The sequence below is a fragment of the Taudactylus pleione genome, unplaced genomic scaffold, assembly GCF_031769625.1.
Source record: "Taudactylus pleione unplaced genomic scaffold, aTauple2 ptg000258l, whole genome shotgun sequence".
NCBI lineage: Eukaryota > Metazoa > Chordata > Amphibia > Anura > Myobatrachidae > Taudactylus > Taudactylus pleione.
The window spans coordinates 1,802,010-2,051,594 of NW_028284660.1; the positions used below are offsets into that span (position 1 = coordinate 1,802,010).

General features: G+C 44.2%; 1 protein-coding gene across 1 annotated transcript; it reads left to right on the top strand.

The window, feature by feature from the left end:
* The first annotated feature begins 6,111 nt into the window (after positions 1–6,111).
* LOC148514806 (killer cell lectin-like receptor subfamily G member 1) lies at positions 6,112–228,790 on the top strand. The gene is made up of 7 exons (XM_088480949.1): positions 6,112–6,124; positions 6,302–6,352; positions 19,752–19,856; positions 36,783–36,863; positions 228,116–228,264; positions 228,381–228,493; positions 228,673–228,790. Exons 1-7 carry the CDS (start codon positions 6,112–6,114, stop codon positions 228,788–228,790), a joined length of 630 nt encoding a protein of 209 aa, XP_088337075.1.
* The last annotated feature ends 20,795 nt before the right edge of the window (positions 228,791–249,585 follow it).

The window sequence follows — 249,585 nt, forward strand, 5'->3', positions numbered from 1 at the left end:
CCTACTGCAGCTTAGCACACGCTGTGTGCTGGGCTGCTGTGAAGGAGGGGGGGGGATGGCGTGGGACCCGGGACCCTGCCGAGCCCCTCAGGAAGCCTGGGCTCGGGTAATCTGTACACGCTCCCCCCCTCTCGGCGCCCCTGGTCACACCCAGGACATTAGTGTAGAAGGGGTATTACTCAGAAGTTTGATGATCAACTGTTTTGCATCCAATGGTTGTCTTCATTCACAAGTGGCGGATCTGAGATGCTGACTGTGGGCTCTTCGGTACAAATCCCGGCGCCTGTTGACATTTCCACTACATACGGGATTACAGTAGCAATGTAATTTGCGTCCATCTCTGAATCAGACCCACATTATCAGAGATAGCTTCAGATGGCATTAGCCCACATTGCGCGTGGCAGCTGGAAAACCCTTGCATGCACAGACGCCGTGAGGGGGGCCGCAGATGTGTTCACTCTGCTTCTTCCTGATTGCCGGGACAGGCTCTTATCGGAACCCTTGTCCTGCTGGTTAAAATTGCAACATTTAAGGGAAAAAATAATCTTTATTGCTGCGATTTGCAGAGATAAGGACTCTAATATTCAGGGGGCAGACCACATATCTTAATAAATATTGTGCTGTTGTCTAAATTTGCAAAGTGAAGATGAAACTTTTCACTTGAATTTAACCGTCTCCTCTTTCCTTAGAGACGGCCTCCAATAAGCGATCACTCTGCTTCCGGGTGCGGCTGTTGCCCTGCACAGGTATCAGAGGGGACAGACGGCGCTGGATCCAGAGAATCCCTCACCAAAAAAAATAAATCAGCGCTAGACTATCCCTTAGGCTACTATGGGCTAATGCCCAAGCTCCAAGATGATTCACATAGAAACCGATGGGGCTGCTTTTGCAGTCAGACATGGAGGAACCATGGCACATATAGGATAGATCTGCGTCAGTCTCTCCTTGGTACATTCAGGGGATCCTTAATATTTATCTCTAACAATGGGTGTTACTCCAGTCAGGCAGATCTACACTTTCTCTACATCCAGTCAGGTTAAGAGATAATTTATACAAGTTAGATGTACAGTATTCATGTATTATGGGCTTCAACTTTTATAAGGTCCTATTCTTTTTTAAGCCCCAATGGCCCCCCTGTCACTGGCCATAAGTGACGGCGGTGGATATCAATTCAGTCTTGTGCCAGCTCCAGGATAGCTGCTCTGAAAAATAGTTGTACCATGAGTCCTAAAATACTCACTTTCATTGCTAATAAGGTGAGAAAGTTTATAGGGAAAGGCAGCACACAATGGGCGGGATGTACTAAGCATCGCTTTCCATGATGCTGTACATCCCGCCGCTCATCGGGTACATACCATGGAAGATTACTGTGATATGTACCTAGAAATGCAATTTACATCACAAAAGACAGCTCTCCTGATAAGACCCGTCCTTTGCGATGCCCCGGACAGAGGGGCTTCTGGGTGTAACATCCAGAAGTCCCTCTGGCGTCCTTCAGCGCATGCGCAGAAGGCCTCCGGCCATGGGGGGTGATGGGTGGGATCTGATTGGATCCCTCTCAGGGTAAGTGTCCCAGTAAGAAGCCCATAGGTTTCTATTGGGTAACGGCATCTGAGGGTGGCATTACACACCGGGACGAATCACCAGAATGCATCGCATTCCAGTGCTTAGTACATATGGAAAATGCGGTAAAACTCCTGTTTCTGGGGTTTTACCGCATTTTTAGCTTTAGTACATCCCAACCAATATCTGTACAAGAGTGAACTTAGGGCCTAATTCAGAGATGGACGGAATTGTAGAGCTGCACACAAGCGGCTGTGCAAATCCGTCCATCTAAAATGCTAATGCAGCAGGAGGCATCTGTAGAAAAAAGACATTTCCTCATTGCGATCCCAGCGCTATGACCAAGGTCACAGTCTGGGATCACAATGGCAACCATTGAGTACATCGGTCGCAATGGTCACCCCTTCGGGCAGGCTGCGGTATCTGTGAAAATGGGGGGGTAGAACTGCGCTCTTGTTGATCAGGGGTTGGTGTGTTGTGGTACGGAGTGCTGCACCTTTGTGCGGGAGTACCGTTCCTGCACTGAGTTAGAATGGGAATAAAGGGGGTAAGGTGCGCTCTAAAAACTGTTGTGTTAACGTGGGTGAGTGTGGTGTGGGGTGACTGGGTATGGTGCGAGTGCTGCACTGCTGAGCAGTGTGGATGGGAATGGTGTTGTGGTGATAATGGTGCGATGGGAATGAGGATGGAACCGATGGAAATGAAAATGAAACCAGCCAGACACAGATGTGGGGGCCAAATCTTTTATTGGAGTAGTCACAGTGCTGCTCCGATGAGGTCCCGGGCAGGTATGGGAGGTGTGGTGGTGAATGGAGATGAGACTGGGGAGGCAGCACTGTGACTACTCCAATAAAAGATTTGGCCCCCACATCTGTGTCTGGCTGGTTTCATTTTCATTCTCACTTTCATTTCACCCTCTTACCCTTATGTATGTCTTTTATGTCTGTATGTATGTCTTTTACAACCCAGTATAATGTTAATGTTGATTCAAATTGTAAAGCACAATGGAATTTGCTGCGCTATATAAGAAACTGTTAATAAATAAAATAATTTCCATCCTCATTCCCATTCCTATCGCACCATTATCACCACAGCACCATTCCCATCCACACTGCTCAGCAGTGCAACACTCGCACCATACCCAGTCACCCCACCCCACACTCGCCCACGTTAACACAACAGTTTTTACCACTACACCCAGGTAGAGCGCACCTTACCGCCTTTATTCCCAGGCTGCGGTATCTGAAGCTTACTGCAGTCTGACAGCGTCCTAGCAGCTTGTGAAGCCAGGAAATCTACATCTGCTGATGCAGACCCTGGCCTCATCCCTCCCCCAAAATGGGGGTGACACACCACTGTTTCCAAGAATGCTGCCTAGGAACGTCCCCGGTTTGCCTCCCAAACGCCCCAGCCTGTCAACTAGACTGCAGCTGGGAGGCACTGCGAGTGGACTCGCAGATGGAGGGCTGCACATTTGCAATACACATACTGCGCATGCGCAGTCCTCTAACAATCATCGGGTTAGCATACATCTCTGAATCAGGCCCTTAGTGCAGGCATGCACGCAGAGGGGGCAGGAGGAGACTTAGGTACCCCAAAGGTTTCCTCTTCCCACTCTGGTCCAAGGGGCTTCAGGAGCTATGGCCATCTAAAAGATTACATCAATTGCTGCAATCAAGCTCCAAAAACTGATGTATGTTTTTTCTCCTTTGCTGTGGCCATGTACCATAACTAGATGATCATTCTGCTGTGACAAGGGTCAGACAGGTCAAGGTGATTTAAAGGACCATTACAGGGAAGGGAAGCAAGTTTCTGACAGATCTCTTGCGCTCAGTATAGTGGTGGTGCACATGCAGATACTAAAGATGTGGTTGCAGCAGTGGACTGAAAAACAGTGAGCAGTGTGGTTTTAGTCTTGAAGCCATTAGTCGGGGTTCCCAACCACGGTCCTCAAGGCACACTAACATTCCAGGTTTTAAGGATAGCCATATTTGAGCACAGGTGACTTAATTAGTACCTCAGTTATTTTGATTTAACCATCTGTGCTCAACCATGGATAGCACTAAAACCAGGATTGTTAGTGTGCCTTGAGGACCGAGGTTCACTGCCGTAAGTAAACTTGCGTCAGAGGGAAGCCGTCCGGTGTATTGAAACAACTATTACAATGACAACAGGCACAGGCCAGGTTGAACTACTGCAGGTCTCTCCACACACAGGACAGGCACCTAACCTCCAGCGCAATACAACTGCTGTGCTAAACACGCCACCAGCTCTCCTGTTTGTCACAAATCGGGTGCAGCATACAATCTCAGCTGTGACAACCGACAGCTGATAATGGACTCCAGCATATACTGGTAAAATTTGCAATTTGCCTCAGACCACGCAAAGGAGGACACAGACACTTACCTCTATATTTCGGCGAACAATGTAGCAGCTATAATAATATACAGCTCTAATATAAACATTTAATTAACAGGAACTCTTTATTCCAGATTACAAGTGTATCGCTGGACTGAGTATTCAGCACATAATAAAAGCTCGCTTTTAGCAACCTAGTGGAAACATTTTATTGATACATACTCTATGTTTATAATTGTTTGATTAAGAATGTTATATTGTGTTTTTTGTTCAAATAAATGTTTTAAAACTATAGAGGAGCTTCTCAATAAAGCACATTATATATTTTTAATTATGAATTTTTCACCTAATGCACATTTTCCAATATGTATAAGGCAGGCCACTCTGTACCAAAGGAGTAACTGTGTTATAGGTTGAGAGTCTATTATAGGAAGGATTAATCATTTTAGTATATTAAATGCAGGTTTTCAATCCCAGAATTATTCCTTACTTTAGGTTGATATATTTAGAAATTTTTGTTTGATCTGTTACTATAGGGTGAGATGTATTTTTCAACGTATATAATGACTCAGCTTATCATCATTACTATATGGACAGGGAATACAGTTAATTTGCCGGCGGAAGGGATGCCGGTTGTTGAAATCCCGGCGACAAAATCCTGACCCGGGACTAAACATAGTTACAGCGGGGCGCCTTAGCTGTTAGCCGCCGGGGGAAGGGGGGTGGTTGGGTTTAGGCTTAGGCACCACGGGGAGGGGGCATTAGGGTTAGGCTTTGGGGGGAGTTTAGGGTTAGGCACCACTGGGGGGGTTAGGGTTAGGCACTAAGGGAGGACGGTTACATTTAGGCACCAAGGGGGGAGGGGTAGGCGGCTTGGGCACTAACTGGGAGGGTTAGGGTGCGGGGTGGAGAGGGTTAGAGTTAGGGTGCAAGAAGGGAGGGTTGGGGGAAGAAGGGGGGAGGGTTAATATACTTACCCGACCCCTGTCTGGATACCAAGCATCGGGATGCCGCTGTCTGCATTTTGACAGAGGGCATCCTGTCTGCCGGTATTTTATACCATTTTCATGGACAGTTTATGTTGCATATAGTGGTGGTGAGCACAATTACATATAGCCGAGAGGAAAAGTAATTTTTATTGTAATTATTAAAGATGTGTGCTGACCCCTGTGTTTTGGTTTTGGATCTGGATTAATTTTTGTGTTTTGGTTTTGGATCTGGGTTTTGTAAAAAAAAAAAAAAAAATCATAAAAAGTTTTCAAAAACAGCTAAAATCATGTAATTTTTACAATCCGAAATTCAGATTTAAAATTCCAAACTGCGTAAAGAGCAGAACCGCAACTCGGATCTGTCTTGATCTTCTCAGGAGATCTGTCCAGAATTCATGTGGATTCAAATTTGTGGAGAACCGAACCGCACATTTCTAGTAATGATCACTGCTGCACAGGCTCCAGAAACATTTATTGGGAAGCCTAAATACCGGCAGCCGGCTTCCCGACTGTCATATCCTGGCAAGGGTGAAATGCCGGGCGTCTAGATGTAGACGCCCGGCATTTCCCCGACGCCGGGAGACCGGCGCCCGGCATCCCGATCGTAGTGATGCCGGGCGCCGCGAGCGGACAGCCGCCGGGGGGGAAGGTTAGGTTTAGGGCTCCCGGGGGGGACATAGGGTTAGGCACCCCCCCGGGATGGTTAGGCTAGGGGGAGGGAGGGTTAGGCACCCCCGGGCGTGACTTAGGGTTAGGCACCCCCCTGGGGACTTAGGTTTAGGCAGCGGGGAAGGGGGTGGTTAGGGTTAGGCACTTAGAGGGGGGATTAGGGTTAGGCACTTGGGGGGGAGGTTAGGGTTAGGCACCCCTAAGAAGGGTTAGGGTTGTTAGGTTAGGTTAGTAGATACTCACATATCCACGATCAGGATTTCCAGCGCTGTCAGGCTTCCGCTGCCGGGATCTCTGCTGATGTCTTAAAGCACAAATATTCTGTAGGTCTCTGGATTTACCTTCACTGACCACTGTATTTGCTTCATGAGTGTTTGTGACCAAGTGGAATATTTGTTCGGTCTGGGTTTACCACACAGGAAGACAGAGCAGGCTGTGCCGTCATATGACCCTCATATACCGTATACTGTATGCTCTATATAGTTAGTTTCTGTACCACAGTATCTTGGACATTACCCTGCACAGTAAATACATGGAGATTCCAGGTAAGATGCTAATTTGTATTTTTACCCTAATGTATTAGTAATAATAATACAGAAGAATGTGATGTAGTTATCAGCTCAGGGAAGAGCTCAATGTAAATTGAAAAATTTAAAAATTCTGGTGTAAATTAGAGAAAGTGTAAAAGTGTTTGCAGTTTACATTTAATCTCTTGTCTGAAGATCACGTGACGTTACTGCTTTCTGAGCTGTGCAAGGTTTTATGTCTTCCTGGTATTTGTCTGAAACTGCATATCTGCTGCAGTCCCCTAATTTTCGACAGCAGCCACAACCCCATAGGCCTGTAGACCGCGCATGTTCTGGAGTATCGGCACAAGAGTGAAGACACCGCTGATGTGGTCACTTCACTCCAGGCACAATCAGTAGCAGGGACAGGCTCCTTTCAGAGCCCCTGTCCTTGCGGGTACTCTTAAATACATTTGGCCAGTGTTATTGCATACTGCAATGCGATCAAGGGCGCTAATATCGTTCCCTGATCGCATTAAGTATGTGATCATTGATAAATAAGTCCCTAAATGAGGGAAGTGATTACAATTGATGAATGGCATTATATAATCACTTTAATTTCCACGACTGTTGTTTGATGCTGCTGAGACTACAGGCAAGAGGTACTAAATGGCAGGTTTTCTGGGGTTTGGAAACTAATGGGACCCATGGATTGACAGTGGGTTCTAAGACCATAATACAGAATTGACTAAAGGTCGGTTTGGCTGGCTAAAAAGAATTTACCATCGAACCCCATTGGTTTCAAAATTTGTATTCCACAACAAAGCTGTTGGAAATCCACTGCAATCCCGCTGCCAATCCACCATGGCAAGAACGTAAGACAGTACGACTGTCCCTTGCTCTTCTCTCCATGTATTCTGTGCAAATCAGAGAAAGCACTGTTGACCATCTCAAATCAGGGACATGCAAGTATTCGACTTCAGGAGGATAATATTTTTACCTCCTGTTGCCAAACTGTTATGTTTGGCCGGATCCAACCGAACATGCATCACTTAGAAATGCAATACTGCAGTATATCCTCCTGCATGTAACATCGTGGGTCTTCTTGCGGAGGAGACGGTTGATGTGGAAATACACAGCACTGTTCCTGGGGTTTCAAGCTCCATCAAGTGATGATGATTGCAGGGGATTCTAAACAATTGCTTGCTGATTGGCTGAACAGCTTATAAATTACCATTTTGTCTGCACCTCTGTGCTGTTTATATTGCCTGTCTTGCTGATCATGCATAACCTACTGCTATCATTTGTATTCCTGTTGCTGACCCGGACTGTTTTTGGATACTCTTATTCTCTGTACTTCTGACCTTGCTAGTCTCTTAGGCTTGTTTTTTAAGATGCCCAACAGAGCAATTCAATTGTTGCTCTGTCAGGGCACAATAGGCGCCGGCGCTGGCATATCTGCACGCACTCAGGAGGGCGCGAGCAGAAATTTGTCTGAAACACCCTGGTTAGGGCGTGCTAACCGCAGATAGCGCACCCTAACCAGAAATTAAGACGGCTTTAGCCATTTTACACGGCTAGACCTCATCTCATAGTCGGCGAAGAGGGTGATAATTAATGAGCGCCCAGAACAATTTAATAGCAAACTGGGCAGTCATTACTTATCACGACCAAAAAAACATTTGAATCGCCCCCTAAGATTTCCTTTTGCTGCCTGCCCTTAACCTGGACCTTTCTGTTTGTTACTTGCCCTGACCTTGTGGCAGTGACCTGACCATTCTGTTTCTGCAAGAACTAAATATTACTATTCTACCGATCTTGTCATGTGACGCATCACCAGTCCTGATGCCTCCTGCTAATCCTATGTGGAAGTATATCTTCACATTAAAGTTGTGTAAGGAAAATGTGTCAACCCCTGTAAAGAAATAAAGTGGAGCAGTTGCAAAGTAGCCATTAAGCTTCTGTCATTTCAAAGACTGCGCTAGATAAATGGCAGTTAGAAGCTGATTTGTTGCGTTGAGCAACTTCTCCACTTTATCTCCTTCCAAGGCTTGATATAGTATACCTGACATCAGGTTATGCAGGGTAAACACAAAGGTAGAAACAATACAAACTGTAATAAACATTACAAACATGTAATATTGAATCAGATTCAGGAATACAGATACTGACAAAGATCCCAGGAATAATGAAGCTGCCACAGTTCTTACCAAGATGTACTGTACTATGTAAAGCAAGAGTTTTAATATACAGTAGATAATGGCACTGGATAAATGAACAGAGGCACGGTTTTGCAGAACAGGTGATGGCAATACAGGTAACTTGGCAAGTGGTACATAGATCTATGGGGCACATTTATCAAAGATCATTTGAGGTAAATTCCCCGAAAACACCTGTTTTCTGGGGTTTACCTCAAATACTTAGTATCCCCCGAATGTATGAAGGAGGGACCGCAGCAAGCATCTCCGATACCTGCTACGATCCCTCCACTGCCGCCGGCAGCCGCCTCCCCCATAGGTTTCTATGGGGGATGCGATGCTGCCAAATGTATCAATATCGGGAATGCTTCGCATTCCCGATATTGACCCCAGCAGCTAACGCCATCTACAGATAGCGTTAGCCGCTGTGTCCTATGGGCACTTACCGCATTTGAGCCGGCGGAGGGATCTTCCAGATCCCTCCGCCGGCAATGGGCGCTGCTCATGTGCTGTCCGCGGGACTGCGCATGCGCAGCAGCCCGGAATGCGCTCCGGCCACATCGCAGGGACGGGCTCTTTTCGGAGCCCGTCTCCGTGCATGTGCCGGGTGATACATTCGGCCGGTATGATCGCATTTTGCAATGCGATCATGGGCGATACTGCATGCCCTGATCGCATTGCAAAATGCGATCCTTAATAAATGGGCCCCTAAGTATCTGAGTATATCCAAGGGAATTCCAGACAGATGGTCAAGCAAGCTGGGTGAAACACCAGGAGAAATAGGCAATAAAATAGCAGGATCCATAGGGAAGTACAAACACACTGTAGCTCAGAAAGTAACACCACCAATGATCTGGTAAGAAATTGATGGGGAAACCAGCTACTATTATTCTATGGTATAAATGACAGGCCATCCCTAATGTGTGCCTGTGAGAGGGGGAGGAGGAGCAAGATTACTCTGCCCAACTAGTAGAAGACAGAAGTAGAAATTAACTGAGATCACTGCTTCTCACCAGCTCACAAGTGAATAGGAGTCAGAGCCCAAGGTGAATTTGGTGGTGGGTTTGAGTGGGTAAGAGTATTGTTGGGTCACTTGAATAGGGTGTTTTTAAATGATGATCTTTACCCTTCAAATTTTTTCTATTGGCCTCTACTGATAAGCAGGATGTCACTGATCAGACATAAGCCACTTGTTCTCTTGGTGGGAAGAGATTCCAGGAGAGCAAACTTTGGTTGGTGGCCTTGGTAGATTAAGTGGTTCCAAGGCAAAGTAGGTATTTCAGTTTTACTATATTTCTTAGATGAAATGGGTAATTTTGGTTAAGATTCTTTCCTACTTTCCATAACACATTTCAAGCATTGGAACAAATATGTTATAGTCTTAATCAGTGCTCGAAGTGGGAATTTTGAGGTGGAGGTATGGAGATTTGAATCCAGACCCCCCCAACCCTCACTCCACTGGCTGTCCTACACTGGATGACACCTGGTGCGGTCACCACAGAATAGTGAGCGCGGCTACCCTTTTAGCCCCTGCTTTTATCTTCTCAGCCACTGTACCTTTCACTTACTGCACTTCTCCCTGCCAGCTTCCCTCTCTCTCACCCCCTGTCCCTTTCTCTAACTGGTTCCCCCTCTCTAAACCCCTCTACACCACTAACTGCCTATTCATCTCTCTCATTAACATATTCCCTCCTACACCCTCCCCTCTTACCTCTAGCTACACTGCAGCTGGAACGGAGCCGGGGCCTGGAGCATTAGGTCCCTGCTGAAATGCAGTTTAACGTCCACACGAGCTGGCATCCAATCCCGGCTCGCGGACCAGCTCACCGGCCGGCCGGATCTGTGAGCCAATGAGAAGCTGCCACTTGGCAGCTTCTCATTGGATAGCCCTCTGTGAGCCGCGATTGGCTGGCTCTGGCTGTCAGTGCCGCTGCTACTGCAGCGCAGCCGCCCGTTACTCGAGGCTCCTGGTTCCATGCCAGCGCCGTCGCCGATAAAGAGATGTGTCCCCAGCGGGACACATCTCCACACTTTGCTGTTCCAGCGCTGGGATCCCATACTAGATCCTAGTGCTGGTACACTTTCTGCCGCAAAAACGAAGTGGTGGTGGGAAGTGGCGGTATATCATACCGCCGTATACCGCCCCACTTCGACCACTGGTCTTAATTGAAAAAGTGAATCCTAAATGTTAGAGACAAATGACTCCAGGAACAAAGCAGCTGCTACATTGCAGTTGGATGTTGCTCTATTTTAAAAATTATAGATTTACAAGTTTATCACTTATGGCATGATATATCATATACAGTGTGCCAATATTGAATATTTTTAGGACATGTTTTTAATTATGTGTTTTGGTCACACTGAGGATATGTTTAATTTTTTGGATGTTTCATTTGTTAATAAAAATTATTTTTTTTAAGATGACCAGGGATTGTTGTGGTTCATCTGTGCAACACATTAGTATTGTTACTTCTATCCTTTTCTTCTATGCAAATTAGAGAAGGTAATGTTGGCCCTCTCAGGGACATGGAAGTATTCAGCTCCAGGAGGATAATGTACTTTCCCCCATTTCCAATGTCACAAACTGCCAGACTATGGCACCAAATTACTGGTTCTGGTCACTGCTGCACTCTCTTCCTCTGACTGTGGTGTCCACATTGCTGCGGCTCTCTCCCTGGTTATTTGCCTGTGGCTGCTTCAACGTCTCACATTATGGTGCCGGTACATGGACAACGCCATCTTGGATATGCTCCATTTCCGCAAATGACCACTCCCATCCCTGAACCTATGGTCACCTGAGTGCTGTCAGTCAATCTGAGTTATATCTCTTGAGGTGGGCTACTTACACAGCTTCTGTGCACTTCTTCATTGCCAGTGTAAAGAGGCACCCTGAGTGGCAGTTGAGCATCTTTTTCCAGAGGTTACCTACAGAAGAGGGCTATGTCGGCGACGGTAACGTAAATCCCTGTTCAGGCAAAGGAGCGAGGGTAGGATTTGAGGTGGAGCCAGTGAGAGTGACAGGCTGTGGCCGTAGATATCTGGCTAGTATGATCCAACAAAGGAGGTGGTGCTGGAAGATACACTGGACCCTATTAAGCCTCTGTCTCTGAGACGCACCTCTGGTACAGTGCCCAGAATGAGTAACTTTGAAAGTAAATTGCAACTTCTCCTCCACGTATAAATCATTAGCTGCAGCAACAACTGTTTAACTAAGAAATTCCTTGGAAAAGCCTAACATTACACTGACGCGCCATAGCAGTGTCTTCTAACTAGGGATGTGCAGGCTCGGATTAGTTCGGATTTTCCCGCCAAATTTGGATTTTTCCTGCCAAAAATTGGGTCTCAAAGAGGCAAAATTTCATCTTTCATGGACAAACATCATCATTCCTCGACAAAAGTCCATGAAAGATGATGTTTTGTTTATTTCTGAGACCCGATTTTTGTCGGGAAAAATCAGAATTTGGTGGGAAAATCCAAACTAATCCGAGCCTGCACATCCCTACTTCTAACATGATTCAAGCTTACACCGGCTATTGTTACAATCGTCAATCAAACATTTCCTGTGTGTATTAGAAGAGGAAGCAAAGAAATACAAAGTGTACACCACTGAGCTCATTATCTAGGTCAAACTTAAAGACATTTTGGTTAAACTAAGGTTACTTTTACTGCAGTTTAACATTAATTTATTGGTAAAGGTAAATATTGTACCGTGCAAGTTATTTATTGTAAAGTGTTGTGAAGAGAACGCAACAGGTAATTTAGCGCTAAAGGTATTTTGTGACTTGAGAGTCATTTGTTGACATTGAATTTTATAATAGTATTGTTGTTTTCGGTTTGTTGAATGAACTTAGCTGTTTCTTTGCACAACAGTTGATAGCGGAGACTTGTGCTGATTAGTTCCTGGAAAATAAAACTGAAATCATTTTAAACAATTGTATTTATTACCTTTGATTAAACTATATTAAAGATACATCCCGTAGGGCAGTGGTGGCTAACCTTGACACTCCAGATGTTGTGGAACTACATATTCCAGCATGCCTTGCCACAGTTTTAGCATGCCCTAATAGCAAAATGGTAGCAGTGCATGCTGGGATATGTAGTTCCACAACATCTGGAGTGTCAAGGTTAGCCACCAAGGCCGTAGGGTAACTTGCCTTTCTGAAAAAATGGTGGTTAATTCAGAAAGTATTGGTAGGAAACCCTTTACTTATCCATGACGTATTTAGTTTATGAACCTGTAAAGTGGGCTTTTGGGTCACCATAATGCTTTAGCAATGAAAAGAACAGTAGGGAGCAGAATAAATCCCACAGTAGGGAGCAGAATAAATGCTCAGGATGGGGGATTGGGAACTTACCCAGGAAAGTTTTGCCATTAACAGACTTTGCTAAACAAGAGTAAACCAGAGAAAAGTCATACAAGCTACTGTCCAATCCGGCAGAGGTATTTCTGAGGATCATCTCCATAGGCAAACACAAGGGGGGGTTTCCGGTTGCCTGGAAACCCTCCCCAGCCCACACCATGATGACCACAATAGAAATAGCATATAATACTAAAGTTGCATGTTTTTAAGATCCCCCTCAGTGTCACAAATTAAATAATTAGCACCACCTTTTGATTTTTTTTAAATGTGTCAGCCAGTAATAAATATACTTGTGTACCAACTAGGAGATCTGGAAACCATGCACTGTTAGAGGTCCACTGATATAGACCATCTATAGGGTCAATTATTAATACTGTATAATAATACACTATCCAGTACATAAGGAGACCAATATGTACATACATGTCCAGGGCAGTGCTAGGTTCTTTTAATGCTCCCCCAGACTCCTGAACTTTCTCCAATGCTCTGGAATGGTGCCCACATCTCAAATAAAACCATTCAGCTCAGGCAGGATAGCCCTACTGCCGCATCTAATGGGTTACTGTGATCACTGGTCCTGTATATGCTGGAATTATTACACACAATACACTATGTATGACACATATAATGGGTTACTGTGATCACTGGTCCTGTACATGCTGGAATTATGACACACAGTACACTATGTATGACACATATAATGGGTTACTGTGATCACTGGTCCTGTACATGCTGGAATTATGACACACAATACACTATGTATGACACATATAATGGCTTACTGTGATCACTGGTCCTGTATATGCTGGAATTATGACACACAGTACACTATGTATGACACATATAATGGGTTACTGTGATCACTGGTGCTGTATATGCTGGAATTATGACACAGAATACACTATGTATGACACATATAACGGGTTACTGTGATCACTGGTCCTGTATATGGTGGAATTATGACACATAATACACTATGTATGACACATATAACGTGTTACTGTGATCACTGGTCCTGTATATGCTGGAATTATGACACACAATACACTATGCATGACACATATAATGGGTTACTGTGATCACTGGTCCTGTATATGCTGGAATTATGACACACAATACACTATGTATGACACATATAATGGGTTACTGTGATCACTGGTCCTGTATATGCTGGAATTATGACACACAATACAGTATGTATGACACATATAATGGGTTACTGTGATTGCTGGTCCTGTATATGCTGGAATTATTACTTACACTATACATCGTATGATGTATATTATGACTGGTTAAGTGCGGATTATGCCCTCATGGACTAACTACACTTGCTTTAAAATTGAGCACTTGGAAACCCCCCTCTAGAAATCCTGTGTTTGCAAGTGATCTCATTCAAGTAGTCAGACAGGTTTATGTCAATACCAGAGCTCAAAATAGAAATGTAAAAAGGGCATGATAGACAGAAGGTCCCAAATGCAGGGCCAGATTAACAATGGGGTGGATGGCACTAGAGCTCCAGGCCTCCACATAAAATTAGCCCCATCATCAGTGGTCGAAGTGGGAATTTTGAAGTAGGGGTATGGAAAATATAAGATTGTACCTATGCGCGCGTCTTCGGCGTGCGGCGGGGAAAGGGGGTGGCCATTTAAAAGGGTTGTGTCCTTAAGGTGTGCACCTTAATGTAGTGCACCACGCCATAGTACCCCTTATACACATTATGCCACACAGTAGTAGTGCCCCTTAAACAATGCCCACAGTAGTAGTGTCCTCTATACAATACCCACAGTAGCAGTACCCCTATGCAATGCCCACAGTAGTAGTGTCCTCTATACAATGCCCACAGCAGTAGTGCCCTCTATACATTTCCCATAGTAGTGTCCTCTATACATTGCCCAAAGTAGTTGTGCACCCTTTGCAATGCCCATAGTAGTGCCCTCTATACATTGCCCACAGTAGTAGTGCCCTCTATACATTTCCCACAATAGTAGTGCTCTCTATACATTGCCCATAGTAGTTGTGCCCACTATAGTAGTAGTGCTCCACATGAAGAATCAAGCACAGATTTGCCACCCTCCCACACACACTCCCCTTATTAAAAATAATGCAGTACACACACGTTACAAAATGAAAAATAATGCCACAAATATCCCCTCATTAAACATCTGCCTTCCCTTTTTCTTAAAATGTATGGTTCATATCTATTCTCCCTCTTTCCCTACTTGCAAATAGTGTAATAGACCTCAGAACTATGAGGCGACCCAACCATGGAACCTGCTGTACTTACTTACCCTGCCTGCAATCTCTTGGTTTCTAGTCCTGCAGCCTTCTGAATTCTGATTGGTGGATAGCTTCAGCCATCCACCAATCAGTGTGGGGAGACATCCCACCACTATGATTGGTGGATGGGACTAGAGCCATCCACCAATCAGCATTCTGTCAGACATCGTCGGACGCTGCGGCTGCAGGACAGTTATGTGACAGGCAGCAGGGAGATAGAGAGAAGAAGCTCCCCGGCCGCTCTGACTGAACGGAACGGTAGGGGAGCGTCTTCTCTCTTTCTTCCGGCTGCAGCCCGCAGGGTATGTAATGCACTGCAGCACGCGGCTACAGCGGCCCTTATTTTTAAAATGGGAGCGGCCAGGGGGAAGATGTCATACTGCCCCCCCTCCCAGCCCACTGCCCAGCCCGGTCTTAGCAGAGGGGGGATCTGCTCATGGGGGACGAGCACACTGGCGGGTGGGCGGCGTCAGCGGCACTAGGGGTTTGGGTGGTCCTAGGGGCTGTCCTCCACTGACACTGAGCGGTGTCATGCAGTGTAGTGGGCGGAGTCATGTACTGTAGCTTTCTCTCTCAGCGCTGCGGCTGTAGCCACGCCTCCACCCTTGATCTGTTCCTTCCAAGCTAGTTAAAAAAAAAGTAGTGCTTGCTTGAAGTGCTGGTATGCTATACCGTTGCATACCGGCACACTTCGAGCACTGCCCATCATCATAACAGTATGATGGCCACCAGCCGCCCAGCTTGCCACGCTGTCAGACAAAAGTCATAAGTATGAATAGTGTATTTCTACTTTGCTGACAAAACTATGCAACTTATGTGCTTTTCTGTATTTAGGGAGACAGTGGGGCTGACAGTGTAGTGGTGTGTAAGCCCACATGGCACTGGCCACCCCTGCACAGCACTGGTCACACCCACATGTGCTGGCCACACCCACATGGCACTGGCCACACCTGCACAGCACTGGTCACAGCCACATGGCACTGGCCACACCTCCTCTCTCACAACAGACCCTTGATCTGGGTCTGCCCATATATAACAGCCTGCGAGTTAAGGACAGCTGCAAGATTTCGTCAATTTTTTTTTAAGTCAAACACAGCCTGGTTTTGCAATAAAACAGATTGTCCCTTTTAAATCAGGCAGCTAGATTGATAAAATCTCACTGCTGCCCACAGCTCTCAGGCTATTAAATTTGGGCCCTGTAGGGGGAAGTGACTGTCACCCAAACTGCTACCAAAGAAACGGGAGAACTGGATCTTGTGGTCTGGAGGTCAAACACTAGCAAGTGGTTCAGGTTCTTCTACCAATGCTAAATTAGGAGCAAACTAAACCATGCAGACGTGGCTTATCTGATGTTGGCGTAGTTTTTTATAGCCAATAAACATGAACAATTGTTATGTCAAAGATCTGTAAGCACATACAATACAGTCCAATCTGACTAATGAACGTTCTAGTTGTTGCTATACATTACAAAGAGCAATATAGCTACAATTAAAGAGAGCAGTCTAATGATCTCTGGGCCTGATTCAGACCCGGTCGCAAGCGCTGAGCGCTCGCAACCAGGTCGATGGTGGCCCAGACCGCATGCGCACGACGGAGCCGGCTCCGTCGTGCGCATGCGCGAGACCCGGATAGCGACGGGCAAACTGTCGCTCCGGGTCTCGTACCAAAGGGGGCGTGCTGTCGATGTTGAGTGACAGCACGCCCCCTTTGGTGGGCGGGCCGAGGGGGTGGCTGCCCAAACGGAGGCGTTCCCATGTGAACGCCTACCGTCTGGGGCCGGCCCCACTGACATCACAAGTGATGTCAGTGGAGAGATTCAGGCTCTATTATAGTCGAAATCTCTCTGGGGCTTGCGGCCACGAGACCCTACCACAAGGGTCTCGTCGCAAGCCTGATGGTCGCGATGGTCTTGACCATCGCGACCATCTTCCTGGCCGCTTGCTATAGCTACCCACAGCTATGCAAGCGGCCAGGAGGCTGTTCTAAAAAAAGAAAAGGCTGGCCCTGATTCAGAGCGAGCGCTCTGTCAGAGCATCCGGCTCTGAATCAGGGCCTATGTATAATAGTAGGTACAATAAAGTGATCTCTGTGCAATTACAGAGCATTTTCTAGTGACCTCTATAGAATAGATTTGTAGTGTACAAGTTATCATACAGAGGGGGAGACTTATCAAAGCTTGGAGAGAGATAAAGTACCAACCAGTCAGCTCCTAACTGTCATGTTACAGGCTGTGTTTGAAAAATGACAGGAGATTATTGTTTGGTACTTAGGACCTCATTCAGAGTCGGTCGCGAGCACCAATGCGCTCATAACCGACTCAATGGTTTTGCCTGCGCACACGCAGCGGCCGCACTGCGCGTGCGCAAGCCCCAGAGCGACAGAGAAACTCTGTCGCTCCGGAGCTCGTTACCAAAGGGGCTGCTGTCGATGTTGATCGATGCTGATCGACAGCTGCCCCCGTTTGGTAGGCGGGCCGGGGGTGGTTTCCAAAATGGAGGCGTTCCTTTACGAACGCCTACCGTTTTGTGGGCGGCCACACTGACATCATCAGTGATGTCAGTGGGGAGCTTCCTGCTAGATCAGAGCAGAAAGCTCCCTGGGGCTTACGAGTGCCCAGACCCTACCCTAGGGTCTGGTCGTAAGTCCCGATGGTCTCGATGGTGATCACCGTCATGACCATCAACCTGGTCGGTCGTTAAGCCGTTGGTGGTAACCCACAGCTTAGCGATCGACAAGGAGGCGGCCGTTCAGGATGCAAGCGGCCTCCCTGATTCAGTGCGACCGCTTGCATCTAACGACCACCTCTGAATGAGGTCCTTAATCTCTCCACTTTATCTTTCTCCTTTGATAAATCTTCCCCAGAGAGCTTTTTAGAGCACTGAGAGATCACTTAGAAAACAGGTTACAATACTGCCCAGAATACAAGGGCATCCAACCCATCACCAAAATAATTAAGAGTTTTAACGACAAAAGATGTTCTTTATTTTATTGTTATTCAGAATGTCCACAGCAGAATATCTGCATTCACAACAATGTCATCACTGACATGTCAACATTGCAAGAATGCCAACATTGTGAATGTCGACAATTCGCATGCTGTATATAAGATTTAGCAGTAATTCTTAAGGCTCCCGCTGTCGTTGATCGTGGTCGCTGATCTCTTCAACATGCAGAAAGATCTCGACCTGTCTTTCATGATTTGGCACACATTGCTCCATGTGTACGCACAATGAACGATTTCATGGACGGCCATTGATTTGACGTCAGGTTTCCTGGACCTGCATTATGAGGTTGTCAAATGACATATCGTTAATGATTTGCAGTTGTTAACGACCCATCTATATAGTTTGATCGTTTGTACAAGCGTTCCATGTGTAGGCACAATATCATTTGTCCGGGAGTGTTCAGGAGTTCAAGGGAAATCGTTAATGAGATTGGATAATTACCTGCATCGTACCGTGTGTACCCAGCTTTAATATAACCCTAACCACAGCCTAACCCTTAAGGTGCATACACACGTAACGATTTTTTGAACGATTTTTCGTTCAGTTTCTGAGTTATGGTGCATACACATGGTCAGATTTTTCATCAGATTTGAATGATAACGATTTTAAAAATCGTTCAATCGTTCAAATCTGATGAAAAAAATCGTTCATGTGTACAAGCATGAACGATGGACGATGAACGATGCGCATTCACGTTTGTTAGAGAACGATATCTGACATCTGACATGTTTGCAGTCAGATTTGTCAGATATCGTTCTTTTTCTTCAGATATCGTTCAAATCGTTGAGTAAATCGTTAGCAAAATCGTTCAAATCGTTAAAAAAAAAAAATCGTTCAAACGATATCGTTCAAAAGAAAAATCTGACCGTGTGTATGCTCCATTATAAAGATGAATGTTAATCGTTCAAGCGCGCTCCCGTTTGCAGTTTGTAGTTCATCCTCCATTTCAGACTATCCAACATAACGATTTTCATTAAGAGAAGGAACATATTTCGTTCATTGTTGTAAAAATCGTTTATTACATTTCAAAAAATCGTTCATATTTTAAAGGGAAAATCTGACAGATGATCTGACAGAAAATCGTTGGTTACATAATCGTTACGTGTCTATGCACCTTAACTCTTAAATCCTCTGACTTGTTGTACATGTCAACATTATGGTGTTTGCATTCTGAATGACGCAATCCATAATGACGACGTTCTACAGTAGCTGCATACCCCCACAAGAGTCATGCAACAAGACTGACACAATGACAATCAGAAATAAATATATAGCACAAGTTGTCCTGTTAATTACTGTAGGCTTATAGTAGATGTGCCTTCTGTTTGGACTGGGGCCCTCATTCAGACCCGCTCGCAAGCGCTATGCGCTTGCAAGTGGGTCGATGGTGAGTGCCTGCGCACACGCGGCGCTCGCACTGCGCGTGTGCAAGTCTCGGAGCATGTGACAAATTCACTCGCTTCGGGGCTCGCTACAAACGGAGCGGCTGTCGATGTTGAACTTAGCGAGCGGCCAGGAGGCCGCCTTTCAAAGCAAAAGCGGCTGCCCTCATTCAGAGCGAGCGCTCGCTTTTTGCGAGTGGCTCTGAATGAGGGCCTGAGTGTCTGTGTGTGTCGGTGAGCAGGAACAAGCACAGGCTCATTCCAAATGCAGAGGTTATAGTAGAGTGGAAATTATCACTTGCATTCAGCTCTGGCATCACTACGACCAGTTGGAGAAGTGTAGGGCAGAATACTAGGAATGTATGCAGATCTGACATTTCACATTACCACAACTGCCCTGTCACTGTAATAGCACTAACAGTCCTTTTATTTATATCTTTCAGATAAAACTTTCCACAAAAGCCTCTGGGTCCCCACCTGGAAGGGCGTCATTATTACACTTCTACTTGGAGCTAATATCGTCTTCATTCGCATCATTGAAGTGCTCTGTAAGTGACATCACAGCTGTGACGTGCCAGTGTCTGGTCATCTTCCTTATTCTGTATTGTGCCCAGCTCTGCCGTCTGTCTGTCAGTTTCTGGAGTTCAGTCCTGAAATGCTGGATGGAGATGATGGAGGCAGCACAGCAGCTCTATGTACTGTCTCTCAACAACAAATCTATAAAAATGGATGAATAGGATCTCATCTCACATGATGTGCTGGGTACATGGGTATTTTATGAAATATTGTCATTTGGATTTTAATACCAATAGAGAATGCATGTTCTCGATTTCTGCAGTAAACTACATTACTCAACTAATCAGGTATAAACAAACAAAAATAAGACGCATTCATGGCCTAAGGTCAGGGTCACAAGCACAGGTTCAGGGTTGAGGTAATCATAGAGGTTAGTCAGGGCAGGCAACACCCAGGAAAGCACCTCACAGGAATTCCAATATACAGTAAGACTGGAGCATGAATCCAGCTATAGGAAACCCAGGCTGACTGATTGTTCTAGATTCTACGTGGAAAGAGTTATTTTCTGAATGTAGGACACCCACATGCTTAGTTCTGAACTGAATAGAACCATAGGCAGTTTTAGTTCCCTTTTTTCCTATAAGGGAAATGGCTGACGGAAGACATTTCACAGGCAAACTTTGCTTGGTTACCAATATGGAGATAATAAAGTTCTTTGTTTTCTTACTGTAATCAATAAAAGCTTCTAACTGCATGACACCAGCTGGGGTAGATAGAGACACCGTAATGGTGAATGGCTGTCTAGGTAACAAAAGAAGAAGAGCAAAGGGAACCTAGTATGAACTTTCCAATACCAACTAGGGGCTCTAGAGTTCCCAACTTAATAGAACAGATTGGATTTAGCAGAGTCTTTGTATGGGGAACGCAACTTATTAACTTAAGGCTGCTGGATGGTGATGCTGGTGGGTACTTTATCTCCGTCCACCATCCTTAAAGTCCTCTGTTCAGTTTATTTGTTTACTATTTTCTTGGGTGTTTAATCGATCTAGGGTTTGGCAAGGATGCTGTAATGGGCTGTAATGGGGCACACATTTTTGGTAATAATGGGCCATTCCCAAGAACACTGACACCTGCATTTGATTGATGAGTGGAAGTCATTGAATGATGGCTTCAATTTTAGCTGATTCCCACTGAATATTACCTCCACCAACATAATGCAACGGCTCTGCCATCCCCATCCAGCATTGGACCAGTCAAATGGTCAATCCAGCTTGAGCAAATCTGTATAATACCTTATTCAAGTGTGATACAGTAGGTGATCCTCCCTTGTCTCGCTGAGGATGTTGTTCAGATATTCATGGCAAACTCTTGGCATCCTTGTAGCAGATCATCAGCTCCATGCTGCAATGCGGATAGGGCATTTATTATCACAAAGGGCATGGCAGTGTACTCAAATAGCCCAAAGAGGGTGGGAATGTAGAGCAATCTTGTGTCTCTCTGATAAGGGTTATCTGTCAGGACCCCTTACCCAGCTCCAAGGTAGATACAAAGTGGGATTCCCCCAGCTGACCCAGGGGCTCATCTATGCAAGGCATGTGACAAGCATCTGTTATTGTGACCTCAAATTAATTCCTAATATCCACACAGAATCACATGGTACTATCCTCATTGGGTACTAACATAATCCTAGCTGCCCATGGGCTATTGTAGGGCACAATGACTCCTATATTCTGCATATCAATGTTTATATGGACATTATGTTGACATGCCAAATGTCAACATTTACAGCACTGATACAATGTTGACATTCTGAATGTAGACAGCATAGGTTTTTTTTTATGTAAATGGAACGTCTAAACCTAACCCTAACCGATTCCTAACTCTAACCGCAGACTAACCCTAACCCTAACCAAATCCTAACTCTAACTGCAGACTAACCCTAAGCAAATCCGAACTCTAACTACGGACTAACCCTAACCGAATCCTAACCCTAACCACAGACTAACCCTAACCGCAAAACTTACCCTAACTGCAGATTAACCGCAGCCTAACCCTAACCACAGACTAACCCTAACCTTAATCACAAAACTAAACCTAACCACAGCCTAACTCTATTGCAAGCTAACCTTAACCACAAAACTTGCCCTAGCTGCAGCCAAACCCTAACCACAGCCTAATCCTAACTGCAGACTAACCCTAACCTTAACCGCAGTCTAGCCCTAACTGCAGACTAACCCTAACCGCAGACTAACACTAGCCGCAGACTAACTCTAACCTTAACTGCAGACTAACTCTAACCGCAGATTAACCATAACAGCAGACTAACCATAACCACAGACTAACCCTAACTGCAGACTAACCCTAGCCAAAGACTAACCCTAACCGCAGACTAACTCTAACTGCAGACTAACCCTAACCGCAGACTAACCCCAGTATTCTCCCCAGGCTGTTTTTGGCGAGTGCACCAAGAAACAGCCTACCACCCGGCACTTTGGAAGCCTCCAAGTGGGCACAGTATCTGGGAGCTGTATAAAAAGGACCAGATCCTACAGACTTTGCAGCTTTTTCATAATCAGATGACTGGGCCTCTAATAAGAAGAGAAGAATTAATATATAAAATGTTATTTCAAATCATTATAAGGTCAAGGTTTAAAACATTTTATGAACACTGTAACCCTAACTGCAGGCTAACCCTAACCACAGACTAACTCTAACCGCAGACTAACCCTAACTGCAGACTAGCTCTAACCACAGACTAACTCTAACCGCAGACTAACCCTAACCACAGACTAACCCTAACCGCAGACTAACCCTAACCGCAGACTAACCCTAACTGCAGACTAACTCTAACCTTAACCGCAGTCTAGCCCTAACTGCAGACTAGCCCTAACCGCAGACTAACACTAGCCGCAGACTAACTCTAACCTTAACTGCAGACTAACTCTAACCGCAGATTAACCATAACAGCAGACTAACCATAACCACAGACTAACCCTAACTGCAGACTAACCCTAGCCAAAGACTAACCCTAACCGCAGACTAACTCTAACTGCAGACTAACCCTAACTGCAGACTAACCCCAGTATTCTCCCCAGGCTGTTTTTGGCGAGTGCACCAAGAAACAGCCTACCACCCGGCACTTTGGAAGCCTCCAAGTGGGCACAGTATCTGGGAGCTGTATAAAAAGGACCAGATCCTACAGACTTTGCAGCTTTTTCATAATCAGATGACTGGGCCTCTAATAAGAAGAGAAGAATTAATATATAAAATTTTTATAAGGTCAAGGTTTAAAACATTTTATGAACACTGTAACCCTAACTGCAGGCTAACCCTAACCACAGACTAACTCTAACCGCAGACTAACCCTAACTACAGACTAACTCTAACCACAGACTAACTCTAACCGCAGACTAACCCTAACTACAGACTAACCCTAACCGCAGACTAACCCTAACCGCAGACTAACCCTAACTGCAGACTAACTCTAACCGCAGACTAACTCTAACCGCAGACTAACCCTAACTGCAGACTAACTCTAACCGCAGACTAACCCTAACCGCAGACTAACTCTAACCGCAGACTAACCCTAACTGCAGACTAACTCTAACCGCAGACTAACTCTAACCGCAGACTAACCCTAACCACAGACTAACTCTAACCACAGACTAACCTTAACCACAGACTAACTCTAACCGCAGACTAACCCTAACTGCAGACTAACTCTAACCGCAGACTAACCCTAACCGCAGACTAACCCTAACCGCAGACTAACTCTAACCACAGACTAACCCTAACCGCAGACTAACCTTAACCGCAGACTAACCTTAACCGCAGACTAACCCTAACCGCAGACTAACCCTAACTGCAGACTAACTCTAACCGCAGACTAACTCTAACCGCAGACTAACCCTAACCACAGACTAACTCTAACCACAGACTAACCCTAACCGCAGACTAACCCTAACCGAAGACTAACCCGAACCGCAGGCTAACCCTAACCACAGTCTTACCCTAACCGTAGACTAACCCTAACTGCAGGCTAACCCTAACCACAGACTAGCCATAAAAATATCAATGTTGACATTCTATCTGTAGATATTCACAATGTCTAAATTATGTCAGTGACAACATATTGAATATCAGCATCCTGTCCATGTTCTTTCCCATGGCAACCTCTACCTCCATTTAGTGCACCACATCCTCCTCCCCCTCTGTCTCAGTGTGAAAGTATTTATCCTCCTTCCATAAGTCTGGCTCCATGTGACAAATGGTTACTCAGGGAACCAAAGTCCCAGTTTCCAGGAAGCATACTTTGGACAATATTGCTGCAGATGTCCCTAATGATGGCACTTGAAGCAGCGGCATGTCTCAGGGTTTGCAGACCTTCACTGTCATGGAAAGAGATTTGAGAAGCTGAGGTTGGCGCAATGTGATCCCTGGGGACACGTGACTTTGCTGAGAACTCCATATAATGCTGGATGTAGGTTGTGCAGCACTTCCCCACCCTGGGTGGCTTGTGAAGAACTCGTCAGCTAATTTGGGAGCTTGCTCAGTGGTTCTCAGACTGCTGCCACCTGTGCCTTCTTAGGTGGGAATCGGTGTCTTATACCGCCAGGCATATGTCATCTAAGCCTGGTGGTATAAGACACCGAAATATACCGACGCTGGAGGTCCGGCAGGTGGAGATCCAGACCTAGATAAGTATTAACCCTAACCCTCCCATCTAACCCCCCTAACCCTAACCCTCCTTTAGGGGTACCTAATCCTAACCTTCCCCCCCTAGTGTCTAACCCTAACCTCCTCCCAGGGGTGCCTAAACCTAACCCCCCCTCACCGCACCCTAAAGCTAACCCTCCCGGGAGGTGCCTAACCCTAACCTCCCCCTGGGGGTGCCTAACCCTAACCTCCCTTTCCCCTAGCCTAACCCTAACCCTCCCGGGGGGGGGGGGTGTGCCTAGCTCTAGGTCCCCCTGGGAGTCCCTAAACCTAACCTCCCCACAGCTAAAAGGTCCCGACGCCCGGCTTACCTTCGTTCGGTATGCCGGGCGTTGGGATTTTGGCGTGGGGATAATGATAGGCATCGGTATTTAGAAGCCTATAATTAGTCCCATGCTGGGATTTCACAGTCGGGACTGCATACCCTTAGGGGATGTCTTACACAGGACTAGTTTCATTTATCCTCTCAGATGTTTTTCCTAAGTAATGAGGTCTACAAGGACAGATTAATATAGAGATGACATACCTACTGACACAATTGAGTCTTTATCGGGTGTAATACACCTTGGCTGTTTATGATAGTGTGAAAGTGTTGGCGGGCATATACTTACTGTTGGTACAGTCTAAACAGCGAAAGAGCCCTGGCTTTAGCAATTGTTGAACTTTGAGTGTTAGATGCTCGGTGATTCATGCAGTCAGTTTCTGTAAAACAGATCTTCCTCTTAAGCTGTAACTAGGAAACGGGTCGAGCAGACCTGACCACCAAATACACAGGTGGTCAGCATAAATTATCTGCAGATGCACACGGATGTTATATGTGTTGCAGGGCAGATGTAATAAAATGCTGGGCACTAGACCATCTCTTGTGTAAAAGTTATTGCTGGCAGCTCATCACCGCTATTTCCTAGAATATATTATATGCCGTAAAACCAGTTAGAGCAGAAAATGCAGCAAATAACTTTGGTTAGAGGGCAGAGAGTGAGGCACATTATTTTGGTTAGCCTGATCCAATCCTCTCAGTCCATATAGTCAGGGGCACCGAGAGGGGGGAAGCGGGTAATATTTACCCGGCCTGGGTTTGCTAGAGGGGCCCGGTGCCGCTCCTCCCCTCCCTCCCTCCCTCCCTCCTCCCACCTACACAGCATCCCAGCACACAGCCTGTGGGGGAGCGCAATCACACTGATCACGCCCCCATCTGGCTCTGAGGAGCTCACAGCTACGTGGTGCTGCAAAAGTGTTTTTTTCTTTTTTAGTTCAAGAGGGTGTGGCCACGCCTCCTGTGATTAGGCCACGCCCCCTTCACCTAGGCCCGGCCGGTCTCTCTTTTCCCCTACATATAGTTGCACATAATTAGATATGTGTGGTTCGGTTTTCCTGAAAAACAAACACACCCGAACTAAGGGGTCCCGAGCAGTGGAGGCTCCAGAGGTGGGGCTGCAGCATAGTCCATGATTCAAATAGGGGAGCTAGACCAACTGCCAGTGAATCCCGGCCGGTGATGTTTGGCAGCGTGTGAAATGGCAGTTGGTGTTGCTCCCCTATTTGAATTTTGGACTGCGCTGCAGCCCCCACCACTGGAGCCGCCACTGGTCCCGAATAGAACAGTGTCCAGGCTCGACATTGCTATAGGTTTGGAGCACAGGCATAAAAACCAAATATAGGTTTTGGCTTGCATGTAAACTGGTCACAATGTACATGATTTTAGATGTTCTACTTTATATCAATTTTAAAGAAATCCAAAACCAAACCCAAACCAAAACACTTGAGGGTGGTTTTGCCAAAACCACAACATTTGAGGGTGGCTTTGCCAAAACTAAAACACGGGGGTCCGCACATGTTTCTAGTTGTAATGGCCAATGTAATGCAAGAAAATATGCTTAATGTAGCAAAAAATACTTTGTAGTTGCTTTGTGGTTTCAGCGTTTTCAACATTCAGAAGTATCTTTTTGTTTTTCAGCTTATCAAAATCAATCTTTGAAGAATGAGAAGCAGACCTGTGGTAAGTTCATTATTAAGAAACAGGTGAGGTGGCAGCAGTTAGAGTTGTGGGTCTGTACATCAGTCTATTTCTAGTAAGAGCTATGCAGAATACTGTATGGCTCTCTTTTTTGAAGAAGATAATATTGCAGGGGTTTGTAGTCACAGTAAAAATAATGTTTATGAATTATTGGGAGAAGACAAGAATGTGGAAAGTAGTAGAGATGAGCGGTTCGGTTTTAATGAAATACGAACACACCCAGACTCAAGGGTCCTGCATCGGATTGAGTCCTTGTTTAGCATTACTTTGGGGTTCTGAATAGTCCTGGCTCGGGTCTTCTCGTAATTCGGAACTTGGATTTAAAACATGTATCTCGCATGTTATAGATTGCATTTAGTTTCACCCTCATGATTTCGAGTACTGTGAGGTGGCCAAAATTGACTGACAATGAATGTTGTTATTGATGTTAATAATACTAAAGGAACAAATTAAATGATTTTAGCTGTCTTTATAATTTTTTAAAGAAATCCAAAACCAAAACCCGAACCTGAATCAAAACACTTTAGAGTGATTTTGCCAAAACCAAACACGATAATGATTTAGAACCAAAACCAAAACACGGGGTCTGCCCAAATCTTTAGTTAGTAGCACCATAAACTAGGAGTATTTTTTACTAGAGATGTGTGTGGAACCCCGTGTTTTGGTTTTGGTTCTAATTAGACAGTACCCCCCCCCTTTCAGGGTGGACTCCAGACACCAAGACGTGCACTAGAAAAACTTATAAAACCTTGTAACTTGAGACACCAGAAAAATTGCTTAAATCTTGATTGAGCCTGTCAGATATCCTCCCAACTTTCGTATCCAAACAAATTATTTTTGTCCTCAGAGCAAGTGGACCACTCACCCACACTGCAAATTGAACTTTCCTCACCTAGGAAATCCAATGTACAGTAACACCAGATACGAAGTACATAAAGACGTGGTACATGGAACTGTAGATTTACCAATCTTTAGTCGATATCTTGTATGACAAGATGGATTTTTCTTCTGGATACTCGTAACACATAACTTGGAAGAATAGGGTCAAATATCACATGGTCTTCAAGAAAAGGAGTATTGTCATGTACAGGATCGAATTCAGACTCAGAGTCCATATCCAAAAAAAGAATGGAAGAGTTAATATGACTTGAAAACTCAGAGGATTTTGGAGATGGACAGAGGGAAGCATAACCAATTCTGATGGTATCAGGTTGTTGGTCTCTAATAGTTCTTCGAGTCTTTTTCCCCATCTGGACAAATTGATCCTGCACGGTACAGTTATCAGAAGGAAGTAAAGAAACATATCTAAGTTTGTAGACTCAGAAGTACTGTTTATCTTGAGGTCTAGTAAGTTCATAGTATGCTGGTTCTTCAAAACTTAATTTTGCATTGATTGCGAAGAAATGGAAGACCTAGCATGAATACACTTTTTGGAGAAACCAATAGAGACTTATGCGAAAGCCGAGAGCAGGAAACATTACCGAAAGTGTTAGTAGGCAGACTTGTAGGAGCAAATCTTTCATATACAGCTGTATTGAAAGCATCCATATCTTGAAGGATTGGATCCTTGGACTCTATAAGTGCGTTAGCCCATTTCTAGGCCTCACCGCTGAAACTTGAAAGAATAAATTTAACGATGTTTGTAGAAGTGATACCACATGTTGGAACAGTTCTCATAAAGGCTACCACCTGTCCAAATAAAGTGACATACTGTGTCATCTCTCCATCAAATTTAATAAACATTGGAGAATCAGATGAGTTCCGAGTGGATGAATCACCATCAGGAGTAAAATTGGAACTACCTTGAGATTCCACAGACTGGTGAACATAAGACATAACTGAAACTAACATGTTTCTTTCTTGAATCAACAGATGGGACTGACGGAAAACCAGAGGAACTGGAATCAGATATACTCGAAAAGGCCCTCGATTGGCTAGGTAAAGTTGATTTAGTGTTATACAACCCGTCGTTCTCAAGGAAGATATGCTTGGAAAATGATTTATTTCTGGGTGAGGAGTACATTAATTCGAACAGACCTTCCACATTAAAAATCTTGATACCAAGACTCTCTGCCTTCTCCCGCATGGATTTATCACCGTCACCACTCATGATGAGAGAGTTGGTTTCCTTGCTAATATTTTCAGTAACTTTGCCCCCAATGCACTCTATTAATGACTTGAGTTATTTCTTTCCCAAGAGTCCCGAGACCCCAAAGATCACAAATGTCAGACCTTCAATGTAATTATCAACTCCTTGGGGAGTCTGCTTGACACCAAGAGCTTGTGAAGCACATTCAAGAGTAGAAAAGGAAGAGTTCCCAACTGGGATGGTCAGGTCACTAGAAGCTTCCTCCTGAAGTATAATACTTGGAGCCCCCTCTTGGGGCATGACATTTGAAATCCCCCTCAGGGTAAATACAACTGGAACTCCCTCCTGAGGTACAACACCAGAAAACCCCTCTTGGGATGAAAAACTTGAGAGCCCCTCCTGGGGTATAGAACTCGAAAGCCCCGTCTGGAGTGTGAGACTTGAAATTCCCTTTTGGGGTACAACACTTGGAACCCCCTCCTGGGGTACAACACATGAAGACTTCACCTGAAGTTTAACACTTGGAACCCCCTCCTGGGCAATGGCACTTGGAACCCCCTCCTGGGGTAAGACACGTGAAAACCTCTCCATATGAAACTTGAAACAGAAACCCCCTCTTGGGGTGTGAAACTCGAAACTAAGACCCCCTCCTGGGTCATGATTCTCAAAACACAGGCCCCCTACTGGGGCATGAAACTTGAAATGAAGACCCCCTCCTGGGTCATGAAATTCAAAAGGCCTACTCCTGGGACGTGAAACTCAAAATGAAAATCCCCTCCTGGGGTATGAAATTCAAAACTGAAACCCCTTCTTGGGGTGTGAAACTCAAAATGAAAACCCCCTCCTGGGGCGGGAAACTTGTAATCCCTCCTGGGGTATGAAACTTGAAACTCCCTCTTGGGGTACAGGACTTGAAACCCCCACTTGAGTTAGGTGACTTGAGACCCATTCCTGAGGTAAGGAACTTGATACCCTCTCTTGGAGTGTGAGATTGAACCCCCTATTGGGGAAGGAACTTGAAACCCCCACTTGGGATGTGAGACTTGAGACCCCCTCCTGAGGTGCAAAACTAGAAGAAACTTTATTCGGATTGCGACTGGTAGAGGCAATATCTGGGTTGTGACCATTATAAACGGATCCGGACTGTAACCAGTAGAAACGGAATCCGGGCTGTGACCGATAGAAATGGAATGAGAAGTGTCCCTGACTTTATGAGTTTGAAATATCCTCTCAAACTTTCCTAGACGAGGGAAGTAACATCTTGTAAAAGGGCCCCAATCGAAACCTTGTATTTTCTTTTGCTTAGTGGACATCACCTCCTTATCCATAACTGAAGAAATGGAAACCACTGATGGCTGATGAGAAGAATCAAAAGCGCAGATGATGGGAGTCACAAACTTTCCACCACTTTTCAGTGGGCACAGAGTACAGTCTTTAAGAAAGTGATTGTCATAACCACAATATAGACACAGATGTAGTTCCGGCGCCACTGACGTTCAACTTCAGTAAGTTTAGGGCGCAGAAAACTTTGATGCCTTACTTTAGTTTGCTTGGAAGAGATGTTAGTCAAGTCAAGAGGAGCACTAGAAAGCTTGGGAAAAACTTGAAAAAATGTTGGACGGAGACTATGGGCCTGATTCTGACCCACTTGCAAGCGCTATGCGCTCGCAAGCGGGTCGATGGTTCTGCATTGCGCATGCATCCATAGCAAGAGAGAAATTATCTCGCTCCGGGGCTTGCTACAAATCGACAGATCACCCCGTTTTGTAGGCGGAAAGGGGGGTGGCTGGCCAAATGGAGGCGTTCCTGAAGGAATGCCTGCCAGTTGGGGGCAGCCCTACTGACATCACCAGTGATGTCAGTAGTGAGCTTCTGACTCTATTAGAGCCGGAAGCTCACTGGGGCTTGCGATGGACGAGACCCTACCACAAGGGTCTTGTTGCAAGCCAGTTGGTTGCGATGGTCACAACCATCGCGACCATTACCTGGCTGCTCGCAAAAGCTGTGGGTGGTCACCCACAGCTTAGCGAGTGGACAGGAGGCTGGCTTTTTTTAAAAAAACGGCCGCCCTGATTCAGAGCGAGCGCTCGCTTTTTGCGAGCGGCTCTGAATTAGGCCCTATGTACGATAGCTGTTCAAGAAGCCAGTAGAAATTCTTGAAATTTTCAAGGTCACAAATATCAGATAATTTGGAGACCAGAGCACACTTGAGAGGTTCACTAGTATACAGAAAAAAATTCTTCTGTAGGAGTAGTTGGAGCTTGAGAACAAAACTCTGGAGAAGTGGACACAGGAGAATTCACTGGCGGAACTTGTGGTGTGTCTGGAGTCAAAGCAGCAAGAACTGAATGAATAACCTTCAATTGACTAGAAAGTGCTTGCAGCTGCTGCCTCATAAGTTGCTGAGTAGTTTCCTGAGTATTCATACGAAAAAGTAGGTTTTGAAAAACTGCTTTACCCTGGAACCCAGTGGCTTGCATGTTGTTGGCTGTTCAAACTGTCATGATCCATACGGGAAGATTCTCAGGTGAGGACAAGAGCCAGGGGATTAGGGTGGCTAGGGAACAGCTAGGTAAGTGACAGACTGGGTCTCCTTATTAAGGCCAAACCCAGGTTTGGCTAGACCTGCCCAGAGATGCAGAGTCTACCCCACTTGGTGGTCACCAATGACCCCTCCAATCGGGATTTGGGTTTTGCTGCACTAAGTGAGCAGGTCGCAGCCCTCTGGACAAGTACCTGGGAGTGGCAGGAAGACCAGAACTATATTAGAATGAATATTAGCGTATGAACTAATACGTGAACACAGGAGATCAGCAAATTAAATGAATATTTGAACACAGGAGACCAGCGTATGAACTGAATACTAGAACACAGGGGATGAACTGAACACTTGAACTAAATACTTGAACACAGGAGACAAACTGAATACTTGAACACAGGAGATGAACTGAATACTTGAACACAGGAGATGTACTGGAATTGCTAGAGGTCCAGCTGAGAGCTAGCTAGTAATTAGCATGAAAACTGACACCACATTAACAATTGGAAGCTGCACACAGCATACTAAAAGACAACACAAGAATATAAATATGAAGCACTGGAGTACTGAGAGAGAGCTAAAGTAACACACTAGAGAATTAGCATAGAAGCTAATACAAGTAACACTAAAGAACAGTGAGTAGGTTGTAGCAACACACTGAGGAAATAACACAGAGAAACACTGGTGAATAACACAGACACTGGAACAGTGAAGTTGAACAGCAGTTTTATGTTCCTGGAGTGAGACTTAAATACCCTTAGGTAGCTGGTCACTGGATCAGAGGATCAGGTGAGAGACCACAGGACTACCAATGGGAGAGACTAGTCAGGTGTTATGAACAAACATGGCTGCGCCCATGCCCGGCACCCCGGGAACCAAGACGCATGCACAGAAGCCCTAGCAGACTCCAGGGAGAATACTCAGTCACCTCTCGCCTCCACTCCCATTGACTGAACAACTAAGCCCAAGGAAGCTGGCATGGAGGGGAGTAGCGGCTGATCCTAGGCCGCATCCGGACAGGAACTGAAGAACTTGATCCTACATTGATCTTCCCTCATAAATTTTCTTAAGAATCAAAACATTAAAATAAAAAATAAATTAAAAACTAATCGATCCTTCCATCCTTCCCCTGTCTTCAGCTCATAAACGTATTCCAATTCCCTCAGGTCTCTGACCTAGTTTTTGATTAATGAAAACATTCTTGGTTTTTAAACTTCCTAGGGGTCATATAGTTTATTAAACTGCCATCCTGTCTATCATTGCAGTGCCACTCTGTGCCATGTTGGAAGCTGAACTGCCACATGTTAGTGCTGCCCACTGCTGTCTCTTAGCTTAGTCAGCCAGCTAGCTGGATGCAACCTTTTGGCTCTAAACTAGATGAAATCAATATTGTGAAGTGGTCAAAATTGACTGAAAAAAAAAATTGTTGAGGTTGATAATACTGTAGGAACAAAAACAGGCCCAAATTATGTGATTTTAGCTATTTTCATGTTTAAAAAAAAAAAAAAATACAGATTCAAAAACAAAACCAAAACTAAATCCAAATCAAGATTCAAAACATGAAGGAGATACAGATCCAAAACCAAAACACGGGGTGAGCGCACATCCCTAGTTCTAATTCATTATCTTGTTTTGGTTTTGGCCAAACAACACATTAGTGTTTTTGTTCGGATTCGGATTTGGTTTGTTGTGGATTCCTTTAAAATCTATAAAAATCCATTAAAAAAACAATAAACACAGCTAAAATAATGTAATTTGGACCTGTTTACATGCAATCCGAAACCCAAGTTTGGTTTTTAAATCCAAATTCCGAACTTACAGCAGACCCGAACTGGGACTTGGTTCCACTGGAACCCCCAAAGTGATTCCACAGTGGGACTCAATTCAACTCAGAAACCCTATGTTCGGATGTGTTCATGTTTCAGGAAAATTGAACCGCACGTTTCTAATTTTTATTGGGTGAAAACATTGGTATAATTAGTATCCCTTTGAATAAATAAGGCAGATACAGCATTAGCAAAATATGTGGAGAGGTGTAGTACCATCAGTGTCAGGCCAGACAACTTTGGGCCAGGATGTAGTCAGGAAGCCGGCAGTCGAAATGTCGACCGCCAAGTTCCCGACACTGAAAGCCTGGCATGGGACTAAAGACAGGCGTCTAAATACCGATGCCTATCACTAGTCCGATACCAAAATCCCAAAGCCCAGCATACCGAACGTAGGTAATCTGGGCGTCGGAAGCTCTTTGCCGCAGGGGGAGAGGGTTAGGTTTAGGGACTCCCAAGACACCGACGCCTGTCATAATCCCGACGCCGGAATGCAGAACAACACGGGCCTGAACAAGGTAAGTATGGGCGCCCGTCCTCCTAGCTGCGGGGAGGGGAGGGTTAGGTTTAGGGCACCCCAGGGTGACTCAAGGTTAGGCACCCTCGCCAGGAGGGTTAGGTTTAGGCTAGGGGAAGGGGGGTGAGGGTTAGGCACCACCGGGGGGAACTTAGGGTTAGGCACCCCCCCCCCCCCGAGAGGGTTAGGTTTAGGGTGAGGGTTAGGTTTAGGGGTAGGGGAGGTTAGGGTTAGGCACTAGGGGGAGGTTAGGGTTAGGCACCATTAAGGGAGGATAGGGTTAGGGGGGAGAGGGGTAGGGATTAGCCTACTTACCGGCCCTGCCGGCCTTCCGGCATTGGGATGTCAACCGCTGCGCTTCCGTCCGGCGGTATTACATACCCAACCCCTTTGGTCCAAGTGAGCAAAATGTCTTTTGATTAGCACCTTGTATGTGTTGTCCAGTATGTAGCAAATTGCTCACACTTGCTAAAGATGCTGACCAGTTCTAAAAACCTGGTTGCTATTGAAATACAGCTCAAAGACATCCACTCTGGACATAGGCTGTCTTCGGACTAGACTTGGACCACCTCTGGACTTCCAAATTGTAGACTCATAAAAATGGGTAAGGGGTAAGGGAAGGAGATGTATTCTCAAACAAGAACTAAAATTACTGTATGTAATAAACAACATGCAAATATATAAGTAATTTATATAGCGTCCATTTAAGGAGAGGTCAAGATCAGATGTGCACCCATAGTAATATGCAGTAATAACAGAAACCAACAAAAAAAGAACTCTAGTAGAGGTGCATACCACGATATGTAATGTAATTAAAATATACATTTTATTAAAATATCAGATAGAAAAATGGAGACTTTTTATCCTACACAAGCAAGCTAAACACTGCTGGATACATATACAAAAATTTGCAAAATGGGTGGTTGGATAATCACAACCAATAATAACAAAACAAAGAAAACACCAAAGCAAAAACAATATCTAAAAATGAGAATCAGCAAATTCAAGTGTGGATGCTAATAATGTGACTACTCTCACATAGGGGCATATTCAATTGGGTGCGAGAATAGCAAAAAGCCGCACCTGCGAGGTTTTTCCTGCAGGTGCGGGTTTTTTGCTATTCAATTAGGTGCGTGTTGTTTTTTTTTGTGCATGCCGGGGTTTTTTTTTTCAACCCAGGAGCCCCCGGGACTCTCAGCAGCCCCCTCTCCTGTAAGAAGATAGAGGGGGAGGCCACCGAGAGTCACAGAGACCACTGGAGACCCCCGGACAGGTAAGTGAAGAATTTTTTTTGTTTACGTGGTGCGGGGTTTTCTGAGCTGAAAACTCTGCGACCACAATTTTTTAAATTAAATACCGTGGGTATCGGGAGCGTGCACATACCCGTGGTATTCTTAAATTGTGCCCGAGGGGCGCAAGGTTTTTTCTTGCTAAACTTCACGCCCAATTGTATATGCCTTTTAGAGGTTTGAGAGAGAGACAAAATATAGAAGAATATCATAAATGAAGAAAACAAAATATAAAGATTAAAATTGCACCACGAACCAAAGTATAAATTGATAGCAGTAAATCTCACATTTGCTGAGACGACAAGAGGATAAGTGATGGTAAATAGAGGGCTAGATTCCAAGTGATGTATAGGCTGGTGTGTAAGGAGATCTGCTTTCCATCGTTGTGCCTAGGCAGTGAAGCAGGATGAGAGTCTAAAACACTGGCACAGTGAAAGGCAGATAAGAGAGGCATCTGGTGTCAGAAATTACACCTACATACTGTACTTGATGCGGAAGTGTGTGATTCCCAATGAGAGTGCCAGTGAAAATAAAAGAGTATACAATGGGTAGTGTAAATACCTGCAGATGTCGCAAGCAATCAGGCTTCGTGCTGCAGGGGATCCTTCGTGTACACAAAGGTTCATGAAAGCTTCTGTGACCAAGCCCCAGCGATTCTATTAGGAAGCACCAGGAGACTGTACTGATTCATTTGATATGCGGCACTTATATATCTGTGTGCAACTGAGTCTGTATACAAAGTATATTGGAAATTGGAGTGGAAAAAAGCTACGGCCGCTGCATCATAGTAATTCGTACTTTGTATACAGATTTAGAGACTCGGTTGCACACAGATATACAAGTGTCACATTTCAACTTAGTCAGTGCAGTCTCCTGGTGCTTCCCAGTGCCATCGCGACTAAGACGCATTTTAGTAAAAAATTAAAAAAGACGCCCGGTGCTGAGTTGTACAGGACCTGGCGCACCGAGAGGGGCTGTTTATTCAACTGCAACAATGATGGGTGAGAACACATCTATAAGTTAGTTAAGTTCTAATGATACTCTCTGCATGGGCTGGCACACTGCATTTGCAATCCCCCCTCTAGAAAGCCGGCAGGTTGCCCCTGAATCTGTATCGTAAACTGCAAGTATCTCCTAAAATGTGCATCCTCCTATCCTTAATATTCATTGCAATATCTCATCCCGTAACAATAAGGGGTCTATTTACTAAGCAGTGTTAGGAGACAGAGTGAAAAGTGATAAGAAAGTGAAAAGGTGCCAGCCAATCAGTTCCTGTCATCTCACAGGCTGTGTTTGAAAAATGACAGTTGGGAGCTGATTGGCTGGCACCTTATCACTTTCTTATCACTTTTCACTCTGTCTCCTAACACTGCTTAGTAAATAGACCCCTACATCTTGTTTTTCCCATTCATTAGAGTGAGGGACTGTGGTTACATTACTCCTGTCCTCTCAGCTCCTCCAGTAGTCACCTGGAGGAAAGTTTAGCATTTTATCGGGATCAGCGGCAGCTGCTGCTCTGGCTGGTTGGGTGGTCTGTAACTGTGCGCTTGCACATGACCGCGATCCCACACCATGTACACAAAGTAGCAAGCCGGCTGCAGCCACTAGAAACCAGCTAGGGCTGCTGTGATAGCAGGGGGTTGGCTTCTCATGGTTAGCGCTCTCTCTGCTATCACAGACCAGACTGGCAGTCCCAGGGGGAGAAAACACCTCCCCCATGGCCTGTCTATCATGTGATTAGCAGGGAGCACTTCCAATGGGGAGTCACTGTTACTGGGGTGGCAGATTTTACTGGGAGGTTACCTAAGTATAATCTGCCACTGATTGGGGCTATCCTATACACACAGCTGTCATAATGGCCACAATCACACAAGAGAATGTGATTAATGTAACAACAATACACAGCGGTTCCTTTGTGGGTTCACAGTATTTGACATTTACCAGTTGCTGTTTTTTTTCTTTCAGTTTATCAAAACCAGTCTTTGAAGTGTGACAGCCGGGAGATAAAGAAGGAGCTCTGTGTAACTGCCACCAATCCGCTATCTGGTAAGTTCATGATTATAAGAAATACTGGGCCTGATTCAGAGATGGATACAATGGACAATGATTACGCAGTTGACTGAATATCGGTAATCTGCGCCTGCGTCCAAGTCACACTGTGCATGCGTCAAGTTATTGATTGAAGTCAGGGACTGTTTGGTGGAGGTAATGAGAAAGTGGTGGCATGTTAGTTCCTACAGCCATTCTGAGGAACCACAGGGTTACTCGGGACTCCATTAATAACCTGATCTGCAACTGCTGCTGCATCTTTGTATTAGAGCTTGGCGGTTCGGTTTTCATGAAATACGAATACACCCGAACTTAGGGGTTCCAAGTTGAATCGAGTCCCAGTTCGGAATCACTTTCGGGTTCCGAGTAGAGCAGAGTTCCGGCTCAGGTCTGCTGTAAGGGGGCGATTCAGACCTAAATGCAACGCAGCGCATTTTTGCAGCCGTCAGGGGCCAGATATGCAAATTCCGCAACCGCACGGCCAGGCTTAAGGACGTCCTCTATGTCTTAGAGAGTCACAGCAGAGTGATTGCATGGGGTGTGGTATAAGACAGAGACAAAAATTAGTTAGAAAATGTCTAGATCTACCCCAGTTGTTAGACAGTCAATAGATCGACAGGTACAAAAGGTCGACAGGTACAAAAGGTCGACACACTAAAGGTCGACATGTAAGAAGGTCGACGGGTACAAATGGTCGACATGGTCAAAAGGTCGACATGGAAAAGGTCAACACGAAAATGGTCGACACATTTTTTTTAAATGTTTTTTTGTGTAAATACCATTCGGACCCTTGCGGGCTCGCTTCGCTCGCCGCACTGCGGGCTCTGTGGCTAGCTTCGCTCGCCACATGGATTTATTCCCCCTCCATGCCCACTTGGATGGTAGGGAATGACGTTGGATGGTAGGGAATGACGTTGGACACTGGCTCATCTTAAGTGCCTAACCCTAAACCTAAAAAAAAAAAAAAAAGTGTCGATAATTTTTGTGTCGACCTTTTGACCATGTCGACCATTTGCACCTGTCGACCTTCTTACATGTCGACCTTTACTGTGTCGACCTTTTGTACCTGTCGACCTTTTGTACCTGTCGATCTACTGACTGTCTAACAACTGGGGTCGATCTAGACATTGTCTAACTAATTACTGTCTATCTACAGTCCGGCACCCGATCGCACGCCGGTGTAAAAACGCCCACTTTTCTTTCTTAGTACATGTCATCTCCAGGAAGTGTATGATTATTCCGTAACATCGAGAGCCATCGGAGCTGCTTGCAGCGCTTGAGGTAGACCCTACCCCGCCGTAAGGACTGCGATCACTGCAGGCTGAAATTTAACCAGGTGACATGTACAATGACGCTTCCATGATAATTATGCATGCCCAAAGAACAGAGTTTTGACGCTCAGACACGCCTGCGTTTTCCAGGACCTCCCCTGTTACCACCCACAAATGGCACTATCACTCAAAGTAGCGCTCAGTCTGTGTCCTACGAGTGCACGATTCCCGATCGCAGTGACTGGCTCGCCCATGCACACTGTGACAGATACGCATGCGCAGACAGGCGACTATCGGCCATAACGTGCGATCGCAGTTTAGCCTCTGGGTCTGAATCGGGCCCTAAAAGTTCGGAACTCGGATTAAATAAAAATAATCTCGTTTTTCTAATTGCATGTAAACAGGTCCAAATTACATGGTTTTATGGGATTTTTTTTTTTTAGCGATTATTATCGAAATCCAAATCCCAACCAAATCCGAATCAAAAGACTTTTGAATGGTTTTGCTAACCAACCAAAACCAAAAAACGGGAGTCCGCGCACTTCTGTATTTTGCATGCAGTTGTTTGATTTGAGAAGCCGCCGGTGGGAGTCTCAAAACAAATCTAGGCGGCTGCAACATTGGCATAGTTTTGTGCCATCAATGCGCACACATTTGCAGCAGCAACAGCAATAGCGTTAGAGACGTGCGGTTCGGTTTTCCAGATATCTGCGTCCACCCGAATTTGTGAATCTGGAAAGATTCGAGTCACGGTTCTTATCTTCCCGTGGTTCAGAATCTGGATTTTAAATTTGAACTTTGGGTTTTGAATTGCAGAAGTTACATAATTTTAACTGTTTTTATCAATTTAAAAAAAAACAACCCAGATCCAAAACACGAAGATGAATCTAGATCCAAAATCAAAAACAAACCATGGGGGTCGGCGCACATATCTAATTAGCATACATTTCTGAATCAGGCCCACTGTGAGATGATTCACACCAGATGATCGATGCCACGGTACTTTGGACCTCATTCAGAGTCGGTCGTTGTGGCCGCTCGGTCATACGCAGCCGATGTTCGCTAAACTGCACATGCATAAAATTCGCAATGCGTGTGCGCATACTAGAAATTTCTCTCTCCTTGAACACAGCCAGGTCGTTAGTTTGAGTGACAGAATGAACCGTTTGTGGGTGGTAACAGTGGAAGGTGCTTGAAAACGGGGGAGTGGAGATCCGAACGCAGGCGTGCCTGACTATGCGAACGGCGTTTAATGGGAGTGCATAATTAACAAAGTAGTGTCATGGCACACGTGACATGGTGGCTATTGCACTGACTAGATCGTTGTGCTTAAGAGAGGGTATGGTCAGCCTTAAGCTCTGCGATCAGCTCCGATGGGTCCCGATGGTCGCGATATATCCCAGGAGATTACATGTGTTGTGATCGAGAAGGGGGCGTGATTTAGTCTTACGACCGCTTCTTACTCTCGGTCGTTCAGCTAACGATCTCATCTTAGCGATGCAACTTGCGATCGCTTCATTTGCAGATCCAGCCCCTTTCCCCTACGACCGTGCGGCCGCAACGACCGACTCTGAATGAGGTCCTTTGTGTAAATGGGGCAGGAAGTAGAGTGAACACAATAAGATGTCATTTTGGTAGTAAATAAAGAACAAGGGCCTTCTGGTGATCAGTGAATAAAATATTCCCAGTATGATTGGAAATAATATAATCCAGCATCACATCCAGTAGGATTATCTTTATAAAAAAAGTTCTGGCCTTAAGACAATAAATCTGTATAATAAGCAAGAAAGCGTGTCTGTCTGTCTGTATGTTCCTTATGCATGGCCAGAGTCCACCAAATTGGCATGGTAGTGTAGTTTGACCAGTATTAGGTTTTTGCCGAGATTTAAACTTCATCAGGGCCACATACTGTCACACAATCCCTAAAAATGTGGACACTCTTAAATTACACGGATGGCTCCAGTGGAAATTGGCAGCCTGACAAAAATCTGTGTGAAAGTTAAAAAAGTATCCTGTTACCCTCACAGTCTGAGCAAGCATCAAACTTTATGACTCATGTAAGTTCATATTAAATCCAGAGTTAGTCCTTTTTAAATTACCATATATATTAGTCAGCCCTCTGTGTTTGCATAACTAGAACTTTGTGGGTTACATAGCAAGATATTAAAAGGGCCCCCCCAGAGGTAAAAAAAACACATACATTTGCCCCCACACACAGCCCATTCATGTTATGGCATGCATAGCCCATTCAGGTTATGCCACACAGTAGTACCCCTTGTATAAACTATGCCACGCAGTAATAGTGCCCCTTATACATTATGCCACACAGTAGTACCCCATATACACATTATGCCCCCCCCAGCAACTTACCTTCCTGTGTCCCTCCACCAGCCTCTCGCCTCCCCTTGAGTGCCATCAGCCGCCAACAGATATTGATTTGGTGCCGGGCTTCCAGTTAATTACAGCTTGTGCACCGTCAGGCAGCGGCAGACATGGACAGACAGCACTGGAGCAATTTGAATCTGGCGCCGGTCGCGAGCTTATAGGAGCTCGCGGACCAACAGCCAATCAGGAGCTGCCACTGATGATTGACTGCCGGTCCGCAAGCGCTGATGGCCTCGCAACCAGCACCGTTGTCTCTCCATATCTGCCTGCTGGTGTGCCAGCTGTAATCAGCAGGTGGGCAGACACCAAAACAAATACATTGACACCCGGGCCCCCCTCAGCAGTTTTGGCTGGTCCGGTCCACCTTGTGTGCATGACTGGGTGCAGAGGGAGTGGCGGGCTATAGAGGCACCTCTTGCACCCAGGGTAGTTATGCCACTGATTACATGCATGTTAGCAAGCAGTGGGGTCCTTTTCAGGATCAATGGAATGGGGTTATAGGCGAGGACAATGTAAAAAAATAAAGGCTGCAGGTGTACTTCAGGGTCCAGTCTTCAGCCCGGGCAACACTGGGTATCCCAGCTAGTTGACTTTAACAAAATGCTCCCTACCTACTGATCCTTACCTTCTGTGTAAAATTAGTTTTATCTTCAGCAGCAGGACCAGCATTATATTTAATATGGCTGCCTAGAGCACCAACATGGTGGTGCTGAAAGCACTGAATAAGCAACATCATGACCCTGAGAATTTACAGGATATTGGATGAAGGAGGGATGAATGTATTACAGTGTGTGGGATGTGAAAGACTAAATGAATTACAGTTTGTGGGATGAGGGAGGAAGGAAGGAAGGAATTGCATGGTGGCTAATGAGCGAGGAAGGAATTAGAGTGTAGAGATTAAGGGAAGAAAGGTTGGATGTCAAGGTGGGGAATGTTCTTCTCAGAGACTTTGCTATTACCAATAAAGTTGTGTCTTAACGAAAATTTATTGCGATGTCTTGCAGACACACGGAACGATGTTGAACGATAACTATATAATTATCTTTCATATCGTTTACTTTATCGGCCCACAGTGGCATGAACATTTTTTTTGTCCCTTCCCGTTTTCATCTATTTTTGCATATTTGTCACAGTTACATGTGTCAGACCTTCAAATAAAACTGAATATAAGACAAAGACAACCTGAATAAACACAAAATACAGTTTTTAATTCTTTTTTTCATTTATTGAAGGAAAAAAGTTAGCCGACAACATGTGAAAAATGAATTGCCCCTAAACTTAATAACTGGTTGTACCACCTTTAGCAGATACAACTGCAACCAAACGCTTCTAATAACTAGAGATTAGTAGATGCAGATGGCAGTATTGATCTACACAATATCAAATATTTGCATCAAAGTACAACTACAGTATACTGATATTATAAGATGTTATGTCTGTCTGGTTGTTCCAAGTTTGTGCAAAAATTACTGTAGCAATTTTCATGAAAACTGCATCATTGTGTAGTGGAAACCCCTAGAAATAATCTGAACTTTGTTTCATCTTGATCCGCCATGTTAAAGCTGAGCAATAACAAAAACAAAATGTATAGACATCATCAATGAAAGAGATATGTGTAGAACCATGCCTGCGGCCGGTAAGGGGTGGGGGGAGAGGTGCTTTGGGCCCATGTTGACTTGAATAGGATAAGCTACAGGGCACACAGTGACATTGGTGTGAGTGGTGGGTGAATAGGAAAGGTTACATAGCAGTCTGTGCACAGGGCACACAGTGACATTGGTGTGAGTGGTGGGTGAATAGGAGAGGCTACATAGCAGTCTCTGCACAGGGCACACAGTGACATTGGTGTGAGTGGTGGGTGAATAGGATAGGTTACATAGCAGTCTGTGCACAGGGCACACAGTGACATAGGTGTGAGTGGTGGGTGAATAGGATAGGTTACATAGCAGTCTGTGCACAGGGCACACAGTGACATAGGTGTGAGTGGTGGGTGAATAGGATAGGTTACATAGCAGTCTGTGCACAGGGCACACAGTGACATTGGTGTGAGTGGTGGGTGAATAGGAGAGGCTAGATAGCAGTCTGTGCACAGGGCACACAGTGACATTGGTATAAGTGGTGGGGGAATAGGATAGGCTACATAGCAATCTGTGCACAGGGCACACAGTGACATTGGTGTGAGTGGTGGGTGAATAGGATAGGTTACATAGCAGTCTGTGCACAGGGCACACAGTGACATTGATGTGCGTGGTGGGTGAATAGGAGAGCCTACATAGCAGTCTGTGCACAGGGCACACAGTGACATTGGTGTGAGTGGTGGGTGAATAGGAGAGGCTACATAACAATCTGTGCACAGGGCACACAGTGACATTGGTGTGAGTGGTGGGTGAATAGGAGAGGCTACATAGCAGTCTGTGCACAGGGCACACAGTGACATTGGTGTAAGTGGTGGGGGAATAGGATAGGCTACATAGAAATCTGTGCACAGGGCACACAGTGACATTGGTGTGAGTGGTGGGTGAATAGGAGAGGCTACATAGCAGTCTGTGCACAAGGCACACAGTGACATTGGTGTGAGAGGTGGGTGAATAGGATAGGTTGCATAGCAGTCTGTGAACAGGGTACGCAGTGACATTGGTGTGAGTGGTGGGTGAATAGGAAAGGCTACATAGCAGTCTGTGCACAGGGCACGCAGTGACATTGGTGTGAGTGGTGGGTGAATAGAATAGGTTACATAGCAGTCTGTGCACAGGGCACACAGTGACATTGGTGTGAGTGGTGGGTGAATAGGAGAGGCTACATAGCAGTCTGTGCACAGGGCACACAGTGACATTGGTGTGAGTGGTGGGTGAATAGGATAAGTTACATAGCAGTTTGTGCACAGGGCACACAGTGACATTGGTGTGAGTGGTGGGTGAATAGGATAAGTTACATTGCAGTCTGTGCACAGGGCACACAGTGACATAGGTGTGAGTGGTGTGTGAATAGGATAGGTTACATAGCAGTCTGTGCGCAGGGCACACAGTGACATTGGTGTGAGTGGTGGGTGAATAGGAGAGGTTACATAGCAGTCTGTGCACAGGGCACACAGTGACATTGGTGGGAGTGATGTGTGAATAGGAGAGGTTACATAACAGTCTGTGCACAGAGCACACAGTGACATAGGTGTGAGTGGTGGGTGAATAGGATAGGTTACATAGCAGTCTGTGCACAGGACACACAGTGACATTGGTGTGAGTGGTGGGTGAATAGGAGAGGTTACATAGCAGTCTGTGCACAGGGCACACAGTGACATTGGTGGGAGTGATGTGTGAATAGGAGAGGTTACATAGCAGTCTGTGCACAGGGCACACAGTGACATAGGTGTGAGTGGTGGGTGATTAGGAGAGGTTACGTAGCAGTCTGTGCACAGGGCACACAGTGACATATGTGTGAGAGGTGGGTGAATAGGAGAGGCTAGATAGCAGTCTGTGCACAGGGCACACAGTGACATAGGTGTGAGAGGTGGGTGAATAGGAGAGGTTACATAGCAGCCTGTGCACAGGGCACACAGTGACATTGGTGTGAGTGGTGGGTGATTAGGATAGGCTACATAGCAGTCTGTGCACAGGGCACACAGTGACATAGGTGTGAGTGGTAGGTGAATAGGAGAGGTTACATAGCAGTCTGTGCACAGGGCACACAGTGACATATGTGTGAGAGGTGGGTGAATAGGAGAGGTTACATAGCAGTCTGTGCACAGGACACACAGTGACATGGTGTGAGTGTTGGGTGAATAGGAGAGGCTAGATAGCAGTCTGTGCACAGGGCACACAGTGACATAGGTGTGAGTGGTGGGTGAATAGGAGAGGTTACATAGCAGCCTGTGCACAGGGCACACAGTGACATTGGTGTGAGTGGTGGGTGATTAGGAGAGGTTACATAGCAGTCTGTGCACAGGGCACACAGTGACATATGTGTGAGAGGTGGGTGAATAGGAGAGGCTACATAGCAGTCTCTGCACAGGGCACACAGTGACATTGGTGTGAGTGGTGGGTGAATAGGATAGGTTACATAGCAGTCTGTGCACAGGGCACACAGTGACATAGGTGTGAGTGGTGGGTGAATAGGATAGGTTACATAGCAGTCTGTGCACAGGGCACACAGTGACATTGGTGTGAGTGGTGGGTGAATAGGAGAGGCTAGATAGCAGTCTGTGCACAGGGCACACAGTGACATTGGTGTAAATGGTGGGGGAATAGGATAGACTACATAGCAATCTGTGCACAGGGCACACAGTGACATTGGTGTGAGTGGTGGGTGAATAGGATAGGTTACATAGCAGTCTGTGCACAGGGCACACAGTGACATTGATGTGCGTGGTGGGTGAATAGGAGAGGCTACATAGCAGTCTGTGCACAGGGCACACAGTGACATTGGTGTGAGTGTTGGGTGAATAGGAGAGGCTACATAGCAATCTGTGCACAGGGCACACAGTGACATTGGTGTGAGTGGTGGGTGAATAGGAGAGGCTACATAGCAGTCTGTGCACAGGGCACACAGTGACATTGGTGTAAGTGGTGGGGGAATAGGATAGGCTACATAGCAATCTGTGCACAGGGCACACAGTGACATTGGTGTGAGTGGTGGGTGAATAGGAGAGGCTACATAGCAGTCTGTGCACAAGGCACACAGTGACATTGGTGTGAGAGGTGGGTGAATAGGATAGGTTACATAGCAGTCTGTGCACAGGGTACGCAGTGACATTGGTGTGAGTGGTGGGTGAATAGGAAAGGCTACATAGCAGTCTGTGCACAGGGCACGCAGTGACATTGGTGTGAGTGGTGGGTGAATAGAATAGGTTACATAGCAGTCTGTGCACAGGGCACACAGTGACATTGGTGTGAGTGGTGGGTGAATAGGAGAGGCTACATAGCAGTCTGTGCACAGGGCACACAGTGACATTGGTGTGAGTGGTGGGTGAATAGGATAAGTTACATAGCAGTTTGTGCACAGGGCACACAGTGACATTGGTGTGAGTGGTGGGTGAATAGGATAAGTTACATTGCAGTCTGTGCACAGGGCACACAGTGACATAGGTGTGAGTGGTGTGTGAATAGGATAGGTTACATAGCAGTCTGTGCGCAGGGCACACAGTGACATTGGTGTGAGTGGTGGGTGAATAGGAGAGGTTACATAGCAGTCTGTGCACAGGGCACACAGTGACATTGGTGGGAGTGATGTTTGAATAGGAGAGGTTACATAGCAGTCTGTGCACAGGGCACACAGTGACATAGGTGTGAGTGGTGGGTGATTAGGAGAGGTTACATAGCAGTCTGTGCACAGGGCACACAGTGACATATGTGTGAGAGGTGGGTGAATAGGAGAGGCTTGATAGCAGTCTGTGCACAGGGCACACAGTGACATAGGTGTGAGAGGTGGGTGAATAGGAGAGGTTACATAGCAGCCTGTGCACAGGGCACACAGTGACATTGGTGTGAGTGGTGGGTGATTAGGATAGGCTACATAGCAGTCTGTGCGCAGGGCACACAGTGACATAGGTGTGAGTGGTAGGTGAATAGGAGAGGTTACATAGCAGTCTGTGCACAGGGCACACAGTGACATATGTGTGAGAGGTGGTTGAATAGGAGAGGTTACATAGCAGTCTGTGCACAGGGCACACAGTGACATTGGTGTGAGTGGTGGGTGATTAGGATAGGCTACATAGCAGTCTGTGCGCAGGGCACACAGTGACATAGGTGTGAGTGGTAGGTGAATAGGAGAGGTTACATAGCAGTCTGTGCACAGGGCACACAGTGACATATGTGTGAGAGGTGGGTGAATAGGAGAGGTTACATAGCAGTCTGTGCACAGGACACACAGTGACATTGGTGTGAGTGGTGGGTGAATAGGAGAGGCTAGATAGCAGTCTGTGCACAGGGCACACAGTGACATAGGTGTGAGTGGTGGGTGAATAGGAGAGGTTACATAGCAGCCTGTGCACAGGGCACACAGTGACATTGGTGTGAGTGGTGGGTGATTTGGAGAGGTTACATAGCAGTCTGTGCACAGGGCACACAGTGACATATGTGTGAGAGGTGGGTGAATAGGAGAGGTTATATAGCAGCCTGTGCACAGGGCACACAGTGATATTGATGTAAGTGGTGGGTGAAGGCACCAGTCAGTATAGCACTGCTGGTCACGTGGGCCACTGCTACGACAGGGCCCCTATGCAAAGCAATGCAACTAGAACACCTCCAATAAAAATTTTTGGCAGAAACAATTTCATCGTGAGTGAAAACGCGGGCAACAGCTAGTTATAAATAATAATGTGCAAGTACTCACTTATATTATTTCTGGCTATTTTCTACACTATCTCGGATTGGCATACTTTTATTATTGTTTTTCTCTGTTTATATTAAATAGTACATTGAAATGGCAAATTTTCCTTCTTTAGGCTCCAAGATATAAATATTATCTATATATTTGATATAACTTTAATCATTTCTTTTGGCTAGATTCAGGGGCCTATTCATCAACACTAAAGTTTAATTTTTAAGGGCCATTTTCCTTAATTTTTCTATCTCTTGTATTCATTAACACACTTAGGACCTCATTCAGAGCCGCTCGCTAGGAGCGATTGTCGCCCGTCTGTGCATGCGTCTAAGTCGCAGTGCGCGTGGGCAAACTAGCGTCAGCAATGTACAATCGAGCGCTCATAGTACACAGATAGGATGCTACTTTGAGTGACAGATTGCGCCGTTTGTGGGTAGTAACAGGGGAGGTGCTTGTGAACGGGGGAGTGGTTGTGCAAACGCAGGCGTGTTTGACCGTCAGAACGGCGTTTAAAGGGTGTGCATAATTAGCAAAGTAGTGTCATTGCACACGTGACTTGGTTGTTTTTTAGCCAGTAGTGCTCGCAGTGCTTGGGGTAGCTTAGGTCAGCCGAGCCGGTCCCAGTTAGAGGTGCTCCATACACTTTAGCAAGATGTGAGGCCATTGGGAGGGACAGATCCTGGCCCACTGACTGCTGCTCACCCCTCTGCAAACTATGAGCAGAGCAGCCGGCATCAAAATAATTTCTTTATGCCTGGCAGAAGCACTGTTCAGGGAGCCCAGGTGGAAGGCAGTGTGTAGCTGGTGGGTGGGGAAGCATCATTCATCAGCCATCAACAGTGCAGGTAGTCGGGACGAGGCATCAGTCAGGCATGCAGGTAACAAGGGTGGGGGTGGGGGAGGCTGAAGTCAGGTGTGCGAATGGCCAAGGGGGGAGTCATGAGTCAGCCTCAGCTGTGTGGATAGCTGGGGGGGGGATCAGGGAGGCAGCAGCCAGCTGTGTGGTGAACGGGGGGGGGGACAAACAGCAGTCAGCTGTGCGGGGAGCCGGGGGGAGGCAGCAGTGAGCTGTGAAGGGAGCCCGGGGAATAGGCAGCAGTCAGCTGTACAGGGTGCCCGGGGAAGAGGAGGCCAGTGGTCAGCTGTGCAGGGAGCCCAGGGCTGCAGGAGGAAACTATCTCTTTTGCAGAAAAAGACAATTTTTCAGAAGAGATACAAAGTACAGGAACAATGATAAATTGCTCCGGTAATTAGGTAGAACTCAATGTGAGTTCTAAACCTAATTAACACTGCAGAATTTTTAGATTCAGTGTCTAATGTTTCCTTCTTTATAATGGTTAGTACTTACTAACTGTTCCTCGTATCCCTTTATTTGCTCACTGTTCCTCTTTATTACTCATCTTTTTTAATATATATTTGCTACATTTATCTTATCTCTACCTTGACCCTGTCTCCTTATTTCTTGTGTTATTCTTCCTTCAATCAAATACTGTGCACCCGCTCTTACTTCATGTGCTCCCTCTCTCACTGGTTTATGTTACTTCATGTGCTCCCTCTCTCACTGGTTTATGTTACTTCATATGCTCCCTCTCTCTCTCTGGTTTATGTTACTTCATGTTCTCCCTCTTTCTCGCTGGTTTATGTTACTTCATGTGCTCCCTCTCTCTCACTGGTTTATGTTACTTCATGTGCTCCCTCTCACTGGTTTGTTAATTCATGTGCTCCCTCTCTCTCACTGGTTTATGTTACTTCATGTGCTCCCTCTCTCTCACTGGTTTATGTTACTTCATGTGCTCCCTCTCTCTCTCTGGTTTATGTTACTTCATGTGCTCCCTCTCTCTCACTGGTTTATGTTACTTCATGTGCTCCCTCTCTCCCTGGTTTATGTTACTTCATGTGCTCCCTCTCTCTCACTGGTTTATGTTACTTCATGTGCTCCCTCTCTCTCACTGGTTTATGTTACTTCATGTGCTCCCTCTCTCTCTCTGGTTTATGTTACTTCATATGCTCCCTCTCTCTCTCTGGTTTATGTTACTTCATGTTCTCCCTCTCTCTCGCTGGTTTATGTTACTTCATGTGCTCCCTCTCTCTCACTGGTTTATGTTACTTCATGTGCTCCCTCTCTCTCACTGGTTTATGTTACTTCATGTGCTCCCTCTCTCTCGCTGGTTTATGTTACTTCATGTGCTCCCTCTCTCTCACTGGTTTATGTTACTTCATGTGCTCCCTCTCTCTCACTGGTTTATGTTACTTCATGTGCTCCCTCTCTCTCACTGGTTTATGTTACTTCATGTGCTCCCTCTCTCTCACTGGTTTATGTTACTTCATGTGCTCCCTCTCTCTCTCTGGTTTATGTTACTTCAAGTGCTCCCTCTCTCTCACTGGTTTATGTTACTTCATGTGCACCCTCTCACTCACTGGTTTATGTTACTTCATATGCTCCCTCTCTCACTGGTTTATGTTACTTCATGTGCTCCCTCTCTCTCTCTGGTTTATGTTACTTCATGTGCTCCCTCTCTCTCACTGGTTTATGTTACTTCATGTGCTCCCTCTCTCTCACTGGTTTATGTTACTTCATGTGGTCCCTCTCTCTCACTGGTTTATGTTACTTCATGTGCTCCCTCTCTCTCACTGGTTTATGTTACTTCATGTGCTCCCTCTCTCTCACTGGTTTATGTTACTTCATGTGCTCCCTCTCTCTCACTGGTTTATGTTACTTCATGTGCTCCCTCTCACTGGTTTGTTACTTCATGTGCTCCCTCTCTCTCACTGGTTTATGTTACTTCATGTGCTCCCTCTCTCTCTCTGGTTTATATTACTTCATGTGCTCCCTCTCTCTCACTGGTTTATGTTACTTCATGTGCTCCCTCTCTCTCACTGGTTATGTTACTTCATGTGCTCCCTCTCTCACTGGTTTATGTTACTTCATGTGCTCCCTCTCTCTCACTGGTTTATGTTACTTCATGTGCTCCCTCTCTCTCACTGGTTTATGTTACTTCATGTGCTCCCTCTCACTGGATTATGTTACTTCATGTGCTCCCTCTCACTGGTTTTTGTTACTTCATGTGCTCCCTCTCCCTCACTGGTTTATGTTACTTCATGTGCTCCCTCTCTCTCACTGGTTTATGTTACTTCATGTGCTCCCTCTCTCACTGGTTTATGTTACTTCATGTGCTCCCTCTCTCTCACTGGTTTATGTTACTTCATGTGCTCCCTCTCTCTCACTGGTTTATGTTACTTCATGTGCTCCCTCTCACTGGATTATGTTACTTTATGTGCTCCGTCTCACTGGTTTTTGTTACTTCATGTGCTCCCTCTCCCTCACTGGTTTATGTTACTTCATGTGCTCCCTCTCTCTCTCTGGTTTATGTTACTTCATGTGCTCCCTCTCTCTCACTGGTTTATGTTACTTCATGTGCTCCCTCTCACTGGTTTGTTACATCATGTGCTCCCTCTCTCTCACTGGTTTATGTTACTTCATGTGCTCCCTCTCTCTCACTGGTTTATGTTACTTCATGTGCTCCCTCTCTCTCTCTGGTTTATGTTACTTCATGTGCTCCCTCTCTGTCACTGGTTTATGTTATTTCATGTGCTCCCTCTCTCTCACTGGTTTATGTTACTTCATGTGCTCCCTCTCTCTCTCTGGTTTATGTTACTTCATGTTCTCCCTCTCGCTCTCTGGTTTATGTTACTTCATGTGCTCCCTCTCTCTCACTGGTTTATGTTACTTCATGTGCTCCCTCTCTCTCTCTGGTTTTTTACTTCATGTGCTCCCTCTCTCTCGCTGGTTTATGTTACTTCATGTGCTCCCTCTCTCTCACTGGTTTATGTTACTTCATGTGCTCCCTCTCTCTCTCTGGTTTATGTTACTTCATGTGCTCCCTCTCTCTCACTGGTTTATGTTACTTCATGTGTTCCCTCTCTCTCACTGGTTTATGTTACTTCATGTGCTCCCTCTCTCTCACTGGTTTATGTTACTTCATGTGCTCCCTCTCTCTCACTGGTTTATGTTACTTCATGTGCTCCCACTCACTGGTTTGTTAATTCATGTGCTCCCTCTCTCTCGCTGGTTTATGTTACTTCATGTGCTCCCTCTCTCTCACTGGTTTATGTTGCTTCATGTGCTCCCTCTCTCTCTCTGGTTTATGTTTCTTCATGTGCTCCCTCTCTCTCACTGGTTTATGTTACTTCATGTGCTCCCTCTCTCTCACTGGTTTATGTTACTTCATGTGCTCCCTCTCTCTCTCTGGTTTATGTTACTTCATGTGCTCCCTCTCTCTCTCTGGTTTATGTTACTTCATGTGCTCCCTCTCTCTCTCTGGTTTGTTACTTCATGTGCTCCCTCTCTCTCGCTGGTTTATGTTACTTCATGTGCTCCCTCTCTCTCACTGGTTTATGTTACTTCATGTGCTCCCTCTCTCTCTCTGATTTAAGTTACTTCATGTGCTCCCTCTCTCTCACTGGTTTATGTTACTTCATGTGCTCCCTCTCTCTCACTGGTTTATGTTACTTCATGTGCTCCCTCTCTCTCAATGCTTTATCTTACTTCATGTGCTCCCTCTCTCTCACTGGTTTATGTTACTTCATGTGCTCCCTCTCTCTCACTGCTTTATCTTACTTCATGTGCTCCCTCTCTCTCACTGCTTTATCTTACTTCATGTGCTCCCTCTCTCTCACTGGTTTATGTTACTTCATGTGCTCCCTCTCTCTCACTGGTTTATGTTACTTCATGTGCTCCCTCTGTCTCACTGGTTTATGTTACTTCATGTGCTCCCTCTCTCTCACTGGTTTATGTTACTTCATGTGCTCCCTCTCTCTCACTGGTTTATGTTACTTCATGTGCTCCCTCTCTCTCACTGGTTTATGTTACTTCATGTGCTCCCTCTCTCTCACTGGTTTATGTTGCTTCATGTGCTCCCTCTCTCTCTCTGGTTTATGTTGCTTCATGTGCTCCCTCTCTCTCACTGGTTTATGTTACTTCATGTGCTCCCTCTCTCTCTCTGATTTAAGTTACTTCATGTGCTCCCTCTCTCTCACTGGTTTATGTTACTTCATGTGCTCCCTCTCTCTCACTGGTTTATGTTACTTCATGTGCTCCCTCTCTCTCAATGCTTTATCTTACTTCATGTGCTCCCTCTCTCTCACTGGTTTATGTTACTTCATGTGCTCCCTCTCTCTCACTGCTTTATCTTACTTCATGTGCTCCCTCTCTCTCACTGCTTTATCTTACTTCATGTGCTCCCTCTCTCTCACTGGTTTATGTTTCTTCATGTGCTCCCTCTCTCTCACTGGTTTATGTTACTTCATGTGCTCCCTCTGTCTCACTGGTTTATGTTACTTCATTTGCTCCCTCTCTCTCACTGGTTTATGTTACTTCATGTGCTCCCTCTCTCTCACTGGTTTATGTTACTTCATGTGCTCCCTCTCTCTCACTGGTTTATGTTACTTCATGTGCTCCCTCTCTCTCACTGGTTTATGTTGCTTCATGTGCTCCCTCTCTCTCTCTGGTTTATGTTGCTTCATGTGCTCCCTCTCTCTCACAGGTTTATGTTACTTCATGTGCTCCCTCTCTCTCACTGGTTTATGTTACTTCATGTGCTCCCTCTCTCACTGGTTTATGTTACTTCATGTGCTCCCTGTCTCTCTCTGGTTTATGTTACTTCATGTGCTCCCTCTCTCTCACTGGTTTGTGTTACTTCATGTGCTCCCTCTCTCTCTCTGGTTTGTTACTTCATGTGCTCCCTCTCTCTCACTGGTTTATGTTACTTTATGTGCTCCCTCTCTCTCTCTGGTTTATGTTACTTCATATGCTCCCTCTCTCTCTCTGGTTTATGTTACTTCATGTTCTCCCTCTCTCTCGCTGGTTTATGTTACTTCATGTGCTCCCACTCACTGGTTTATGTTACTTCATGTGCTCCCTCTCTCTCACTGGTTTATGTTACTTCATGTGCTCCCTCTCTCTCACTGGTTTATGTTACTTCATGTGCTCCCTCTCTCTCACTGGTTTATGTTACTTCATGTGATCCCTCTCACTGGTTTGTTACTTCATGTGCTCCCTCTCTCTCACTGGTTTATGTTACTTCATGTGCTGCCTCTCTCTCACTGGTTTATGTTACTTCATGTGCTCCCTCTCTCTCTCTGGTTTATGTTACTTCATGTGCTCCCTCTCTCTCACTGGTTTATGTTACTTCATGTGCTCCCTCTCTCTCACTGGTTTATGTTACTTCATGTGCTCCCTCTCTCCCTGGTTTATGTCACTTCATGTGCTCCCTCTCTCTCACTGGTTTATGTTACTTCATGTGCTCCCTCCCTCTCACTGGTTTATGTTACTTCATGTGCTCCCTCTCACTGGTTTATGTTACTTCATGTGCTCCCTCTCACTGGTTTATGTTACTTAATGTGCTCCCTCTCTCTCACTGGTTTATGTTACTTCATGTGCTCCCTCTCTCTCTCTGGTTTATGTTACTTCATGTGCTCCCTCTCTCTCACTGGTTTATGTTATTTCATGTGCTCCCTCTCACTGGTTTGTTACTTCATGTGCTCCCTCTCTCTCACTGGTTTATGTTACTTCATGTGCTCCCTCTCTCTCACTGGTTTATGTTACTTCATGTGCTCCCTCTCTCTCTCTGGTTTATGTTACTTCATGTGCTCCCTCTCTCTCATTGGTTTATGTTACTTCTTGTGCTCCCTCTCTCTCACTGGTTTATGTTACTTCATGTGCTCCCTCTCTCTCTGTGGTTTATGTTACTTCAAGTTCTCCCTCTCTCTCGCTGGTTTATGTTACTTCATGTGCTCCCTCTCTCTCGCTGGTTTATGTTACTTCATGTGCTCCCTCTCTCTCTCTGGTTTTTTACTTCATGTGCTCCCTCTCTCTCGCTGGTTTATGTTACTTCATGTGCTCTCTCTCTCTCTGGTTTATGTTACTTCATGTGCTCCCTCTCTCTCATTGGTTTATGTTACTTCATGTGCTCCCTCTCTCTCACTGGTTTATGTTACTTCATGTGCTCCCTCTCTCTCTGTGGTTTATGTTACTTCAAGTTCTCCCTCTCTCTCGCTGGTTTATGTTACTTCATGTGCTCCCTCTCTCTCGCTGGTTTATGTTACTTCATGTGCTCCCTCTCTCTCTCTGGTTTATGTTACTTCATGTGCTCCCTCTCTCTCGCTGGTTTATGTTACTTCATGTGCTCCCTCTCTCTCTCTGGTTTATGTTACTTCATGTGCTCCCTCTCTCTCACTGGTTTATGTTACTTCATGTGCTCCCTCTCTCTCACTGGTTTATGTTACTTCATGTGCTCCCTCTCTCTCACTGGTTTATTTTACTTCATGTGCTCCCTCTCTCTCACTGGTTTATGTTACTTCATGTGCTCCCTCTCTCTCACTGGTTTATGTTACTTCATGTGCTCCCTCTCTCTCACTGGTTTATGTTACTTCATGTGCTCCCTCTCTCTCTCTGGTTTATGATACTTCATGTGCTCCCTCTCTCTCACTGGTTTATGTTACTTCATGTGCTCCCTCTCTCTCTGGTTTATTTTACTTCATGTGCTCCCTCTCTCTCACTGGTTTATGTTACTTCATGTGCTCCCTCTCTCTCACTGGTTTATGTTACTTCATGTGCTCCCTCTCTCTCACTGGTTTATGTTACTTCATGTGCTCCCTCTCTCTCAATGCTTTATCTTACTTCATGTGCTCCCTCTCTCTCACTGGTTTATGTTACTTCATGTGCTCCCTCTCTTTCACTGCTTTATCTTACTTCATGTGCTCCCTCTCTCTCACTGCTTTATCTTACTTCATGTGCACCCTCTCTCTCACTGGTTTATGTTACTTCATGTGCTCCCTCTCTCTCACTGGTTTATGTTACTTCATGTGCTCCCTCTCTCTCACTGGTTTATGTTACTTCATGTGCTCCCTCTCTCTCACTGGTTTATGTTACTTCATGTGCTCCCTCTCTCTCACTGGTTTATGTTACTTCATGTGATCCCTCTCACTGGTTTGTTACTTCATGTGCTCCCTCTCTCTCACTGGTTTATGTAACTTCATGTGCTCCCTCTCTCTCACTGGTTTATGTTACTTCATGTGCTCCGTCTCTCTCTCTGGTTTATGTTACTTCATGTGCTCCCTCTCTCTCACTGGTTTATGTTACTTAATGTGCTCCCTCTCTCTCACTGGTTTATATTACTTCATGTGCTCCCTCTCTCCCTGGTTTATGTCACTTCATGTGCTCCCTCTCTCTCACTGGTTTATGTTACTTCATGTGCTCCCTCTCTCTCACTGGTTTATGTTACTTCATGTGCTCCCTCTCTCTCTCTGGTTTATGTTACTTCATGTGCTCCCTCTCTCTCACTGGTTTATGTTACTTCATGTGCTCCCTCTCTCTCACTGGTTTATGTTACTTCATGTGGTCCCTCTCTCTCACTGGTTTATGTTACTTCATGTGCTCCCTCTCTCTCACTGGTTTATGTTACTTCATGTGCTCCCTCTCTCTCACTGGTTTATGTTACTTCATGTGCTCCCTCTCTCTCACTGGTTTATGTTACTTCATGTGCTCCCTCTCACTGGTTTGTTACTTCATGTGCTCCCTCTCTCTCACTGGTTTATGTTACTTCATGTGCTCCCTCTCTCTCTCTGGTTTATGTTACTTCATGTGCTCCCTCTCTCTCACTGGTTTATGTTACTTCATGTGCTCCCTCTCTCTCACTGGTTATGTTACTTCATGTGCTCCCTCTCTCACTGGTTTATGTTACTTCATGTGCTCCCTCTCTCTCACTGGTTTATGTTACTTCATGTGCTCCCTCTCTCTCACTGGTTTATGTTACTTCATGTGCTCCCTCTCACTGGATTATGTTACTTCATGTGCTCCCTCTCACTGGTTTTTGTTACTTCATGTGCTCCCTCTCCCTCACTGGTTTATGTTACTTCATGTGCTCCCTCTCTCTCACTGGTTTATGTTACTTCATGTGCTCCCTCTCTCACTGGTTTATGTTACTTCATGTGCTCCCTCTCTCTCACTGGTTTATGTTACTTCATGTGCTCCCTCTCTCTCACTGGTTTATGTTACTTCATGTGCTCCCTCTCACTGGATTATGTTACTTTATGTGCTCCGTCTCACTGGTTTTTGTTACTTCATGTGCTCCCTCTCCCTCACTGGTTTATGTTACTTCATGTGCTCCCTCTCTCTCTCTGGTTTATGTTACTTCATGTGCTCCCTCTCTCTCACTGGTTTATGTTACTTCATGTGCTCCCTCTCACTGGTTTGTTACATCATGTGCTCCCTCTCTCTCACTGGTTTATGTTACTTCATGTGCTCCCTCTCTCTCACTGGTTTATGTTACTTCATGTGCTCCCTCTCTCTCTCTGGTTTATGTTACTTCATGTGCTCCCTCTCTGTCACTGGTTTATGTTATTTCATGTGCTCCCTCTCTCTCACTGGTTTATGTTACTTCATGTGCTCCCTCTCTCTCTCTGGTTTATGTTACTTCATGTTCTCCCTCTCGCTCTCTGGTTTATGTTACTTCATGTGCTCCCTCTCTCTCACTGGTTTATGTTACTTCATGTGCTCCCTCTCTCTCTCTGGTTTTTTACTTCATGTGCTCCCTCTCTCTCGCTGGTTTATGTTACTTCATGTGCTCCCTCTCTCTCACTGGTTTATGTTACTTCATGTGCTCCCTCTCTCTCTCTGGTTTATGTTACTTCATGTGCTCCCTCTCTCTCACTGGTTTATGTTACTTCATGTGTTCCCTCTCTCTCACTGGTTTATGTTACTTCATGTGCTTCCTCTCTCTCACTGGTTTATGTTACTTCATGTGCTCCCTCTCTCTCACTGGTTTATGTTACTTCATGTGCTCCCACTCACTGGTTTGTTAATTCATGTGCTCCCTCTCTCTCGCTGGTTTATGTTACTTCATGTGCTCCCTCTCTCTCACTGGTTTATGTTGCTTCATGTGCTCCCTCTCTCTCTCTGGTTTATGTTTCTTCATGTGCTCCCTCTCTCTCACTGTTTTATGTTACTTCATGTGCTCCCTCTCTCTCACTGGTTTATGTTACTTCATGTGCTCCCTCTCTCTCTCTGGTTTATGTTACTTCATGTGCTCCCTCTCTCTCTCTGGTTTATGTTACTTCATGTGCTCCCTCTCTCTCTCTGGTTTGTTACTTCATGTGCTCCCTCTCTCTCGCTGGTTTATGTTACTTCATGTGCTCCCTCTCTCTCACTGGTTTATGTTACTTCATGTGCTCCCTCTCTCTCTCTGATTTAAGTTACTTCATGTGCTCCCTCTCTCTCACTGGTTTATGTTACTTCATGTGCTCCCTCTCTCTCACTGGTTTATGTTACTTCATGTGCTCCCTCTCTCTCAATGCTTTATCTTACTTCATGTGCTCCCTCTCTCTCACTGGTTTATGTTACTTCATGTGCTCCCTCTCTCTCACTGCTTTATCTTACTTCATGTGCTCCCTCTCTCTCACTGCTTTATCTTACTTCATGTGCTCCCTCTCTCTCACTGGTTTATGTTACTTCATGTGCTCCCTCTCTCTCACTGGTTTATGTTACTTCATGTGCTCCCTCTGTCTCACTGGTTTATGTTACTTCATGTGCTCCCTCTCTCTCACTGGTTTATGTTACTTCATGTGCTCCCTCTCTCTCACTGGTTTATGTTACTTCATGTGCTCCCTCTCTCTCACTGGTTTATGTTACTTCATGTGCTCCCTCTCTCTCACTGGTTTATGTTGCTTCATGTGCTCCCTCTCTCTCTCTGGTTTATGTTGCTTCATGTGCTCCCTCTCTCTCACTGGTTTATGTTACTTCATGTGCTCCCTCTCTCTCTCTGATTTAAGTTACTTCATGTGCTCCCTCTCTCTCACTGGTTTATGTTACTTCATGTGCTCCCTCTCTCTCACTGGTTTATGTTACTTCATGTGCTCCCTCTCTCTCAATGCTTTATCTTACTTCATGTGCTCCCTCTCTCTCACTGGTTTATGTTACTTCATGTGCTCCCTCTCTCTCACTGCTTTATCTTACTTCATGTGCTCCCTCTCTCTCACTGCTTTATCTTACTTCATGTGCTCCCTCTCTCTCACTGGTTTATGTTACTTCATGTGCTCCCTCTCTCTCACTGGTTTATGTTACTTCATGTGCTCCCTCTGTCTCACTGGTTTATGTTACTTCATTTGCTCCCTCTCTCTCACTGGTTTATGTTACTTCATGTGCTCCCTCTCTCTCACTGGTTTATGTTACTTCATGTGCTCCCTCTCTCTCACTGGTTTATGTTACTTCATGTGCTCCCTCTCTCTCACTGGTTTATGTTGCTTCATGTGCTCCCTCTCTCTCTCTGGTTTATGTTGCTTCATGTGCTCCCTCTCTCTCACAGGTTTATGTTACTTCATGTGCTCCCTCTCTCTCACTGGTTTATGTTACTTCATGTGCTCCCTCTCTCACTGGTTTATGTTACTTCATGTGCTCCCTGTCTCTCTCTGGTTTATGTTACTTCATGTGCTCCCTCTCTCTCACTGGTTTGTGTTACTTCATGTGCTCCCTCTCTCTCTCTGGTTTGTTACTTCATGTGCTCCCTCTCTCTCACTGGTTTATGTTACTTTATGTGCTCCCTCTCTCTCTCTGGTTTATGTTACTTCATATGCTCCCTCTCTCTCTCTGGTTTATGTTACTTCATGTTCTCCCTCTCTCTCGCTGGTTTATGTTACTTCATGTGCTCCCACTCACTGGTTTATGTTACTTCATGTGCTCCCTCTCTCTCACTGGTTTATGTTACTTCATGTGCTCCCTCTCTCTCACTGGTTTATGTTACTTCATGTGCTCCCTCTCTCTCACTGGTTTATGTTACTTCATGTGATCCCTCTCACTGGTTTGTTACTTCATGTGCTCCCTCTCTCTCACTGGTTTATGTTACTTCATGTGCTGCCTCTCTCTCACTGGTTTATGTTACTTCATGTGCTCCCTCTCTCTCTCTGGTTTATGTTACTTCATGTGCTCCCTCTCTCTCACTGGTTTATGTTACTTCATGTGCTCCCTCTCTCTCACTGGTTTATGTTACTTCATGTGCTCCCTCTCTCCCTGGTTTATGTCACTTCATGTGCTCCCTCTCTCTCACTGGTTTATGTTACTTCATGTGCTCCCTCCCTCTCACTGGTTTATGTTACTTCATGTGCTCCCTCTCACTGGTTTATGTTACTTCATGTGCTCCCTCTCACTGGTTTATGTTACTTAATGTGCTCCCTCTCTCTCACTGGTTTATGTTACTTCATGTGCTCCCTCTCTCTCTCTGGTTTATGTTACTTCATGTGCTCCCTCTCTCTCACTGGTTTATGTTATTTCATGTGCTCCCTCTCACTGGTTTGTTACTTCATGTGCTCCCTCTCTCTCACTGGTTTATGTTACTTCATGTGCTCCCTCTCTCTCACTGGTTTATGTTACTTCATGTGCTCCCTCTCTCTCTCTGGTTTATGTTACTTCATGTGCTCCCTCTCTCTCATTGGTTTATGTTACTTCTTGTGCTCCCTCTCTCTCACTGGTTTATGTTACTTCATGTGCTCCCTCTCTCTCTGTGGTTTATGTTACTTCAAGTTCTCCCTCTCTCTCGCTGGTTTATGTTACTTCATGTGCTCCCTCTCTCTCGCTGGTTTATGTTACTTCATGTGCTCCCTCTCTCTCTCTGGTTTTTTACTTCATGTGCTCCCTCTCTCTCGCTGGTTTATGTTACTTCATGTGCTCCCTCTCTCTCTCTGGTTTATGTTACTTCATGTGCTCCCTCTCTCTCATTGGTTTATGTTACTTCATGTGCTCCCTCTCTCTCACTGGTTTATGTTACTTCATGTGCTCCCTCTCTCTCTGTGGTTTATGTTACTTCAAGTTCTCCCTCTCTCTCGCTGGTTTATGTTACTTCATGTGCTCCCTCTCTCTCGCTGGTTTATGTTACTTCATGTGCTCCCTCTCTCTCTCTGGTTTATGTTACTTCATGTGCTCCCTCTCTCTCGCTGGTTTATGTTACTTCATGTGCTCCCTCTCTCTCTCTGGTTTATGTTACTTCATGTGCTCCCTCTCTCTCACTGGTTTATGTTACTTCATGTGCTCCCTCTCTCTCACTGGTTTATGTTACTTCATGTGCTCCCTCTCTCTCACTGGTTTATTTTACTTCATGTGCTCCCTCTCTCTCACTGGTTTATGTTACTTCATGTGCTCCCTCTCTCTCACTGGTTTATGTTACTTCATGTGCTCCCTCTCTCTCACTGGTTTATGTTACTTCATGTGCTCCCTCTCTCTCTCTGGTTTATGATACTTCATGTGCTCCCTCTCTCTCACTGGTTTATGTTACTTCATGTGCTCCCTCTCTCTCTGGTTTATTTTACTTCATGTGCTCCCTCTCTCTCACTGGTTTATGTTACTTCATGTGCTCCCTCTCTCTCACTGGTTTATGTTACTTCATGTGCTCCCTCTCTCTCACTGGTTTATGTTACTTCATGTGCTCCCTCTCTCTCAATGCTTTATCTTACTTCATGTGCTCCCTCTCTCTCACTGGTTTATGTTACTTCATGTGCTCCCTCTCTTTCACTGCTTTATCTTACTTCATGTGCTCCCTCTCTCTCACTGCTTTATCTTACTTCATGTGCACCCTCTCTCTCACTGGTTTATGTTACTTCATGTGCTCCCTCTCTCTCACTGGTTTATGTTACTTCATGTGCTCCCTCTCTCTCACTGGTTTATGTTACTTCATGTGCTCCCTCTCTCTCACTGGTTTATGTTACTTCATGTGCTCCCTCTCTCTCACTGGTTTATGTTACTTCATGTGATCCCTCTCACTGGTTTGTTACTTCATGTGCTCCCTCTCTCTCACTGGTTTATGTAACTTCATGTGCTCCCTCTCTCTCACTGGTTTATGTTACTTCATGTGCTCCGTCTCTCTCTCTGGTTTATGTTACTTCATGTGCTCCCTCTCTCTCACTGGTTTATGTTACTTAATGTGCTCCCTCTCTCTCACTGGTTTATATTACTTCATGTGCTCCCTCTCTCCCTGGTTTATGTCACTTCATGTGCTCCCTCTCTCTCACTGGTTTATGTTACTTCATGTGCTCCCTCTCTCTCACTGGTTTATGTTACTTCATGTGCTCCCTCTCTCTCTCTGGTTTATGTTACTTCATGTGCTCCCTCTCTCTCACTGGTTTATGTTACTTCATGTGCTCCCTCTCACTCACTGGTTTATGTTACTTCATGTGCTCCCTCTCTCTCACTGGTTTATGTTACTTCATGTGCTCCCTCTCTCTCTCTGGTTTATGTTACTTCATGTGCTCCCTCTCTCTCACTGGTTTATGTTACTTCATGTGCTCCCTCTCTCTCACTGGTTTATGTTACTTCATGTGCTCCCTCTCTCACTGGTTTATGTTACTTCATGTGCTCCCTCTCTCTCACTGGTTTATGTTACTTCATGTGCTCCCTCTCTCTCACTGGTTTATGTTACTTCATGTGCTCCCTCTCACTGGATTATGTTACTTCATGTGCTCCCTCTCACTGGTTTTTGTTACTTCATGTGCTCCCTCTCCCTCACTGGTTTATGTTACTTCATGTGCTCCCTCTCTCTCTCTGGTTTATGTTACTTCATGTGCTCCCTCTCTCTCACTGGTTTATGTTACTTCATGTGCTCCCTCTCACTGGTTTGTTACATCATGTGCTCCCTCTCTCTCACTGGTTTATGTTACTTCATGTGCTCCCTCTCTCTCACTGGTTTATGTTACTTCATGTGCTCCCTCTCTCTCTCTGGTTTATGTTACTTCATGTGCTCCCTCTCTGTCACTGGTTTATGTTATTTCATGTGCTCCCTCTCTCTCACTGGTTTATGTTACTTCATGTGCTCCCTCTCTCTCTCTGGTTTATGTTACTTCATGTTCTCCCTCTCGCTCTCTGGTTTATGTTACTTCATGTGCTCCCTCTCTCTCACTGGTTTATGTTACTTCATGTGCTCCCTCTCTCTCTCTGGTTTTTTACTTCATGTGCTCCCTCTCTCTCGCTGGTTTATGTTACTTCATGTGCTCCCTGTCTCTCACTGGTTTATGTTACTTCATGTGCTCCCTCTCTCTCTCTGGTTTATGTTACTTCATGTGCTCCCTCTCTCTCACTGGTTTATGTTACTTCATGTGCTCCCTCTCTCTCACTGGTTTTTTGTTACTTCATGTGCTCCCTCTCTCTCACTGGTTTATGTTACTTCATGTGCTCCCTCTCTCTCACTGGTTTATGTTACTTCATGTGCTCCCACTCACTGGTTTGTTAATTCATGTGCTCCCTCTCTCTCGCTGGTTTATGTTACTTCATGTGCTCCCTCTCTCTCACTGGTTTATGTTGCTTCATGTGCTCCCTCTCTCTCTCTGGTTTATGTTTCTTCATGTGCTCCCTCTCTCTCACTGGTTTATGTTACTTCATGTGCTCCCTCTCTCTCACTGGTTTATGTTACTTCATGTGCTCCCTCTCTCTCTCTGGTTTATGTTACTTCATGTGCTCCCTCTCTCTCTCTGGTTTATGTTACTTCATGTGCTCCCTCTCTCTCTCTGGTTTGTTACTTCATGTGCTCCCTCTCTCTCGCTGGTTTATGTTACTTCATGTGCTCCCTCTCTCTCACTGGTTTATGTTACTTCATGTGCTCCCTCTCTCTCTCTGATTTAAGTTACTTCATGTGCTCCCTCTCTCTCACTGGTTTATGTTACTTCATGTGCTCCCTCTCTCTCACTGGTTTATGTTACTTCATGTGCTCCCTCTCTCTCAATGCTTTATCTTACTTCATGTGCTCCCTCTCTCTCACTGGTTTATGTTACTTCTTGTGCTCCCTCTCTCTCACTGCTTTATCTTACTTCATGTGCTCCCTCTCTCTCACTGCTTTATCTTACTTCATGTGCTCCCTCTCTCTCACTGGTTTATGTTACTTCATGTGCTCCCTCTCTCTCACTGGTTTATGTTACTTCATGTGCTCCCTCTGTCTCACTGGTTTATGTTACTTCATTTGCTCCCTCTCTCTCACTGGTTTATGTTACTTCATGTGCTCCATCTCTCTCACTGGTTTATGTTACTTCATGTGCTCCCTCTCTCTCACTGGTTTATGTTACTTCATGTGCTCCCTCTCTCTCACTGGTTTATGTTGCTTCATGTGCTCCCTCTCTCTCTCTGGTTTATGTTGCTTCATGTGCTCCCTCTCTCTCACAGGTTTATGTTACTTCATGTGCTCCCTCTCTCTTACTGGTTTATGTTACTTCATGTGCTCCCTCTCTCATTGGTTTATGTTACTTCATGTGCTCCCTGTCTCTCTCTGGTTTATGTTACTTCATGTGCTCCCTCTCTCTCACTGGTTTGTGTTACTTCATGTGCTCCCTCTCTCTCTCTGGTTTGTTACTTCATGTGCTCCCTCTCTCTCACTGGTTTATGTTACTTTATGTGCTCCCTCTCTCTCTCTGGTTTATGTTACTTCATATGCTCCCTCTCTCTCTCTGGTTTATGTTACTTCATGTTCTCCCTCTCTCTCGCTGGTTTATGTTACTTCATGTGCTCCCACTCACTGGTTTATGTTACTTCATGTGCTCCCTCTCTCTCACTGGTTTATGTTACTTCATGTGCTCCCTCTCTCTCACTGGTTTATGTTACTTCATGTGCTCCCTCTCTCTCACTGGTTTATGTTACTTCATGTGATCCCTCTCACTGGTTTGTTACTTCATGTGCTCCCTCTCTCTCACTGGTTTATGTTACTTCATGTGCTCCCTCTCTCTCACTGGTTTATGTTACTTCATGTGCTCCCTCTCTCTCTCTGGTTTATGTTACTTCATGTGCTCCCTCTCTCTCACTGGTTTATGTTACTTCATGTGCTCCCTCTCTCTCACTGGTTTATGTTACTTCATGTGCTCCCTCTCTCCCTGGTTTATTTCACTTCATGTGCTCCCTCTCTCTCAATGGTTTATGTTACTTCATGTGCTCCCTCTCTCTCACTGGTTTATGTTACTTCATGTGCTCCCTCTCACTGGTTTATGTTACTTCATGTGCTCCCTCTCACTGGTTTATGTTACTTCATGTGCTCCCTCTCACTGGTTTATGTTACTTAATGTGCTCCCTCTCTCTCACTGGTTTATGTTACTTCATGTGCTCCCTCTCTCTCTCTGGTTTATGTTACTTCATGTGCTCCCTCTCTCTCACTGGTTTATGTTACTTCATGTGCTCCCTCTCTCTCACTGGTTTGTTACTTCATGTGCTCCCTCTCTCTCACTGGTTTATGTTACTTCATGTGCTCCCTCTCTCTCACTGGTTTATGTTACTTCATGTGCTCCCTCTCTCTCTCTGGTTTATGTTACTTCATGTGCTTCCTCTCTCTCATTGGTTTATGTTACTTCATGTGCTCCCTCTCTCTCACTGGTTTATGTTACTTCATGTGCTCCCTCTCTCTCTCTGGTTTATGTTACTTCAAGTTCTCCCTCTCTCTCGCTGGTTTATGTTACTTCATGTGCTCCCTCTCTCTCGCTGGTTTATGTTACTTCATGTGCTCCCTCTCTCTCTCTGGTTTTTTACTTCATGTGCTCCCTCTCTCTCGCTGGTTTATGTTACTTCATGTGCTCCCTCTCTCTCGCTGGTTTATGTTACTTCATGTGCTCCCTCTCTCTCTCTGGTTTATGTTACTTCATGTGCTCCCTCTCTCTCACTGGTTTATGTTACTTCATGTGCTCCCTCTCTCTCACTGGTTTATGTTACTTCATGTGCTCCCTCTCTCTCACTGGTTTATTTTACTTCATGTGCTCCCTCTCTCTCACTGGTTTATGTTACTTCATGTGCTCCCTCTCTCTCACTGGTTTATGTTACTTCATGTGCTCCCTCTCTCTCACTGGTTTATGTTACTTCATGTGCTCCCTCTCTCTCTCTGGTTTATGATACTTCATGTGCTCCCTCTCTCTCACTGGTTTATGTTACTTCATGTGCTCCCTCTCTCTCTGGTTTATGTTACTTCATGTGCTCCCTCTCTCTCACTGGTTTATGTTACTTCATGTGCTCCCTCTCTCTCACTGGTTTATGTTACTTCATGTGCTCCCTCTCTCTCACTGGTTTATGTTACTTCATGTGCTCCCTCTCTCACAATGCTTTATCTTACTTCATGTGCTCCCTCTCTCTCACTGGTTTATGTTACTTCATGTGCTCCCTCTCTCTCACTGCTTTATCTTACTTCATGTGCACCCTCTCTCTCACTGGTTTATGTTACTTCATGTGCTCCCTCTCTCTCACTGGTTTATGTTACTTCATGTGCTCCCTCTCTCTCACTGGTTTATGTTACTTCATGTGCTCCCTCTCTCTCACTGGTTTATGTTACTTCATGTGCTCCCTCTCTCACTGGTTTATGTTACTTCATGTGCTCCCTGTCTCTCTCTGGTTTATGTTACTTCATGTGCTCCCTCTCTCTCACTGGTTTGTGTTACTTCATGTGCTCCCTCTCTCTCTCTGCTTTGTTACTTCATGTGCTCCCTCTCTCTCACTGGTTTATGTTACTTTATGTGCTCCCTCTCTCTCTCCGGTTTATGTTACTTCATATGCTCCCTCTCTCTCTCTGGTTTATGTTACTTCATGTTCTCCCTCTCTCTCGCTGGTTTATGTTACTTCATGTGCTCCCACTCACTGGTTTATGTTACTTCATGTGCTCCCTCTCTCTCACTGGTTTATGTTACTTCATGTGCTCCCTCTCTCTCACTGGTTTATGTTACTTCATGTGCTCCCTCTCTCTCACTGGTTTATGTTACTTCATGTGATCCCTCTCACTGGTTTGTTACTTCATGTGCTCCCTCTCTCTCACTGGTTTATGTTACTTCATGTGCTCAATCTCTCTCACTGGTTTATGTTACTTCATGTGCTCCCTCTCTCTCTCTGGTTTATGTTACTTCATGTGCTCCCTCTCTCTCACTGGTTTATGTTACTTCATGTGCTCCCTCTCTCTCACTGGTTTATGTTACTTCATGTGCTCCCTCTCTCCCTGGTTTATGTCACTTCATGTGCTCCCTCTCTCTCACTGGTTTATGTTACTTCATGTGCTCCCTCTCTCTCACTGGTTTATGTTACTTCATGTGCTCCCTCTCACTGGTTTATGTTACTTCATGTGCTCCCTCTCACTGGTTTATGTTACTTCATGTGCTCCCTCTCACTGGTTTATGTTACTTAATGTGCTCCCTCTCTCTCACTGGTTTATGTTACTTCATGTGCTCCCTCTCTCTCTCTGGTTTATGTTACTTCATGTGCTCCCTCTCTCTCACTGGTTTATGTTACTTCATGTGCTCCCTCTCACTGGTTTGTTACTTCATGTGCTCCCTCTCTCTCACTGGTTTATGTTACTTCATGTGCTCCCTCTCTCTCACTGGTTTATGTTACTTCATGTGCTCCCTCTCTCTCTCTGGTTTATGTTACTTCATGTGCTCCCTCTCTCTCATTGATTTATGTTACTTCATGTGCTCCCTCTCTCTCACTGGTTTATGTTACTTCATGTACTCCCTCTCTCTCTCTGGTTTATGTTACTTCAAGTTCTCCCTCTCTCTCGCTGGTTTATGTTACTTCATGTGCTCCCTCTCTCTCGCTGGTTTATGTTACTTCATGTGCTCCCTCTCTCTCTCTGGTTTATTACTTCATGTGCTCCCTCTCTCTCGCTGGTTTATGTTACTTCATGTGCTCCCTCTCTCTCGCTGGTTTATGTTACTTCATGTGCTCCCTCTCTCTCTCTGGTTTATGTTACTTCATGTGCTCCCTCTCTCTCACTGGTTTATGTTACTTCATGTGCTCCCTCTCTCTCACTGGTTTATGTTACTTCATGTGCTCCCTCTCTCTCACTGGTTTATTTTACTTCATGTGCTCCCTCTCTCTCACTGGTTTATGTTACTTCATGTGCTCCCTCTCTCTCACTGGTTTATGTTACTTCATGTGCTCCCTCTCTCTCACTGGTTTATGTTACTTCATGTGCTCCCTCTCTCTCTCTGGTTTATGATACTTCATGTGCTCCCTCTCACTCACTGGTTTATGTTACTTCATGTGCTCCCTCTCTCTCTGGTTTATGTTACTTCATGTGCTCCCTCTCTCTCGCTGGTTTATGTTACTTCATGTGCTCCCTCTCTCTCTCTGGTTTATGTTACTTCATGTGCTCCCTCTCTCTCACTGGTTTATGTTACTTCATGTGCTCCCTCTCTCTCACTGGTTTATGTTACTTCATGTGCTCCCTCTCTCTCACTGGTTTATGTTACTTCATGTGCTCCCTCTCTCTCACTGGTTTATGTTACTTCATGTGCTCCCTCTCTCTCACTGGTTTATGTTGCTTCATGTGCTCCCTCTCTCTCTCTAGTATATGTTGCCTCATGTGCTCCTTCTCTCTCACTGGTTTATGTTACTTCATGTGCTCCCTCTCTCTCACTGGTTTATGTTACTTCATGTGCTCCCTCTCTCACTGGTTTATGTTACTTCATGTGCTCCCTGTCTCTCTCTGGTTTATGTTACTTCATGTGCTCCCTCTCTCTCACTGGTTTATGTTACTTCATGTGCTCCCTCTCTCTCTCTGGTTTGTTACTTCATGTGCTCCCTCTCTCTCACTGGTTTATGTTACTTCATGTGCTCCCTCTCTCTCTCTGGTTTATGTTACTTCATATGCTCCCTCTCTCTCTCTGATTTATGTTACTTCATGTTCTCCCTCTCTCTCGCTGGTTTATGTTACTTCATGTGCTCCCTCTCACTGGTTTATGTTACTTCATGTGCTCCCTCTCTCTCACTGGTTTATGTTACTTCATGTGCTCCCTCTCTCTCTCTGGTTTATGTTACTTCATGTGCTCCCTCTCTCTCACTGGTTTATGTTACTTCATGTGCTCCCTCTCTCTCTCTGGTTTATGTTACTTCATGTGCTCCCTCTCTCTCACTGGTTTATGTTACTTCATGTGCTCCCTCTCTCTCACTGGTTTATGTTACTTCATGTGCTCCCTCTCTCTCACTGGTTTATGTTACTTCATGTGCTCCCTCTCTCTCACTGGTTTATGTTACTTCATGTGCTCCCTCTCTCTCACTGGTTTATGTTACTTCATGTGCTCCCTCTCACTGGTTTGTTAATTCATGTGCTCCCTCTCTCTCTCGCTGGTTTATATTACTTCATATGCTCCCTCTCTCTCACTGGTTTATGTTGCTTCATGTGCTCCCTCTTTCTCTCTGGTTTATGTTTCTTCATGTGCTCCCTCTCTCTCACTGGTTTATGTTACTTCATGTGCTCCCTCTCTCTCTGGTTTATGTTACTTCATGTGCTCCCTCTCTCTCACTGGTTTATGTTACTTCATGTTCTCCCTCTCTCTCTCTGGTTTATGTTACTTCATGTGCTCCCTCTCTCTCACTGGTTTATGTTACTTCATGTGCTCCCTCTCTCTCACTGGTTTATGTTACTTCATGTGCTCCCTCTCACTGGTTTGTTACATCATGTGCTCCCTCTCTCTCACTGGTTTATGTTACTTCATGTGCTCCCTCTCTCTCACTGGTTTATGTTACTTCATGTGCTCCCTCTCTCTCTCTGGGTTATGTTACTTCATGTGCTCCCTCTCTCTCTCTGGTTTATGTTACTTCATGTGCTCCCTCTCTCTCACTGGTTTATGTTACTTCATGTGCTCCCTCTCTCTCTCTGGTTTATGTTACTTCATGTTCTCCCTCTCTCTATCTGGTTTATGTTACTTCATGTGCTCCCTCTCTCTCACTGGTTTATGTTACTTCATGTGCTCCCTCTCTCTCTCTGGTTTTTTACTTCATGTGCTCCCTCTCTCTCGCTGGTTTATGTTACTTCATGTGCTCCCTCTCTCTCACTGGTTTATGTTACTTCATGTGCTCCCTCTCTCTCTCTGGTTTATGTTACTTCATGTGCTCCCTCTCTCTCACTGGTTTATGTTACTTCATGTGCTCCCTCTCTCTCACTGGTTTATGTTACTTCATGTGCTCCCTCTCTCTCACTGGTTTATGTTACTTCATGTGCTCCCTCTCTCTCACTGGTTTATGTTACTTCATGTGCTCCCTCTCTCTCACTGGTTTATGTTACTTCATGTGCTCCCTCTCTCTCTCTGGTTTATGATACTTCATGTGCTCCCTCTCACTCACTGGTTTATGTTACTTCATGTGCTCCCTCTCTCTCTGGTTTATGTTACTTCATGTGCTCCCTCTCTCTCGCTGGTTTATGTTACTTCATGTGCTCCCTCTCTCTCTCTGGTTTATGTTACTTCATGTGCTCCCTCTCTCTCACTGGTTTATGTTACTTCATGTGCTCCCTCTCTCTCACTGGTTTATGTTACTTCATGTGCTCCCTCTCTCTCACTGGTTTATGTTACTTCATGTGCTCCCTCTCTCTCACTGGTTTATGTTACTTCATGTGCTCCCTCTCTCTCACTGGTTTATGTTGCTTCATGTGCTCCCTCTCTCTCTCTAGTATATGTTGCCTCATGTGCTCCTTCTCTCTCACTGGTTTATGTTACTTCATGTGCTCCCTCTCTCTCACTGGTTTATGTTACTTCATGTGCTCCCTCTCTCACTGGTTTATGTTACTTCATGTGCTCCCTGTCTCTCTCTGGTTTATGTTACTTCATGTGCTCCCTCTCTCTCACTGGTTTATGTTACTTCATGTGCTCCCTCTCTCTCTCTGGTTTGTTACTTCATGTGCTCCCTCTCTCTCACTGGTTTATGTTACTTCATGTGCTCCCTCTCTCTCTCTGGTTTATGTTACTTCATATGCTCCCTCTCTCTCTCTGATTTATGTTACTTCATGTTCTCCCTCTCTCTCGCTGGTTTATGTTACTTCATGTGCTCCCTCTCACTGGTTTATGTTACTTCATGTGCTCCCTCTCTCTCACTGGTTTATGTTACTTCATGTGCTCCCTCTCTCTCACTGGTTTATGTTACTTCATGTGCTCCCTCTCTCTCACTGGTTTATGTTACTTCATGTGCTCCCTCTCTCTCACTGGTTTATGTTACTTCATGTGATCCCTCTCACTGGTTTGTTACTTCATGTGCTCCCTCTCTCTCACTTGTTTATGTTACTTCATGTGCTCCCTCTCTCTCACTGGTTTATGTTACTTCATGTGCTCCCTCTCTCTCTCTGGTTTATGTTACTTCATGTGCTCCCTCTCTCTCACTGGTTTATGTTACTTAATGTGCTCCCTCTCTCTCTCACTGGTTTATGTTACTTCATGTGCTCCCTCTCTCCCTGGTTTATGTCACTTCATGTGCTCCCTCTCTCTCACTGGTTTATGTTACTTCATGTGCTCCCTCTCTCTCACTGGTTTATGTTACTTCATGTGCTCCCTCTCTCTCTCTGGTTTATGTTACTTCATGTGCTCCCTCTCTCTCACTGGTTTATGTTACTTCATGTGCTCCCTCTGTCTCACTGGTTTATGTTACTTCATTTGCTCCCTCTCTCTCACTGGTTTATGTTACTTCATGTACTCCCTCTCTCTCACTGGTTTATGTTACTTCATGTGCTCCCTCTCTCTCACTGGTTTATGTTACTTCATGTGCTCCCTCTCTCTCACTGGTTTATGTTACTTCATGTGCTCCCTCTCTCTCACTGGTTTATTTTACTTCATGTGCTCCCTCTCTCTCACTGGTTTATGTTACTTCATGTGCTCCCTCTCTCTCACTGGTTTATGTTACTTCATGTGCTCCCTCTCTCTCACTGGTTTATGTTACTTCATGTGCTCCCTCTCTCTCTCTGGTTTATGATACTTCATGTGCTCCCTCTCTCTCACTGGTTTATGTTACTTCATGTGCTCCCTCTCTCTCTGGTTTATGTTACTTCATGTGCTCCCTCTCTCTCACTGGTTTATGTTACTTCATGTGCTCCCTCTCTCTCACTGGATTATGTTACTTCATGTGCTCCCTCTCTCTCACTGGTTTATGTTACTTCATGTGCTCCCTCTCTCACAATGCTTTATCTTACTTCATGTGCTCCCTCTCTCTCACTGGTTTATGTTACTTCATGTGCTCCCTCTCTCTCTCTGGTTTATGTTACTTCATGTGCTCCCTCCCACTCACTGGTTTATGTTACTTCATGTGCTCCCTCTCTCTCACTGGTTTATGTTACTTCATGTGCTCCCTCTCTCTCACTGGTTTATGTTACTTCATGTGCTCCCTCTCTCTCACTGGTTTATGTTACTTCATGTGATCCCTCTCACTGGTTTGTTACTTCATGTGCTCCCTCTCTCTCACTGGTTTATGTTACTTCATGTGCTCCCTCTCTCTCACTGGTTTATGTTACTTCATGTGCTCCCTCTCTCTCTCTGGTTTATGTTACTTCATGTGCTCCCTCTCTCTCACTGGTTTATGTTACTTCATGTGCTCCCTCTCTCTCACTGGTTTATGTTACTTCATGTGCTCCCTCTCTCCCTGGTTTATGTTACTTCATGTGCTCCCTCTCTCTCACTGGTTTATGTTACTTCATGTGCTCCCTCTCTCTCACTGGTTTATGTTACTTCATGTGCTCCCTCTCACTGGTTTATGTTACTTCATGTGCTCCCTCTCACTGGTTTATGTTACTTCATGTGCTCCCTCTCACTGGTTTATGTTACTTAATGTGCTCCCTCTCTCTCACTGGTTTATGTTACTTCATGTGCTCCCTCTCTCTCTCTGGTTTATGTTACTTCATGTGCTCCCTCTCTCTCACTGGTTTATGTTACTTCATATGCTCCCTCTCACTGGTTTGTTACTTCATGTGCTCCCTCTCTGTCACTGGTTTATGTTACTTCATGTGCTCCCTCTCTCTCACTGGTTTATGTTACTTCATGTGCTCCCTCTCTCTCTCTGGTTTATGTTACTTCATGTGCTCCCTCTCTCTCATTGGTTTATGTTACTTCATGTGCTCCCTCTCTCTCACTGGTTTATGTTACTTCATGTGCTCCCTCTCTCTCTCTGGTTTATGTTACTTCAAGTTCTCCCTCTCTCTCGCTGGTTTATGTTACTTCATGTGCTCCCTCTCTCTCACTGGTTTATGTTACTTCATGTGCTCCCTCTCTCTCTCTGGTTTTTTACTTCATGTGCTCCCTCTCTCTCGCTGGTTTATGTTACTTCATGTGCTCCCTCTCTCTCGCTGGTTTATGTTACTTCATGTGCTCCCTCTCTCTCTCTGGTTTATGTTACTTCATGTGCTCCCTCTCTCTCACTGGTTTATGTTACTTCATGTGCTCCCTCTCTCTCACTGGTTTATGTTACTTCATGTGCTCCCTCTCTCTCACTGGTTTATTTAACTTCATGTGCTCCCTCTCTCTCACTGGTTTATGTTACTTCATGTGCTCCCTCTCTCTCACTGGTTTATGTTACTTCATGTGCTCCCTCTCTCTCACTGGTTTATGTTACTTCATGTGCTCCCTCTCTCTCTCTGGTTTATGATACTTCATGTGCTCCCTCTCTCTCTGGTTTATGTTACTTCATGTGCTCCCTCTCTCTCTGGTTTATGTTACTTCATGTGCTCCCTCTCTCTCACTGGTTTATGTTACTTCATGTGCTCCCTCTCTCTCACTGGTTTATGTTACTTCATGTGCTCCCTCTCTCTCACTGGTTTATGTTACTTCATGTGCTCCCTCTCTCACAATGCTTTATCTTACTTCATGTGCTCCCTCTCTCTCACTGGTTTATGTTACTTCATGTGCTCCCTCTCTCTCACTGCTTTATCTTACTTCATGTGCTCCCTCTCTCTCACTGCTTTATCTTACTTCATGTGCACCCTCTCTCTCACTGGTTTATGTTACTTCATGTGCTCCCTCTCTCTCACTGGTTTATGTTACTTCATGTGCTCCCTCTCTCTCACTGGTTTATGTTACTTCATGTGCTCCCTCTCTCTCACTGGTTTATGTTACTTCATGTGCTCCCTCTCTCTCACTGGTTTATGTTACTTCATGTGCTCCCTCTCTCTCACTGGTTTATGTTACTTCATGTGCTCCCTCTCTCTCTCTGGTTTATGTTACTTCATGTGCTCCCTCTCTCTCACTGGTTTATGTTACTTCATGTGCTCCCTCTCTCTCACTGGTTTATGTTACTTCATGTGCTCCCTCTCTCCCTGGTTTATTTCACTTCATGTGCTCCCTCTCTCTCACTGGTTTATGTTACTTCATGTGCTCCCTCTCTCTCACTGGTTTATGTTACTTCATGTGCTCCCTCTCACTGGTTTATGTTACTTCATGTGCTCCCTCTCACTGGTTTATGTTACTTCATGTGCTCCCTCTCACTGGTTTATGTTACTTAATGTGCTCCCTCTCTCTCACTGGTTTATGTTACTTCATGTGCTCCCTCTCTCTCTCTGGTTTATGTTACTTCATGTGCTCCCTCTCTCTCACTGGTTTATGTTACTTCATGTGCTCCCTCTCTCTCACTGGTTTGTTACTTCATGTGCTCCCTCTCTCTCACTGGTTTATGTTACTTCATGTGCTCCCTCTCTCTCACTGGTTTATGTTACTTCATGTGCTCCCTCTCTCTCTCTGGTTTATGTTACTTCATGTGCTCCCTCTCTCTCATTGGTTTATGTTACTTCATGTGCTCCCTCTCTCTCACTGGTTTATGTTACTTCATGTGCTCCCTCTCTCTCTCTGGTTTATGTTACTTCAAGTTCTCCCTCTCTCTCGCTGGTTTATGTTACTTCATGTGCTCCCTCTCTCTCGCTGGTTTATGTTACTTCATGTGCTCCCTCTCTCTCTCTGGTTTTTTACTTCATGTGCTCCCTCTCTCTCGCTGGTTTATGTTACTTCATGTGCTCCCTCTCTCTCGCTGGTTTATGTTACTTCATGTGCTCCCTCTCTCTCTCTGGTTTATGTTACTTCATGTGCTCCCTCTCTCTCACTGGTTTATGTTACTTCATGTGCTCCCTCTCTCTCACTGGTTTATGTTACTTCATGTGCTCCCTCTCTCTCACTGGTTTATTTTACTTCATGTGCTCCCTCTCTCTCACTGGTTTATGTTACTTCATGTGCTCCCTCTCTCTCACTGGTTTATGTTACTTCATGTGCTCCCTCTCTCTCACTGGTTTATGTTACTTCATGTGCTCCCTCTCTCTCTCTGGTTTATGATACTTCATGTGCTCCCTCTCTCTCACTGGTTTATGTTACTTCATGTGCTCCCTCTCTCTCTGGTTTATGTTACTTCATGTGCTCCCTCTCTCTCACTGGTTTATGTTACTTCATGTGCTCCCTCTCTCTCACTGGTTTATGTTACTTCATGTGCTCCCTCTCTCTCACTGGTTTATGTTACTTCATGTGCTCCCTCTCTCACAATGCTTTATCTTACTTCATGTGCTCCCTCTCTCTCACTGGTTTATGTTACTTCATGTGCTCCCTCTCTCTCACTGCTTTATCTTACTTCATGTGCTCCCTCTCTCTCACTGCTTTATCTTACTTCATGTGCACCCTCTCTCTCACTGGTTTATGTTACTTCATGTGCTCCCTCTCTCTCACTGGTTTTTTTACTTCATGTGCTCCCTCTCTCTCACTGGTTTATGTTACTTCATGTGCTCCCTCTCTCTCACTGGTTTATGTTACTTCATGTGCTCCCTCTCTCACTGGTTTATGTTACTTCATGTGCTCCCTGTCTCTCTCTGGTTTATGTTACTTCATGTGCTCCCTCTCTCTCACTGGTTTGTGTTACTTCATGTGCTCCCTCTCTCTCTCTGCTTTGTTACTTCATGTGCTCCCTCTCTCTCACTGGTTTATGTTACTTTATGTGCTCCCTCTCTCTCTCCGGTTTATGTTACTTCATATGCTCCCTCTCTCTCTCTGGTTTATGTTACTTCATGTTCTCCCTCTCTCTCGCTGGTTTATGTTACTTCATGTGCTCCCACTCACTGGTTTATGTTACTTCATGTGCTCCCTCTCTCTCACTGGTTTATGTTACTTCATGTGCTCCCTCTCTCTCACTGGTTTATGTTACTTCATGTGCTCCCTCTCTCTCACTGGTTTATGTTACTTCATGTGATCCCTCTCACTGGTTTGTTACTTCATGTGCTCCCTCTCTCTCACTGGTTTATGTTACTTCATGTGCTCCCTCTCTCTCACTGGTTTATGTTACTTCATGTGCTCCCTCTCTCTCTCTGGTTTATGTTACTTCATGTGCTCCCTCTCTCTCACTGGTTTATGTTACTTCATGTGCTCCCTCTCTCTCACTGGTTTATGTTACTTCATGTGCTCCCTCTCTCCCTGGTTTATGTCACTTCATGTGCTCCCTCTCTCTCACTGGTTTATGTTACTTCATGTGCTCCCTCTATCTCACTGGTTTATGTTACTTCATGTGCTCCCTCTCACTGGTTTATGTTACTTCATGTGCTCCCTCTCACTGGTTTATGTTACTTCATGTGCTCCCTCTCACTGGTTTATGTTACTTAATGTGCTCCCTCTCTCTCACTGGTTTATGTTACTTCATGTGCTCCCTCTCTCTCTCTGGTTTATGTTACTTCATGTGCTCCCTCTCTCTCACTGGTTTATGTTACTTCATGTGCTCCCTCTCACTGGTTTGTTACTTCATGTGCTCCCTCTCTCTCACTGGTTTATGTTACTTCATGTGCTCCCTCTCTCTCACTGGTTTATGTTACTTCATGTGCTCCCTCTCTCTCTCTGGTTTATGTTACTTCATGTGCTCCCTCTCTCTCATTGATTTATGTTACTTCATGTGCTCCCTCTCTCTCACTGGTTTATGTTACTTCATGTACTCCCTCTCTCTCTCTGGTTTATGTTACTTCAAGTTCTCCCTCTCTCTCGCTGGTTTATGTTACTTCATGTGCTCCCTCTCTCTCGCTGGTTTATGTTACTTCATGTGCTCCCTCTCTCTCTCTGGTTTATTACTTCATGTGCTCCCTCTCTCTCGCTGGTTTATGTTACTTCATGTGCTCCCTCTCTCTCGCTGGTTTATGTTACTTCATGTGCTCCCTCTCTCTCTCTGGTTTATGTTACTTCATGTGCTCCCTCTCTCTCACTGGTTTATGTTACTTCATGTGCTCCCTCTCTCTCACTGGTTTATGTTACTTCATGTGCTCCCTCTCTCTCACTGGTTTATTTTACTTCATGTGATCCCTCTCTCTCACTGGTTTATGTTACTTCATGTGCTCCCTCTCTCTCACTGGTTTATGTTACTTCATGTGCTCCCTCTCTCTCACTGGTTTATGTTACTTCATGTGCTCCCTCTCTCTCTCTGGTTTATGATACTTCATGTGCTCCCTCTCACTCACTGGTTTATGTTACTTCATGTGCTCCCTCTCTCTCTGGTTTATGTTACTTCATGTGCTCCCTCTCTCTCGCTGGTTTATGTTACTTCATGTGCTCCCTCTCTCTCTCTGGTTTATGTTACTTCATGTGCTCCCTCTCTCTCACTGGTTTATGTTACTTCATGTGCTCCCTCTCTCTCACTGGTTTATGTTACTTCATGTGCTCCCTCTCTCTCACTGGTTTATGTTACTTCATGTGCTCCCTCTCTCTCACTGGTTTATGTTACTTCATGTGCTCCCTCTCTCTCACTGGTTTATGTTGCTTCATGTGCTCCCTCTCTCTCTCTAGTATATGTTGCCTCATGTGCTCCTTCTCTCTCACTGGTTTATGTTACTTCATGTGCTCCCTCTCTCTCACTGGTTTATGTTACTTCATGTGCTCCCTCTCTCACTGGTTTATGTTACTTCATGTGCTCCCTGTCTCTCTCTGGTTTATGTTACTTCATGTGCTCCCTCTCTCTCACTGGTTTATGTTACTTCATGTGCTCCCTCTCTCTCTCTGGTTTGTTACTTCATGTGCTCCCTCTCTCTCACTGGTTTATGTTACTTCATGTGCTCCCTCTCTCTCTCTGGTTTATGTTACTTCATATGCTCCCTCTCTCTCTCTGATTTATGTTACTTCATGTTCTCCCTCTCTCTCGCTGGTTTATGTTACTTCATGTGCTCCCTCTCACTGGTTTATGTTACTTCATGTGCTCCCTCTCTCTCACTGGTTTATGTTACTTCATGTGCTCCCTCTCTCTCACTGGTTTATGTTACTTCATGTGCTCCCTCTCTCTCACTGGTTTATGTTACTTCATGTGCTCCCTCTCTCTCACTGGTTTATGTTACTTCATGTGATCCCTCTCACTGGTTTGTTACTTCATGTGCTCCCTCTCTCTCACTGGTTTATGTTACTTCATGTGCTCCCTCTCTCTCACTGGTTTATGTTACTTCATGTGCTCCCTCTCTCTCTCTGGTTTATGTTACTTCATGTGCTCCCTCTCTCTCACTGGTTTATGTTACTTAATGTGCTCCCTCTCTCTCTCACTGGTTTATGTTACTTCATGTGCTCCCTCTCTCCCTGGTTTATGTCACTTCATGTGCTCCCTCTCTCTCACTGGTTTATGTTACTTCATGTGCTCCCTCTCTCTCACTGGTTTATGTTACTTCATGTGCTCCCTCTCTCTCTCTGGTTTATGTTACTTCATGTGCTCCCTCTCTCTCACTGGTTTATGTTACTTCATGTGCTCCCTCTGTCTCACTGGTTTATGTTACTTCATTTGCTCCCTCTCTCTCACTGGTTTATGTTACTTCATGTACTCCCTCTCTCTCACTGGTTTATGTTACTTCATGTGCTCCCTCTCTCTCACTGGTTTATGTTACTTCATGTGCTCCCTCTCTCTCACTGGTTTATGTTACTTCATGTGCTCCCTCTCTCTCACTGGTTTATTTTACTTCATGTGCTCCCTCTCTCTCACTGGTTTATGTTACTTCATGTGCTCCCTCTCTCTCACTGGTTTATGTTACTTCATGTGCTCCCTCTCTCTCACTGGTTTATGTTACTTCATGTGCTCCCTCTCTCTCTCTGGTTTATGATACTTCATGTGCTCCCTCTCTCTCACTGGTTTATGTTACTTCATGTGCTCCCTCTCTCTCTGGTTTATGTTACTTCATGTGCTCCCTCTCTCTCACTGGTTTATGTTACTTCATGTGCTCCCTCTCTCTCACTGGATTATGTTACTTCATGTGCTCCCTCTCTCTCACTGGTTTATGTTACTTCATGTGCTCCCTCTCTCACAATGCTTTATCTTACTTCATGTGCTCCCTCTCTCTCACTGGTTTATGTTACTTCATGTGCTCCCTCTCTCTCTCTGGTTTATGTTACTTCATGTGCTCCCTCCCACTCACTGGTTTATGTTACTTCATGTGCTCCCTCTCTCTCACTGGTTTATGTTACTTCATGTGCTCCCTCTCTCTCACTGGTTTATGTTACTTCATGTGCTCCCTCTCTCTCACTGGTTTATGTTACTTCATGTGATCCCTCTCACTGGTTTGTTACTTCATGTGCTCCCTCTCTCTCACTGGTTTATGTTACTTCATGTGCTCCCTCTCTCTCACTGGTTTATGTTACTTCATGTGCTCCCTCTCTCTCTCTGGTTTATGTTACTTCATGTGCTCCCTCTCTCTCACTGGTTTATGTTACTTCATGTGCTCCCTCTCTCTCACTGGTTTATGTTACTTCATGTGCTCCCTCTCTCCCTGGTTTATGTTACTTCATGTGCTCCCTCTCTCTCACTGGTTTATGTTACTTCATGTGCTCCCTCTCTCTCACTGGTTTATGTTACTTCATGTGCTCCCTCTCACTGGTTTATGTTACTTCATGTGCTCCCTCTCACTGGTTTATGTTACTTCATGTGCTCCCTCTCACTGGTTTATGTTACTTAATGTGCTCCCTCTCTCTCACTGGTTTATGTTACTTCATGTGCTCCCTCTCTCTCTCTGGTTTATGTTACTTCATGTGCTCCCTCTCTCTCACTGGTTTATGTTACTTCATATGCTCCCTCTCACTGGTTTGTTACTTCATGTGCTCCCTCTCTGTCACTGGTTTATGTTACTTCATGTGCTCCCTCTCTCTCACTGGTTTATGTTACTTCATGTGCTCCCTCTCTCTCTCTGGTTTATGTTACTTCATGTGCTCCCTCTCTCTCATTGGTTTATGTTACTTCATGTGCTCCCTCTCTCTCACTGGTTTATGTTACTTCATGTGCTCCCTCTCTCTCTCTGGTTTATGTTACTTCAAGTTCTCCCTCTCTCTCGCTGGTTTATGTTACTTCATGTGCTCCCTCTCTCTCACTGGTTTATGTTACTTCATGTGCTCCCTCTCTCTCTCTGGTTTTTTACTTCATGTGCTCCCTCTCTCTCGCTGGTTTATGTTACTTCATGTGCTCCCTCTCTCTCGCTGGTTTATGTTACTTCATGTGCTCCCTCTCTCTCTCTGGTTTATGTTACTTCATGTGCTCCCTCTCTCTCACTGGTTTATGTTACTTCATGTGCTCCCTCTCTCTCACTGGTTTATGTTACTTCATGTGCTCCCTCTCTCTCACTGGTTTATGTTACTTCATGTGCTCCCTCTCTCTCACTGGTTTATGTTACTTCATGTGCTCCCTCTCTCTCTCTGGTTTATGATACTTCATGTGCTCCCTCTCTCTCTGGTTTATGTTACTTCATGTGCTCCCTCTCTCTCTGGTTTATGTTACTTCATGTGCTCCCTCTCTCTCACTAGTTTATGTTACTTCATGTGCTCCCTCTCTCTCACTGGTTTATGTTACTTCATGTGCTCCCTCTCTCTCACTGGTTTATGTTACTTCATGTGCTCCCTCTCTCACAATGCTTTATCTTACTTCATGTGCTCCCTCTCTCTCACTGGTTTATGTTACTTCATGTGCTCCCTTTCTCTCACTGCTTTATCTTACTTCATGTGCTCCCTCTCTCTCACTGCTTTATCTTACTTCATGTGCACCCTCTCTCTCACTGGTTTATGTTACTTCATGTGCTCCCTCTCTCTCACTGGTTTATGTTACTTCATGTGCTCCCTCTCTCTCACTGGTTTATGTTACTTCATGTGCTCCCTCTCTCTCACTGGTTTATGTTACTTCATGTGCTCCCTCTCTCTCACTGGTTTATGTTACTTCATGTGCTCCCTCTCTCTCACTGGTTTATGTTACTTCATGTGCTCTCTCTCTCACTGGTTTATGTTGCTTCATGTGCTCCCTCTCTCTCTCTAGTATATGTTGCTTCATGTGCTCCCTCTCTCTCACTGGTTTATGTTACTTCATGTGCTCCCTCTCTCTCACTGGTTTATGTTACTTCATGTGCTCCCTCTCTCACTGGTTTATGTTACTTCATGTGCTCCCTGTCTCTCTCTGGTTTATGTTACTTCATGTGCTCCCTCTCTCTCACTGGTTTATGTTACTTCATGTGCTCCCTCTCTCTCTCTGGTTTTTTACTTCATGTGCTCCCTCTCTCTCTCTGGTTTATGTTACTTCATGTGCTCCCTCTCTTTCACTGCTTTATCTTACTTCATGTGCTCCCTCTCTCTCACTGCTTTATCTTACTTCATGTGCACCCTCTCTCTCACTGGTTTATGTTACTTCATGTGCTCCCTCTCTCTCACTGGTTTATGTTACTTCATGTGCTCCCTCTCTCTCACTGGTTTATGTTACTTCATGTGCTCCCTCTCTCTCACTGGTTTATGTTACTTCATGTGCTCCCTCTCTCTCACTGGTTTATGTTACTTCATGTGATCCCTCTCACTGGTTTGTTACTTCATGTGCTCCCTCTCTCTCACTGGTTTATGTAACTTCATGTGCTCCCTCTCTCTCACTGGTTTATGTTACTTCATGTGCTCCGTCTCTCTCTCTGGTTTATGTTACTTCATGTGCTCCCTCTCTCTCACTGGTTTATGTTACTTAATGTGCTCCCTCTCTCTCACTGGTTTATGTTACTTCATGTGCTCCCTCTCTCCCTGGTTTATGTCACTTCATGTGCTCCCTCTCTCTCACTGGTTTATGTTACTTCATGTGCTCCCTCTCTCTCACTGGTTTATGTTACTTCATGTGCTCCCTCTCTCTCTCTGGTTTATGTTACTTCATGTGCTCCCTCTCTCTCACTGGTTTATGTTACTTCATGTGCTCCCTCTCACTCACTGGTTTATGTTACTTCATGTGCTCCCTCTCTCTCACTGGTTTATGTTACTTCATGTGCTCCCTCTCTCTCTCTGGTTTATGTTACTTCATGTGCTCCCTCTCTCTCACTGGTTTATGTTACTTCATGTGCTCCCTCTCTCTCACTGGTTTATGTTACTTCATGTGCTCCCTCTCTCACTGGTTTATGTTACTTCATGTGCTCCCTCTCTCTCACTGGTTTATGTTACTTCATGTGCTCCCTCTCTCTCACTGGTTTATGTTACTTCATGTGCTCCCTCTCACTGGATTATGTTACTTCATGTGCTCCCTCTCACTGGTTTTTGTTACTTCATGTGCTCCCTCTCCCTCACTGGTTTATGTTACTTCATGTGCTCCCTCTCTCTCTCTGGTTTATGTTACTTCATGTGCTCCCTCTCTCTCACTGGTTTATGTTACTTCATGTGCTCCCTCTCACTGGTTTGTTACATCATGTGCTCCCTCTCTCTCACTGGTTTATGTTACTTCATGTGCTCCCTCTCTCTCACTGGTTTATGTTACTTCATGTGCTCCCTCTCTCTCTCTGGTTTATGTTACTTCATGTGCTCCCTCTCTGTCACTGGTTTATGTTATTTCAAGTGCTCCCTCTCTCTCACTGGTTTATGTTACTTCATGTGCTCCCTCTCTCTCTCTGGTTTATGTTACTTCATGTTCTCCCTCTCGCTCTCTGGTTTATGTTACTTCATGTGCTCCCTCTCTCTCACTGGTTTATGTTACTTCATGTGCTCCCTCTCTCTCTCTGGTTTTTTACTTCATGTGCTCCCTCTCTCTCACTGGTTTATGTTACTTCATGTGCTCCCTCTCACTGGTTTGTTACATCATGTGCTCCCTCTCTCTCACTGGTTTATGTTACTTCATGTGCTCCCTCTCTCTCACTGGTTTATGTTACTTCATGTGCTCCCTCTCTCTCTCTGGTTTATGTTACTTCATGTGCTCCCTCTCTCTCACTGGTTTATGTTACTTCATGTGCTCCCTCTCTCTCACTGGTTTTTTGTTACTTCATGTGCTCCCTCTCTCTCACTGGTTTATGTTACTTCATGTGCTCCCTCTCTCTCACTGGTTTATGTTACTTCATGTGCTCCCACTCACTGGTTTGTTAATTAATGTGCTCCCTCTCTCTCGCTGGTTTATGTTACTTCATGTGCTCCCTCTCTCTCACTGGTTTATGTTGCTTCATGTGCTCCCTCTCTCTCTCTGGTTTATGTTTCTTCATGTGCTCCCTCTCTCTCACTGGTTTATGTTACTTCATGTGCTCCCTCTCTCTCACTGGTTTATGTTACTTCATGTGCTCCCTCTCTCTCTCTGGTTTATGTTACTTCATGTGCTCCCTCTCTCTCTCTGGTTTATGTTACTTCATGTGCTCCCTCTCTCTCTCTGGTTTGTTACTTCATGTGCTCCCTCTCTCTCGCTGGTTTATGTTACTTCATGTGCTCCCTCTCTCTCACTGGTTTATGTTACTTCATGTGCTCCCTCTCTCTCTCTGATTTAAGTTACTTCATGTGCTCCCTCTCTCTCACTGGTTTATGTTACTTCATGTGCTCCCTCTCTCTCACTGGTTTATGTTACTTCATGTGCTCCCTCTCTCTCAATGCTTTATCTTACTTCATGTGCTCCCTCTCTCTCACTGGTTTATGTTACTTCTTGTGCTCCCTCTCTCTCACTGCTTTATCTTACTTCATGTGCTCCCTCTCTCTCACTGCTTTATCTTACTTCATGTGCTCCCTCTCTCTCACTGGTTTATGTTACTTCATGTGCTCCCTCTCTCTCACTGGTTTATGTTACTTCATGTGCTCCCTCTGTCTCACTGGTTTATGTTACTTCATTTGCTCCCTCTCTCTCACTGGTTTATGTTACTTCATGTGCTCCCTCTCTCTCACTGGTTTATGTTACTTCATGTGCTCCCTCTCTCTCACTGGTTTATGTTACTTCATGTGCTCCCTCTCTCACTGGTTTATGTTGCTTCATGTGCTCCCTCTCTCTCTCTGGTTTATGTTGCTTCATGTGCTCCCTCTCTCTCACAGGTTTATGTTACTTCATGTGCTCCCTCTCTCTCACTGGTTTATGTTACTTCATGTGCTCCCTCTCTCACTGGTGTATGTTACTTCATGTGCTCCCTGTCTCTCTCTGGTTTATGTTACTTCATGTGCTCCCTCTCTCTCACTGGTTTGTGTTACTTCATGTGCTCCCTCTCTCTCTCTGGTTTGTTACTTCATGTGCTCCCTCTCTCTCACTGGTTTATGTTACTTTATGTGCTCCCTCTCTCTCTCTGGTTTATGTTACTTCATATGCTCCCTCTCTCTCTCTGGTTTATGTTACTTCATGTTCTCCCTCTCTCTCGCTGGTTTATGTTACTTCATGTGCTCCCACTCACTGGTTTATGTTACTTCATGTGCTCCCTCTCTCACACTGGTTTATGTTACTTCATGTGCTCCCTCTCTCTCACTGGTTTATGTTACTTCATGTGCTCCCTCTCTCTCACTGGTTTATGTTACTTCATGTGATCCCTCTCACTGGTTTGTTACTTCATGTGCTCCCTCTCTCTCACTGGTTTATGTTACTTCATGTGCTCCCTCTCTCTCACTGGTTTATGTTACTTCATGTGCTCCCTCTCTCTCTCTGGTTTATGTTACTTCATGTGCTCCCTCTCTCTCACTGGTTTATGTTACTTCATGTGCTCCCTCTCTCTCACTGGTTTATGTTACTTCATGTGCTCCCTCTCTCCCAGGTTTATTTCACTTCATGTGCTCCCTCTCTCTCACTGGTTTATGTTACTTCATGTGCTCCCTCTCTCTCACTGGTTTATGTTACTTCATGTGCTCCCTCTCACTGGTTTATGTTACTTCATGTGCTCCCTCTCACTGGTTTATGTTACTTAATGTGCTCCCTCTCTCTCACTGGTTTATGTTACTTCATGTGCTCCCTCTCTCTCTCTGTTTTATGTTACTTCATGTGCTCCCTCTCTCTCACTGGTTTATGTTACTTCATGTGCTCTCTCTCACTGGTTTGTTACTTCATGTGCTCCCTCTCTCTCACTGGTTTATGTTACTTCATGTGCTCCCTCTCTCTCACTGGTTTATGTTACTTCATGTGCTCCCTCTCTCTCTCTGGTTTATGTTACTTCATGTGCTCCCTCTCTCTCATTGGTTTATGTTACTTCATGTGCTCCCTCTCTCTCACTGGTTTATGTTACTTCATGTGCTCCCTCTCTCTCTCTGGTTTATGTTACTTCAAGTTCTCCCTCTCTCTCGCTGGTTTATGTTACTTCATGTGCTCCCTCTCTCTCGCTGGTTTATGTTACTTCATGTGCTCCCTCTCTCTCTCTGGTTTTTTACTTCATGTGCTCCCTCTCTCTCGCTGGTTTATGTTACTTCATGTGCTCCCTCTCTCTCGCTGGTTTATGTTACTTCATGTGCTCCCTCTCTCTCTCTGGTTTATGTTACTTCATGTGCTCCCTCTCTCTCACTGGTTTATGTTACTTCATGTGCTCCCTCTCTCTCACTGGTTTATGTTACTTCATGTGCTCCCTCTCTCTCACTGGTTTATTTTACTTCATGTGCTCCCTCTCTCTCACTGGTTTATGTTACTTCATGTGCTCCCTCTCTCTCACTGGTTTATGTTACTTCATGTGCTCCCTCTCTCTCACTGGTTTATGTTACTTCATGTGCTCCCTCTCTCTCTCTGGTTTATGATACTTCATGTGCTCCCTCTCTCTCACTGGTTTATGTTACTTCATGTGCTCCCTCTCTCTCTGGTTTATGTTACTTCATGTGCTCCCTCTCTCTCACTGGTTTATGTTACTTCATGTGCTCCCTCTCTCTCACTGGTTTATGTTACTTCATGTGCTCCCTCTCTCTCACTGGTTTATGTTACTTCATGTGCTCCCTCTCTCACAATGCTTTATCTTACTTCATGTGCTCCCTCTCTCTCACTGGTTTATGTTACTTCATGTGCTCCCTCTCTCTCACTGCTTTATCTTACTTCATGTGCTCCCTCTCTCTCACTGCTTTATCTTACTTCATGTGCACCCTCTCTCTCACTGGTTTATGTTACTTCATGTGCTCCCTCTCTCTCACTGGTTTATGTTACTTCATGTGCTCCCTCTCTCTCACTGGTTTATGTTACTTCATGTGCTCCCTCTCTCTCACTGGTTTATGTTTCTTCATGTGCTCCCTCTCTCACTGGTTTATGTTACTTCATGTGCTCCCTGTCTCTCTCTGGTTTATGTTACTTCATGTGCTCCCTCTCTCTCACTGGTTTGTGTTACTTCATGTGCTCCCTCTCTCTCTCTGCTTTGTTACTTCATGTGCTCCCTCTCTCTCACTGGTTTATGTTACTTTATGTGCTCCCTCTCTCTCACTTTTTTATGTTACTTCATATGCTCCCTCTCTCTCTCTGGTTTATGTTACTTCATGTTCTCCCTCTCTCGCTGGTTTATGTTACTTCATGTGCTCCCACTCACTGGTTTATGTTACTTCATGTGCTCCCTCTCTCTCACTGGTTTATGTTACTTCATGTGCTCCCTCTCTCTCACTGGTTTATGTTACTTCATGTGCTCCCTCTCTCTCACTGGTTTATGTTACTTCATGTGATCCCTCTCACTGGTTTGTTACTTCATGTGCTCCCTCTCTCTCACTGGTTTATGTTACTTCATGTGCTCCCTCTCTCTCACTGGTTTATGTTACTTCATGTGCTCCCTCTCTCTCTCTGGTTTATGTTACTTCATGTGCTCCCTCTCTCTCACTGGTTTATGTTACTTCATGTGCTCCCTCTCTCTCACTGGTTTATGTTACTTCATGTGCTCCCTCTCTCCCTGGTTTATGTCACTTCATGTGCTCCCTCTCTCTCACTGGTTTATGTTACTTCATGTGCTCCCTCTCTCTCACTGGTTTATGTTACTTCATGTGCTCCCTCTCACTGGTTTATGTTACTTCATGTGCTCCCTCTCACTGGTTTATGTTACTTCATGTGCTCCCTCTCACTGGTTTATGTTACTTAATGTGCTCCCTCTCTCTCACTGGTTTATGTTACTTCATGTGCTCCCTCTCTCTCTCTGGTTTATGTTACTTCATGTGCTCCCTCTCTCTCACTGGTTTATGTTACTTCATGTGCTCCCTCTCACTGGTTTGTTACTTCATGTGCTCCCTCTCTCTCACTGGTTTATGTTACTTCATGTGCTCCCTCTCTCTCACTGGTTTATGTTACTTCATGTGCTCCCTCTCTCTCTCTGGTTTATGTTACTTCATGTGCTCCCTCTCTCTCATTGGTTTATGTTACTTCATGTGCTCCCTCTCTCTCACTGGTTTATGTTACTTCATGTGCTCCCTCTCTCTCTCTGGTTTATGTTACTTCAAGTTCTCCCTCTCTCTCGCTGGTTTATGTTACTTCATGTGCTCCCTCTCTCTCGCTGGTTTATGTTACTTCATGTGCTCCCTCTCTCTCTCTGGTTTTTTACTTCATGTGCTCCCTCTCTCTCGCTGGTTTATGTTACTTCATGTGCTCCCTCTCTCTCGCTGGTTTATGTTACTTCATGTGCTCCCTCTCTCTCTCTGGTTTATGTTACTTCATGTGCTCCCTCTCTCTCACTGGTTTATGTTACTTCATGTGCTCCCTCTCTCTCACTGGTTTATGTTACTTCATGTGCTCCCTCTCTCTCACTGGTTTATTTTACTTCATGTGCTCCCTCTCTCTCACTGGTTTATGTTACTTCATGTGCTCCCTCTCTCTCACTGGTTTATGTTACTTCATGTGCTCCCTCTCTCTCACTGGTTTATGTTACTTCATGTGCTCCCTCTCTCTCTCTGGTTTATGATACTTCATGTGCTCCCTCTCTCTCACTGGTTTATGTTACTTCATGTGCTCCCTCTCTCTCTGGTTTATGTTACTTCATGTGCTCCCTCTCTCTCGCTGGTTTATGTTACTTCATGTGCTCCCTCTCTCTCTCTGGTTTATGTTACTTCATGTGCTCCCTCTCTCTCACTGGTTTATGTTACTTCATGTGCTCCCTCTCTCTCACTGGTTTATGTTACTTCATGTGCTCCCTCTCTCTCACTGGTTTATGTTACTTCATGTGCTCCCTCTCTCACAATGCTTTATCTTACTTCATGTGCTCCCTCTCTCTCACTGGTTTATGTTACTTCATGTGCTCCCTCTCTCTCTCTGGTTTATGTTACTTCATGTGCTCCCTCCCACTCACTGGTTTATGTTACTTCATGTGCTCCCTCTCTCTCACTGGTTTATGTTACTTCATGTGCTCCCTCTCTCTCACTGGTTTATGTTACTTCATGTGCTCCCTCTCTCTCACTGGTTTATGTTACTTCATGTGATCCCTCTCACTGGTTTGTTACTTCATGTGCTCCCTCTCTCTCACTGGTTTATGTTACTTCATGTGCTCCCTCTCTCTCACTGGTTTATGTTACTTCATGTGCTCCCTCTCTCTCTCTGGTTTATGTTACTTCATGTGCTCCCTCTCTCTCACTGGTTTATGTTACTTCATGTGCTCCCTCTCTCTCACTGGTTTATGTTACTTCATGTGCTCCCTCTCTCCCTGGTTTATGTTACTTCATGTGCTCCCTCTCTCTCACTGGTTTATGTTACTTCATGTGCTCCCTCTCTCTCACTGGTTTATGTTACTTCATGTGCTCCCTCTCACTGGTTTATGTTACTTCATGTGCTCCCTCTCACTGGTTTATGTTACTTCATGTGCTCCCTCTCTCTCACTGGTTTATGTTACTTCATGTGCTCCCTCTCTCTCTCTGGTTTATGTTACTTCATGTGCTCCCTCTCTCTCACTGGTTTATGTTACTTCATGTGCTCCCTCTCACTGGTTTGTTACTTCATGTGCTCTCTCTCTGTCACTGGTTTATGTTACTTCATGTGCTCCCTCTCTCTCACTGGTTTATGTTACTTCATGTGCTCCCTCTCTCTCTCTGGTTTATGTTACTTCATGTGCTCCCTCTCTCTCATTGGTTTATGTTACTTCATGTGCTCCCTCTCTCTCACTGGTTTATGTTACTTCATGTGCTCCCTCTCTCTCTCTGGTTTATGTTACTTCAAGTTCTCCCTCTCTCTCGCTGGTTTATGTTACTTCATGTGCTCCCTCTCTCTCACTGGTTTATGTTACTTCATGTGCTCCCTCTCTCTCTCTGGTTTTTTACTTCATGTGCTCCCTCTCTCTCGCTGGTTTATGTTACTTCATGTGCTCCCTCTCTCTCGCTGGTTTATGTTACTTCATGTGCTCCCTCTCTCTCTCTGGTTTATGTTACTTCATGTGCTCCCTCTCTCTCACTGGTTTATGTTACTTCATGTGCTCCCTCTCTCTCACTGGTTTATGTTACTTCATGTGCTCCCTCTCTCTCACTGGTTTATTTTACTTCATGTGCTCCCTCTCTCTCACTGGTTTATGTTACTTCATGTGCTCCCTCTCTCTCACTGGTTTATGTTACTTCATGTGCTCCCTCTCTCTCACTGGTTTATGTTACTTCATGTGCTCCCTCTCTCTCACTGGTTTATTTTACTTCATGTGCTCCCTCTCTCTCACTGGTTTATGTTACTTCATGTGCTCCCTCTCTCTCACTGGTTTATGTTACTTCATGTGCTCCCTCTCTCTCACTGGTTTATGTTACTTCATGTGCTCCCTCTCTCTCTCTGGTTTATGATACTTCATGTGCTCCCTCTCTCTCACTGGTTTATGTTACTTCATGGGCTTCCTCTCTCTCTGGTTTATGTTACTTCATGTGCTCCCTCTCTCTCACTGGTTTATGTTACTTCATGTGCTCCCTCTCTCTCACTGGTTTATGTTACTTCATGTGCTCCCTCTCTCACAATGCTTTATCTTACTTCATGTGCTCCCTCTCTCTCACTGGTTTATGTTACTTCATGTGCTCCCTCTCTCTCTCTGGTTTATGTTACTTCATGTGCTCCCTCCCACTCACTGGTTTATGTTACTTCATGTGCTCCCTCTCTCTCACTGGTTTATGTTACTTCATGTGCTCCCTCTCACTCACTGGTTTATGTTACTTCATGTGCTCCCTCTCTCTCACTGGTTTATGTTACTTCATGTGATCCCTCTCACTGGTTTGTTACTTCATGTGCTCCCTCTCTCTCACTGGTTTATGTTACTTCATGTGCTCCCTCTCTCTCACTGGTTTATGTTACTTCATGTGCTCCCTCTCTCTCTCTGGTTTATGTTACTTCATGTGCTCCCTCTCTCTCACTGGTTTATGTTACTTCATGTGCTCCCTCTCTCTCACTGGTTTATGTTACTTCATGTGCTCCCTCTCTCCCTGGTTTATGTCACTTCATGTGCTCCCTCTCTCTCACTGGTTTATGTTACTTCATGTGCTCCCTCTCTCTCACTGGTTTATGTTACTTCATGTGCTCCCTCTCACTGGTTTATGTTACTTCATGTGCTCCCTCTCACTGGTTTATGTTACTTCATGTGCTCCCTCTCACTGGTTTATGTTACTTAATGTGCTCCCTCTCTCTCACTGGTTTATGTTACTTCATGTGCTCCCTCTCTCTCTCTGGTTTATGTTACTTCATGTGCTCCCTCTCTCTCACTGGTTTATGTTACTTCATGTGCTCCCTCTCACTGGTTTGGTACTTCATGTGCTCCCTCTCTGTCACTGGTTTATGTTACTTCATGTGCTCCCTCTCTCTCACTGGTTTATGTTACTTCATGTGCTCCCTCTCTCTCTCTGGTTTATGTTACTTCATGTGCTCCCTCTCTCTCATTGGTTTATGTTACTTCATGTGCTCCCTCTCTCTCACTGGTTTATGTTACTTCATGTGCTCCCTCTCTCTCTCTGGTTTATGTTACTTCAAGTTCTCCCTCTCTCTCGCTGGTTTATGTTACTTCATGTGCTCCCTCTCTCTCACTGGTTTATGTTACTTCATGTGCTCCCTCTCTCTCTCTGGTTTTTTACTTCATGTGCTCCCTCTCTCTCGCTGGTTTATGTTACTTCATGTGCTCCCTCTCTCTCGCTGGTTTATGTTACTTCATGTGCTCCCTCTCTCTCTCTGGTTTATGTTACTTCATGTGCTCCCTCTCTCTCACTGGTTTATGTTACTTCATGTGCTCCCTCTCTCTCACTGGTTTATGTTACTTCATGTGCTCCCTCTCTCTCACTGGTTTATTTTACTTCATGTGCTCCCTCTCTCTCACTGGTTTATGTTACTTCATGTGCTCCCTCTCTCTCACTGGTTTATGTTACTTCATGTGCTCCCTCTCTCTCACTGGTTTATGTTACTTCATGTGCTCCCTCTCTCTCTCTGGTTTATGATACTTCATGTGCTCCCTCTCTCTCACTGGTTTATGTTACTTCATGTGCTCCCTCTCTCTCTGGTTTATGTTACTTCATGTGCTCCCTCTCTCTCACTGGTTTATGTTACTTCATGTGCTCCCTCTCTCTCTCTGGTTTATGTTACTTCATATGCTCCCTCTCTCTCTCTGATTTATGTTACTTCATGTTCTCCCTCTCTCTTGCTGGTTTATGTTACTTCATGTGCTCCCTCTCACTGGTTTATGTTACTTCATGTGCTCCCTCTCTCTCACTGGTTTATGTTACTTCATGTGCTCCCTCTCTCTCACTGGTTTATGTTACTTCATGTGCTCCCTCTCTCTCACTGGTTTATGTTACTTCATGTGATCCCTCTCACTGGTTTGTTACTTCATGTGCTCCCTCTCTCTCACTGGTTTATGTTACTTCATGTGCTCCCTCTCTCTCACTGGTTTATGTTACTTCATGTGCTCCCTCTCTCTCTCTGGTTTATGTTACTTCATGTGCTCCCTCTCTCTCACTGGTTTATGTTACTTAATGCGCTCCCTCTCTCTCTCACTGGTTTATGTTACTTCATGTGCTCCCTCTCTCCCTGGTTTATGTCACTTCATGTGCTCCCTCTCTCTCACTGGTTTATGTTACTTCATGTGCTCCCTCTCTCTCACTGGTTTATGTTACTTCATGTGCTCCCTCTCTCTCTCTGGTTTATGTTACTTCATGTGCTCCCTCTCTCTCACTGGTTTATGTTACTTCATGTGCTCCCTCTGTCTCACTGGTTTATGTTACTTCATTTGCTCCCTCTCTCTCACTGGTTTATGTTACTTCATGTGCTCCCTCTCTCTCACTGGTTTATGTTACTTCATGTGCTCCCTCTCTCTCACTGGTTTATGTTACTTCATGTGCTCCCTCTCTCTCACTGGTTTATGTTACTTCATGTGCTCCCTCTCTCTCACTGGTTTATTTTACTTCATGTGCTCCCTCTCTCTCACTGGTTTATGTTACTTCATGTGCTCCCTCTCTCTCACTGGTTTATGTTACTTCATGTGCTCCCTCTCTCTCACTGGTTTATGTTACTTCATGTGCTCCCTCTCTCTCTCTGGTTTATGATACTTCATGTGCTCCCTCTCTCTCACTGGTTTATGTTACTTCATGTGCTCCCTCTCTCTCTGGTTTATGTTACTTCATGTGCTCCCTCTCTCTCACTGGTTTATGTTACTTCATGTGCTCCCTCTCTCTCACTGGTTTATGTTACTTCATGTGCTCCCTCTCTCTCACTGGTTTATGTTACTTCATGTGCTCCCTCTCTCACAATGCTTTATCTTACTTCATGTGCTCCCTCTCTCTCACTGGTTTATGTTACTTCATGTGCTCCCTCTCTCTCTCTGGTTTATGTTACTTCATGTGCTCCCTCCCACTCACTGGTTTATGTTACTTCATGTGCTCCCTCTCTCTCACTGGTTTATGTTACTTCATGTGCTCCCTCTCTCTCACTGGTTTATGTTACTTCATGTGCTCCCTCTCTCTCACTGGTTTATGTTACTTCATGTGATCCCTCTCACTGGTTTGTTACTTCATGTGCTCCCTCTCTCTCACTGGTTTATGTTACTTCATGTGCTCCCTCTCTCTCACTGGTTTATGTTACTTCATGTGCTCCCTCTCTCTCTCTGGTTTATGTTACTTCATGTGCTCCCTCTCTCTCACTGGTTTATGTTACTTCATGTGCTCCCTCTCTCTCACTGGTTTATGTTACTTCATGTTCTCCCTCTCTCCCTGGTTTATGTTACTTCATGTGCTCCCTCTCTCTCACTGGTTTATGTTACTTCATGTGCTCCCTCTCTCTCACTGGTTTATGTTACTTCATGTGCTCCCTCTCACTGGTTTATGTTACTTCATGTGCTCCCTCTCACTGGTTTATGTTACTTCATGTGCTCCCTCTCTCTCACTGGTTTATGTTACTTCATGTGCTCCCTCTCTCTCTCTGGTTTATGTTACTTCATGTGCTCCCTCTCTCTCACTGGTTTATGTTACTTCATGTGCTCCCTCTCACTGGTTTGTTACTTCATGTGCTCTCTCTCTGTCACTGGTTTATGTTACTTCATGTGCTCCCTCTCTCTCACTGGTTTATGTTACTTCATGTGCTCCCTCTCTCTCTCTGGTTTATGTTACTTCATGTGCTCCCTCTCTCTCATTGGTTTATGTTACTTCATGTGCTCCCTCTCTCTCACTGGTTTATGTTACTTCATGTGCTCCCTCTCTCTCTCTGGTTTATGTTACTTCAAGTTCTCCCTCTCTCTCGCTGGTTTATGTTACTTCATGTGCTCCCTCTCTCTCACTGGTTTATGTTACTTCATGTGCTCCCTCTCTCTCTCTGGTTTTTTACTTCATTTGCTCCCTCTCTCTCGCTGGTTTATGTTACTTCATGTGCTCCCTCTCTCTCGCTGGTTTATGTTACTTCATGTGCTCCCTCTCTCTCTCTGGTTTATGTTACTTCATGTGCTCCCTCTCTCTCACTGGTTTATGTTACTTCATGTGCTCCCTCTCTCTCACTGGTTTATGTTACTTCATGTGCTCCCTCTCTCTCACTGGTTTATTTTACTTCATGTGCTCCCTCTCTCTCACTGGTTTATGTTACTTCATGTGCTCCCTCTCTCTCACTGGTTTATGTTACTTCATGTGCTCCCTCTCTCTCACTGGTTTATGTTACTTCATGTGCTCCCTCTCTCTCACTGGTTTATTTTACTTCATGTGCTCCCTCTCTCTCACTGGTTTATGTTACTTCATGTGCTCCCTCTCTCTCACTGGTTTATGTTACTTCATGTGCTCCCTCTCTCTCACTGGTTTATGTTACTTCATGTGCTCCCTCTCTCTCTCTGGTTTATGATACTTCATGTGCTCCCTCTCTCTCACTGGTTTATGTTACTTCATGGGCTTCCTCTCTCTCTGGTTTATGTTACTTCATGTGCTCCCTCTCTCTCACTGGTTTATGTTACTTCATGTGCTCCCTCTCTCTCACTGGTTTATGTTACTTCATGTGCTCCCTCTCTCACAATGCTTTATCTTACTTCATGTGCTCCCTCTCTCTCACTGGTTTATGTTACTTGATGTGCTCCCTCTCTCTCTCTGGTTTATGTTACTTCATGTGCTCCCTCCCACTCACTGGTTTATGTTACTTCATGTGCTCCCTCTCTCTCACTGGTTTATGTTACTTCATGTGCTCCCTCTCTCTCACTGGTTTATGTTACTTCATGTGCTCCCTCTCTCTCACTGGTTTATGTTACTTCATGTGATCCCTCTCACTGGTTTGTTACTTCATGTGCTCCCTCTCTCTCACTGGTTTATGTTACTTCATGTGCTCCCTCTCTCTCACTGGTTTATGTTACTTCATGTGCTCCCTCTCTCTCTCTGGTTTATGTTACTTCATGTGCTCCCTCTCTCTCACTGGTTTATGTTACTTCATGTGCTCCCTCTCTCTCACTGGTTTATGTTACTTCATGTGCTCCCTCTCTCCCTGGTTTATGTTACTTCATGTGCTCCCTCTCTCTCACTGGTTTATGTTACTTCATGTGCTCCCTCTCTCTCACTGGTTTATGTTACTTCATGTGCTCCCTCTCACTGGTTTATGTTACTTCATGTGCTCCCTCTCACTGGTTTATGTTACTTCATGTGCTCCCTCTCACTGGTTTATGTTACTTAATGTGCTCCCTCTCTCTCACTGGTTTATGTTACTTCATGTGCTCCCTCTCTCTCTCTGGTTTATGTTACTTCATGTGCTCCCTCTCTCTCACTGGTTTATGTTACTTCATGTGCTCCCTCTCACTGGTTTGTTACTTCATGTGCTCCCTCTCTGTCACTGGTTTATGTTACTTCATGTGCTCCCTCTCTCTCACTGGTTTATGTTACTTCATGTGCTCCCTCTCTCTCTCTGGTTTATGTTACTTCATGTGCTCCCTCTCTCTCATTGGTTTATGTTACTTCATGTGCTCCCTCTCTCTCACTGGTTTATGTTACTTCATGTGCTCCCTCTCTCTCTCTGGTTTATGTTACTTCAAGTTCTCCCTCTCTCTCGCTGGTTTATGTTACTTCATGTGCTCCCTCTCTCTCACTGGTTTATGTTACTTCATGTGCTCCCTCTCTCTCTCTGGTTTTTTACTTCATGTGCTCCCTCTCTCTCGCTGGTTTATGTTATTTCATGTGCTCCCTCTCTCTCGCTGGTTTATGTTACTTCATGTGCTCCCTCTCTCTCTCTGGTTTATGTTACTTCATGTGCTCCCTCTCTCTCACTGGTTTATGTTACTTCATGTGCTCCCTCTCTCTCACTGGTTTATGTTACTTCATGTGCTCCCTCTCTCTCACTGGTTTATTTTACTTCATGTGCTCCCTCTCTCTCACTGGTTTATGTTACTTCATGTGCTCCCTCTCTCTCACTGGTTTATGTTACTTCATGTGCTCCCTCTCTCTCACTGGTTTATGTTACTTCATGTGCTCCTTCTCTCTCTCTGGTTTATGATACTTCATGTGCTCCCTCTCTCTCACTGGTTTATGTTACTTCATGTGCTCCCTCTCTCTCTGGTTTATGTTACTTCATGTGCTCCCTCTCTCTCACTGGTTTATGTTACTTCATGTGCTCCCTCTCTCTCACTGGTTTATGTTACTTCATGTGCTCCCTCTCTCTCACTGGTTTATGTTACTTCATGTGCTCCCTCTCTCACAATGCTTTATCTTACTTCATGTGCTCCCTCTCTCTCACTGCTTTATGTTACTTCATGTGCTCCCTCTCTCTCACTGCTTTATCTTACTTCATGTGCTCCCTCTCTCTCACTGCTTTATCTTACTTCATGTGCACCCTCTCTCTCACTGGTTTATGTTACTTCATGTGCTCCCTCTCTCTCACTGGTTTATGTTACTTCATGTGCTCCCTCTCTCTCACTGGTTTATGTTACTTCATGTGCTCCCTCTCTCTCACTGGTTTATGTTACTTCATGTGCTCCCTCTCTCTCACTGGTTTATGTTACTTCATGTGCTCCCTCTCTCCCTGGTTTATGTTACTTCATGTGCTCCCTCTCTCTCACTGGTTTATGTTACTTCATGTGCTCCCTCTCTCTCACTGGTTTATGTTACTTCATGTGCTCCCTCTCACTGGTTTATGTTACTTCATGTGCTCCCTCTCACTGGTTTATGTTACTTCATGTGCTCCCTCTCTCTCACTGGTTTATGTTACTTCATGTGCTCCCTCTCTCTCTCTGGTTTATGTTACTTCATGTGCTCCCTCTCTCTCACTGGTTTATGTTACTTCATGTGCTCCCTCTCACTGGTTTGTTACTTCATGTGCTCTCTCTCTGTCACTGGTTTATGTTACTTCATGTGCTCCCTCCCTCTCACTGGTTTATGTTACTTCATGTGCTCCCTCTCTCTCTCTGGTTTATGTTACTTCATGTGCTCCCTCTCTCTCATTGGTTTATGTTACTTCATGTGCTCCCTCTCTCTCACTGGTTTATGTTACTTCATGTGCTCCCTCTCTCTCTCTGGTTTATGTTACTTCAAGTTCTCCCTCTCTCTCGCTGGTTTATGTTACTTCATGTGCTCCCTCTCTCTCACTGGTTTATGTTACTTCATGTGCTCCCTCTCTTTCTCTGGTTTTTTACTTCATGTGCTCCCTCTCTCTCGCTGGTTTATGTTACTTCATGTGCTCCCTCTCTCTCGCTGGTTTATGTTACTTCATGTGCTCCCTCTCTCTCTCTGGTTTATGTTACTTCATGTGCTCCCTCTCTCTCACTGGTTTATGTTACTTCATGTGCTCCCTCTCTCTCACTGGTTTATGTTACTTCATGTGCTCCCTCTCTCTCACTGGTTTATTTTACTTCATGTGCTCCCTCTCTCTCACTGGTTTATGTTACTTCATGTGCTCCCTCTCTCTCACTGGTTTATGTTACTTCATGTGCTCCCTCTCTCTCACTGGTTTATGTTACTTCATGTGCTCCCTCTCTCTCACTGGTTTATTTTACTTCATGTGCTCCCTCTCTCTCACTGGTTTATGTTACTTCATGTGCTCCCTCTCTCTCACTGGTTTATGTTACTTCATGTGCTCCCTCTCTCTCACTGGTTTATGTTACTTCATGTGCTCCCTCTCTCTCTCTGGTTTATGATACTTCATGTGCTCCCTCTCTCTCACTGGTTTATGTTACTTCATGGGCTTCCTCTCTCTCTGGTTTATGTTACTTCATGTGCTCCCTCTCTCTCACTGGTTTATGTTACTTCATGTGCTCCCTCTCTCTCACTGGTTTATGTTACTTCATGTGCTCCCTCTCTCACAATGCTTTATCTTACTTCATGTGCTCCCTCTCTCTCACTGGTTTATGTTACTTCATGTGCTCCCTCTCTCTCTCTGGTTTATGTTACTTCATGTGCTCCCTCCCACTCACTGGTTTATGTTACTTCATGTGCTCCCTCTCTCTCACTGGTTTATGTTACTTCATGTGCTCCCTCTCTCTCACTGGTTTATGTTACTTCATGTGCTCCCTCTCTCTCACTGGTTTATGTTACTTCATGTGATCCCTCTCACTGGTTTGTTACTTCATGTGCTCCCTCTCTCTCACTGGTTTATGTTACTTCATGTGCTCCCTCTCTCTCACTGGTTTATGTTACTTCATGTGCTCCCTCTCTCTCTCTGGTTTATGTTACTTCATGTGCTCCCTCTCTCTCACTGGTTTATGTTACTTCATGTGCTCCCTCTCTCTCACTGGTTTATGTTACTTCATGTGCTCCCTCTCTCCCTGGTTTATGTTACTTCATGTGCTCCCTCTCTCTCACTGGTTTATGTTACTTCATGTGCTCCCTCTCTCTCACTGGTTTATGTTACTTCATGTGCTCCCTCTCACTGGTTTATGTTACTTCATGTGCTCCCTCTCACTGGTTTATGTTACTTCATGTGCTCCCTCTCACTGGTTTATGTTACTTAATGTGCTCCCTCTCTCTCACTGGTTTATGTTACTTCATGTGCTCCCTCTCTCTCTCTGGTTTATGTTACTTCATGTGCTCCCTCTCTCTCACTGGTTTATGTTACTTCATGTGCTCCCTCTCACTGGTTTGTTACTTCATGTGCTCCCTCTCTGTCACTGGTTTATGTTACTTCATGTGCTCCCTCTCTCTCACTGGTTTATGTTACTTCATGTGCTCCCTCTCTCTCTCTGGTTTATGTTACTTCATGTGCTCCCTCTCTCTCATTGGTTTATGTTACTTCATGTGCTCCCTCTCTCTCACTGGTTTATGTTACTTCATGTGCTCCCTCTCTCTCTCTGGTTTATGTTACTTCAAGTTCTCCCTCTCTCTCGCTGGTTTATGTTACTTCATGTGCTCCCTCTCTCTCACTGGTTTATGTTACTTCATGTGCTCCCTCTCTCTCTCTGGTTTTTTACTTCATGTGCTCCCTCTCTCTCGCTGGTTTATGTTACTTCATGTGCTCCCTCTCTCTCGCTGGTTTATGTTACTTCATGTGCTCCCTCTCTCTCTCTGGTTTATGTTACTTCATGTGCTCCCTCTCTCTCACTGGTTTATGTTACTTCATGTGCTCCCTCTCTCTCACTGGTTTATGTTACTTCATGTGCTCCCTCTCTCTCACTGGTTTATTTTACTTCATGTGCTCCCTCTCTCTCACTGGTTTATGTTACTTCATGTGCTCCCTCTCTCTCACTGGTTTATGTTACTTCATGTGCTCCCTCTCTCTCACTGGTTTATGTTACTTCATGTGCTCCTTCTCTCTCTCTGGTTTATGATACTTCATGTGCTCCCTCTCTCTCACTGGTTTATGTTACTTCATGTGCTCCCTCTCTCTCTGGTTTATGTTACTTCATGTGCTCCCTCTCTCTCACTGGTTTATGTTACTTCATGTGCTCCCTCTCTCTCACTGGTTTATGTTACTTCATGTGCTCCCTCTCTCTCACTGGTTTATGTTACTTCATGTGCTCCCTCTCTCACAATGCTTTATCTTACTTCATGTGCTCCCTCTCTCTCACTGCTTTATGTTACTTCATGTGCTCCCTCTCTCTCACTGCTTTATCTTACTTCATGTGCTCCCTCTCTCTCACTGCTTTATCTTACTTCATGTGCACCCTCTCTCTCACTGGTTTATGTTACTTCATGTGCTCCCTCTCTCTCACTGGTTTATGTTACTTCATGTGCTCCCTCTCTCTCACTGGTTTATGTTACTTCATGTGCTCCCTCTCTCTCACTGGTTTATGTTACTTCATGTGCTCCCTCTCTCTCACTGGTTTATGTTACTTCATGTGCTCCCTCTCTCTCACTGGTTTATGTTACTTCATGTGCTCCCTCTCTCTCACTGGTTTATGTTGCTTCATGTGCTCCCTCTCTCTCTCTAGTATATGTTGCTTCATGTGCTCCCTCTCTCTCACTGGTTTATGTTACTTCATGTGCTCCCTCTCTCTCACTGGTTTATGTTACTTCATGTGCTCCCTCTCTCACTGGTTTATGTTACTTCATGTGCTCCCTGTCTCTCTCTGGTTTATGTTACTTCATGTGCTCCCTCTCTCTCACTGGTTTATGTTACTTCATGTGCTCCCTCTCTCTCTCTGGTTTGTTACTTCATGTGCTCCCTCTCTCTCACTGGTTTATGTTACTTCATGTGCTCCCTCTCTCTCACTGGTTTATTTTACTTCATGTGCTCCCTCTCTCTCACTGGTTTATGTTACTTCATGTGCTCCCTCTCTCTCACTGGTTTATGTTACTTCATGTGCTCCCTCTCTCTCTCTGGTTTATGTTACTTCATATGCTCCCTCTCTCTCTCTGATTTATGTTACTTCATGTTCTCCCTCTCTCTCGCTGGTTTATGTTACTTCATGTGCTCCCTCTCACTGGTTTATGTTACTTCATGTGCTCCCTCTCTCTCACTGGTTTATGTTACTTCATGTGCTCCCTCTCTCTCACTGGTTTATGTTACTTCATGTGCTCCCTCTCTCTCACTGGTTTATGTTACTTCATGTGATCCCTCTCACTGGTTTGTTACTTCATGTGCTCCCTCTCTCTCACTGGTTTATGTTACTTCATGTGCTCCCTCTCTCTCACTGGTTTATGTTACTTCATGTGCTCCCTCTCTCTCTCTGGTTTATGTTACTTCATGTGCTCCCTCTCTCTCACTGGTTTATGTTACTTAATGTGCTCCCTCTCTCTCACTGGTTTATGTTACTTCATGTGCTCCCTCTCTCCCTGGTTTATGTCACTTCATGTGCTCCCTCTCTCTCACTGGTTTATGTTACTTCATGTGCTCCCTCTCTCTCACTGGTTTATGTTACTTCATGTGCTCCCTCTCTCTCTCTGGTTTATGTTACTTCATGTGCTCCCTCTCTCTCACTGGTTTATGTTACTTCATGTGCTCCCTCTCACTCACTGGTTTATGTTACTTCATGTGCTCCCTCTCTCACTGGTTTATGTTACTTCATGTGCTCCCTCTCTCTCTCTGGTTTATGTTACTTCATGTGCTCCCTCTCTCTCTCTCTGGTTTATGTTACTTCATGTGCTCCCTCTCTCTCACTGGTTTATGTTACTTCATGTGGTCCCTCTCTCTCACTGGTTTATGTTACTTCATGTGCTCCCTCTCACTGGTTTATGTTACTTCATGTGCTCCCTCTCTCTCACTGGTTTATGTTACTTCATGTGCTCCCTCTCTCTCACTGGTTTATGTTACTTCATGTGCTCCCTCTCTCTCACTGGTTTATGTTACTTCATGTGCTCCCTCTCACTGGTTTGTTACTTCATGTGCTCCCTCTCTCTCACTGGTTTATGTTACTTCATGTGCTCCCTCTCTCTCACTGGTTTATGTTACTTCATGTGCTCCCTCTCTCTCTCTGGTTTATGTTACATCATGTGCTCCCTCTCTCTCACTGGTTTATGTTACTTCATGTGCTCCCTCTCTCTCACTGGTTTATGTTACTTCATGTGCTCCCTCTCTCACTGGTTTATGTTACTTCATGTGCTCCCTCTCTCTCACTGGTTTATGTTACTTCATGTGCTCCCTCTCTCTCACTGGATTATGTTACTTCATGTGCTCCCTCTCACTGGTTTTTGTTACTTCATGTGCTCCCTCTCTCTCTCTCTGGTTTATGTTACTTCATGTGCTCCCTCTCTCTCACTGGTTTATGTTACTTCATGTGCTCCCTCTCACTGGTTTGTTACATCATGTGCTCCCTCTCTCTCACTGGTTTATGTTACTTCATGTGCTCCCTCTCTCTCACAGGTTTATGTTACTTCATGTGCTCCCTCTCTCTCTCTGGTTTATGTTACTTCATGTGCTCCCTCTCTCTCACTGGTTTATGTTACTTCATGTGCTCCCTCTCTCTCACAGGTTTATGTTACTTCATGTGCTCCCTCTCTCTCTCTGGTTTATGTTACTTCATGTGCTCCCTCTCTGTCACTGGTTTATGTTATTTCATGTGCTCCCTCTCTCTCACTGGTTTATGTTACTTCATGTGCTCCCTCTCTCTCTCTGGTTTATGTTACTTCATGTTCTCCCTCTCTCTCTCTCTGGTTTATGTTACTTCATGTGCTCCCTCTCTCTCACTGGTTCATGTTACTTTATGTGCTCCCTCTCTCTCTCTGGTTTTTTACTTCATGTGCTCCCTCTCTCTCGCTGGTTTATGTTACTTCATGTGCTCCCTCTCTCTCTCTGGTTTATGTTACTTCATGTGCTCCCTCTCTCTCACTGGTTTATGTTACTTCATGTGCTCCCTCTCTCTCACAGGTTTATGTTGCTTCATGTGCTCCCTCTCTCTCACTGGTTTATGTTACTTCATGTGCTCCCTCTCTCTCGCTGGTTTATGTTACTTCATGTGCTCCCTCTCTCACTGGTTTATGTTACTTCATGTGCTCCCTGTCTCTCTCTGGTTTATGTTACTTCATGTGCTCCCTCTCTCTCACTGGTTTATGTTACTTCATGTGCTCCCTCTCTCTCTCTGGTTTGTTACTTCATGTGCTCCCTCTCTCTCACTGGTTTATGTTACTTCATGTGCTCCCACTCTCTCTCTGGTTTATGTTACTTCATATGCTCCCTCTCTCTCTCTGATTTATGTTACTTCATGTTCTCCCTCTCTCTCGCTGGTTTATGTTACTTCATGTGCTCCCTCTCACTGGTTTATGTTACTTCATGTGCTCCCTCTCTCTCACTGGTTTATGTTACTTCATGTGCTCCCTCTCTCTCACTGGTTTATGTTACTTCATGTGCTCCCTCTCTCTCACTGGTTTATGTTACTTCATGTGATCCCTCTCACTGGTTTGTTACTTCATGTGCTCCCTCTCTCTCACTGGTTTATGTTACTTCATGTGCTCCCTCTCTCTCACTGGTTTATGTTACTTCATGTGCTCCCTCTCTCTCTCTGGTTTATGTTACTTCATGTGCTCCCTCTCTCTCACTGGTTTATGTTACTTAATGTGCTCCCTCTCTCTCACTGGTTTATGTTACTTCATGTGCTCCCTCTCTCCCTGGTTTATGTCACTTCATGTGCTCCCTCTCTCTCACTGGTTTATGTTACTTCATGTGCTCCCTCTCTCTCACTGGTTTATGTTACTTCATGTGCTCCCTCTCTCTCTCTGGTTTATGTTACTTCATTTGCTCCCTCTCTCTCACTGGTTTATGTTACTTCATGTGCTCCCTCTCACTCACTGGTTTATGTTACTTCATGTGCTCCCTCTCTCACTGGTTTATGTTACTTCATGTGCTCCCTCTCTCTCTCTGGTTTATGTTACTTCATGTGCTCCCTCTCTCTCTCTCTGGTTTATGTTACTTCATGTGCTCCCTCTCTCTCACTGGTTTATGTTACTTCATGTGGTCCCTCTCTCTCACTGGTTTATGTTACTTCATGTGCTCCCTCTCACTGGTTTATGTTACTTCATGTGCTCCCTCTCTCTCACTGGTTTATGTTACTTCATGTGCTCCCTCTCTCTCACTGGTTTATGTTACTTCATGTGCTCCCTCTCTCTCACTGGATTATGTTACTTCATGTGCTCCCTCTCACTGGTTTTTGTTACTTCATGTGCTCCCTCTCTCTCACTGGTTTATGTTACTTCATGTGCTCCCTCTCTCTCTCTCTGGTTTATGTTACTTCATGTGCTCCCTCTCTCTCACTGGTTTATGTTACTTCATGTGCTCCCTCTCACTGGTTTGTTACATCATGTGCTCCCTCTCTCTCACTGGTTTATGTTACTTCATGTGCTCCCTCTCTCTCACTGGTTTATGTTACTTCATGTGCTCCCTCTCTCTCTCTGGTTTATGTTACTTCATGTGCTCCCTCTCTGTCACTGGTTTATGTTATTTCATGTGCTCCCTCTCTCTCACTGGTTTATGTTACTTCATGTGCTCCCTCTCTCTCTCTGGTTTATGTTACTTCATGTTCTCCCTCTCTCTCTCTCTGGTTTATGTTACTTCATGTGCTCCCTCTCTCTCACTGGTTTATGTTACTTTATGTGCTCCCTCTCTCTCTCTGGTTTTTTACTTCATGTGCTCCCTCTCTCTCGCTGGTTTATGTTACTTCATGTGCTCCCTCTCTCTCACTGGTTTATGTTACTTCATGTGCTCCCTCTCTCTCTCTGGTTTATGTTACTTCATGTGCTCTCTCTCTCTCACTGGTTTATGTTACTTCATGTGCTCCCTCTCTCTCACTGGTTTATGTTACTTCATGTCCTCCCTCTCTCTCACTGGTTTATGTTACTTCATGTGCTCCCTCTCTCTCACTGGTTTATGTTACTTCATGTGCTCCCTCTCTCTCAATGGTTTATGTTACTTCATGTGCTCCCTCTCACTGGTTTGTTAATTCATGTGCTCCCTCTCTCTCGCTGGTTTATGTTACTTCATGTGCTCCCTCTCTCTCACTGGTTTATGTTGCTTCATGTGCTCCCTCTCTCTCTCTGGTTTATGTTTCTTCATGTGCTCCCTCTCTCTCACTATTTTATGTTACTTCATGTGCTCCCTCTCTCTCTGGTTTATGTTACTTCATGTGCTCCCTCTCTCTCACTGGTTTATGTTACTTCATGTTCTCCCTCTCTCTCTCTGGTTTATGTTACTTCATGTGCTCCCTCTCTCTCACTGGTTTATGTTACTTCATGTGCTCCCTCTCTCTCACTGGTTTATGTTACTTCATGTGCTCCCTCTCACTGGATTATGTTACTTCATGTGCTCCCTCTCACTGGTTTTTGTTACTTCATGTGCTCCCTCTCTCTCACTGGTTTATGTTACTTCATGTGCTCCCTCTCTCTCTCTGGTTTATGTTACTTCATGTGCTCCCTCTCTCTCACTGGTTTATGTTACTTCATGTGCTCCCTCTCACTGGTTTGTTACATCATGTGCTCCCTCTCTCTCTCTGGTTTATGTTACTTCATGTGCTCCCTCTCTCTCTCTGGTTTATGTTACTTCATGTGCTCCTTCTCTCTCTCTGGTTTGTTACTTCATGTGCTCCCTCTCTCTCGCTGGTTTATGTTACTTCATGTGCTCCCTCTCTCTCGCTGGTTTATGTTACTTCATGTTCTCCCTCTCTCTCGCTGGTTTATGTTACTTCATGTGCTCCCTCTCACAGGTTTATGTTACTTCATGTGCTCCCTCTCTCTCAATGCTTTATCTTACTTCATGTGCTCCCTCTCTCTCACTGGTTTATGTTACTTCATGTGCTCCCTCTCTCTCACTGCTTTATCTTACTTCATGTGCTCCCTCTCTCTCACTGCTTTATCTTACTTCATGTGCACCCTCTCTCTCACTGGTTTATGTTACTTCATGTGCGCCCTCTTTCTCACTGGTTTATGTTACTTCATGTGCTCCCTCTCTCTCACTGGTTTATGTTACTTCATGTGCTCCCTCTCTCTCACTGGTTTATGTTACTTCATGTGCTCCCTCTCTCTCACTTGTTTATGTTACTTCATGTGCTCCCTCTCTCTCACTGGTTTATGTTACTTCATGTGCTCCCTCTCTCTCACTGGTTTATGTTGCTTCATGTGCTCCCTCTCTCTCTCTAGTTTATGTTGCTTCATGTGCTCCCTCTCTCTCACTGGTTTATGTTACTTCATGTGCTCCCTCTCTCTCACTGGTTTAGGTTACTTCATGTGCTCCCTCTCTCACTGGTTTATGTTACTTCATGTGCTCCCTGTCTCTCTCTGGTTTATGTTACTTCATGTGCTCCCTCTCTCTCACTGGTTTATGTTACTTCATGTGCTCCCTCTCTCTCTCTGGTTTGTTACTTCATGTGCTCCCTCTCTCTCACTGGTTTATGTTACTTCATGTGCTCCCTCTCTCTCTCTGGTTTATGTTACTTCATATGCTCCCTCTCTCTCTCTGATTTATGTTACTTCATGTTCTCCCTCTCTCTCGCTGGTTTATGTTACTTCATGTGCTCCCTCTCACTGGTTTATGTTACTTCATGTGCTCCCTCTCACTGGTTTATGTTACTTCATGTGCTCCCTCTCTCTCACTGGTTTATGTTACTTCATGTGCTCCCTCTCTCTCACTGGTTTATGTTACTTCATGTGATCCCTCTCACTGGTTTGTTACTTCATGTGCTCCCTCTCTCTCACTGGTTTATGTTACTTCATGTGCTCCCTCTCTCTCACTGGTTTATGTTACTTCATGTGCTCCCTCTCTCTCTCTGGTTTATGTTACTTCATGTGCTCCCTCTCTCTCACTGGTTTATGTTACTTCATGTGCTCCCTCTCTCTCACTGGTTTATGTTACTTCATGTGCTCCCTCTCTCCCTGGTTTATGTCACTTCATGTGCTCCCTCTCTCTCACTGGTTTATGTTACTTCATGTGCTCCCTCTCTCTCACTGGTTTATGTTACTTCATGTGCTCTCTCTCTCTCTCTGGTTTATGTTACTTCATGTGCTCCCTCTCTCTCACTGGTTTATGTTACTTCATGTGCTCCCTCTCACTCACTGGTTTATGTTACTTCATGTGCTCCCTCTCTCTCTCTGGTTTATGTTACTTCATGTGCTCCCTCTCTCTCACTGGATTATGTTACTTCATGTGCTCCCTCTCTCTCACTGGTTTATGTTACTTCATGTGGTCCCTCTCTCTCACTGGTTTATGTTACTTCATGTGCTCCCTCTCACTTGTTTATGTTACTTCATGTGCTCCCTCTCTCTAACTGGTTTATGTTACTTCATGTGCTCCCTCTCTCTCACTGGTTTATGTTACTTCATGTGCTCCCTCTCTCTCACTGGTTTATGTTACTTCATGTGCTCCCTCTCACTGGTTTGTTACTTCATGTGCTCCCTCTCTCTCACTGGTTTATGTTACTTCATGTGCCCCCTCTCTCTCACTGGTTTATGTTACTTCATGTGCTCCCTCTCTCTCTCTGGTTTATGTTACATCATGTGCTCCCTCTCTCTCACTGGTTTATGCTACTTCATGTGCTCCCTCTCTCTCACTGGTTTATGTTACTTCATGTGCTCCCTCTCTCTCTCTGGTTTATGTTACTTCATGTGCTCCCTCTCTCTCTCTCTGGTTTATGTTACTTCATGTGCTCCCTCTCTCTCACTGGTTTATGTTACTTCATGTGGTCCCTCTCTCTCACTGGTTTATGTTACTTCATGTGCTCCCTCTCACTGGTTTATGTTACTTCATGTGCTCCCTCTCTCTCACTGGTTTATGTTACTTCATGTGCTCCCTCTCTCTCACTGGTTTATGTTACTTCATGTGCTCCCTCTCTCTCACTGGATTATGTTACTTCATGTGCTCCCTCTCACTGGTTTTTGTTACTTCATGTGCTCCCTCTCTCTCACTGGTTTATGTTACTTCATGTGCTCCCTCTCTCTCTCTCTGGTTTATGTTACTTCATGTGCTCCCTCTCTCTCACTGGTTTATGTTACTTCATGTGCTCCCTCTCACTGGTTTGTTACATCATGTGCTCCCTCTCTCTCACTGGTTTATGTTACTTCATGTGCTCCCTCTCTCTCACTGGTTTATGTTACTTCATGTGCTCCCTCTCTCTCTCTGGTTTATGTTACTTCATGTGCTCCCTCTCTGTCACTGGTTTATGTTATTTCATGTGCTCCCTCTCTCTCACTGGTTTATGTTACTTCATGTGCTCCCTCTCTCTCTCTGGTTTATGTTACTTCATGTTCTCCCTCTCTCTCTCTCTGGTTTATGTTACTTCATGTGCTCCCTCTCTCTCACTGGTTTATGTTACTTTATGTGCTCCCTCTCTCTCTCTGGTTTTTTACTTCATGTGCTCCCTCTCTCTCGCTGGTTTATGTTACTTCATGTGCTCCCTCTCTCTCACTGGTTTATGTTACTTCATGTGCTCCCTCTCTCTCTCTGGTTTATGTTACTTCATGTGCTCTCTCTCTCTCACTGGTTTATGTTACTTCATGTGCTCCCTCTCTCTCACTGGTTTATGTTACTTCATGTCCTCCCTCTCTCTCACTGGTTTATGTTACTTCATGTGCTCCCTCTCTCTCACTGGTTTATGTTACTTCATGTGCTCCCTCTCTCTCAATGGTTTATGTTACTTCATGTGCTCCCTCTCACTGGTTTGTTAATTCATGTGCTCCCTCTCTCTCGCTGGTTTATGTTACTTCATGTGCTCCCTCTCTCTCACTGGTTTATGTTGCTTCATGTGCTCCCTCTCTCTCTCTGGTTTATGTTTCTTCATGTGCTCCCTCTCTCTCACTATTTTATGTTACTTCATGTGCTCCCTCTCTCTCTGGTTTATGTTACTTCATGTGCTCCCTCTCTCTCACTGGTTTATGTTACTTCATGTTCTCCCTCTCTCTCTCTGGTTTATGTTACTTCATGTGCTCCCTCTCTCTCACTGGTTTATGTTACTTCATGTGCTCCCTCTCTCTCACTGGTTTATGTTACTTCATGTGCTCCCTCTCACTGGATTATGTTACTTCATGTGCTCCCTCTCACTGGTTTTTGTTACTTCATGTGCTCCCTCTCTCTCACTGGTTTATGTTACTTCATGTGCTCCCTCTCTCTCTCTGGTTTATGTTACTTCATGTGCTCCCTCTCTCTCACTGGTTTATGTTACTTCATGTGCTCCCTCTCACTGGTTTGTTACATCATGTGCTCCCTCTCTCTCTCTGGTTTATGTTACTTCATGTGCTCCCTCTCTCTCTCTGGTTTATGTTACTTCATGTGCTCCTTCTCTCTCTCTGGTTTGTTACTTCATGTGCTCCCTCTCTCTCGCTGGTTTATGTTACTTCATGTGCTCCCTCTCTCTCGCTGGTTTATGTTACTTCATGTTCTCCCTCTCTCTCGCTGGTTTATGTTACTTCATGTGCTCCCTCTCACAGGTTTATGTTACTTCATGTGCTCCCTCTCTCTCAATGCTTTATCTTACTTCATGTGCTCCCTCTCTCTCACTGGTTTATGTTACTTCATGTGCTCCCTCTCTCTCACTGCTTTATCTTACTTCATGTGCTCCCTCTCTCTCACTGCTTTATCTTACTTCATGTGCACCCTCTCTCTCACTGGTTTATGTTACTTCATGTGCGCCCTCTTTCTCACTGGTTTATGTTACTTCATGTGCTCCCTCTCTCTCACTGGTTTATGTTACTTCATGTGCTCCCTCTCTCTCACTGGTTTATGTTACTTCATGTGCTCCCTCTCTCTCACTTGTTTATGTTACTTCATGTGCTCCCTCTCTCTCACTGGTTTATGTTACTTCATGTGCTCCCTCTCTCTCACTGGTTTATGTTGCTTCATGTGCTCCCTCTCTCTCTCTAGTTTATGTTGCTTCATGTGCTCCCTCTCTCTCACTGGTTTATGTTACTTCATGTGCTCCCTCTCTCTCACTGGTTTAGGTTACTTCATGTGCTCCCTCTCTCACTGGTTTATGTTACTTCATGTGCTCCCTGTCTCTCTCTGGTTTATGTTACTTCATGTGCTCCCTCTCTCTCACTGGTTTATGTTACTTCATGTGCTCCCTCTCTCTCTCTGGTTTGTTACTTCATGTGCTCCCTCTCTCTCACTGGTTTATGTTACTTCATGTGCTCCCTCTCTCTCTCTGGTTTATGTTACTTCATATGCTCCCTCTCTCTCTCTGATTTATGTTACTTCATGTTCTCCCTCTCTCTCGCTGGTTTATGTTACTTCATGTGCTCCCTCTCACTGGTTTATGTTACTTCATGTGCTCCCTCTCACTGGTTTATGTTACTTCATGTGCTCCCTCTCTCTCACTGGTTTATGTTACTTCATGTGCTCCCTCTCTCTCACTGGTTTATGTTACTTCATGTGATCCCTCTCACTGGTTTGTTACTTCATGTGCTCCCTCTCTCTCACTGGTTTATGTTACTTCATGTGCTCCCTCTCTCTCACTGGTTTATGTTACTTCATGTGCTCCCTCTCTCTCTCTGGTTTATGTTACTTCATGTGCTCCCTCTCTCTCACTGGTTTATGTTACTTCATGTGCTCCCTCTCTCTCACTGGTTTATGTTACTTCATGTGCTCCCTCTCTCCCTGGTTTATGTCACTTCATGTGCTCCCTCTCTCTCACTGGTTTATGTTACTTCATGTGCTCCCTCTCTCTCACTGGTTTATGTTACTTCATGTGCTCTCTCTCTCTCTCTGGTTTATGTTACTTCATGTGCTCCCTCTCTCTCACTGGTTTATGTTACTTCATGTGCTCCCTCTCACTCACTGGTTTATGTTACTTCATGTGCTCCCTCTCTCTCTCTGGTTTATGTTACTTCATGTGCTCCCTCTCTCTCACTGGATTATGTTACTTCATGTGCTCCCTCTCTCTCACTGGTTTATGTTACTTCATGTGGTCCCTCTCTCTCACTGGTTTATGTTACTTCATGTGCTCCCTCTCACTTGTTTATGTTACTTCATGTGCTCCCTCTCTCTAACTGGTTTATGTTACTTCATGTGCTCCCTCTCTCTCACTGGTTTATGTTACTTCATGTGCTCCCTCTCTCTCACTGGTTTATGTTACTTCATGTGCTCCCTCTCACTGGTTTGTTACTTCATGTGCTCCCTCTCTCTCACTGGTTTATGTTACTTCATGTGCCCCCTCTCTCTCACTGGTTTATGTTACTTCATGTGCTCCCTCTATCTCTCTGGTTTATGTTACATCATGTGCTCCCTCTCTCTCACTGGTTTATGCTACTTCATGTGCTCCCTCTCTCTCACTGGTTTATGTTACTTCATGTGCTCCCTCTCTCACTGGTTTATGTTACTTCATGTGTTCCCTCTCTCTCACTGGTTTATGTTACTTCATGTGCTCCCTCTCTCTCACTGGTTTATGTTACTTCATGTGCTCCCTCTCACTGGATTATGTTACTTCATGTGCTCCCTCTCACTGGTTTTTGTTACTTCATGTGCTCCCTCTCTCTCACTGGTTTATGTTACTTCATGTGCTCCCTCTCTCTCTCTGGTTTATGTTACTTCATGTGCTCCCTCTCTCTCACTGGTTTATGTTACTTCATGTGCGCCCTCTTTCTCACTGGTTTATGTTACTTCATGTGCTCCCTCTCTCTCACTGGTTTATGTTACTTCATGTGCTCCCTCTCTCTCACTGGTTTATGTAACTTCATGTGCTCCCTCTCTCTCACTGGTTTATGTTACTTCATGTGCTCCCTCTCTCTCACTGGTTTATGTTACTTCATGTGCTCCCTCTCTATCACTGGTTTATGTTGCTTCATGTGCTCCCTCTCTCTCTCTAGTTTATGTTGCTTCATGTGCTCCCTCTCTCTCACTGGTTTATGTTACTTCATGTGCTCCCTCTCTCTCACTGGTTTATGTTACTTCATGTGCTCCCTCTCTCACTGGTTTATGTTACTTCATGTGCTCCCTGTCTCTCTCTGGTTTATGTTACTTCATGTGCTCCCTCTCTCTCACTGGTTTATGTTACTTCATGTGCTCCCTCTCTCTCTCTGGTTTGTTACTTCATGTGCTCCCTCTCTCTCACTGGTTTATGTTACTTCATGTGCTCCCTCCCTCTCTCTGGTTTATGTTACTTCATATGCTCCCTCTCTCTCTCTGATTTATGTTACTTCATGTTCTCCCTCTCTCTCGCTGGTTTATGTTACTTCATGTGCTCCCTCTCACTGGTTTATGTTACTTCATGTGCTCCCTCTCTCTCACTGGTTTATGTTACTTCATGTGCTCCCTCTCTCTCACTGGTTTATGTTACTTCATGTGCTCCCTCTCTCTCACTGGTTTATGTCACTTCATGTGATCCCTCTCACTGGTTTGTTACTTCATGTGCTCCCTCTCTCTCACTGGTTTATGTTACTTCATGTGCTCCCTCTCTCTCACTGGTTTATGTTACTTCATGTGCTCCCTCTCTCTCTCTGGTTTATGTTACTTCATGTGCTCCCTCTCTCTCACTGGTTTATGTTACTTCATGTGCTCCCTCTCTCTCACTGGTTTATGTTACTTCATGTGCTCCCTCTCTCCCTGGTTTATGTCACTTCATGTGCTCCCTCTCTCTCACTGGTTTATGTTACTTCTGTGCTCCCTCTCTCTCACTGGTTTATGTTACTTCATGTGCTCTCTCTCTCTCTCTGGTTTATGTTACTTCATGTGCTCCCTCTCTCTCACTGGTTTATGTTACTTCATGTGCTCCCTCTCACTCACTGGTTTATGTTACTTCATGTGCTCCCTCTCTCTCTCTGTTTTATGTTACTTCATGTGCTCCCTCTCTCTCACTGGATTATGTTACTTCATGTGCTCCCTCTCTCTCACTGGTTTATGTTACTTCATGTGGTCCCTCTCTCTCACTGGTTTATGTTACTTCATGTGCTCCCTCTCACTTGTTTATGTTACTTCATGTGCTCCCTCTCTCTAACTGGTTTATGTTACTTCATGTGCTCCCTCTCTCTCACTGGTTTATGTTACTTCATGTGCTCCCTCTCTCTCACTGGTTTATGTTACTTCATGTGCTCCCTCTCACTGGTTTGTTACTTCATGTGCTCCCTCTCTCTCACTGCTTTATGTTACTTCATGTGCCCCCTCTCTCTCACTGGTTTATGTTACTTCATGTGCTCCCTCTCTCTCTCTGGTTTATGTTACATCATGTGCTCCCTCTCTCTCACTGGTTTATGCTACTTCATGTGCTCCCTCTCTCTCACTGGTTTATGTTACTTCATGTTCTCCCTCTCTCACTGGTTTATGTTACTTCATGTGCTCCCTCTCTCTCACTGGTTTATGTTACTTCATGTGCGCCCTTTCTCTCACTGGTTTATGTTACTTCATGTGCTCCCTCTCACTGGATTATGTTACTTCATGTGCTCCCTCTCACTGGTTTTTGTTACTTCATGTGCTCCCTCTCTCTCACTGGTTTATGTTACTTCATGTGCTCCCTCTCTCTCTCTGGTTTATGTTACTTCATGTGCTCCCTCTCTCTCACTGGTTTATGTTACTTCATGTGCTCCCTCTCTCTCACTGGTTTATGTTACTTCATGTGCTCCCTCTCACTGGATTATGTTACTTCATGTGCTCCCTCTCACTGGTTTTTGTTACTTCATGTGCTCCCTCTCTCTCACTGGTTTATGTTACTTCATGTGCTCCCTCTCTCTCTCTGGTTTATGTTACTTCATGTGCTCCCTCTCTCTCACTGGTTGATGATACTTCATGTGCTCCCTCTCACTGGTTTGTTACATCATGTGCTCCCTCTCTCTCACTGGTTTATGTTACTTCATGTGCTCCCTCTCTCTCACTGGTTTATGTTACTTCATGTGCTCCCTCTCTCTCTCTGGTTTATGTTACTTCATGTGCTCCCTCTCTGTCACTGGTTTATGTTATTTCATGTGCTCCCTCTCTCTCACTGGTTTATGTTACTTCATGTGCTCCATCTCTCTCTCTGGTTTATGTTACTTCATGTTCTCCCTCTCTCTGGTTTATGTTACTTCATGTGCTCCCTCTCTCTCACTGGTTTATGTTACTTCATGTGCTCCCTCTCTCTCTCTGGTTTTTTACTTCATGTGCTCCCTCTCTCTCGCTGGTTTATGTTACTTCATGTGCTCCCTCTCTCTCACTGGTTTATGTTACTTCATGTGCTCCCTCTCTCTCTCTGGTTTATGTTACTTCATGTGCTCCCTCTCTCTCACTGGTTTATGTTACTTCATGTGCTCCCTCTCTCTCACTGGTTTATGTTACTTCATGTGCTCCCTCTCTCTCACTGGTTTATGTCACTTCATGTGCTCCCTCTCTCCCTGGTTTATGTCACTTCATGTGCTCCCTCTCTCTCACTGGTTTATGTTACTTCATGTGCTCCCTCTCTCTCACTGGTTTATGTTACTTCATGTGCTCTCTCTCTCTCTCTGGTTTATGTTACTTCATGTGCTCCCTCTCTCTCACTGGTTTATGTTACTTCATGTGCTCCCTCTCACTCACTGGTTTATGTTACTTCATGTGCTCCCTCTCTCTCTCTGGTTTATGTTACTTCATGTGCTCCCTCTCTCTCACTGGATTATGTTACTTCATGTGCTCCCTCTCTCTCAGTGGTTTATGTTACTTCATGTGGTCCCTCTCTCTCACTGGTTTATGTTACTTCATGTGCTCCCTCTCACTTGTTTATGTTACTTCATGTGCTCCCTCTCTCTAACTGGTTTATGTTACTTCATGTGCTCCCTCTCTCTCACTGGTTTATGTTACTTCATGTGCTCCCTCTCTCTCACTGGTTTATGTTACTTCATGTGCTCTCTCTCACTGGTTTGTTACTTCATGTGCTCCCTCTCTCTCACTGGTTTATGTTACTTCATGTGCTCCCTCTCTCTCACTGGTTTATGTTACTTCATGTGCTCCCTCTCTCTCTCTGGTTTATGTTACATCATGTGCTCCCTCTCTCTCACTGGTTTATGCTACTTCATGTGCTCCCTCTCTCTCACTGGTTTATGTTACTTCATGTGCTCCCTCTCTCACTGGTTTATGTTACTTCATGTGCTCCCTCTCTCTCACTGGTTTATGTTACTTCATGGGCTCCCTCTCTCTCACTGGTTTATGTTACTTCATGTGCTCCCTCTCACTGGATTATGTTACTTCATGTGCTCCCTCTCACTGGTTTTTGTTACTTCATGTGCTCCCTCTCTCTCACTGGTTTATGTTACTTCATGTGCTCCCTCTCTCTCTCTGGTTTATGTTACTTCATGTGCTCCCTCTCTCTCACTGGTTTATGTTACTTCATGTGCTCCCTCTCACTGGTTTGTTACACCATGTGCTCCCTCTCTCTCACTGGTTTATGTTACTTCATGTGTTCCCTCTCTCTCACTGGTTTATGTTACTTCATGTGCTCCCTCTCTCACTGGTTTATGTTACTTCATGTGCTCCCTCTCTCACTGGTTTATGTTACTTCATGTGCTCCCTCTCTCTCACTGGTTTATGTTACTTCATGTGCTCCCTCTCTCTCACTGGTTTATGTTACTTCATGTGCTCCCTCTCACTGGATTATGTTACTTCATGTGCTCCCTCTCACTGGTTTTTGTTACTTCATGTGCTCCCTCTCTCTCACTGGTTTATGTTACTTCATGTGCTCCCTCTCTCTCTCTGGTTTATGTTACTTCATGTGCTCCCTCTCTCTCACTGGTTTATATTACTTCATGTGCTCCCTCTCACTGGTTTGTTACATCATGTGCTCCCTCTCTCTCACTGGTTTATGTTACTTCATGTGCTCCCTCTCTCTCACTGGTTTATGTTACTTCATGTGCTCCCTCTCTCTCTCTGGTTTATGTTACTTCATGTGCTCCCTCTCTGTCACTGGTTTATGTTATTTCATGTGCTCCCTCTCTCTCACTGGTTTATGTTACTTCATGTGCTCCATCTCTCTCTCTGGTTTATGTTACTTCATGTTCTCCCTCTCTCTGGTTTATGTTACTTCATGTGCTCCCTCTCTCTCACTGGTTTATGTTACTTCATGTGCTCCCTCTCTCTCTCTGGTTTTTTACTTCATGTGCTCCCTCTCTCTCGCTGGTTTATGTTACTTCATGTGCTCCCTCTCTCTCACTGGTTTATGTTACTTCATGTGCTCCCTCTCTCTCTCTGGTTTATGTTACTTCATGTGCTCCCTCTCTCTCACTGGTTTATGTTACTTCATGTGCTCCCTCTCTCTCACTGGTTTATGTTACTTCATGTGCTCCCTCTCTCTCACTGGTTTATGTTACTTCATGTGCTCCCTCTCTCTCACTGGTTTATGTTACTTCATGTGCTCCCTCTCTCTCACTGGTTTATGTTACTTCATGTGCTCCCTCTCACTGGTTTGTTAATTCATGTGCTCCCTCTCTCTCTCGCTGGTTTATATTACTTCATGTGCTCCCTCTCTCTCACTGGTTTATGTTGCTTCATGTGCTCCCTCTCTCTCTCTGGTTTATGTTTCTTCATGTGCTCCCTCTCTCTCACTGGATTATGTTACTTCATGTGCTCCCTCTCTCTCTGGTTTATGTTACTTCATGTGCTCCCTCTCTCTCACTGGTTTATGTTACTTCATGTTCTCCCTCTCTCTCTCTGGTTTATGTTACTTCATGTGCTCCCTCTCTCTCACTGGTTTATGTTACTTCATGTGCTCCCTCTCTCTCACTGGTTTATGTTACTTTATGTGCTCCCTCTTACTGGATTATGTTACTTCATGTGCTCCCTCTCACTGGTTTTTGTTACTTCATGTGCTCCCTCTCTCTCACTGGTTTATGTTACTTCATGTGCTCCCTCTCTCTCTCTGGTTTATGTTACTTCATGTGCTCCCTCTCTCTCACTGGTTTATGTTACTTCATGTGCTCCCTCTCACTGGTTTGTTACATCATGTGCTCCCTCTCTCTCACTGGTTTATGTTACTTCATGTGCTCCCTCTCTCTCACTGGTTTATGTTACTTCATGTGCTCCCTCTCTCTCTCTGGGTTATGTTACTTCATGTGCTCCCTCTCTCTCTCTGGTTTATGTTACTTCATGTGCTCCCTCTCTCTCACTGGTTTATGTTACTTCATGTGCTCCCTCTCTCTCTCTGGTTTATGTTACTTCATGTTCTCCCTCTCTCTATCTGGTTTATGTTACTTCATGTGCTCCCTCTCTCTCACTGGTTTATGTTACTTCATGTGCTCCCTCTCTCTCTCTGGTTTTTTACTTCATGTGCTCCCTCTCTCTCGCTGGTTTATGTTACTTCATGTGCTCCCTCTCTCTCACTGGTTTATGTTACTTCATGTGCTCCCTCTCTCTCTCTGGTTTATGTTACTTCATGTGCTCCCTCTCTCTCACTGGTTTATGTTACTTCATGTGCTCCCTCTCTCTCACTGGTTTATGTTACTTCATGTGCTCCCTCTCTCTCACTGGTTTATGTTACTTCATGTGCTCCCTCTCTCTCACTGGTTTATGTTACTTCATGTGCTACCTCTCTCTCACTGGTTTATGTTACTTCATGTGCTCCCTCTCTCTCACTGGTTTATGTTACTTCATGTGCTCCCTCTCTCTCTCTGGTTTGTTACTTCATGTGCTCCCTCTCTCTCGCTGGTTTATGTTACTTCATGTGCTCCCTCTCTCTCGCTGGTTTATGTTACTTCATGTGCTCCCTCTCTCTCTCTGATTTATGTTACTTCATGTGCTCCCTCTCTCTCACTGGTTTATGTTACTTCATGTGCTCCCTCTCTCTCACTGGTTTATGTTACTTCATGTGCTCCCTCTCTCTCAATGCTTTATCTTACTTCATGTGCTCCCTCTCTCTCACTGGTTTATGTTACTTCATGTGCTCCCTCTCTCTCACTGCTTTATCTTACTTCATGTGCTCCCTCTCTCTCACTGCTTTATCTTACTTCATGTGCTCCCTCTCTCTCACTGGTTTATGTTACTTCATGTGCTCCCTCTCTCTCTGGTTTATGTTACTTCATGTGCTCCCTCTCTCTCACTGGTTTATGTTACTTAATGTGCTCCCTCTCTCTCACTGGTTTATGTTACTTCATGTGCTCCCTCTCTCCCTGGTTTATGTCACTTCATGTGCTCCCTCTCTCTCACTGGTTTATGTTACTTCATGTGCTCCCTCTCTCTCACTGGTTTATGTTACTTCATGTGCTCCCTCTCTCTCTCTGGTTTATGTTACTTCATGTGCTCCCTCTCTCTCACTGGTTTATGTTACTTCATGTGCTCCCTCTCACTCACTGGTTTATGTTACTTCATGTGCTCCCTCTCTCACTGGTTTATGTTACTTCATGTGCTCCCTCTCTCTCTCTGGTTTATGTTACTTCATGTGCTCCCTCTCTCTCTCTCTGGTTTATGTTACTTCATGTGCTCCCTCTCTCTCACTGGTTTATGTTACTTCATGTGGTCCCTCTCTCTCACTGGTTTATGTTACTTCATGTGCTCCCTCTCACTGGTTTATGTTACTTCATGTGCTCCCTCTCTCTCACTGGTTTATGTTACTTCATGTGCTCCCTCTCTCTCACTGGTTTATGTTACTTCATGTGCTCCCTCTCTCTCACTGGTTTATGTTACTTCATGTGCTCCCTCTCACTGGTTTGTTACTTCATGTGCTCCCTCTCTCTCACTGGTTTATGTTACTTCATGTGCTCCCTCTCTCTCACTGGTTTATGTTACTTCATGTGCTCCCTCTCTCTCTCTGGTTTATGTTACATCATGTGCTCCCTCTCTCTCACTGGTTTATGTTACTTCATGTGCTCCCTCTCTCTCACTGGTTTATGTTACTTCATGTGCTCCCTCTCTCACTGGTTTATGTTACTTCATGTGCTCCCTCTCTCTCACTGGTTTATGTTACTTCATGTGCTCCCTCTCTCTCACTGGATTATGTTACTTCATGTGCTCCCTCTCACTGGTTTTTGTTACTTCATGTGCTCCCTCTCTTTCTCTCTGGTTTATGTTACTTCATGTGCTCCCTCTCTCTCACTGGTTTATGTTACTTCATGTGCTCCCTCTCACTGGTTTGTTACATCATGTGCTCCCTCTCTCTCACTGGTTTATGTTACTTCATGTGCTCCCTCTCTCTCACAGGTTTATGTTACTTCATGTGCTCCCTCTCTCTCTCTGGTTTATGTTACTTCATGTGCTCCCTCTCTCTCACTGGTTTATGTTACTTCATGTGCTCCCTCTCTCTCACAGGTTTATGTTACTTCATGTGCTCCCTCTCTCTCTCTGGTTTATGTTACTTCATGTGCTCCCTCTCTGTCACTGGTTTATGTTATTTCATGTGCTCCCTCTCTCTCACTGGTTTATGTTACTTCATGTGCTCCCTCTCTCTCTCTGGTTTATGTTACTTCATGTTCTCCCTCTCTCTCTCTCTGGTTTATGTTACTTCATGTGCTCCCTCTCTCTCACTGGTTTATGTTACTTTATGTGCTCCCTCTCTCTCTCTGGTTTTTTACTTCATGTGCTCCCTCTCTCTCGCTGGTTTATGTTACTTCATGTGCTCCCTCTCTCTCTCTGGTTTATGTTACTTCATGTGCTCCCTCTCTCTCACTGGTTTATGTTACTTCATGTGCTCCCTCTCTCTCACAGGTTTATGTTGCTTCATGTGCTCCCTCTCTCTCACTGGTTTATGTTACTTCATGTGCTCCCTCTCTCTCGCTGGTTTATGTTACTTCATGTGTTCCCTCTCTCTCACTGGTTTATGTTACTTCATGTGCTCCCTCTCTCACTGGTTTATGTTACTTCATGTGCTCCCTCTCTCACTGGTTTATGTTACTTCATGTGCTCCCTCTCTCTCACTGGTTTATGTTACTTCATGTGCTCCCTCTCTCTCACTGGTTTATGTTACTTCATGTGCTCCCTCTCACTGGATTATGTTACTTCATGTGCTCCCTCTCACTGGTTTTTGTTACTTCATGTGCTCCCTCTCTCTCACTGGTTTATGTTACTTCATGTGCTCCCTCTCTCTCTCTGGTTTATGTTACTTCATGTGCTCCCTCTCTCTCACTGGTTTATATTACTTCATGTGCTCCCTCTCACTGGTTTGTTACATCATGTGCTCCCTCTCTCTCACTGGTTTATGTTACTTCATGTGCTCCCTCTCTCTCACTGGTTTATGTTACTTCATGTGCTCCCTCTCTCTCTCTGGTTTATGTTACTTCATGTGCTCCCTCTCTGTCACTGGTTTATGTTATTTCATGTGCTCCCTCTCTCTCACTGGTTTATGTTACTTCATGTGCTCCATCTCTCTCTCTGGTTTATGTTACTTCATGTTCTCCCTCTCTCTGGTTTATGTTACTTCATGTGCTCCCTCTCTCTCACTGGTTTATGTTACTTCATGTGTTCCCTCTCTCTCTCTGGTTTTTTACTTCATGTGCTCCCTCTCTCTCGCTGGTTTATGTTACTTCATGTGCTCCCTCTCTCTCACTGGTTTATGTTACTTCATGTGCTCCCTCTCTCTCTCTGGTTTATGTTACTTCATGTGCTCCCTCTCTCTCACTGGTTTATGTTACTTCATGTGCTCCCTCTCTCTCACTGGTTTATGGTACTTCATGTGCTCCCTCTCTCTCACTGGTTTATGTTACTTCATGTGCTCCCTCTCTCTCACTGGTTTATGTTACTTCATGTGCTCCCTCTCTCTCACTGGTTTATGTTACTTCATGTGCTCCCTCTCACTGGTTTGTTAATTCATGTGCTCCCTCTCTCTCTCGCTGGTTTATATTACTTCATGTGCTCCCTCTCTCTCACTGGTTTATGTTGCTTCATGTGCTCCCTCTCTCTCTCTGGTTTATGTTTCTTCATGTGCTCCCTCTCTCTCACTGGTTTATGTTACTTCATGTGCTCCCTCTCTCTCTGGTTTATGTTACTTCATGTGCTCCCTCTCTCTCACTGGTTTATGTTACTTCATGTTCTCCCTCTCTCTCTCTGGTTTATGTTACTTCATGTGCTCCCTCTCTCTCACTGGTTTATGTTACTTCATGTGCTCCCTCTCTCTCACTGGTTTATGTTACTTTATGTGCTCCCTCTTACTGGATTATGTTACTTCATGTGCTCCCTCTCACTGGTTTTTGTTACTTCATGTGCTCCCTCTCTCTCACTGGTTTATGTTACTTCATGTGCTCCCTCTCTCTCTCTGGTTTATGTTACTTCATGTGCTCCCTCTCTCTCACTGGTTTATGTTACTTCATGTGCTCCCTCTCACTGGTTTGTTACATCATGTGCTCCCTCTCTCTCACTGGTTTATGTTACTTCATGTGCTCCCTCTCTCTCACTGGTTTATGTTACTTCATGTGCTCCCTCTCTCTCTCTGGGTTATGTTACTTCATGTGCTCCCTCTCTCTCTCTGGTTTATGTTACTTCATGTGCTCCCTCTCTCTCACTGGTTTATGTTACTTCATGTGCTCCCTCTCTCTCTCTGGTTTATGTTACTTCATGTTCTCCCTCTCTCTATCTGGTTTATGTTACTTCATGTGCTCCCTCTCTCTCACTGGTTTATGTTACTTCATGTGCTCCCTCTCTCTCTCTGGTTTTTTACTTCATGTGCTCCCTCTCTCTCGCTGGTTTATGTTACTTCATGTGCTCCCTCTCTCTCACTGGTTTATGTTACTTCATGTGCTCCCTCTCTCTCTCTGGTTTATGTTACTTCATGTGCTCCCTCTCTCTCACTGGTTTATGTTACTTCATGTGCTCCCTCTCTCTCACTGGTTTATGTTACTTCATGTGCTCCCTCTCTCTCACTGGTTTATGTTACTTCATGTGCTCCCTCTCTCTCACTGGTTTATGTTACTTCATGTGCTCCCTCTCTCTCACTGGTTTATGTTACTTCATGTGCTCCCTCTCTCTCACTGGTTTATGTTACTTCATGTGCTCCCTCTCTCTCTCTGGTTTGTTACTTCATGTGCTCCCTCTCTCTCGCTGGTTTATGTTACTTCATGTGCTCCCTCTCTCTCGCTGGTTTATGTTACTTCATGTGCTCCCTCTCTCTCTCTGATTTATGTTACTTCATGTGCTCCCTCTCTCTCACTGGTTTATGTTACTTCATGTGCTCCCTCTCTCTCACTGGTTTATGTTACTTCATGTGCTCCCTCTCTCTCAATGCTTTATCTTACTTCATGTGCTCCCTCTCTCTCACTGGTTTATGTTACTTCATGTGCTCCCTCTCTCTCACTGCTTTATCTTACTTCATGTGCTCCCTCTCTCTCACTGCTTTATCTTACTTCATGTGCTCCCTCTCTCTCACTGGTTTATGTTACTTCATGTGCTCCCTCTCTCTCTCTGGTTTATGTTACTTCATGTGCTCCCTCTCTCTCACTGGTTTATGTTACTTAATGTGCTCCCTCTCTCTCACTGGTTTATGTTACTTCATGTGCTCCCTCTCTCCCTGGTTTATGTCACTTCATGTGCTCCCTCTCTCTCACTGGTTTATGTTACTTCATGTGCTCCCTCTCTCTCACTGGTTTATGTTACTTCATGTGCTCCCTCTCTCTCTCTGGTTTATGTTACTTCATGTGCTCCCTCTCTCTCACTGGTTTATGTTACTTCATGTGCTCCCTCTCACTCACTGGTTTATGTTACTTCATGTGCTCCCTCTCTCACTGGTTTATGTTACTTCATGTGCTCCCTCTCTCTCTCTGGTTTATGTTACTTCATGTGCTCCCTCTCTCTCTCTCTGGTTTATGTTACTTCATGTGCTCCCTCTCTCTCACTGGTTTATGTTACTTCATGTGGTCCCTCTCTCTCACTGGTTTATGTTACTTCATGTGCTCCCTCTCACTGGTTTATGTTACTTCATGTGCTCCCTCTCTCTCACTGGTTTATGTTACTTCATGTGCTCCCTCTCTCTCACTGGTTTATGTTACTTCATGTGCTCCCTCTCTCTCACTGGTTTATGTTACTTCATGTGCTCCCTCTCACTGGTTTGTTACTTCATGTGCTCCCTCTCTCTCACTGGTTTATGTTACTTCATGTGCTCCCTCTCTCTCACTGGTTTATGTTACTTCATGTGCTCCCTCTCTCTCTCTGGTTTATGTTACATCATGTGCTCCCTCTCTCTCACTGGTTTATGTTACTTCATGTGCTCCCTCTCTCTCACTGGTTTATGTTACTTCATGTGCTCCCTCTCTCACTGGTTTATGTTACTTCATGTGCTCCCTCTCTCTCACTGGTTTATGTTACTTCATGTGCTCCCTCTCTCTCACTGGATTATGTTACTTCATGTGCTCCCTCTCACTGGTTTTTGTTACTTCATGTGCTCCCTCTCTTTCTCTCTGGTTTATGTTACTTCATGTGCTCCCTCTCTCTCACTGGTTTATGTTACTTCATGTGCTCCCTCTCACTGGTTTGTTACATCATGTGCTCCCTCTCTCTCACTGGTTTATGTTACTTCATGTGCTCCCTCTCTCTCACAGGTTTATGTTACTTCATGTGCTCCCTCTCTCTCTCTGGTTTATGTTACTTCATGTGCTCCCTCTCTCTCACTGGTTTATGTTACTTCATGTGCTCCCTCTCTCACAGGTTTATGTTACTTCATGTGCTCCCTCTCTCTCTCTGGTTTATGTTACTTCATGTGCTCCCTCTCTGTCACTGGTTTATGTTATTTCATGTGCTCCCTCTCTCTCACTGGTTTATGTTACTTCATGTGCTCCCTCTCTCTCTCTGGTTTATGTTACTTCATGTTCTCCCTCTCTCTCTCTCTGGTTTATGTTACTTCATGTGCTCCCTCTCTCTCACTGGTTTATGTTACTTTATGTGCTCCCTCTCTCTCTCTGGTTTTTTACTTCATGTGCTCCCTCTCTCTCGCTGGTTTATGTTACTTCATGTGCTCCCTCTCTCTCTCTGGTTTATGTTACTTCATGTGCTCCCTCTCTCTCACTGGTTTATGTTACTTCATGTGCTCCCTCTCTCTCACAGGTTTATGTTGCTTCATGTGCTCCCTCTCTCTCACTGGTTTATGTTACTTCATGTGCTCCCTCTCTCTCGCTGGTTTATGTTACTTCATGTGCTCCCTCTCTCACTGGTTTATGTTACTTCATGTGCTCCCTGTCTCTCTCTGGTTTATGTTACTTCATGTGCTCCCTCTCTCTCACTGGTTTATGTTACTTCATGTGCTCCCTCTCTCTCTCTGGTTTGTTACTTCATGTGCTCCCTCTCTCTCACTGGTTTATGTTACTTCATGTGCTCCCACTCTCTCTCTGGTTTATGTTACTTCATATGCTCCCTCTCTCTCTCTGATTTATGTTACTTCATGTTCTCCCTCTCTCTCGCTGGTTTATGTTACTCCATGTGCTCCCTCTCACTGGTTTATGTTACTTCATGTGCTCCCTCTCTCTCACTGGTTTATGTTACTTCATGTGCTCCCTCTCTCTCACTGGTTTATGTTACTTCATGTGCTCCCTCTCTCTCACTGGTTTATGTTACTTCATGTGATCCCTCTCACTGGTTTGTTACTTCATGTGCTCCCTCTCTCTCACTGGTTTATGTTACTTCATGTGCTCCCTCTCTCTCACTGGTTTATGTTACTTCATGTGCTCCCTCTCTCTCTCTGGTTTATGTTACTTCATGTGCTCCCTCTCTCTCACTGGTTTATGTTACTTCATGTGCTCCCTCTCTCTCACTGGTTTATGTTACTTCATGTGCTCCCTCTCTCCCTGGTTTATGTCACTTCATGTGCTCCCTCTCTCTCACTGGTTTATGTTACTTCATGTGCTCCCTCTCTCTCACTGGTTTATGTTACTTCATGTGCTCCCTCTCTCTCTCTGGTTTATGTTACTTCATGTGCTCCCTCTCTCTCACTGGTTTATGTTACTTCATGTGCTCCCTCTCATCACTGGTTTATGTTACTTCATGTGCTCCCTCTCTCACTGGTTTATGTTACTTCATGTGCTCCCTCTCTCTCTCTGGTTTATGTTACTTCATGTGCTCACTCTCTCTCTCTCTGGTTTATGTTACTTCATGTGCTCCCTCTCTCTCACTGGTTTATGTTACTTCATGTGGTCCCTCTCTCTCACTGGTTTATGTTACTTCATGTGCTCCCTCTCACTGGTTTATGTTACTTCATGTGCTCCCTCTCTCTCACTGGTTTATGTTACTTCATGTGCTCCCTCTCTCTCACTGGTTTATGTTACTTCATGTGCTCCCTCTCTCTCACTGGATTATGTTACTTCATGTGCTCCCTCTCACTGGTTTTTGTTACTTCATGTGCTCCCTCTCTCTCACTGGTTTATGTTACTTCATGTGCTCCCTCTCTCTCTCTCTGGTTTATGTTACTTCATGTGCTCCCTCTCTCTCACTGGTTTATGTTACTTCATGTGCTCCCTCTCACTGGTTTGTTACATCATGTGCTCCCTCTCTCTCACTGGTTTATGTTACTTCATGTGCTCCCTCTCTCTCACTGGTTTATGTTACTTCATGTGCTCCCTCTCTCTCTCTGGTTTATGTTACTTCATGTGCTCCCTCTCTGTCACTGGTTTATGTTATTTCATGTGCTCCCTCTCTCTCACTGGTTTATGTTACTTCATGTGCTCCCTCTCTCTCTCTGGTTTATGTTACTTCATGTTCTCCCTCTCTCTCTCTCTGGTTTATGTTACTTCATGTGCTCCCTCTCTCTCACTGGTTTATGTTACTTTATGTGCTCCCTCTCTCTCTCTGGTTTTTTACTTCATGTGCTCCCTCTCTCTCGCTGGTTTATGTTACTTCATGTGCTCCCTCTCTCTCACTGGTTTATGTTACTTCATGTGCTCCCTCTCTCTCTCTGGTTTATGTTACTTCATGTGCTCTCTCTCTCTCACTGGTTTATGTTACTTCATGTGCTCCCTCTCTCTCACTGGTTTATGTTACTTCATGTCCTCCCTCTCTCTCACTGGTTTATGTTACTTCATGTGCTCCCTCTCTCTCACTGGTTTATGTTACTTCATGTGCTCCCTCTCTCTCACTGGTTTATGTTACTTCATGTGCTCCCTCTCACTGGTTTGTTAATTCATGTGCTCCCTCTCTCTCGCTGGTTTATGTTACTTCATGTGCTCCCTCTCTCTCACTGGTTTATGTTGCTTCATGTGCTCCCTCTCTCTCTCTGGTTTATGTTTCTTCATGTGCTCCCTCTCTCTCTCTCTGGTTTATGTTACTTCATGTGCTCCCTCTCTCTCACTGGTTTATGTTACTTCATGTGGTCCCTCTCTCTCACTGGTTTATGTTACTTCATGTGCTCCCTCTCACTGGTTTATGTTACTTCATGTGCTCCCTCTCTCTCACTGGTTTATGTTACTTCATGTGCTCCCTCTCTCTCACTGGTTTATGTTACTTCATGTGCTCCCTCTCTCTCACTGGATTATGTTACTTCATGTGCTCCCTCTCACTGGTTTTTGTTACTTCATGTGCTCCCTCTCTCTCACTGGTTTATGTTACTTCATGTGCTCCCTCTCTCTCTCTCTGGTTTATGTTACTTCATGTGCTCCCTCTCTCTCACTGGTTTATGTTACTTCATGTGCTCCCTCTCACTGGTTTGTTACATCATGTGCTCCCTCTCTCTCACTGGTTTATGTTACTTCATGTGCTCCCTCTCTCTCACTGGTTTATGTTACTTCATGTGCTCCCTCTCTCTCTCTGGTTTATGTTACTTCATGTGCTCCCTCTCTGTCACTGGTTTATGTTATTTCATGTGCTCCCTCTCTCTCACTGGTTTATGTTACTTCATGTGCTCCCTCTCTCTCTCTGGTTTATGTTACTTCATGTTCTCCCTCTCTCTCTCTCTGGTTTATGTTACTTCATGTGCTCCCTCTCTCTCACTGGTTTATGTTACTTTATGTGCTCCCTCTCTCTCTCTGGTTTTTTACTTCATGTGCTCCCTCTCTCTCGCTGGTTTATGTTACTTCATGTGCTCCCTCTCTCTCACTGGTTTATGTTACTTCATGTGCTCCCTCTCTCTCTCTGGTTTATGTTACTTCATGTGCTCTCTCTCTCTCACTGGTTTATGTTACTTCATGTGCTCCCTCTCTCTCACTGGTTTATGTTACTTCATGTCCTCCCTCTCTCTCACTGGTTTATGTTACTTCATGTGCTCCCTCTCTCTCACTGGTTTATGTTACTTCATGTGCTCCCTCTCTCTCACTGGTTTATGTTACTTCATGTGCTCCCTCTCACTGGTTTGTTAATTCATGTGCTCCCTCTCTCTCGCTGGTTTATGTTACTTCATGTGCTCCCTCTCTCTCACTGGTTTATGTTGCTTCATGTGCTCCCTCTCTCTCTCTGGTTTATGTTTCTTCATGTGCTCCCTCTCTCTCACTATTTTATGTTACTTCATGTGCTCCCTCTCTCTCTGGTTTATGTTACTTCATGTGCTCCCTCTCTCTCACTGGTTTATGTTACTTCATGTTCTCCCTCTCTCTCTCTGGTTTATGTTACTTCATGTGCTCCCTCTCTCTCACTGGTTTATGTTACTTCATGTGCTCCCTCTCTCTCACTGGTTTATGTTACTTCATGTGCTCCCTCTCACTGGATTATGTTACTTCATGTGCTCCCTCTCACTGGTTTTTGTTACTTCATGTGCTCCCTCTCTCTCTCTGGTTTATGTTACTTCATGTGCTCCCTCTCTCTCTCTGGTTTATGTTACTTCATGTGCTCCCTCTCTCTCACTGGTTTATGTTACTTCATGTGCTCCCTCTCACTGGTTTGTTACATCATGTGCTCCCTCTCTCTCTCTGGTTTATGTTACTTCATGTGCTCCCTCTCTCTCTCTGGTTTATGTTACTTCATGTGCTCCCTCTCTCTCTCTGGTTTGTTACTTCATGTGCTCCCTCTCTCTCGCTGGTTTATGTTACTTCATGTGCTCCCTCTCTCTCGCTGGTTTATGTTACTTCATGTTCTCCCTCTCTCTCGCTGGTTTATGTTACTTCATGTGCTCCCTCTCACAAGTTTATGTTACTTCATGTGCTCCCTCTCTCTCAATGCTTTATCTTACTTCATGTGCTCCCTCTCTCTCACTGGTTTATGTTACTTCATGTGCTCCCTCTCTCTCACTGCTTTATCTTACTTCATGTGCTCCCTCTCTCTCACTGCTTTATCTTACTTCATGTGCACCCTCTCTCTCACTGGTTTATGTTACTTCATGTGCGCCCTCTTTCTCACTGGTTTATGTTACTTCATGTGCTCCCTCTCTCTCACTGGTTTATGTTACTTCATGTGCTCCCTCTCTCTCACTGGTTTATGTTACTTCATGTGCTCCCTCTCTCTCACTTGTTTATGTTACTTCATGTGCTCCCTCTCTCTCACTGGTTTATGTTACTTCATGTGCTCCCTCTCTCTCACTGGTTTATGTTGCTTCATGTGCTCCCTCTCTCTCTCTAGTTTATGTTGCTTCATGTGCTCCCTCTCTCTCACTGGTTTATGTTACTTCATGTGCTCCCTCTCCCTCACTGGTTTAGGTTACTTCATGTGCTCCCTCTCTCACTGGTTTATGTTACTTCATGTGCTCCCTGTCTCTCTCTGGTTTATGTTACTTCATGTGCTCCCTCTCTCTCACTGGTTTATGTTACTTCATGTGCTCCCTCTCTCTCTCTGGTTTGTTACTTCATGTGCTCCCTCTCTCTCACTGGTTTATGTTACTTCATGTGCTCCCTCTCTCTCTCTGGTTTATGTTACTTCATATGCTCCCTCTCTCTCTCTGATTTATGTTACTTCATGTTCTCCCTCTCTCTCGCTGGTTTATGTTACTTCATGTGCTCCCTCTCACTGGTTTATGTTACTTCATGTGCTCCCTCTCACTGGTTTATGTTACTTCATGTGCTCCCTCTCTCTCACTGGTTTATGTTACTTCATGTGCTCCCTCTCTCTCACTGGTTTATGTTACTTCATGTGATCCCTCTCACTGGTTTGTTACTTCATGTGCTCCCTCTCTCTCACTGGTTTATGTTACTTCATGTGCTCCCTCTCTCTCACTGGTTTATGTTACTTCATGTGCTCCCTCTCTCTCTCTGGTTTATGTTACTTCATGTGCTCCCTCTCTCTCACTGGTTTATGTTACTTCATGTGCTCCCTCTCTCTCACTGGTTTATGTTACTTCATGTGCTCCCTCTCTCCCTGGTTTATGTCACTTCATGTGCTCCCTCTCTCTCACTGGTTTATGTTACTTCATGTGCTCCCTCTCTCTCACTGGTTTATGTTACTTCATGTGCTCTCTCTCTCTCTCTGGTTTATGTTACTTCATGTGCTCCCTCTCTCTCACTGGTTTATGTTACTTCATGTGCTCCCTCTCACTCACTGGTTTATGTTACTTCATGTGCTCCCTCTCTCTCTCTGGTTTATGTTACTTCATGTGCTCCCTCTCTCTCACTGGATTATGTTACTTCATGTGCTCCCTCTCTCTCACTGGTTTATGTTACTTCATGTGGTCCCTCTCTCTCACTGGTTTATGTTACTTCATGTGCTCCCTCTCACTTGTTTATGTTACTTCATGTGCTCCCTCTCTCTAACTGGTTTATGTTACTTCATGTGCTCCCTCTCTCTCACTGGTTTATGTTACTTCATGTGCTCCCTCTCTCTCACTGGTTTATGTTACTTCATGTGCTCCCTCTCACTGGTTTGTTACTTCATGTGCTCCCTCTCTCTCACTGGTTTATGTTACTTCATGTGCCCCCTCTCTCTCACTGGTTTATGTTACTTCATGTGCTCCCTCTCTCTCTCTGGTTTATGTTACATCATGTGCTCCCTCTCTCTCACTGGTTTATGCTACTTCATGTGCTCCCTCTCTCTCACTGGTTTATGTTACTTCATGTGCTCCCTCTCTCACTGGTTTATGTTACTTCATGTGTTCCCTCTCTCTCACTGGTTTATGTTACTTCATGTGCTCCCTCTCTCTCACTGGTTTATGTTACTTCATGTGCTCCCTCTCACTGGATTATGTTACTTCATGTGCTCCCTCTCACTGGTTTTTGTTACTTCATGTGCTCCCTCTCTCTCACTGGTTTATGTTACTTCATGTGCTCCCTCTCTCTCTCTGGTTTATGTTACTTCATGTGCTCCCTCTCTCTCACTGGTTTATGTTACTTCATGTGCGCCCTCTTTCTCACTGGTTTATGTTACTTCATGTGCTCCCTCTCTCTCACTGGTTTATGTTACTTCATGTGCTCCCTCTCTCTCACTGGTTTATGTAACTTCATGTGCTCCCTCTCTCTCACTGGTTTATGTTACTTCATGTGCTCCCTCTCTCTCACTGGTTTATGTTACTTCATGTGCTCCCTCTCTCTCACTGGTTTATGTTGCTTCATGTGCTCCCTCTCTCTCTCTAGTTTATGTTGCTTCATGTGCTCCCTCTCTCTCACTGGTTTATGTTACTTCATGTGCTCCCTCTCTCTCACTGGTTTATGTTACTTCATGTGCTCCCTCTCTCACTGGTTTATGTTACTTCATGTGCTCCCTGTCTCTCTCTGGTTTATGTTACTTCATGTGCTCCCTCTCTCTCACTGGTTTATGTTACTTCATGTGCTCCCTCTCTCTCTCTGGTTTGTTACTTCATGTGCTCCCTCTCTCTCACTGGTTTATGTTACTTCATGTGCTCCCTCCCTCTCTCTGGTTTATGTTACTTCATATGCTCCCTCTCTCTCTCTGATTTATGTTACTTCATGTTCTCCCTCTCTCTCGCTGGTTTATGTTACTTCATGTGCTCCCTCTCACTGGTTTATGTTACTTCATGTGCTCCCTCTCTCTCAGTGGTTTATGTTACTTCATGTGCTCCCTCTCTCTCACTGGTTTATGTTACTTCATGTGCTCCCTCTCTCTCACTGGTTTATGTCACTTCATGTGATCCCTCTCACTGGTTTGTTACTTCATGTGCTCCCTCTCTCTCACTGGTTTATGTTACTTCATGTGCTCCCTCTCTCTCACTGGTTTATATTACTTCATGTGCTCCCTCTCTCTCTGGTTTATGTTACTTCATGTGCTCCCTCTCTCTCACTGGTTTATGTTACTTCATGTGCTCCCTCTCTCTCACTGGTTTATGTTACTTCATGTGCTCCCTCTCTCCCTGGTTTATGTCACTTCATGTGCTCCCTCTCTCTCACTGGTTTATGTTACTTCTGTGCTCCCTCTCTCTCACTGGTTTATGTTACTTCATGTGCTCTCTCTCTCTCTCTGGTTTATGTTACTTCATGTGCTCCCTCTCTCTCACTGGTTTATGTTACTTCATGTGCTCCCTCTCACTCACTGGTTTATGTTACTTCATGTGCTCCCTCTCTCTCTCTGTTTTATGTTACTTCATGTGCTCCCTCTCTCTCACTGGATTATGTTACTTCATGTGCTCCCTCTCTCTCACTGGTTTATGTTACTTCATGTGGTCCCTCTCTCTCACTGGTTTATGTTACTTCATGTGCTCCCTCTCACTTGTTTATGTTACTTCATGTGCTCCCTCTCTCTAACTGGTTTATGTTACTTCATGTGCTCCCTCTCTCTCACTGGTTTATGTTACTTCATGTGCTCCCTCTCTCTCACTGGTTTATGTTACTTCATGTGCTCCCTCTCACTGGTTTGTTACTTCATGTGCTCCCTCTCTCTCACTGCTTTATGTTACTTCATGTGCTCCCTCTCTCTCACTGGTTGATGATACTTCATGTGCTCCCTCTCACTGGATTATGTTACTTCATGTGCTCCCTCTCACTGGTTTTTGTTACTTCATGTGCTCCCTCTCTCTCACTGGTTTATGTTACTTCATGTGCTCCCTCTCTCTCTCTGGTTTATGTTACTTCATGTGCTCCCTCTCTCTCACTGGTTTATGTTACTTCATGTGCTCCCTCTCTCTCACTGGTTTATGTTACTTCATGTGCTCCCTCTCACTGGATTATGTTACTTCATGTGCTCCCTCTCACTGGTTTTTGTTACTTCATGTGCTCCCTCTCTCTCACTGGTTTATGTTACTTCATGTGCTCCCTCTCTCTCTCTAGTTTATGTTACTTCATGTGCTCCCTCTCTCTCACTGGTTGATGATACTTCATGTGCTCCCTCTCACTGGTTTGTTACATCATGTGCTCCCTCTCTCTCACTGGTTTATGTTACTTCATGTGCTCCCTCTCTCTCACTGGTTTATGTTACTTCATGTGCTCCCTCTCTCTCTCTGGTTTATGTTACTTCATGTGCTCCCTCTCTGTCACTGGTTTATGTTATTTCATGTGCTCCCTCTCTCTCACTGGTTTATGTTACTTCATGTGCTCCATCTCTCTCTCTGGTTTATGTTACTTCATGTTCTCCCTCTCTCTGGTTTATGTTACTTCATGTGCTCCCTCTCTCTCACTGGTTTATGTTACTTCATGTGCTCCCTCTCTCTCTCTGGTTTTTTACTTCATGTGCTCCCTCTCTCTCGCTGGTTTATGTTACTTCATGTGCTCCCTCTCTCTCACTGGTTTATGTTACTTCATGTGCTCCCTCTCTCTCTCTGGTTTATGTTACTTCATGTGCTCCCTCTCTCTCACTGGTTTATGTTACTTCATGTGCTCCCTCTCTCTCACTGGTTTATGTTACTTCATGTGCTCCCTCTCTCTCACTGGTTTATGTCACTTCATGTGCTCCCTCTCTCCCTGGTTTATGTCACTTCATGTGCTCCCTCTCTCTCACTGGTTTATGTTACTTCATGTGCTCCCTCTCTCTCACTGGTTTATGTTACTTCATGTGCTCCCTCTCTCTCACTGGTTTATGTTACTTCATGTGCTCCCTCTCTCACTGGTTTATGTTACTTCATGTGTTCCCTCTCTCTCACTGGTTTATGTTACTTCATGTGCTCCCTCTCTCTCACTGGTTTATGTTACTTCATGTGCTCCCTCTCACTGGATTATGTTACTTCATGTGCTCCCTCTCACTGGTTTTTGTTACTTCATGTGCTCCCTCTCTCTCACTGGTTTATGTTACTTCATGTGCTCCCTCTCTCTCTCTGGTTTATGTTACTTCATGTGCTCCCTCTCTCTCACTGGTTTATGTTACTTCATGTGCGCCCTCTTTCTCACTGGTTTATGTTACTTCATGTGCTCCCTCTCTCTCACTGGTTTATGTTACTTCATGTGCTCCCTCTCTCTCACTGGTTTATGTAACTTCATGTGCTCCCTCTCTCTCACTGGTTTATGTTACTTCATGTGCTCCCTCTCTCTCACTGGTTTATGTTACTTCATGTGCTCCCTCTCTCTCACTGGTTTATGTTGCTTCATGTGCTCCCTCTCTCTCTCTAGTTTATGTTGCTTCATGTGCTCCCTCTCTCTCACTGGTTTATGTTACTTCATGTGCTCCCTCTCTCTCACTGGTTTATGTTACTTCATGTGCTCCCTCTCTCACTGGTTTATGTTACTTCATGTGCTCCCTGTCTCTCTCTGGTTTATGTTACTTCATGTGCTCCCTCTCTCTCACTGGTTTATGTTACTTCATGTGCTCCCTCTCTCTCTCTGGTTTGTTACTTCATGTGCTCCCTCTCTCTCACTGGTTTATGTTACTTCATGTGCTCCCTCCCTCTCTCTGGTTTATGTTACTTCATATGCTCCCTCTCTCTCTCTGATTTATGTTACTTCATGTTCTCCCTCTCTCTCGCTGGTTTATGTTACTTCATGTGCTCCCTCTCACTGGTTTATGTTACTTCATGTGCTCCCTCTCTCTCACTGGTTTATGTTACTTCATGTGCTCCCTCTCTCTCACTGGTTTATGTTACTTCATGTGCTCCCTCTCTCTCACTGGTTTATGTCACTTCATGTGATCCCTCTCACTGGTTTGTTACTTCATGTGCTCCCTCTCTCTCACTGGTTTATGTTACTTCATGTGCTCCCTCTCTCTCACTGGTTTATATTACTTCATGTGCTCCCTCTCTCTCTGGTTTATGTTACTTCATGTGCTCCCTCTCTCTCACTGGTTTATGTTACTTCATGTGCTCCCTCTCTCTCACTGGTTTATGTTACTTCATGTGCTCCCTCTCTCCCTGGTTTATGTCACTTCATGTGCTCCCTCTCTCTCACTGGTTTATGTTACTTCTGTGCTCCCTCTCTCTCACTGGTTTATGTTACTTCATGTGCTCTCTCTCTCTCTCTGGTTTATGTTACTTCATGTGCTCCCTCTCTCTCACTGGTTTATGTTACTTCATGTGCTCCCTCTCACTCACTGGTTTATGTTACTTCATGTGCTCCCTCTCTCTCTCTGTTTTATGTTACTTCATGTGCTCCCTCTCTCTCACTGGATTATGTTACTTCATGTGCTCCCTCTCTCTCACTGGTTTATGTTACTTCATGTGGTCCCTCTCTCTCACTGGTTTATGTTACTTCATGTGCTCCCTCTCACTTGTTTATGTTACTTCATGTGCTCCCTCTCTCTAACTGGTTTATGTTACTTCATGTGCTCCCTCTCTCTCACTGGTTTATGTTACTTCATGTGCTCCCTCTCTCTCACTGGTTTATGTTACTTCATGTGCTCCCTCTCACTGGTTTGTTACTTCATGTGCTCCCTCTCTCTCACTGCTTTATGTTACTTCATGTGCTCCCTCTCTCTCACTGGTTGATGATACTTCATGTGCTCCCTCTCACTGGATTATGTTACTTCATGTGCTCCCTCTCACTGGTTTTTGTTACTTCATGTGCTCCCTCTCTCTCACTGGTTTATGTTACTTCATGTGCTCCCTCTCTCTCTCTGGTTTATGTTACTTCATGTGCTCCCTCTCTCTCACTGGTTTATGTTACTTCATGTGCTCCCTCTCTCTCACTGGTTTATGTTACTTCATGTGCTCCCTCTCACTGGATTATGTTACTTCATGTGCTCCCTCTCACTGGTTTTTGTTACTTCATGTGCTCCCTCTCTCTCACTGGTTTATGTTACTTCATGTGCTCCCTCTCTCTCTCTAGTTTATGTTACTTCATGTGCTCCCTCTCTCTCACTGGTTGATGATACTTCATGTGCTCCCTCTCACTGGTTTGTTACATCATGTGCTCCCTCTCTCTCACTGGTTTATGTTACTTCATGTGCTCCCTCTCTCTCACTGGTTTATGTTACTTCATGTGCTCCCTCTCTCTCTCTGGTTTATGTTACTTCATGTGCTCCCTCTCTGTCACTGGTTTATGTTATTTCATGTGCTCCCTCTCTCTCACTGGTTTATGTTACTTCATGTGCTCCATCTCTCTCTCTGGTTTATGTTACTTCATGTTCTCCCTCTCTCTGGTTTATGTTACTTCATGTGCTCCCTCTCTCTCACTGGTTTATGTTACTTCATGTGCTCCCTCTCTCTCTCTGGTTTTTTACTTCATGTGCTCCCTCTCTCTCGCTGGTTTATGTTACTTCATGTGCTCCCTCTCTCTCACTGGTTTATGTTACTTCATGTGCTCCCTCTCTCTCTCTGGTTTATGTTACTTCATGTGCTCCCTCTCTCTCACTGGTTTATGTTACTTCATGTGCTCCCTCTCTCTCACTGGTTTATGTTACTTCATGTGCTCCCTCTCTCTCACTGGTTTATGTCACTTCATGTGCTCCCTCTCTCCCTGGTTTATGTCACTTCATGTGCTCCCTCTCTCTCACTGGTTTATGTTACTTCATGTGCTCCCTCTCTCTCACTGGTTTATGTTACTTCATGTGCTCTCTCTCTCTCTCTGGTTTATGTTACTTCATGTGCTCCCTCTCTCTCACTGGTTTATGTTACTTCATGTGCTCCCTCTCACTCACTGGTTTATGTTACTTCATGTGCTCCCTCTCTCTCTCTGGTTTATGTTACTTCATGTGCTCCCTCTCTCTCACTGGATTATGTTACTTCATGTGCTCCCTCTCTCTCACTGGTTTATGTTACTTCATGTGGTCCCTCTCTCTCACTGGTTTATGTTACTTCATGTGCTCCCTCTCACTTGTTTATGTTACTTCATGTGCTCCCTCTCTCTAACTGGTTTATGTTACTTCATGTGCTCCCTCTCTCTCACTGGTTTATGTTACTTCATGTGCTCCCTCTCTCTCACTGGTTTATGTTACTTCATGTGCTCTCTCTCACTGGTTTGTTACTTCATGTGCTCCCTCTCTCTCACTGGTTTATGTTACTTCATGTGCTCCCTCTCTCTCACTGGTTTATGTTACTTCATGTGCTCCCTCTCTCTCTCTGGTTTATGTTACATCATGTGCTCCCTCTCTCTCACTGGTTTATGCTACTTCATGTGCTCCCTCTCTCTCACTGGTTTATGTTACTTCATGTGCTCCCTCTCTCACTGGTTTATGTTACTTCATGTGCTCCCTCTCTCTCACTGGTTTATGTTACTTCATGGGCTCCCTCTCTCTCACTGGTTTATGTTACTTCATGTGCTCCCTCTCACTGGATTATGTTACTTCATGTGCTCCCTCTCACTGGTTTTTGTTACTTCATGTGCTCCCTCTCTCTCACTGGTTTATGTTACTTCATGTGCTCCCTCTCTCTCTCTGGTTTATGTTACTTCATGTGCTCCCTCTCTCTCACTGGTTTATGTTACTTCATGTGCTCCCTCTCACTGGTTTGTTACACCATGTGCTCCCTCTCTCTCACTGGTTTATGTTACTTCATGTGTTCCCTCTCTCTCACTGGTTTATGTTACTTCATGTGCTCCCTCTCTCACTGGTTTATGTTACTTCATGTGCTCCCTCTCTCACTGGTTTATGTTACTTCATGTGCTCCCTCTCTCTCACTGGTTTATGTTACTTCATGTGCTCCCTCTCTCTCACTGGTTTATGTTACTTCATGTGCTCCCTCTCACTGGATTATGTTACTTCATGTGCTCCCTCTCACTGGTTTTTGTTACTTCATGTGCTCCCTCTCTCTCACTGGTTTATGTTACTTCATGTGCTCCCTCTCTCTCTCTGGTTTATGTTACTTCATGTGCTCCCTCTCTCTCACTGGTTTATATTACTTCATGTGCTCCCTCTCACTGGTTTGTTACATCATGTGCTCCCTCTCTCTCACTGGTTTATGTTACATCATGTGCTCCCTCTCTCTCTCTGGTTTATGTTACTTCATGTGCTCCCTCTCTGTCACTGGTTTATGTTATTTCATGTGCTCCCTCTCTCTCACTGGTTTATGTTACTTCATGTGCTCCATCTCTCTCTCTGGTTTATGTTACTTCATGTTCTCCCTCTCTCTGGTTTATGTTACTTCATGTGCTCCCTCTCTCTCACTGGTTTATGTTACTTCATGTGCTCCCTCTCTCTCTCTGGTTTTTTACTTCATGTGCTCCCTCTCTCTCGCTGGTTTATGTTACTTCATGTGCTCCCTCTCTCTCACTGGTTTATGTTACTTCATGTGCTCCCTCTCTCTCTCTGGTTTATGTTACTTCATGTGCTCCCTCTCTCTCACTGGTTTATGTTACTTCATGTGCTCCCTCTCTCTCACTGGTTTATGTTACTTCATGTGCTCCCTCTCTCTCACTGGTTTATGTTACTTCATGTGCTCCCTCTCTCTCACTGGTTTATGTTACTTCATGTGCTCCCTCTCTCTCACTGGTTTATGTTACTTCATGTGCTCCCTCTCACTGGTTTGTTAATTCATGTGCTCCCTCTCTCTCTCGCTGGTTTATATTACTTCATATGCTCCCTCTCTCTCACTGGTTTATGTTGCTTCATGTGCTCCCTCTCTCTCTCTGGTTTATGTTTCTTCATGTGCTCCCTCTCTCTCACTGGTTTATGTTACTTCATGTGCTCCCTCTCTCTCTGGTTTATGTTACTTCATGTGCTCCCTCTCTCTCACTGGTTTATGTTACTTCATGTTCTCCCTCTCTCTCTCTGGTTTATGTTACTTCATGTGCTCCCTCTCTCTCACTGGTTTATGTTACTTCATGTGCTCCCTCTCTCTCACTGGTTTATGTTACTTCATGTGCTCCCTCTCACTGGTTTGTTACATCATGTGCTCCCTCTCTCTCACTGGTTTATGTTACTTCATGTGCTCCCTCTCTCTCACTGGTTTATGTTACTTCATGTGCTCCCTCTCTCTCTCTGGGTTATGTTACTTCATGTGCTCCCTCTCTCTCTCTGGTTTATGTTACTTCATGTGCTCCCTCTCTCTCACTGGTTTATGTTACTTCATGTGCTCCCTCTCTCTCTCTGGTTTATGTTACTTCATGTTCTCCCTCTCTCTATCTGGTTTATGTTACTTCATGTGCTCCCTCTCTCTCACTGGTTTATGTTACTTCATGTGCTCCCTCTCTCTCTCTGGTTTTTTACTTCATGTGCTCCCTCTCTCTCGCTGGTTTATGTTACTTCATGTGCTCCCTCTCTCTCACTGGTTTATGTTACTTCATGTGCTCCCTCTCTCTCTCTGGTTTATGTTACTTCATGTGCTCCCTCTCTCTCACTGGTTTATGTTACTTCATGTGCTCCCTCTCTCTCACTGGTTTATGTTACTTCATGTGCTCCCTCTCTCTCACTGGTTTATGTTACTTCATGTGCTCCCTCTCTCTCACTGGTTTATGTTACTTCATGTGCTCCCTCTCTCTCACTGGTTTATGTTACTTCATGTGCTCCCTCTCTCTCACTGGTTTATGTTACTTCATGTGCTCCCTCTCTCTCTCTGGTTTGTTACTTCATGTGCTCCCTCTCTCTCGCTGGTTTATGTTACTTCATGTGCTCCCTCTCTCTCGCTGGTTTATGTTACTTCATGTGCTCCCTCTCTCTCTCTGATTTATGTTACTTCATGTGCTCCCTCTCTCTCACTGGTTTATGTTACTTCATGTGCTCCCTCTCTCTCACTGGTTTATGTTACTTCATGTGCTCCCTCTCTCTCAATGCTTTATCTTACTTCATGTGCTCCCTCTCTCTCACTGGTTTATGTTACTTCATGTGCTCCCTCTCTCTCACTGCTTTATCTTACTTCATGTGCTCCCTCTCTCTCACTGCTTTATCTTACTTCATGTGCTCCCTCTCTCTCACTGGTTTATGTTACTTCATGTGCTCCCTCTCTCTCACTGGTTTATGTTACTTCATGTGCTCCCTCTCTCTCACTGGTTTATGTTACTTCATGTGCTCCCTCTCTCTCACTGGTTTATGTTACTTCATGTGCTCCCTCTCTCTCACTGGTTTATGTTACTTCATGTGCTCCCTCTCTCTCACTGGTTTATGTTACTTCATGTGCTCCCTCTCTCTCACTGGTTTATGTTGCTTCATGTGCTCCCTCTCTCTCTCTGGTTTATGTTGCTTCATGTGCTCCCTCTCTCTCACAGGTTTATGTTACTTCATGTGCTCCCTCTCTCTCACTGGTTTATGTTACTTCATGTGCTCCCTCTCTCACTGGTTTATGTTACTTCATGTGCTCCCTGTCTCTCTCTGGTTTATGTTACTTCATGTGCTCCCTCTCTCTCACTGGTTTGTGTTACTTCATGTGCTCCCTCTCTCTCTCTGGTTTGTTACTTCATGTGCTCCCTCTCTCTCACTGGTTTATGTTACTTCATGTGCTCCCTCTCACTCTCTGGTTTATGTTACTTCATATGCTCCCTCTCTCTCTCTGGTTTATGTTACTTCATCTTCTCCCTCTCTCTCGCTGGTTTATGTTACTTCATGTGCTCCCTCTCACTGGTTTATGTTACTTCATGTGCTCTCTCTCTCTCACTGGTTAATGTTACTTCATGTGCTCCCTCTCTCTCACTGGTTTATGTTACTTCATGTGCTCCCTCTCTCTCACTGGTTTATGTTACTTCATGTGATCCCTCTCTCTCACTGGTTTATGTTACTTCATGTGCTCCCTCTCTCTCACTGGTTTATGTTACTTCATGTGCTCCCTCTCTCTCACTGGTTTATGTTACTTCATGTGCTCCCTCTCTCCCTGGTTTATGTCACTTCATGTGCTCCCTCTCTCTCACTGTTTTATGTTACTTCATGTGCTCCCTCTCTCTCACTGGTTTATGTTACTTCATGTGCTCCCTCTCTCTCACTGGTTTATGTTACTTCATGTGCTCCCTCTCTCTCACTGGTTTATGTTGCTTCATGTGCTCCCTCTCTCTCTCTGGTTTATGTTGCTTCATGTGCTCCCTCTCTCTCACAGGTTTATGTTACTTCATGTGCTCCCTCTCTCTCACTGGTTTATGTTACTTCATGTGCTCCCTCTCTCACTGGTTTATGTTACTTCATGTGCTCCCTGTCTCTCTCTGGTTTATGTTACTTCATGTGCTCCCTCTCTCTCACTGGTTTGTGTTACTTCATGTGCTCCCTCTCTCTCTCTGGTTTGTTACTTCATGTGCTCCCTCTCTCTCACTGGTTTATGTTACTTCATGTGCTCCCTCTCACTCTCTGGTTTATGTTACTTCATATGCTCCCTCTCTCTCTCTGGTTTATGTTACTTCATCTTCTCCCTCTCTCTCGCTGGTTTATGTTACTTCATGTGCTCCCTCTCACTGGTTTATGTTACTTCATGTGCTCTCTCTCTCTCACTGGTTTATGTTACTTCATGTGCTCCCTCTCTCTCACTGGTTTATGTTACTTCATGTGCTCCCTCTCTCTCACTGGTTTATGTTACTTCATGTGATCCCTCTCACTGGTTTGTTACTTCATGTGCTCCCTCTCTCTCACTGGTTTATGTTACTTCATGTGCTCCCTCTCTCTCACTGGTTTATGTTACTTCATGTGCTCCCTCTTTCTCTCTGGTTTATGTTACTTCATGTGCTCCCTCTCTCTCACTGGTTTATGTTACTTCATGTGCTCCCTCTCTCTCACTGGTTTATGTTACTTCATGTGCTCCCTCTCTCCCTGGTTTATGTCACTTCATGTGCTCCCTCTCTCTCACTGGTTTATGTTACTTCATGTGCTCCCTCTCTCTCACTGGTTTATGTTACTTCATGTGCTCCCTCTCACTGGTTTATGTTACTTCATGTGCTCCCTCTCACTGGTTTATGTTACTTAATGTGCTCCCTCTCTCTCACTGGTTTATGTTACTTCATGTGCTCCCTCTCTCTCTCTGGTTTATGTTACTTCATGTGCTCCCTCTCTCTCACTGGTTTATGTTACTTCATGTGCTCCCTCTCACTGGTTTATTACTTCATGTGCTCCCTCTCTCTCACTGGTTTATGTTACTTCATGTGCTCCCTCTCTCTCACTGGTTTATGTTACTTCATGTGCTCCCTCTCTCTCTCTGGTTTATGTTACTTCATGTGCTCCCTCTCTCTCACTGGTTTATGTTACTTCATGTGCTCCCTCTCTCTCACTGGTTTATGTTACTTCATGTGCTCCCTCTCTCTCTCTGGTTTATGTTACTTTATGTGCTCCCTCTCTCTCTCTGGTTTGTTACTTCATGTGCTCCCTCTCTCTCGCTGGTTTATGTTACTTCATGTGCTCCCTCTCTCTCGCTGGTTTATGTTACTTCATGTGCTCCCTCTCTCTCTCTGATTTATGTTACTTCATGTGCTCCCTCTCTCTCACTGGTTTATGTTACTTCATGTGCTCCCTCTCTCTCACTGGTTTATGTTACTTCATGTGCTCCCTCTCTCTCTCAATGCTTTATCTTACTTCATGTGCTCCCTCTCTCTCACTGGTTTATGTTACTTCATGTGCTCCCTCTCTCTCACTGCTTTATCTTACTTCATGTGCTCCCTCTCTCTCACTGCTTTATCTTACTTCATGTGCTCCCTCTCACTGGTTTATGTTAATTCATGTGCTCCCTCTCTCTCACTGGTTTATGTTACTTCATGTGCTCCCTCTCTCTCACTGGTTTATGTTACTTCTTGTGCTCCCTCTCTCTCACTGGTTTATGTTACTTCATGTGCTCCCTCTCTCTCACTGGTTTATGTTACTTCATGTGCTCCCTCTCTCTCACTGGTTTATGTTACTTCATGTGCTCCCTCTCTCTCACTGGTTTATGTTGCTTCATGTGCTCCCTCTCTCTCTCTGGTTTATGTTGCTTCATGTGCTCCCTCTCTCTCACAGGTTTATGTTACTTCATGTGCTCCCTCTCTCTCACTGGTTTATGTTACTTCATGTGCTCCCTCTCTCACTGGTTTATGTTACTTCATGTGCTCCCTGTCTCTCTCTGGTTTATGTTACTTCATGTGCTCCCTCTCTCTCACTGGTTTGTGTTACTTCATGTGCTCCCTCTCTCTCTCTGGTTTGTTACTTCATGTGCTCCCTCTCTCTCACTGGTTTATGTTACTTCATGTGCTCCCTCTCACTCTCTGGTTTATGTTACTTCATATGCTCTCTCTCTCTCTCTGGTTTATGTTACTTCATCTTCTCCCTCTCTCTCTCGCTGGTTTATGTTACTTCATGTGCTCCCTCTCACTGGTTTATGTTACTTAATGTGCTCTCTCTCTCTCACTGGTTTATGTTACTTCATGTGCTCCCTCTCTCTCACTGGTTTATGTTACTTCATGTGCTCCCTCTCTCTCACTGGTTTATGTTACTTCATGTGATCCCTCTCACTGGTTTGTTACTTCATGTGCTCCCTCTCTCTCACTGGTTTATGTTACTTCATGTGCTCCCTCTCTCTCACTGGTTTATGTTACTTCATGTGCTCCCTCTCTCTCTCTGGTTTATGTTACTTCATGTGCTCCCTCTCTCTCACTGGTTTATGTTACTTCATGTGCTCCCTCTCTCTCACTGGTTTATGTTACTTCATGTGCTCCCTCTCTCCCTGGTTTATGTCACTTCATGTGCTCCCTCTCTCTCACTGGTTTATGTTACTTCATGTGCTCCCTCTCTCTCACTGGTTTATGTTACTTCATGTGCTCCCTCTCACTGGTTTATGTTACTTCATGTGCTCCCTCTCACTGGTTTATGTTACTTAATGTGCTCCCTCTCTCTCACTGGTTTATGTTACTTCATGTGCTCCCTCTCTCTCTCTGGTTTATGTTACTTCATGTGCTCCCTCTCTCTCACTGGTTTATGTTACTTCATGTGCTCCCTCTCACTGGTTTATTACTTCATGTGCTCCCTCTCTCTCACTGGTTTATGTTACTTCATGTGCTCCCTCTCTCTCACTGGTTTATGTTACTTCATGTGCTCCCTCTCTCTCTCTGGTTTATGTTACTTCATGTGCTCCCTCTCTCTCACTGGTTTATGTTACTTCATGTGCTCCCTCTCTCTCACTGGTTTATATTACTTCATGTGCTCCCTCTCTCTCTCTGGTTTATGTTACTTTATGTGCTCCCTCTCTCTCTCTGGTTTGTTACTTCATGTGCTCCCTCTCTCTCGCTGGTTTATGTTACTTCATGTGCTCCCTCTCTCTCGCTGGTTTATGTTACTTCATGTGCTCCCTCTCTCTCTCTGATTTATGTTACTTCATGTGCTCCCTCTCTCTCACTGGTTTATGTTACTTCATGTGCTCCCTCTCTCTCACTGGTTTATGTTACTTCATGTGCTCCCTCTCTCTCTCAATGCTTTATCTTACTTCATGTGCTCCCTCTCTCTCACTGGTTTATGTTACTTCATGTGCTCCCTCTCTCTCACTGCTTTATCTTACTTCATGTGCTCCCTCTCTCTCACTGCTTTATCTTACTTCATGTGCTCCCTCTCACTGGTTTATGTTACTTCATGTGCTCCCTCTCTCTCACTGGTTTATGTTACTTCATGTGCTCCCTCTCTCTCACTGGTTTATGTTACTTCTTGTGCTCCCTCTCTCTCACTGGTTTATGTTACTTCATGTGCTCCCTCTCTCTCACTGGTTTATGTTACTTCATGTGCTCCCTCTCTCTCACTGGTTTATGTTACTTCATGTGCTCCCTCTCTCTCACTGGTTTATGTTGCTTCATGTGCTCCCTCTCTCTCTCTGGTTTATGTTGCTTCATGTGCTCCCTCTCTCTCACAGGTTTATGTTACTTCATGTGCTCCCTCTCTCTCACTGGTTTATGTTACTTCATGTGCTCCCTCTCTCACTGGTTTATGTTACTTCATGTGCTCCCTGTCTCTCTCTGGTTTATGTTACTTCATGTGCTCCCTCTCTCTCACTGGTTTGTGTTACTTCATGTGCTCCCACTCTCTCTCTGGTTTGTTACTTCATGTGCTCCCTCTCTCTCACTGGTTTATGTTACTTCATGTGCTCCCTCTCACTCTCTGGTTTATGTTACTTCATATGCTCTCTCTCTCTCTCTGGTTTATGTTACTTCATCTTCTCCCTCTCTCTCTCGCTGGTTTATGTTACTTCATGTGCTCCCTCTCACTGGTTTATGTTACTTAATGTGCTCTCTCTCTCTCACTGGTTTATGTTACTTCATGTGCTCCCTCTCTCTCACTGGTTTATGTTACTTCATGTGCTCCCTCTCTCTCACTGGTTTATGTTACTTCATGTGATCCCTCTCACTGGTTTGTTACTTCATGTGCTCCCTCTCTCTCACTGGTTTATGTTACTTCATGTGCTCCCTCTCTCTCACTGGTTTGTTACTTCATGTGCTCCCTCTCTCTCTCTGGTTTATGTTACTTCATGTGCTCCCTCTCTCTCACTGGTTTATGTTACTTCATGTGCTCCCTCTCTCTCACTGGTTTATGTTACTTCATGTGCTCCCTCTCTCCCTGGTTTATGTCACTTCATGTGCTCCCTCTCTCTCACTGGTTTATGTTACTTCATGTGCTCCCTCTCTCTCACTGGTTTATGTTACTTCATGTGCTCCCTCTCACTGGTTTATGTTACTTCATGTGCTCCCTCTCACTGGTTTATGTTACTTCATGTGCTCCCTCTCTCTCACTGGTTTATGTTACTTCATGTGCTCCCTCTCTCTCTCTGGTTTATGTTACTTCATGTGCTCCCTCTCTCTCACTGGTTTATGTTACTTCATGTGCTCCCTCTCACTGGTTTGTTACTTCATGTGCTCCCTCTTTCTCACTGGTTTATGTTACTTCATGTGCTCCCTCTCTCTCACTGGTTTATGTTACTTCATGTGCTCCCTCTCTCTCTCTGGTTTATGTTACTTCATGTGCTCCCTCTCTCTCACTGGTTTATGTTACTTCATGTGCTCCCTCTCTCTCACTGGTTTATGTTACTTCATGTGCTCCCTCTCTCTCTCTGGTTTATGTTACTTCATGTTCTCCCTCTCTCTCGCTGGTTTATGTTACTTCATGTGCTCCCTCTCTCTCGCTGGTTTATGTTACTTCATGTGCTCCCTCTCTCTCTCTGGTTTTTTACTTCATGTGCTCCCTCTCTCTCGCTGGTTTATGTTACTTCATGTGCTCCCTCTCTCTCGCTGGTTTATGTTACTTCATGTGCTCCCTCTCTCTCTCTGGTTTATGTTACTTCATGTGCTCCCTCTCTCTCACTGGTTTATGTTACTTCATGTGCTCCCTCTCTCTCACTGGTTTATGTTACTTCATGTGCTCCCTCTCTCTCACTGGTTTATTTTACTTCATGTGCTCCTTCTCTCTCACTTGTTTATGTTACTTCATGTGCTCCCTCTCTCTCACTGGTTTATGTTACTTCATGTGCTCCCTCTCTCTCACTGGTTTATGTTACTTCATGTGCTCCCTCTCTCTCTCTGGTTTATGATACTTCATGTGCTCCCTCTCTCTCACTGGTTTATGTTACTTCATGTGCTCCCTCTCTCTCTGGTTTATGTTACTTCATGTGCTCCCTCTCTCTCACTGGTTTATGTTACTTCATGTGCTCCCTCTCTCTCACTGGTTTATGTTACTTCATGTGCTCCCTCTCTCTCACTGGTTTATGTTACTTCATGTGCTCCCTCTCTCTCAATGCTTTATCTTACTTCATGTGCTCCCTCTCTCTCACTGGTTTATGTTACTTCATGTGCTCCCTCTCTCTCACTGCTTTATCTTACTTCATGTGCTCCCTCTCTCTCACTGCTTTATCTTACTTCATGTGCACCCTCTCTCTCACTGGTTTATGTTACTTCATGTGCTCCCTCTTTCTCACTGGATTATGTTACTTCATGTGCTCCCTCTCTCTCACTGGTTTATGTTACTTCATGTGCTCCCTCTCTCTCACTGGTTTATGTTACTTCATGTGCTCCCTCTCTCTCACTGGTTTATGTTACTTCATGTGCTCCCTCTCTCTCACTGGTTTATGTTACTTCATGTGCTCCCTCTCTCTCACTGGTTTATGTTGCTTCATGTGCTCCCTCTCTCTCTCTGGTTTATGTTGCTTCATGTGCTCCCTCTCTCTCACTGGTTTATGTTACTTCATGTGCTCCCTCTCTCTCACTGGTTTATGTTACTTCATGTGCTCCCTCTCTCACTGGGTTATGTTACTTCATGTGCTCCCTGTCTCTCTCTGGTTTATGTTACTTCATGTGCTCCCTCTCTCTCTCTGGTTTGTTACTTCATGTGCTCCCTCTCTCTCACTGGTTTATGTTACTTCATGTGCTCCCTCTCTCTCTCTGGTTTATGTTACTTCATATGCTCCCTCTCACTGGTTTATGTTACTTCATGTGCTCCCTCTCTCTCACTGGTTTATGTTACTTCATGTGCTCCCTCTCTCTCACTGGTTTATGTTACTTCATGTGCTCCCTCTCTCTCACTGGTTTATGTTACTTCATGTGCTCCCTCTCTCTCACTGGTTTATGTTACTTCCTGTGCTCCCTCTCTCTCTCTGGTTTGTTACTTCATGTGCTCCCTCTCTCTCACTGGTTTATGTTACTTCATGTGCTCCCTCTCTCTCTCTGGTTTATGTTACTTCATATGCTCCCTCTCACTGGTTTATGTTACTTCATGTGCTCCCTCTCTCTCACTGGTTTATGTTACTTCATGTGCTCCCTCTCTCTCACTGGTTTATGTTACTTCATGTGCTCCCTCTCTCTCACTGGTTTATGTTACTTCATGTGCTCCCTCTCTCTCGCTGGTTTATGTTACTTCATGTGCTCCCTCTCACTGGTTTATGTTACTTCATGTGCTCCCTCTCTCTCACTGGTTTATGTTACTTCATGTGCTCCCTCTCTCTCACTGGTTTATGTTACTTCATGTGCTCCCTCTCTCTCACTGGTTTATGTTACTTCATGTGATCCCTCTCACTGGTTTGTTACTTCATGTGCTCCCTCTCTCTTACTGGTTTATGTTACTTCATGTGCTCCCTCTCTCTCACTGGTTTATGTTACTTCATGTGCTCCCTCTCTCTCTCTGGTTTATGTTACTTCATGTGCTCCCTCTCTCTCACTGGTTTATGTTACTTCATGTGCTCCCTCTCTCTCACTGGTTTATGTTACTTCATGTGCTCCCTCTCTCTCCCTGGTTTATGTCACTTCATGTGCTCCCTCTCTCTCACTGGTTTATGTTACTTCATGTGCTCCCTCTCTCTCACTGGTTTATGTTACTTCATGTGCTCCCTCTCACTGGTTTATGTTACTTCATGTGCTCCCTCTCACTGGTTTATGTTACTTCATGTGCTCCCTCTCACTGGTTTATGTTACTTCATGTGCTCCCTCTGTCTCTCTGGTTTATGTTACTTCATGTGCTCCCTCTCTCTCACTGGCTTATGTTACTTCATGTGCTCCCTCTCACTGGTGTGTTACTTCATGTGCTCCCTCTCTCTCACTGGTTTATGTTACTTCATGTGCTCCCTCTCTCTCACTGGTTTATGTTACTTCATGTGCTCCCTCTCTCTCTCTGGTTTATGTTACTTCATGTGCTCCCTCTCGCTCACTGGTTTATGTTACTTCATGTGCTCCCTCTCTCTCACTGGTTTATGTTACTTCATGTGCTCCCTCTCACTGGTTTATGTTACTTCATGTGCTCCCTCTGTCTCTCTGGTTTATGTTACTTCATGTGCTCCCTCTCTCTCTCGCTGGTTTATGTTACTTCATGTGCTCCCTCTCTCTCTCTGGTTTTTTACTTCATGTGCTCCCTCTCTCTCGCTGGTTTATGTTACTTCATGTGCTCCCTCTCTCTCACTGCTTTATGTTACTTCATGTGCTCCCTCTCTCTCTCTGGTTTATGTTACTTCATGTGCTCCCTCTCTCTCACTGGTTTATGTTACTTCATGTGCTCCCTCTCACTGGTTTATGTTACTTCATGTGCTCCCTCTCACTGGTTTATGTTACTTCATGTGCTCCCTCTCACTGGTTTATGTTACTTCATGTGCTCCCTCTGTCTCTCTGGTTTATGTTACTTCATGTGCTCCCTCTCTCTCACTGGCTTATGTTACTTCATGTGCTCCCTCTCACTGGTGTGTTACTTCATGTGCTCCCTCTCTCTCACTGGTTTATGTTACTTCATGTGCTCCCTCTCTCTCACTGGTTTATGTTACTTCATGTGCTCCCTCTCTCTCTCTGGTTTATGTTACTTCATGTGCTCCCTCTCGCTCACTGGTTTATGTTACTTCATGTGCTCCCTCTCTCTCACTGGTTTATGTTACTTCATGTGCTCCCTCTCACTGGTTTATGTTACTTCATGTGCTCCCTCTGTCTCTCTGGTTTATGTTACTTCATGTGCTCCCTCTCTCTCGCTGGTTTATGTTACTTCATGTGCTCCCTCTCTCTCTCTGGTTTTTTACTTCATGTGCTCCCTCTCTCTCGCTGGTTTATGTTACTTCATGTGCTCCCTCTCTCTCACTGCTTTATGTTACTTCATGTGCTCCCTCTCTCTCTCTGGTTTATGTTACTTCATGTGCTCCCTCTCTCTCACTGGTTTATGTTACTTCATGTGCTCCCTCTCTCTCACTGGTTAATGTTACTTCATGTGCTCCCTCTCTCTCACTGGTTTATTTTACTTCATGTGCTCCCTCTCTCTCACTGGTTTATGTTACTTCATGTGCTCCCTCTCTCTCACTGGTTTTTGATACTTCATGTGCTCCCTCTCAATGGTTTGTTACTTCATGTGCTCCCTCTCTCTCACTGGTTTATGTTACTTCATGTACTCCCTCTCACTGGTTTATGTTACTTCATGTGCTCCCTCTCTCTCTCTGGTTTATGTTACTTCATGTGCTCCCTCTCTCTCACTGGTTTATGTTACTTCATGTGATCCCTCTCTCACTGGTTTATGTTACTTCATGTGCTCCCTCTCTCTCACTGGTTTATGTTACTTCATGTGCTCCCTCTCTCTCATTGGTTTATGTTACTTCATGTGCTCCCTCTCTCTCACTGGTTTATGTTACTTCATGTGCTCCCTCTCTCTCACTGGTTTATGTTACTTCATGTGCTCCCTCTCCCTGGTTTATGTTACTTCATGTGCTCCCTCTCTCTCACTGGTTTATGTTACTTCATGTGCTCCCTCTCTCTCTCTGGTTTATGTTACTTCTTGTGCTCCCTCTCTCTCACTGGTTTATGTTACTTCATGTGCTCCCTCTCACTGGTTTGTTACTTCATGTGCTCCCTTTCTCTTACTGGTTTATGTTACTTCATGTGCTCCCTCTCTCTCACTGGTTTATGTTACTTCATGTGCTCCCTCTCTCTCACTGGTTTATGTTACTTCATGTGCTCCCTCTCTCTCACTGGTTTATGTTACTTCATGTGCTCCCTCTCTCTCACTGGTTTATGTTACTTCATGTGCTCCCTCTCTCTCTCTGGTTTATGTTACTTCATGTGCTCCCTCTCTCTCACTGGTTTATGTTACTTCATGTGCTCCCTCTCTCTCAGTGGTTTATGTTACTTCATGTGCTCCCTCTCTCACTGGTTTATGTTACTTCATGTGCTCCCTCTCTCTCTCTGGTTTATGTTACTTCATGTGCTCCCTCTCTCTCACTGGTTTATGTTACTTCATGTGCTCCCTCTCTCTCTCTGGTTTGTTACTTCATGTGCTCCCTCTCTCTCTCTGGTTAATGTTACTTCATGTGCTCCCTCTCTCTCTCTGGTTTATGTTACTTCATATGCTCCCTCTCTCTCTCTGGTTTATGTTACTTCATGTTCTCCCTCTCTCTCGCTGGTTTATGTTACTTCATGTGCTCCCTCTCACTGGTTTATGTTACTTCATGTGCTCCCTCTCTCTCACTGGTTAATGTTACTTCATGTGCTCCCTCTCTCTCACTGGTTTATGTTACTTCATGTGCTCCCTCTCTCTCACTGGTTTATGTTACTTCATGTGATCCCTCTCACTGGTTTGTTACTTCATGTGCTCCCTCTCTCTCACTGGTTTATGTTACTTCATGTGCTTCCTCTCTCTCACTGGTTTATGTTACTTCATGTGCTCCCTCTCTCTCTCTGGTTTATGTTACTTCATGTGCTCCCTCTCTCTCACTGGTTTATGTTACTTCATGTGCTCCCTCTCTCTCACTGGTTTATGTTACTTCATGTGCTCCCTCTCTCTCTCTGGTTTATGTTACTTCATGTGCTCCCTCTCTCTCACTGGTTTATGTTACTTCATGTGCTCCCTCTCTCTCTCTGGTTTATGTTACTTCATGTGCTCCCTCTCTCTCACTGGTTTATGTTACTTCATGTGCTCCCTCTCTCACTGGTTTATATCACTTCATGTGCTCCCTCTCTCTCACTGGTTTATGTTACTTCATGTGCTCCCTCTCTCTCACTGGTTTATGTTACTTCATGTGCTCCCTCTCTCTCTCTGGTTTATGTTACTTCATGTGCTCCCTCTCTCTCACTGGTTTATGTTACTTCATGTGCTCCCTCTCTCTCTCTGGTTTATGTTACTTCATGTGCTCCCTCTCTCTCACTGGTTTATGTTACTTCATGTGCTCCCTCTCTCACTGGTTTATGTCACTTCATGTGCTCCCTCTCTCTCACTGGTTTATGTTACTTCATGTGCTCCCTCTCTCTCACTGGTTTATGTTACTTCATGTGCTCCCTCTCTCTCACTGGTTTATGTTACTTCATGTGCTCCCTCTCACTGGTTTATGTTACTTCATGTGCTCCCTCTCACTGGTTTATGTTACTTCATGTGCTCCCTCTCTCTCACTGGTTTATGTTACTTCATGTCCTCCCTCTCTCTCTCTGGTTTATGTTACTTCATGTGCTCCCTCTCTCTCACTGGTTTATGTTACTTCATGTGCTCCCTCTCACTGGTTTATTACTTCATGTGCTCCCTCTCTCTCACTGGTTTATGTTACTTCATGTGCTCCCTCTCTCTCACTGGTTTATGTTACTTCATGTGCTCCCTCTCTCTCTCTGGTTTATGTTACTTCATGTGCTCCCTCTCTCTCACTGGTTTATGTAACTTCATGTGCTCCCTCTCTCTCACTGGTTTATGTTACTTCATGTGCTCCCTCTCTCTCTCTGGTTTATGTTACTTTATGTGCTCCCTCTCTCTCTCTGGTTTGTTACTTCATGTGCTCCCTCTCTCTCGCTGGTTTATGTTACTTCATGTGCTCCCTCTCTCTCGCTGGTTTATGTTACTTCATGTGCTCCCTCTCTCTCTCTGATTTATGTTACTTCATGTGCTCCCTCTCTCTCACTGGTTTATGTTACTTCATGTGCTCCCTCTCTCTCACTGGTTTATGTTACTTCATGTGCTCCCTCTCTCTCTCAATGCTTTATCTTACTTCATGTGCTCCCTCTCTCTCACTGCTTTATCTTACTTCATGTGCTCCCTCTCTCTCACTGCTTTATCTTACTTCATGTGCTCCCTCTCTCTCACTGGTTTATGTTACTTCATGTGCTCCCTCTCTCTCACTGGTTTATGTTACTTCATGTGCTCCCTCTCTCTCACTGGTTTATGTTACTTCTTGTGCTCCCTCTCTCTCACTGGTTTATGTTACTTCATGTGCTCCCTCTCTCTCACTGGTTTATGTTACTTCATGTGCTCCCTCTCTCTCACTGGTTTATGTTACTTCATGTGCTCCCTCTCTCTCACTGGTTTATGTTGCTTCATGTGCTCCCTCTCTCTCTCTGGTTTATGTTGCTTCATGTGCTCCCTCTCTCTCACAGGTTTATGTTACTTCATGTGCTCCCTCTCTCTCACTGGTTTATGTTACTTCATGTGCTCCCTCTCTCACTGGTTTATGTTACTTCATGTGCTCCCTGTCTCTCTCTGGTTTATGTTACTTCATGTGCTCCCTCTCTCTCACTGGTTTGTGTTACTTCATGTGCTCCCTCTCTCTCTCTGGTTTGTTACTTCATGTGCTCCCTCTCTCTCACTGGTTTATGTTACTTCATGTGCTCCCTCTCACTCTCTGGTTTATGTTACTTCATATGCTCTCTCTCTCTCTCTGGTTTATGTTACTTCATCTTCTCCCTCTCTCTCTCGCTGGTTTATGTTACTTCATGTGCTCCCTCTCACTGGTTTATGTTACTTAATGTGCTCTCTCTCTCTCACTGGTTTATGTTACTTCATGTGCTCCCTCTCTCTCACTGGTTTATGTTACTTCATGTGCTCCCTCTCTCTCACTGGTTTATGTTACTTCATGTGATCCCTCCCACTGGTTTGTTACTTCATGTGCTCCCTCTCTCTCACTGGTTTATGTTACTTCATGTGCTCCCTCTCTCTCACTGGTTTGTTACTTCATGTGCTCCCTCTCTCTCTCTGGTTTATGTTACTTCATGTGCTCCCTCTCTCTCACTGGTTTATGTTACTTCATGTGCTCCCTCTCTCTCACTGGTTTATGTTACTTCATGTGCTCCCTCTCTCCCTGGTTTATGTCACTTCATGTGCTCCCTCTCTCTCACTGGTTTATGTTACTTCATGTGCTCCCTCTCTCTCACTGGTTTATGTTACTTCATGTGCTCCCTCTCACTGGTTTATGTTACTTCATGTGCTCCCTCTCACTGGTTTATGTTACTTCATGTGCTCCCTCTCTCTCACTGGTTTATGTTACTTCATGTGCTCCCTCTCTCTCTCTGGTTTATGTTACTTCATGTGCTCCCTCTCTCTCACTGGTTTATGTTACTTCATGTGCTCCCTCTCACTGGTTTGTTACTTCATGTGCTCCCTCTTTCTCACTGGTTTATGTTACTTCATGTGCTCCCTCTCTCTCACTGGTTTATGTTACTTCATGTGCTCCCTCTCTCTCTCTGGTTTATGTTACTTCATGTGCTCCCTCTCTCTCACTGGTTTATGTTACTTCATGTGCTCCCTCTCTCTCACTGGTTTATGTTACTTCATGTGCTCCCTCTCTCTCACTGGTTTGTTACTTCATGTGCTCCCTCTCTCTCTCTGGTTTATGTTACTTCATGTGCTCCCTCTCTCTCACTGGTTTATGTTACTTCATGTGCTCCCTCTCTCTCACTGGTTTATGTTACTTCATGTGCTCCCTCTCTCCCTGGTTTATGTCACTTCATGTGCTCCCTCTCTCTCACTGGTTTATGTTACTTCATGTGCTCCCTCTCTCTCACTGGTTTATGTTACTTCATGTGCTCCCTCTCACTGGTTTATGTTACTTCATGTGCTCCCTCTCACTGGTTTATGTTACTTCATGTGCTCCCTCTCTCTCACTGGTTTATGTTACTTCATGTGCTCCCTCTCTCTCTCTGGTTTATGTTACTTCATGTGCTCCCTCTCTCTCACTGGTTTATGTTACTTCATGTGCTCCCTCTCACTGGTTTGTTACTTCATGTGCTCCCTCTTTCTCACTGGTTTATGTTACTTCATGTGCTCCCTCTCTCTCACTGGTTTATGTTACTTCATGTGCTCCCTCTCTCTCTCTGGTTTATGTTACTTCATGTGCTCCCTCTCTCTCACTGGTTTATTTTACTTCATGTGCTCCTTCTCTCTCACTTGTTTATGTTACTTCATGTGCTCCCTCTCTCTCACTGGTTTATGTTACTTCATGTGCTCCCTCTCTCTCACTGGTTTATGTTACTTCATGTGCTCCCTCTCTCTCTCTGGTTTATGATACTTCATGTGCTCCCTCTCTCTCACTGGTTTATGTTACTTCATGTGCTCCCTCTCTCTCTGGTTTATGTTACTTCATGTGCTCCCTCTCTCTCACTGGTTTATGTTACTTCATGTGCTCCCTCTCTCTCACTGGTTTATGTTACTTCATGTGCTCCCTCTCTCTCACTGGTTTATGTTACTTCATGTGCTCCCTCTCTCTCAATGCTTTATCTTACTTCATGTGCTCCCTCTCTCTCACTGGTTTATGTTACTTCATGTGCTCCCTCTCTCTCACTGCTTTATCTTACTTCATGTGCTCCCTCTCTCTCACTGCTTTATCTTACTTCATGTGCACCCTCTCTCTCACTGGTTTATGTTACTTCATGTGCTCCCTCTTTCTCACTGGATTATGTTACTTCATGTGCTCCCTCTCTCTCACTGGTTTATGTTACTTCATGTGCTCCCTCTCTCTCACTGGTTTATGTTACTTCATGTGCTCCCTCTCTCTCACTGGTTTATGTTACTTCATGTGCTCCCTCTCTCTCACTGGTTTATGTTACTTCATGTGCTCCCTCTCTCTCACTGGTTTATGTTGCTTCATGTGCTCCCTCTCTCTCTCTGGTTTATGTTGCTTCATGTGCTCCCTCTCTCTCACTGGTTTATGTTACTTCATGTGCTCCCTCTCTCTCACTGGTTTATGTTACTTCATGTGCTCCCTCTCTCACTGGGTTATGTTACTTCATGTGCTCCCTGTCTCTCTCTGGTTTATGTTACTTCATGTGCTCCCTCTCTCTCTCTGGTTTGTTACTTCATGTGCTCCCTCTCTCTCACTGGTTTATGTTACTTCATGTGCTCCCTCTCTCTCTCTGGTTTATGTTACTTCATATGCTCCCTCTCACTGGTTTATGTTACTTCATGTGCTCCCTCTCTCTCACTGGTTTATGTTACTTCATGTGCTCCCTCTCTCTCACTGGTTTATGTTACTTCATGTGCTCCCTCTCTCTCACTGGTTTATGTTACTTCATGTGCTCCCTCTCTCTCACTGGTTTATGTTACTTCCTGTGCTCCCTCTCTCTCTCTGGTTTGTTACTTCATGTGCTCCCTCTCTCTCACTGGTTTATGTTACTTCATGTGCTCCCTCTCTCTCTCTGGTTTATGTTACTTCATATGCTCCCTCTCACTGGTTTATGTTACTTCATGTGCTCCCTCTCTCTCACTGGTTTATGTTACTTCATGTGCTCCCTCTCTCTCACTGGTTTATGTTACTTCATGTGCTCCCTCTCTCTCACTGGTTTATGTTACTTCATGTGCTCCCTCTCTCTCGCTGGTTTATGTTACTTCATGTGCTCCCTCTCACTGGTTTATGTTACTTCATGTGCTCCCTCTCTCTCACTGGTTTATGTTACTTCATGTGCTCCCTCTCTCTCACTGGTTTATGTTACTTCATGTGCTCCCTCTCTCTCACTGGTTTATGTTACTTCATGTGATCCCTCTCACTGGTTTGTTACTTCATGTGCTCCCTCTCTCTTACTGGTTTATGTTACTTCATGTGCTCCCTCTCTCTCACTGGTTTATGTTACTTCATGTGCTCCCTCTCTCTCTCTGGTTTATGTTACTTCATGTGCTCCCTCTCTCTCACTGGTTTATGTTACTTCATGTGCTCCCTCTCTCTCACTGGTTTATGTTACTTCATGTGCTCCCTCTCTCTCCCTGGTTTATGTCACTTCATGTGCTCCCTCTCTCTCACTGGTTTATGTTACTTCATGTGCTCCCTCTCTCTCACTGGTTTATGTTACTTCATGTGCTCCCTCTCACTGGTTTATGTTACTTCATGTGCTCCCTCTCACTGGTTTATGTTACTTCATGTGCTCCCTCTCACTGGTTTATGTTACTTCATGTGCTCCCTCTGTCTCTCTGGTTTATGTTACTTCATGTGCTCCCTCTCTCTCACTGGCTTATGTTACTTCATGTGCTCCCTCTCACTGGTGTGTTACTTCATGTGCTCCCTCTCTCTCACTGGTTTATGTTACTTCATGTGCTCCCTCTCTCTCACTGGTTTATGTTACTTCATGTGCTCCCTCTCTCTCTCTGGTTTATGTTACTTCATGTGCTCCCTCTCGCTCACTGGTTTATGTTACTTCATGTGCTCCCTCTCTCTCACTGGTTTATGTTACTTCATGTGCTCCCTCTCACTGGTTTATGTTACTTCATGTGCTCCCTCTGTCTCTCTGGTTTATGTTACTTCATGTGCTCCCTCTCTCTCTCGCTGGTTTATGTTACTTCATGTGCTCCCTCTCTCTCTCTGGTTTTTTACTTCATGTGCTCCCTCTCTCTCGCTGGTTTATGTTACTTCATGTGCTCCCTCTCTCTCACTGCTTTATGTTACTTCATGTGCTCCCTCTCTCTCTCTGGTTTATGTTACTTCATGTGCTCCCTCTCTCTCACTGGTTTATGTTACTTCATGTGCTCCCTCTCACTGGTTTATGTTACTTCATGTGCTCCCTCTCACTGGTTTATGTTACTTCATGTGCTCCCTCTCACTGGTTTATGTTACTTCATGTGCTCCCTCTGTCTCTCTGGTTTATGTTACTTCATGTGCTCCCTCTCTCTCACTGGCTTATGTTACTTCATGTGCTCCCTCTCACTGGTGTGTTACTTCATGTGCTCCCTCTCTCTCACTGGTTTATGTTACTTCATGTGCTCCCTCTCTCTCACTGGTTTATGTTACTTCATGTGCTCCCTCTCTCTCTCTGGTTTATGTTACTTCATGTGCTCCCTCTCGCTCACTGGTTTATGTTACTTCATGTGCTCCCTCTCTCTCACTGGTTTATGTTACTTCATGTGCTCCCTCTCACTGGTTTATGTTACTTCATGTGCTCCCTCTGTCTCTCTGGTTTATGTTACTTCATGTGCTCCCTCTCTCTCGCTGGTTTATGTTACTTCATGTGCTCCCTTTCTCTCTCTGGTTTTTTACTTCATGTGCTCCCTCTCTCTCGCTGGTTTATGTTACTTCATGTGCTCCCTCTCTCTCACTGCTTTATGTTACTTCATGTGCTCCCTCTCTCTCTCTGGTTTATGTTACTTCATGTGCTCCCTCTCTCTCACTGGTTTATGTTACTTCATGTGCTCCCTCTCTCTCACTGGTTAATGTTACTTCATGTGCTCCCTCTCTCTCACTGGTTTATTTTACTTCATGTGCTCCCTCTCTCTCACTGGTTTATGTTACTTCATGTGCTCCCTCTCTCTCACTGGTTTTTGATACTTCATGTGCTCCCTCTCAATGGTTTGTTACTTCATGTGCTCCCTCTCTCTCACTGGTTTATGTTACTTCATGTACTCCCTCTCACTGGTTTATGTTACTTCATGTGCTCCCTCTCTCTCTCTGGTTTATGTTACTTCATGTGCTCCCTCTCTCTCACTGGTTTATGTTACTTCATGTGATCCCTCTCTCACTGGTTTATGTTACTTCATGTGCTCCCTCTCTCTCACTGGTTTATGTTACTTCATGTGCTCCCTCTCTCTCATTGGTTTATGTTACTTCATGTGCTCCCTCTCTCTCACTGGTTTATGTTACTTCATGTGCTCCCTCTCTCTCACTGGTTTATGTTACTTCATGTGCTCCCTCTCCCTGGTTTATGTTACTTCATGTGCTCCCTCTCTCTCACTGGTTTATGTTACTTCATGTGCTCCCTCTCTCTCTCTGGTTTATGTTACTTCTTGTGCTCCCTCTCTCTCACTGGTTTATGTTACTTCATGTGCTCCCTCTCACTGGTTTGTTACTTCATGTGCTCCCTTTCTCTTACTGGTTTATGTTACTTCATGTGCTCCCTCTCTCTCACTGGTTTATGTTACTTCATGTGCTCCCTCTCTCTCACTGGTTTATGTTACTTCATGTGCTCCCTCTCTCTCACTGGTTTATGTTACTTCATGTGCTCCCTCTCTCTCACTGGTTTATGTTACTTCATGTGCTCCCTCTCTCTCTCTGGTTTATGTTACTTCATGTGCTCCCTCTCTCTCACTGGTTTATGTTACTTCATGTGCTCCCTCTCTCTCAGTGGTTTATGTTACTTCATGTGCTCCCTCTCTCACTGGTTTATGTTACTTCATGTGCTCCCTCTCTCTCTCTGGTTTATGTTACTTCATGTGCTCCCTCTCTCTCACTGGTTTATGTTACTTCATGTGCTCCCTCTCTCTCTCTGGTTTGTTACTTCATGTGCTCCCTCTCTCTCTCTGGTTAATGTTACTTCATGTGCTCCCTCTCTCTCTCTGGTTTATGTTACTTCATATGCTCCCTCTCTCTCTCTGGTTTATGTTACTTCATGTTCTCCCTCTCTCTCGCTGGTTTATGTTACTTCATGTGCTCCCTCTCACTGGTTTATGTTACTTCATGTGCTCCCTCTCTCTCACTGGTTAATGTTACTTCATGTGCTCCCTCTCTCTCACTGGTTTATGTTACTTCATGTGCTCCCTCTCTCTCACTGGTTTATGTTACTTCATGTGATCCCTCTCACTGGTTTGTTACTTCATGTGCTCCCTCTCTCTCACTGGTTTATGTTACTTCATGTGCTTCCTCTCTCTCACTGGTTTATGTTACTTCATGTGCTCCCTCTCTCTCTCTGGTTTATGTTACTTCATGTGCTCCCTCTCTCTCACTGGTTTATGTTACTTCATGTGCTCCCTCTCTCTCACTGGTTTATGTTACTTCATGTGCTCCCTCTCTCTCTCTGGTTTATGTTACTTCATGTGCTCCCTCTCTCTCACTGGTTTATGTTACTTCATGTGCTCCCTCTCTCTCTCTGGTTTATGTTACTTCATGTGCTCCCTCTCTCTCACTGGTTTATGTTACTTCATGTGCTCCCTCTCTCACTGGTTTATATCACTTCATGTGCTCCCTCTCTCTCACTGGTTTATGTTACTTCATGTGCTCCCTCTCTCTCACTGGTTTATGTTACTTCATGTGCTCCCTCTCTCTCTCTGGTTTATGTTACTTCATGTGCTCCCTCTCTCTCACTGGTTTATGTTACTTCATGTGCTCCCTCTCTCTCTCTGGTTTATGTTACTTCATGTGCTCCCTCTCTCTCACTGGTTTATGTTACTTCATGTGCTCCCTCTCTCACTGGTTTATGTCACTTCATGTGCTCCCTCTCTCTCACTGGTTTATGTTACTTCATGTGCTCCCTCTCTCTCACTGGTTTATGTTACTTCATGTGCTCCCTCTCTCTCACTGGTTTATGTTACTTCATGTGCTCCCTCTCACTGGTTTATGTTACTTCATGTGCTCCCTCTCACTGGTTTATGTTACTTCATGTGCTCCCTCTCTCTCACTGGTTTATGTTACTTCATGTCCTCCCTCTCTCTCTCTGGTTTATGTTACTTCATGTGCTCCCTCTCTCTCACTGGTTTATGTTACTTTATGTGCTCCCTCTCACTGGTTTATTACTTCATGTGCTCCCTCTCTCTCACTGGTTTATGTTACTTCATGTGCTCCCTCTCTCTCACTGGTTTATGTTACTTCATGTGCTCCCTCTCTCTCTCTGGTTTATGTTACTTCATGTGCTCCCTCTCTCTCACTGGTTTATGTAACTTCATGTGCTCCCTCTCTCTCACTGGTTTATGTTACTTCATGTGCTCCCTCTCTCTCTCTGGTTTATGTTACTTTATGTGCTCCCTCTCTCTCTCTGGTTTGTTACTTCATGTGCTCCCTCTCTCTCGCTGGTTTATGTTACTTCATGTGCTCCCTCTCTCTCGCTGGTTTATGTTACTTCATGTGCTCCCTCTCTCTCTCTGATTTATGTTACTTCATGTGCTCCCTCTCTCTCACTGGTTTATGTTACTTCATGTGCTCCCTCTCTCTCACTGGTTTATGTTACTTCATGTGCTCCCTCTCTCTCTCAATGCTTTATCTTACTTCATGTGCTCCCTCTCTCTCACTGCTTTATCTTACTTCATGTGCTCCCTCTCTCTCACTGCTTTATCTTACTTCATGTGCTCCCTCTCTCTCACTGGTTTATGTTACTTCATGTGCTCCCTCTCTCTCACTGGTTTATGTTACTTCATGTGCTCCCTCTCTCTCACTGGTTTATGTTACTTCTTGTGCTCCCTCTCTCTCACTGGTTTATGTTACTTCATGTGCTCCCTCTCTCTCACTGGTTTATGTTACTTCATGTGCTCCCTCTCTCTCACTGGTTTATGTTACTTCATGTGCTCCCTCTCTCTCACTGGTTTATGTTGCTTCATGTGCTCCCTCTCTCTCTCTGGTTTATGTTGCTTCATGTGCTCCCTCTCTCTCACAGGTTTATGTTACTTCATGTGCTCCCTCTCTCTCACTGGTTTATGTTACTTCATGTGCTCCCTCTCTCACTGGTTTATGTTACTTCATGTGCTCCCTGTCTCTCTCTGGTTTATGTTACTTCATGTGCTCCCTCTCTCTCACTGGTTTGTGTTACTTCATGTGCTCCCTCTCTCTCTCTGGTTTGTTACTTCATGTGCTCCCTCTCTCTCACTGGTTTATGTTACTTCATGTGCTCCCTCTCACTCTCTGGTTTATGTTACTTCATATGCTCTCTCTCTCTCTCTGGTTTATGTTACTTCATCTTCTCCCTCTCTCTCTCGCTGGTTTATGTTACTTCATGTGCTCCCTCTCACTGGTTTATGTTACTTAATGTGCTCTCTCTCTCTCACTGGTTTATGTTACTTCATGTGCTCCCTCTCTCTCACTGGTTTATGTTACTTCATGTGCTCCCTCTCTCTCACTGGTTTATGTTACTTCATGTGATCCCTCCCACTGGTTTGTTACTTCATGTGCTCCCTCTCTCTCACTGGTTTATGTTACTTCATGTGCTCCCTCTCTCTCACTGGTTTGTTACTTCATGTGCTCCCTCTCTCTCTCTGGTTTATGTTACTTCATGTGCTCCCTCTCTCTCACTGGTTTATGTTACTTCATGTGCTCCCTCTCTCTCACTGGTTTATGTTACTTCATGTGCTCCCTCTCTCCCTGGTTTATGTCACTTCATGTGCTCCCTCTCTCTCACTGGTTTATGTTACTTCATGTGCTCCCTCTCTCTCACTGGTTTATGTTACTTCATGTGCTCCCTCTCACTGGTTTATGTTACTTCATGTGCTCCCTCTCACTGGTTTATGTTACTTCATGTGCTCCCTCTCTCTCACTGGTTTATGTTACTTCATGTGCTCCCTCTCTCTCTCTGGTTTATGTTACTTCATGTGCTCCCTCTCTCTCACTGGTTTATGTTACTTCATGTGCTCCCTCTCACTGGTTTGTTACTTCATGTGCTCCCTCTTTCTCACTGGTTTATGTTACTTCATGTGCTCCCTCTCTCTCACTGGTTTATGTTACTTCATGTGCTCCCTCTCTCTCTCTGGTTTATGTTACTTCATGTGCTCCCTCTCTCTCACTGGTTTATGTTACTTCATGTGCTCCCTCTCTCTCACTGGTTTATGTTACTTCATGTGCTCCCTCTCTCTCACTGGTTTGTTACTTCATGTGCTCCCTCTCTCTCTCTGGTTTATGTTACTTCATGTGCTCCCTCTCTCTCACTGGTTTATGTTACTTCATGTGCTCCCTCTCTCTCACTGGTTTATGTTACTTCATGTGCTCCCTCTCTCCCTGGTTTATGTCACTTCATGTGCTCCCTCTCTCTCACTGGTTTATGTTACTTCATGTGCTCCCTCTCTCTCACTGGTTTATGTTACTTCATGTGCTCCCTCTCACTGGTTTATGTTACTTCATGTGCTCCCTCTCACTGGTTTATGTTACTTCATGTGCTCCCTCTCTCTCACTGGTTTATGTTACTTCATGTGCTCCCTCTCTCTCTCTGGTTTATGTTACTTCATGTGCTCCCTCTCTCTCACTGGTTTATGTTACTTCATGTGCTCCCTCTCACTGGTTTGTTACTTCATGTGCTCCCTCTTTCTCACTGGTTTATGTTACTTCATGTGCTCCCTCTCTCTCACTGGTTTATGTTACTTCATGTGCTCCCTCTCTCTCTCTGGTTTATGTTACTTCATGTGCTCCCTCTCTCTCACTGGTTTATGTTACTTCATGTGCTCCCTCTCTCTCACTGGTTTATGTTACTTCATGTGCTCCCTCTCTCTCTCTGGTTTATGTTACTTCATGTTCTCCCTCTCTCTCGCTGGTTTATGTTACTTCATGTGCTCCCTCTCTCTCGCTGGTTTATGTTACTTCATGTGCTCCCTCTCTCTCTCTGGTTTTTTACTTCATGTGCTCCCTCTCTCTCGCTGGTTTATGTTACTTCATGTGCTCCCTCTCTCTCGCTGGTTTATGTTACTTCATGTGCTCCCTCTCTCTCTCTGGTTTATGTTACTTCATGTGCTCCCTCTCTCTCACTGGTTTATGTTACTTCATGTGCTCCCTCTCTCTCACTGGTTTATGTTACTTCATGTGCTCCCTCTCTCTCACTGGTTTATTTTACTTCATGTGCTCCTTCTCTCTCACTTGTTTATGTTACTTCATGTGCTCCCTCTCTCTCACTGGTTTATGTTACTTCATGTGCTCCCTCTCTCTCACTGGTTTATTTTACTTCATGTGCTCCCTCTCTCTCTCTGGTTTATGATACTTCATGTGCTCCCTCTCTCTCACTGGTTTATGTTACTTCATGTGCTCCCTCTCTCTCTGGTTTATGTTACTTCATGTGCTCCCTCTCTCTCACTGGTTTATGTTACTTCATGTGCTCCCTCTCTCTCACTGGTTTATGTTACTTCATGTGCTCCCTCTCTCTCACTGGTTTATGTTACTTCATGTGCTCCCTCTCTCTCAATGCTTTATCTTACTTCATGTGCTCCCTCTCTCTCACTGGTTTATGTTACTTCATGTGCTCCCTCTCTCTCACTGCTTTATCTTACTTCATGTGCTCCCTCTCTCTCACTGCTTTATCTTACTTCATGTGCACCCTCTCTCTCACTGGTTTATGTTACTTCATGTGCTCCCTCTTTCTCACTGGATTATGTTACTTCATGTGCTCCCTCTCTCTCACTGGTTTATGTTACTTCATGTGCTCCCTCTCTCTCACTGGTTTATGTTACTTCATGTGCTCCCTCTCTCTCACTGGTTTATGTTACTTCATGTGCTCCCTCTCTCTCACTGGTTTATGTTACTTCATGTGCTCCCTCTCTCTCACTGGTTTATGTTGCTTCATGTGCTCCCTCTCTCTCTCTGGTTTATGTTGCTTCATGTGCTCCCTCTCTCTCACTGGTTTATGTTACTTCATGTGCTCCCTCTCTCTCACTGGTTTATGTTACTTCATATGCTCCCTCTCTCACTGGGTTATGTTACTTCATGTGCTCCCTGTCTCTCTCTGGTTTATGTTACTTCATGTGCTCCCTCTCTCTCACTGGTTTATGTTACTTCATGTGCTCCCTCTCTCTCTCTGGTTTGTTACTTCATGTGCTCCCTCTCTCTCACTGGTTTATGTTACTTCATGTGCTCCCTCTCTCTCTCTGGTTTATGTTACTTCATATGCTCCCTCTCACTGGGTTATGTTACTTCATGTGCTCCCTCTCTCTCACTGGTTTATGTTACTTCATGTGCTCCCTCTCTCTCACTGGTTTATGTTACTTCATGTGCTCCCTCTCTCTCACTGGTTTATGTTACTTCATGTGCTCCCTCTCTCTCGCTGGTTTATGTTACTTCATGTGCTCCCTCTCACTGGTTTATGTTACTTCATGTGCTCCCTCTCTCTCACTGGTTTATGTTACTTCATGTGCTCCCTCTCTCTCACTGGTTTATGTTACTTCATGTGCTCCCTCTCTCTCACTGGTTTATGTTACTTCATGTGATCCCTCTCACTGGTTTGTTACTTCATGTGCTCCCTCTCTCTCACTGGTTTATGTTACTTCATGTGCTCCCTCTCTCACTGGTTTATGTTACTTCATGTGCTCCCTCTCTCTCTCTGGTTTATGTTACTTCATGTGCTCCCTCTCTCTCACTGGTTTATGTTACTTCATGTGCTCCCTCTCTCTCACTGGTTTATGTTACTTCATGTGCTCCCTCTCTCCCTGGTTTATGTCACTTCATGTGCTCCCTCTCTCTCACTGGTTTATGTTACTTCATGTGCTCCCTCTCTCTCACTGGTTTATGTTACTTCATGTGCTCCCTCTCACTGGTTTATGTTACTTCATGTGCTCCCTCTCACTGGTTTATGTTACTTCATGTGCTCCCTCTCACTGGTTTATGTTACTTCATGTGCTCCCTCTGTCTCTCTGGTTTATGTTACTTCATGTGCTCCCTCTCTCTCACTGGCTTATGTTACTTCATGTGCTCCCTCTCACTGGTGTGTTACTTCATGTGCTCCCTCTCTCTCACTGGTTTATGTTACTTCATGTGCTCCCTCTCTCTCACTGGTTTATGTTACTTCATGTGCTCCCTCTCTCTCTCTGGTTTATGTTACTTCATGTGCTCCCTCTCGCTCACTGGTTTATGTTACTTCATGTGCTCCCTCTCTCTCACTGGTTTATGTTACTTCATGTGCTCCCTCTCTCTCTCTAGTTTATGTTACTTCATGTTCTCCCTCTCTCTCGCTGGTTTCTGTTACTTCATGTGCTCCCTCTCTCTCGCTGGTTTATGTTACTTCATGTGCTCCCTCTCTCTCTCTGGTTTTTTACTTCATGTGCTCCCTCTCTCTCGCTGGTTTATGTTACTTCATGTGCTCCCTCTCTCTCACTGCTTTATGTTACTTCATGTGCTCCCTCTCTCTCTCTGGTTTATGTTACTTCATGTGCTCCCTCTCTCTCACTGGTTTATGTTACTTCATGTGCTCCCTCTCTCTCACTGGTTTATATTACTTCATGTGCTCCCTCTCTCTCACTGGTTTATTTTACTTCATGTGCTCCCTCTCTCTCACTGGTTTATGTTACTTCATGTGCTCCCTCTCTCTCACTGGTTTTTGATACTTCATGTGCTCCCTCTCAATGGTTTGTTACTTCATGTGCTCCCTCTCTCTCACTGGTTTATGTTACTTCATGTACTCCCTCTCACTGGTTTATGTTACTTCATGTGCTCCCTCTCTCTCTCTGGTTTATGTTACTTCATGTGCTCCCTCTCTCTCACTGGTTTATGTTACTTCATGTGATCCCTCTCTCACTGGTTTATGTTACTTCATGTGCTCCCTCTCTCTCACTGGTTTATGTTACTTCATGTGCTCCCTCTCTCTCATTGGTTTATGTTACTTCATGTGCTCCCTCTCTCTCACTGGTTTATGTTACTTCATGTGCTCCCTCTCTCTCACTGGTTTATGTTACTTCATGTGCTCCCTCTCCCTGGTTTATGTTACTTCATGTGCTCCCTCTCTCTCACTGGTTTATGTTACTTCATGTGCTCCCTCTCTCTCTCTGGTTTATGTTACTTCTTGTGCTCCCTCTCTCTCACTGGTTTATGTTACTTCATGTGCTCCCTCTCACTGGTTTGTTACTTCATGTGCTCCCTTTCTCTTACTGGTTTATGTTACTTCATGTGCTCCTTCTCTCTCACTTGTTTATGTTACTTCATGTGCTCCCTCTCTCTCACTGGTTTATGTTACTTCATGTGCTCCCTCTCTCTCACTGGTTTATGTTACTTCATGTGCTCCCTCTCTCTCTCTGGTTTATGATACTTCATGTGCTCCCTCTCTCTCACTGGTTTATGTTACTTCATGTGCTCCCTCTCTCTCTGGTTTATGTTACTTCATGTGCTCCCTCTCTCTCACTGGTTTATGTTACTTCATGTGCTCCCTCTCTCTCACTGGTTTATGTTACTTCATGTGCTCCCTCTCTCTCACTGGTTTATGTTACTTCATGTGCTCCCTCTCTCTCAATGCTTTATCTTACTTCATGTGCTCCCTCTCTCTCACTGGTTTATGTTACTTCATGTGCTCCCTCTCTCTCACTGCTTTATCTTACTTCATGTGCTCCCTCTCTCTCACTGCTTTATCTTACTTCATGTGCACCCTCTCTCTCACTGGTTTATGTTACTTCATGTGCTCCCTCTTTCTCACTGGATTATGTTACTTCATGTGCTCCCTCTCTCTCACTGGTTTATGTTACTTCATGTGCTCCCTCTCTCTCACTGGTTTATGTTACTTCATGTGCTCCCTCTCTCTCACTGGTTTATGTTACTTCATGTGCTCCCTCTCTCTCACTGGTTTATGTTACTTCATGTGCTCCCTCTCTCTCACTGGTTTATGTTGCTTCATGTGCTCCCTCTCTCTCTCTGGTTTATGTTGCTTCATGTGCTCCCTCTCTCTCACTGGTTTATGTTACTTCATGTGCTCCCTCTCTCTCACTGGTTTATGTTACTTCATGTGCTCCCTCTCTCACTGGGTTATGTTACTTCATGTGCTCCCTGTCTCTCTCTGGTTTATGTTACTTCATGTGCTCCCTCTCTCTCTCTGGTTTGTTACTTCATGTGCTCCCTCTCTCTCACTGGTTTATGTTACTTCATGTGCTCCCTCTCTCTCTCTGGTTTATGTTACTTCATATGCTCCCTCTCACTGGTTTATGTTACTTCATGTGCTCCCTCTCTCTCACTGGTTTATGTTACTTCATGTGCTCCCTCTCTCTCACTGGTTTATGTTACTTCATGTGCTCCCTCTCTCTCACTGGTTTATGTTACTTCATGTGCTCCCTCTCTCTCACTGGTTTATGTTACTTCCTGTGCTCCCTCTCTCTCTCTGGTTTGTTACTTCATGTGCTCCCTCTCTCTCACTGGTTTATGTTACTTCATGTGCTCCCTCTCTCTCTCTGGTTTATGTTACTTCATATGCTCCCTCTCACTGGTTTATGTTACTTCATGTGCTCCCTCTCTCTCACTGGTTTATGTTACTTCATGTGCTCCCTCTCTCTCACTGGTTTATGTTACTTCATGTGCTCCCTCTCTCTCACTGGTTTATGTTACTTCATGTGCTCCCTCTCTCTCGCTGGTTTATGTTACTTCATGTGCTCCCTCTCACTGGTTTATGTTACTTCATGTGCTCCCTCTCTCTCACTGGTTTATGTTACTTCATGTGCTCCCTCTCTCTCACTGGTTTATGTTACTTCATGTGCTCCCTCTCTCTCACTGGTTTATGTTACTTCATGTGATCCCTCTCACTGGTTTGTTACTTCATGTGCTCCCTCTCTCTTACTGGTTTATGTTACTTCATGTGCTCCCTCTCTCTCACTGGTTTATGTTACTTCATGTGCTCCCTCTCTCTCTCTGGTTTATGTTACTTCATGTGCTCCCTCTCTCTCACTGGTTTATGTTACTTCATGTGCTCCCTCTCTCTCACTGGTTTATGTTACTTCATGTGCTCCCTCTCTCTCCCTGGTTTATGTCACTTCATGTGCTCCCTCTATCTCACTGGTTTATGTTACTTCATGTGCTCCCTCTCTCTCACTGGTTTATGTTACTTCATGTGCTCCCTCTCACTGGTTTATGTTACTTCATGTGCTCCCTCTCACTGGTTTATGTTACTTCATGTGCTCCCTCTCACTGGTTTATGTTACTTCATGTGCTCCCTCTGTCTCTCTGGTTTATGTTACTTCATGTGCTCCCTCTCTCTCACTGGCTTATGTTACTTCATGTGCTCCCTCTCACTGGTGTGTTACTTCATGTGCTCCCTCTCTCTCACTGGTTTATGTTACTTCATGTGCTCCCTCTCTCTCACTGGTTTATGTTACTTCATGTGCTCCCTCTCTCTCTCTGGTTTATGTTACTTCATGTGCTCCCTCTCGCTCACTGGTTTATGTTACTTCATGTGCTCCCTCTCTCTCACTGGTTTATGTTACTTCATGTGCTCCCTCTCTCTCTCTAGTTTATGTTACTTCATGTTCTCCCTCTCTCTCGCTGGTTTATGTTACTTCATGTGCTCCCTCTCTCTCGCTGGTTTATGTTACTTCATGTGCTCCCTCTCTCTCTCTGGTTTTTTACTTCATGTGCTCCCTCTCTCTCGCTGGTTTATGTTACTTCATGTGCTCCCTCTCTCTCACTGCTTTATGTTACTTCATGTGCTCCCTCTCTCTCTCTGGTTTATGTTACTTCATGTGCTCCCTCTCTCTCACTGGTTTATGTTACTTCATGTGCTCCCTCTCTCTCACTGGTTAATGTTACTTCATGTGCTCCCTCTCTCTCACTGGTTTATTTTACTTCATGTGCTCCCTCTCTCTCACTGGTTTATGTTACTTCATGTGCTCCCTCTCTCTCACTGGTTTTTGATACTTCATGTGCTCCCTCTCAATGGTTTGTTACTTCATGTGCTCCCTCTCTCTCACTGGTTTATGTTACTTCATGTACTCCCTCTCACTGGTTTATGTTACTTCATGTGCTCCCTCTCTCTCTCTGGTTTATGTTACTTCATGTGCTCCCTCTCTCTCACTGGTTTATGTTACTTCATGTGATCCCTCTCTCACTGGTTTATGTTACTTCATGTGCTCCCTCTCTCTCACTGGTTTATGTTACTTCATGTGCTCCCTCTCTCTCATTGGTTTATGTTACTTCATGTGCTCCCTCTCTCTCACTGGTTTATGTTACTTCATGTGCTCCCTCTCTCTCACTGGTTTATGTTACTTCATGTGCTCCCTCTCCCTGGTTTATGTTACTTCATGTGCTCCCTCTCTCTCACTGGTTTATGTTACTTCATGTGCTCCCTCTCTCTCTCTGGTTTATGTTACTTCTTGTGCTCCCTCTCTCTCACTGGTTTATGTTACTTCATGTGCTCCCTCTCACTGGTTTGTTACTTCATGTGCTCCCTTTCTCTTACTGGTTTATGTTACTTCATGTGCTCCCTCTCTCTCACTGGTTTATGTTACTTCATGTGCTCCCTCTCTCTCACTGGTTTATGTTACTTCATGTGCTCCCTCTCTCTCACTGGTTTATGTTACTTCATGTGCTCCCTCTCTCTCACTGGTTTATGTTACTTCATGTGCTCCCTCTCTCTCTCTGGTTTATGTTACTTCATGTGCTCCCTCTCTCTCACTGGTTTATGTTACTTCATGTGCTCCCTCTCTCTCAGTGGTTTATGTTACTTCATGTGCTCCCTCTCTCACTGGTTTATGTTACTTCATGTGCTCCCTCTCTCTCTCTGGTTTATGTTACTTCATGTGCTCCCTCTCTCTCACTGGTTTATGTTACTTCATGTGCTCCCTCTCTCTCTCTGGTTTGTTACTTCATGTGCTCCCTCTCTCTCTCTGGTTAATGTTACTTCATGTGCTCCCTCTCTCTCTCTGGTTTATGTTACTTCATATGCTCCCTCTCTCTCTCTGGTTTATGTTACTTCATGTTCTCCCTCTCTCTCGCTGGTTTATGTTACTTCATGTGCTCCCTCTCACTGGTTTATGTTACTTCATGTGCTCCCTCTCTCTCACTGGTTAATGTTACTTCATGTGCTCCCTCTCTCTCACTGGTTTATGTTACTTCATGTGCTCCCTCTCTCTCACTGGTTTATGTTACTTCATGTGATCCCTCTCACTGGTTTGTTACTTCATGTGCTCCCTCTCTCTCACTGGTTTATGTTACTTCATGTGCTTCCTCTCTCTCACTGGTTTATGTTACTTCATGTGCTCCCTCTCTCTCTCTGGTTTATGTTACTTCATGTGCTCCCTCTCTCTCACTGGTTTATGTTACTTCATGTGCTCCCTCTCTCTCACTGGTTTATGTTACTTCATGTGCTCCCTCTCTCTCTCTGGTTTATGTTACTTCATGTGCTCCCTCTCTCTCACTGGTTTATGTTACTTCATGTGCTCCCTCTCTCTCTCTGGTTTATGTTACTTCATGTGCTCCCTCTCTCTCACTGGTTTATGTTACTTCATGTGCTCCCTCTCTCACTGGTTTATATCACTTCATGTGCTCCCTCTCTCTCACTGGTTTATGTTACTTCATGTGCTCCCTCTCTCTCACTGGTTTATGTTACTTCATGTGCTCCCTCTCTCTCTCTGGTTTATGTTACTTCATGTGCTCCCTCTCTCTCACTGGTTTATGTTACTTCATGTGCTCCCTCTCTCTCTCTGGTTTATGTTACTTCATGTGCTCCCTCTCTCTCACTGGTTTATGTTACTTCATGTGCTCCCTCTCTCACTGGTTTATGTCACTTCATGTGCTCCCTCTCTCTCACTGGTTTATGTTACTTCATGTGCTCCCTCTCTCTCACTGGTTTATGTTACTTCATGTGCTCCCTCTCTCTCACTGGTTTATGTTACTTCATGTGCTCCCTCTCACTGGTTTATGTTACTTCATGTGCTCCCTCTCACTGGTTTATGTTACTTCATGTGCTCCCTCTCTCTCACTGGTTTATGTTACTTCATGTCCTCCCTCTCTCTCTCTGGTTTATGTTACTTCATGTGCTCCCTCTCTCTCACTGGTTTATGTTACTTCATGTGCTCCCTCTCACTGGTTTATTACTTCATGTGCTCCCTCTCTCTCACTGGTTTATGTTACTTCATGTGCTCCCTCTCTCTCACTGGTTTATGTTACTTCATGTGCTCCCTCTCTCTCTCTGGTTTATGTTACTTCATGTGCTCCCTCTCTCTCACTGGTTTATGTTACTTCATGTGCTCCCTCTCTCTCACTGGTTTATGTTACTTCATGTGCTCCCTCTCTCTCTCTGGTTTATGTTACTTTATGTGCTCCCTCTCTCTCTCTGGTTTGTTACTTCATGTGCTCCCTCTCTCTCGCTGGTTTATGTTACTTCATGTGCTCCCTCTCTCTCGCTGGTTTATGTTACTTCATGTGCTCCCTCTCTCTCTCTGATTTATGTTACTTCATGTGCTCCCTCTCTCTCACTGGTTTATGTTACTTCATGTGCTCCCTCTCTCTCACTGGTTTATGTTACTTCATGTGCTCCCTCTCTCTCTCAATGCTTTATCTTACTTCATGTGCTCCCTCTCTCTCACTGGTTTATGTTACTTCATGTGCTCCCTCTCTCTCACTGCTTTATCTTACTTCATGTGCTCCCTCTCTCTCACTGCTTTATCTTACTTCATGTGCTCCCTCTCTCTCACTGGTTTATGTTACTTCATGTGCTCCCTCTCTCTCACTGGTTTATGTTACTTCATGTGCTCCCTCTCTCTCACTGGTTTATGTTACTTCTTGTGCTCCCTCTCTCTCACTGGTTTATGTTACTTCATGTGCTCCCTCTCTCTCACTGGTTTATGTTACTTCATGTGCTCCCTCTCTCTCACTGGTTTATGTTACTTCATGTGCTCCCTCTCTCTCACTGGTTTATGTTGCTTCATGTGCTCCCTCTCTCTCTCTGGTTTATGTTGCTTCATGTGCTCCCTCTCTCTCACAGGTTTATGTTACTTCATGTGCTCCCTCTCTCTCACTGGTTTATGTTACTTCATGTGCTCCCTCTCTCACTGGTTTATGTTACTTCATGTGCTCCCTGTCTCTCTCTGGTTTATGTTACTTCATGTGCTCCCTCTCTCTCGCTGGTTTATATTACTTCATGTGCTCCCTCTCTCTCGCTGGTTTATGTTACTTCATGTGCTCCCTCTCTCTCTCTGATTTATGTTACTTCATGTGCTCCCTCTCTCTCACTGGTTTATGTTACTTCATGTGCTCCCTCTCTCTCACTGGTTTATGTTACTTCATGTGCTCCCTCTCTCTCTCAATGCTTTATCTTACTTCATGTGCTCCCTCTCTCTCACTGGTTTATGTTACTTCATGTGCTCCCTCTCTCTCACTGCTTTATCTTACTTCATGTGCTCCCTCTCTCTCACTGCTTTATCTTACTTCATGTGCTCCCTCTCTCTCACTGGTTTATGTTACTTCATGTGCTCCCTCTCTCTCACTGGTTTATGTTACTTCATGTGCTCCCTCTCTCTCACTGGTTTATGTTACTTCTTGTGCTCCCTCTCTCTCACTGGTTTATGTTACTTCATGTGCTCCCTCTCTCTCACTGGTTTATGTTACTTCATGTGCTCCCTCTCTCTCACTGGTTTATGTTACTTCATGTGCTCCCTCTCTCTCACTGGTTTATGTTGCTTCATGTGCTCCCTCTCTCTCTCTGGTTTATGTTGCTTCATGTGCTCCCTCTCTCTCACAGGTTTATGTTACTTCATGTGCTCCCTCTCTCTCACTGGTTTATGTTACTTCATGTGCTCCCTCTCTCACTGGTTTATGTTACTTCATGTGCTCCCTGTCTCTCTCTGGTTTATGTTACTTCATGTGCTCCCTCTCTCTCACTGGTTTGTGTTACTTCATGTGCTCCCTCTCTCTCTCTGGTTTGTTACTTCATGTGCTCCCTCTCTCTCACTGGTTTATGTTACTTCATGTGCTCCCTCTCACTCTCTGGTTTATGTTACTTCATATGCTCTCTCTCTCTCTCTCTCTCTGGTTTATGTTACTTCATCTTCTCCCTCTCTCTCTCGCTGGTTTATGTTACTTCATGTGCTCCCTCTCACTGGTTTATGTTACTTAATGTGCTCTCTCTCTCTCACTGGTTTATGTTACTTCATGTGCTCCCTCTCTCTCACTGGTTTATGTTACTTCATGTGCTCCCTCTCTCTCACTGGTTTATGTTACTTCATGTGATCCCTCTCACTGGTTTGTTACTTCATGTGCTCCCTCTCTCTCACTGGTTTATGTTACTTCATGTGCTCCCTCTCTCTCACTGGTTTGTTACTTCATGTGCTCCCTCTCTCTCTCTGGTTTATGTTACTTCATGTGCTCCCTCTCTCTCACTGGTTTATGTTACTTCATGTGCTCCCTCTCTCTCACTGGTTTATGTTACTTCATGTGCTCCCTCTCTCCCTGGTTTATGTCACTTCATGTGCTCCCTCTCTCTCACTGGTTTATGTTACTTCATGTGCTCCCTCTCTCTCACTGGTTTATGTTACTTCATGTGCTCCCTCTCACTGGTTTATGTTACTTCATGTGCTCCCTCTCACTGGTTTATGTTACTTCATGTGCTCCCTCTCTCTCACTGGTTTATGTTACTTCATGTGCTCCCTCTCTCTCACTAGTTTATGTTACTTCATGTGCTCCCTCTCTCTCACTGGTTTATGTTACTTCATGTGCTCCCTCTCACTGGTTTGTTACTTCATGTGCTCCCTCTTTCTCACTGGTTTATGTTACTTCATGTGCTCCCTCTCTCTCACTGGTTTATGTTACTTCATGTGCTCCCTCTCTCTCTCTGGTTTATGTTACTTCATGTGCTCCCTCTCTCTCACTGGTTTATGTTACTTCATGTGCTCCCTCTCTCTCACTGGTTTATGTTACTTCATGTGCTCCCTCTCTCTCACTGGTTTGTTACTTCATGTGCTCCCTCTCTCTCTCTGGTTTATGTTACTTCATGTGCTCCCTCTCTCTCACTGGTTTATGTTACTTCATGTGCTCCCTCTCTCTCACTGGTTTATGTTACTTCATGTGCTCCCTCTCTCCCTGGTTTATGTCACTTCATGTGCTCCCTCTCTCTCACTGGTTTATGTTACTTCATGTGCTCCCTCTCTCTCACTGGTTTATGTTACTTCATGTGCTCCCTCTCACTGGTTTATGTTACTTCATGTGCTCCCTCTCACTGGTTTATGTTACTTCATGTGCTCCCTCTCTCTCACTGGTTTATGTTACTTCATGTGCTCCCTCTCTCTCTCTGGTTTATGTTACTTCATGTGCTCCCTCTCTCTCACTGGTTTATGTTACTTCATGTGCTCCCTCTCACTGGTTTGTTACTTCATGTGCTCCCTCTTTCTCACTGGTTTATGTTACTTCATGTGCTCCCTCTCTCTCACTGGTTTATGTTACTTCATGTGCTCCCTCTCTCTCTCTGGTTTATGTTACTTCATGTGCTCCCTCTCTCTCACTGGTTTATGTTACTTCATGTGCTCCCTCTCTCTGACTGGTTTATGTTACTTCATGTGCTCCCTCTCTCTCTCTGGTTTATGTTACTTCATGTTCTCCCTCTCTCTCGCTGGTTTATGTTACTTCATGTGCTCCCTCTGTCTCGCTGGTTTATGTTACTTCATGTGCTCCCTCTCTCTCTCTGGTTTTTTACTTCATGTGCTCCCTCTCTCTCGCTGGTTTATGTTACTTCATGTGCTCCCTCTCTCTCGCTGGTTTATGTTACTTCATGTGCTCCCTCTCTCTCTCTGGTTTATGTTACTTCATGTGCTCCCTCTCTCTCACTGGTTTATGTTACTTCATGTGCTCCCTCTCTCTCACTGGTTTATGTTACTTCATGTGCTCCCTCTCTCGCACTGGTTTATTTTACTTCATGTGCTCCTTCTCTCTCACTTGTTTATGTTACTTCATGTGCTCCCTCTCTCTCACTGGTTTATGTTACTTCATGTGCTCCCTCTCTCTCACTGGTTTATGTTACTTCATGTGCTCCCTCTCTCTCTCTGGTTTATGATACTTCATGTGCTCCCTCTCTCTCACTGGTTTATGTTACTTCATGTGCTCCCTCTCTCTCTGGTTTATGTTACTTCATGTGCTCCCTCTCTCTCACTGGTTTATATTACTTCATGTGCTCCCTCTCTCTCACTGGTTTATGTTACTTCATGTGCTCCCTCTCTCTCACTGGTTTATGTTACTTCATGTGCTCCCTCTCTCTCAATGCTTTATCTTACTTCATGTGCTCCCTCTCTCTCACTGGTTTATGTTACTTCATGTGCTCCCTCTCTCTCACTGCTTTATCTTACTTCATGTGCTCCCTCTCTCTCACTGCTTTATCTTACTTCATGTGCACCCTCTCTCTCACTGGTTTATGTTACTTCATGTGCTCCCTCTTTCTCACTGGATTATGTTACTTCATGTGCTCCCTCTCTCTCACTGGTTTATGTTACTTCATGTGCTCCCACTCTCTCACTGGTTTATGTTACTTCATGTGCTCCCTCTCTCTCACTGGTTTATGTTACTTCATGTGCTCCCTCTCTCTCACTGGTTTATGTTACTTCATGTGCTCCCTCTCTCTCACTGGTTTATGTTGCTTCATGTGCTCCCTCTCTCTCTCTGGTTTATGTTGCTTCATGTGCTCCCTCTCTCTCACTGGTTTATGTTACTTCATGTGCTCCCTCTCTCTCACTGGTTTATGTTACTTCATGTGCTCCCTCTCTCACTGGGTTATGTTACTTCATGTGCTCCCTGTCTCTCTCTGGTTTATGTTACTTCATGTGCTCCCTCTCTCTCACTGGTTTATGTTACTTCATGTGCTCCCTCTCTCTCTCTGGTTTGTTACTTCATGTGCTCCCTCTCTCTCACTGGTTTATGTTACTTCATGTGCTCCCTCTCTCTCTCTGGTTTATGTTACTTCATATGCTCCCTCTCACTGGGTTATGTTACTTCATGTGCTCCCTCTCTCTCACTGGTTTATGTTACTTCATGTGCTCCCTCTCTCTCACTGGTTTATGTTACTTCATGTGCTCCCTCTCTCTCACTGGTTTATGTTACTTCATGTGCTCCCTCTCTCTCGCTGGTTTATGTTACTTCATGTGCTCCCTCTCACTGGTTTATGTTACTTCATGTGCTCCCTCTCTCTCACTGGTTTATGTTACTTCATGTGCTCCCTCTCTCTCACTGGTTTATGTTACTTCATGTGCTCCCTCTCTCTCACTGGTTTATGTTACTTCATGTGATCCCTCTCACTGGTTTGTTACTTCATGTGCTCCCTCTCTCTCACTGGTTTATGTTACTTCATGTGCTCCCTCTCTCTCACTGGTTTATGTTACTTCATGTGCTCCCTCTCTCTCTCTGGTTTATGTTACTTCATGTGCTCCCTCTCTCTCACTGGTTTATGTTACTTCATGTGCTCCCTCTCTCTCACTGGTTTATGTTACTTCATGTGCTCCCTCTCTCCCTGGTTTATGTCACTTCATGTGCTCCCTCTCTCTCACTGGTTTATGTTACTTCATGTGCTCCCTCTCTCTCACTGGTTTATGTTACTTCATGTGCTCCCTCTCACTGGTTTATGTTACTTCATGTGCTCCCTCTCACTGGTTTATGTTACTTCATGTGCTCCCTCTCACTGGTTTATGTTACTTCATGTGCTCCCTCTGTCTCTCTGGTTTATGTTACTTCATGTGCTCCCTCTCTCTCACTGGCTTATGTTACTTCATGTGCTCCCTCTCACTGGTGTGTTACTTCATGTGCTCCCTCTCTCTCACTGGTTTATGTTACTTCATGTGCTCCCTCTCTCTCACTGGTTTATGTTACTTCATGTGCTCCCTCTCTCTCTCTGGTTTATGTTACTTCATGTGCTCCCTCTCGCTCACTGGTTTATGTTACTTCATGTGCTCCCTCTCTCTCACTGGTTTATGTTACTTCATGTGCTCCCTCTCTCTCTCTAGTTTATGTTACTTCATGTTCTCCCTCTCTCTCGCTGGTTTCTGTTACTTCATGTGCTCCCTCTCTCTCGCTGGTTTATGTTACTTCATGTGCTCCCTCTCTCTCTCTGGTTTTTTACTTCATGTGCTCCCTCTCTCTCGCTGGTTTATGTTACTTCATGTGCTCCCTCTCTCTCACTGCTTTATGTTACTTCATGTGCTCCCTCTCTCTCTCTGGTTTATGTTACTTCATGTGCTCCCTCTCTCTCACTGGTTTATGTTACTTCATGTGCTCCCTCTCTCTCACTGGTTTATGTTACTTCATGTGCTCCCTCTCTCTCACTGGTTTATTTTACTTCATGTGCTCCCTCTCTCTCACTGGTTTATGTTACTTCATGTGCTCCCTCTCTCTCACTGGTTTTTGATACTTCATGTGCTCCCTCTCAATGGTTTGTTACTTCATGTGCTCCCTCTCTCTCACTGGTTTATGTTACTTCATGTACTCCCTCTCACTGGTTTATGTTACTTCATGTGCTCCCTCTCTCTCTCTGGTTTATGTTACTTCATGTGCTCCCTCTCTCTCACTGGTTTATGTTACTTCATGTGATCCCTCTCTCACTGGTTTACGTTACTTCATGTGCTCCCTCTCTCTCACTGGTTTATGTTACTTCATGTGCTCCCTCTCTCTCATTGGTTTATGTTACTTCATGTGCTCCCTCTCTCTCACTGGTTTATGTTACTTCATGTGCTCCCTCTCTCTCACTGGTTTATGTTACTTCATGTGCTCCCTCTCCCTGGTTTATGTTACTTCATGTGCTCCCTCTCTCTCACTGGTTTATGTTACTTCATGTGCTCCCTCTCTCTCTCTGGTTTATGTTACTTCTTGTGCTCCCTCTCTCTCACTGGTTTATGTTACTTCATGTGCTCCCTCTCACTGGTTTGTTACTTCATGTGCTCCCTCTCTCTCACTGGTTTATGTTACTTCATGTGCTCCCTCTCTCTCACTGGTTTATGTTACTTCATGTGCTCCCTCTCTCTCACTGGTTTATGTTACTTCATGTGCTCCCTCTCTCTCACTGGTTTATGTTACTTCATGTGCTCCCTCTCTCTCACTGGTTTATGTTACTTCATGTGCTCCCTCTCTCTCTCTGGTTTATGTTACTTCATGTGCTCCCTCTCTCTCACTGGTTTATGTTACTTCATGTGCTCCCTCTCTCTCAGTGGTTTATGTTACTTCATGTGCTCCCTCTCTCACTGGTTTATGTTACTTCATGTGCTCCCTCTCTCTCTCTGGTTTATGTTACTTCATGTGCTCCCTCTCTCTCACTGGTTTATGTTACTTCATGTGCTCCCTTTCTCTCTCTGGTTTGTTACTTCATGTGCTCCCTCTCTCTCTCTGGTTAATGTTACTTCATGTGCTCCCTCTCTCTCTCTGGTTTATGTTACTTCATATGCTCCCTCTCTCTCTCTGGTTTATGTTACTTCATGTTCTCCCTCTCTCTCGCTGGTTTATGTTACTTCATGTGCTCCCTCTCACTGGTTTATGTTACTTCATGTGCTCCCTCTCTCTCACTGGTTTATGTTACTTCATGTGCTCCCTCTCTCTCACTGGTTTATGTTACTTCATGTGCTCCCTCTCTCTCACTGGTTTATGTTACTTCATGTGATCCCTCTCACTGGTTTGTTACTTCATGTGCTCCCTCTCTCTCACTGGTTTATGTTACTTCATGTGCTTCCTCTCTCTCACTGGTTTATGTTACTTCATGTGCTCCCTCTCTCTCTCTGGTTTATGTTACTTCATGTGCTCCCTCTCTCTCACTGGTTTATGTTACTTCATGTGCTCCCTCTCTCTCACTGGTTTATGTTACTTCATGTGCTCCCTCTCTCTCTCTGGTTTATGTTACTTCATGTGCTCCCTCTCTCTCACTGGTTTATGTTACTTCATGTGCTCCCTCTCTCTCTCTGGTTTATGTTACTTCATGTGCTCCCTCTCTCTCACTGGTTTATGTTACTTCATGTGCTCCCTCTCTCACTGGTTTATATCACTTCATGTGCTCCCTCTCTCTCACTGGTTTATGTTACTTCATGTGCTCCCTCTCTCTCACTGGTTTATGTTACTTCATGTGCTCCCTCTCTCTCTCTGGTTTATGTTACTTCATGTGCTCCCTCTCTCTCACTGGTTTATGTTACTTCATGTGCTCCCTCTCTCTCTCTGGTTTATGTTACTTCATGTGCTCCCTCTCTCTCACTGGTTTATGTTACTTCATGTGCTCCCTCTCTCACTGGTTTATGTCACTTCATGTGCTCCCTCTCTCTCACTGGTTTATGTTACTTCATGTGCTCCCTCTCTCTCACTGGTTTATGTTACTTCATGTGCTCCCTCTCTCTCACTGGTTTATGTTACTTCATGTGCTCCCTCTCACTGGTTTATGTTACTTCATGTGCTCCCTCTCACTGGTTTATGTTACTTCATGTGCTCCCTCTCTCTCACTGGTTTATGTTACTTCATGTGCTCCCTCTCTCTCTCTGGTTTATGTTACTTCATGTGCTCCCTCTCTCTCACTGGTTTATGTTACTTCATGTGCTCCCTCGCACTGGTTTGTTACTTCATGTGCTCCCTCTCTCTCACTGGTTTATGTTACTTCATGTGCTCCCTCTCTCTCACTGGTTTATGTTACTTCATGTGCTCCCTCTCTCTCGCTGGTTTATGTTACTTCATGTGCTCCCTCTCTCTCGCTGGTTTATGTTACTTCATGTGCTCCCTCTCTCTCACTGGTTTATGTCACTTCATGTGCTCCCTCTCTCACTGGTTTATGTCACTTCATGTGGTCCCTCTCTCTCACTGGTTTATGTTACTTCATGTGCTCCCTCTCTCTCACTGGTTTATGTTACTTCATGTGCTCCCTCTCTCTCACTGGTTTATGTTACTTCATGTGCTCCCTCTCACTGGTTTATGTTACTTCATGTGCTCCCTCTCTCTCACTGGTTTATGTTGCTTCATGTGCTCCCTCTCTCTCTCTGGTTAATGTTACTTCATGTGCTCCCTCTCTCTCACTGGTTTATGTTACTTCATGTGCTCCCTCGCACTGGTTTGTTACTTCATGTGCTCCCTCTCTCTCACTGGTTTATGTTACTTCATGTGCTCCCTCTCTCTCACTGGTTTATGTTACTTCATGTGCTCCCTCTCTCTCTCTGGTTTATGTTACTTCATGTGCTCCCTCTCTCTCACTGGTTTATGTTACTTCATGTGCTCCCTCTCTCTCACTGGTTTATGTTACTTCATGTGCTCCCTCTCTCCCTGGTTTATGTCACTTCATGTGCTCCCTCTCTCTCACTGGTTTATGTTACTTCATGTGCTCCCTCTCTCTCACTGGTTTATGTTACTTCATGTGCTCCCTCTCACTGGTTTATGTTACTTCATGTGCTCCCTCTCACTGGTTTATGTTACTTCATGTGCTCCCTCTCACTGGTTTATGTTACTTCATGTGCTCCCTCTGTCTCTCTGGTTTATGTTACTTCATGTGCTCCCTCTCTCTCACTGGCTTATGTTACTTCATGTGCTCCCTCTCACTGGTGTGTTACTTCATGTGCTCCCTCTCTCTCACTGGTTTATGTTACTTCATGTGCTCCCTCTCTCTCACTGGTTTATGTTACTTCATGTGCTCCCTCTCTCTCTCTGGTTTATGTTACTTCATGTGCTCCCTCTCGCTCACTGGTTTATGTTACTTCATGTGCTCCCTCTCTCTCACTGGTTTATGTTACTTCATGTGCTCCCTCTCTCTCTCTAGTTTATGTTACTTCATGTTCTCCCTCTCTCTCGCTGGTTTCTGTTACTTCATGTGCTCCCTCTCTCTCGCTGGTTTATGTTACTTCATGTGCTCCCTCTCTCTCTCTGGTTTTTTACTTCATGTGCTCCCTCTCTCTCGCTGGTTTATGTTACTTCATGTGCTCCCTCTCTCTCACTGCTTTATGTTACTTCATGTGCTCCCTCTCTCTCTCTGGTTTATGTTACTTCATGTGCTCCCTCTCTCTCACTGGTTTATGTTACTTCATGTGCTCCCTCTCTCTCACTGGTTTATGTTACTTCATGTGCTCCCTCTCTCTCACTGGTTTATTTTACTTCATGTGCTCCCTCTCTCTCACTGGTTTATGTTACTTCATGTGCTCCCTCTCTCTCACTGGTTTTTGATACTTCATGTGCTCCCTCTCAATGGTTTGTTACTTCATGTGCTCCCTCTCTCTCACTGGTTTATGTTACTTCATGTACTCCCTCTCACTGGTTTATGTTACTTCATGTGCTCCCTCTCTCTCTCTGGTTTATGTTACTTCATGTGCTCCCTCTCTCTCACTGGTTTATGTTACTTCATGTGATCCCTCTCTCACTGGTTTACGTTACTTCATGTGCTCCCTCTCTCTCACTGGTTTATGTTACTTCATGTGCTCCCTCTCTCTCATTGGTTTATGTTACTTCATGTGCTCCCTCTCTCTCACTGGTTTATGTTACTTCATGTGCTCCCTCTCTCTCACTGGTTTATGTTACTTCATGTGCTCCCTCTCCCTGGTTTATGTTACTTCATGTGCTCCCTCTCTCTCACTGGTTTATGTTACTTCATGTGCTCCCTCTCTCTCTCTGGTTTATGTTACTTCTTGTGCTCCCTCTCTCTCACTGGTTTATGTTACTTCATGTGCTCCCTCTCACTGGTTTGTTACTTCATGTGCTCCCTCTCTCTCACTGGTTTATGTTACTTCATGTGCTCCCTCTCTCTCACTGGTTTATGTTACTTCATGTGCTCCCTCTCTCTCACTGGTTTATGTTACTTCATGTGCTCCCTCTCTCTCACTGGTTTATGTTACTTCATGTGCTCCCTCTCTCTCACTGGTTTATGTTACTTCATGTGCTCCCTCTCTCTCTCTGGTTTATGTTACTTCATGTGCTCCCTCTCTCTCACTGGTTTATGTTACTTCATGTGCTCCCTCTCTCTCAGTGGTTTATGTTACTTCATGTGCTCCCTCTCTCACTGGTTTATGTTACTTCATGTGCTCCCTCTCTCTCTCTGGTTTATGTTACTTCATGTGCTCCCTCTCTCTCACTGGTTTATGTTACTTCATGTGCTCCCTCTCTCTCTCTGGTTTGTTACTTCATGTGCTCCCTCTCTCTCTCTGGTTAATGTTACTTCATGTGCTCCCTCTCTCTCTCTGGTTTATGTTACTTCATATGCTCCCTCTCTCTCTCTGGTTTATGTTACTTCATGTTCTCCCTCTCTCTCGCTGGTTTATGTTACTTCATGTGCTCCCTCTCACTGGTTTATGTTACTTCATGTGCTCCCTCTCTCTCACTGGTTTATGTTACTTCATGTGCTCCCTCTCTCTCACTGGTTTATGTTACTTCATGTGCTCCCTCTCTCTCACTGGTTTATGTTACTTCATGTGATCCCTCTCACTGGTTTGTTACTTCATGTGCTCCCTCTCTCTCACTGGTTTATGTTACTTCATGTGCTTCCTCTCTCTCACTGGTTTATGTTACTTCATGTGCTCCCTCTCTCTCTCTGGTTTATGTTACTTCATGTGCTCCCTCTCTCTCACTGGTTTATGTTACTTCATGTGCTCCCTCTCTCTCACTGGTTTATGTTACTTCATGTGCTCCCTCTCTCTCTCTGGTTTATGTTACTTCATGTGCTCCCTCTCTCTCACTGGTTTATGTTACTTCATGTGCTCCCTCTCTCTCTCTGGTTTATGTTACTTCATGTGCTCCCTCTCTCTCACTGGTTTATGTTACTTCATGTGCTCCCTCTCTCACTGGTTTATATCACTTCATGTGCTCCCTCTCTCTCACTGGTTTATGTTACTTCATGTGCTCCCTCTCTCTCACTGGTTTATGTTACTTCATGTGCTCCCTCTCTCTCTCTGGTTTATGTTACTTCATGTGCTCCCTCTCTCTCACTGGTTTATGTTACTTCATGTGCTCCCTCTCTCTCTCTGGTTTATGTTACTTCATGTGCTCCCTCTCTCTCACTGGTTTATGTTACTTCATGTGCTCCCTCTCTCACTGGTTTATGTCACTTCATGTGCTCCCTCTCTCTCACTGGTTTATGTTACTTCATGTGCTCCCTCTCTCTCACTGGTTTATGTTACTTCATGTGCTCCCTCTCTCTCACTGGTTTATGTTACTTCATGTGCTCCCTCTCACTGGTTTATGTTACTTCATGTGCTCCCTCTCACTGGTTTATGTTACTTCATGTGCTCCCTCTCTCTCACTGGTTTATGTTACTTCATGTGCTCCCTCTCTCTCTCTGGTTTATGTTACTTCATGTGCTCCCTCTCTCTCACTGGTTTATGTTACTTCATGTGCTCCCTCGCACTGGTTTGTTACTTCATGTGCTCCCTCTCTCTCACTGGTTTATGTTACTTCATGTGCTCCCTCTCTCTCACTGGTTTATGTTACTTCATGTGCTCCCTCTCTCTCGCTGGTTTATGTTACTTCATGTGCTCCCTCTCTCTCGCTGGTTTATGTTACTTCATGTGCTCCCTCTCTCTCACTGGTTTATGTCACTTCATGTGCTCCCTCTCTCACTGGTTTATGTCACTTCATGTGGTCCCTCTCTCTCACTGGTTTATGTTACTTCATGTGCTCCCTCTCTCTCACTGGTTTATGTTACTTCATGTGCTCCCTCTCTCTCACTGGTTTATGTTACTTCATGTGCTCCCTCTCACTGGTTTATGTTACTTCATGTGCTCCCTCTCTCTCACTGGTTTATGTTGCTTCATGTGCTCCCTCTCTCTCTCTGGTTAATGTTACTTCATGTGCTCCCTCTCTCTCACTGGTTTATGTTACTTCATGTGCTCCCTCGCACTGGTTTGTTACTTCATGTGCTCCCTCTCTCTCACTGGTTTATGTTAATTCATGTGCTCCCTCTCTCTCACTGGTTTATGTTACTTCATGTGCTCCCTCTCTCTCTCTGGTTTATGTTACTTAATGTGCTCCCTCTCTCTCACTGGTTTATGTTACTTCATGTGCTCCCTCTCTCTCACTGGTTTATGTTACTTCATGTGCTCCCTCTCTCTCTCTGGTTTATGTTACTTCATGTTCTCCCTCTCTCTCGCTGGTTTATGTTACTTCATGTGCTCCCTCTCTCTCGCTGGTTTATGTTACTTCATGTGCTCCCTCTCTCTCTCTGGTTTTTTACTTCATGTGCTCCCTCTCTCTCGCTGGTTTATGTTACTTCATGTGCTCCCTCTCTCTCTCTGGTTTATGTTACTTCATGTGCTCCCTCTCTCTCACTGGTTTATGTTACTTCATGTGCTCCCTCTCTCTCACTGGTTTATGTTACTTCATGTGCTCCCTTTCTCTCACTGGTTTATGTTACTTCATGTGCTCCCTCTATCTCACTGGTTTATGTTACTTCATGTGCTCCCTCTCTCTCACTGGTTTATGTTACTTCATGTGCTCCCTCTCACTGGTTTGTTACTTCATGTGCTCCCTCTCTCTCACTGGTTTATGTTACTTCATGTGCTCCCTCTCTCTCACTGGTTTATGTTACTTCATGTGCTCCCTCTCTCTCTCTGGTTTATGTTACTTCATGTGCTCCCTCTCTCTCACTGGTTTATGTTACTTCATGTGCTCCCTCTCTCACTGGTTTATGTTACTTCATGTGCTCCCTCTCTCTCACTGGTTTATGTTACTTCATGTGCTCCCTCTCTCTCACTGGTTTATGTTACTTCATGTGCTCCCTCTCTCTCACTGGTTTATGTTACTTCATGTGCTCCCTCTCTCTCACTGGTTTATTTTACTTCATGTGCTCCCTCTCACTGGTTTGTTACTTCATATGCTCCCTCTCTCTCACTGGTTTATGTTACTTCATGTGCTCCCTCTTTCTCACTGGTTTATGTTACTTCATGTGCTCCCTCTCTCTCTCTGGTTTATGTTAATTCATGTGCTCCCTCTCTCTCTCTGGTTTATGTTACTTCATGTGCTCCCTCTCTCTCACTGGTTTAAGTTACTTCATGTGCTCCCTCTCTCTCTCTGGTTTATGTTACTTCATGTTCTCCCTCTCTCTCGCTGGATTATGTTACTTCATGTGCTCCCTCTCTCTCGCTGGTTTATGTTACTTCATGTGCTCCCTCTCTCTCTCTGGTTTTTTACTTCATGTGCTCCCTCTCGCTGGTTTATGTAACTTCATGTGCTCCCTCTCTCTCACTGGTTTATGTTACTTCATGTGCTCCCTCTCTCTCGCTGGTTTATGTTACTTCATGTGCTCCCTCTCTCTCACTGGCTTACGTTACATCATGTTCTCCCTCTCTCTCTCTGGTTTACGTTACTTCATGTGCTCCCTCTCTCTCACTGGTTTATGTTACTTCATGTGCTCCCTCTCTCTCACTGGTTTATGTTACTTCATGTGCTCCCTCTCTCTCACTGGTTTATGTTACTTCATGTGCTCCCTCTCTCTCACTGGTTTATGTTACTTCATGTGCTCCCTCTCTCTCTCTGGTTTATGTTACTTCATGTGCTCCCTCTCTCTCTCTGGTTATGTTACTTCATGTGCTCCCTCTCTCTCACTGGTTTATGTTACTTCATGTGCTCCCTCTCTCTCACTGGGTTATGTTACTTCATGTGCTACCTCTCTCTCACTGGTTTATGTTACTTCATGTGCTCCCTCTCTCTCACTGGTTTATGTTACTTCATGTGCTCCCTCTCTCTCACTGGTTTATGTTACTTCATGTGCTCCCTCTCTCTCACTGGTTTATGTTACTTCATGTGCTCCCTCTCTCTCACTGGTTTATGTTACTTCATGTGCTCCCTCTCTCTCACTGGTTTATGTTACTTCATGTGATCCCTCTCACTGGTTTGTTACTTCATGTGCTCCCTCTCTCTCACTGGTTTATGTTACTTCATGTGCTTCCTCTCTCTCACTGGTTTATGTTACTTCATGTGCTCCCTCTCTCTCTCTGGTTTATGTTACTTCATGTGCTCCCTCTCTCTCACTGGTTTATGTTACTTCATGTGCTCCCTCTCTCTCACTGGTTTATGTTACTTCATGTGCTCCCTCTCTCTCTCTGGTTTATGTTACTTCATGTGCTCCCTCTCTCTCACTGGTTTATGTTACTTCATGTGCTCCCTCTCTCTCTCTGGTTTATGTTACTTCATGTGCTCCCTCTCTCTCACTGGTTTATGTTACTTCATGTGCTCCCTCTCTCACTGGTTTATATCACTTCATGTGCTCCCTCTCTCTCACTGGTTTATGTTACTTCATGTGCTCCCTCTCTCTCACTGGTTTATGTTACTTCATGTGCTCCCTCTCTCTCTCTAGTTTATGTTACTTCATGTGCTCCCTCTCTCTCACTGGTTTATGTTACTTCATGTGCTCCCTCTCTCTCTCTGGTTTATGTTACTTCATGTGCTCCCTCTCTCTCACTGGTTTATGTTACTTCATGTGCTCCCTCTCTCACTGGTTTATGTCACTTCATGTGCTCCCTCTCTCTCACTGGTTTATGTTACTTCATGTGCTCCCTCTCTCTCACTGGTTTATGTTACTTCATGTGCTCCCTCTCTCTCACTGGTTTATGTTACTTCATGTGCTCCCTCTCACTGGTTTATGTTACTTCATGTGCTCCCTCTCACTGGTTTATGTTACTTCATGTGCTCCCTCTCTCTCACTGGTTTATGTTACTTCATGTGCTCCCTCTCTCTCTCTGGTTTATGTTACTTCATGTGCTCCCTCTCTCTCACTGGTTTATGTTACTTCATGTGCTCCCTCGCACTGGTTTGTTACTTCATGTGCTCCCTCTCTCTCACTGGTTTATGTTACTTCATGTGCTCCCTCTCTCTCACTGGTTTATGTTACTTCATGTGCTCCCTCTCTCTCGCTGGTTTATGTTACTTCATGTGCTCCCTCTCTCTCGCTGGTTTATGTTACTTCATGTGCTCCCTCTCTCTCACTGGTTTATGTCACTTCATGTGCTCCCTCTCTCACTGGTTTATGTCACTTCATGTGGTCCCTCTCTCTCACTGGTTTATGTTACTTCATGTGCTCCCTCTCTCTCACTGGTTTATGTTACTTCATGTGCTCCCTCTCTCTCACTGGTTTATGTTACTTCATGTGCTCCCTCTCACTGGTTTATGTTACTTCATGTGCTCCCTCTCTCTCACTGGTTTATGTTGCTTCATGTGCTCCCTCTCTCTCTCTGGTTAATGTTACTTCATGTGCTCCCTCTCTCTCACTGGTTTATGTTAATTCATGTGCTCCCTCTCACTGGTTTGTTACTTCATGTGCTCCCTCTCTCTCACTGGTTTATGTTACTTCATGTGCTCCCTCTCTCTCACTGGTTTATGTTACTTCATGTGCTCCCTCTCTCTCTCTGGTTTATGTTACTTAATGTGCTCCCTCTCTCTCACTGGTTTATGTTACTTCATGTGCTCCCTCTCTCTCACTGGTTTATGTTACTTCATGTGCTCCCTCTCTCTCTCTGGTTTATGTTACTTCATGTTCTCCCTCTCTCTCGCTGGTTTATGTTACTTCATGTGCTCCCTCTCTCTCGCTGGTTTATGTTACTTCATGTGCTCCCTCTCTCTCTCTGGTTTTTTACTTCATGTGCTCCCTCTCTCTTGCTGGTTTATGTTACTTCATGTGCTCCCTCTCTCTCTCTGGTTTATGTTACTTCATGTGCTCCCTCTCTCTCACTGGTTTATGTTACTTCATGTGCTCCCTCTCTCTCACTGGTTTATGTTACTTCATGTGCTCCCTTTCTCTCACTGGTTTATGTTACTTCATGTGCTCCCTCTATCTCACTGGTTTATGTTACTTCATGTGCTCCCTCTCTCTCACTGGTTTATGTTACTTCATGTGCTCCCTCTCACTGGTTTGTTACTTCATGTGCTCCCTCTCTCTCACTGGTTTATGTTACTTCATGTGCTCCCTCTCTCTCACTGGTTTATGTTACTTCATGTGCTCCCTCTCTCTCTCTGGTTTATGTTACTTCATGTGCTCCCTCTCTCTCACTGGTTTATGTTACTTCATGTGCTCCCTCTCTCACTGGTTTATGTTACTTCATGTGCTCCCTCTCTCTCACTGGTTTATGTTACTTCATGTGCTCCCTCTCTCTCACTGGTTTATGTTACTTCATGTGCTCCCTCTCTCTCACTGGTTTATGTTACTTCATGTGCTCCCTCTCTCTCACTGGTTTATTTTACTTCATGTGCTCCCTCTCACTGGTTTGTTACTTCATGTGCTCCCGCTCTCTCACTGGTTTATGTTACTTCATGTGCTCCCTCTTTCTCACTGGTTTATGTTACTTCATGTGCTCCCTCTCTCTCTCTGGTTTATGTTAATTCATGTGCTCCCTCTCTCTCTCTGGTTTATGTTACTTCATGTGCTCCCTCTCTCTCACTGGTTTAAGTTACTTCATGTGCTCCCTCTCTCTCTCTGGTTTATGTTACTTCATGTTCTCCCTCTCTCTCGCTGGTTTATGTTACTTCATGTGCTCCCTCTCTCTCGCTGGTTTATGTTACTTCATGTGCTCCCTCTCTCTCTCTGGTTTTTTACTTCATGTGCTCCCTCTCGCTGGTTTATGTAACTTCATGTGCTCCCTCTCTCTCACTGGTTTATGTTACTTCATGTGCTCCCTCTCTCTCGCTGGTTTACGTTACTTCATGTGCTCCCTCTCTCTCACTGGCTTACGTTACTTCATGTTCTCCCTCTCTCTCTCTGGTTTACGTTACTTCATGTGCTCCCTCTCTCTCACTGGTTTATGTTACTTCATGTGCTCCCTCTCTCTCACTGGTTTATGTTACTTCATGTGCTCCCTCTCTCTCACTGGTTTATGTTACTTCATGTGCTCCCTCTCTCTCACTGGTTTATGTTACTTCATGTGCTCCCTCTCTCTCTCTGGTTTATGTTACTTCATGTGCTCCCTCTCTCTCTCTGGTTATGTTACTTCATGTGCTCCCTCTCTCTCACTGGTTTATGTTACTTCATGTGCTCCCTCTCTCTCACTGGGTTATGTTACTTCATGTGCTACCTCTCTCTCACTGGTTTATGTTACTTCATGTGCTCCCTCTCTCTCACTGGTTTATGTTACTTCATGTGCTCCCTCTCTCTCACTGGTTTATGTTACTTCATGTGCTCCCTCTCTCTCACTGGTTTATGTTACTTCATGTGCTCCCTCTCTCTCACTGGTTTATGTTACTTCATGTGCTCCCTCTTTCTGGTTTATGTTACTTCATGTGCTCCCTCTCTCTCACTGGTTTATGTTACTTCATGTGCTCCCTCTCTCTCTCTGGTTTATGTTACTTCATGTGCTCCCTCTCTCTCACTGGTTTATTTTACTTCATGTGCTCCCTCTCACTGGTTTGTTACATCATGTGCTCCCTCTCTCTCACTGGTTTATGTTACTTCATGTGCTCCCTCTCTCTCACTGGTTTATGTTACTTCATGTGCTCCCTCTCTCTCTCTGGTTTATGTTACATCATGTGCTCCCTCTCTCTCTCTGGTTTATGTTACTTCATGTGCTCCCTCTCTCTCACTGGTTTATGTTACTTCATGTGCTCCCTCTCTCTCTCTGGTTTACGTTACTTCATGTTCTCCCTCTCTCTCGCTGGTTTATGTTACTTCATGTGCTCCCTCTCTCTCGCTGGTTTATGTTACTTCATGTGCTCCCTCTCTCTCTCTGGTTTTTTACTTCATGTGCTCCCTCTCTCTCGCTGGTTTATGTTACTTCATGTGCTCCCTCTCTCTCACTGGTTTATGTTACTTCATGTGCTCCCTCTCTCTCACTGGTTTATGTTACTTCATGTGCTCCCTCTCTCTCACTGGCTTATGTTACTTTATGTTCTCCCTCTCTCTCTCTGGTTTATGTTACTTCATGTGCTCCCTCTCTCTCACTGGTTTATGTTACTTCATGTGCTCCCTCTCTCTCACTGGTTTATGTTTCTTCATGTGCTCCCTCTCTCTCACTGGTTTATGTTACTTCATGTGCTCCCTCTCACTGGTTTATGTTACTTCATGTGCTCCCTCTCTCTCACTGGCTTATGTTACTTTATGTTCTCCCTCTCTCTCTCTGCTTTATGTTACTTCATGTGCTCCCTCTCTCTCACTGGTTTATGTTACTTCATGTGCTCCCTCTCTCTCACTGGGTTATGTTACTTCATGTGCTCCCTCTCTCTCACTGGTTTATGTTACTTCATGTGCTCCCTCTCTCTCACTGGTTTATGTTACTTCATGTGCTCCCTCTCTCTCACTGGTTTATGTTACTTCATGTGCTCCCTCTCTCTCTCTGGTTTATGTTACTTCATGTGCTCCCTCTCTCTCACTGGTTTATGTTACTTCATGTGCTCCCTCTCTCTCACTGGTTTATGTTACTTCATGTGCTCCCTCTCACTGGTTTATGTTACTTCATGTGCTCCCTCTCTCTCACTGGTTTATGTTACTTCATGTGCTCCCTCTCTCTCACTGGTTTATTTTACTTCATGTGCTCCCTCTCTCTCACTGGTTTATGTTACTTCATATGCTTCCTCTCACTAGTTTGTTACATCATGTGCTCCCTCTCTCTCACTGGTTTATGTTACTTCATGTGCTCCCTCTCTCTCACTGGTTTATGTTACTTCATGTGCTCCCTCTATCTCTCTGGTTTATGTTACTTCATGTGCTCCCTCTCTCTCACTGGTTTATGTTACTTCATGTGCTCCCTCTCTCTCTCTGGTTTATGTTACTTCATGTGCTCCCTCTCTCTCACTGGTTTATGTTACTTCATGTGCTCCCTCTCTCTCACTGGTTTATGTTACTTCATGTGCTCCCTCTCACTGGTTTATGTTACTTCATGTGCTCCCTCTCTCTCACTGGTTTATGTTACTTCATGTGCTCCCTCTCTCTCACTGGTTTATTTTACTTCATGTGCTCCCTCTCTCTCACTGGTTTATGTTACTTCATATGCTTCCTCTCACTAGTTTGTTACATCATGTGCTCCCTCTCTCTCACTGGTTTATGTTACTTCATGTGCTCCCTCTCTCTCACTGGTTTATGTTACTTCATGTGCTCCCTCTATCTCTCTGGTTTATGTTACTTCATGTGCTCCCTCTCTCACACTGGTTTATGTTACTTCATGTGCTCCCTCTCTCACACTGGTTTATGTTACTTCATGTGCTCCCTCTCTCTCTCTGGTTTATGTTACTTCATGTGCTCCCTCTCTCTCACTGGTTTATGTTACTTCATGTGCTCCCTCTAACTGGTTTGTTACTTCATGTGCTCCCTCTCTCTCACTGGTTTATGTTACTTCATGTGCTCCCTCTCTCTCACTGGTTTATGTTACTTCATGTGCTCCCTCTCTCTCTCTGGTTTATGTTACTTCATGTGCTCCCTCTCTCTCTCTGGTTTATGTTACTTCATGTGCTCCCTCTCTCTCACTGGTTTATGTTACTTCATGTGCTCCCTCTCTCTCTCTGGTTTATGTTACTTCATGTTCTCCCTCTCTCTCGCTGGTTTATGTTACTTCATGTGCTCCCTCTCTCTCACTGGTTTATGTTACTTCATGTGCTCCCTCTCTCTCTCTGGTTTTTTACTTCATGTGCTCCCTCTCTCTCGCTGGTTTATGTTACTTCATGTGCTCCCTCTCTCTCACTGGTTTATGTTACTTCATGTGCTCCCTCTCTCTCAGTGGTTTATGTTACTTCATGTGCTCCCTCTCTCACTGGTTTATGTTACTTCATGTGCTCCCTCTCTCTCTCTGGTTTATGTTACTTCATGTGCTCCCTCTCTCTCACTGGTTTATGTTACTTCATGTGCTCCCTCTCTCTCTCTGGTTTGTTACTTCATGTGCTACCTCTCTCTCTCTGGTTAATGTTACTTCATGTGCTCCCTCTCTCTCTCTGGTTTATGTTACTTCATATGCTCCCTCTCTCTCTCTGGTTTATGTTACTTCATGTTCTCCCTCTCTCTCGCTGGTTTATTTTACTTCATGTGCTCCCTCTCACTGGTTTATGTTACTTCATGTGCTCCATCTCTCTCACTGGTTTATGTTACTTCATGTGCTCCCTCTCTCTCACTGGTTTATGTTACTTCATGTGCTACCTTTCTCTCACTGGTTTATGTTACTTCATGTGATCCCTCTCACTGGTTTGTTACTTCATGTGCTCCCTCTCTCTCACTGGTTTATGTTACTTCATGTGCTCCCTCTCTCTCACTGGTTTATGTTACTTCATGTGCTCCCTCTCTCTCTCTGGTTTATGTTACTTCATGTGCTCCCTCTCTCTCACTGGTTTATGTTACTTCATGTGCTCCCTCTCTCTCACTGGTTTATGTTACTTCATGTGCTCCCTCTCTCTGGTTTATTACTTCATGTGCTCCCTCTCTCTCACTGGTTTATGTTACTTCATGTGCTCCCTCTCTCTCACTGGTTTATTTTACTTCATGTGCTCCCTCTCTCTCACTGGTTTATGTTACTTCATGTGCTCCCTCTCTCTCACTGGTTTTTGATACTTCATGTGCTCCCTCTCAATGGTTTGTTACTTCATGTGCTCCCTCTCTCTCACTGGTTTATGTTACTTCATATACTCCCTCTCACTGGTTTATGTTACTTCATGTGCTCCCTCTCTCTCTCTGGTTTATGTTACTTCATGTGCTCCCTCTCTCTCACTGGTTTATGTTACTTCATGTGATCCCTCTCTCACTGGTTTACGTTACTTCATGTGCTCCCTCTCTCTCACTGGTTTATGTTACTTCATGTGCTCCCTCTCTCTCATTGGTTTATGTTACTTCATGTGCTCCCTCTCTCTCACTGGTTTATGTTACTTCATGTGCTCCCTCTCTCTCACTGGTTTATGTTACTTCATGTGCTCCCTCTCCCTGGTTTATGTTACTTCATGTGCTCCCTCTCTCTCACTGGTTTATGTTACTTCATGTGCTCCCTCTCTCTCTCTGGTTTATGTTACTTCTTGTGCTCCCTCTCTCTCACTGGTTTATGTTACTTCATGTGCTCCCTCTCACTGGTTTGTTACTTCATGTGCTCCCTCTCTCTCACTGGTTTATGTTACTTCATGTGCTCCCTCTCTCTCACTGGTTTATGTTACTTCATGTGCTCCCTCTCTCTCACTGGTTTATGTTACTTCATGTGCTCCCTCTCTCTCACTGGTTTATGTTACTTCATGTGCTCCCTCTCTCTCACTGGTTTATGTTACTTCATGTGATCCCTCTCACTGGTTTATGTTACTTCATGTGCTCCCTCTCTCTCACTGGTTTATGTTACTTCATGTGCTCCCTCTCTCTCACTGGTTTATGTTACTTCATGTGCTCCCTCTCTCTCACTGGTTTATGTTACTTCATGTGATACCTCTCACTGGTTTGTTACTTCATGTGCTCCCTCTCTCTCACTGGTTTATGTTACTTCATGTGCTTCCTCTCTCTCACTGGTTTATGTTACTTCATGTGCTCCCTCTCTCTCTCTGGTTTATGTTACTTCATGTGCTCCCTCTCTCTCACTGGTTTATGTTACTTCATGTGCTCCCTCTCTCTCACTGGTTTATGTTACTTCATGTGCTCCCTCTCTCTCTCTGGTTTATGTTACTTCATGTGCTCCCTCTCTCTCACTGGTTTATGTTACTTCATGTGCTCCCTCTCTCTCTCTGGTTTATGTTACTTCATGTGCTCCCTCTCTCTCACTGGTTTATGTTACTTCATGTGCTCCCTCTCTCACTGGTTTATATCACTTCATGTGCTCCCTCTCTCTCACTGGTTTATGTTACTTCATGTGCTCCCTCTCTCTCACTGGTTTATGTTACTTCATGTGCTCCCTCTCTCTCTCTGGTTTATGTTACTTCATGTGCTCCCTCTCTCTCACTGGTTTATGTTACTTCATGTGCTCCCTCTCTCTCTCTGGTTTATGTTACTTCATGTGCTCCCTCTCTCTCACTGGTTTATGTTACTTCATGTGCTCCCTCTCTCACTGGTTTATGTCACTTCATGTGCTCCCTCTCTCTCACTGGTTTATGTTACTTCATGTGCTCCCTCTCTCTCACTGGTTTATGTTACTTCATGTGCTCCCTCTCTCTCACTGGTTTATGTTACTTCATGTGCTCCCTCTCACTGGTTTATGTTACTTCATGTGCTCCCTCTCACTGGTTTATGTTACTTCATGTGCTCCCTCTCTCTCACTGGTTTATGTTACTTCATGTGCTCCCTCTCTCTCTCTGGTTTATGTTACTTCATGTGCTCCCTCTCTCTCACTGGTTTATGTTACTTCATGTGCTCCCTCGCACTGGTTTGTTACTTCATGTGCTCCCTCTCTCTCACTGGTTTATGTTACTTCATGTGCTCCCTCTCTCTCACTGGTTTATGTTACTTCATGTGCTCCCTCTCTCTCGCTGGTTTATGTTACTTCATGTGCTCCCTCTCTCTCGCTGGTTTATGTTACTTCATGTGCTCCCTCTCTCTCACTGGTTTATGTCACTTCATGTGCTCCCTCTCTCACTGGTTTATGTCACTTCATGTGGTCCCTCTCTCTCACTGGTTTATGTTACTTCATGTGCTCCCTCTCTCTCACTGGTTTATGTTACTTCATGTGCTCCCTCTCTCTCACTGGTTTATGTTACTTCATGTGCTCCCTCTCACTGGTTTATGTTACTTCATGTGCTCCCTCTCTCTCACTGGTTTATGTTGCTTCATGTGCTCCCTCTCTCTCTCTGGTTAATGTTACTTCATGTGCTCCCTCTCTCTCACTGGTTTATGTTACTTCATGTGCTCCCTCGCACTGGTTTGTTACTTCATGTGCTCCCTCTCTCTCACTGGTTTATGTTAATTCATGTGCTCCCTCTCTCTCACTGGTTTATGTTACTTCATGTGCTCCCTCTCTCTCTCTGGTTTATGTTACTTAATGTGCTCCCTCTCTCTCACTGGTTTATGTTACTTCATGTGCTCCCTCTCTCTCACTGGTTTATGTTACTTCATGTGCTCCCTCTCTCTCTCTGGTTTATGTTACTTCATGTTCTCCCTCTCTCTCGCTGGTTTATGTTATTTCATGTGCTCCCTCTCTCTCGCTGGTTTATGTTACTTCATGTGCTCCCTCTCTCTCTCTGGTTTTTTACTTCATGTGCTCCCTCTCTCTCGCTGGTTTATGTTACTTCATGTGCTCCCTCTCTCTCTCTGGTTTATGTTACTTCATGTGCTCCCTCTCTCTCACTGGTTTATGTTACTTCATGTGCTCCCTCTCTCTCACTGGTTTATGTTACTTCATGTGCTCCCTTTCTCTCACTGGTTTATGTTACTTCATGTGCTCCCTCTATCTCACTGGTTTATGTTACTTCATGTGCTCCCTCTCTCTCACTGGTTTATGTTACTTCATGTGCTCCCTCTCACTGGTTTGTTACTTCATGTGCTCCCTCTCTCTCACTGGTTTATGTTACTTCATGTGCTCCCTCTCTCTCACTGGTTTATGTTACTTCATGTGCTCCCTCTCTCTCTCTGGTTTATGTTACTTCATGTGCTCCCTCTCTCTCACTGGTTTATGTTACTTCATGTGCTCCCTCTCTCACTGGTTTATGTTACTTCATGTGCTCCCTCTCTCTCACTGGTTTATGTTACTTCATGTGCTCCCTCTCTCTCACTGGTTTATGTTACTTCATGTGCTCCCTCTCTCTCACTGGTTTATGTTACTTCATGTGCTCCCTCTCTCTCACTGGTTTATGTTACTTCATGTGCTCCCTCTCTCTCACTGGTTTATGTTACTTCATGTGCTCCCTCTCACTGGTTTATGTTACTTCATGTGCTCCCTCTCTCTCACTGGTTTATGTTACTTCATGTGCTCCCTCTCTCTCACTGGTTTATTTTACTTCATGTGCTCCCTCTCTCTCACTGGTTTATGTTACTTCATATGCTTCCTCTCACTAGTTTGTTACATCATGTGCTCCCTCTCTCTCACTGGTTTATGTTACTTCATGTGCTCCCTCTCTCTCACTGGTTTATGTTACTTCATGTGCTCCCTCTCTCTCTCTGGTTTATGTTACTTCATGTGCTCCCTCTCTCTCACTGGTTTATGTTACTTCATGTGCTCCCTCTCTCTCACTGGTTTATGTTACTTCATGTGCTCCCTCTCACTGGTTTATGTTACTTCATGTGCTCCCTCTCTCTCACTGGTTTATGTTACTTCATGTGCTCCCTCTCTCTCACTGGTTTATTTTACTTCATGTGCTCCCTCTCTCTCACTGGTTTATGTTACTTCATATGCTTCCTCTCACTAGTTTGTTACATCATGTGCTCCCTCTCTCTCACTGGTTTATGTTACTTCATGTGCTCCCTCTCTCTCACTGGTTTATGTTACTTCATGTGCTCCCTCTATCTCTCTGGTTTATGTTACTTCATGTGCTCCCTCTCTCTCACTGGTTTATGTTACTTCATGTGCTCCCTCTCTCACACTGGTTTATGTTACTTCATGTGCTCCCTCTCTCTCTCTGGTTTATGTTACTTCATGTGCTCCCTCTCTCTCACTGGTTTATGTTACTTCATGTGCTCCCTCTAACTGGTTTGTTACTTCATGTGCTCCCTCTCTCTCACTGGTTTATGTTACTTCATGTGCTCCCTCTCTCTCACTGGTTTATGTTACTTCATGTGCTCCCTCTCTCTCTCTGGTTTATGTTACTTCATGTGCTCCCTCTCTCTCTCTGGTTTATGTTACTTCATGTGCTCCCTCTCTCTCACTGGTTTATGTTACTTCATGTGCTCCCTCTCTCTCTCTGGTTTATGTTACTTCATGTTCTCCCTCTCTCTCGCTGGTTTATGTTACTTCATGTGCTCCCTCTCTCTCACTGGTTTATGTTACTTCATGTGCTCCCTCTCTCTCTCTGGTTTTTTACTTCATGTGCTCCCTCTCTCTCGCTGGTTTATGTTACTTCATGTGCTCCCTCTCTCTCACTGGTTTATGTTACTTCATGTGCTCCCTCTCTCTCAGTGGTTTATGTTACTTCATGTGCTCCCTCTCTCACTGGTTTATGTTACTTCATGTGCTCCCTCTCTCTCTCTGGTTTATGTTACTTCATGTGCTCCCTCTCTCTCACTGGTTTATGTTACTTCATGTGCTCCCTCTCTCTCTCTGGTTTGTTACTTCATGTGCTACCTCTCTCTCTCTGGTTAATGTTACTTCATGTGCTCCCTCTCTCTCTCTGGTTTATGTTACTTCATATGCTCCCTCTCTCTCTCTGGTTTATGTTACTTCATGTTCTCCCTCTCTCTCGCTGGTTTATGTTACTTCATGTGCTCCCTCTCACTGGTTTATGTTACTTCATGTGCTCCATCTCTCTCACTGGTTTATGTTACTTCATGTGCTCCCTCTCTCTCACTGGTTTATGTTACTTCATGTGCTACCTTTCTCTCACTGGTTTATGTTACTTCATGTGATCCCTCTCACTGGTTTGTTACTTCATGTGCTCCCTCTCTCTCACTGGTTTATGTTACTTCATGTGCTCCCTCTCTCTCACTGGTTTATGTTACTTCATGTGCTCCCTCTCTCTCTCTGGTTTATGTTACTTCATGTGCTCCCTCTCTCTCACTGGTTTATGTTACTTCATGTGCTCCCTCTCTCTCACTGGTTTATGTTACTTCATGTGCTCCCTCTCTCTGGTTTATTACTTCATGTGCTCCCTCTCTCTCACTGGTTTATGTTACTTCATGTGCTCCCTCTCTCTCACTGGTTTATTTTACTTCATGTGCTCCCTCTCTCTCACTGGTTTATGTTACTTCATGTGCTCCCTCTCTCTCACTGGTTTTTGATACTTCATGTGCTCCCTCTCAATGGTTTGTTACTTCATGTGCTCCCTCTCTCTCACTGGTTTATGTTACTTCATATACTCCCTCTCACTGGTTTATGTTACTTCATGTGCTCCCTCTCTCTCTCTGGTTTATGTTACTTCATGTGCTCCCTCTCTCTCACTGGTTTATGTTACTTCATGTGATCCCTCTCTCACTGGTTTACGTTACTTCATGTGCTCCCTCTCTCTCACTGGTTTATGTTACTTCATGTGCTCCCTCTCTCTCATTGGTTTATGTTACTTCATGTGCTCCCTCTCTCTCACTGGTTTATGTTACTTCATGTGCTCCCTCTCTCTCACTGGTTTATGTTACTTCATGTGCTCCCTCTCCCTGGTTTATGTTACTTCATGTGCTCCCTCTCTCTCACTGGTTTATGTTACTTCATGTGCTCCCTCTCTCTCTCTGGTTTATGTTACTTCTTGTGCTCCCTCTCTCTCACTGGTTTATGTTACTTCATGTGCTCCCTCTCACTGGTTTGTTACTTCATGTGCTCCCTCTCTCTCACTGGTTTATGTTACTTCATGTGCTCCCTCTCTCTCACTGGTTTATGTTACTTCATGTGCTCCCTCTCTCTCACTGGTTTATGTTACTTCATGTGCTCCCTCTCTCTCACTGGTTTATGTTACTTCATGTGCTCCCTCTCTCTCACTGGTTTATGTTACTTCATGTGATCCCTCTCACTGGTTTATGTTACTTCATGTGCTCCCTCTCTCTCACTGGTTTATGTTACTTCATGTGCTCCCTCTCTCTCACTGGTTTATGTTACTTCATGTGCTCCCTCTCTCTCACTGGTTTATGTTACTTCATGTGATACCTCTCACTGGTTTGTTACTTCATGTGCTCCCTCTCTCTCACTGGTTTATGTTACTTCATGTGCTTCCTCTCTCTCACTGGTTTATGTTACTTCATGTGCTCCCTCTCTCTCTCTGGTTTATGTTACTTCATGTGCTCCCTCTCTCTCACTGGTTTATGTTACTTCATGTGCTCCCTCTCTCTCACTGGTTTATGTTACTTCATGTGCTCCCTCTCTCTCTCTGGTTTATGTTACTTCATGTGCTCCCTCTCTCTCACTGGTTTATGTTACTTCATGTGCTCCCTCTCTCTCTCTGGTTTATGTTACTTCATGTGCTCCCTCTCTCTCACTGGTTTATGTTACTTCATGTGCTCCCTCTCTCACTGGTTTATATCACTTCATGTGCTCCCTCTCTCTCACTGGTTTATGTTACTTCATGTGCTCCCTCTCTCTCACTGGTTTATGTTACTTCATGTGCTCCCTCTCTCTCTCTGGTTTATGTTACTTCATGTGCTCCCTCTCTCTCACTGGTTTATGTTACTTCATGTGCTCCCTCTCTCTCTCTGGTTTATGTTACTTCATGTGCTCCCTCTCTCTCACTGGTTTATGTTACTTCATGTGCTCCCTCTCTCACTGGTTTATGTCACTTCATGTGCTCCCTCTCTCTCACTGGTTTATGTTACTTCATGTGCTCCCTCTCTCTCACTGGTTTATGTTACTTCATGTGCTCCCTCTCTCTCACTGGTTTATGTTACTTCATGTGCTCCCTCTCACTGGTTTATGTTACTTCATGTGCTCCCTCTCACTGGTTTATGTTACTTCATGTGCTCCCTCTCTCTCACTGGTTTATGTTACTTCATGTGCTCCCTCTCTCTCTCTGGTTTATGTTACTTCATGTGCTCCCTCTCTCTCACTGGTTTATGTTACTTCATGTGCTCCCTCGCACTGGTTTGTTACTTCATGTGCTCCCTCTCTCTCACTGGTTTATGTTACTTCATGTGCTCCCTCTCTCTCACTGGTTTATGTTACTTCATGTGCTCCCTCTCTCTCGCTGGTTTATGTTACTTCATGTGCTCCCTCTCTCTCGCTGGTTTATGTTACTTCATGTGCTCCCTCTCTCTCACTGGTTTATGTCACTTCATGTGCTCCCTCTCTCACTGGTTTATGTCACTTCATGTGGTCCCTCTCTCTCACTGGTTTATGTTACTTCATGTGCTCCCTCTCTCTCACTGGTTTATGTTACTTCATGTGCTCCCTCTCTCTCACTGGTTTATGTTACTTCATGTGCTCCCTCTCACTGGTTTATGTTACTTCATGTGCTCCCTCTCTCTCACTGGTTTATGTTGCTTCATGTGCTCCCTCTCTCTCTCTGGTTAATGTTACTTCATGTGCTCCCTCTCTCTCACTGGTTTATGTTACTTCATGTGCTCCCTCGCACTGGTTTGTTACTTCATGTGCTCCCTCTCTCTCACTGGTTTATGTTAATTCATGTGCTCCCTCTCTCTCACTGGTTTATGTTACTTCATGTGCTCCCTCTCTCTCTCTGGTTTATGTTACTTAATGTGCTCCCTCTCTCTCACTGGTTTATGTTACTTCATGTGCTCCCTCTCTCTCACTGGTTTATGTTACTTCATGTGCTCCCTCTCTCTCTCTGGTTTATGTTACTTCATGTTCTCCCTCTCTCTCGCTGGTTTATGTTATTTCATGTGCTCCCTCTCTCTCGCTGGTTTATGTTACTTCATGTGCTCCCTCTCTCTCTCTGGTTTTTTACTTCATGTGCTCCCTCTCTCTCGCTGGTTTATGTTACTTCATGTGCTCCCTCTCTCTCTCTGGTTTATGTTACTTCATGTGCTCCCTCTCTCTCACTGGTTTATGTTACTTCATGTGCTCCCTCTCTCTCACTGGTTTATGTTACTTCATGTGCTCCCTTTCTCTCACTGGTTTATGTTACTTCATGTGCTCCCTCTATCTCACTGGTTTATGTTACTTCATGTGCTCCCTCTCTCTCACTGGTTTATGTTACTTCATGTGCTCCCTCTCACTGGTTTGTTACTTCATGTGCTCCCTCTCTCTCACTGGTTTATGTTACTTCATGTGCTCCCTCTCTCTCACTGGTTTATGTTACTTCATGTGCTCCCTCTCTCTCTCTGGTTTATGTTACTTCATGTGCTCCCTCTCTCTCACTGGTTTATGTTACTTCATGTGCTCCCTCTCTCACTGGTTTATGTTACTTCATGTGCTCCCTCTCTCTCACTGGTTTATGTTACTTCATGTGCTCCCTCTCTCTCACTGGTTTATGTTACTTCATGTGCTCCCTCTCTCTCACTGGTTTATGTTACTTCATGTGCTCCCTCTCTCTCACTGGTTTATTTTACTTCATGTGCTCCCTCTCACTGGTTTGTTACTTCATGTGCTCCCTCTCTCTCACTGGTTTATGTTACTTCATGTGCTCCCTCTTTCTCACTGGTTTATGTTACTTCATGTGCTCCCTCTCTCTCTCTGGTTTATGTTAATTCATGTGCTCCCTCTCTCTCTCTGGTTTATGTTACTTCATGTGCTCCCTCTCTCTCACTGGTTTAAGTTACTTCATGTGCTCCCTCTCTCTCTCTGGTTTATGTTACTTCATGTTCTCCCTCTCTCTCGCTGGTTTATGTTACTTCATGTGCTCCCTCTCTCTCGCTGGTTTATGTTACTTCATGTGCTCCCTCTCTCTCTCTGGTTTTTTACTTCATGTGCTCCCTCTCGCTGGTTTATGTAACTTCATGTGCTCCCTCTCTCTCACTGGTTTATGTTACTTCATGTGCTCCCTCTCTCTCGCTGGTTTATGTTACTTCATGTGCTCCCTCTCTCTCACTGGCTTACGTTACTTCATGTTCTCCCTCTCTCTCTCTGGTTTACGTTACTTCATGTGCTCCCTCTCTCTCACTGGTTTATGTTACTTCATGTGCTCCCTCTCTCTCACTGGTTTATGTTACTTCATGTGCTCCCTCTCTCTCACTGGTTTATGTTACTTCATGTGCTCCCTCTCTCTCACTGGTTTATGTTACTTCATGTGCTCCCTCTCTCTCTCTGGTTTATGTTACTTCATGTGCTCCCTCTCTCTCTCTGGTTATGTTACTTCATGTGCTCCCTCTCTCTCACTGGTTTATGTTACTTCATGTGCTCCCTCTCTCTCACTGGGTTATGTTACTTCATGTGCTACCTCTCTCTCACTGGTTTATGTTACTTCATGTGCTCCCTCTCTCTCACTGGTTTATGTTACTTCATGTGCTCCCTCTCTCTCACTGGTTTATGTTACTTCATGTGCTCCCTCTCTCTCACTGGTTTATGTTACTTCATGTGCTCCCTCTCTCTCACTGGTTTATGTTACTTCATGTGCTCCCTTTTTCTGGTTTATGTTACTTCATGTGCTCCCTCTCTCTCACTGGTTTATGTTACTTCATGTGCTCCCTCTCTCTCTCTGGTTTATGTTACTTCATGTGCTCCCTCTCTCTCACTGGTTTATTTTACTTCATGTGCTCCCTCTCACTGGTTTGTTACATCATGTGCTCCCTCTCTCTCACTGGTTTATGTTACTTCATGTGCTCCCTCTCTCTCACTGGTTTATGTTACTTCATGTGCTCCCTCTCTCTCTCTGGTTTATGTTACATCATGTGCTCCCTCTCTCTCTCTGGTTTATGTTACTTCATGTGCTCCCTCTCTCTCACTGGTTTATGTTACTTCATGTGCTCCCTCTCTCTCTCTGGTTTACGTTACTTCATGTTCTCCCTCTCTCTCGCTGGTTTATGTTACTTCATGTGCTCCCTCTCTCTCGCTGGTTTATGTTACTTCATGTGCTCCCTCTCTCTCTCTGGTTTTTTACTTCATGTGCTCCCTCTCTCTCGCTGGTTTATGTTACTTCATGTGCTCCCTCTCTCTCACTGGTTTATGTTACTTCATGTGCTCCCTCTCTCTCACTGGTTTATGTTACTTCATGTGCTCCCTCTCTCTCACTGGCTTATGTTACTTTATGTTCTCCCTCTCTCTCTCTGGTTTATGTTACTTCATGTGCTCCCTCTCTCTCACTGGTTTATGTTACTTCATGTGCTCCCTCTCTCTCACTGGTTTATGTTACTTCATGTGCTCCCTCTCTCTCACTGGTTTATGTTACTTCATGTGCTCCCTCTCACTGGTTTATGTTACTTCATGTGCTCCCTCTCTCTCACTGGCTTATGTTACTTTATGTTCTCCCTATCTCTCTCTGCTTTATGTTACTTCATGTGCTCCCTCTCTCTCACTGGTTTATGTTACTTCATGTGCTCCCTCTCTCTCACTGGGTTATGTTACTTCATGTGCTCCCTCTCTCTCACTGGTTTATGTTACTTCATGTGCTCCCTCTCTCTCACTGGTTTATGTTACTTCATGTGCTCCCTCTCTCTCACTGGTTTATGTTACTTCATGTGCTCCCTCTCTCTCTCTGGTTTATGTTACTTCATGTGCTCCCTCTCTCTCACTGGTTTATGTTACTTCATGTGCTCCCTCTCTCTCACTGGTTTATGTTACTTCATGTGCTCCCTCTCACTGGTTTATGTTACTTCATGTGCTCCCTCTCTCTCACTGGTTTATGTTACTTCATGTGCTCCCTCTCTCTCACTGGTTTATTTTACTTCATGTGCTCCCTCTCTCTCACTGGTTTATGTTACTTCATATGCTTCCTCTCACTAGTTTGTTACATCATGTGCTCCCTCTCTCTCACTGGTTTATGTTACTTCATGTGCTCCCTCTCTCTCACTGGTTTATGTTACTTCATGTGCTCCCTCTATCTCTCTGGTTTATGTTACTTCATGTGCTCCCTCTCTCTCACTGGTTTATGTTACTTCATGTGCTCCCTCTCTCTCTCTGGTTTATGTTACTTCATGTGCTCCCTCTCTCTCACTGGTTTATGTTACTTCATGTGCTCCCTCTCTCTCAGTGGTTTATGTTACTTCATGTGCTCCCTCTCACTGGTTTATGTTACTTCATGTGCTCCCTCTCTCTCACTGGTTTATGTTACTTCATGTGCTCCCTCTCTCTCACTGGTTTATTTTACTTCATGTGCTCCCTCTCTCTCACTGGTTTATGTTACTTCATATGCTTCCTCTCACTAGTTTGTTACATCATGTGCTCCCTCTCTCTCACTGGTTTATGTTACTTCATGTGCTCCCTCTCTCTCACTGGTTTATGTTACTTCATGTGCTCCCTCTATCTCTCTGGTTTATGTTACTTCATGTGCTCCCTCTCTCTCACTGGTTTATGTTACTTCATGTGCTCCCTCTCTCACACTGGTTTATGTTACTTCATGTGCTCCCTCTCTCTCTCTGGTTTATGTTACTTCATGTGCTCCCTCTCTCTCACTGGTTTATGTTACTTCATGTGCTCCCTCTAACTGGTTTGTTACTTCATGTGCTCCCTCTCTCTCACTGGTTTATGTTACTTCATGTGCTCCCTCTCTCTCACTGGTTTATGTTACTTCATGTGCTCCCTCTCTCTCTCTGGTTTATGTTACTTCATGTGCTCCCTCTCTCTCTCTGGTTTATGTTACTTCATGTGCTCCCTCTCTCTCACTGGTTTATGTTACTTCATGTGCTCCCTCTCTCTCTCTGGTTTATGTTACTTCATGTTCTCCCTCTCTCTCGCTGGTTTATGTTACTTCATGTGCTCCCTCTCTCTCACTGGTTTATGTTACTTCATGTGCTCCCTCTCTCTCTCTGGTTTTTTACTTCATGTGCTCCCTCTCTCTCGCTGGTTTATGTTACTTCATGTGCTCCCTCTCTCTCACTGGTTTATGTTACTTCATGTGCTCCCTCTCTCTCAGTGGTTTATGTTACTTCATGTGCTCCCTCTCTCACTGGTTTATGTTACTTCATGTGCTCCCTCTCTCTCTCTGGTTTATGTTACTTCATGTGCTCCCTCTCTCTCACTGGTTTATGTTACTTCATGTGCTCCCTCTCTCTCTCTGGTTTGTTACTTCATGTGCTACCTCTCTCTCTCTGGTTAATGTTACTTCATGTGCTCCCTCTCTCTCTCTGGTTTATGTTACTTCATATGCTCCCTCTCTCTCTCTGGTTTATGTTACTTCATGTTCTCCCTCTCTCTCGCTGGTTTATGTTACTTCATGTGCTCCCTCTCACTGGTTTATGTTACTTCATGTGCTCCCTCTCTCTCACTGGTTTATGTTACTTCATGTGCTCCCTCTCTCTCACTGGTTTATGTTACTTCATGTGCTACCTTTCTCTCACTGGTTTATGTTACTTCATGTGATCCCTCTCACTGGTTTGTTACTTCATGTGCTCCCTCTCTCTCACTGGTTTATGTTACTTCATGTGCTCCCTCTCTCTCACTGGTTTATGTTACTTCATGTGCTCCCTCTCTCTCTCTGGTTTATGTTACTTCATGTGCTCCCTCTCTCTCACTGGTTTATGTTACTTCATGTGCTCCCTCTCTCTCACTGGTTTATGTTACTTCATGTGCTCCCTCTCTCTGGTTTATGTTACTTCATGTGCTCCCTCTCTCTCACTGGTTTATGTTACTTCATGTGCTCCCTCTCTCTCTCTGGTTTATGTTACTTCATGTGCTCCCTCTCTCTCACTGGTTTATGTTACTTCATGTGCTCCCTCTCTCACTGGTTTATGTCACTTCATGTGCTCCCTCTCTCTCACTGGTTTATGTTACTTCATGTGCTCCCTCTCTCTCACTGGTTTATGTTACTTCATGTGCTCCCTCTCTCTCTCTGGTTTATGTTACTTCATGTGCTCCCTCTCTCTCACTGGTTTATGTTACTTCATGTGCTCCCTCTCTCTCTCTGGTTTTTTACTTCATGTGCTCCCTCTCTCTCACTGGTTTATGTTACTTCATGTGCTCCCTCTCTCTCACTGGTTTATGTTACTTCATGTGCTCCCTCTCTCTCAGTGGTTTATGTTACTTCATGTGCTCCCTCTCTCACTGGTTTATGTTACTTCATGTGCTCCCTCTCTCTCTCTGGTTTATGTTACTTCATGTGCTCCCTCTCTCTCACTGGTTTATGTTACTTCATGTGCTCCCTCTCTCTCTCTGGTTTGTTACTTCATGTGCTCCCTCTCTCTCTCTGGTTAATGTTACTTCATGTGCTCCCTCTCTCTCTCTGGTTTATGTTACTTCATATGCTCCCTCTCTCTCTCTGGTTTATGTTACTTCATGTTCTCCCTCTCTCTCGCTGGTTTATGTTACTTCATGTGCTCCCTCTCACTGGTTTATGTTACTTCATGTGCTCCCTCTCTCTCACTGGTTTATGTTACTTCATGTGCTCCCTCTCTCTCACTGGTTTATGTTACTTCATGTGCTCCCTTTCTCTCACTGGTTTATGTTACTTCATGTGATCCCTCTCACTGGTTTGTTACTTCATGTGCTCCCTCTCTCTCACAGGTTTATGTTACTTCATGTGCTCCCTCTCTCTCACTGGTTTATGTTACTTCATGTGCTCCCTCTCTCTCTCTGGTTTATGTTACTTCATGTGCTCCCTCTCTCTCACTGGTTTATGTTACTTCATGTGCTCCCTCTCTCTCACTGGTTTATGTTACTTCATGTGCTCCCTCTCTCTGGTTTATGTTACTTCATGTGCTCCCTCTCTCTCACTGGTTTATGTTACTTCATGTGCTCCCTCTCTCTCTCTGGTTTATGTTACTTCATGTGCTCCCTCTCTCTGGTTTATGTTACTTCATGTGCTCCCTCTCTCACTGGTTTATGTCACTTCATGTGCTCCCTCTCTCTCACTTGTTTATGTTACTTCATGTGCTCCCTCTCTCTCACTGGTTTATGTTACTTCATGTGCTCTCTCTCTCTCTCTGGTTTATGTTACTTCATGTGCTCCCTCTCTCTCACTGGTTTATGTTACTTCATGTGCTCCCTCTCTCTCTCTGGTTTATGTTACTTCATGTGCTCCCTCTCTCTCACTGGTTTATGTTACTTCATGTGCTCCCTCTCTCACTGGTTTATGTCACTTCATGTGCTCCCTCTCTCTCACTGGTTTATGTTACTTCATGTGCTCCCTCTCTCTCACTGGTTTATGTTACTTCATGTGCTCCCTCTCTCTCACTGGTTTATGTTACTTCATGTGCTCCCTCTCACTGGTTTATGTTACTTCATGTGCTCCCTCTCACTGGTTTATGTTACTTCATGTGCTCCCTCTCTCTCACTGGTTTATGTTACTTCATGTGCTCCCTCTCTCTCTCTGGTTTATGTTACTTCATGTGCTCCCTCTCTCTCACTGGTTTATGTAACTTCATGTGCTCCCTCGCACTGGTTTGTTACTTCATGTGCTCCCTCTCTCTCACTGGTTTATGTTTCTTCATGTGCTCCCTCTCTCTCACTGGTTTATGTTACTTCATGTGCTCCCTCTCTCTCTCTGGTTTATGTTACTTCATGTGCTCCCTCTCTCTCACTGGTTTATGTTACTTCATGTGCTCCCTCTCTCTCTCTGGTTTATGTTACTTCATGTTCTCCCTCTCTCTCACTGGTTTATGTTACTTCATGTGCTCCCTCTCTCTCGCTGGTTTATGTTACTTCATGTGCTCCCTCTCTCTCACTGGTTTATGTTACTTCATGTGCTCCCTCTCTCTCACTGGTTTATGTCACTTCATGTGCACCCTCTCTCACTGGTTTATGTCACTTCATGTGCTCCCTCTCTCTCACTGGTTTATGTTACTTCATGTGCTCCCTCTCTCTCACTGGTTTATGTTACTTCATGTGCTCCCTCTCTCTCACTGGTTTATGTTACTTCATGTGCTCCCTCTCACTGGTTTATGTTACTTCATGTGCTCCCTCTCACTGGTTTATGTTACTTCATGTGCTCCCTCTCTCTCTTACTGGTTTATGTTACTTCATGTGCTCCCTCTCTCTCTCTGGTTTATGTTACTTCATGTGCTCCCTCTCTCTCACTGGTTTATGTTACTTCATGTGCTCCCTCGCACTGGTTTGTTACTTCATGTGCTCCCTCTCTCTCACTGGTTTATGTTACTTCATGTGCTCCCTCTCTCTCACTGGTTTATGTTACTTCATGTGCTCCCTCTCTCTCTCTGGTTTATGTTACTTCATGTGCTCCCTCTCTCTCACTGGTTTATGTTACTTCATGTGCTCCCTCTCTCTCACTGGTTTATGTTACTTCATGTGCTCCCTCTCTCTCTCTGGTTTATGTTACTTCATGTTCTCCCTCTCTCTCGCTGGTTTATGTTACTTCATGTGCTCCCTCTCTCTCGCTGGTTTATGTTACTTCATGTGCTCCCTCTCTCTGTCTGGTTTTTTACTTCATGTGCTCCCTCTCTCTCGCTGGTTTATGTTACTTCATGTGCTCCCTCTCTCTCGCTGGTTTATGTTACTTCATGTGCTCCCTCTCTCTCTCTGGTTTATGTTACTTCATGTGCTCCCTCTCTCTCACTGGTTTATGTTACTTCATGTGCTCCCTCTCTCTCACTGGTTTATGTTACTTCATGTGCTCCCTCTCTCTCACTGGTTTATGTTACTTCATGTGCTCCCTCTCTCTCACTGGTTTATGTTACTTCATGTGCTCCCTCTCTCTCACTGGTTTATGTTACTTCATGTGCTCCCTCTCACTGGTTTGTTACTTCATGTGCTCCCTCTCTCTCACTGGTTTATGTTACTTCATGTGCTCCCTCTCTCTCACTGGTTTATGTTACTTCATGTGCTCCCTCTCTCTCACTGGTTTATGTTACTTCATGTGCTCCCTCTCTCACTGGTTTATGTTACTTCATGTGCTCCCTCTCTCTCACTGGTTTATGTTACTTCATGTGCTCCCTCTCTCTCACTGGTTTATGTTACTTCATGTGCTCCCTCTCTCTCACTGGTTTATGTTACTTCATGTGCTCCCTCTCTCTCACTGGTTTATTTTACTTCATGTGCTCTCTCTCACTGGTTTGTTACTTCATGTGCTCCCTCTCTCTCACTGGTTTATGTTACTTCATGTGCTCCCTCTCTCTCACTGGTTTATGTTACTTCATGTGCTCCCTCTCTCTCTCTGGTTTATGTTACTTCATGTGCTCCCTCTCTCTCTCTGGTTTATGTTACTTCATGTGCTCCCTCTCTCTCACTGGTTTATGTTACTTCATGTGCTCCCTCTCTCTCACTGGTTTATGTTACTTCATGTGCTCCCTCTCACTGGTTTATTTTACTTCATGTGCTCCCTCTCACTGGTTTATGTTACTTCATGTGCTCACTCTCTCTCACTGGTTTATGTTACTTCATGTGCTCCCTCTCTCTCTCTGGTTTATGTTACTTCATGTGCTCCCTCTCTCTCACTGGTTTATGTAACTTCATGTGCTCCCTCGCACTGGTTTGTTACTTCATGTGCTCCCTCTCTCTCACTGGTTTATGTTACTTCATGTGCTCCCTCTCTCTCACTGGTTTATGTTACTTCATGTGCTCCCTCTCTCTCTCTGGTTTATGTTACTTCATGTGCTCCCTCTCTCTCACTGGTTTATGTTACTTCATGTGCTCCCTCTCTCTCTCTGGTTTATGTTACTTAATGTTCTCCCTCTCTCTCGCTGGTTTATGTTACTTCATGTGCTCCCTCTCTCTCGCTGGTTTATGTTACTTCATGTGCTCCCTCTCTCTCGCTGGTTTATGTTACTTCATGTGCTCCCTCTCTCTCACTGGTTTATGTCACTTCATGTGCACCCTCTCTCACTGGTTTATGTCACTTCATGTGCTCCCTCTCTCTCACTGGTTTATGTTACTTCATGTGCTCCCTCTCTCTCACTGGTTTATGTTACTTCATGTGCTCCCTCTCTCTCACTGGTTTATGTTACTTCATGTGCTCCCTCTCACTGGTTTATGTTACTTCATGTGCTCCCTCTCACTGGTTTATGTTACTTCATGTGCTCCCTCTCACTGGTTTATGTTACTTCATGTGCTCCCTCTCTCTCTTACTGGTTTATGTTACTTCATGTGCTCCCTCTCTCTCTCTGGTTTATGTTACTTCATGTGCTCCCTCTCTCTCACTGGTTTATGTTACTTCATGTGCTCCCTCTCTCTGTCTGGTTTTTTACTTCATGTGCTCCCTCTCTCTCGCTGGTTTATGTTACTTCATGTGCTCCCTCTCTCTCTCTGGTTTATGTTACTTCATGTGCTCCCTCTCTCTCACTGGTTTATGTTACTTCATGTGCTCCCTCTCTCTCACTGGTTTATGTTACTTCATGTGCTCCCTCTCTCTCACTGGTTTATGTTACTTCATGTGCTCCCTCTCTCTCACTGGTTTATGTTACTTCATGTGCTCCCTCTCACTGGTTTATGTTACTTCATGTGCTCCCTCTCACTGGTTTGTTACTTCATGTGCTCCCTCTCTCTCACTGGTTTATGTTACTTCATGTGCTCCCTCTCTCTCACTGGTTTATGTTACTTCATGTGCTCCCTCTCTCTCTCTGGTTTATGTTACTTCATGTGCTCCCTCTCTCTCACTGGTTTATGTTACTTCATGTGCTCCCTCTCTCACTGGTTTATGTTACTTCATGTGCTCCCTCTCTCTCACTGGTTTATGTTACTTCATGTGCTCCCTCTCTCTCACTGGTTTATGTTACTTCATGTGCTCCCTCTCTCTCACTGGTTTATGTTACTTCATGTGCTCCCTCTCTCTCACTGGTTTATTTTACTTCATGTGCTCCCTCTCACTGGTTTATGTTACTTCATGTGCTCCCTCTCTCTCACTGGTTTATGTTACTTCATGTGCTCCCTCTCTCTCACTGGTTTATGTTACTTCATGTGCTCCCTCTCTCTCTCTGGTTTATGTTACTTCATGTGCTCCCTCTCTCTCTCTGGTTTATGTTACTTCATGTGCTCCCTCTCTCTCACTGGTTTATGTTACTTCATGTGCTCCCTCTCTCTCTCTGGTTTATGTTACTTCATGTTCTCCCTCTCTCTCGCTGGTTTATGTTACTTCATGTGCTCCCTCTCTCTCGCTGGTTTATGTTACTTCATGTGCTCCCTCTCTCTCTCTGGTTTTTTACTTCATGTGCTCCCTCTCTCTCGCTGGTTTATGTAACTTCATGTGCTCCCTCTCTCTCGCTGGTTTATGTTACTTCATGTGCTCCCTCTCTCTCGCTGGTTTATGTTACTTCATGTGCTCCCTCTCTCTCACTGGCTTACGTTACTTCATGTTCTCCCTCTCTCTCTCTGGTTTACGTTACTTCATGTCCTCCCTCTCTCTCGCTGGTTTATTTTACTTCATGTGCTCCCTCTCTCTCACTGGTTTATGTTACTTCATGTGCTCCCTCTCTCTCTCTGGTTTTTTACTTCATGTGCTCCCTCTCTCTCGCTGGTTTATGTTACTTCATGTGCTCCCTCTCTCTCACTGGTTTATGTTACTTCATGTGCTCCCTCTCTCTCAGTGGTTTATGTTACTTCATGTGCTCCCTCTCTCTCTCTGGTTTGTTACTTCATGTGCTCCCTCTCTCTCTCTGGTTAATGTTACTTCATGTGCTCCCTCTCTCTCTCTGGTTTATGTTACTTCATATGCTCCCTCTCTCTCTCTGGTTTATGTTACTTCATGTTCTCCCTCTCTCTCGCTGGTTTATGTTACTTCATGTGCTCCCTCTCACTGGTTTATGTTACTTCATGTGCTCCCTCTCTCTCACTGGTTTATGTTACTTCATGTGCTCCCTCTCTCTCACTGGTTTATGTTACTTCATGTGCTCCCTCTCTCTCACTGGTTTATGTTACTTCATGTGCTCCCTCTCTCACTGGTTTATGTTACTTCATGTGCTCCCTCTCTCTCTCTCTGGTTTATGTTACTTCATGTGCTCCCTCTCTCTCACTGGTTTATGTTACTTCATGTGCTCCCTCTCTCTCACTGGTTTATGTTACTTCATGTGCTCCCTCTCTCTCACTGGTTTATGTTACTTCATGTGCTCCCTTTCTCTCTCTGGTTTATGTTACTTCATGTGCTCCCTCTCTCTCTCTGGTTTATGTTACTTCATGTGCTCCCTCTCTCTCACTGGTTTATGTTACTTCATGTGCTCCCTCTCTCTCACTGGGTTATGTTACTTCATGTGCTCCCTCTCTCTCACTGGTTTATGTTACTTCATGTGCTCCCTCTCTCTCACTGGTTTATGTTACTTCATGTGCTCCCTCTCTCTCACTGGTTTATGTTACTTCATGTGCTCCCTCTCTCTCACTGGTTTATGTTACTTCATGTGCTCCCTCTTTCTGGTTTATGTTACTTCATGTGCTCCCTCTCTCTCACTGGTTTATGTTACTTCATGTGCTCCCTCTCTCTCTCTGGTTTATGTTACTTCATGTGCTCCCTCTCTCTCACTGGTTTATTTTACTTCATGTGCTCCCTCTCACTGGTTTGTTACATCATGTGCTCCCTCTCTCTCACTGGTTTATGTTACTTCATGTGCTCCCTCTCTCTCACTGGTTTATGTTACTTCATGTGCTCCCTCTCTCTCTCTGGTTTATGTTACATCATGTGCTCCCTCTCTCTCTCTGGTTTATGTTACTTCATGTGCTCCCTCTCTCTCACTGGTTTATGTTACTTCATGTGCTCCCTCTCTCTTTCTGGTTTACGTTACTTCATGTTCTCCCTCTCTCGCTGGTTTATGTTATTTCATGTGCTCCCTCTCTCTCACTGGTTTATGTTACTTCATGTGCTCCCTCTCTCTCTCTGGTTTTTTACTTCATGTGCTCCCTCTCTCTCGCTGGTTTATGTTACTTCATGTGCTCCCTCTCTCTCACTGGTTTATGTTACTTCATGTGCTCCCTCTCTCTCGCTGGTTTATTTTACTTCATGTGCTCCCTCTCTCTCGCTGGCTTATGTTACTTCATGTTCTCCCTCTCTCTCTCTGGTTTATGTTACTTCATGTGCTCCCTCTCTCTCACTGGTTTATGTTACTTCATGTGCTCCCTCTCTCTCACTGGTTTATGTTACTTCATGTGCTCCCTCTCTCTCACTGGTTTATGTTACTTCATGTGCTCCCTATCTCTCTGGTTTATGTTACTTCATTTGCTCCCTCTCTCTCTCTGCTTTATGTTACTTCATGTGCTCCCTCTCTCTCACTGGTTTATGTTACTTCATGTGCTCCCTCTCTCTCACTGGGTTATGTTACTTCATGTGCTCCCTCTCTCTCACTGGTTTATGTTACATCATGTGCTCCCTCTCTCTCACTGGTTTATGTTACTTCATGTGCTCTCTCTCTCTCACTGGTTTATGTTACTTCATGTGCTCCCTCTCTCTCTCTGGTTTATGTTACTTCATGTGCTCCCTCTCTCTCACTGGTTTATGTTACTTCATGTGCTCCCTCTCTCTCACTGGTTTATGTTACTTCATGTGCTCCCTCTCTCACTGGTTTATGTTACTTCATGTGCTCCCTCTCTTTCTCTGGTTTATGTTACTTCATGTGCTCCCTCTCTCTCACTGGTTTATGTTACTTCATGTGCTCCCTCTCTCTCACTGGTTTATGTTACTTCATGTGCTCCCTCTCTCTCACTGGTTTATGTTACTTCATGTGCTCCATCTCTCTCAATGGTTTATGTTACTTCATGTGCTCCCTCTCTCTCACTGGTTTATGTTACTTTATGTGCTCCCTCTCACTGGTTTATGTTACTTCATGTGCTCCCTCTCTCTCACTGGTTTATGTTACTTCATGTGCTCCCTCTCTCTCTCTGGTTTATGTTACTTCATGTGCTCCCTCTCTCTCTCTGGTTTATGTTACTTCATGTGCTCCCTCTCTCTCACTGGTTTATGTTACTTCATGTGCTCCCTCTCTCTCTCTGGTTTATGTTACTTCATGTTCTCCCTCTCTCTCGCTGGTTTATGTTACTTCATGTGCTCCCTCTCTCTCGCTGGTTTATGTTACTTCATGTGCTCCCTCTCTCTCTCTGGTTTTTTACTTCATGTGCTCCCTCTCTCTCGCTGGTTTATGTTACTTCATGTGCTCCCTCTCTCTCACTGGTTTATGTTACTTCATGTGCTCCCTCTCTCTCAGTGGTTTATGTTACTTCATGTGCTCCCTCTCTCTCTCTGGTTTGTTACTTCATGTGCTCCCTCTCTCTCTCTGGTTAATGTTACTTCATGTGCTCCCTCTCTCTCTCTGGTTTATGTTACTTCATATGCTCCCTCTCTCTCTCTGGTTTATGTTACTTCATGTTCTCCCTCTCTCTCGCTGGTTTATGTTACTTCATGTGCTCCCTCTCACTGGTTTATGTTACTTCATGTGCTCCCTCTCTCTCACTGGTTTATGTTACTTCATGTGCTCCCTCTCTCTCACTGGTTTATGTTACTTCATGTGCTCCCTCTCTCTCACTGGTTTATGTTACTTCATGTGCTCCCTCTCTCTCACTGGTTTATGTTACTTCATGTGCTCCCTCTCTCTCTCTCTGGTTTATGTTACTTCATGTGCTCCCTCTCTCTCACTGGTTTATGTTACTTCATGTGCTCCCTCTCTCTCACTGGTTTATGTTACTTCATGTGCTCCCTCTCTCTCACTGGTTTATGTTACTTCATGTGCTCCCTCTCTCTCTCTGGTTTATGTTACTTCATGTGCTCCCTCTCTCTCTCTGGTTTATGTTACTTCATGTGCTCCCTCTCTCTCACTGGTTTATGTTACTTCATGTGCTCCCTCTCTCTCACTGGGTTATGTTACTTCATGTGCTCCCTCTCTCTCACTGGTTTATGTTACTTCATGTGCTCCCTCTCTCTCACTGGTTTATGTTACTTCATGTGCTCCCTCTCTCTCACTGATTTATGTTACTTCATGTGCTCCCTCTCTCTCACTGGTTTATGTTACTTCATGTGCTCCCTCTTTCTGGTTTATGTTACTTCATGTGCTCCCTCTCTCTCACTGGTTTATGTTACTTCATGTGCTCCCTCTCTCTCTCTGGTTTATGTTACTTCATGTGCTCCCTCTCTCTCACTGGTTTATTTTACTTCATGTGCTCCCTCTCACTGGTTTGTTACATCATGTGCTCCCTCTCTCTCACTGGTTTATGTTACTTCATGTGCTCCCTCTCTCTCACTGGTTTATTTTACTTCATGTGCTCCCTCTCTCTCACTGGTTTATGTTACTTCATGTGCTCCCTCTCTCTCTCTGGTTTACGTTACTTCATGTTCTCCCTCTCTCGCTGGTTTATGTTATTTCATGTGCTCCCTCTCTCTCACTGGTTTATGTTACTTCATGTGCTCCCTCTCTCTCTCTGGTTTTTTACTTCATGTGCTCCCTCTCTCTCGCTGGTTTATGTTACTTCATGTGCTCCCTCTCTCTCACTGGTTTATGTTACTTCATGTGCTCCCTCTCTCTCACTGGTTTATGTTACTTCATGTGCTCCCTCTCTCTCACTGGTTTATGTTACTTCATGTGCTCCCTCTCTCTCTCTGGTTTATGTTACTTCATTTGCTCCCTCTCTCTCTCTGCTTTATGTTACTTCATGTGCTCCCTCTCTCTCACTGGTTTATGTTACTTCATGTGCTCCCTCTCTCTCACTGGGTTATGTTACTTCATGTGCTCCCTCTCTCTCACTGGTTTATGTTACATCATGTGCTCCCTCTCTCTCACTGGTTTATGTTACTTCATGTGCTCCCTCTCTCTCACTGGTTTATGTTACTTCATGTGCTCCCTCTCTCTCTCTGGTTTATGTTACTTCATGTGCTCCCTCTCTCTCACTGGTTTATGTTACTTCATGTGCTCCCTCTCTCTCACTGGTTTATGTTACTTCATGTGCTCCCTCTCTCACTGGTTTATGTTACTTCATGTGCTCCCTCTCTTTCTCTGGTTTATGTTACTTCATGTGCTCCCTCTCTCTCACTGGTTTATGTTACTTCATGTGCTCCCTCTCTCTCACTGGTTTATGTTACTTCATGTGCTCCCTCTCTCTCACTGGTTTATGTTACTTCATGTGCTCCATCTCTCTCACTGGTTTATGTTACTTCATGTGCTCCCTCTCTCTCACTGGTTTATGTTACTTTATGTGCTCCCTCTCACTGGTTTATGTTACTTCATGTGCTCCCTCTCTCTCACTGGTTTATGTTACTTCATGTGCTCCCTCTCTCTCACTGGTTTATTTTACTTCATGTGCTCCCTCTCTCTCACTGGTTTATGTTACTTCATATGCTTCCTCTCACTAGTTTGTTACATCATGTGCTCCCTCTCTCTCACTGGTTTATGTTACTTCTTGTGCTCCCTCTCTCTCACTGGTTTATGTTACTTCATGTGCTCCCTCTATCTCTCTGGTTTATGTTACTTCATGTGCTCCCTCTCTCTCACTGGTTTATGTTACTTCATGTGCTCCCTCTCTCTCACTGGTTTATGTTACTTCATGTGCTCCCTCTCTCTCTCTGGTTTATGTTACTTCATGTGCTCCCTCTCTCTCACTGGTTTATGTTACTTCATGTGCTCCCTCTAACTGGTTTGTTACTAAATGTGCTCCCTCTCTCTCACTGGTTTATGTTACTTCATGTGCTCCCTCTCTCTCACTGGTTTATGTTACTTCATGTGCTCCCTCTCTCTCTCTGGTTTATGTTACTTCATGTGCTCCCTCTCTCTCTCTGGTTTATGTTACTTCATGTGCTCCCTCTCTCTCACTGGTTTATGTTACTTCATGTGCTCCCTCTCTCTCTCTGGTTTATGTTACTTCATGTTCTCCCTCTCTCTCGCTGGTTTATGTTACTTCATGTGCTCCCTCTCTCTCACTGGTTTATGTTACTTCATGTGCTCCCTCTCTCTCTCTGGTTTTTTACTTCATGTGCTCCCTCTCTCTCGCTGGTTTATGTTACTTCATGTGCTCCCTCTCTCTCACTGGTTTATGTTACTTCATGTGCTCCCTCTCTCTCGCTGGTTTATGTTGCTTCATGTGCTCCCTCTCTCTCACTGGTTTATGTTACTTCATGTTCTCCCTCTCTCTCTCTTGTTTATGTTACTTCATGTGCTCCCTCTCTCTCACTGGTTTATGCTACTTCATGTGCTCCCTCTCTCTCACTGGTTTATGTTACTTCATGTGCTCCCTCTCTCTCACTGGTTTATGTTACTTCATGTGCTCCCTCTCTCTCTTTGGTTTATGTTACTTCATGTGCTACCTCTCTCTCACTGGTTTATGATACTTCATGTGCTCCCTCTCTCTCACTGGTTTATGTTACTTCATGTGCTCCCTCTCTCTCACTGGTTTATGTTACTTCATGTGCTCCCTCTCTCTCACTGGTTTATGTTACTTCATGTGCTCCCTCTCTCTCACTGGTTTATGTTACTTCATGTGCTCCCTCTCTCTCACTGGTTTATGTTACTTCATGTGCTCCCTCTCTCTCACTGGTTTATGTTACTTCATGTGCTCCCTCTCTATCACTGGTTTCTGTTACTTCATGTGCTCCCTCTCTCTCACTGGTTTATGTTACTTCATGTGCTCCCTCTCTCTCACTGGTTTATGTTACTTCATGTGCTTCCTCTCTCTCACTGGTTTATGTTACTTCATGTGCTCCCTCTCTCACTGGTTTATGTTACTTCATGTGCTCCCTCTCTCTCTCTGGTTTATGTTACTTCATGTGCTCCCTCTCTCTCACTGGTTTATGTTACTTCATGTGCTCCCTCTCTCTCACTGGTTTATGTTACTTCATGTGCTCCCTCTCACTGGTTTATGTTACTTCATGTGCTCCCTCTCTCTCACTGGTTTATGTTACTTCATGTGCTCCCTCTCTCTCACTGGTTTATGTTACTTCATGTGCTCCCTCTCTCTCACTGGTTTATGTAACTTCATGTGCTCCCTCTCTCTCACTGGTTTATGTTACTTCATGTGCTCCCTCTCTCTGGTTTATGTTACTTCATGTGCTCCCTCTCTCTCACTGGTTTATGTTACTTCATGTGCTCCCAATCTCTCACTGGTTTATGTTACTTCATATGCTCCCTCTCACTAGTTTGTTACTTCATGTGCTCCCTCTCTCTCACTGGTTTATGTTACTTCATGTGCTCCCTCTCTCTCACTGGTTTATGTTACTTCATGTGCTCCCTCTCACTGGTTTGTTACTTCATGTGCTCCCTCTCTCTCTCTGGTTTATGTTACTTCATGTGCTCCCTCTCTCTCACTGGTTTATGTTACTTCATGTGCTCCCTCTCTCTCTCTGGTTTATGTTACTTCATGTGCTCCCTCTCTCTGGTTTATGTTACTTCATGTGCTCCCTCTCTCTCACTGGTTTATGTTACTTCATGTGCTCCCTCTCTCTCTCTGGTTTATGTTACTTCATGTTCTCCCTCTCTCTCGCTGGTTTATGTTACTTCATGTGCTCTCTCTCTCTCACTGGTTTATGTTACTTCATGTGCTCCCTCTCTCTCTCTGGTTTTTTACTTCATGTGCTCCCTCTCTCTCGCTGGTTTATGTTACTTCATGTGCTCCCTCTCTCTCACTGGTTTATGTTACTTCATGTGCTCCCTCTCTCTCGCTGGTTTATGTTACTTCATGTGCTCCCTCTCTCTCACTGGTTTATGTTACTTCATGTTCTCCCTCTCTCTCTCTGGTTTATGTTACTTTATGTGCTCCCTCTCTCTCACTGGTTTATGTTACTTCATGTGCTCCCTCTCTCTCACTGGTTTATGTTACTTCATGTGCTCCCTCTCTCTCACTGGTTTATGTTACTTCATGTGCTCCCTCTCTCTCACTGGTTTATGTTACTTCATGTGCTCCCTCTCTCTCACTGGTTTATGTTACTTCATGTGCTCCCTCTCTCTCTCTGGTTTATGTTACTTCATGTGCTCCCTCTCTCTCACTGGTTTATGTTACTTCGTGTGCTCCCTCTCTCTCACTGGTTTATGTTACTACATGTGCTCCCTCTCTCTCACTGATTTATGTTACTTCGTGTGCTGCCTCTCTCTCACTGGTTTATGTTACTTCGTGTGCTCCCTCTCTCTCACTGGTTTATGTTACTTCATGTGCTCCCTCTCTCTCACTGGTTTATGTTACTTCATGTGCTCCCTCTCTCTCACTGGTTTATGTTACTTCATGTGCTCCCTCTCTCTCTCTGGTTTATGTTACTTCATGTGCTCCCTCTCTCTCACTGGTTTATGTTACTTCATGTGCTCCCTCTCTCTCACTGGTTTATGTTACTTCATGTGCTCCCTCTCTCACTGGTTTATGTTACTTCATGTGCTCCCTCTCTCTCTCTGGTTTATGTTACTTCATGTGCTCCCTCTCTCTCACTGGTTTATGTTACTTCATGTGCTCCCTCTCTCTCACTGGTTTATGTTACTTCATGTGCTCCCTCTCTCTCACTGGTTTATGTTACTTCATGTGCTCCCTCTCTCTCACTGGTTTATGTTACTGCATGTGCTCCCTCTCACTGGTCTATGTTACTTCATGTGCTCCCTCTCTCTCACTGGTTTATGATACTTCATGTGCTCCCTCTCTCTCACTGGTTTATGTTACTTCATGTGCTCCCTCTCTCTCACTGGTTTATGTTACTTCATATGCTCCCTCTCACTAGTTTGTTACTTCATGTGCCCCCTCTATCTCACTGGTTTATGTTACTTCATGTGCTCCCTCTCACTGGTTTGTTTCTTCATGTGCTCCCTCTCTCTCTCTGGTTTATGTTACTTCATGTGCTCCCTCTCTCTCACTGGTTTATGTTACTTCATGTGCTCCCTCTCTCTCTCTGGTTTATGTTACTTCATGTGCTCCCTCTCTCTGGTTTATGTTACTTCATGTGCTCCCTCTCTCTCACTGGTTTATGTTACTTCATGTGCTCCCTCTCTCTCTCTGGTTTATGTTACTTCATGTTCTCCCTCTCTCTCGCCGGTTTATGTTACTTCATGTGCTCTCTCTCTCTCACTGGTTTATGTTACTTCATGTGCTCCCTCTCTCTCTCTGGTTTTTTACTTCATGTGCTCCCTCTCTCTCGCTGGTTTATGTTACTTCATGTGCTCCCTCTCTCTCACTGGTTTATGTTACTTCATGTGCTCCCTCTCTCTCGCTGGTTTATGTTACTTCATGTGCTCCCTCTCTCTCACTGGTTTATGTTACTTCATGTTCTCCCTCTCTCTCTCTGGTTTATGTTACTTTATGTGCTCCCTCTCTCTCACTGGTTTATGTTACTTCATCTGCTCCCTCTCTCTCACTGGTTTATGTTACTTCATGTGCTCCCTCTCTCTCACTGGTTTATGTTACTTCATGTGCTCCCTCTCTCTCACTGGTTTATGTTACTTCATGTGCTCCCTCTCTCTCACTGGTTTATGTTACTTCATGTGCTCCCTCTCTCTCTCTGGTTTATGTTACTTCATGTGCTCCCTCTCTCTCACTGGTTTATGTTACTTCGTGTGCTCCCTCTCTCTCACTGGTTTATGTTACTACATGTGCTCCCTCTCTCTCACTGGTTTATGTTACTTCGTGTGCTGCCTCTCTCACTGGTTTATGTTACTTCATGTGCTCCCTCTCTCTCACTGGTTTATGTTACTTCATGTGCTCCCTCTCTCTCACTGGTTTATGTTACTTCATGTGCTCCCTCTCTCTCACTGGTTTATGTTACTTCATGTGCTCCCTCTCTCTCTCTGGTTTATGTTACTTCATGTGCTCCCTCTCTCTCACTGGTTTATGTTACTTCATGTGCTCCCTCTCTCTCACTGGTTTATGTTACTTCATGTGCTCCCTCTCTCACTGGTTTATGTTACTTCATGTGCTCCCTCTCTCTCACTGGTTTATGTTACTTCATGTGCTCCCTCTCTCTCTCTGGTTTATGCTACTTCATGTGCTCCCTCTCTCTCACTGGTTTATGTTACTTCGTGTGCTCCCTCTCTCTCACTGGTTTATGTTACTACATGTGCTCCCTCTCTCTCACTGGCTTATGTTACTTCGTGTGCTGCCTCTCTCTCACTGGTTTATGTTACTTCATGTGCTCCCTCTCTCTCACTGGTTTATGTTACTTCATGTGCTCCCTCTCTCTCACTGGTTTATGTTACTTCATGTGCTCCCTCTCTCTCACTGGTTTATGTTACTTCATGTGCTCCCTCTCTCTCTCTGGTTTATGTTACTTCATGTGCTCCCTCTCTCTCACTGGTTTATGTTACTTCATGTGCTCCCTCTCTCTCACTGGTTTATGTTACTTCATGTGCTCCCTCTCTCTCACTGGTTTATGTTACTTCATGTACTCCCTCTCTCTCACTGGTTTATGTTACTTCATGTGCTCCCTCTCACTGGTTTATGTTACTTCATGTGCTCCCTCTCTCTCACTGGTTTATGTTACTTCATGTGCTCCCTCTCTCTCACTGGTTTATGTTACTTCATGTGCTCCCTCTCTCTCACTGGTTTATGTTACTTCATGTGCTCCCTCTATCTCTCTGGTTTATGTTACTTCATGTGCTCCCTCTCTCTCACTGGTTTATGTTACTTCATGTGCTCCCTCTCTCTCACTGGTTAATGTTACTTCATGTGCTCCCTCTCTCTGGTTTATGTTACTTCATGTGCTCCCTCTCTCTCACTGGTTTATGTTACTTCATGTGCTCCCTCTCTCTCTCTGGTTTATGTTACTTCATGTTCTCCCTCTCTCTCGCTGGTTTATGTTACTTCATGTGCTCTCTCTCTCTCACTGGTTTATGTTACTTCATGTGCTCCCTCTCTCTCTCTGGTTTTTTACTTCATGTGCTCCCTCTCTCTCGCTGGTTTATGTTACTTCATGTGCTCCCTCTCTCTCACTGGTTTATGTTACTTCATGTGCTCCCTCTCTCTCGCTGGTTTATGTTACTTCATGTGCTCCCTCTCTCTCACTGGTTTATTACTTCATGATCTCCCTCTCTCTCTCTGGTTTATGTTACTTTTTGTGCTCCCTCTCTCACTGGTTTATGTTACTTCATGTGCTCCCTCTCTCTCACTGGTTTATGTTACTTCATGTGCTCCCTCTCTCTCACTGGTTTATGTTACTTCATGTGCTCCCTCTCTCTCACTGGTTTATGTTACTTCATGTGCTCCCTCTCTCTCACTGGTTTATGTTACTTCATGTGCTCCCTCTCTCTCTCTGGTTTATGTTACTTCATGTGCTCCCTCTCTCTCACTGGTTTATGTTACTTCGTGTGCTCCCTCTCTCTCACTGGTTTATGTTACTACATGTGCTCCCTCTCTCTCACTGGTTTATGTTACTTCATGTGCTCCCTCTCTCTCTCTGGTTTATGTTACTTCATGTTCTCCCTCTCTCTCGCTGGTTTATGTTACTTCATGTGCTCTCTCTCTCTCACTGGTTTATGTTACTTCATGTGCTCCCTCTCTCTCTCTGGTTTTTTACTTCATGTGCTCCCTCTCTCTCGCTGGTTTATGTTACTTCATGTGCTCCCTCTCTCTCACTGGTTTATGTTACTTCATGTGCTCCCTCTCTCTCGCTGGTTTATGTTACTTCATGTGCTCTCTCTCTCTCACTGGTTTATGTTACTTCATGTTCTCCCTCTCTCTCTCTGGTTTATGTTACTTTATGTGCTCCCTCTCTCTCACTGGTTTATGTTACTTCATGTGCTCCCTCTCTCTCACTGGTTTATGTTACTTCATGTGCTCCCTCTCTCTCACTGGTTTATGTTACTTCATGTGCTCCCTCTCTCTCACTGGTTTATGTTACTTCATGTGCTCCCTCTCTCTCACTGGTTTATGTTACTTCATGTGCTCCCTCTCTCTCTCTGGTTTATGTTACTTCATGTGCTCCCTCTCTCTCACTGGTTTATGTTACTTCGTGTGCTCCCTCTCTCTCACTGGTTTATGTTACTACATGTGCTCCCTCTCTCTCACTGATTTATGTTACTTCGTGTGCTGCCTCTCTCTCACTGGTTTATGTTACTTCGTGTGCTCCCTCTCTCTCACTGGTTTATGTTACTTCATGTGCTCCCTCTCTCTCACTGGTTTATGTTACTTCATGTGCTCCCTCTCTCTCTCTGGTTTATGTTACTTCATGTGCTCCCTCTCTCTCACTGGTTTATGTTACTTCATGTGCTCCCTCTCTCTCACTGGTTTATGTTACTTCATGTGCTCCCTCTCTCACTGGTTTATGTTACTTCATGTGCTCCCTCTCTCTCTCTGGTTTATGTTACTTCATGTGCTCCCTCTCTCTCACTGGTTTATGTTACTTCATGTGCTCCCTCTCTCTCACTGGTTTATGTTACTTCATGTGCTCCCTCTCTCTCACTGGTTTATGTTACTTCATGTGCTCCCTCTCTCTCACTGGTTTATGTTACTTCATGTGCTCCCTCTCACTGGTTTATGTTACTTCATGTGCTCCCTCTCTCTCACTGGTTTATGATACTTCATGTGCTCCCTCTCTCTCACTGGTTTATGTTACTTCATGTGCTCCCTCTCTCTCACTGGTTTATGTTACTTCATATGCTCCCTCTCACTAGTTTGTTACTTCATGTGCCCCCTCTATCTCACTGGTTTATGTTACTTCATGTGCTCCCTCTCACTGGTTTGTTTCTTCATGTGCTCCCTCTCTCTCTCTGGTTTATGTTACTTCATGTGCTCCCTCTCTCTCACTGGTTTATGTTACTTCATGTGCTCCCTCTCTCTCTCTGGTTTATGTTACTTCATGTGCTCCCTCTCTCTGGTTTATGTTACTTCATGTGCTCCCTCTCTCTCACTGGTTTATGTTACTTCATGTGCTCCCTCTCTCTCTCTGGTTTATGTTACTTCATGTTCTCCCTCTCTCTCGCCGGTTTATGTTACTTCATGTGCTCTCTCTCTCTCACTGGTTTATGTTACTTCATGTGCTCCCTCTCTCTCTCTGGTTTTTTACTTCATGTGCTCCCTCTCTCTCGCTGGTTTATGTTACTTCATGTGCTCCCTCTCTCTCACTGGTTTATGTTACTTCATGTGCTCCCTCTCTCTCGCTGGTTTATGTTACTTCATGTGCTCCCTCTCTCTCACTGGTTTATGTTACTTCATGTTCTCCCTCTCTCTCTCTGGTTTATGTTACTTTATGTGCTCCCTCTCTCTCACTGGTTTATGTTACTTCATCTGCTCCCTCTCTCTCACTGGTTTATGTTACTTCATGTGCTCCCTCTCTCTCACTGGTTTATGTTACTTCATGTGCTCCCTCTCTCTCACTGGTTTATGTTACTTCATGTGCTCCCTCTCTCTCACTGGTTTATGTTACTTCATGTGCTCCCTCTCTCTCTCTGGTTTATGTTACTTCATGTGCTCCCTCTCTCTCACTGGTTTATGTTACTTCGTGTGCTCCCTCTCTCTCACTGGTTTATGTTACTACATGTGCTCCCTCTCTCTCACTGGTTTATGTTACTTCGTGTGCTGCCTCTCTCACTGGTTTATGTTACTTCATGTGCTCCCTCTCTCTCACTGGTTTATGTTACTTCATGTGCTCCCTCTCTCTCACTGGTTTATGTTACTTCATGTGCTCCCTCTCTCTCACTGGTTTATGTTACTTCATGTGCTCCCTCTCTCTCTCTGGTTTATGTTACTTCATGTGCTCCCTCTCTCTCACTGGTTTATGTTACTTCATGTGCTCCCTCTCTCTCACTGGTTTATGTTACTTCATGTGCTCCCTCTCTCACTGGTTTATGTTACTTCATGTGCTCCCTCTCTCTCACTGGTTTATGTTACTTCATGTGCTCCCTCTCTCTCTCTGGTTTATGTTACTTCATGTGCTCCCTCTCTCTCACTGGTTTATGTTACTTCGTGTGCTCCCTCTCTCTCACTGGTTTATGTTACTACATGTGCTCCCTCTCTCTCACTGGCTTATGTTACTTCGTGTGCTGCCTCTCTCTCACTGGTTTATGTTACTTCATGTGCTCCCTCTCTCTCACTGGTTTATGTTACTTCATGTGCTCCCTCTCTCTCACTGGTTTATGTTACTTCATGTGCTCTCTCTCTCTCACTGGTTTATGTTACTTCATGTGCTCCCTCTCTCTCTCTGGTTTATGTTACTTCATGTGCTCCCTCTCTCTCACTGGTTTATGTTACTTCATGTGCTCCCTCTCTCTCACTGGTTTATGTTACTTCATGTGCTCCCTCTCTCTCACTGGTTTATGTTACTTCATGTACTCCCTCTCTCTCACTGGTTTATGTTACTTCATGTGCTCCCTCTCACTGGTTTATGTTACTTCATGTGCTCCCTCTCACTGGTTTATGTTACTTCATGTGCTCCCTCTCTCTCACTGGTTTATGTTACTTCATGTGCTCCCTCTCTCTCACTGGTTTATGTTACTTCATGTGCTCCCTCTATCTCTCTGGTTTATGTTACTTCATGTGCTCCCTCTCTCTCACTGGTTTATGTTACTTCATGTGCTCCCTCTCTCTCACTGGTTAATGTTACTTCATGTGCTCCCTCTCTCTGGTTTATGTTACTTCATGTGCTCCCTCTCTCTCACTGGTTTATGTTACTTCATGTGCTCCCTCTCTCTCTCTGGTTTATGTTACTTCATGTTCTCCCTCTCTCTCGCTGGTTTATGTTACTTCATGTGCTCTCTCTCTCTCACTGGTTTATGTTACTTCATGTGCTCCCTCTCTCTCTCTGGTTTTTTACTTCATGTGCTCCCTCTCTCTTGCTGGTTTATGTTACTTCATGTGCTCCCTCTCTCTCACTGGTTTATGTTACTTCATGTGCTCCCTCTCTCTCGCTGGTTTATGTTACTTCATGTGCTCCCTCTCTCTCACTGGTTTATTACTTCATGATCTCCCTCTCTCTCTCTGGTTTATGTTACTTTTTGTGCTCCCTCTCTCACTGGTTTATGTTACTTCATGTGCTCCCTCTCTCTCACTGGTTTATGTTACTTCATGTGCTCCCTCTCTCTCACTGGTTTATGTTACTTCCTGTGCTCCCTCTCTCTCACTGGTTTATGTTACTTCATGTGCTCCCTCTCTCTCACTGGTTTATGTTACTTCATGTGCTCCCTCTCTCTCTCTGGTTTATGTTACTTCATGTGCTCCCTCTCTCTCACTGGTTTATGTTACTTCGTGTGCTCCCTCTCTCTCACTGGTTTATGTTACTACATGTGCTCCCTCTCTCTCACTGGTTTATGTTACTTCGTGTGCTGCCTCTCTCTCACTGGTTTATGTTACTTCATGTGCTCCCTCTCTCTCACTGGTTTATGTTACTTCATGTGCTCCCTCTCTCTCACTGGTTTATGTTACTTCATGTGCTCCCTCTCTCTCACTGGTTTATGTTACTTCATGTGCTCCCTCTCTCTCTCTGGTTTATGTTACTTCATGTGCTCCCTCTCTCTCACTGGTTTATGTTACTTCATGTGCTCCCTCTCTCTCACTGGTTTATGTTACTTCATGTGCTCCCTCTCTCTCACTGGTTTATGTTACTTCATGTACTCCCTCTCTCTCACTGGTTTATGTTACTTCATGTGCTCCCTCTCACTGGTTTATGTTACTTCATGTGCTCCCTCTCTCTCACTGGTTTATGTTACTTCATGTGCTCCCTCTCTCTCACTGGTTTATGTTACTTCATGTGCTCCCTCTCTCTCACTGGTTTATGTTACTTCATGTGCTCCCTCTATCTCTCTGGTTTATGTTACTTCATGTGCTCCCTCTCTCTCACTGGTTTATGTTACTTCATGTGCTCCCTCTCTCTCACTGGTTAATGTTACTTCATGTGCTCCCTCTCTCTCACTGGTTTATGTTACTTCATGTGCTTCCTCTCTCTCACTGGTTTATGTTACTTCATGTGCTACCTCTCTCTCACTGGTTTATGTTACTTCATGTGCTCCCTCTCTCTCACTGGTTTATGTTACTTCATGTGCTCCCTCTCTCACTGGTTTATGTTACTTCATGTGCTCCCTCTCTCTCACTGGTTTATGTTACTTCATGTGCTCCCTCTCTCTCACTGGTTTATGTTACTTCATGTGCTCCCTCTCTCTCACTGGTTTATGTTACTTCATGTGCTCCCTCTCTCTCACTGGTTTATGTTACTTCATGTGCTCCCTCTCACTGGTTTATGTTACTTCATGTGCTCCCTCTCTCTCACTGGTTCATGTTACTTCATGTGCTCCCTCTCTCTCTCTGGTTTATGTTACTTCATGTGCTCCCTCTCTCTCACTGGTTTATGTTACTTCATGTGCTCCCTCTCTCACTTTCACTTTGGTTTTCAGAGTAGGGGACTCATTATTTGCTTTAAAAGGTGTAAAAATACTGGTCACTTTCCCGGTAGATGAAGAAGCCACAAATGCAAGTCTGTGTTGTGTTGTTTTAATATGATCAGAAATATCAGACATCCCATCATGGCCAATTGAAACTACAGCACTGCACATTGAGCATAACATTGTTTCATTGTCTTTCCCTTTACATTTTTTAATATAAGGAAAGTCAGTATGCAATTTATCTATTGACATTTTCTCTAATTTAGTTCCATTTTTTAATAATGACAATTTAGAAATATTAGCTTTCATGACAAAAGGATTTAAAATAAATTACACAGCACTCAATTACTCTTTTTATCAGCACACAAAGCACTGATTTACTATTTTTTTATCAGCACACATGGCACTGAATTACTATTTTTTTTTGTCAGCACACAGAACACTGAATTTCTATTTTTGTTTTCAGTACCCAGGGCACTGAATTATTATTTTTTTATCAGCACACTGGGCACTGATTTTCTATTTTTATCAGCACACAGGGCACTGAATTACTGTTTTTATCAGAACACTGAATTACTAATTATTTTATCAGCACACAGGGCACTAAATTACTGTTTTGGCATCAGCACACAGGGCACTGAATTACTATGTTTTATTAGCACACAGGGCACTGGATTAATAATTTATATCAGCGTGCAGAGCACTGGATTAATATTTTTATCAGCACACAGGGCACTGATTTTCTATTTTTATCAGCACACAGGGCACTGAATTACTATTTTTATCAGCACACAGGGCACTAAATTATTAATTTTTTATCTGCACACCGGGCACTGATTTTCTATTTTTATCAGCACACACAGCACTGAATTACTATTTTTTTATTATCTCACATGGCACTGAATTACTTTTTTTAGCAGCACACAGGGCACTAAATTACTCTTTTATATTAGCACACAAGGCTCTGAATTACCATTTTTTATCATGCACACAGGGCACAGAATTACTTTTTTTTATCAGCACACAGGGCACTGAATTACTATTTTTTATCAGCACACACGGCACTGAATTACTATTTATTTTATCAGCACACAGGACACTAAAGTACTGTTTTTCTATCAGCACATAGAGCACTGCATTATTATTTGTTTACCAGCACATAGGGCACTGAATTACTATTTTTTATCAGCACACAAGGCACTAAATAACTATTTTTTATCAGCACACAGGGCACTGAATTACAATTTTTTTTTATCAGCACACAGAGCACTGAATTACTATTTTTTTAATCAGCACACAGGGCACTGAATTATAATTTTTGTTATCAGCACACAGATCACCAAATTACTATTTTTTTTATCAGTACACAGGGGATTGAATGACAATTTTTTTTATTAGCACACAGAGCACTGAATTATTTTTTTAATAAGTTGACAGGGGACTGGATTACATTTTTCTAATCAGCAAACAGGGCACTAAATTACTATATTTATTAGCACACAGGGCACCTAATTAATATAAAACAAGAGCAGCTTATATAACAGTAACAGAACACTGATTTAATTAACTGCAAGGCACTGTAAGTGACTGCACTAATATAATCATTATTATAACTCTGTCTACTACTCTAAGTGACTTAATTGTGTCTTTGTACGCAGACACTTGGTGGGCATCTCATTACAAACCCCAGCCACTGTACAGGGTATATAAAGTGTAACACAAAAGTATTAGATTTTACTAAACCATGTTTAACCACTGCTGCAGCTGTTGTATTAACTAGTTCAGCAACAAATCCAAATGCCATATTCAGATGGATATTATTGTTACCTGATATATTTTAATGATTTTATATCTGCCAACTTCTTTGTAAAATGTATAGTGCATATAAATACTGTTTTACTCCCAATAATTATGTAACATTTATAATTAGTTAATTAGTTAAGTAATTACTTCTCTCTAAGGTGATCATTTTGTTGTCAACTTCTTAGGTTTTATTTTTTTTTAAAAACATTTAACAACTAATTATGAACAGGTTTCCTCAAACATGATAACCTTTCAGAATTAGAACCTAATTTTCACCTTATTTTCAACTTATAGCGAGCAACCTTTTCCTTAAAGCGGTATTGTGCTTATCAGTACCCAGATGTCCCCTGGACATCATCGTGAGTAGTGGAAGCTTATCAAGGTGTATATATATATATATATATACATATATATATATATATATATATACACCTTGATATAGACACCTCTTCACCCAAGCATTTCGCTAATGTCCCTTGTTTAAGCTTATTTTGTGTTTTGTACTGTAAAGGCAAATGTAAAGCACTTTGAGTCCTTTAGGAGAAAGCGCTATATAAATAAAATTATTATTATTATTATTTATATATATATATATATTTATTAGTGATAACAGGACATCTGACTATACATAGGGGTCAATCCAATTAAATGCAAAGGGTGCAAGTTGCCATTGCAACGGCATTAAAATGCCAGCAATGGGACCGGCACTTTACCCATTCCGAGCCCAAAGTTGCTGAATTTTTTCTCTAAGCCCTATGGATCTGCGAGCAATTTTAAGCGAATCCGGGCTGCCATAAAGTACGGGCATTGCCGCGATGACTCGCACCTGCAAGATCATCGCGGCTAATTGGATTGACCCCCCTAGTATAACAAAAATAACTTATACATATGTCCTCAGATAATGAGTAGTGCACCCAGTATAGATAATCACTGTTTATGCTTATATGGTCCTTGTGTACCAAAGCAAAAAATATATAAATATATATTAACAATTATTTATACCTTAATGCAATATTGAAATCCAAAACCACTATTAGAGGTTAAAACTCTACACAAAAAACAAAACAAACCCCCAGCAAAGTAATCAGGAACTGCGCTAGGGAGTGCCATGGGGAGAAAGGGGGACATTTGGGCTTTATGCATGGGCAGGGCTGCCAAGAGCCGCACCGGGCCTAGGTGAAGGGTGTGTGGCATAATTGCTGGAGCCGTGGCCAAGCCCCCTTAAGGAAAAAAAAGGAAAAATACTGTTGCAGCGTGCTGTGGGGAGGGGGTGCTGTGAGCCCACTCAGCCCAGTGCATATCCATGGGGGGTGCATGAACTGGATGATCGCTCCCCCCCACAGGCAGAAGAGACTGCTGCTGCTCTGCAGCAGCAGCAAGCAGTCTCCTTTTGCAGCCCAGCACACAGCAGCGAGCAGCAAGCAGATAGTTTCAAATCAATTCATAACTCAGGATACTACAGTTTCTTTTATAGACTATAAACTTAATTCTAGTCTTAATTGTTCCAGTAATGTATATATGTCCATACTAGACTAGGAATTTAAACATAGTCACTTATGAATAACATTAATATTTTCCTTTATTTATCTTAAGTAAACTGAAAACCAAGTTATTATTCTCACCTTTATTGTACCTGTTCTTTTATTCTGCGTACACTGTAAAGTATCACTAAAATTTACCACATTGATCATAATTACTGAGATTAGCCACTATCATTAATCCAAGGGCGCAGACCTTTTGTGTATACATATCCATGTGCATTGTATACCTACTTTTCCGTTTGATGTTAACTATACTGTATGTGAATCAAGCAGTACCATGTGTGGTACAACAGGAGTGTCTTTGTGCCACCTCCGTGTGGGGCGCCTCCTCTCCGGCGGCACAGTAGGTTCTGACATTTTGAGTCTAGTGTGCATGCGCAGATCTCTGGGAACATGGCGCCTCCGCCTTATTCCCAAGGTCATCACTATTGCACATGTGCAAATCACTGGGAAAATGGCCGCCGCAACATTTTTCCAGTAAGGTCTGCAGAACTGGCCGATGCGGGACTCCTTAGAGGTAAGTATATTAATTATATGAGTACAGGGTGTCCGGTGTGAGTCCCCTTGGACTCAGCTGACCGTGTGCACTAAACACCCTGAATCCATTATAGATACACCACTGGCTTCCCCTAATAACAAATAAATATACCACTGTCATGAAATACATTTTCATACTCATACTACAGTATAATGGAAACATGTTTTACTGCTTTAGGAGTCCTTGATGAAGCACATAGAATGCATGCACCAATTAATCATAGTGGACGATATCATGCTGCACAGGCAGGGACGTAACTAGGGTAGTGCGACCTGTGCCATGGCACAGGGCACCGCAGAGAAGGGAGCACTGTTTGGGCCTGTCAATTTTCCTATTTATTATCATTCTCACTTGTAGCTTCCTCTTCTTTTATCCCCAGCATCTCCTGGCTGCCCCAGGAGTACCCTTAGTTCTTCACTGGCCCTTCTCCATGAAGCCATGGCCCTTTTTCAGGTGCACTACCTTAGGTCCCTATTTTAAAAATGGAGGGGGGGGGGGCGCCAATGCTCTCTCTGGCACAGGGCACCAAAAAGTCTTGTTACGGCTATGTGCACAGGTCTTTGCTATGAATTGAGTGGCATAGACAGGGGAGTCAGCTTTCCCTCCTGAAAAATCATTGCCTATATGGTCCCGTCATCACTGTCTCTTTTTTGGCCATAATGGAATCAGCAATGACCACAGTCAATGCAGCTTTCCATGGATCATTGATCCTTATTCAAAAAAGTAAATTAATGTACACAAGTATTGTAAGAAAGTAAATGATGGACTTTGGAGAAGTTCCATTAGTGCCGTGTAGGAATGAAATCATCTTGGACATCCATTTTGATACTTATCTGTAGTAATACATTATGGGTTATTTACTGTGCAAAATTGTTTCCAAAACAAAGAAAATTATGTACTGTATAAAGCTGTCAGCGACATGTCTTACAGGGTGTGCGTTGTGTCCTAATGATTGGATGCTGCATGGGGACAACTGTTATTACTACTCACACGCTACACGCATGACATGGAGTGAGAGCCAGAAGCAGTGTGAGATGATGAGAGGCCACCTACTAGTGATAGAGGACCAGGAACAGAAGGTAGGGTATGTTGTGTACTTTATTTAGAGTAATACCATCTTAGATCCAACATCCTATTACATTCTTATTGAATATTTAGTAGTTGTTATTATGTTTGACACTCTAATTTGTTACAGGGGTTTATACACGAAATACTGACACAACAGGCAGAAGTCATGTTTTGGATTGGACTTTATCAGGCAGGAGATGGATGGAGATGGGTGACTGGCCGGCACTATAACACCAGCCTGTGAGTGACTCTGATGTTATACACAATCCTGTTATAATGTTGACCTTAGATCTAATTAATGTAAATGAGCACCTGTGTGCATCAATTCATGCAGAAGATCATCACCTAATTATTACTGATTGAGAACATCTGCCCATTGTAATCTGATATCTCATTTTGTCTCATGATTTTCTACCCAGGTTACAGCTGAAGCTGAACGCAGGAGAATGTGCATTGGTGAATAAAGTTGGATATTACACTGGGACCTGTAATTCTACTTATAGAATCATCTGTCAGCGGAAAGCTATAAAGATCTGACATTGGCCCTGATTGAGAGATGGGCGCTGATGCCTAGCAACTGCGTCTTTGGATGCGGCTTCTGTGCAAAATTATGTTAATGTCTGCAGGAGGTGTCTGATGAAAAAAAGATACCATCTGCCGGCTTCTCAGATCCAATGCCTGTGTCCTTAGACTCAGCATCAGAACACCATCGTGAGCACCTTACTCGGAATGGACACCTCTTGCCCACTGCCGATTCCAGTAAATCTTCATCAGATCTGCATGTGCGCAGGTCTCTTACCATTGGAGTTGTACGCAAACCATCGGGTTTGCATACATCTATGAAGCAGGACCATTGTAATTTAAAAAGAATGTACTGGTTTATCATTAAGACTAAAGATGCATTTTTGCAGCTGACTCTTGTTCCCATAGGACTAAATAGAAATACACCTTATTGCATAGTAAACTGACTCATGCTTTTAAGCTTTACGTAGAATGTGCATCTCACAGATCCGAAAAATCAGACAGGCCAAACAAAAGAACCAAAAACCAATGATCTAATATTGGTATTTGTTCCATATAGAAGGCCACCGTATTCCCTACCAGGCCTTATATTTAGGAAGTTGAATTACTTTTGGAAGATGCCCAAAATATTTGCTTCTCAAGAAGGAATAAGGCTTTAAAAAAAAAAAGATTGGTCCATTATCTGCCCACTTATTTCAATATAGAACTGTGGAATAATGTTATCTAATTAGCATCACATATTAAAAATACTGTACATGTAATTAATATTTTGGAAAATTTTTATTTAAAATCTCTGTTTTTTAATTGCCATACTTTCATGCATAGTGTTAGAGAGACCACCATGGGTTGTAAAGCTGTAGAGGTTTTTACTCACAACTGTTGTTAATCTGTTAGAAGATCTTTCGTAGAATTTAATAATTTTAGTCATTCAAATTATCATTTTCAAACTGACTTTTTATTTAACAGTGATCGGTTCTTTTACATAAACAAGGTACAGCCATGTAACCAAAGTTTGTACCAAGTTATACAAATCTATATATGATTTTTCTTCTTCGGAACTAGGATAAGTTGAGTGTTCAGAGCTTCCTAATGACACTCTGGGTGGCTCTGTGCCTACTTGTAGCTGTGACTATGAAGAAGTTGAGCACCCAAAGCATCCCAATGATGCTCTAGGTGGCAGCTTTCTAGGCTGCAGGTTGTCATTCCAGGTGCTCTACATGAAAAACAAGTGCCACAGGGAAGCAATGGTTCCATCCCCTAGACCTTGTCTTCTGGGTAGTGGCACTGTTTGCCCACCCTGAGTTATAGCCCTGGTGGCTGCCACTATTAAAGTAAACATTTTATAGTTATTTTGATATATTAAATGTTAATATGTGGTTGACTCATAACTTTACAGAAAGTTTTCACACAATGGAGGAGATAATTCAAGCCTTGGAGAGAGATAAAGTGGAGAAGTTGCCCAAAGCAAATAATCAGCTTCTATCTAGCACAGTCTTTGAAATGACAGTTAGAAGCTGATTGGTTGTTTGTGGTAACTACTCCACTTTATCGCTCTCCAAGGCTCGAAACATCTCACCTAATGCAGGTATGTGGCTCATTCACATGACAGTCCCATCTCTCAGCTCCCTTGCCCCTCCAAGCTTCTTGAGATACTTGCCTACACCCACCTCATACTTTATGCTTTCTTTCCTCATACAAACAATTTGATCCTCTTCAGTCTGACTGTTGTTACCAAAACTTCAATATTTAATCACTTCTAAATGAAAAGGTCATTACTCACTTCTGATCCTCTTGGATTTCCCTGCTGCATCTGTCACTGTTGAGCAGTTCTTCCTTATACAGTCCAAAAGCCACCTTACCTAGGTCTTCAGAAAACTGTTCTATCCTGGTTCTCATCCTAATTAACAGATCTATGGGCCTGATTCAGACCCACTCGCGAGCGGCTGTCCGCTCGCAAGTGGGTCGATGTTATGCACTGAGCATGCGCACGACGGAGGGAGCTCCGTCGTGCGCATGCGCCAGACGCGACGAGCGAAGGAAAGTCCTTCGCTCGTTGTGTCCGATCAAAGGGGGCGTGCTGTCAATGTTGATTGACAGCACGCCCCCTTTGGTGGGCGTGCCTCCCTGACAGGGGCGTTCCCACGGGAACGCCTCCCATCAGAAGCCGGCCCACTGACATCACTAGTGATGTCAGTGGGAGTGATTTTGGCTCTGATAGAGCCAAAATCACTCCGGAGCTTGCGGTTGAAAACCTCAACCACAGGCTCCGGCTCGCAATTTCGATGGTCGCGATGGTCTCGACCATCGCGGCCATCAAAAAGCACGCTCGTATAGCCTGTGGGTGGTGACCCACAGCTATACGAGCGTCCAGGAGGACGCTCCATGAAAATGGAGCCCGGCCCTCATTCAGAGCGTGCGCTCTGCTCAGAGCGTACGGCTCTGAATGAGGGCCTATATCCTCTGTACTTCCTTTACAATTTGGAGTACCACAATGCTCAGTCCTGGGTCATCTACTCTTCTCTAGCTATACCACGTCTCGTGGAAAACTAATAAACTCATTTGGATTTAAGTATTATTTCTTTGTGGCTATAATCAAATTTACCTATCCTCTCATGTGTCACTCAGTATTTCTGTTATCTCATCTTGGATGTCTTCTCACCACCTCACACCTTATTTCTCAAAAATGAAGCTATTAATATTCCCATCAGTGAACTGAAGTTGCCTTTCTGATTTCTCTGTCTCCACTGAAAACACAACAATCAACCCAACACCTGAAGCCCACTGCCTAAGGTATCCATGAATTGAAACTGTCCTTTGTTCTCCACACCCTGGGCCTGATTCTGCACGGATCGTAATTGCAAAGCTTCATGCAGGCATTACTGCACGCCTCCTGTGCATTGATTATCCGAGCTGCGTTGTCCAATGCAGCATCGGATAATCTGCATAACAGCAGCCGGCTGTGGTGACCCATGGGGTCACGCAGCTGGCCGCCGCAGTTTAGAGGATGCCGACTGCGTGACCCCATGGATTCTGAGTACCCAGAATCCCTCCCTAACAGACTGGAGAGCAGGCACCATCTTCTTAAGTCTCAACCCTCGCTGGCAAAATGCCATGATTCGTGGGTCAATCGGGAGGAGGCAGAGCCAATATTACATGATTCCCTTCCTGATTGACCCGTAAATCGCAGAATTTTGATGCTAGAGGGAGGGCCTAATGACATGGTACCAGCTTGCCAGGTCCCATCCTCATCACAGGTCTGCAAGGCAAGTGTGTGTAATGTATGTGTGACATACAGTAGGTGAGTGTGTGTAAGGTACAGTTTGTGCGACATATGAATTTGTGTATATATCTATGTATGTGTATGTATGTATTATATATACACTACCGTTCAAAAGTTTGGGGTCACCCAGACATTATCGTGTTTTACATGAAAACTGACTTTTATTTATCAAATGAGTTGCAAAATGAATAGAAAATATAATCAAGACATTGGCAAGGTTAGAAATAATGATTTTCATTTGAAGTAATAATTTTGTCCTTCAAACTTTGCTTTCGTCAAAGAATGCTCCTTTAGCAGCAATTACAGCATTGCAGACCTTTGGCATTCTAGCTGTTAATTTGTTGAGGTAATCTGAAGAAATGTCACCCCACACTTCCTGAAGCACCTCCCACAAGTTGGATTGGCTTTATGGGCACTTCTTGCGTACCATATGGTCAAGCTGCTCCCACAACAGCTCAATGGGGCTGAGATCTGGTGACTGCGCTGGCCACTCCATTACAGACAGAATACCAGCTGCCTGCTTCTTCCCTAAATAGTTCTTGCATAATTTGGAGGTGTGCTTTGGGTCATTGTCCTATTGGAGGAGGAAATTTGCTCCAATCATTCACTGTCCACAGGGTATGGCATGGCATTGAAAAATGGAGTGATAGCCTTCCTTATTCAAAATCCCTTTTATCTTGTACAAATCTCCCACTTTACCAGCACCAAAGCAGCCGCAGACCATCACATTACCTCCACCATGCTTGACAGGTGGCGTCAGACACTCTTCCAGCATCTTTTTACTTGTTCTGCGTCTCACAAATGTTCTTCTGTGTGATCCAAACACCTCAAACTTCGATTCGGCTGCCCATAACACTTTTTTCCAATATTCCTCTGTCCAATGTCTGTGTTCTTTTGCCCATATTAATCTTTTCCTTTTATTGGTGTCGCGACCCTGTCTAGTTTTCACCTTTTGCCTGTGGACTTACCACTGCCAGCTGTCTCCATGGATCTCTGTGTGTGATTTGCCTGGAGGATCTGCTCTGGTCGTGCTGGCTGCAACACTTCTCTGTATAAATTCCCTTCCACACTGATTGTTCACCTGGGCTCTCCTCTGTCTGTGAGCATTGCTAGTCTTGATTGGAATTGCAGGTGTGGTTCTGATTCTCAGTGCTGCAGAGATGATTACTCTCTCTGCAGGTTGTGCCTTTCACCACTCAGAATGCTACTGCCATACCACCTGTCCGTATCCACCAATTGCTGCAAGACCCTGGATATATCCTCCCCAGTTAGCATTCTGGGCCTGAACATCTCGTTACTTCCCATGGTGTGTAGTTCATGCTACTTCTTAGTGCAAGTGTATCCCAGGGTCCCACTGGTTCCTAGACCTGTTCATTCAGAAATCCTGCTACAGCAATTCCTGGCAAATCCAGAAGTTCTGCTTACAGCAATTCCTGGCAAATCCAGAAGTCCTGCTTATAGCAATTCCTGGCAAATACAGAAGTCCTGCTTACAGCAATTCCTGGCAAATCCAGAAGTCCTGCTTACAGCAATTCCTGGCAAATCCAGAAATCCTGCTTACAGCAATTCCTGGCAAATCCAGAAGTCCTGCTTACAGCAATTCCTGGCAAATCCAGAAGTCCTGCTTACAGCAATACCTGGAGCATCCAGAAATCCTGCTAGTTCCCAGGCCAGTGCAACTCGTGTGTTTCAGCATCAGCTAAGTGAGTTCCTGTGCTCCTGACCTTTGTCTTGTGTCCTGCTGCTTGCCCTACTCCTGGTTGGTCCCTGGCACCCTGCAAACCTGCACCGTGTTATCCTGCCTTGCTTTCTGCTGTGGATCAACTCCTGCTCCTTCTTCCCTGAATCTAAAATTCCCAGACCTACCTATTCCTTCCTGAACCTGTTATTCCCAATTACCCTATCCAGCCTGCACCTGAGCCTTTGTCACAGCATTTCCAGATTACCCTGTTTAGCCCTCATCTCAGCATTACCTGATTCCCTTCAGTCATTGCCACGTCACTCCTGTCCAGAGTCAAGCTCCAAGTTCATCAGTCCAATCCACGTTATTCCATCCCAGAGTCAAGTTCCAAGTTCTTCAGTTCAATCCACGTTATTCCAGTCCATAGTCAAGTTCCAAGTTCTTCAGTTCAATCCACGTTATTCCAGTCCAGAGTCAAGTTCCAAGTTCTTCAGTTCAATCCACGTTATTCCAGTCCAGAGTCAAGGTCCAAGTCCTTCAGTTCAATCCACGTTATTCCAGTCCAGAGTCAAGTTCCAAGTTCTTTAGTTCAATCTACATTATTCCAGTCCAGAGTCAAGTTCCAGGTTCTTCAGTTCAATCCATGTTATTCCAGTCCAGAGTCAAGTTCCAAGTTCACCAGCTCAAATCCACGTTACTCCAGTCCAGGGTGACATTCCAAGTTCACCAGTTTAACTCAGCAAGTCTTCCTGCCGGTCCCAGTCCGGTTCTCCGTTTCCTACTGGTTCCAAGTTCCTGTCATCTATCATCAAAGGCAGTTCACACTGGCACATAAATCTTGCAATAGAGCTATTTACGTAATCTGTGGTTCCAGTCATGCCGGCCTCCGTTGAATCCAACTCATCACCTGAAACAGGTAACTCACAGACACCAATCGTGACAATTGGCCAGTCTCAGATATGGCTTTTTCTTGGTCACTCTGCCTAGAAGGCCAGCATCCTGGAGTCGCCTCTCCACTGTAGATGTTGACACTGGCATTTTGTGGGTACCATTTAATGAAGCTGCCAGTTGAGGACCTGTGAGGCATCTATTTCTCAAACTTGAGACTCTCATATACTTGTCTTCTTGCACAGTTGTGCACCGGGGCCTCCCATTTCTCTTTCTACTCTGGTTAGAGCCTGTTTGTGCTGTTCTCTGAAGGGAGTAGTACACACCGTTGTAGGAAATGTTCAGTTTCTTGGCAATTTCTCGCATGGAATAGCCTTCATTTCTAAGAACAAGAATAGACTGTCGAGTTTCACATGAAAGTTCTCTTTTTCTAGCCATTTGGAGAGTATAATCAAACCCACAAATGTGATTCTCCAGATACTCAACTAGCTCAAATGAAGTCCACTTTTATAGCTTCTCTAACGAGCAAACCCATTTTCAGCTGTGCTAACATAATTGCACAAGGTTTTCTAATCATCCATTAGTCTTCTAACGCGCTTAGCAAACACAATGTACCATTAGAACACAGGAGTGATATTAGATATTCCTTTAAAAACGAGATGTTTGCAGCTAGTATAGTCATTTACCACATTAACAATGTATAGAGTGTATTTCTGATTAATTTAATGTATTCTTCATTGAAAAAAAATAGTGCTTTTCTTTCAAAAATAACGAAATTTCTAAGTGACCCCAAACCTTTGAACGGTAGTGTATATATATCTATATGTATTATATATATATATATATATATATATATATACATACATAGTATAATTGTGTGTGTAAACCGCCCTGTAAACACCATGCATTTTTCCCTGATATGTACTACAATGGTGAATCCAAAGAGTCATGTTTACTGGAAGAGAAGTCATGTTTTCTGTAATTGTCATTGTTTGTTAGAATCGAATCTTTTAGATTGCACACCTCCAGCAGTGGCGGATCTAGACTTTACTTTTAGGGGGGGCGGTTTAAGAATTAATACTGACTCCTCCCCTTTCTAATGATTGCTCCTCCCACTTACAGTCCTGCCCCCAAAGTGAGTTTCTGTGGTGCCTGAAATTATAATACACTAAGGGGATAATTTAAATGTTTTTTGATGCCTGTATTTGCATATCACCCGACACTTTAGACAGGGCAATATGCAAATGTTTGTTCCAGCGCCGGACTCTCATTTTTTGTGCTAATCAGTAGGGGGTGAGCAGAAATAATAGGCATCCGTGGCATGCATGGCTGATTGGAGCAACAATTGAATTGCTGCGCAGGGCCCCCAAAAACATTTGAATCGTCCCAAACTCATTTACCGACTTTAGACTTATTTCAACAGTTTTGGTCTACCAGTGGGAACTCTGGCAACCCAAATAAGCATTACCCGAGAACATTAATTGTCACAGAATACATTATTGTACACTATTGCTCTGTTTCTGGACATTGCACTCTACTCAGATACCAGTACTGCCAGCCTAACAACATCTCTGTAATACATATACTGCATATACAACCTAATATATGTCACAGGAGCCCCATACAACACACAGACCTCTGATCCCCAAAACACAGTGACAGCCCATAAATTTATCCATGCAGTATACTGTCAAGTAAAGTATAGATATTGTGTTCATTTTCGCAAATGCCACACTAAAGGATCCCTTCCTTCCCCACACACACATATACATAACACATAAATACATAACACACACACACATACATACCACACACACACAACACATATATACACATAACACACACACATACATAACACACACATACATATATACATAGCACACACATATATATATATATATATATATATATATATATATATATATATATACATAATGGACACATACATACATACAATACACACACATATATATATATATTATATATATGATAAAGCTGGAATATGTGGCCGTACATATTCCTTCAGCAGTTCACGAATATATGCATGCTTATGTCTTTCATTATTATTTTCATTGCAATTAAGAGTACATAGAAATGATTCAGAATATATATTAGTTGTAAGTTGCAGGGGACAGTCACATATGTCGAATGGCCTCAGGCCTAGAGATGAGGTCTACCCTCTCTCTAAAGTAGGCAGGTGTGTGTCTGAAGCAACAGTTATTGTTGTTTAGTATTGTATAATCTAAAGGTATAAGTGTTATTACAGGAATAGGTATAAATTAGAATTGATGAAAACCATTTCTTCTCTAGCAAGACAGAATAATGGGTTAGTTTAATACTAACAGACTAGGAGACAGCATGTCTCAGATCTGTCTAAGCAAGATGGGAACTAATCGGGATAGCCTTGGCCTATAAGTGGTCACCAGTATTTTGAGAACATAGAAAGGAGATTATAGGTTTTGTTATGATTAAAACATATTATCAGTGAAATGTTTAGTGCGCATGAATATTGAATTCATTAATTAATATTCATCATTTTAGAATATGTCAGTAGCAGAGAGGGAAAAAGTATAAAAGATTGACCAAATAGGGGAGGGGGCAGGCAGTCGGGTTGAGCAGGAGCGATCGTAGGTTGAGAGAGTCCCGAGGCATTTGGGCTGTAAGTATAAACAGGGCTGCCTGTCACCTTGTGAGTCTGGGCTAGGCATTGCAAATAATCATTTTGTCACTGCTGCTGATCTTATGTTTTTTATGTTGTAAGTCTGCTTTGACAATAATACAATAATACATGTATAATTAATTTGCTTTTAAGTAAAACATTGTCATTTATTTTAGAATTGGTATTGGTGTGAATTATTGAATTTCTTCTTATAATAAGTAAGGTTTATAAATAATATCCAAAACACATCGCGCTATCAATCATGGTGTTATGGGTTGGACGGTTAATCCGGTAAGAGTTGTAAGAGTTGACTAGTTGGGGCTAAGTATAGAATATGAGATGCCGCCTGTGGGCAGTAGGAGCAGCCTTGAGGGCTGGTTGTGGCCTTTATAGTCGTGGCCAAGGGACTGGTGATTGAGAAGCAGCCTTGAGGTCTGGTTGTGGCCTTTATAGTCGAGGCCAAGGGACTGGTGATGTGAAGCAGCCTTGGGGCTGTTGAAACAGGTTTGGTGGCTGCTACCAGTGCCGCCGGGATGACACTGGCGATGGTGTGCTTAATAGCACACCTGGAATGCAGAGCTGCTACCAGTGTGGCTGGGATGGTGTGCTAGGTTGCACACCTGGAATGCAGAGTTGCACCAGTGCCGCTGGCGACAGTGTGCTAGGTTGCGCACCTGGAATGCAGAGTTGCTACCAGCGCCGCCGGGATGACACAGGCGACAGTGTGCTGGATTGCTCACCTGGAACGCAGAGCTGCTACCAGCACCGCCGGGATGACACTGGCGACGGGTGCTAGGTTGCGCACCTGGAACGCAGAGTAGCTACCAGTGCCACTGGGAAGACACTGGCGACGGTGTGCTGGATTGTGCACCTGGAAGGCTAAACTGCGACTGGTGCTGCTGAGCTGACACAATTCACCGGATGATGACAGATACTTCTGGGGTAGGAAGCACTCCGTGCTGCCCAGATGGTACAAGCAGCACGTATGGACAAGATGCAGGTGGAGCCGCCTTGATGGAATAAATGGCTCACATGAAACACAGCAAGACTGACACAGGTACTCGACTGACATGCAGGAGACAGGAACCAGAAGTATGAACAAACTTCTATCACCGGCATGGATTGCTGGGCTGGGTGGAATTTAACAGAGACAGAATGCAATCCAAGCAACTTTCCCTTAATGACAGATTACTGTGCACTTGGGCTGTGTCCAGAGAGGAGAATCAATTAGTGCACCTGACACTGCACAGGGGCAGCAATTAATGCAGTGCCTCAGTAGCAACAAAGGCTGGAAGTCCAAGCAATAGGATCTGCTAACTGCAGATCCTAAATCATGGAGGCCCCCAGCGAGATACACCTGTTGATGCCCGCCGTATCGGTGATTGAGAGAGAGTGCACGGCAGTGTTATTTTGCTCATTAGATAATTTTTATTTTTAAACGTGCAGGTTTGTTTTTTCTCTCTCCCTCAGTCTTTGATATGGTGGTTAAGTTGATTGTGCTGTATTGAATGTTTTGGATTTGTTTTGTTTTGATAGGATTTGTTTCTTAAAATAAGGTTTTTCTCCGTTGTGTAGTTTGTATAAGAAAGTTTGGAATTTTGGAGAATTGGTGTTAGGAGGAGGGATTCTCCTCTCCTTTTCTTGTCTGGGCAGTGTGCCGAGTAGATAGGGAAAGTAAATGGTATTTGCTGAGGTTTTTTTCTTTTCCCATGCACTGAACTTAATTATTATTAGATTGATGTTTTTTTAAGACATTTCATTGATATTTTCTATTTTTTTCTGCTCACTCTGAGAAATTTGAATTTTTTTGCGCAAACCAGTTTTTTGTTTTTTTTGCCTTCTTCATTTTCCTTCCTTCCCTGCTCTGTATGAAAGAGTGACGTATGATTGGTTGAATGACGTATGTTTGGGTAATTGACCGACCTTCACGGCAGTAGGTTCTGGTAAGGACCCCACCCGAGTATCGCTTAAGGCTTCCGCTTGGTGCTGGGGTTAGATTAGGGTCTTGTGTAAAAAAAAAGACACTATAAAACCGTAGACAGCAGTGTATGCAACTTGTGTGAGTGATCTATAACTCTTTCTTTTTCTTTAAAAAAAAAAAAGGTGCATACTGTCTTTTATCTTTCCTAATTCTCCTGTCTTTCTCTTTCATTGATAGGGACCCCTGATTAGGTGGTAGATGTGTCTTAATTGTGCATATGTTGCTGTGTTAAATTTAGTAAAGGATTTGATTACCATAGATTAGTTTTTCCTAATATTTTGTGATATATGCAATGTTGATTTGCTTTTCTTGGAAATTGAGGTTTGAGGATTTTGATTCAATAGTGTTGTTAGAGAGTGATTTGTCATTTGATTCGGTTTTACCAGAAATTGAGGACTTGGATTCTGACGGAAGCAGTTCATTAGAATTGTTGTTTGATTCCTTGTTTCCAGAAATTTAAAATTGTATTTGAGTCATTTTTCCCAGAAATTAGGGGTAGTATTGTTGAGTTTTTTTGGTGGTTGGTTTTGTGGTTATAATAATTAAATGTCGGCAGGGGTTGGGACGAGAGGCATTTGGTGAGCTAGTGTTTCCCATTTTCCCCTATAGTATCCTTGTATGAGAAGTGGAGTAGAGAGGCATGAATCTGGTTATGTGAATTGCGGGATAATATTGTAAACAAAGAGAGAAATCCATGGAGTTAGATATAAATTTACAGATACCTGATAAAGGAAGGCAGGTATATAAATAGACTTGCGTAGTTACAAGTGATGCAAAAGGTGTCTTGAACCCTAATAAAGGGGGGCACAAGGTAATTGAAGTACTGAATCTGTTAACGAGGTCAGATCGTACCTGAGATGTGTTTGGCCTGATTACGAAGGACAGGAAACACGATTTGGGTAGTTTTTGGGGGTTTTCATTTTGACAGACGTGTCACAATTTTAAAGTGAAAGAAACAGTTAATCTCATTTGATTTTTAAAAGGCAACATTATCTAAGTACATGTATGGGATTGAAGGTGGTTAATGTAAGTGATAAGAGGGTAAGCGCAAGTGATTTGAGGGTGAAGAGGTTGATTGTAGCTTAATAAGCTACAGAGTATGGGGAGAATGGCGTGTGACGCACCTGGATGGTAATGGTTGTTTGAATGAGGGTGAAACGGAATTGGTTTGGTGAACGGAAATCTGAAACCAGGGTAGTTTACCATGAAATTGTAAAGGTATCCCACTAACAAAACTTGTACTTAAGAAAGAATTAATGTTTCTCATTGCAAGTGTTAAAACTTCTTTGAAGAGCTGGAAGAGTGTTCCCGTTTCAAAGTCATAGAGATTAGCTATTTGAGAATAAAAAATTGAGTTTTATTTTTGCACCAGAGAAAGAAAAAAAAAAAGAGAAAGACATTTCTCGTGTATGGCATCGAGTGAGTTGCCAGAAAGTTAAGAGGGTAGTCATTTAAAAAAAAATGTTTAAAGAAATGCAACTGAGGATGGAGAATGAGGGTAGCGCAATGCGGGATCTAGGAATAATAATAAAACAAAGCATTTGTGATTAGGAATGACAAGTATGTATGCAGTTATGAAAGACAGGTACAGAGATGAGTGTGGAGTTTGTTGCAGGGTGAAGTGAGATGACCGGATGGACCTCTGGTTATTTCCCCATGGCTGGCACATTTAACCAATCTGTTTTGGAGGCTTTGAAAGCAACAATCATTTTGTCTAAGTTGGTGAAGAATAGGGTTAAGCATTTGCAATGTCTGGCAATATGGCAACAGGAGGCTAAGAGGTGGAACAAGGTGTCAGTCAGCCAACAGCACCGACAGCATCCCCGGCTCTCACAGCTAGCCCGACTGACCCCCTTTTATTATTATTTTTTTTTCAAGATTTGAACCCCAGAGACTCCTGTCTCTGGTGATGACAATGTTGATGTAACGCTTAAGCTTATTGCTTTCTCTATGCTTGCTTATTTTAATCAATAATACCAAGATATGTATCTCACAGACTATTGTCTCTGAAGCTAACTTAAATGTCTAATCTTACTATTATAGCTATGCCTGTTTATTCTAATCAACAATTTGTTTATGACTATTCCCCAGAAGTGAACTGTTAGATCTGATTCAGCTGATTCAATTGATGATTATTACTGATATTCATGTCCTTCCTGCAACTAATCTCACTATCATTAGCAGGTTCAATGTGTCCTGGATACCTTGTGTTTATCTAACCATTTATTGTTTGTGACTACTTCACAGTTTCTGGATGTTGTCACAGAAATCTGTCATCATGTGCAGCATCATTCACAGCTAAGAAATTGTGCAGTTATTTATGTTTCCAGATATAATATAGTATCCCATGTGTTGTTGAAGGTGACAGAGGTACACATTTGACAGGGAAGGTATTACAAGCAATATGTCAATATATGGGTTTATAAAAAAAAAAGCTAAATTGAATATGTAAACACTAACATTAAGCACAAGTTAGATGAGGTGGGTATGGAGACTACCATGAGTTGACTGGGGGCTTTTACCTCTGGTTTTGTATAGCATTCACACCACTCCAAAGCAGCCACTTAACCTGTGCCTTATGAGCTACTTTTTGGAAAACTGCCTATCCTTATTGTAAGTCCAGCAACAGACTTGTCACTGTTATATGATTTAACTACGGACTATGTTATACAATTCTCACAGCATCTGAAGAAAAGCAAGGAAAGCTTATGAAGAGACTCCCAGAGGGACCTTGTCATGGAGTCCAGTCTGGAGACTATGTAATGGTGAGAAATTTCTTATGTTCTGGTTGTCTCATAAATCGATGGCAAGGCCCGTTCCAAGTTCTGCTAACAACCTCGATGTGGCTGAGAAGGACAATTGGATTCACAAAATCTCACTGCAAGAAGGTTGCCGAGCCGGCGGTGAGGTCAGGTAAAGCCAAAGAAGATGCAGATAAAGACATTGACTGTGATTTAAATCTAATAAACTTATTTGATGATGGGACTGATCAGAGCCACAGTTCAGGCCAAGATAAGGTTAATAGAATCGGGGACATTATTAGTAGTGTTCTGCGGGTTGTGAACAAAGAAAAGGAAAGATGGTTATTGGTGATCAAGTCTCTGTGTATCCATTGATTGGGAAAGCTATTTTTTTTCCATTTTTAAATTTTTTATTTTTTATAGTGAATAGGAGCTGTCAAGGACTGGTGACTGCTGAGGACGGTGTGGAGAGTTATCCTAGGGGTACTGCCGGGGTCATATTGGTAGACTCCACTCCTATTTTAAAACTCATGATCATAAGGGATATGGTTTTAATCACATTAAGAGTCATAAAAGACGCACACTCATTTTACTACTGATACTCCCAGGTATAGATACGCATCAGAGGATGCTCAAAAGACCAAAGTGGAAAATTCTTAATAACTCATATATAAAAATAATTAAAACGTTTGAAAAAGAAATACATTACAGGTAAATAAGGTCTCATACTGGTACTAGGTGCAAGATACATCTGATGAAGTATCGGAAAAAAAGAGCCATTACTGTAAGGCAAAGGTGTGAAGAGTTGTCTCACAATTCCAAGGTGTATATGTAAATACTGTGGTTTAAATTCAGAAAAGGGGTATACAATGGTGCAAAGACAGCACCTCTATACAAACTGACACTTTCTCCCTTAACACTAATCATGAGCTTATAGAAAGAACAATAAAGTTGATTGTTAGGTATGTAGTCACCATGTCATTCAAGAAATGTTGTGCTAATGTCTATTTCATTGCACTCAAATCAAACAACACTTCACTCACTATGTGGAACTCACACACTTGAACCTTATAATGTCACAGGTTCCCTACGTTTAGAATTAACAAGGTATCCAAGGTATGATCAGGACAACATCATGTCTATTAACAAAACGGTACAGGAGCTGAAGGTACTTATTTGAGAACCAGTGTTTGTAACACAATCTTACAAGGAGGATCTTACTGAATTAAACTTGTTTGGGGATCTTTTAGAAATTATTAAATACACAAAACCTAATAAAAAATTATGTGAGTGCATTAATAAACTGTGTAATAACAGAAGGAATGTAGGGGTACAATAAAACATACAGTCATCATATCGCAGAATGGAACAAGCAAGAAGAAAGCGTGGATGAAAATGTTGCCCGTTGTAATGTTCCTTATAATGCTTTTTCTAACACATTGTCTAATAAACCATGACACTACCAAAGGGGTTATATTATATGTGTGGGCATAAGGCTTATAAATGGTTACTGGTGAATTCTTTTGAAATGGGTCTTATAAGAACATTGCTACTTGATGGAAAGGTAATACAACAGAAAAATATAAAAGAAACATATAGAATAATTACTGTGTAAGAACGGTAAATAGAAATACAAATGGTATATGGAAAAGTACAAGCACCTCTTTACACTGTCCCAAAGTTATAAGGTTGGTTTAGGATTTGGTAACATAACAACATTTGGTACATAGGGAATTAATAAACAATATCGCAGACATTGTGGTAAGAGAGTTTCAAGCAATAAAACACTCAATTAAAATGCAGCACACACTACATTACAGCTGCAACTTTGGATATTGTGTCACATTACAAACAGTATATGAGTTAAAGTGTCATATATACATCACAAATTCTTCTGATGCAGAATAAATAAAATAAAGGTTAAATGAAGCTACTCGGGTTAAAAATGAATTTGCTGAACAAATAAACATGATGGTGTGATTCCCGACAGTTGGTTCACCTGGTTGAACCCCAGCATGTGGTTTGCATGGATTGGAAATTGGTTTGGCGGCATTATGCATGCAATGGGAAGATTAATATTTTTTGTCATGATAATGTTGTTGATTTTCTATATATTAGTGAAATGCTTCAAGAAGATGTTCCAGTGCATTAAGAAGAAATCAGACGATGCAATTTATGAGAGATAAGAACTTTTTTCGGAGTTATGACCCCTCAAAGGATGAAGATGGAACTGATAAAGCCGGAATATGTGGCCATACATATTCCTTCAGCAATTCACGAATATAAGCATGCTTATGTCTTTCATTATAGTCTTTATTGCAATTAAGAGTACATAGAAATTATTCAGAATATATATTAGTTGTAAGTTGCAGGGGACAGTCACATGTGTTGAATGGCCTCAGGCCTAGAGATGAGGTATACCCTCTCTCTAAAGTAGGCAGGTGTGTATCTGAAGCAGCAGTTATTATTGTTTAATATTGTATAATCTAAAGGTATAAGTGTTATTATAGGAATAGGTATAAATTAGAATTGATGAAAAACATTTCTTCTCTAGCAAGACAGAATAATGGGTTAGTTTAATACTAACAGACTAGGAGACAGCATGTCTCAGATCTGTCTAAGCAAGAAGGGAGCTAATCGGGATAGCCTTGGCCTATAAGTGGTCACCAGTATTTTGAGAACATAGAAAGGAGATTATAGGTTTTATGATTAAAACATTATCAGTGAAATGTTTAGTGCGCATGAATATTGAATTAATTAATTAATATTCGTCATTTTAGAATATGTCAGTAGCAGAGAGGGAAAAAGTATAAAAGATTGATCAAATAGGGGAGGGGTCAGGCAGTCGTTGAGCAGGAGCGATCGTAGGTTGAGAGAGTCGTGGGGTGCTGGGCTGTAAGTATAAACAGGGCTGACTGTCACCTTGTGAGTCTGGGCTAGGCATTGCAAATAATCATTTTGTCACTGCTGCTGATCTTATGTTTTTTATGTTGTAAGTCTGCTTTGACAATAATACATGTATAATTAATTTACTTTTAAGTAAAACATTGTCATTTATTTTAGAATTGGTATTGGTGTGAATTATTGAATTTCTTATAATAAGTAAGGTTTATAAATAATATCCAAAACACATCGCGCTATCATATATATATATATATATATATATATATATATATATACAGGTTGAGTCTCCCATATCCAAATATTCCGAAATACGGAATATTTTTAGCATGACTGAGAAAGTGAAACCTTTGCTTTCTGATGATTCAATGTACACAAACTTTGTTTAAAGCACAAATTATTACAAATATTGTATAAAATAACCTTCAGGCTGTGTGTATAAGGTGTATATGACACATAAATGAACTTTATGTATGTACACAAACTTTTTTTGATGCACAAAATTATTAAAAATAGAGTATAAAATTACCTTCAGGCTGTGTGTATAAGGTGTATATAAAACATAAATGCATTCTGTGTGTAGATTTGGGTCCCATACCGAAGATATTTCATTATTTTATGCAAATATTCAAAATTACGGAATATTCCGATATCCAAAATACCCCTGGTCCCAAACATTTTGGATATGGGAGACTCAACCTGTATATATATATATATATATATACACACATAACACACACACACACACACACACACATATATATATATATATATATATATATATAATATATATACCAAGGTCCGGCACTCAAAATAACATGATTACTTAGCTGGTTGCCCCCATTGAACTGGTGAGATATACGACTCTGCAAAGTGTGGCACTCCACGCAATAAACACACAGGAGACGGCTTGTAGAAAACGGTTAACATTTCAATGCATCAGCATTTTCGTCAGAACAAATTCGCAGTGTAGAAAACATACCTTATATACATAAGCATAATCACCCAGTGATAATCAGCATGCTTGCTAAGGCGCGACTACATGCCCAAACTCCAGCAGCTCCCTAATGACGTCATCACGTCGCTCCATGAGTGACACATTCCCATAACCATAGCAACACAGTAACAAAATACACAGACTGAACATACAACAAACAAACAATGCTGCACCATACATTTTGCAATGATGTTAACAACATTAGATACATTAGCACTCAACAAAGTGTAGAAGCGCTACATATATTTTGCCTACTCACATCTATAACGGCACATATCATGCCCAAAGACGCTGGCTATATCAATAGATATCGAAACCTATGATATAGATCCAGCCCACTCACATGTATCTATTCCATCAATTCTACAGGAATGAACTTAAGCCAAGTTGCTCATTTAGCCCTCTGGGTGCCATAGTACCCAGACGGTGTATCCACCTAGTCTCATGCTGCATTAACAATCTACTTCTATTACCACCCCTAGGTAGGGGGGGAACGTGATCAATCATACGATACTTAAGCACGGACAAAGCATGTCTAGCACTGGCAAAAAGCCTTGCAACAGGCTGATCACTTCTACCTCCATTGATTGCCGTTCTAATGGCACTTCTATGTGCAGCCATGCGTTCCTTGAATGCCCGCTCAGTCTTACCAATATATGAAAGACCGCACGGGCATATAATTTGATTAACTACATATTGTGAATTGCATGTCAGTTTATGCCTAATGGTATATCTAAAGCCCGAGTGAGGATGGTAAAAACTGTCACCAGGGATCATGTATCTGCAAGTAGTGCACGTACATCTAAAGCATCCTAGTTTACCATCAGACCTATTATCTGCCATGGGAACAGGGCTCAATATATCTGCTTTAACAAGGATATCTTTAAGACTATGTCCACGTCTATAACACGACATAATGCGCGTGTCATTTAATTTCAAATCATGGTCAGTTTCTATTATATGCCATAACTCTTTAGATGTTTTGTTAACATAATGACTGTTGCAATTATATTGGTTAACCCATGGTACACATTCAGACTTATTAGTGCGCTGACCTTGTGCCAAAATTGCATTTCTATCAAGATTAAGCACCCTCTGTTTGGTTCTTTCCAACTCTATAGGTTCATAGCCCCTAGCAATAAATTTACATATCATATCATCCATCACCACTACAACCAATTGTGGGTCAGATGTAATACGTTTAATCCTCATCAATTGGGAATAGGGTAGCCCCTTCACTAGCGGCCTAGGATGACAGCTATCAAACCTAAGTAGATTGTTTTTATCAGTAGCCTTTTGATACAGTTGGGTTGAAATTTTGCCCTGCTTAATCAAAATATTTACATCCAAAAAATTGACATATTCATTGCTAATATTGTACGTAAATTTCACTGGGCTATCACTGATGTTATGTGACTCAACATGGTCAATCAGGTCCTGCTTGGGTCCCAACCAAAACAACAGCAAATCGTCAATATAGCGCACGTAGAACGCAATCCTATTAGCAATATTCTGTTGTTTGAAAAACACTTCCTCCTCTACTACAAACATGTACAGATTCGCATACGATGGGGCCACACTGGACCCCATCGCGCATCCAACTTGTTGTAAATAATACTTATTGTCATAGAGGAAGAAGTTATGAGTCAAAATCAAATTCAACAGTTCAATAACAACATCAATATGTGGTCCTTGATACAATGGATGATTAGTCAGATACTGTCTACTGGCTGCAAGACCTTCCCCATGAGGGATAATCGTATATAAGCTCCCCACTTCCAGGCTACACAGCCAAATTTCTTCATTATATGTGGGGAGTTCAACCAATTTCCTAAGTAAGGTTGACGTAAACAGACAGCTGAAATTGAAAGAGTATTTTTCTAAACCCCATGACCAAAGTCATAGCGATGTTGTGCAGCTACCAGCTAAACTGCAAAAGCTACAGCCTAGATCAACATTTGAGCCACTATCGTCAAATGCGTCTATTAAGACATTTATGAGACTGCTGCAAATGGAAGTGGAAACCACTGTAGCTGCGTTGCCCCCTACACGCTTTAACCTATCTAAAATTGAATAGCAAGCACTGATGAATCTAGCTAAAAACAATCAGCTGGTATTCCGCCCTGCTGATAAGAGTGGTGTGCTGGTTATCCAGGATCTCTGTAAATATAAACAACAGGTGAACCAACATCTGCTCGACGTAAGGACATATGAATTGCTATCTACTGATCCAACGAGATAGGTCCTTAATAAATTGATCGGGATACTGGACACTGCAGTACAGCGAGGAAGCTTACCTAAATGCATCCGTGATGCCCTAATTCCCGCACATCCTGTGGTACCACTGCTGTATTGTACGCCGAAGATTCATAAGAGTCTGGTGGATCCACCAGGGCATCCCATAATTACTGCTAGGGGATCTTTACTACAGCTGACAGCCATATACCTTGATTCATTGATGCAACCCTGTATACGGAGCCACCCATATTACCTTTTGGATACGTCAACCTTACTTAGGAAATTGGTTGAACTCCCCACATATAATGAAGAAATTTGGCTGTGTAGCCTGGATGTGGGGAGCTTATATACGATTATCCCTCATGGGGAAGGTCTTGCAGCCAGTAGACAGTATCTGACTAATCATCCATTGTATCAAGGACCACATATTGATGTTGTTATTGAACTGTTGAATTTGATTTTGATTCATAACTTCTTCCTCTATGACAATAAGTATTATTTACAACAAGTTGGATGCGCGATGGGGTCCAGTGTGGCCCCATCGTATGCGAATCTGTACATGTTTGTAGTAGAGGAGGAAGTGTTTTTCAAACAACAGAATATTGCTAATAGGATTGCCTTCTACGTTCGCTATATTGACGATTTGCTGTTGTTTTGGTTGGGACCCAAGCAGGACCTGATTGACCATGTTGAGTCACATAACATCAGTGATAGCCCAGTGAAATTTACGTACAATGTGCCTGATTCAGAGCCACTAGTAAGTGGCAGCTCGTTCGCTCCGAGCGATGTTTGCCCAACTGCGCATGCGTACGGATCGTTATACGCATGCACGAACCAGTCAGTGCGGCCGAAAATCATTTGTTCGCGAAATAGCGAATGCCTGCTAATTTGAGTGACAGAATGAGGCGTATGTGGGTGGTAACAGGGGAAGGTGCTAGAAAACGGGGAGTGGAGATCCGATCGCAGGCGTGCTTAAAGGTCAAAACGGGCGTTTTATGGGTGTGCATATTTAAAACAGCAGCGTCATTGACCACGTCACTGGGTTATTTTATAGCCAGAACTGCTCGCAAAATTGTGGTAGCAAAAACCAACCACAAGAATAGCGAGCAGCTCAGACCCTGTTCGATGTACTCGATTAATCTAATAAATAGCGGACATGACGTTGGATGCGAGCGGCCAGGGGGCGTAGTTTCCCAAAAAACGACCGCAAGTTTTGTTCGCTTGTTCAGACCTAGAGGCGTGAACAGACCGCAAACAGCGAACGGTTCATTTGAATAGCCACCCCTATTTTCTGGACGAGCGAGCGCAAATAGCGACCGGCTCTGAATCAGGCCCAATATTAGCAATGAATATGTACATTTTTTGGATGTAAATATTTTGATTAAGCAGGGCAAAATTTCAACCCAACTGTATCAAAAGGCTACTGATAAAAACAATCTACTTA

Excerpts from the sequence above, each read along its gene's own strand:
- LOC148514806 (XM_088480949.1), top strand. Across the intron at positions 19,857-36,782 it reads TCGCATCATTGAAGTGCTCT|TTTATCAAAACCAGTCTTTG; the intron begins GTAAGTGACATC and ends TTTTTCTTTCAG. Across the intron at positions 228,265-228,380 it reads TAGAGGACCAGGAACAGAAG|GGGTTTATACACGAAATACT; the intron begins GTAGGGTATGTT and ends AATTTGTTACAG.